This window comes from Solea solea, chromosome 12 (genome assembly GCF_958295425.1).
Source record: "Solea solea chromosome 12, fSolSol10.1, whole genome shotgun sequence".
In the NCBI taxonomy this organism is placed as follows: Eukaryota; Metazoa; Chordata; class Actinopteri; order Pleuronectiformes; family Soleidae; genus Solea; species Solea solea.
In genome coordinates, this window is record NC_081145.1 from 435,847 (window position 1) to 682,500 (window position 246,654).

At 41.8% G+C, this 246,654-nt stretch overlaps 8 protein-coding genes and 1 long non-coding RNA gene across 14 annotated transcripts in view; 4 read left to right on the forward strand and 5 right to left on the reverse strand.

The window, feature by feature from the left end:
* Nucleotides 1–13,326: 13,326 nt before the first annotated feature.
* Nucleotides 13,327–35,250, reverse strand: LOC131470125 (aminopeptidase N-like). The gene is made up of 21 exons (XM_058645700.1): nucleotides 34,898–35,250; nucleotides 34,044–34,347; nucleotides 33,599–33,741; nucleotides 32,613–32,749; nucleotides 31,748–31,874; nucleotides 29,952–30,106; nucleotides 29,453–29,566; nucleotides 27,136–27,279; nucleotides 25,454–25,519; nucleotides 25,090–25,155; nucleotides 24,804–24,982; nucleotides 24,385–24,464; nucleotides 23,508–23,635; nucleotides 22,888–22,943; nucleotides 21,966–22,113; nucleotides 21,796–21,887; nucleotides 21,521–21,628; nucleotides 20,559–20,726; nucleotides 19,666–19,806; nucleotides 15,057–15,138; nucleotides 13,327–14,492 (listed from the first exon to the last, which is right to left on the reverse strand). The coding sequence occupies exons 1-21, from the start codon at nucleotides 35,193–35,195 to the stop codon at nucleotides 14,337–14,339; spliced, it is 2,892 nt and encodes a 963-aa protein (XP_058501683.1). The 5' UTR covers nucleotides 35,196–35,250; the 3' UTR covers nucleotides 13,327–14,336.
* LOC131470126 (uncharacterized) lies at nucleotides 30,119–31,875 on the forward strand. Its single transcript, XR_009241863.1, has 2 exons — nucleotides 30,119–31,139; nucleotides 31,703–31,875. It is a non-coding gene; the product is annotated as an uncharacterized LOC131470126 (long non-coding RNA).
* Nucleotides 35,251–58,901: 23,651 nt separating the features above from the next.
* Nucleotides 58,902–69,308, forward strand: LOC131469496 (dynein axonemal assembly factor 4-like). The gene is made up of 9 exons (XM_058644454.1): nucleotides 58,902–59,189; nucleotides 61,117–61,264; nucleotides 62,721–62,854; nucleotides 62,923–63,100; nucleotides 63,414–63,559; nucleotides 63,917–64,023; nucleotides 64,109–64,262; nucleotides 68,016–68,121; nucleotides 68,844–69,308. Exons 1-9 carry the CDS (start codon nucleotides 59,067–59,069, stop codon nucleotides 68,963–68,965), a joined length of 1,218 nt encoding a protein of 405 aa, XP_058500437.1. The 5' UTR covers nucleotides 58,902–59,066; the 3' UTR covers nucleotides 68,966–69,308.
* A 45,165-nt stretch (nucleotides 69,309–114,473) lies between these two features.
* Nucleotides 114,474–117,925, reverse strand: LOC131470292 (homeobox protein DBX1-B-like). The gene is made up of 4 exons (XM_058646022.1): nucleotides 117,447–117,925; nucleotides 116,950–117,036; nucleotides 116,038–116,240; nucleotides 114,474–115,113 (listed from the first exon to the last, which is right to left on the reverse strand). Exons 1-4 carry the CDS (start codon nucleotides 117,766–117,768, stop codon nucleotides 114,817–114,819), a joined length of 909 nt encoding a protein of 302 aa, XP_058502005.1. The 5' UTR covers nucleotides 117,769–117,925; the 3' UTR covers nucleotides 114,474–114,816.
* A 4,933-nt stretch (nucleotides 117,926–122,858) lies between these two features.
* On the reverse strand, nucleotides 122,859–174,394 carry ckap5 (cytoskeleton associated protein 5). 4 transcript variants are annotated; one of them, XM_058644359.1, is made up of 45 exons: nucleotides 174,281–174,394; nucleotides 170,401–170,497; nucleotides 167,584–167,777; nucleotides 162,719–162,925; nucleotides 161,805–161,976; nucleotides 159,689–159,821; nucleotides 159,415–159,515; nucleotides 159,198–159,311; nucleotides 158,978–159,082; nucleotides 158,502–158,591; nucleotides 157,083–157,247; nucleotides 156,874–157,002; nucleotides 156,407–156,592; nucleotides 156,190–156,282; nucleotides 154,559–154,669; nucleotides 151,704–151,796; nucleotides 150,046–150,231; nucleotides 148,998–149,092; nucleotides 148,471–148,654; nucleotides 148,040–148,185; nucleotides 147,755–147,929; nucleotides 147,499–147,612; nucleotides 145,134–145,262; nucleotides 144,820–145,014; nucleotides 144,610–144,733; nucleotides 141,602–141,693; nucleotides 141,168–141,278; nucleotides 138,741–138,863; nucleotides 138,045–138,194; nucleotides 137,747–137,950; nucleotides 137,537–137,672; nucleotides 136,950–137,143; nucleotides 136,694–136,866; nucleotides 132,547–132,570; nucleotides 132,041–132,214; nucleotides 131,683–131,812; nucleotides 130,769–130,948; nucleotides 130,498–130,685; nucleotides 128,334–128,409; nucleotides 128,057–128,245; nucleotides 126,808–126,930; nucleotides 126,636–126,719; nucleotides 126,215–126,374; nucleotides 124,595–124,695; nucleotides 122,859–124,224 (listed from the first exon to the last, which is right to left on the reverse strand). In XM_058644359.1, the coding sequence occupies exons 2-45, from the start codon at nucleotides 170,455–170,457 to the stop codon at nucleotides 123,970–123,972; spliced, it is 6,165 nt and encodes a 2,054-aa protein (XP_058500342.1). In that variant the 5' UTR covers nucleotides 170,458–170,497; nucleotides 174,281–174,394; the 3' UTR covers nucleotides 122,859–123,969. The 4 variants fall into 4 exon arrangements, with proteins under 4 accessions (XP_058500342.1, XP_058500344.1, XP_058500343.1 ...); XM_058644361.1 differs by lacking the exon at nucleotides 141,168–141,278; XM_058644360.1 differs by lacking the exon at nucleotides 132,547–132,570.
* An 8,548-nt stretch (nucleotides 174,395–182,942) lies between these two features.
* Nucleotides 182,943–188,697, forward strand: cstpp1 (centriolar satellite-associated tubulin polyglutamylase complex regulator 1). The gene is made up of 9 exons (XM_058645069.1): nucleotides 182,943–183,094; nucleotides 183,467–183,569; nucleotides 183,953–184,083; nucleotides 184,757–184,841; nucleotides 186,024–186,109; nucleotides 186,283–186,490; nucleotides 186,574–186,683; nucleotides 187,410–187,473; nucleotides 187,679–188,697. The coding sequence occupies exons 1-9, from the start codon at nucleotides 183,058–183,060 to the stop codon at nucleotides 187,845–187,847; spliced, it is 993 nt and encodes a 330-aa protein (XP_058501052.1). The 5' UTR covers nucleotides 182,943–183,057; the 3' UTR covers nucleotides 187,848–188,697.
* A 1,078-nt stretch (nucleotides 188,698–189,775) lies between these two features.
* Nucleotides 189,776–207,544, reverse strand: mapk8ip1a (mitogen-activated protein kinase 8 interacting protein 1a). Of its 2 annotated transcripts, none has more exons than XM_058645068.1 (12): nucleotides 207,266–207,544; nucleotides 204,307–204,382; nucleotides 203,146–203,679; nucleotides 202,277–202,765; nucleotides 201,487–201,711; nucleotides 201,051–201,126; nucleotides 200,789–200,955; nucleotides 200,612–200,715; nucleotides 200,144–200,254; nucleotides 197,687–197,757; nucleotides 197,512–197,610; nucleotides 189,776–191,645 (listed from the first exon to the last, which is right to left on the reverse strand). In XM_058645068.1, the coding sequence occupies exons 1-12, from the start codon at nucleotides 207,335–207,337 to the stop codon at nucleotides 191,573–191,575; spliced, it is 2,097 nt and encodes a 698-aa protein (XP_058501051.1). In that variant the 5' UTR covers nucleotides 207,338–207,544; the 3' UTR covers nucleotides 189,776–191,572. The 2 variants fall into 2 exon arrangements, with proteins under 2 accessions (XP_058501051.1, XP_058501050.1); XM_058645067.1 differs by having other exon boundaries at nucleotides 203,146–203,697; nucleotides 207,266–207,543.
* Nucleotides 207,545–216,549: 9,005 nt separating this feature from the next.
* On the reverse strand, nucleotides 216,550–243,322 carry utp4 (UTP4 small subunit processome component). Of its 2 annotated transcripts, XM_058645990.1 has the most exons (17): nucleotides 243,239–243,322; nucleotides 242,905–243,146; nucleotides 239,939–240,127; nucleotides 239,730–239,814; nucleotides 239,551–239,640; nucleotides 238,573–238,784; nucleotides 238,323–238,494; nucleotides 237,488–237,579; nucleotides 237,285–237,381; nucleotides 236,824–236,888; nucleotides 223,020–223,142; nucleotides 222,785–222,941; nucleotides 222,422–222,528; nucleotides 222,124–222,219; nucleotides 217,135–217,320; nucleotides 216,922–217,032; nucleotides 216,550–216,758 (listed from the first exon to the last, which is right to left on the reverse strand). In XM_058645990.1, exons 2-17 carry the CDS (start codon nucleotides 243,061–243,063, stop codon nucleotides 216,642–216,644), a joined length of 2,058 nt encoding a protein of 685 aa, XP_058501973.1. In that variant the 5' UTR covers nucleotides 243,064–243,146; nucleotides 243,239–243,322; the 3' UTR covers nucleotides 216,550–216,641. The 2 variants fall into 2 exon arrangements, with proteins under 2 accessions (XP_058501973.1, XP_058501972.1); XM_058645989.1 differs by having other exon boundaries at nucleotides 242,905–243,322.
* Nucleotides 243,323–246,058: 2,736 nt separating this feature from the next.
* The window catches only part of chtf8 (CTF8, chromosome transmission fidelity factor 8 homolog (S. cerevisiae)), a 2,559-nt gene continuing 1,963 nt past the window's right edge, over nucleotides 246,059–246,654 (forward strand). The window contains exon 1 of the mRNA XM_058645898.1: nucleotides 246,059–246,270. Coding sequence (XP_058501881.1) covers nucleotides 246,251–246,270 — 20 coding nt within the window. The 5' untranslated portion in view covers nucleotides 246,059–246,250. The remainder of the gene's footprint in view (nucleotides 246,271–246,654) is intronic.

Here is a 246,654-nt window from a genome sequence, read left to right on the forward strand (position 1 = left end):
TGACAGGAGGAGGAAATGAGAGGATTGCTTCTACTTTAGAATTGACAGGTTTAACTTGACCCCGACCCACAATTTTCCCGAGGTATGTCACTGTAGCCTGTCCGAACTCACACTTGGCAAGATTCAGAGTGAGATTGGCCTCACTCAATCTGCCAAACACCGTCAGAAGCTGTTGAATGTGTTCCTCCCATGTTTTGGAATAAACAACAATGTCGTCCAAATAAGCCTTGCAGCCCGACAAACCCGACAGAACCGTGTTGACCAAACGCTGGAATGTTGCTGGAGCGTTTCGGACTCCAAATGGCATTACGGTGTACTCTAGGAAAGCGTCAGGAGTCACAAAGGCAGATATAGCTTGAGCCCTAGGTGTTAACGGCACCTGCCAATAACCTTTTAGTAGGTCGAGTTTTGTGACATACTTGGCACAGCCAACATTATCAACACAGTCATCTATCCTAGGCAGAGGATAACAGTCAGGTTTTGTGACCCCGTTTACTTTTCGATAATCGGTGCAAAACCGATCCGAGCCGTCAGATTTTGTAGCCAAAAGACAGGGTGAACTCCAAGCACTTGTGCTGGGCACAGCTATGCCGTTTTCCAACAGGTAGTTCACCTGTTTTTGGAGACAAAGCCTTTTTTCAGGATTAGGCGTGTTGTTTGATTGGCGGAGAATTGTCAACATCTATGTCATGCTGCAACACGTGCGTGCGAGTCGGCACATCTGAAAAGAGAGTTAAATTAGAGCCAATTAAACCAATCACATCCTCACGCTGAAACTGAACCAAATTTGGAAAACAATCATGAAGATTAGAAAGCATTTCTGAGTTTTTTTAGTCGCCCCTGAATTACAACACTGGATATACCTACAATATCATCCTGGTCATCAAGAGATTCAGGAGGAGGAACTCTGGCATTGCTAGACAGCGCCAGAGTTACCTTGTCACCATCAGCAATTTCTATACTGGACAGCTCCGGTGCCACACTGACCTCTGGACCATCAGAAGGGGTGGAAACAGACTCAGACGCCCTGTCAAAATAAGGCTTCAACATATTAATATGACACAGCCTACCACGCCGTCGACGTTCAGGGGTATCAACGATGTAGTCTCGATCGCCCACCTTCTTTTTGATTTGGTAAGGGCCGCTATAACGCGCCTGCAGAGAAGAGCCAGGAATAGGCAATAAAACCAACACTTTATCGCCTGGACTAAAACTCCTGCTTTTCGCATCCTTGTCAAACCATCTCTTCATTTTGCCTTGTGCAACGGTCATGTTTTGCTTTGCCAATTCACAAGTGCGATGAAGTTTGAAACGAAACTTTGTCACATAGTCGAGCAGATTTTGAGGTTTGCTATCACCCAGCCACTTCTCCTGCAAGAGTCTAAGGGGCCCTCTCACAGTGTGTGCAAACACCAGCTCGGCGGGACTAAAGCCGAGGGATTCTTGTACCACCTCACGAGCGGCAAAGAGGAGGAGATGGACACCCTCGTCCCAGTCCCTGTCAAACTCAAGGCAGTACGTGTGCAACATAGACTTCAATGTCCTATGGAAACGCTCGATGGCTCCCTGACTCTCTGGGTGATAAGCGCTCAAACACAAATGAGTGATGTTAAGCTGTTTCATAACTTGTGCAAAAACACGCGACATAAAATTAGTTCCCTGGTCGGATTGTACAATTTTGGGAAGGCCGAACACAGAGAAGAACTTGACCAAGGCTTTAACAACAGCTGGAGCTGTAATAGAGCGCAAAGGAATCGCCTCGGGGAAAGCGAGTCGCTGTGCACATTATAGTTAGTAAGTACTTGTTACCACTCTTGGTGCGAGGGAAAGGCCCAACACAGTCAATTTGCACACGCTCGAACGGCTCTCCAATAACAGGGATTGGATAAAGTGGATATGGAGAGATGGCTTGAGTTTTAGCAATCTGGCAAACATGACAAGTTTTACAATGGTGATGCACGTCACCTTTTAGTCCTGGCCAGAAAAAGTACCGCAAGATACGATCAAAACTCTTATTAATTCCTAGGTGACCAGAAAGTGGATTATCATGTGCTAGTTTCAAAATCTCACTTCGATATGTTTGAGGGATAACGATCTGTTCCACCACCCCCCAACTATCATGGCCAGATAAATGTGGAGGTGTCCACTTACGCATGAGCACGTTACCTTTTTCAACAGGAAAAACCCTGTTGATAAATCATCTAACTTCTCTCCTGAAATCACACATTCAAAGAGAGGAGCTAGTGACGCGTCCCGCTTTTGATCGGCAACTAGCTGCTCACGTGACATGCAAACCTTAGAGTCAAGTTGAGGCAAAACAGAACGGGCAGGGATCTCTGGAGAGGCGGGTGGAGAAGCTGAACAGTCAACCAGAAAACTGTCAGACAATTCCACCTCAGCCTCCAGTTTTTCACGCTCGGCCATTGCCCGCGTCATGGCACAGACAGAGAACACTTTGGGAAATCTCAATGCCAAATCGTCAGAGTTTCCCGGCAGAGGAACAACAATTACCTGTGGATTAATGAGCATTTTACCACCAGCCAAATCGTTGCCCAAGAGCAGAGTCACCCCCTCGATTGGGAGTTGCGCACGGAGCCCCACCTTAACAACCCCCTTGACCAAATCTGACTCAAGATAAATGTTATGAAGCGGCAGGCCCACATATCGCATATCAAAACCTCTAACAAGCACATCTGATTTAACGGCAGATTTATCTGAAAATGGCAACACATGCTCCAAGATTACAGATTGGTTGGACGCCGTGTCCCTGATGATATGAACTGGTACCTTAGGGGCCCCCCTCTGTCAAAGAGACAAAACCTTTCATCAAAAAGGGCTGGAATTCAGGGTCAGGAATGTGCACCAGCTCTGCTGAGGCTGAAATCAAAGACTCACTTTTAATTAACACAACAGATTTTGGTGGTTGAGACTTGTTCTTAAGAGTAAAGCATTTGTTAAGGGTGTGACCAATTCTCTTGCAATAACTGCAAGTTGGTCTCTCCTTCACACCCTCCCCACTGTCTGACTTTTCAGGCTTCTCTTCACACACACCTGTTTAACAAATTGAACATAGGTTTTTACATTGTCTGAGTGAGAAGAGCTAGATTTGTCAGAGTGAGGAATGTTAGATTTGCGCCATAGGGAGTAAGAACTACGCTCTGACACAGGAGTCCTCTCAAAACGGTCCCTGTGGGTGAGCACATACTCATCCGCCAGGACAGTTGCAGCTGCAAGTGTCTAAGCCTTTTGTTCATTAATATAGGTTGCCAGCCTATATGATAAACAGTTTTTAAACTCTTCTAGCAGGATGAGCTCACGTAACTGTTCAAACTCCGTTACTTTTGATGAATGACACCAGCGGTCAAACAGCCTCTTTCTCCCGACCAAACTCAGAAAAGGTGTGATTGTCTAATTTTTTATAACGGCGAAACTTTTGCCTATAGGCTTCAGGCACCAATTCAAATGCCCTAAGCACAGCAGCCTTGACGTTGCCATAATCAAGACTGTCAGCAGGTGACAATGATGTATATGCCTCCTGGGCTTTCCCAGTCAACACACACTGCAATAGTAAGGGCAAAACCTTTTTGGGCCATTTTAAAGTGTCAGCCGTACGCTCGAACAGAACAAAGTATTTATCAACATCTTTACCATTAAATGGAGGAATCATACGGATACATTTGTTTACATCGAAATCAGCTTGTGCACCACTGCCATGTTGTGGGGGAGGGGCCTGGTTTAGCTCTAGCTCTTTCAAGCATATTTCTCGTTTAGTCTGCTCTTCCATTTCCATTTGTTTAAACTTGAACTCCTGCTCTTTAAGCCTGGCTGCTGCCTCCCTCTCACTAGCTTTGTCCTGCAACTCTAGCCGCCGCAGCTCTAGCTCCAATTCCAATTCCCTAATGCTTTGATCAGGAAAGGCCTGTTTTATTGGTGAAACGGCCATGCCAGGATCAGGCACAATGCCTTTCTCAAACAATGCAGTCCATAATTCATGTTTTATCACCTTCTTTGCTTTTGTCTTTGAGACTATGATACTATAATGATGAGCAATAGAAGTCAAATTATCTTTAGTGTATTTATTAAACACCTCAAGAGAAGGCTGCTTAACAAACTCTAAGATAAACTCCATCCTGAACTATGGCTACTAACTTATTTGTATTGAAAAATGATCGCAAAGCGAAGAAAAACAAGCGCATCAAAAATTGCAGAGCAATACAGGTTTTAAGGCAAAAAGCCACCTCAAACGCTTGTAAAAAATACAAATAAGGCAAAAAAGAAAACGCCCAATGAGACACAGGCCAGCAATGAAAAACACTGCCCACCCAGCACTACATAAGTGGTGTCCTGATAAATGATGTGCGAACAATTGATGTATACCAATGCAAATAACAAATCAGAAACTCAGTAATAATGACCTGTAACTAATATTGAAATAAAGTACTGATATTTTTTGCAAACAAAAGATAGACCAATCAATTTAATTAATTAAGGTGGACAAAATAAATCCAAAATGTTTTGACGAGCCCCCATTATGTTACGGCCTCCAAACAATTAAATAAAACACTCAGTGGCTCAAATTGGAGACCTTAACATAAAAGAAGGACACCAGAAAATTGAACGTTTTAACCGGTTTTATTCATCAATTTCTCCAACAGGGAAATGAATATTCTTAAAGAAAACCACAACTAAAGATAAAATAAATAATATAAATACCTTACCAAATAAAGAATCAGCAAACCAAAAGGGACCTGGAGATGCCAGCCAAACTCAGCAAAATGGAGGGGGGCCCAGGCCACCCCCTATAGGGCGGTCGAAGCTGGTTCCCCCTCCCTCCCTGACAAAACCAAATAATAAACTAAAGCTAAACGAAAAGTAGGACTGCCGGCCATCTCCAGGCCAAAATAAAATAACAACTAGATCAAGGATTACTGAAAGGAAACGGTATTTAACAAATGATACTGTGGGACTAAGGTGTTGCTGGGTCTCAGTCTCTTGAACAACTGAACTGCTGGCTTTTATAGCAGGCTGGTAATTGGGTGGTAACGATGCTGGATCTGCTGCAGGTGTGTCAGACTGAGTGAGCCAGCCTGATAAGAAAAGAAAGACATGCAGGTTTAAGCACAGCACAGGGATTGAAGAAATGTCTTAATGAGTGAGTGATGTCATGGCCACACGCAACAGTAGCGATGACTAGACTATTTGTATACTGCAAGGAAATACCTGTAAGTCATGTACTTTGGGCGGAAAGCGTGAACATTTTATATAATAGTCAAAGAGAAAGAGATTAAAAAAGTTAGAATAATGAGTAGCGATGACTAGACTATTTGTATACTGCAAGGAAATACCTGTAAGTCATGTACTTTGGGCGGAAAGCGTGAAAATTCAGCTAATGAGTGACAACACAGTAAGTTGAATATGCAGTCAAAATTGAGCATAGAAGTTGTAAAACTTAAGTTAAAGAGAAGAAGAAAAGGAAAATATCTAAAGGAAAGAAGTGAAATCCCATGCATGGGTTTATTTAATCAAAGAAGTGAGACAGCAGATGAAAATAGATGATGAAAGTTGAGGTTAATAGCGTGCACGCATGGAGAAGAAGTCTATCAAGGATAGATAATCGTGGAAACAAAATTTGGTAGGAAAAAACCGGTATATAAATGGATCGATCCTAGATGACTGAGGGCAGAGGATGAGTAGAAGAGGAAACGTTTTAAAAAGAGTGTTAAAATTAAGATTTCTATTAAAGTTGACATATAAATTTAAAAATTGAGATTGGGTCAAATTTTAAATTTGGACTAAGTGTTGTTTTGTGTTGTTTTGTGTTGTTTTGTGTTGCTGTAATTTGTGTGGCTGGCTTTGTGTTGTTTTATGTGTGTGTGGACATCAGCTCATCTTCAGAGTTTGTGTGAGGAGGAAAAGCTACTTTTGACATGTGGTCATTGAAGCCAGAAGGGCTGCAGGGGAGAGATGGTGTCTTCAAACTCATGAGCGATTACGGAAAATGATTAGGGATTCGATTGTTATATTGGATCCATTGGTAAACAAAATTAGTTTTAAAGCATGGTTTGGCTAGCAGACATTGTGTGTAGAATATTGAAGAAAATAAAAATAAAAAGAGGGAAAGTCCAGATAATCCAGATTGAATTTGGGGGAATAATAATAATAATAATAAGAATAATAACAACAACAATGATAAGAACAAAAGAAAGTTGAATAAAATAGAGTCAAAGGAGATAGTTTAATCTAGTCTTAAAGAGGAAATGTAGAGGAAAGACGAGATAATGCATTTATGATAAAAAGATAAACCATGTTTGGAGCATTATCTCATTAAATGTCTGATCATAGAGTGTAAAAATGAATGTAAAGAAAAAGGGTGTAGTAGTTTGCATGCAATTGCATGAGATGAATTAGGTGTGTTAGATTAGAAATGGTTTAATTTCATAATAGGAGAAGAGGAGTGTGCTGTGTGGATGTGGTTGACGTGATGAGAACATTACTGAAGTGGTCATTAACTAACACATCAATCTGTAACATATATATTCCAGTCACTATAGGGCTGAAATAATCTGGGTGATCAAGAATCATTTATGTCTTTAAAGACTTCTTTAAAAGTGTATTTGACTGTATGAAGCAACATTTGGACACATTATCTAAAATTAGGCTCAGGAGATATCAGAAGTCATAAGGAGAGACATAGGACGCTGTGTTCTCTTCAGGGATCCCAGGGCAGAGAAGAAATGGGGGACGCTCTGTCTCTTCTCAGGCCTTAAGTAAACACAAGCACTGCCCAAATGAAATATCTCCTGAAAACATACAAACATACATACATTTAATATAGGTATAGTGGACTACCCTGACCGGACTGACCTACCCTGACCGGACTGACCTACCCTGACCGGACTGACCTACCCTGACCGGACTGACTGAAAAGAAAAAAGGGAGAGAAAAACTGTGTAAAATAAGAGAATGTACTGTATGTGTGCGTGTCTGTGTGTAATGTGAACAGTGTATTGAGTATGCGTTTGTGCTGAAAGTTGTCCAAAGTGTGCTGGCAATCAAACTCGTCTGTGTTGAAACTGAACCTAGCCATCTGAATTTCGATGTTTGAATGAAAAAGTACAAAGTCAAATGTATTAATCTGGAAATGGTGTTCTGCTTCAAGGTGTTTATGATGGTGTTGACATTTATTACTTTTATTGGTAAAGTTAAGATACATATTTACAGCTGATTGGAATAAAATTAACGGATAAATTAACAGTGTATCACTGCTTAGTAACTTGAGTTATAGTGATTAGAAATGGTGCAAATAGCAACTAGAAAATGAATGTGAAGTTACAATTTCTGTGATTTTGGGCATAGCCTGGAGCAGTATTCTCCTCGCTGTCATAAAAAAAGAAAAAAAATTAAAACTTGAGAACTCAGTTTGAAGAAGGCGGGGCTATCTATGTAACCCTATAATTTTGTACAGTCACCTCCCTCGTTCCTCTGTGAGACCTCAGTCTCCGCCCTCTCTCTTCCTTTCCTCAGCACAGACTCAAAACTTTGAGCAGGAGAAAACAGGATGATTAAAGCCGCTGTATGTAAGCTGCAAACATACAAGAGAGATTTGGTTAAAGAAATTTAAATTGAACATATTTAAAAGATATAAGATATATGCAAATATATTGGTAGATGAATTTAGATATTTAGGCTGTTTCTCATAATGAATTGTATTTTGCTGTAGCATTGAAACACTTTTCAACTAGTGCCTAGTTTGAATGAGATCAGGCATTTCATTTAAAAGTTTAAAGTAACAAATGTGGAGATTTAAACAATATTGGAGAGATTAACAATGTATATGATATCAGATATTGGTGTGGGGAGTAAACATCCTGACCTCATGAAGGGCATTCAAAAGATATCAGGGAGATACAGGATTAGAATGCATGGCCAAAAGTGAGTGAGGACATCTGAATTAGAGATCAACAAAAGAAAAGCCAAAAAGCAGAAAACAACAAAAGGAATTTGTAATAATATGTTTCTTAAAAGACAGGTTATGATCTAATATACAGGCCCAACATACACCCACCAGATAGACTTTCTCTTGGTCAGTATACTATTTGAATTCAAAGGTACTCAGGGTCGTTAGGTACCATACACTTGACCTTGGGAGGCTGATGTCCTGACTGCTAGACATTCATGAGGGGGCTAGTGAGTGGATGAGAGCATATGAGGAGAAAACAGTGGAAGAAAATCTTGGTACTTGGGACTCAAGGTCTTGGGACATCAGCAGTGGAGAACCTATACTGCACTCCAGATGAGATGACACCAAGTTCAAGGCTTCTCAAAAGATGATGTGGAGAGAATGATGTGAATCTCCCACTACAAAAGATCCAGAGGCGCTGAAAAGTGAACATATCTTTGAGATGCAAAATGAGACCATGACGAGAAAGCTGGCACAGTTACAGCTTTGGGAATTGAAAATAAATGCAAGATCGAAGACACAAGTTCCAGTGATGAACAGTGACGTGGACAATGTAACTCACAGCAGTGAATGATGACTTAAAGGATGCTGCCGCACCAGATGTGTGCTGTGGATGTGGTGAAACTGGACACATTGTGGAACACTGCACAAGTTCACGAGCTGACCCTGGTTGAGTTGAACGTGGTTGTGGAGCTCAGCCTGGTCAAGGTGAAGGTGTTAATTCAGTAAATTTGTGAGCATAATATTTCTATAAGGGGGGAACTTTTGAAAAGTGACGACCAAAAAGGCCAAATTTGGCTTCTGCCCAAAGTTCCATTAATCAATTGGCAAGAAGTGGGTTGTAAACAAGTAAACGATTATATACTGTTCTCTACTGGGGATGTATGTTGGTGCTTCATGATTTTTATTTATTTTTTTATTATTAAACTATGATACAATCGAATGTGAACATCTATTGGTTCAGGAAAGTAGTGAGTTCACAATGAAGACTATAAATCAATGATAAAAGATTATTTGATCTCAAAAGAGCAATTGATTGAAGTGTTAACTCCTATTGCAATATGTATGTTGTTCCCCTGCACAACAGTGTGTGAAGTATGATGGTGGAGTGATAAATTAGCATGTTGGAATTAAGTTCAATGTAATTTATTGTTGATTAATCTAGTTTAGGATTAGCAACATCTGTGCGAGGGGGGAATGATGGAAATACATTTTGGAACAGTTTTGGAACAATAAAATGCATTTGTATGTAAAGTAGTTTAATACTACACTGAGAATCTTATTCCTAGATGGACGATTTAAATATTTAATTATGAGCCATGTAGGCGTTAGAATAATAAAGCAATACATAGTGATAGTGTTGAACCATTTTGGTCATTAGAAGTATTACCATCGGACAACCTTGGAGCAGAAACAGTTGATGAAAGATGTTTTTGGAATTTGAAAAAATGATTTGAATTGACTATTGGATTTGAATTGAATATTATTATACTAAATGTAATCTGAGTTGGGGATTAGGTAAATTGGACGTTCTAAATTGACCATAGGTGTGAGTATGAGAGTGAGTGGTTGTTTGTCTATATGTGACCCTGCGATGGACTGACTGTCCAGGGTGTGCCTATTGCCCTATGTCTGAGATTAGCACAGCATCTCTGCACAATCCTCATATGGAGAAAATGAGGTGGATGGTTTGTCTATATTTCAGTATTTGTGTTGACATATATTAAATATCCTAAGGTAACTAAGAATAAAACAGCACGTGAAAGTATCATATCATATCATATTCAAAGCCAAGGTTTGGTTTAAGAGAATTAATGCAATCTTGACAACTAAGTTGAATGAAACGTGTACTAACACTACACTAAATTGAGCATGTGTTGAGTCACTGCATACTAATTCACACCGGTGTTAACGGTGCATGAAATGCTAACAGGTCGATCTTTACTAATACTGCTGCTGAAAAGACTCACAATTGCTTCATCAAATAACCCACATTAGCTGACTGCCCTCCATAGGCTTGTCCTAGGTCTGTTTACTTTCAGAAAAGATGGTGGGAGCCTTGCTGGAGACAGGAAGTTGAGTGACTGATGCTGCCTGTGAACCTGTGCACCTGAAGGGGGTCCAAAGAGAAGTGGAATGAGCCAGTGAGAGAAGAATCCTGTACTATGAGATGAGACCAACATCATTAGCAGTCTAGGCTACAGAAGCATGGCGTTGTGTCAACTGAGCCAGTGCATAGAAGTGTTGGACAAAATCAAGGATGAGAGCTGTTTTCAATCCAATAAACTGGTTTGGATGTTTTTCCAAGAAACATCTTCAAGTAAAAGGGAGCAACAGCTCAGGTGTGGACAGAAAGCATGGACTGTGGGCCCTGAACACGACAGGATGATTCAACGTATTCTGGATATTATATTATATTACACTGCATTAGGAGGCAACACAACTGAAATTTTAATGTTTAATAACACATGGAATGATATGATTGTGAATTGTTTACATATAGAAACCTGTATTTCTTATGTTCTCCTTTATTTCACTATGTATCTTTTATAGCATAGAATTTTGTTTTTTGTGATATAATAAAACTCTCGCCTTGCAGCGAGAAGACCCGGGTTCGAGCCCCGGTTGGAACAAGGGCCTTTCTGCATGGAGTTTGCATGTTCTCCCCGTGTGTGCGTGGGTTCTCTCCGGGTTCTCCGGCTTCCTCCCACAGTCCAAAAACATGCAATGTGGGGATAGGTAAATTGGATACTCTAAATTGACCATAGGAGTGAGTGTGAGAGTTAATGGTTGTTTGTCTCTATCTGTGTGTGGCCCTGCGATGGACTGGCGAACGGTCCAGGGTGTACCCCGCCTATCGCCCGATGTAGCTGAGATTGGCACAGCACCCCCCGCGACCCTCACATGATGATGTGATATAATAAACATTTTTGTTGTACACCAATATTACTCTTTGATAATATTGATAGAGAAAGTGTTACATGACCAATTGGCAAAAAGGGTCATAAAATTAGAAGGTGAATGGTAATTGTTAATTGTAATAGGAGACTCCTTGTCCTGATTGGCTTAAGGATAGGTTTCTCCAATATCACTTAGAAAAGGTCTCCTAGTCTTTTTCCCACCTTTTAGGAGAGGTGTTTTTTCTGATTGGGAGATAACAGCTGATCCGTGGGTTCCCTTACACCCACACATGAAGAGTATTTGCTTTAAAGGAGTGTGGCTGGAAGGAGATCAACGGATGTAGCCGAATTTGATCTGATTAAGATTGATTAGTTTACCTAGTCTAAAATAGTTAAAATAATGTGCTACTAGGACACCATATAGAAAATTACTTAATTAGCTGATCCCAAAATTTAAGTTTTTAAATAAAGTTTCTTACATTAGACATAAAACTGAATGAAGTGGATTTTGTTGAAGCAAGCAGGCAAGCATGTCAACATACTGTGACAGAAAATTGGCCGTGTCGCATTTCAGGACTCTATGGAGTCCCGAAGGGGGGGAAATGTAGTATCTGACTCATCTAGTTTGTCTAGACTGTGTTAGAGATGTGCATTGAGAAGTAAACAGGAACTTCCTCATGAGAGAGTTGACTTTGCATCACCTACAATCTGGGTACAACAGAAGTCTGTATGCCAGACCTGAAAACAATGCTTGTAAAAGAAGCGCAGATGCTTCCTGTGTTGACTAAATGGCACCGATGTCAAAACCTGAGCACTCTAAAATGTACAATCGAGAGAATGTATAGAATGAGCTAACACAACTTGTTTCCCAGGAAAAGGGGGAACCGTCAAATGTGGGGTTTGTGATAAGGATGTTAGAGAAACCCTTAAAAGTAGGTACCTGCTCCTAAGCAGGCAGAATAGTTCGGAGATTCAGCAAGAACATTCTCCCGAGCTGCTGCAGCGCTCGGTCTGATGCTTGACTTACCAAATAAAATCCCTTTTGTTCCGTACGAGTCTTGTGTCTGAGGGGTTCTTTCTACACCAGCAACTCATCACCTATCATTCGTAAGAAGAAGGAAGCCTGACAAAAACGACACAGGCAGAAAACAGGCAGGGAGCAGGCTGAATCCGTTGTCGGGGGCGGAAGGCTGAGTAGATCACCGGGGCAGAGACAGGACAGGCAGGGCCGGTACCGGGGAATCAATCCGAAAACGATGGAGAGACTAGTACTGGCGACATAGAACTATCTGGTGAGGCCTGTTGAGTGCAACAGGTGGGGAGAGTTGGACTAATGAGCAGGGAGTGGCTGGCAGGGAGGTGAGGAGAAGGAGGGGCTGGTGAGCTTAGGTGAAAGAGATGACTGAGAGAAAATCATGACAGTAATTTGCTGACAGTTCACATGGTTTCATTGTCTCAGGCTCAGTTTGTTCACAGGTCAAAACTGTCTAATCTGCATTATAATCTACGTACAGAGAAGTCTTCACATGGACAGCAAAGTCCTGTAAATGGAAAAACCGAAGTGTGAATGTATTTACACCATGTCACAGTCTAATGTAATGCAAACCACTCACTCTCCCACACCAAAGCCCAAAGAGAAAACCAGTGATTTTAACATCACACACACAGAAGTCGTTGATCCACTGCTGCATCCATCACTTACTTCAAATGTCTTCTTTTGTCAATTCGGCTTTTGAAAATCTTTGTTCAGATTGACCTCAGTGACACAACATGACCACATGAGGTAGCAGAGGACCAGCAGCTCCTGTGTCCCCTCGAGCTTAAATCACTGATTTTGGTGTGGGAGAGTGAATGATTTACAAATGTCTGTCTCACAGTGAGATAAAGACGTGATCATGTGACGTAAGAGTCTTTTATGTAAATTCTGTTTTCCCCTTCTCCCCTTGTCTCTGCTGGCAGCCATTACATTACATGTCATTTAGCAGACGCTTTTATCCAAAGCGACTTAAAATAAGTGCATTTCAATTTCAAGTGTACTTGTTATTTTCATTGTTTTGGACAAATCTTTTGCCTTTGTAATTTTTCGGCAAAAAACCACATCCTGAGAAATGATCCCATCAGTGAGTGAGAGAAGATCTAAAAAAATGCAAATGTTAAAGTGAAAACATGAAATAAACCTACTGATGAATTAAAAAAAGGTGTAGAATCATCAAAGACAATCATTTCATATCAAATGTGTTACTTTCATTAATATATAGATATTCTGCGATGTCTTTAAATTAGTGATATTATAGCGATATTATTAGTGATATAATATTTATGTTTTTTTTTTTAATTTTCTCTCCATTACTCATTTAAAAATGAGTAATGAAAATAATTTCCCCCTCATATAAAAACACATTTATGTTGATGTGCATAACAGCCTGGACACAAGCTACACATAAAATAACGTCCTCAATAAGCACATTTACATCACAAATAATTTTTTATTGTGACATAATAAGAGACATCACTCACTCCACTTTTGAATTTACAGAAAAACCTAATTTACAGAGAAAAGTATAAAAATGTAGTAAATTGAATAATGATATAAAAATAATAATTGAATTATGATTATAAATGAAAAGACAGAGACGATTTCGATAGTTTATACAAGATCAAAACTAATAACACAGAAGACTGTCATCACGACGATGTCAGTGATAAAGTGGATAAGTTTTTAAACTGATTTAAAATAGCATCTTCAAATCCTCACACATGAAAAAACACATGATGTAAATAAAGGGCGAGTACGAAGCTTCTTTGGCCGTTAATCTTTGGTTTTATTAGGGGTGTCAAATGATCGCGTTAATTGCGATTAATTAATTACAGTCATATTTAGGGTGTTATGTTTTTTAATCGCATTAATCTCAGCGAGTTGCTTTTTTATGAAATCTGTTTTTATGTGTTGGGCTTCTTGTGCTTGAGTTGTTGGGGGTGGAAAACAATGTGCTGTCATTGTGTTTAGAGAGCAGGGTGAGGAGCCATGAACATGGAGGACCATGTGAGAGTTCTCGGCCCAATGAATGCGACATTTACTTTTCAAAAACGCCCCAGCGGCACCATTAATAAAGGTAAAGTGATAGAAGGAGTTAGCTTACCACCGAAGCAGCTCAAGTTTAGCCTACTACGTCAATGCAAAGTACACAGTCACGAGTGCAGCCACAGCTAACGTTAGCAGCGAAGACGTTAACAATTTAGCGAGCCATAGCAAAGCTCTTCACCAAACTAAACTGGAGGAGAGTCTGTGACTGACATATAAAAATAAAGCCACTTTTTGTTATATATCAATCATTTGATCTGCCACAATAATGTAATAATGGTTTAAAAGAAAAGACAAGTTAAGGGCTTTTGTCAGGATTGCTTAGGTAAGATTAAAAAAAGAGATTAATAAGATCAATTAATTACAGATCATAATTAATTAATTTCTCAATTTTTTATCTATTGACAGCACTATGGAACCACTCCAGAACGCTCTGTTTGTTATCTGCGATCCATTTCATGTTGGCGATGGTTCGCTCGATGGACTGATCCACTGCCAGCGTCCCGGAGCCAAAACCCACATCTGAGTTTTCCTCCTTAAACTGCTTCAGCTGTCACGACAAAAGAAAAGAAACAAAGCTGTGAGAACCTGCTGGTGAGGAACAGATGTGAGAATCAGCCTGAGACATTAGAATATCTTACGTCACATGACCACATCTTTATCTCACTGTGAGATGGACTTTTGTAAACCACTCACTCTCCCACACCAAAGTCCAGAGAGAAAATCAGTGATTTTAGCTGCGGGGACAAAGGAGCTGCTGGTCCTCTGCTGCCTCGTGTGGTCACTTTGTTTCACTGCGGTCAATCTCAGTATAAGATTTAAAAGCAAAATTCATAAAATAAGACATTTGAACTTAGTGATGGAGGCAATAGTGGATCAACAACGATGTGAACATGTGACGTAAGATATCGTAGACACTGACCACAAGTGTTTTTCAGCCAGTGAGTTTCTGTCTCTGCGTCAGAAACCCTGAACTATCCCTTTGAAACAGAGCTCTGGTGTCTTATATAAACAACTTTTCTGTAACATGTAATACAATTTTTGACATATTTGACTTGTTTCAGGTTTTTATGTATAAAGTGTTTGCTGGTTAATACTCATAAAGTCATGTGACCTGTTTGAGCTCAAACTCGGTGGAGAAGCGTTTGGTGACTCCGTTGATGAGGTTGGAGAAGGAGAAGGATCCTCCGCCGTATCTGTGAGTGAAAACATGAACACATTGATGAACACATGAGGAGACTGAACGTAGAGCTCACTTTCATCCACGTATTGTTCCTCTGTGAGACGAGAAGGAAACAAAGCAACATGCAACATCCATGACGTGAATGTTTGGACGCAAACAAACAGAAGTTTCTAAATAATAAAACTGTTTCACTTTTCTCAATTCACCTGGAAAATATAAATCCCTGATTTTAAAAATCTCTCATGCCAATGGTGATGTCATACTGCGTTCCATTAACCTCCGAGTTAATCTCTAATCTAATCTAATCTTCTAAAACTACCTAAAACAACCTAAAACTGACTGAAACTACCTAAAACAACCTAATAATAACTGAAACTACCTAAAACAACCTAATAATAACTGAAACTAACTAAAACAGCCCAAAACTACCTAAAACTAACTAAAACTGCCTAAAACTAACTGAAACTAACTAAACAGTCTAAAACTAACTGAAACTACCTAAAACTAACTAAAATTACCTAAAACGAAGTAAAACTAACTAAAATTACCTACAACTAACTAAAATTACCTAAAACTAACTAAAATGACCTACAACTAACTAAAATTACTTAAAACCAATTTAAACTACATAAGGTGAAACATAACATCACATTAGTTTACTAAAAATGTTTTATTTGTTGTTGGACATAAGGTGAAACATAAAATTAGTTTACTAAAAAAAATTTTATTTGTTGTTGGACATTAGTTGAAACATAACATCACATTAGTTTATTAAAAAAAAATGTATTTGTTGTTGGACATAAGGTGAAACATAACATTAGTTTACTAAAAATGTTCTTTATTTGTTGTTGGACCTAAGGTGAGACATAACATGACATTAGTTTACTAAAAATGTTCTTTATTTGTTGTTGGACCTAAGGTGAAACATAACATGACATTAGTTTACTAAAAATGTTCTTTATTTGTTGTTGGACCTAAGGTGAAACATAACATGACATTAGTCTACTAAAAATGTTCTTTATTTGTTGTTGGACCTAAGGTGAAACATAACATGACATTAGTTTACTAAAAATGTTTCTGAAACCTGGAAATGATGATGAAAATGCAGATGTTTGTATGCAGATGATACATGATGAGAGTAGTATAAGAGGTGGGGTCTTATATTTTTACTATTATATATATATATATATATATATATACTACTGATGAGGTTTCTCTGATTCTGTTGCTGTCATTTAAAAATCAAGAAAAACAGTCAAGCTGATTAATGACAGAGTCCTTTGGTTCATAGAAAGTTAGAAAATGTTATATGTAGCAAAGAAACCAGAAACTGTTCATTAATAATCAATATTTTTGTGTAAGTCTAAAATTCAGGTGTTTGTGTGTTTTATATTTCAATATTGAATGGATATTGTTTTTCTAAAATCTACATTTGATGGTGCAGGTCTCAGGGTCAACGGTTAGCTCGGACAGTGTGAGTGATAACAACAAACGACAAGGACTGTAAAACCTTTGTTTGTTTCACCATGACGTTACGATGGTGAATGAGTGAAGTTTGAACTCACGCCATAAATAAATCTGTCCTCAACCTCTGACGTCAACACTTTTCATGTCCTGTGAGAGACGACACTTATTATGATCTGTTTGAATATTGCAGATGCCTCGTATGACAAAAAGTAACACTAATTAAAACTAAGCATTTACAAAAAACTATACTTTACTTTATAAATGTGATGATACTGTCTCTGTAAATCTTTGAGGCTTGTAGAACCTGATAATGTAATAAATCCCCAATCATGTAATAACCCCGATAATGTAATAAAAATTTGCACTTGAGTCCATTGAAAATGTAATAAAACCTGATAATGTAATAACTTCCCGATAATGTAATAAAGTGCATTTCCCAATAATGTAATACACTTTTTACCAATAATGTAATAAAGTATTACATTAACAGGAAGTTATTACATTATCAGGTTAGTCCTGATAATGTAATAAAGTGCATTTCCTAATAATGTAATACACTTTTTACCAATAATGTAATAAAGTATTACATTAACGGGAGGTTATTACATTATCAGGTTAGCCTTCATTTCGCAGGTCCTGATAATGTAATAATTCCCCAATATTGTAATAATTTAACAACAGACCACCCGTTATACTGTGTAAGCAACGCAAGCTCGAGAGCTCTAGCGCCATCAACAGGACAAAGTTGGACATGTATGTATGTACATTAACTTTTGACTTGTTCATCCGTTTTTCACAAACGATGTATCACTGGAACTGTTCGGCCAAGCTGAGTTCAACGCATCCTTAATGTTTTTTTCAGCCATATTGGATTTTCTGCCATCTTTGATTTGATCCATAACCTTTTAAAGGCTTCTCTTGTCACACATTTTGTGTAATCTTCTCAAAACATCGTTCAGATGATCGTCAGACCATGCCATTATCAGGACCTGCGAAATGAAGGCTAACCTGATAATGTAATAACCTCCCGTTAATGTAATACTTTATTACATTATTGGGAAATGCACTTTATTAGATTATCGGGAAGTTATTACATTATCAGGTTTTATTACATTTTCAATGGACTCAAGTGGAAATTTTTATTACATTATCGGGGTTATTACATTATCAGGGATTTATTACATTATCAGGTTCTACAAGGCTAAAATTCTCACTAAAGCAGTTTGAGGAGGGATTTCCATGTTAGCTCAATAATCACACTTTCAGAAGCTGTAAATAACTCCAAATGTCCCTCTGCACACTTGGTCCTGCTTTTTCCATGGCTGGGCACATCTAATGTTGACCACTAGAGGGCGACATTAGATCACATATTTTGTTTTTGTCTGCGGGAAGTTTCACAGACTCGGCCTCAACTTAATATATATCTTATTTGTCACAGAAAAAATTAAGAAGAATAAGATGCATTCATATATGAAAGTTAAATAGCAGGCACTGAAGTTGACTGTTGATAAAACTAGGGCGCAGTTATGTGGAAAAATCCCTGATCATCTGCTGACTTCTAAAATTCTTATTTGTTTCCAAATCATTAAATGTGCCGGCACCTCTCTGCCTGTCTGTCTGCTGCTGTTAGACGTCACAAAGAAAAAGACCAGAGGTGACCCAGCCCCTTCCTGCCCCAACACGTCAGATGTTCTCAGACTGTTGAGCTTTTGAAATGGTCTTTAAAAAACTAAAACTGTTTTTTAAATGTTTTACTGTGGTATTTAAATGTTTTACTGTGGTTTTTAAATGTTTTACTGTGGTTTTATTGTGGTTTTTAAATGTTTTACAGTGGTTTTTAAATGTTTTACTGCGTTTTTTAAATGTTTTACTATGGTGGTTTTTAAATGTTTTACTGTGGTTTTATTGTGTTTTTTAAATGTTTTACAGTGGTTTTTAAATGTTTTACTGCGTTTTTTAAATGTTTTACTGTGGTGGTTTTAAAATGTTTTACTGTGGTATTTAAATGTTTTACTGTGGTTTTTAAATGTTTAACTGTGGTATTTAAATGTTTCACTGTGGTATATAAATGTTTTACTGTGGTTTTAAAATGTTTTACTGTGGTATTTAAATGTTTTACTGTGGTATTTAAATGTTTTACTGTGGTGGTATTTAAATGTTTTACTGTGGTATTTAAATGTTTTACTGTGGTATTTAAATGTTTTACTGTGGTTTTACTGTGGTTTTACTGTGGTTTTTAAATGTTTTACTGTGGTTTTATTGTGGTTTTTAAATGTTTTACAGTGGTTTTTAAATGTTTTACTGCGTTTTTTAAATGTTTTACTATGGTGGTTTTTAAATGTTTTACTGTGGTTTTATTGTGTTTTTTAAATGTTTTACAGTGGTTTTTAAATGTTTTACTGCGTTTTTTAAATGTTTTACTGTGGTGGTTTTAAAATGTTTTACTGTGGTATTTAAATGTTTTACTGTGGTTTTTAAATGTTTAACTGTGGTATTTAAATGTTTCACTGTGGTATATAAATGTTTTACTGTGGTTTTAAAATGTTTTACTGTGGTATTTAAATGTTTTACTGTGGTATTTAAATGTTTTACTGTGGTTTTACTGTGGTTTTCAAATGTTTTACTGTGGTGGTTTTTAAATGTTTTACAGTGGTTTTTAAATGTTTTACTGCGTTTTTTAAATGTTTTACTGTGGTTTTTAAATGTTTTGCTGTGGTTTTACTGTGGTATTTAAATGTTTTACTGTGGTTTTACTGTGGTTTTTTAATGTTTTACTGCGGTGGTTTTTAAATGTTTTACAGTGGTTTTTAAATGTTTTACTGTGGTTTTACTGTGGTTTTTAAATGTTTTACTGTGGTTTTACTGTGGTTTTTAAATGTTTTACTGGGGTTTTTTAATGTTTTACTGTGGTATTTAAATGTTTTACTGTGGTTTTACTGTGGTTTTTAAATGTTTTACTGTGGTATTTAAATGTTTTACTGTGGTTTTACTGTGATCATATAAAATCACACAGTAGTAATGTTGTGGCCAAGGTGTTCCACATGTGTCAGTGACAGGAAGTGTCAAAACTCACTCTGAGAAAATGTACGACCAGCGATCTCGCACAAAGTCCCACACCAGTGGCTGACCCACCACGTTGTTGGCTATGTAGACGATAGTGGACGTGGCGTCCTGCTTCCTGATGCGGTCTGGATCCAGAGTGTACTCCAGGTACCTGATGAAAGATGGACAACACATGTCATGAGAGGGAGGGCGGGAGAGAAAGGGAGGGAGAGGGAGAGAGAGAGAGGGCGGGAGAGGGAACGAGAGAGAGGGAGGGAGAGGGAAAGAGAGAGAGAGGGAGGGAGTGGGAGAAAGAGAGAGAGAGGGAGGGAGTGGGAGAAAGAGAGAGGGAGGGAGTGGGAGAGAGAGAGAGGGAGGGAGAGGGAAAGAGAGAGAGAGGGAGGGAGTGGGAGAAAGAGAGAGAGAGGGAGAGAGAGAGGGGGGGAGGGAGTGGGAGAAAGAGAGAGAGCGAGGGAGAGCCACATTTCCACACACATACAAAAAGGTGTGTGTGTGTGTGTAAATGTGGGTACATTACAGACAGACGACTTTATTAAGTCGTCTGTCTGTCTGTCATTATAAAACATAATAAAACATTATAAAACATTATAAAATAAAATCGGGGTGGAGTGGCTCAGTGGTTTAGACCCCTGTGTGCAGAGACATCATGGTCACCGATTCAACTCCAACTCTGGCAGGTTGTGACTCAATTCCCTTGTAAGTCGCTTTGGATAAAAGCGTGTGCCAAATGACATGTAATGTAATAAAACAGATGTTGCAGTATTAAACTACATTTTTAAAACCCTTCTTAAATTGATGTTAAAAAGAAAAAAATGAGTTTGGAGACCTAAAAAAAAAATCTCTCGTGACCCATGTGAGGGCCCCGACCCAGACTTTGTGAACCACTGGTGAGGACGGACTGACCTGTTGAGCAGCCACGGTTGTTTGGTGCAGGCTAACGCAGATCGCAGTTTCTCTGCTTCGCTGGCGATCGTGGCGTTCTCAAACTGCTCCCAGGCAAACTGCCACTCTTCAGCGCCCCCTGCTGCGATGGCGTTGCAGTACACAGTGGAACGCAGGTTGGCGTGGATCCTGAAAAGACACGTGATCGGGACGTCACAAACGTCGCAATCATGTCACAAAATGAGGCACATTTTGGATTTCAACTTTTTCACTTTCTTTTTTCAACTTTTTTTGCTGTAGCAAATTATATTTTTGCAACATTTTTCTGTAAAATTCATAACATTTTTTGAAATACAAAATCACATAAAACACAAATACTTTTTAAATCTTTTTGGGAAATAAAAATCACATTTTGTGTCGTGAATTCACCTTTGTTACATTACTTTCAAGCATTTGTGATGACATAAATGTTTTTCTAATAAGTTTTTGTAAGATTATAAATTTGAAACCTTTTTTTGTATTTTTTGCAACATTAAAACAGTTTGTCATCTTTTCAGAGAACTTGTAAAGTGACATAAAAACCTTTTCTGGTGATGTTTTCTGAAGCAGTAACTTTTTTGTTTTTGAAACATTTGGTTAATGTTTTTTTAACTTTTTTGTAAAAAAAATATTTTTGCCATATTTGTTAACTATTTTTGTAACATTAGAATGTTGTGTTATCTTCTTAGTGAACATAAGTTAAGTAATGTTTGTGAAATTAATCATATTTTGTAACCTTTTTTTGGTAGTATTTTTAGTATAGTAAATGTTTTTGTAACCGTGAAGCTTTTTTAAACCATTGGAATATGGTTTTCTCAAGCAATTTTATGTAAAAACTTATGTTTTTGGTACATTTGTGATTAAAGAATGTTTTAACTAATTTTAACATTACTTATATTTTCTCACACACACTGGTTCTCCACGGAGACGACGTAAACACTTACGTGTTCTTCTTGCTCGTCATCCACTGTTTAAACCAATTCTTGACCAGAGTTTGACAGTCGTCCAGTCCAGTTCTGCAGGCCAGACTGATGGCGTTCACCTGATTGTACCTGCAGGAAAAAACAATAGCACACAGTATTAGTGCAGCGTTTTAGAGGGCGCTGTGGAGCAGCGAAAACGGAACATCATATGGTGACTTTTCCAGTTTGCTGGTAAAAAAGAATCAACATCAGTAAACTTTTACTCCACTACATTTGACTACAGAGTCTTTACTCACTGGTCCATGTGTTTGTCAGGAACTGTTTTCCACGTGTCAGTCAAGTTCCCGTAGTGATAAAAAAGATCTGTGACCTGTCTCTGTAAGTATTTCTGTAAAGAACAGAAACACAGAACAGCATCAACACAGCGTGATCTTTAAGCTTTACATGAGGATCAGAGGAATCTCACCTGCATGGGGCCGTAAACCTCGCTGCGGTCGAACATCAGGTAGAAGAAGTCCAGGTTTCCGATGGCGGAGCTCCAAGGCATGTAGTCCCGCTCTTTGTTCAGGTACTCGGTGGTTCTGAGCGCCAGAACTGTCGGGATGATCTTTGCTCTTTGGGTTTTTAAGAAGAGGGTTAAGAGATCATAAAGCGTATGTTTTACAGTCACTGATGTGAAATAGCAGTGAATGTGATGACGATGGTGCTGTCCCTAATCCACCACACTCCTCTGTGCAAACACTTGTAATCAATGTTTTCACTGTGATCACACGTGACGACACTCTCTGACCAATCGTGTGATCACACGTGACGACACTCTCTGAACAATCGTGTGATCACACGTGACGACACTCTCTGACCAATCGTGTGATCACACGTGACGACACTCTCTGACCAATCGTGTGATCACACGTGACGACACTCTCTGACCAATCTTGTGATCACACGTGACGACACTCTCTGAACAATCGTGTGATCACATGTGACGACACTCTCTGAACAATCATGTGATCACACGTGATGACACTCTCTGAACAATAATGTGTTCACACGTGACGACACTCTCTGACCAATCAATTGGATAAGGGATTAGAAATCTAATCTAATTATTATAAAAGATTTTTGAATTAAAAGTAGATTTTTGAATTAAAAGTAGATTTTTGAATTATAAATAGATTTTGGAACTTTTTTCAGTTTTAAACTGAATCAGATGTGGAGATGTTAGAGCATGTATTTTAAGAAGAGTTTTTTTCTTAGTGTAAGTGTAAAGTTTAAAATAACCATGTATTTTTTTTTTTTTTTTACTTTTCTTATGCTAACAAAGAACAAAAAAAGAGTATCTTATAAAATCCTTTTCTCGTGTGTGTAGCAGTGTTAGCAGGGTTTACCTGGCCAGGTTGAAGGTGTCGTCCACCAGTTGAGCTCTGTTGATCACTGGAATCACCTGAAATATGCCAATAATCAATATTTGCAATCAATATTCAGTTAAGTAAAAATTTTATTTTCTTACAATAAAATTTTATATATAAATGTATATATATGTATATATATATATATATATACATTTGTATATATATATTTGTATATATACTGCATATATATATGTATACACACACACACGTGTGTGCTATTTTTAATTTTGGCGTCCATTTTGGTGATTTGCCCTCTATGTAAATGAGCAAGACATCAAACGTTTTGCGGAATCAAAAGTGAGGGTATATACATATATATACATATACATATATGTGTATATATATACATATATATGTATGTACAAATATATGTACATATATACTGTACATATATACTGTACATATGTTTATGTATATATATTGAATTGAATATATGTATACATATAGTCTATCTATATATGTATCCATACATATGTATATTACATTTACATATGTATATTTATATATATATATTGAATTGAATATATAGACTATATATGTATACATATGTATACACATAGACCGTGTATATATAAATGGTCTATAAAACGTCTTACCTTATGATCGGTGTTCAGAGCATCCACGAGTCTGTTCCAGTTTTCATCATCATAGTTCACCCTGTAGTAACCCACCACGTCCAGGTTGGCCAACAACCACTGCGATGTTTTCATTGCATCGTGTGTTGCTACGGACAACAAGAGTGTTATTACGCAGTTATTACCGACAAACACACGAGCAGGTAACTGTGACTTTGTTTTGTCTTCAGTCAAATGTTAGTGTCAGTGCTTAAGGGCGTAGTTCTGATCCTGACACACATGGTCATAGCTGATCCTGCTGTCAGCGCCCCCTGCTGTCTGAGACACAGACAAAAGCAGAAAACATGGCTGCCAGCAGAGACACAAGGAAAGACAGAGCTTCAACAGAGTGGAGCAGCTTTAGTGTTAACCACACAAACTACACACTTTAAATCTGCATCTACGTCACACACGTCTTTATCCCACTGTCAGACAGACTTTTACAACAGGAAACTCAAGTTTGTAAAAGCACTCACTCTCCCACACCAAACTCCATAGTGAAAACCAGTGATTTTAGCTGCGGGGACACAGGAGCTGCTGGTCCTCTGCTGCCTCGTGTGGTCACTTTGTGTCACTGAAGTCAATCTGAACAAAGGATTTAAACACTGAAGTGACAAAATAAGACATTTGAACTTAGTGATGGGGGCAGCAGTGGATCAACAACTCCTGTGTGTGTGATAAAATAATGTTAAAATCACTGGTTTTCTCTACACTTCTTCACACTTCGGTGTGGGAGAGTGAGTGCTTCACAAACTTCAGTTTCCTGTCTAACAGTGAGATAAAGACGTACTTTCTTGTCATGCCTCGGCCTCATGTCCCCACAGTCAGCCACGTTTTCCCTCAGACTGATGTTTGTTACCTGATTTCGTCCTCAGCCAGTACGGCGTCTGCGGCGCTGCTCCATTCATCATCCACCTGATCGGAACGATCCATTCATAACTGTCAGAAAGAAAATGTACACAGTTCATTCAGCGGGTCACTCAGTTTATGCTGGTTCTTTTCTTTGCTTTTGATGGAGAAGAAAAATGTGGGTTCATCATGTCATGAAAACAAGACAACAGCAGAAAGTGTGCATTAAGTCACTGCTGGACAAGACCAAAGGTCATGGTTGTGCTTGTCATTGTTTAACATCACTAACACCACTTCAGAAAACCCTGAACTATCACTTTCATATAAGGTTCTTCTTCAGAGTGAAGACATTTGGTTTGTAAAACACAGGTCTTTAGCTCTCTGACTGATCTTATTCATGTTTCTCTGTTTTTCAGTCTGTGTACGCACTTATAGGGTGACAGTGCTGTGACAACGGAATCTGGATCCAGCAGAAAGTGTTTCTGGGACAAGGCACCGGTCGTGGTATTGATGGTTACCACAGGAAAACCCATCTGCAGCACCCAGGTGTTCATGATGTCCTCCACACTGTCCTTCAGACCAACGTCAGCGGCATTTGCATCCACAGCCTGTGGATAAAAGCCAAGCAACACCAGGAGAAGGTTAACAGGACAAGCAGCGACCATGAACAAGATGTTCATGTATGGATGTAAAGAGTGGACAGTGGAGAACATGCCGTTTGTAAGTGCTTCCATAGGTCGGTGTAGACGGCGTTCCCAAAAGCAAATTCCTTCAGGTAGGTCTGAAGGACAGGAGGAGGACACAGATGTTATTTTATTCAGATGAGTTCTTTCTGCTCACGGCTGAACCAGGATCTGAGTCAAAGGGACTTTTTAAAAGAATCTCATCAACCCTGACCTGAGAACGTCTTTCCATCAGCCTGTTTTACCGTATGTGCATTTCTAAATCCCAATTTATTATAAGATGCAGCCACATCAATTCACATCATCACAACATCAGCAGTTAATGATTAAAAATACGATTTATGGAAAAACAGAAGAAGAAAAAAAACTTGATAAAGTAAAGTTGTATGAGTTTACCTTGAGTCCCTCCTTAAAGACCTCTTCAGTCAAGAAATCCGACAGCATTCTAAGAACAGACGCTCCCTGAAGACAAAACACACTCATTTAATCATGAAATACAATCAAGTCAATTCAACAGAAATTAAAACATTACATTTAAGTAAGAAGCAAATGAGTTTGTTGCATAAGAGCCAAATTATGGTGAAGTCTGCAGGATATTAAAGGGATAGCTCAGGGTTTTTTACTGACAGGAATCTGCCAAGGTTCAGTCTCATGGCTGCCAGCAGGCGGCGCAAGAAAAAGCTGATTTCAGCCACTTAACTACAGACTCAGCTGATAACGATAATGTTCATGTCTTCATGTGACTGTGAGACAGACTTTTCCAACAGGAAACTCAAGTTAACCACTAACCACTCACTCTCCCACACCAAAGTCCACGGGGACACAGGAGCTGCTGCTCCTCTGCTGCCTCGTGTGGTCACTTTGTGTCACTGAGGTCAATCTGAACAAAGGATTTAAACACTGAAGTGACAAAATCAGACATTAGAACTTCAACAACTCCTGTGTGTGATGTTAAAATCACTGATTTTCTCTGTGGGCTATGGTGGTGGTGTAGATCTTGATAAACAGGATTGGAGCTCCCCAGACGTATGCATTATTCACACTTCATTCGAGTCAGAGGTCAACAACTTAGTATAGGGGATGGTGGCTCAGTGGTAGAGTGCGATGTCTTCCTACTGGAAGGTTGTGGGTTCAAATCCCGGCTCTGTTAGTCTTTATTAGAGTTCTCAATGGGTCGGGCTGGCCCGAAAAACCCGACCAGGGTCGGGCCTCGGGCTTCCTTTTTTCCACTCAATAAAACACGTTTCTTGCAGGTTGTAAATTATATGTTGATTGATGTGAATCATCAGTGTTCACGTGTTGTGAAGAGTAAATCTGGATGCCTGCTTGATGCAGAGGGGCAGACCTGACGCCCCTGCATGCGCACTGGTTTTGCGCACCACTCCACAAAGCTGCAACATTCCTGTGGCCGAAATTCAACCAGTGGTCAAGACTAGAAAAGTGACAGATAAACACAATTACCTGAGCATGTTTTATTGGCTGTTGTTGTCATTTTGTGGCTTTAATTATTATAATCTTGTCTTATCTTTACAACGTCTCTAATCTCCTGACAGTTTATTTTTATATGTGTTGTATGCCCACTCATATAACGACCATAAAGTTCTTATCGCAGGGAGAGTGAGTGCTTTACAAGCTTCACTTTCCTGTTGGAAAGTCTGACTCACAGTGAGATAAAGACGTGAACATGTTCTGAAGATAATCGGTTTACCTGGGATTGGTGAACACATATTTTCACTCTCCGTGGCCAGAGGACGAAAAAGAAGACGAAGAAGAACATGGTGAAGCTCAGTGACAACATCACACTGTTTGTTTTTTATCATTTATAATTGATGCGAATGATAAACAACGATGACCCAACCAAGTTTGTAAAAAGTAATGTTTTCGACGCACATTGAATGCTTGTTCTAGCATTGGAAATGACTCAGACAAAGCAGGGACGACTGATACTGACATAATAAACCGATATCAAACGACATGTCATTTACAACTATGGTCGTTTTCAGAGGTGCAAAGTAATGAATTATGAATAATGTTGTTTTGGAAGTACTGTATCGTTATGATGAGTAAGTGGGCATCACCTTGCTGTATGAAATGGCATCAAACAGCTCACTGATCTGCGCTGGTTTCTGGATGTCTACTTCTCGGGAGGACAGAGGGTGAGACGAGGCCAGAGCGTCCACGGCGAACACTCTGTGGACGTCGTTGAGGACAATCAGGTCTTTCTGTGCGGAGAGAAGTGATGAAACACTCTCAGAGTCCGGATCAGGAAGTCCTTCATTGTAATGTGCAGGTTTGTCGTTAGTAGGTACTAGTTAGCAGTTAGTGTTTAGTAGACACTAGTTAGTAGAGAGTAGTTAGTAGATGCTGTTAGTACTTAGTCGTTAGTAGATACTAGTTAGTAGATACTAGTTAGTACTTAGTAGATACTAGTTCGTAGAGAGTAGTTAGTAGACACTAGTTAGTATATTCTGTTAGTAGAAGTTGTCAGTAGTTAGTGGTTAGTAGACACTAGTCAGTATATTCTGTTAGTCGTTTGTAGATACTAGTTAGTGGTAAGTAGATACTAGTTAATAGTTAGTGGTTAGTAGACATTAGTTCATAGAGAGTAGTTAGTAGAAGTTGTCAGTAGTTAGTGGTTAGTAGATACTAGTTAGTTGAGAGTAGTTTGCAGATGTTGTTAGTAGATACTAGTTAGTGGTTAGCAGATACTAGTTAGTGGTTAATAGATATCAGTTAGTGGTTATTAAATACTAGATGGCAGTTAGTGGCTAGTAGACACTAGTTAGTAGAGAGTAGTTAGTATATGCTGTTAATAGTAAGTCATTAGTAGATACTAGTTAGTGGTTCGTAGATACTAGTTAATAGTTAGTGGTTACTAGTGGACACTAGTTATTAGAGAGTAATTAGTAGATGTTGTTAGTAGTTAGTGGTTATTAGATACTAGTTAGCAGTTAGTGGTTAGTAGGCACTAGTTCGTAGTTCGTAAAATTGAATTGAATAGATAATAGTTACTAGTGAGTACATCATAGTTAGTAAGTACTAGTTGGTAGTTAGAAGTTAGTAGATAGTATATACTTGTAGTGAGTATAGTAGTTAGTAGATAATAGTTAGCAGATAGTAACTAAAAGTTAGTAGATAATAGTTAGATAGTAGAGAAAGAAAGTAAATAAAGTCACCTAAGGAAGAGTTCTCTGAACCTGAGTATTTTTAGTATTTTGAAAATACACAGTATTTTATTCTGATACATTTATTAGTTTGGTATTTAGTTTGGTAGTAGACACTAGTTAGTAGAGAGTAGTTAGTAGATGCTGTTAGTAGTATGTCATTTGTAGATACTAGTTAGTAGTTAGTGGTTAGAATATACTAGTAAGTCGAAAGTAGTTAGTAGATACTAGTTAGTGGTTAGAAGATACTAGTAAGTGGTTAGTAGATACTAGTTAGTGGTTAGTATATAGTAGTTAGTGCTTATTAAACACTAGAGCGTAAAGAGTTGTTAGTAGATGTTGTTAGTAGCTACTAGTTGGTGGTTAGTAGCTACTAGTTAGCGGTTAGTAGCTACTAGTTAGTGGTTAGTAGGTATTAGTTACGGCTTATTAAATACTAGAGAGTAGTTAGTAGATGTTGTTAGTAGATACTAGTTAGTGGTTAGTAGATACTAGTTAGCAGTTAGTCGTTAGTAAACACTAGTTAGTAGAGAGTAGTTAGTAGATGTTGTTACTAGATACTAGTTAGCAGTTAGTGGTTAGTAAACACTAGTTAGTAGAGAGTAGTTAGTAGATGTTGTTAGTAGATACTAGTTAGTGGTTAGTAGATACTACTTAGTATATAGTACATATTAGTTAGTAGATAGTTGTTAGTAAATAGTAATTAGTGGTTAGTAGATATAGTTAGTGGTTAGTAGAGAGTAGTTGTTAGATACTAGATAGTGGTTAGTAGGTAGCAGTAAGTAGATACTACTTACTATATAGTAAATAGTAGTTAGTAGATACTACTTCGTATATAGTAAATAGTAGTCAGTAGATAGTTGTTACCAGATAGTAGTTTGTAAATAATAGTGAGTATTTAGTAGATAATAGTTAGTAAATAGTAGTTACTAGATATAACATGTCTTGAGATAATGTATGTTATGATTTGGCACTATACAAATAAAATTGAATTGAATAGATAATAGTTAGTAGATAATAGTTACTAGTGAGACATCATAGTTAGTAAAAAGTAGTTGGTAGTTAGAAGTTAGTAGATAATAGTTAGCAGATAGTAACTAAAAGTTAGTAGTTAGTTAGATAATAGTTCTAGAAGAGTTCTTTGAACCTGAGTATTTTTAGTATTTTGAAAATACACAGTATTTTATTCTGATACATTTATTAGTTTGGTATTTTATTTTAAAATTCTTACCACATTCCAGTCAGGCTCAGCTTCGTGTGCGCCCAGATACTCCACGTAAGACGCAAAACCTTCATTCAGCCACAAGTCGTTCCACCAGCGAAGAGTCACCAGGTTTCCAAACCACTTTTAACAAGAGCACAGAGGAACAGTGTCAGAAAAACCCAAACACTCATACTGTGAGAAGCTGGACTGGACATGTGACTGCAACTAACGACTACTTTCATACGTGGATGAATCTGTGAATGATTCAGTTTCAATGATTTCTTTGTTTTTATGGGGCAAAGAAACCAGGAAATATTCACATTTAAAAAGCTGAAAAATCACACAAACTAGTTTGTCTTATTTAAAAAACTAAAAAAAACTTTAAATAAAGTTAAATCTTAAATAAGTTGTGGAACAGCTATTTAATGAAAGATTTAACACCATTTAAAGCCGAAGATTTTGTATTTTGGACGTAAAACCAAACATTTTCTTGACACTTAACACAAAGATCTGGTTAAAACCGAACCATGTGAGCCAGTTCATGAGCGATGATGGTAGCGATTCTCTCCTTGTTGCCGTTGGAGGAGAACTTTTCATCGTAGAGCAGCGCCGTCTCTCTGTATGTGATCAGACCCCAGTTCTCCATGGCTCCGGCGTTAAAGTCTGGCAGAGCGATTTGATCTGCATTCAGAAGAAGATCAATAACATCAATAATATTAAAGCTGGAGGCGCTCAAGCTGTGCTTGACTCAGTTTACATGTGTGGATGTGTTCTGGCTCGTGGAAAGTTTAGTGAAGCAAAGTTACAAGTTACGAGGGACCAAAATTCACCTCAATTACCATAGTTACCGTGGCCACGCCCCTTTGAATCTGCGAGACCTTTGGATACATTTTCATCCTTGATGAGTCCAGCACAAACTGACCCGGGTTCTGTGTGCGGATGATTAACGAACATTCTAAATGCTGACTTGAGTTTTACTGTTCATGGGATCATTTTGTGACGCAATGACAACTTCGGGAGCTGAAAATCGCCACCTTGTGTCCGGCTCCGTCTATTGTTGTGAAACCGAACAAGACGACGGTTTCTTCTCTGCAGTTACTTCTGTTGTGTCCAGCGCTCCCATCGCGCCACAAAATGTACAAAATCATCAAGACGATGGACGAGGAGCGACGTTGAGTCACCGCATTAGACACATCCCCTCACTCTCCACTTTGAAGACACATCTTGAAACCAAATTTTTACTCTTTGACCTTCGACCCAGTATGATAATATTGTTTATTTGTGTATTTACACTTTCAACAGTGCTTTTATTGTGTGTGTTTAGGTCTGTAAGACAGTGAGGCCACACCCTGGAGACAATAGGAGGTTTTCCCCAGACCAAACGTCATCCCTCTATGTATATTCTGCCCTGTGATTATCTGTAAATTAATTAACCACCTAGTTTCAAACGTCAACAGTTGGGGACCGTCTCCCACCACTCTGAAGTGTAAACACCATCTCTCATTTGAAGTGTGTAGGTCTGATGGTCTCAGTGCAGGAAGTAGACAGGTCAAGGAGGCTCAGTTGTCGTGTGAATGGTGGTCAAAAAAGTCCTCAGACGTGTAAATGTCAATGTATGTGTGGATGAGAAGTGTCTCCGTGCTGGTTGGGACAGTTGGTCTGCTTATCAGAAGCTCCCACATATCAGCTGCGTGTCACATGACTTATAAACCTGGTATGTTAACCCTTCATTTCTAATATTGCCTTGTTGAGACTTCTGTTTGAAATAGTTAAGAATCTGTTATTGAATATTTATTTTTTATATGGTGAGATTTAATGCTCATAGTTGAATAGAAAAGATTGAGTATTATGTCCTGTAAGCTGTTGAGTTACATTTCTGACAACCCAGGCATCAGGGCTAAAAAGGTCACTGAGTGGTTTTAATAATATAAACCATTCCTGAACTAGACTGATATCAGATTTCTTGACAGTAGGATTTAATTCTTAAAGGGTTTACATTTCAATGATTGGTCAACTTTAATTCCCACCGATATTTCAAAGTAAAGTTATTTGTTTTGTAAATGGAGTCAGATTAAATAAATATTTACTTTACTTTATTTTGAAAAACCTCTTCCTAACGCCGCAAAGACAAAATACCTATTGGGGAGAGATTGTTACATGCTGCTAGATAATTCTTCCGCTACAGCTCTTATAATATTGTATTTGTTTTATTTATCTCTAAGTGTTTTATTTCTAAAGAAAGTTGGATTGGATTGTAATATGCCGCTTTCCCACCAGATACCACTGAAGCCAGACCCGGATCATCGTGTGCGTGGGACTGACCGGATTTTGGCAGAGGATATTTGGAGCTGTAATATTGCTCGAAGAACTTCAGGATGGTTCCGGTTTTGTTGAGTGCGTAGTCTCCTTGTCCGGCATCGATAGCAGGCTTGCGGGCGAAGATTCGGATCTGAACAGACCAGTAAATCACATTTCACAGTCTCATTTATGAACAGGAACTTTAGTTTCACTCCATTTAACCATAATGTTAAAGTCTACAGATAAAAAAGAACATCACTGAGCGTGCAACTGATTTACTGCCAAACAAATAAAAAAAAGCCGTGTTGTGGGATGGTAATGGAGCTGTGACATTCCCGGCTGAGTCGAGCCTATTGAACGAAGGAACGATGAACGAGAACTGCGAGAAAATAAACTCAATCTTTCAGAATAACTTCAACCAATAAAGTATGTATATTGGTGAGAATCTTTTTGGATTCTAAAAAATCAATGAAATATAAGAACAAGCTGAGACTTTTGAACGGCTCTTTGAAAAGATCCGGCTCCTCGAGATCCGGCTCCTCGAGATCCGGCTCCTCTCTTCAAAGAGCCAGAATTTCCAGCTCTAGTTGTTGATGTTGCTTCAAGTGAGTTGGTGTTTCTGGACTGCCACACAGTCAGCGCCCCCCTGCTGCCGAGAACCAGCCTGTCCTACAGAGGCTCTTGATTCATTCCATTTGTATTAGTTTCACAGTAAATCAGCAGCATTTTAGTGTTAGTGTGTCAGAGTTAACGAGGTCGCTCCCACTTTCCAAGGTTGGAAATCTTACCATCGAAAATGGTGCATTCCGTCTGTAGTCGGAAGTGGAATTTTCGATGGATATAGAGACATAGAGTTGCACCAAATCTTTATATAGAGATATACATTTACCAAAACGTTGTCAGTCATGTTTCCAATGTAGCCAAACTCGCTGACGATGAACGCTAGCAGGTAAGTGGACATTTTCTCCGTTGTCTCAAAAACGGTCTGCTGCACTTCCAGTCCGTCTCTGGTGACATTGGTGGATTCTGTAGAAGAGGGAAAAAAATAAGTTCACCCCAAATGTAAAAGTGACACTTTTTGGTTTTTTTTTTATGACGTACTAACACAGTCAGAGCTGACTGTGTTTTGAGCACCCCTGCTGCTGAGGAGCACAGGCTCAAAACCAGATTTGCGTGACTTCATAAAAGGCAAATCTGATGAAATTCTACATCAGTTTAAGTCCACTATATCTTTAAGACCATGTAGAACATTAGCACATTACATTACATGTCCACGTCTTATCTCACTGTTAGACTTTTCCAACAGGAAAGTCAAGTTTGTAAAGCACTCACTCTCCCACACCAAAGTCTGGAGAGAAAATCAGTGATTTTAACATCACACACACAGTTGTTGATCCACTGCTGCCTCTATCACTAAGTTCAAATGTCTGATTTTGTCACTTCAGTTAACTTTAGTGACACAAAGTGACCACACGAGGCAGCAAGTTCACTTGGCCACGGGGCAGCGCCGTAGGGTCGCCGGTTCAAATCCCCACCCGGCCAAAAAGGGCTGGGGTACCCCTGAGCAAGGTACCCAACCCCCAATGCTCCCCGGGCGCTACTCAGTGTGGCAGCCCACTGCTTCTAATTCTAGGATGGGTCAAATGCAGAGGAATACTTTCCCTAATGGGGTTAATACAAACTTGACTTTCCTGTTGGAAAAGTCTGTCTCACAGTGAGATAAATACGTGAACATGTGACTTAGATACAACTTGTGAAACTGGTGTCACACCCACAGCTGTGGAAGGAAACAAACAAACGCTCATTATCCTGTCACAACCATTTGGGAAATTCAGTTAATATTTGCGAGACATTTTCATAGAAACCAGTCGTCACCTTTCTCCCTGCCGTTGGACAGAGCCACGGTTCCTCGGTCGTGGATCAGAGTGATGTCGAAAAATGCTTTCATGGCCGGTTCATCAAAACAAGGGAAAGCCTTCCTGGCGTCTGTCGGCTGCATCTGAGTCGTAGCAACGACCCTGAAAGAAAACGGACAAATGGACAAACGTTTGAGTCCTCATGACTTCGGATTGATTTCATTTCGTCAAACACAGAAGACCAAAGATTCTCAGCCTCGCCGTGTCAAAGGTCAACAAGCATGTCCGTTTTAGAAATAAAGATGTAAACAGTGACAAGTAAAAACATCAGCTAATATCAGCTAATGTGAGCTAACATCATCAGCTAACATCACCAGCTAACATCAGCTAACATCAACATATAACTTTCTGATAAATGATGGCATATGAGTAGAACTGGAGAGAAGTGTAAATGCAGGGTTTACTTTTTCTGTCCGTCCTCCATGTATTCACTCCTGTAGAAGCCTCCCAGATCATCGGCCAGCTCTCCTGTGAAGTTGGTCCACAGCTGGTACCTGTGGTTTTTCAGCAGTTTACTGTGCAGCTGCAGGACCAGGTACTGAGTCTCAGGCTGGAGCCAGGAGGATCTGATGGCCGGAGCCTCCACTCCAGGGCTGACAGACGTGAGCACAGCCAAATGTCCAGCATGTTTGAAATAGTTCAGCTTGTTGGAGTGAATGAGGATCAGGTCGGTGTCCTCGGTACAATTGAACTGGACAGAGGAGTCACCTGACACAACGACGACAACAACACAACCTGTCACTGCTGTGACCAACAAAACCAGTCTGAGCTTTAAAGTGTGGTTATGTGACGTACTAACACGGTCAAAGCTGGAAAAAACTGATTTCAGCGACTTCATAAAAGTCAAATCTAATACAAATCTAAGTCAGTGTAAGTCTACGATGTCTTCAGAACACGTCCACGTCTTTATCTCACGGTGAGACACATTTTTCCAACAGGAAACTGAAGTTTGTAAACCACTCACTCTCCCACACCAAAGTCCATAGAGAAGATCAGTGATTTTAGGAGATAAAGACTTGATCATGTGACGTAGATATCATAGACTTAGACTGACGTAGATTTTATTATCTTTTGCCTGATAATCCACATTTCTATTCTAACCTATGATGAATGATGTCTTTTATCTTCATAGATTTTCTCTCTCTCTGTCGTCAAACTCCTGCAGGTGTTACGTTTTCCGGCCAAGGTAGACTCCAGAGTCAAACCAGTGTGGAGGAAAAGGAACCAAATCAGAGGCTTAGAGACAATGTAGACTTACCAGTGAAGACGTAGAGCCCTGTTTCATCTGGCGTCAGTCGTGGCCACAGCGTGACGTTGTAGTGCTCGGGCACCAGGCTCTTTGGGAGTCGATACTTGTCCCAGGGTTCGTTGGAAGGAGCCGGAGTCGTGACCGTCGGTGCGTCTGTCGTTGGTGCATCTGTCGGTGAGGTCGGGACGTTCTTAGCCTTTTCCTGTGAGTACACGACGGACAGAGCAATGATGGTGGCCACAGCTCCTGCGCCCAGGATGAGGCCCACGATCCCGAGCCCTTTACTGATGTAGAAACCTTTTCCCATGACCGCTGTCTGTCTGTCTGTCTGGGCACACTGTTACACACTGTTACACACTGAGAGATCGTCAGCAGAGATTTGACCTTTTATATGAACCTTGTTTTGCATCTTCCCTCCCATTCAACTGCAACAGGTGACACATTTTACCCTCTTGACCCAGAGAAGGCCACACACACACACATGCACGCACACACGCACGCACGCACACACAAACTGACAAACTTTAAAAGAAACAACTCAATGAATGAAGTTCATTTAAAGTTAATTTTGAGGTGAATTGCTGAACGAGCTCCAGTTGGTAAGAATTCTGTGGAACTTGGAGAAACATGAGCTGAATATGAACGAGAATCTATAGGAAAATTAAAACTTTGCAGAAAATGAACGCTTGCCTTGTTTGTTTTTTGCTGCAGAATCTGCAGAGTCATTTATCTGTGGTTACAGTTTAACAGAAATGAACCTTTTTTACGAGCATTTTATGGCGAAGCTGCTGTAAAAAACAAAGATGTTAGAGAGGAAAATCAGTTATGACTGTGTCTGTGTGTGTGTGTATATTATTATCATTATTATTATTATTATTATAATAATATTATTATATTATGATCATTATTATTATTGTTAAAACATCATTTTGGTTGAAGAGCTTATTGAAATTTGAAGATGGATATGGATCATGCATAAAATCGCTGTTGTCCATGAATTTTCAAATTTAATGTTGTACAAACAAAGAAAGATTATTTCTGGATTAAGTTTAATTTGACAAATAAATAAGTAAATAATTTTAGTTACAAACAGGTTTTTGAAATATTTCTCACATCTTCTTCTTCTATAACCTTGAATCCTGAGTAGGTAATAAAGCTCTGTTGCTATGGAGACGGAGAGAGAAAGACTGCGGCGTCAGCTTCTGAATGTGCAGTAAAAGTAAAAGAATACTCAGATAATGGCCGACAGTTAAACATTGATCTGACAGTGAGTCAAACTCTCCTTTGACGCCGACCTGCGCCTGACACAGAGGAGATGTTGCAGTTGTATAAGTTGTAGATAAGTGTGCTGGTGTCAGTGGAATGTCCCGTAAATGAAGACGAAATAAAGATCTTTCACAACGATAAGTCAATAAAACATCGACCGGGCGATTGTTGAACGCGTCTGTGTCCTTGTGTTTATCTCTGTACCAATCTGATACAGAGATAAACTGAGACTGAAGGAAACACATAAAACACTTCAGGGATAACAAAGTACAAATACTCACATATGTGTACTTTACTTTCTTATTGATATGTGTGTATATATACATACATAGACATACATGTATGTATATATGTATATGTATATATATATATATATACATATATATATACATATATGCTACTCTATGAATTTTGGTCTGGAAAACACTCAAATGTCTACATCTCTGTAGGAAATCAAATCTTGTTGCTGTGATCTCCTCTTACAAATATAAAGAGCAAATTATAGGGGTGCCCAAACTTTTGCATACCACCATATATATATACATATACATCTATATATGTATATATATATATATATATATACGTATATATATACGTATATATATACGTATATATACGTATATATATATATAGCGAGGTGGACAACAGTATAATGCATGGATTAGTAACATTGAATTGAAATTATATAAAATAGACAGAACATACTTGGCAAGACAAAACATAGACAACGATAGATTGATACTTGGGGGGGCAAGAGTGCCCCCCCAAGTAGGGTGCCAGCTTCCTGACTGGCCGGGCCATATGCCCCAATCCCACCCACATCCCCAGCCAAGAAGGGGGCAACCTGTCAAGGCTAGGGACACGCCACGGCACCCCACGAGCGCCGCCGGGACCAGATACCCCCGCACCCGACCGGAAGGTAGGCCCCCGGTGAGCACACCACCCCCGACGAGGCCGGACCCATACCCAGGCCACCACGGCATTCCCAACGACAGCCATCGCCAGACCCTGGCCCCACCCACAGCCCAGGGACAGTCCAGACCAGGCACACGCCCCACCCCAAGGGCCCCCAAAGCAAGTGTGCCCCCCCCCCACAAGGGACAGAGGATGCACAAGTCCACCCCAGAGCGCAGCGGGGGCATAGCAGCACGCAACGCCCCAGAGGGCAGATCCCAGGGGGATCCCCCCCCCTGTTAGGGGCCAACTCCACCCCCCATCGCCCTAGCGTGCAGAGACCCAGAACCCCTACCCCCACCTACAGCACGGCGCCAGCCCAGCCCACTGCCAACCCCCACAACCCCCGCGGGCCCCCCAAGCAAGGCGGAAACCCCCCCACAGATCCACCCCGACCCCCGCAGGGCAGACCCACAGCCACCGAGGGACAGTAGGCCAAGGGCCACCAACCCACACAGACCACCAGACAACCCCGGCATCCTAGATGCACGGCCCGCAGCACCACAGACCGACCAGAGAAGACACAGTCACCAACCCGCCCTAGGAAATATATTTAAATTAGAGGGGCCCAGGTCAAATCAAAGGGCCTTGTTGATAAGGCTAGTAGCAGACGGGAAAAAACTGTTCTTGTGGCGTGAGGTTCTGGTCCTGATGGACCGCAGCCTCCTGCCAGAGGGGAGTGACTCAAAAAGTTTCTGTCCAGGGTGGGAGGGATCAGCCATAATCTTTCCTGCACGCCTCAGAGTTCTGGAGGCGAACAGGTCCTGGAGAGATGGAAGATTGCAGCCAATGACCTTCTCTGCAGACCGAATGACACGCTGCAGTCTGCCCTTGTCCTTGGCCATGGCAGCAGCGTACCAGATGGTGATGGAGGAGGTGAGGATGGACTCAATGATGGAGGAGTAGAAGTGCACCATCATTGTCTTTGGCAGGTTGAATTTCTTCAGCTGCCGCAGGAAGTACATCCTCTGCTGCGCTTTTTTGATGAGAGAGCTGATGTTCAGCTCCCACTTGAGGTCCTGGGTGATGATAGTTCCCAGGAAGCGAAATGAATCCACAGTGTCAACTGTGGAGTCACAGAGGTTGATGGGGGCAGGTGAGGTTGAGTTCTTCCTGAAGTCCACGACCATCTCCACTGTCTTTAGAGCGTTGAGCTCTAGGTTGTTTCGGTTGCACCAAGTGACCAGCTGGTCAACCTCCCACCTGTAGGCGGACTCGTCACCATCAGAGATGAGTCCGATGAGGGTGGTGTCGTCCGCGAACTTCAGGAGCTTGACGGACTGGTGACTGGAGGTGCAGCTGTTTGTGTACAGGGAGAAGAGCAGAGGAGAAAGAACGCAGCCCTGGGGGGATCCGGTGCTGATGACCTGTGAGTCGGAGACATGTTTTCCCAGCTTCACATGCTGCTTCCTGTCAGACAGGAAGTCAGTGATCCACCTGCAGATGGAGTCAGGCACGCTCAGCTGGGAGAGCTTCCCCTGAAGCAGAGCCGGGATGATGGTGTTGAAGGCAGAGCTGAAATCCACAAACAGGATCCTGGCGTAGGTTCCTGCAGAGTCCAGGTGCTGGAGGATGTGGTGGAGGGCCAGATTAATTGCATCGTCTACAGACCTGTTGGCTCTGTAGGCAAACTGCAGTGGGTCCAGGAGGGGGTTGGTGATGGCTTTCAGGTGTGAAAGCACAAGACGCTCAAAGGACTTCATAACCACAGAGGTCAGGGCGACGGGTCTGTAGTCATTAAGTCCTGTGGTCCTTGGCTTTTTGGGAACAGGGATTATTGTCGAGGTCTTGAAGCAGGCTGGCACGTGACATGTCTCCAATGAGGTGTTGAAAATGTCTGTGAACACTGGGGACAGCTGATCAGCGCAGTGCTTCAAGCTGGATGGGGAGACAGAATCTGGACCAGCTGCTTTCCTGGGATTCTGTTTCCTGAAGAGTTTGTTAACGTCCCTCTCGTGGATGGAAAGAGTCAACACTGAGGTGGGTGGGGAGGTGGAGGGGGGGACCTTTAAGGTGGGCATTGGTGGAGATGCCCAGGCCCCTGCGGTGGGGGAGGTGGAGGTGAAACACTGGAGCTGGGGGTGTTGGGAGGTGTTGTGGGGGATGGTTGCAGGACTGTCCCTCTGTCTTTCAAAGCGGGAGTAGAACTCGTTCAGGTCGTTGGCTAGGCGTTGGTCGTTAAAGGAGTGGGGGGCTTTATGCTTGTAGTTGGTGATCTGCCTAAGCCCTTTCCAGACAGACGCAGAGTCGTTGGCTGAGAATTCGGTTGGAGCTTCTCAGAGTACAGTCGTTTAGCTTCTTTCACCGCCTTGCTAAACTTGTACTTTGCCTCTTTAAGTCTGTCTTTGTCTCCACTCCTGAAGGCCTCTTCCCTATCCAACCTTAACCTTCTGAGCTTGGCTGTGAACCAGGGTTTGTCATTGTTGTAACTCACCCTGGTGCATGATGGAACACAGCAGTCCTCACAGAAGCTGATGTATGACGTCACAGCCTCTGTGTACTCATCCAGACTGTTGGTAGCAGTCCTGAATACATCCCAGTCAGTAGAGTCCAAACACGCCTGTAGATCCTCCACAGCCTCACTGGTCCACTTCTTTGATGTCCTCACTACAGGTTTGCAGAGCTTTAGTTTCTGCCTGTAAGCAGGAATGAGGTGGACCATGACGTGGTCAGAGAGTCCCAGTGCAGCACGGGGGACGGCGTGATAAGCATCCCTGACTGTGGTGTAACAGTGATCCAGAATGTTCTCCTCTCTGGTCGGGCATTTAATAAACTGTCTGTACTTGGGGAGTTCGCGAGTGAGGTTTCCTTTGTTAAAGTCACCTAGGACAATAACTAAAGAGTCCGGGTTAATCTGCTCCACACACAGTATCTGATCGGCGAGCATGCGCTGTGCGTCCTGCACGCTGGCGAGCGGTGGGATGTAAACACCGACCAGAATGAATGAAGCAAACTCACGGGGTGAATAAAAAGGCTTGCAGTTTATGATGAGAGATTCCAGGTCAGGAGAACAGTGCTGCTGGATCACTGTCACGTCGTTGCACCAGCCACTGTTGATGTAAAAACAGATTCCTCCACCTTTGGTTTTGCCGGAAAGTTCGGTGTCTCTGTCCGCTCTGTAGAGTTGGAAGCCTGCCAGCTGCAGCGCAGAGTCCGGTATTATTCCACACAGCCACGTCTCCGTGAAGCACAAAACAGCCGATGAGTAGAAGTCCCTGTTTTTCCCCAACAGCAGTTGTAATTCATCCAGTTTATTGGCCAGTGAACGCACATTAGAGAGCAATATTCCCGGTAGCGATGTGCGTAATCCGCGCTGGCGAAGACGCACGAGCGCACCGGCCCGTTTCCCTCTCCTCCGGCGTTTCACTGCGTGAACAAAGGTGAGCACACCTTTGACCATAATGTCCAAAATTTCAAGTGTGGGGAGAAGAAAAGTAGGAAATAAGTCCGCTGGTGTTGTTACCCCGATGTTCATGAGCTCTTCTCTGGTGAAAGAGTTCCGGGTATAATCGCAAAAAACGGAGTTAAAACACAAAACAAGACAAAACAACGCGCACCAACACACCGAGGCAACCATCCGCGGCGCCATCTTGATGTTAATACACCGGTGTGCATAGCCATATAGCATGCATGTAGCTATCTGCTGTGTTTTCGTTGCTGTTTTGTGCAGAACCCTATTCTGAACATCCTTTGTCTTGTGTAGTGTATTCTGTGTAAGATTTTGTATTGTATTAGTTGTAGGTCTGGATTTTTTATGATTTTGAATGTGTTAATTGATATTTGTAACCAGAAATTTTCATCTAGGCTGATGGATAGGTCTGCCTCCCATTTTGTGGTTGGCAAAGAGATTTTACAATCGTTTTTAGTCAATAGTGTGTGTGTTTTAGACACCATTTTGGGAGACATAAGTTTTAGAAATTGTTTGATCATTGGAGGTAGTTCTAAACCTCGTCTGGATTACAGATTTTATTTGTAGATAATCAAAGGATGTGTTGCTGTTAATGCCATATTGTTACACTAAGTTCTGAAATGGAATGAATTTGTTATCTTGGATAATTTGTTCCAGGTGCCTTATACCTTTTTCTTACCATGATTTGAGTTTTAGTGTTGTTTTATTCCGTAGTATGTCTGGATTCCAGATTGGGGTAAATTTACATGGGATATGCGAGGACCCAGTGAGTTTGATGAATTCCCACCAGGCTGACAGGGAGGTATTTATATTCATGCTTTTCAAGCACTGATGCTGTTTGATGGTTTTGCTTATAAATGGCAGATTGGAGATTTTAATTTCTTTACAGAGTGTTTGTTCAATGTCTAGCCACAGACTGTCCAGTGGTTTGGGTTTAAACCATTTTTGGACATAAGGAAGCTTATTTGCAAGAAAGTAGTTGTGGAAGTTTGGAAGTTTGCTTTTTGGAGTGTTTTTAAACTGATGCGTGCGTTTGGTTTTCCAGAGGAATTTTGTGGTGGCAGAGTCTAATGATTTAAACCAGATTGGTGAGGTTTAGTTGGGATCATTGAGAAGAGGTAATTGATTTTTGGTAAGATCATAATTTTTATGGTGTTAACTCTTCCCATAAGTGATATAGGTAAGGAATTCCATCGTAGGAGGTCATCCTCTATTGATTTAAGTAATGGAGTATAGTTTAATTGTGCTAGATCTGACAGCCTGGAGGAAAAATTTACACCCAAATATCTAATGTTTCCTGATTTCAGAGGACAGGATGTGATGATCTGAAGTCATGGTTGATTGGTAGTGTTGGAGCTATTTATTTATTGTTAGTATTAAGTGCTGTTTAGTTTAGTATTTTGTTTAGTGAGTATTTAGTTTTGGTTATTCTTAATTATCTTTAATCAATTTATTTGATTTAATTATAATTACCTTTTTATTGGTATTCTAGTTTATTGTTTGTGTTTTAGTTTCATATTTGGGCACGTTAGAGTGGGACCTGAGGCTATATAGGTAGGCTGTTGCTAAGGGACCAGCATGCACCTGGGTGGAATGATGTTTTTTTACCGCTGAGCAGGAGAAGCATGGGACTTCCTTTTGTTCTTTGTTTGTTTGCACTTTTGGTTAAATAAACCACCTTTTTGTTGACTTTGGATATTCGTTTGGACCTCATGTTTTTCCGATGCGCATACACCACAACCCATGGTGCATCAGTGGCCTTTTGATTGGGATAATTTGAAGTTTGATTTGATTTGTATTTGTTTGACAAACGGCTACTACACTAAGTAAAAAACCCTTCCCTTGGACTCAAAAGAAAAAAGCACTACTGGACTTGTTGCATCGTGCGCATCATGGACGAATGGAAATCAGAGATTGTTTAATCACCTTTTGGACTCAGGCACGGCGCACACACTGCTTCTGGCCCAGATCGACAAGACGTTCAGCCTTCTCAAAGAAACTGGTATGTGATCTAACTGTAAAAAGCTGTAATGGAAAACGGCCAAACGAGTGGAGTTTGACTCAGTATTTCACAATGCATGGAATTCAATGAATGGTTGGATGGATCGCTACATGTCTACTTTTACGCACGGCCACGGCGCATCCATTCATTCTTAAAAAGCCGAATGCTGTGTGTGTTTGCTTGATGAAGAGGATCCATTGGTCAATAATAATCACGTGCAAAGCTTGCTCTTGTGTACGTTTGTGGACTGTCATTGGTGTGTAAAAAAGGAAAGAAAACAATTAAACGAAACGGAAGAAATGTCTGATGTTGCTGCAAAGGACACTGATGAGCCGTCATCAAAAAGGATTGGTAAAATGTCTTCTTAAGGTCTGGAATACAGTGTGAAAAGGTATCAGGAAAAAAGACGTGCAAAATGCAAACAAGCAAAAAGATGCATGGAACATATGAGTGTGTTAATGGCATCAAGCCAAAACGTTGATCCTGTAAAGAACGAGGTTGCTGTGTTTATGCAATGTTACCAACACGCAAATGACATAAGTCTTTTATGAGTCTACCTTTACCCAAAGATGAAATTGAAAGACAAAGTAAATACTTCCTGGAAAAAATGACAGTGTTCTGTGATTTCATTGACAGCGTAAAGGGCTGGCTCTGTGACGCGGGTCATCCATATGTTGAACCAAATAAAGATGACCCTGAGTATCAGTGTGTTGCTGATGGAACAAATCCTGAAGATAGCGCCTCTAATGTTTCAAGTGTAAGAGCAAGCTGTCTAAGATCACACTCTCGAGTATCACGGACTTCATCCACATCATCTGCACGCATTAAAGCGGAGGCTGGTAAGGCGGCGGAGGCTGATAAGGCGGCGGAGGCTGATAAGGCGGCGGAGGCTGATAAGGCGGCGCTTCTGGAGCGCATCGCTGCGCAAAAAAGGAAACATCAAATAGAAGCGCAACAGGAAAAACTGAGGAGAGAAAAGGAACAACTTGAGCTTGAAACGGAACTGGCAGCAACGAAGGCAAAGCTTCAAGTGTTGGAAATCAGTTCACAGTGTGGCTCAAAACATTCAAACGGCATGAACTCTTATTTTAAAAGGAACAACTCTCATGACGCGAGTGAATTAAATCCCTATGCCAACACCTTTGTGCCTGACAAAATGGATAAAAAAGTTCATGCTCCTGGTTTGTCTGCTTCTGAACTACAACCACCAGTTGTTAAGCCAAAACAAAGACACATGAAACAAATGCATGAAAAGACATTAAAGGTTGATGCTCCAGTTCATGTGATGCAAACTGTAAATAGAACTCAAATGGGACAAACTCACCATCAAACCGCTCTGACTGACAATTATCAAAATGACATTGTGAACATCATGCAGAGACAAAATGACATTGCTACTTTGCTTGCTCAACAAAATCTGTGCTCTAACCTTCCACCTAGGAATATTCCTGTTTTTGATGGAGACCCACTTCAATACAGGTCTTTTATTAGAGCTTTTGAAAATGTGAGTGGAGGAGAAAGCACACAATTGGAGTGACTGTTTGCACTTTCTTGAACAGTACACCAGGGGACAGCCAAAAGACCTGGTGCACAGTTGTCAGCACTTGCCCTTAGAGCAGAGATACCAGCGAGCCAAGAGTCTTCTTGTGGAACACTTTGGAAATGAACACAAAATTGCAGCTGCATACATGGAAAAAATACATACCTGGACACCTGTAAAAAGTGAAGACATTAAAGGGTTGCAATCATTCTCTTTGTTTTTACGTGGATGTTCAAATTTAACAGAGCAACTGATGCATATGAAAGAGCTGGACTTACCATCTAACATGAGAAGCATCATTTTGAAACTTCCTTATAAGTTAAGGGAAAAATGGAGAAATGTTGCATGTGATCTGCAGGAACGAAGGGGTAACAGAGCAATGTTCACTGATCTTGTTGGTTTTATTGAAAGACAAGTCAAAATTGCTTCAGATCCAGTTTTTGGAAACATTCAGGACCTACAGCTCACCAACTCCAAAGCTTCCACTGTTAGTCACTTTAAACAAAGAAAAAAGGGAAGCAGCTTTGCCACTAATGTCACTTCAGTAAAGGATGCAGTCATAACTCAACATACGGAAAACAAGACCAAGTCCTCCACTATCCACTGTCTGTTCTGTTTACAAGCTAATCATTCAGTGGATCAATGTTCACAGTTCAAAATGAAAGTACACAGGGACAAGATTAATTTCATTAAAGAAAAAGGAATCTGTTTTGGTTGCCTAAAAGTAGGTCACACTAGCAAATACTGCAGGAGTCGTTTGGATTGCAACGTGTGTCACCAACAGCACCCAAGTGTCCTTCATATAGAGCGGCAGGATAAAGGAACATCCTCTGATCAACAGTCTGTAAGCTCTTCAAATGCTTCCCCTGCAGTGTCTCAGACCTGTGGCCATATTGGGGCCGGTCATGAAGATGCCTCCATTTTTTCTATTGTTGCAGTCAAAGTCAAGAGTCAGAGGAGTAATACAACTGTGCAGACATATGCTTTTTTGGATCCTGGGAGTTCAGGAACATTTTGTACAGAGACATTGGCAAGAAAATTGAACATGAGGGGTAAAAAGACAAGTATTCTGTTAAGAACAATGGGTCAAAAGAAGATTGTGAATGCTCATGTGTTGTCAGGTCTTGAAGTGTCTGGTCTTACTATGAATGACTTTATTGAGTTACCTGATGTTTTGACACAAAAGGACAAGCCTGTCTCATCACTCAACATTCCACGACAAGGGGAAGTTGATCAGTGGTCCTATCTTAAGGATGTGAAACTTCATGATATTGAGGAAGGTGTTGATCTGCTCATTGGAACTGATGCACCAAAAGTGATGGAGCCTTGGGAGGTCATAAACAGCCAGGATGAGGGACCTTATGCAGTCAGAACCAGAGTTGGTTGGGTCATTAATGGTCCACTTCATGGTGGGAGCAACAAGAATAGGAGTGACTGCTCTGCTGTAACATCCAACCGAATCTCTGTTGAACATCTTCAAGAAATACTGGTTAAACCATGTTTAACCATGATTTTAATGAGAGGTCATCAGATGAACAGTTTTAAATGTCCACAGAGGATGTCAAGTTTATGAATGTTATGAACAACACCACAAAGTTGATTGGAAGCCATTACTGCATTGACTTACCATTCAGACAGGAAAACCCTCTCTTGCCAAATAATCTTCATGTTGCAGAACATCGCCTCCAGAGCCTGAAAAGAAAGTTTGCCAAGAATGGTCAATTTAAGGAAGAATATGTCACGTTTTTAAACAACATGCTGGCTCAAGGTTATGCTGAATCCAAAAACAGTTTTTTGTGAGGCTGAGGCCATTTTGAATGATAGACCCATCACTAAAGTCTCTGATGACCTGGATGACCTGGAGGCACTCACACCAAACCACCTTCTGACGTTAAAAGGCAAGCCAATTATGCCACCAGGACTGTTTGATCACAGTGATCTGTACATCAGGAAAAGGTGGAGGCAAATACAGTACATGGCAGAACTTTTTTGGAAGAGATGGATTTCTGAATAAATACCATTGATGCAAGAGAGACAGAAATGGACAAGACCAAGGAGAAATCTCATGTCTGGAGACATTGTCCTCAGCGCAGACGCTGCAGCTCCAAGAGGATCTTGGATGATGGGGAAAATCTTGGATGCGAGAGAAGATGCAAAGGGCCTGGTGCGCTCTGTGCGCCTTCGGACCAGGACCAGCATTCTGGAGAGGCCTGTGACGAAGCTCTGCCTGCTGTTGGAAGCAAGAATGTGACACCATGGACTCTCTCTCTCTCTCCCTCTCTCTCTTTTTGTTGCAGGTTCACCAGCAGAGAAAAAGTGAACTAAAGTTAATGCATGAACTATATTTAGTCATAGATTGGGTTGAGGGAATAGTGTGGCAGGATGAGGAAAGGCTGAGACGTAGGTGAGTTTCACAGGTTTATTCAGTATCAGTTAAACAGCGAGAGCACATGTGCCCCATACAGCAGATATATATATCACAGAACAACCCCTTACCCAGAAACCCACTGGGTGAGAGAACACACCTCTGAGTGCCCGCCACACAGCCCCCCCCCGAACATCCAGAGGGAAACCCCAGGGTAAGAATCAGTACCTCACAGGAGGCTTAACCAATCTGCCATAACGGGTACGCCGCCCCACGTCCGAAACCACAGGGGGGCGACAGGCAGGAGAGATATCGACCACAACAGGGTCCAACGTAGGACACACAGCCGGAGAAGACACAACAGGGGCCTTGGAAGGGGTGCGACCCCGACGGGGAACCCGGGCCGTTAACACTTCTTCACCGGCCACGAAATGAGCCGGCTTGAGTCTATCCAACGAAACACGCTCTCGACGCCCGCCCATATCCAGCACAAAACTTTTAGAGCCCGCCTCCAGCACCCTAAACGGGCCATCGTAAGGAGGCTGGAGGGGCGACCGGTGAGCGTCATGCCGCACAAAAACAAAACGGGCCGTCCCGAGCTCAGCAGGCACAAATGACCGAGGAGAAAAGTGGTGAACCGGCACCGGAGCAAAAGCGGCATCAGACGGAGGACACGCAACAGGAAAGGAACAGGGGGCCGAGCTCGCAGGCAAAAACTCCCCTGGAACACGGAGCGGCTGTCCGAGGACCAACTCTGCGGGTGAAGCATCCAGGTCCTCCTTAGGAGCTGAGCGCAACCCAAGCATCACCCAAGGCAAACGATCCACCCAGTTAGCATCAGAGAGTGCAGCACGCAACGACGCCTTAAGCGACCGGTGAAAGCGTTCACACAAGCCGTTAGCCTGCGGATGGTACGCGGTAGTACGGTGAACCTGCGTCCCCAGAGACTTTGCCAATGCAGACCAGAGGTCCGAAACGAACTGAGAGCCCCTGTCAGAGGTGATGTCCGACGGGGAACCGAAACGCGCGACCCAAGCAGAAAGAAACGCGCGTGCCACGTCCGCGGATGCCGTGGAGGACAGAGGAACCGCCTCTGGCCACCTGGTGGTCCGATCCACCATTGTGAGCAGGTGCGTGAAACCCTGGGAGGGAGGTAGAGGTCCCACCAGGTCAACATGCACATGGTCAAAACGCCTGGCTGGAATCGAAAACGGCTCGAGGGGCGCCCTAGTGTGTTGGTGAACATTAGCGCGCTGACAAGCCACACACGCGGCTGCCCACTCCTTGACCTCTTTGCGCAGGCCAGGCCAGACAAACTTAGACGCCACCAACCGCACCGACGCCCGGACTCCTGGATGAGAGAGTGAATGAACCATATCGAAAACACGACGGCGCCAAATGACTGGCACGACCGGGCGGGGACGGCCAGTTGAGACATCGCAAAGGAGGGCGGGACCACCGTCTTGCACCACCGCCTCCTCCAATGTGAGACCGGTACTGGTGGACCTAAGCGCAAGGATATCGGGATCACCAGGCTGATCGGCAGCCATAGCGGAAAAATCAACCCCAAGATGCACAGGACACACCAGCACCCGCGACAGGCAATCCGCAACAGGGTTCGCTTTACCCGCCACATGCTGAATGTCCGTCGTGAACTCGGAGATGGCTGCCAAGTGGCGCTGCTGGCGAGCAGACCACGGCTCAGTCACCTTCGCCATAGCAAACGTTAACGGTTTATGGTCGACATAAGCCGTGAAAGAGCGGCCCTCCAGCAGGAAACGGAAATGGCGGGTAGCCAGGTAAAGCGCTAACAGTTCCCGGTCAAAAACGCTGTATTTGCGCTCGTTGTCTCGCAAACTACGGCTAAAAAACGCGACAGGCTGCCATGCACCAGCCACACGCTGCTCGACCACCGCCTCAACAGCCACGTCCGACGCATCGGTTGTGAGAGCAATGGACGCCCGAGACGCAGGATGCGCTAGGAGCGCCGCGTTTGCCAGGGCAGACTTAGCCCCATCAAAGGCCTGAATGCGTTCAGGGGTCCAGTCTACCTGGTCGTTGGCCTTCTTCAGCCTCAGGGCCCCATATAGAGGCAACAGGAGGTGGGCAGCACGAGGTAGGAAACGGTTATAGAAGTTCACCATGCCCAAAAACTCCTGCAAGGACTTGACCGAGACTGGACGGGGAAAATCCGCCACCACTTGCACCTTAGAAGGCAAAGGAACCGCACCTTGCGACCAAACTGCGACCAAAAATGTCAGTTTGCAGTCCAAACTGACATTTTGCTGTGTTGACAATCAAGCCATGTTCATCGAGGCCCCGGAAAACTTGCTTAAGGTGCAGGTAAGGACAGGTGCTCATCAGCCGACGGGCTGGCCACCAAAATGTCGTCCAGATAGACGAAAACGAACGCGAGGTCACGCAACACCGAGTCCATCAGCCTCTGAAATGTTTGTGCCGCGCCCTTGAGGCCAAACGGCATGCGCAGGAACTCGAAAAGCCCGAATGGCGTAATCACCGCGGTTTTGGCCACGTCCTCCGCGCGCACGGGAACCTGATGATAACCACGCACCAGATCCACCTTAGAGAAAATCGTCATTCCCGCCAGGCGGACCGAAAAATCCTGAATGTGCGGAATGGGATAACGGTCATGTGCAGTAATGTTATTCAGGAGGCGAAAGTCACCACACGGCCGCCAAGACCCATCCGCCTTGGGCACCATATGGAGCGGCGAGGCCCACGGGCTGTTCGAACGCCTCATGATCCCTAAACGCTCCATGGTAGCGAACTCCTCCTTAGCCGTAGCTAATTTAACAGTGTCGAGGCGCCGCGCGCGTGCGAAAACCGGCGGACCTGTAGTTGGAATTAAGTGTTCTACGCCGTGCTTAGTAACCGCTGTAGAAAACGCGGGGGTCGTTAAAGACGGAAAATCTGCCAGTAAACGCTGAAAAACATTACCCGACGCCGAAAAGTTAGCGTGTGTTAACGGCCCGGAGCCCCCTGTCTGACATGGAAAGGTAGCAAAAGACACAGCATCAATCAAACGGCGATTAGCGACATCCACTAGCAAACCATTAGTACAGAGAAAATCTGCCCCGATAATGGGAACTGTAATGGAGGCTAACACAAAGTCAAACTGAAATTTGCGTCCATTGAAACAAACAGTCACAGACCTGGTACCAAATGTCTCGATAGAGGAGCCGTTGGCTGCACTCAACCGTGGGCCGCTGCCACGGGCCGACAGGTCCGCTGGTGTGGGGGGAAGAAGACTCTTCTGGGAGCCGGAGTCCACCAGAAACCGTCCACCTGACAGTGTGTCTTTAACAAAAAGCAGCTCCTCTCGATCACCGGCGCCCACAGCTGCTACTGAGCGCCGGCTCCGCCGTTTCCCGGTGCCTCGAACGCGCACGGAGGAACGCAGCGCCGAGCCTTGCCGCCAAAACGCTGGTGGAAGAAACACAGGTCTCCTCGCCGCCTTCTGGTGGAGACTCCAGCCGTCATCGCCGAATCCGCGCCCTCCACCGTGGGCTGCAGGTAATCCGACGCCACACTCTGTACGGAAACACGTCTGGAAGTCAGCAGGATCCGATCCGCTTCCTCAGCCAAACCGCGGAAGTCGCCAGCGGCCAGGCACGGGGAGTTCGCCAGGGCTGTGCGCACCGGCAGCGGGAGTTGGCGCAAGAAAATATGCGGGAAAAGGAAACCACCGTCCTCCGTGCCCAGTAACGACAGCATACCATCCATCAGGTCCACCGCCGAACCATCGCCCAAACCGGGAAGCGAAAGCAGCTTATCCGCTCTTTCCGCGGGAGACAGGCTGTAGCGCCGGAGGAGAATCTGCTTGAGCGCGGTGTACTTTCCGTGCCGCGGCGGGGCGCGCAGGAGCTGCATCACGCGGCGAGTGGACTGCTGATCCAGTGCCGCGACCACCAAATAATACCTGGAGTCGTCAGCCGTTATTCCTCGCAGGTGGAAAAGCGCCTCGATGTGCTCAAACCATGGAGCAGGGTCACTCTGCCAAAACTCCGGAAGCTTCACCGGCCCGGTAAAGCCGGCCGGCGGGAGTTGTGCCATGGCTGAAGAGGAAGCACGTCCACTGTTTGCCGAAGAGGAATCACACTCCCCTGCTTCGTCGAACATGTTCAAAACAGGGTCACCAATGTGGCAGGATGAGGAAAGGCTGAGACGTAGGTGAGTTTCACAGGTTTATTCAGTATCAGTTAAACAGCGAGAGCACATGTGCCCCATACAGCAGATATATATATCACAGAACAACCCCTTACCCAGAAACCCACTGGGTGAGAGAACACACCTCTGAGTGCCCGCCACAATAGCTCCTTTAATAATTGACGTAATTGTGATTTAATGCACAATTAGGGGCCGGAGTGTTAGAGCTATTTATTTATTGTTAGTATTTAGTGCTGTTTAGTTTAGTATTTTGTTTAGTGAGTATTTAGTTTTGGTTATTCTTAATTATCTTTAATCAATTTATTTGATTTAATTATAATTACCTTTTTATTAGTATTCTAGTTTATTGTTTGTGTTTTAGTTTCATATTTGGGCACGTTAGAGTGGGACCTGAGGCTATATAGGTAGGCTGTTGCTAAGGGACCAGCATGCACCTGGGTGGAATGATGTTTTTTTACCGCTGAGCAGGAGAAGCATGGGACTTCCTTTTGTTCTTTGTTTGTTTGCACTTTTGGTTAAATAAACCACCTTTTTGTTGACTTTGGATATTCGTTTGGACCTCATGTTTTTCCGATGCGCATACACCACAACCCATGTGCATCAGTGGCCTTTTGATTGGGATAATTTGAAGTTTGATTTGATTTTTATTTGTTTGACAAACGGCTACTACAGGTAGGATGATCAATTTTGCCCAGTTTATCGAGTAATCTGATATGGCTGAAAGAGAGCTTTGTGAGTGTTGGAGGAAAAGTAATACATCATCAGGATAGAGGCTTATTTTGTGATGTAGTTTTGTTGTTTGAATTCCTTTGATATTTTTGTTTGCGCGAATAGCCGCTGCAAGTGGTTCAATAAAGATGGCAAATAGTGATGGAGAGAGTGGACAGCCTTGTCTGGTGCCTCTCTGGAGGGTGAAGCTTGGAGAAGTTATCATTTGTTCTGACAGAGGTGTTATGTCCACAAATTCACGTACACGACTGTGTGCTCACGGAGATTTATTTACAACGTGCACTCATAACAAACTTCCAGCGTCTCTATATTATGATGTCACACTTATGCAACTTCGCTAACCTATAGAGTACAGCCGTATGGTACAAGAGGCACTGGGTGAACTGCATAAAATTTTGATCCAGGAGATGAAGTTTTCTCCGAAATCCAAATTTTTCCATTGTGGCAAGTAGGAATTTCCAGTTTACTCTATCAAATGCTTTTTCTGCATCTAGTGAAACCACTGCTGCTCTAAATGTATTGATTGTGCAGTAGTCTATTATATTTACTAATCGGCGTGTATTATTAGTCGAATGTCTATCCTTAATGAATCCTGGTGGATTTGAAGGGGGTGATTTTTTCCAGTCTCCTTGCTAAGGCTTTGCAGATGATTTTAAGATCTGCGTTTATGAGTGATATGGGGCGATAGCTGGATGGGAGTGACGGGTCTTTCTCAGGTTTGAGGTGGAGACAGATATGTGTTGTGTTTATGTGTGTGGGAAGAATGTTACTTTCCATGCAGTGAATGTGGGACCAATGGTTACTTCAAAACCCATGATCAAGGCTAACAGCGAAACAATCACTGAGACCAATAAGCTGATACACAGTACAGCAACAGTAATCCTAGAAATGCTTGGATACAAGATGGGCTCAAACCATAACAGACAGCATTCACCATGGAGAATATGGTTAGAGGCCAAGATAAGGGCAACACGGAACCTGAAGCACTCGAAACTGCCAAACAGAAACTAACAGCATTCACCACCCGGTTGAGGAGATACACCAAGGAAGCAGAGGCCAGGAGAATAAACAAGCTGTTCTCCACTGAACCAGCCAAAGTGTACTGTCAGTGATTCCAGAATACTGGAAGGCCAGATGGGAAAAAGAGGCATCACCACAACCTAATGGAAACCATGAGGAAGCTGCAAAGAAGTCAACCACAACCAAATACCTCCAGAGAGTAAGGCAAGTTCTGAAAAAATCAGCTGAATGGCAGAAACAAGATCCAAGCCATCAACATGTACGCACTACCAGTCATCAGATACCCTGCTGGGATCATAAGCTGGCCAAAGGAGGAGATAGAAGCCACAGATATCAAGACAAGAAAGCTCCTCACCATGCACGGAGGGTTTCACCCCAAATCCAGCACCCTGAGACTGTACGCTAAGCGGAAAGAGGGAGGCCGAGGACTAGTGAGCATCAAGGCCACTATCCAGGATGAAACATCAAAAATCCATCAGTACATCAGTAAAATGGCCACAAAGGATGAACTGCTGAGTGAATGTCTCAGGCAACAGAAACCCGATAAGAGTGCAGAGGAAGAGGAGCAGACAACCTGGAGGGACAAGCCCCTACATGGCTCGTACCACCGCCAAGTGGCTGATATCGAGGAGACCTAACAAGTCAATTCAATTCAATTCAATTCAATTTTATTTGTATAGCGCCAAATCATAACATACGTTATCTCAAGGCACTGTACATAGACAACATCAAGGGGAGCAGAGAACCCCAATAGTTCACACAATGAGCAAACACTAGGCATCAGTGGAGAGAAAAAAACTCCCTCTTAACAGGAAGAAATCTCTGACCAGACTCAGAGATGTGCGGTCATCTGCCTCGACCGGTTGGGGTGAAAGGAAAAATGGGGGACAGCGGAGAGGTGGGGGACAGAAAGGACAAGAGGGAGATGAGGTAGAGACAGAAGAGAGAGAGAGACCAGGAGCAGATACACAACAACTGTATCAGGTTACAAGTTTATACAGTTGATGATATCGACTTTTTAATTATGGCACAATAATAATGGTGATGATATGTATGATATGGATAGCCTCGAAAACTGGATCTGGATCCTGCAACCTGCAAGATGAGAATACAGAGAGAGAGAGAGGGAAGGAAGGAAAGACACAAACTAGGGAGAGAAAGAGACAAGGTTAATGACATATAAAAAGTCATATTCATACCCTGAGTGTGAGAGAGTGAATGTGCGTGCACCACAGGAAAATCCCCCAGCAGTCTAGGTCTATAGCAGCATAACTAAGAGATGGTCCAGGTTTCCCTGAACCAGCTCTAACTATAAGCTTTATCAAAAAGGAAGGTTTTAAGTTTAACTTTATATACAGAGAGAGTGTCCGCCTCCCAAACTGTCATTGGAAGCTGGTTCCACAGGAGAGGAGCCTGGTAACTGAAGGCTTTGCCTCCCATTCTGCTCTTACAGACTCTGGGAACCACAAGTAAACCTGTATTTTGTGACCTAAGTGGTCTATTAGGGTGATAAGGTAAGACTAGGTCTTTCAGGTATGAAGGGGCCTGACCATTAAGTGCTTTGTACGTGAGGAGGAGGATTTTAAATTTAATTCTAAACTATACGGGGAGCCAGTGTAGAGAAGCTGGAGTTAAATGGTCTCTCTTTCTAGTTCCTGTCAGAACTCGTGCTGCAGCATTTTGAAAGAACTGAAGGGTTCTCACAGACTTGTTGGAACATCCTGATAATAAGGAGTTACAGTAATCTAATCTAGATGTAACAAAAGCATGAACTAGTTTTTCAGCATCCTGTAAAGACAGAATGTTTCTAATTTTCATAATGTTCCGCAGGTGGAAGAAGGCTGTTCTGGAAATTAGTTTTATGTGTGAATCAAATGACAAAGTGACAATGTGATCAGAAAGTTTTTCTCTGAGGTGTTTAGGGCCGAGTATAATGACCTCAGTTTTTTCTGAGTTTAAAAGTAGAAAGTTACAGGTCATCCAGGACTTAATGTCTCTGAGACATTCCTGGAGTTGAACAACCTGATTTATTTCATCCGGCCTCATTGATAAATATAGCTGTGTGTCATCTGCATAACAATGAAAGTGTATGTTATGCTTTCTAATAATGTTCCCTAGAGAAAGCATATATAAGGTAAAAAGTACAGGCCCAAGCACTGAGCCTTGTGGAACTCCACAATTAACTTTTGTTTGTAGTGAGGCTTTATCATTAACATGAACAAACTGGAATCTATCAGATAAGTATGATTTAAACCAGCAGAGGGCAGCACCTGTGATACCAAGGGTCTGCTCCAATCTCTGCAGTAGAATATTATGATCAATGGTGTCAAATGCAGCACTAAGATCTAACAGGACAAAGAAACTAGACCATTATCTGAAGCCAAGAGAAGATCGTTACTAACTTTAACTAGTGCTGTTTCTGTGCTATGGTTTAATCTAAAACCTGACTGAAAATCTTCAAACAGGCCATTAATGCGCAAATATTCACATCATTGATTAGCAACTGCCTTTTCTAAGATTTTAGAAACAAAGGGAATATTAGATATAGGTCGGTAATTAGCTAAAATATCTGGGTCAAGGGTCGCTTTTTTGAGAAGGGGTTTAATAACTGCTATTTTAAAGGTTTGGGGCACATATCCAGTTAATAAGGATAGATTAATTTGAGTTAATATAGAGCTGTTAATTAAAGGAAACACATCTTTAAACAGTTTGGTGGGGATAGGATCTAACTGACAGGTTGATGGTTTAGATGATGAAACTAATGATGTTAACTCAGGGAGATCTATAGGGGAGAAACTGTCTAACTGTGCACCTGGTGCTTCTAAAGCTCTTGTGCTAAAAGATGAGTCAGTCCCAATATGAGGGAGGAGATGATCCATTTTTTCTCTAATTGATGTTATTTTATTCACAACAAAGTTGATAAAGTCATCACTGCTCAGTGTTAAAGGAATAGATGGTTCAGTGGAGCTGTGGCTCTGTGTCAGCCTGGCTACAGTGCTGAAAACAAATCTATGATTATTCTTATTTTCTTCAATTAGAGAAGAATAATAGGCAGCTCTAGCTTTGTGTAGGGCTTTTTTGTAAGCTACAAAACCATCTTTCCAGGCTATATAAAATACCTCTAGGTTATTGGAACGCCATGTTCTTTCTAATCTACGTAACGTCTGTTTAAGAGCACGAGTATTGGAGTTAAACCATGGTGCTCGTCTCATCTGATTCACCACCTTCTTTTTCAGAGGGGCAACACAATCTAATGTAGTACGCAGTGAGGCTGCTGTACTATCAACAAGGTTATCTATGAGGGCGGGGGTAAAATCACAAAAGGTACCTTCAGATGTACTGACATATGGCACCGAGTTAAATAAAGGTTGCACTGTCTCTTTGAATGTATTCATATTATTATCAGACAGTATTTCTTATTTATGTTATTGTAGTTCATTATTGTACAATTAAATGTGAGTAAATAATGATCAGTAAGGAGAGGGTTTTGAGGAACTATGTTTAAGTTATCAATATCAATACCATAAGTTAAAACAAGGTCGAGGGTGTGATTAAGGCGATGAGTTGGTTTATTAACGTGTTGAATAAAACCTATTGATTCCAACAGCGAGTTAAATGCGCAGCTAAGACTATCACGGTCAACATCTACATGGATGTTGAAATCCCCTACAATTATGATTTGATCTGTTTTAAGCACTAACTCAGATAAGAACTCAGAGAACTCTGATAGGAACTCTGAATAAGGTGCAGGTGGACGATAAACTTTGACTATCATAATTGGTTTCTGTGATTTCCAACTAGGATGAGATAGATTAAGAATAAGGCTTTCAAACGATGAATATCCTAGTTTGGGTTTGGGATTGATTAATAATCTAGTATTATAAATGGCTGCTACACCTCCTCCTCGGCCTGAGCTTCTAGGAATATGGGTATTAGCATGAGTGGGTGGAGTTGACTCATTTAGATTTCACTGATTTATTTACTTTATTTACTTTAGTTTTTACTTTAGTAGGTCGAGGGAAAGACACAGTCTCTATGGGGTTTTTAATTGGTGACTGCTCGAAAAGAAGCACAGAGAAGCATGAAAGACTGCAACTCTGTGTCCTGGTCTCAACTCTGGATTGTCATGGGTTTCTAATAAAATGTCCTAAGCTGCTAGATAAGAGAGCTGCTCCATCCAAAGTGGGATGGACGCCGTCTCTCCTAATGAGACCAGGTTTCCCCCAGAAGGTTTGCCCGTTATCTAAAAACCCAATGTTGTTTTCTGGGCACCACCTCGACAGCCAGCGATTGAATGACGACATGCGGCTATACATGTCATCACTGGTCACATTGGGCAAAGGACCAGAGAAGATTACGTTGTCCGACATAGATTGTGCATACCTACACACAGACTCAACATTAACTTTAGTGACCTCCGATTGGCGTAATCGGGTGTCATTACTGCCGACGTGAATAATAACTTTACTGAATTTACGATTATCTGTAGCCAGCAGTTTCAGATAAGACTCTATGTCGCCCGCTCTGGCCCCGGGAAAACACCAGACTGTGGTCGCTGGCGTCGCTATTTTCACGTTCCTCAGGATGGAGTCACCAATTACCAGAGTTGGTTTCTCAGTCTGTGTGGTGCTGAGAGGGTAAAACTTGTTTGAGGTGTGAAAAGTTTGGTGGTGGACAGGACTCCACCACCAACACTACGCCTCTTACTGCGGACAGTCACCCAGCTGCCCTGTTTGTCTCCCGGTTGCACTGGAGCTGCTGAGGGAGCTAATGCTATGTTGTCCACACCGACTACTGGGGACTGGCTAACTGATTTAGCTTCTATGGTGCAGAGCCGAGTTTCTACTTCACTAAGCCTCGCCTCCACCCTAGCCAGTAAGCTACATTTTTTACAAGTACTTTTATCGCTAAAGGAGGCAGAGGAGTAGCTAAACATGTGACACACAACACAGGAGAGAGCAGGAGAAGGAGAGGGAGAGAGAGAAGCCATCGTTGCTAAGCTAACTTTACGCTAGCAAAGAAAGAAACACCGTACGTGATCTACGTAAACGATAGAGTTTAAGCAAAAGTAGCGGGTGAAAGTATTAGTCTTAGTACTAGTATTAGTAATAAAACGAGTGTTTATTCAGTTAATCGATCGTTCCAGTAGATAGAAAACCGCAGAGAGCGCAGGAGACACACAGCGTAACACCAGTGGAAGCACAGGAAGTGACACAATACGTTACCGCCCCCCGTCAGTCTGTCAAACCATTCACCACCAATGGCTGGAAAAGGCTGCACAGCACAGAGACAGCACAGAGGCACTGATCATGGCAGCACAAGAAAAGGCCCTAGGTACAAGAGCCATAGAGGCCAAGATCTACAAGACTGCAAAGATGCCCATGAGACAGTCCAGCACATAGTAACAGGGTGTAAGAGGCTAGCTGGGTCAGCGTACATGGAGAGACACAACCAAGTGGCTGGAATAGTGTACAGGAACATCTGTACCCAGTATGGAATGGAAGTACCCAAATCCCAATGGGCCGCACCACAGAAGGTGGCTGAGAACAACAGGGCCAAGGTGCTGTGGGACTTCAGTTTCCAGACTGACAAACAGGTACTGGCTAACCAATCGGACATAGTGGTGGTAGACAAAGAGCAGAAGAAGGTGGTGGTGAGAGATGTGGCCATACCAGCAGACCTCCAACATCAGAAAGAAGGAACATGAAAAGGTTGAAAAGTACTAAGGGTTGAAAGAACAGCAGGCGAGCGTGGTCCCCATGGTAGTAGGAGCACTCGGACAGTGACCCCCAAACTTGGGGAGTGGCTCCAACAGATGCCAGGAACAACATCAGAAGCCTCAGTCCAGAAGAGCGCAGTCCTAGGAACAGCTAAGATACTGCGCAGAACCCAGAGGACCCGAGCTTGAGGATGACACAGATACCACCTCAAGGGGGTGAGAGGGACTTTTAATATATATATATATATATACATATATATGTATATGTATATGTGTATATGTATATATACATATATATATATATATATATTAAACCACGGGACACTGTCTGCGTTGAAGAACGGCACTTTATTCACACACTACAGGCTGATACACAGCCTCTCTTATTATTGTACAGCTCTCATAATAAGAGGAATAAGTCAAAATAGATATTGTCTCAATAAAAAAAAAACATCTGCACAAAGCAAGCCAACCCAATTTTCTATGTTGATAAGAGCATTAAAATGAGAAAAAATAACAAAAAGAAATCAAGAGACATTGAGAATAGATACAAATTTGAGATTAATTGTGATTAAATATTTTAATCGTTTGACAGCACTAATACATATATAATATATATATATATATATATACATGTATACATATGTATGTATGTATGTATGTACATATACGGGGCAGCAGCGGAAGAGTTGTAGTTAATATTAATAAATAACATGTAGCATTATCATTCCAGAGTGTTCCATGTCTGGTAGTAATGTTTTACACTTCCAGGCCACCGTAGGTTGTGTTGCTCTAAACAGCTCTAAATTCAGATTTTCTCCGACGCACTTGAAGGCATCGTTTGTCGTTATGACACCCACCGCCCCACCCCCAGTCACCATAGCAACCAGATGCCACGCGGCAGCAGCGGCAGAGTTTTCCACTTCCCGTTGTTTTCGTTCAATTTCATTTTTTTCGTCCGCGGTTAGCTTAGCTGTGTTGCTAACATGCCTCTGTTCGTGACCGACTACACGTGGACGCAGACGGACACGACGGTACGCGTGCACGTGCCGCTGAAAGGAGCCAAAGCAGCGAGGGTGGACGTGGTGTCCACAGATCAGTACCTGAAGGTAAACATGGTGACGTCATGACCACATACAAAATAAATAAAGGTGTGTGTATATATATATATATATATATATACATATAGACATACATGTGTATATGGTAAATACACATGCATAATTATAAGTAGACTTTTTCACTTTGATCTACAGTTGGACATTGTTGACTTTTCAGTGACTACACTCTCTGACCAATCAGTGACCTGCAGTCTGTTGTCGTCACATGTTAGTATTGGCTCAATTGAACCCATGGATGTATTATACTAGGGCTAGGCGATAAGGACTAAAAGTTATTTTGTGATGTAATTGGGCTTTCCCCCAAAGCATTATAGCATATTAGATCAAATGTTTTCCAGAGGCAAACCCTTCAAATTATAAGTTTATTAGTTATAAGTTTAAGCCACATGCCAAATGTCAGAGGTCACTGAAATAAAAAAATAAAAAAATCTATTTCCTGCATGACAATAATATACAGTAATTAATTCAAAAATATAATACTGTTACAATTTTAACAGAAATAAAAACAGACTTAGTAAAACTGGAACAAACTGATTTCACATAGATATTTAACACATAATTAAATAATGTCTAATATTTTATTATCAATATTGACAACTTCAGGCTTCTATATGTCCAAAAGTGACTGACAGTAATGAAATTAAGTAAAAACTCTGTAGTGTGTGAACTATGAACCAGCTAGTTCCCGCCTCCTTAGCACGAGCTGAACCTTAAAGGCGACATAGACTGGAAACTCCAATTAACGCTGCGTTTGTGTGTGTATCTGTGTTATTACCTCGTTTATGAAACCCTAAAGTTTCAGAACAAACAGTTCAGCCACTGCTGAGAAAATAGGGTTTAATTGTTTTCCTGGGCTCTGCGAAGCAGATCGGCACTTCCGTATGCTGATGTTGTCATCAGTATACCTCACCACCGTAGCGCCTCCTGGTGCGGGCACATCCGGTTGCGTACATTCAACCGTAGAAGAAGAAGAACTACTCTCGTTGTAGCTGCTGAGATGCAGAGCATCCACCGTGCCAGAGGGGGAGCTGTGTATCTGAGAGCAGCAGGAGGCAGCCCCAGCGAGCTCAGAAATGGAGCGACTGTCATGAGGCGTTTGTGCAAAACTGAGGAAAAACTGCAGAAAAAGTGTGGGTGTTGAACCCTCTCACCGGGAAAAGTGTGGCTGTTAAAACACCCACATCCCCCACGGGTGTGACTAAAATTATGTTTAACACGTTGTTATTGTTCCTAATAATATGATCATGAGTCTGCAGGTTTATTTAATATTTGATGATTATTATATTTACCATAAATTGTAATTATAATAAGTTAGCTTTATTTTTAAACCACCTACAAAAACTGTTAGAAATGTGAACTTTGAAATTTAAACAAAAATATAAAGCATAGCAATAAGACCACAAATCATATTCATGGTTAATATTCAATGGATCATAAAAGTACTTGTTATTTTGTGTTATAATGTTATTTTTATTATTTTCTTGGACTATAATATATAAAATCCCTGAGTCATGTGACAGTGATTATCATACAGTTGATCAGTGAATGGAAGAAAACAACATCATTCCTGTAACAACACATATAAACTAATATTCACGGTCAATTAAATGAACCATTAAATTGATCATTTTAACCTGTAATGACATTATTATACTTTTCACTTTACTGTATTCACTATTGTTGGTTTTGACATTAATTTACAAATCCATGGTTTAAAGCCTGAAGGTAGCGTGACATCAGTATTCATGAAATCCACTTGCGCACGTCAGTAGTGTACTCCCATCATGCCTTTCACTCCATAGGAATGAACGGAGCCAAAGGGGCGGAGCTCTATCCAGGTCTTATAATACATCCGTGGTTGAACCTCGTCAGAGCAGGAACTATAAAAATGACTGAAGTTCATCTCTCTGCACAGGTTCATTTTCCTCCGTTCCTGTTCGAAGTGTTTCTCTTTGAAGCCGTCGACGACGGTAGGAGCTCAGTGAAGATCGGAAACGGAGTCGCCATCTTTAGTTTGATGAAGAAAACCGAGAAAACCTGGGACCATCTGATGATGATGTCATGTAAGAGCATGGAGCCGCGGAACAAACAGCTCACAAATGTCACACTCTCATCAAACACTTTTTTCATCTTCTCCATTCAGTCATGTTGCACAATAAATCTAAAAAGAATTATCTCTGGGCTCGGAAAGAGAAAACAATTCAGCTTAGCATTAGCACCAGGAGATTACATTAGCACCAGGACATTACACTACATTAGCACCAGGAGATTACATCTGCACCAGGACATTACATTAGCACCAGGAGATTACATTTGCACCAGGACATTACACTACATTAGCACCAGGAGATTACATCTGCATCAGGACATTACATTAGCACCAGGACATTACACTACATTAGCACCAGGAGATTACATCTGCACCAGGACATTACATTAGCACCAGGAGATTACATTTGCACCAGGACATTACACTACATTAGCACCAGGAGATTACATCTGCATCAGGACATTACATTAGCACCAGGACATTACACTACATTAGCACCAGGAGATTACATCTGCACCAGGACATTACATTAGCACCAGGAGATTACATTAGCACCAGGAGATTACATCTGCATCAGGACATTACATTAGCACCAGGACATTACACTACATTAGCACCAGGAGATTACATCTGCACCAGGACATTACATTAGCACCAGGAGATTACATTTGCACCAGGACATTACACTACATTAGCACCAGGAGATTACATTAGCACCAGTACATTACATTAGCACCAGGAGATTACATTAGCACAAGGACATTATATTAGCACCAGGAAATTGCATTAGCACGAGGACATTACATCAGCATGAGGACATTACATTAGCACCAGGAGATTACGTTAGCACCAGGACATTACATTACATTAGCACCAGGAGATTACATCTGCATCAGGACATTACAATAGCACGAGGACATTACATTAGCACCAGGAGATTACATTAGCACCAGGACACTATATTAGCACCAGGAGATTACATCTGCACCAGGACATTACATTAGCACCAGGAGATTACATTTGCACCAGGACATTACAATAGCACGAGGACATTACATTAGCACCAGGAGATTACATTAGCACCAGGACATTACATTAGCACCAGGAGATTGGTTATCTTAGCATTATCACCAGGGGAGTGGTTAGCTTAGCATTAGCACCAGGAGATTGGTTATTTTAGCATTATCACCAGGGGAGTGGTTAGCTTAGCATTAGCATCAGGGGAGTGGTTAACTTAGTATTAGCACCAGGATAATGGTTAGTTTAGCAATAGCCCCAGGAGAGTTGTTAGCTTAACATTAGCACCAGAATAGCTGTTAGCTTAGCATTAGCATCAGGATATTGGTTAGCTTAGCACCAGAATAGTGGTTCGCTCATGCGACGACTGAGTTACATAGGCTCAGTCTTAAGTTGCATTGTCTTTCCATCGACAGTGGGAGTGAAGTCACCTATGAGTTGATTTGTTTCAGGTGATAAAGAAGCGAAGCGCCAGATGAGAGAGCGAGCTCTGCACAAACACCACGAGAAGCTCACAGCGCTGTCCATGTCCAACATGGAGACACTGAGAGCCCGGAAGACATTTCTGTTGGAGACAATGATGAAGGTACGAACATGCGCACGCACGTACACACACTCTCACTCTCATACACACACTGTGTTTAACTGTCTCAGCTGGAACGTGAGGGCGCTGACAGAGTTCAGAAGATGAAGGACACGGAGCGTGAGAAGACGATGGCCGAGCTGGAGGCGTGGCAGCAAACACGCAAACAAACAGCAGGAGAAGAAGAAAACGACACCAACAACGACAAGGACCCGACAGAGAGGACAGGAAGTGGAAACATGCGACCGGGTTTGTAGTTTCCTGTGTGGTTGAATTTCCTCCAGATTCTTGTTGGTTTTGTTTGTTAACACTCGTTCAAACTGGTTCAAACTGGTTAAGATTGGTTCAAACTGATTCAAACTGGTTCAGACTGGTTTAAACAGGTTGGACTGGTTCAGACCAGTTCAAACTGGTTCAGACTGGTATAAACATTCAGATTGGTTCAGGTTCACTGGTTCAGACTGGTTCAAACCAGTTGGGCTGGTTCAGACCGGTTCAAACTGGTCCAAACTGAACCAGTTTAAACCAAGACTGATTCAAACTGCTTCAAACTGGTTCACAGGTGAAACAGGAAGTGCAGCAGCAAAGTGCAAGAAAAAAGAGGCGGAGCTTCCATCTCCAAGATGGGCGGGACACATTGGAGTGACGTTTACGCCTCGGGTTTTTCCAACAGCTCTACGAGAATCACGAGTGCAGGAGGAAGAGGAAGTGAGTCATCACTAGAGGAAAGAAGGGCTTAAAGGGATAGTCCAGGGTTTTTTGAAGTGTGTCTCAGGTCAGTTCTCAGCAGCAGGAGGCGCTCAAAGTACTGTCAGCTCTGACTGTGTCAGAACCAGTGGTGTCGTCTCTGGTCACAGAAACAGAACCAAACAAACAGTCTCGAAACACTGTAGGACCTATGCCAGGCCTGTATGTGGCGCTGTAACACTGAACAGAACCAGAGAAGAAGACGTTGAGCATGTGTGCTGTGTTTTTATTTTTTATTCAAATAAGTAAAAAATCACAGAAAAAATAACTAAAATGAAAAAACTAAAACTGTGTGTGTGTGTGTGCGCATGTGTTCAGTGGCTGAGGAAACAGGCTGAGACTCGTCGTTCATTCAGAACTCAACAGGAAGTGGAGGATGTGAACGAGGAGCAGCAGAATCCTGATTGGCTGAAGGATAAAGGAGAGTCAGTGGAGATTCACCAAAGCAATGCAAAACACACTCATTTTTGTTTGAGCTTCTCAGAACTCAGTGAACTCTCTTTTTCACAGTCGATGTTTTGCAGCAGGAGATTATCTGAGCGCAGTCAACGCCTACAGCGCCGCCATCAGGTTGAACCCAAGCATGGCGGCGCTGTTCTCCAACAGAGCAGCGTGTCACCTGAAACTGAGGAACCTGCACAAGAGCATCAAGGACTCCTCCCAGGTCTGAACCTTCGTTCACCTGCACGCAGGCCACGCCCCCTCACCAGAACACATGAGAATGTGCAAAAATAATCTGGCCTTTTATTCACACAGAAGCAGTTTTATAAAATGTAAAAAAATTAGAGCCAGTGAATGGTATTTTTATTCATAAATATATATATATATATATATATATATATATACATATACATATATATATATACATATAAATACAGGCCCGGGTTAACAATGACCGCCATTGGTGCCGATAACCTACAGGGTAACAGTGAAAATTGGGCGTGGGGTCGAAGTAGAAGGAGGAGAGGAGAAAGGCGGGTTCAGAAAGAGAGAGAAAAGAGGAAAGGCAAGAGTCTGGGACTGAGAGTAGGGACTGAATATTGGGACAATGACGGGAAATGCTAGAGAGTTGATTGACATGATGCAGAGAAGGAAGGTGGATATACTGTGTGTCCAGGAGACCAGGTGGAAAGGTAGCAAGGCGAGAAGCTTAGGGGCAGGTTTTAAGTTGTACTACTATGGTATTGATAGGAAGAGAGGTGGGATGTGAATTAGAGAAGAAGGAAATATTCTGGAGTGAGTTAGATGAAGAATATCCCCAGGGGTGAGAGAGTGGTAATTGGTGCAGACTTCAATAGACATGTTGGTGCAGGAAATATAGGTGATGAAGAAGTGATGGGCAGACACACAGAGGTACAGATGGTGGTAGACTTTGCAAAAAGGATGGAAACGGCTGTAGTGAATACTTTTTTCCAGAAGAGGCATGAGCATAGGGTGACTTATAAGAGTGGAAGTAGGAGCACACAGGTAGACTACATCTGGTATAGACGATGTAATCTGAAGGAGATCAATGACTGCAAAGTAGTGATGGGTGAGAGTGTAGCAAGTCAGCATAGGATGGTGGTTTGCAGGATGAAACCACCACCAGTGATAAGGAAGACGAAGAGGACAAAGGCAGAACAAAGGACAAAGTGGTGGAAGCTGAAAAGAGAGGACTGTTCTGTGGCTTTCAGGGAGGAGTTGAGAAAGAATCTGGGTGGTCATGGAGAGCTCCCAGATGACTGGACAACTACAGCTAATGTAATCAGGGAGACAGGTAGGAGAGTACTTGGTGTGTCGTCTGGAAGGAAAGTAGATAAGGAGACTTGGTGGTGGAATGGGGAAGTGCAGGAGTATATAAAGAGAAAGAGGGTAGCAAAGAAAAAGTGGGACAGTGAGGAGACTGAAGAGAGCAGACAGGAGTACAGGGAGATGCAGCACAAGGTAAAGGTAGAGGTGGCAAAGGCCAAACAAAGGGCGTATGATGACTTGTATGCTAGGTTGGAAAGTAAGGAGTGAGAGAATGATTTATACAGGTTGGCAAAACAGAGAGATAGAGATGGGAAAGACGTCCAGCAGGTTCGGGTGATTAAGGATAGAGAGGGACATGTGTTGACAGGTGCCACAGAAGTAATGGGAAGATGGAAAGAGTACTTTGAAGAGCTAATGAATGAGGACAATGAAAGAGAGCAAAGGGTAGAAGAGGTGACTACTGTGAACCATGAAGTAGCAGAGATTAGTAAAGCTGAAGTGAAGAGGATGAAGAATGGAAAGGCAGTTGGTCCTGATGATATACCTGTGGAGGTATGGAAGTGTCTAGGAGAGGAGGCAGTAGAGTTTCTGCTTAGACTATTCAACAGGATCTTAGAGTGAGGGGATGCCTGAGGAATGGAGAAGAAGTGTGATGGTGCCCATTTTTAAGAATAAGGGAGATGTTCAGAATTGCAGTAACTATAGAGGAATAAAGTTGATGAGCCATACAATGAAGTTATGGGAAAGAGTAGTGGAAACTAGACTGAGGGCAGAAGTCAGCATCTGTGAGCAACAGTATGGTTTCATGCCTAGAAAGAGTACTACAGATGCAGTATTTGCTTTAAGAATGCTGGTAGAGAAATACAGAGAAGGTCAGAGGGAGCTGCATTGTGCCTTTGTAGATCTGGAAAAAGAGAGAGGAACTATGGTACTGTATGAGGAAGTCTGGAGTGGCAGAGAAGTATGTTAGACTGGTGCAGGACATGTATGCCAACTGTGAGACGGCGGTGAGGTGTGCTGTAGGTGTGACAGAGAAGTTCAAGGTGGAGGTGGGACTACATCAAGGTTCGGCTCTGAGTCCCTTCTTGTTTGCGGTGGTGATGGACAGACTGACAGATGAGGTTAGACAGGAATCTCCATGGACTATGATGTTTGCAGATGACATTGTGATCTGTGGTGAGAGCAGAGACCAGGTGGAGGAAAAGCTCCAGAGGTGGAGATATGCTCTAGAAAGGAGAGGAATGAAGGTTAGTCGCAGCAAGACAGAATATATGTGTGTGAATGAGAGGAACCCAAGTGGAACCATGAGGCTACAGGGAGTGGAGATAAAGAAGGTGGAGGATTTGAAGTATTTAGGGTCAACAGTCCAGAGCAGTGGAGATTGTGGAAAAGAGGTGAAGAAACATGTTCAAGCTGGTTGGAATGGGTGGAGAAAAGTGTCAGGGGTAATGTGTGATAAAAGAGTATCATCCAGAATGAAAGGAAAGATACACAAGACAGTGGTGAGACCAGCGATGCTGTATGGTCTAGAGACAGTGGCACTGAGGAAAAGACAGGAAGCAGAGCTGGAGGTAGCAGAGATGAAGATGTTGAGGTTCTCTTTGGGAGTGACGAAGATGGATAGGATCAGGAATGAGTCAATCAGAGGAACAGCACATGTTAGATGTTTTGGAGATAAGGTCAGAGAGGCCAGAATGAGATGGTTTGGTCATGTACAGAGGAGGGATAGTGAGTATATTGGTAGAAGGATGCTGGGGTTGGAACTGCCAGGCAGGAGGTCTAGAGGAAGACCAAAGAGAAGGTTTATGGATGTAGTGAAAGAGGACATGAAGTTAGTTGGTGTGAGAGAGAGGGATACAGAGAACAGGGTGAGATGGAGGAGGTTAATTTGCTGTGTCGACCCCTGAAGGGAGCAGCCCAAAGGAAAAGAAGAATATATATATGTACATCAGTGATGTAGTACTCAAGTCCGGTCTCTGATTTCTGCTTTCTCAGACTCATCTCGGACTCGTTCCTTCAAAGACTCGTTCTTTACTCTGACTCGGACCACAGTGGGAGGAGAAGGACTCGTAATTTCAGACCGAGTCCATGTTATGTCCTAACTATGATTAAAAAAGTCAGCGTGGGCTTAACATGTTGATGACAGAGCAGCACTGTTGAAGCAGTTTATAAAAATTGGCAGAAAATGATGTATGTGGTAGGGATTTTATTAATGATAGTAAAAGCATAGTCCATATTAAGACGTTAAGACTGCTCCTCTAAACAATTCCCAATCTAGCTTAGTCTGTAGGCCTAACTGTTGATTTTTAACTGGGGTGATACTAAATCATGAATATGAAAACTGACATGTTTTTATGGTCTTGGTCTCGACTCGATCTCGACTTCTAAAGGACTCGGTCTTGACTCGGACTCCGCATAGGTGGTCTCGTCCCCATCACTGATACATATACATATATACTGTATATATACACACACACATTTATATATATATACACATATATATATATACTGTATATTGGTATTTATCTCCCTGTTAAACAGGAAACTGAAGTTTGTAAACCACTCACTCTCCCACACCAAAGCTCATATGTAGAGAAGCCCAGCAGCACAGGGCTTATATAAACCTGAACTATACCCTCAATATATCTTTTGGTACTGACTGTAGTGTGTGTGTGTGTCTCTGCAGGCTCTTCACCTGATGACCCCCCCTGTAACTGCAAACGCAGCGTCTAGAGCCAAAGCTCATGTTCGTCGAGGAGCAGCGTTCTGTGAGCTGCAGCTCTACGACCAAGGTCTGAACACAGATTCAGACAAATACAGAAAGATATATATACATATATACTGTATATACACAGTATACTGTATATATATACTGTGTGTATACAGTATATATACTGTATATAGTGTATTGGTAAAGTGAAGACATTTTTGGTAAAGTGGGGACATTTTTGTAAAGTGAAGACATTATTGTAAATTGAAGACAATTTTGTAAAGTGAGGACATTTTTGTATATTGAGGACATTTTTATAAAGTGAAGACATTTTTGTAAAGTGAGGACATCTTTGTATAGAGTACATTTTGTAAAGTGTGAGGACATTTTGTATACTGAAGACATTTTTGGTAAAGTGAAGACATTTTTGGTAAATTGAAGACATTTTGTAAAGTGAAGACATTTTGTAAAGGGTAGACATTATTGTATAGTGAGGACATTTTTGTAAAGTGAAGACATTATTGTATAGGGAGGACCTTTTGTAAAGTGAAGACATTAATGTATAGGGAGGACATTTTTGTAAAGTGAAGACATTATTGTATAGGGAGGACCTTTTGTAAAGTTAAGACATTGTATAGTGAGGACATTTTGGTCCTCACGTTAAACCCATAAAAATGTTCTTCAGGGTTAGGAACTGGTTTTAGGGTCAGAATTCGGTAAAAGTAAGGGTAAGGGGCTAGAGAATGCATTATGTCTATGAATGCTATGCAAACGTGTGTGTGTGTGTGTGTGTGTGTGTCTCAGGTCTGCAGGATTACGAGGCTGCTCTGAAGATTCACCCTGACATTGAAGATCTGCACAGAGACACACAGACCATACGAGACATGATGAAAGGACATGTCACACACACACACACCATAAAGTGATGTGACAACATATCTATCACGTTTGGAAAAATGAGAGAACAACAACTCTACTGCAAAACATCGTTATTTATAGTTACAATGGAACGTGTGTACTTACATGCATACATGTGAAGTATTTCTACATAAATTTGAAGTACATACATGTGTGTAGTACATGTGTGTACATGTGTAGTACGTGTGTGTACTCTACAGATTTTAAAAACAGTGAACACTACATAGTTGCAGAGGTGCAGAGCGCCCTCATGTTTCCAACAGTGAAATGTTTACTGTTGATGAGAAATGTTTGAAAAACATTTATTTTTAAAGAAAATTTAAAATAAATCAATAAACATTTTTGAATGAATGAGTGACACGTGTTGTTATTCACTCACTTTTTAATGGATCCAATGATTCTTTTTTTTTGGACAGGGTTAAAAAAAAGTTGATTAATAATTGATAAATCGACATCATCTGTCTAAAGCCAGGGACATTACGTATTTGGCCCAACTCAGAATGATTGTTGATGTGATGCAGTAAAGACTTTTGGACAAAGAGAGACAGTAGAGTTGGACGTTGTTGGATTATACAACACGTGTAAAATTGATTTTTGGTAATGTAGCCCCAGAAATACTACAAACTGTAGCTTTAATACATCCATAATATGTTTGAAAATAAATGCTAATGAGCGACGAACAAATATAATAAATATTTTTAAAAATGTCAAAGAAAAAAACTCCTCATCGCCTTCATTTATTCACATTTCTCCTAAAGTTTTCGTACGGTTCCCTGACAGTGGCGGCGTTCACGAGACGTCACATGACCGCGCTTTGCTGCACTCGTACACAGCTGTGACGTCACTCTGAGAAATAAGATTGTTCATTGGAGCCATTGAATCAAATCAGATGTGGAAGAAAAGGATGTTGAGACATGGACTGAGGTCATCACACATTCTGCTGCAGACTGTAATGATAACTGTAGTTCATGACAGCTCCCGGCCACTGGGTGGCGTCTGTTCACTTTGATGGAGTCAGACAGACATTAATACACACGTAGGCAGGTGTCCTGTTAACATGTTTAGTTCATTCAAACCAAAACTCCTTTTATTTAACTGAAAACCACTTTTAGGTTCTCGACAGGAACAGGAAGTCGCTCGTGTCCTTTGTTGTTTTCAGGATTCTGATGAGCTAGCATGGCTCTCAGCTTCCTGTCATACTGCCACCTATAGGTTTGATATGTTCATAATAGCGTTTGACGACATATTTCTGCAGGTTGATGGAGATGGAAACTTAGTGTGTATGATGTTATGATTCAAAAGAGACGAGCTGCTCTTATCTTCATTCGTCTGATATTAATGATTTACAGTAAATCCTGACAAAAGTGATTTGTTCTTTTTCTCAGAGCGTTACATATTTTTATTGGTCTGTTCAAGTTATAAATGACTTTATAAAGCCACTTTGTTTGTAATATGTCAATCTTTTGATCTGCCACAATAATGTAATAATGAATTTAAATGAAAATACATCAAGTTAATGTTTAGGTGAGATTAAAAAAGAGATTAATTAGGTTAATTAATTACAGATCATAATTAATTAATCTCTTAATTTTTTGAATAGCTTGACAGCACAAGCTGGTCTCTCCTCTTCCTCGATAATCGATCATCATCTCCTTGGTCTTCTCAGTATTTAAGGACAGATTATTTTCCTGACACCAGCTGAGCCACCTCTTCTCTGTAGGCTGTCTCTTCTCCACCAGTAATCAGCCCGATGATGGTGGTGTCGTCGGCGAACTTGATGATGGAGGTGTTGCTCTGGGAGGGGGCGCGGTCGTAGGTCTACAGGAGTGGACTGAGCACACAGCCTTGGGAGCAGAGGTGGGTAGAGAAGCCAAAAAATGACTCAAATAAAAGTAGTTACTTTAAGATCATAATTACACAAACACAAATCATGCTGCTGCGCTCTACAGGAAGGGTCAGAGTAGACTCTACCTGCTGAGGAGAGTGCAGGGAGAACTCCTTAAGACCTTCTACGACTCAGTAGTGGCATCAGCCATCGACAGGAAGTGGCTGGACAGACTGATTAAAAAAGCCAGCTCTGTCCTTGGACCTCATGACAACCCTTGTCATGTGACTCAACTGGCTGTATTTGATTGGCAATATTTTGTCAGCCATAGCCAACAGGGAGACATGGATCACATGTAATAAAAAAAAGATATTAATAAATAAAGTAATGAGCGCCACTTAGCCAAATGGAACGGCGTAAAAGTACCGTTCTTTCTTCAGATATATACTCAAGTAAAAGTAAAAGTATGTTGTATGTGTAATGGCTTGTTACAATTTAGCCAAAAAGTTACTCAAGTATTTGTACCGGAGTAAATGTAGTGTAGTGGTACCTCACCTGGCCGTCTGGCCACCACAGAAATCTCTGCAGGTTTGAGTCCTCTTCATCTACCCGAACTTGGTGAAACTTCCCCTCTCAGTCCCCCATACAAGCTAAAAGAAATATGTGCAATAGCTCATGAGCTTTTAGAGAAAAAACAAAAGAGAGCCAGATTCTCCGACCTGGTGTGTTTTATCGAAAAGCAAGCCTGCATTTTAAAAGATCCTGTCTTTGGAGACATCCTCGATGTTCCACCCAAAAGAGCCTCCTCGAAATGTCATACAGCAGACTCCCGACAATCAACCACCCAAAGAGGTAAAAGTAGTAACTTTGCCACAACAATTGAAATGAGAGACTATAACACCACAGATGACACAAGAAATCAAAAGGCTGAAAACCTGTTTCCCAGTGGGTATAGTGGCAACTGCTGCATTTGCAATAAAGGAAAACATTTCTTTGACAAATGCAAAATGTTAACATCTCAACCCCACACGATCAAGGTTCAGCTCCTTTAAGACCATGGTATCCTTCGGATGTTTAACCAATGGGCACATGAGCAAAACATGTAAAAGAAGAATGACATGCCAAATCTGCCAAGGAAAACACCCTAGCATGCTACACATTGAGAGACGCTCGTCTCTCATTGCGAAGATCACAAATTCATATAAAATCTCAGGAAACTGTGCGCTAAAGGAGGGTTTAAACCAGGGGTCTCAAACTCAAATGACCTGTGGGCCACTGACAGTCTCGTCTGGTCAGTCGGGGGACAGTCAAGTAAAAAAAAAGCCCTACTTTTTGGGAAAAGCAACAGTTGCGGTGGACGTTATGAGCTCCTTTTTTTTATATGTACTCTATTGCCTCGTGTGAGCTTTCTATCTTTTACTTCTTCTGTCTTTTATCCATTATTCTGTACAGCACTTTGGTCCACTATGTTTGTTTTAAAGTGCTTTACAAATAAAGTTGGATTGGATTGGATAATTTCAAAATATAAGTGCTTGTTTTAAGATGCAACCATAAAAAGACATATTTATGATGCAAAATTAATCTATTCATTTAAAAATAAAAAACATATAGAAATGACTCGTTACCCCTGGTTTAAACTAACCAAATGGATTTGCAACAGCCGCATGGTCCTGGCCACTATCCCACATGAACACAGAGCCAAACAGATGAGAGAGCTTCATCTGGACAGAGAAAAACTACCGGTGGAGAGGGCTTTAGGTTTCGGCTTCCAGATGGCCCACAAAACTACCAACCTTACCAAACGAGCAGTACTCTCCACCGTCAGCTACTGAGCTAGATGTGACCCGCTTGGTCTGGCGGCACCGTTTGTGCTCAAAGAAAAACAGATTCTTGAAGATCTCTTCCAGGCTAAATGTGGATGGGATACACCAATACCTCTGAATTCTCCAAACAATACAAAAAATGGCTGACTGAGCTGGATCAATTAAAATACTTCAAGGTCAGCAGATGCTTACAAACAGATTTTGGACAATAGAGTTGCATCACTTCTGCGATGCCAGAAGTGATTCAACAGAAATGACAGAAATTAGAAAATATTCACATTAAGATGCTGAAAAATGAGAGAAAGTACAAAATGTTCACATTAAGAAGCTGAAAAATAAGAGAAAGTAGAAAATGTTCACATTAAGAAGCTGAAAAATTAGAGAAAGTAGAAAATATTCACATTAAGAAGCTAAAAAAGGAGAGAAAGTAGAAAATATTCAAATTTAAGAAGCTGAAAAATGTCAGAAAGTAGAAAATATTCACATTTAAGAAGCTGAAAACTGTCAGAAAGTAGAAAATATTCACATGTAAGAAGCTGAAAAATGACAGAAAGAAGAAAATATTCACATTTAAGAAGCTGAAAAATGACAGAAATTAGAAAATATTCACATTTAAGAAGCTGAAAACTGTCAGAAAGTAGAAAATATTCACATTTAAGAAGCTGAAAAATGTCACAAAGTAGAAAATATTCAAATTTAAGAAGCTGAAAAATGTCAGAAAGTAGAAAATATTCACATTTAAGAAGCTGAAAACTGTCAGAAAGTAGAAAATATTCACATGTAAGAAGCTGAAAAATGACAGAAAGAAGAAAATATTCACATTTAAGAAGCTGAAAAATGACAGAAAGTAGAAAATATTCACATTTAAGAAGCTGAAAAATGTCACAAAGTAGAAAATATTCAAATTTAAGAAGATGACAAATGACAGAAAGTAGAAAATATTCACATTAAGAAGGTGAAAAATGACAGAAATTAGAAAAAAAAAATCACATTTAAGAAGCTGAAAAATGACAGAAATTAGAAAAATGTTCACATTTAAGAAGCTGAAAAATGTCAGAAAGTAGAAAATATTCACAATAAGGTGAAAAATGATAGAAATTAGAAAAATGTTCACATTTAAGAAGTTGAAAAATGGAAGAAAGTAGAAAATATTCACATGAAGAAGCTGAAAAATAACAGAAATTAGAAAAATGTTTACATATAAGAAGTTGAAAAATGGAAGAAAGTAGAAAATATTCACATTAAGATTCTGAAAATTACAAAAAGTACAACTGTTACGGGGCCACACGGTGGTGTAGTGGTTAGCACTCTCGCCTTGCAGCGAGAAGACCCGGGTTCGAGCCCCGGTTGGAACAAGGGCCTTTCTGCATGGGGTTTGCATGTTCTCCCCGTGTGTGCGTGGGTTCTCTCTGGGTACTCCGGCTTCCTCCCACAGTCCAAAAACATGCAATGTGGGGATAGGTAAATTGGACACTCCAAATTGACCATAGGAGTGAGTGTGAGAGTGAATGGTTGTTTGTCTCTATCTGTGTGTGGCCCTGCGATGGACTGGCGAACTGTCCAGGGTGTACCCCGCCTATCGCCCGATGTAGCTGAGATTGGCACAGCACCCCCCGCGACCCTCTGGTTGAGGATAAAGCGGTAGATGATGACTGACTGACAACTGTTACGACCAAGCCTAGGGGAAAACCTGATCACAACATGCATAATGAGACTCCCTCTTCTCAACTCCCAAGAAACCACCAGCAACAAGTCAAAGCAAACCATTTTTAAAGGTTTATTAAAATCAAGCACAACACGTCTACTGGCAGTCTGGCTGTGAGTGGTTTGAGGAAGTCTCCTGCAGCTGGGAAGTTCAGGCCTCTTATTCAGATTCCTTCCAGGCAGGACCAATCAGCTCCCAGGATCCACCTAGACTCACTCACACAGACACATACACACTGGGAAACAGCAGTCCCGGCCCTGGGGTCGTAACAACAACATATTCACATTTAAGAAGCTGAAAAATGAGTGAAAGCACAAAATATTAACATTAAGAAGCTGAAAAATGAGAGAAAGTAGAAAATATTCACATTAAGAAGCTGAAAAATGAGAGAAAGTAGAAAATATTCACATTAAGAAGCTGAAAAATGAGAGAAAGTAGAAAATATTCACAATAAGAAGCTGAAAAATGTCAGAAAGTAGAACATATTCACATTTAAGAAGCTGGAAATGAGAGAAAGTAGAAAATGTTCACATTAAGAAGCTGAAAATGAATATATTTACATTTAAGAAGCTGAAAATGACGCAAAGTAGAAAATATTCACATGTAAGAAGCTGAAAAATGACAGAAAGTAGAAACTATTCCCATGTAAGAAGCTGAAAAATGACAGAAAGTAGAAAATATTCACATTAAGAAGCTGAAAAATGTCAGAAAGTAGAAAATATTCACATTAAGAAGGTGAACAATGAAAGAAAGTATAAAAATGTTCACATTTAAGAAGCTGAAAAATGGAATAAAGTAGAAAATATTCACAATAAGAAGCTGAAAAATGGAAGAAAGTAGAAATTATTCACATTTGTTTAAGAATCTGAAAAAAATAGAGAAAGTAGAAAATATTCACATTAAGAAGCTGAAAAATTAGAGAAAGTAGAAAATATTCACATTAAGAATCTGAAAAATGTCAGAAAATAGAAAATATTCACATTTAAGAAACTGAAAATATTCACATTTAAGAAACTGAAAATATTCACATTTAAGAAACTGAAAATATTCACATTTATTTCAGAAGCTGAATAATGAGAGAAAGTAGAACATATTCACATTTAAGAAGCTGAAAAATCACACAAACTGGTTTCATCACTTAAAAAAACCCACTCAGATTAATCGATTATCAAAATGTGTTTTGTCCACCGCTTTCTTTCCCTTTCTTCTTTTCAAACACAGACTTCCTGTGAATGTGAAGTGCAAATTGAGGTCATGTGATTGGACCACGCAGCGGGTCATGGGAAGGCTGAGTTTCTTGATGATTGTGGAGAAGCTGCTGGTTTGACGCCCAGGCCTCGTGAGATTCCTCTAACTCATAACTCAGTGTGACTGTGAAGTAGCACTTGAGGACGTCGACCACACACTCAGCAACACAATCCAAATCTGCCAACACGTCACAAAGCCACGGTTCTCCCTGTTTTAGGGTTTTTTCTAATCTCCTCATCACATGTGCCAGAAGCTTCCCGCAGAATTAAACAAGGATCAAACTCTGCATCAGAAGAAAAGAACCATTAAAGGCTCTGACTGAGCGATCGCTGAAGAAAAGGAAACGCACGAATACAGATGAGCGAGGGAGCTGAAGTGTTGTTCCAAAAGATTAAAGTGATAGTTGAGAGTCCAGAGAGAAAATGAGTGATTTTAACATCACACACACAGGAGTTGTTGATCCACTGCTGCCTCCATCACTAAGTTCAAATGTCTGGTTTTGTCACTTCATTGTTTGAAATCCAACGTTCAGATTTACCTCAGTGACACAAAGTGACCACAGGAGGCAGCAGAGGACCAGCAGCTAAAATCACTGGTTTTCTCTATGGGCTTTGTTGTGAGAGAGTGAAGCTGAAGAGAAGAGAAGACAGGAGGAGAGGAGAACTTTTCTTTTTTTTACCTTTGACCGATCCTTTAATAATCAAAATTAATTACAAAATTTCTTCATGCCCAAATAACAAAAGAAAAAACAAAATCAAATAAAATAGCATGCCATAATTAAAAAAATGAAAGACCAATGATTGCTGTACTACTGAACATTAAACATTTCCATATTCCCAAATAGAAACAAATTCTTCCAAATTAGAGATCAATTTGTGATAGGTGAACGCAATTTTCAGTCGACCAGTTATCAGACCACTGAAGATCCGCAGAGCGTTTCTCAATGGGAGGATTGTACAGGGACCTCCAGCTGCAACACACCCGACCACTTCGACTCCCTAACTCCAGCCAATAGCGCTCTGTTTAAAATAAAATCACTGTGATTTCATACAATGCTTTCTTGGTTGTCTTTGAGAAGAAAAAAACCTCGTCTTTGCTTCCATCTATTCCAAAAATCAGAGAATAAATCACAAAAAGCTTTGTCGCAACCGGACATTAAAGTGCCAGTGAGGGCTCTGTTGAATATGGGTTTGTAGATAAAAACCTGTTATCACTAGATGATGATCTGAAAAACCAACAGGTAATATTGAAGCTTTAAATATACGATTGGTATATGTTTTATTGACATAAATTCTGTCTAATCTTGCAACGTTCACATTTCCTTCAGCAGCGTTAACCCAGGTATACTGTCTTACTGTTGGGTTAGAATGTCTCCACACATCTACAAGGTCATTCTCTCTAATGATGTTTAAAAGAAGAGAGGCAGATGGTGGATGAGATTGTATGATGTGTTGTGCAATTCCAATCTCCTCCTAAAACTAATACTGAGCTGTTACTCAGTTGTTTAAGTTTATTTTCAAGTTTTTTAAATAAACTTAAATGACCAGAAACTGAGTTGGGAGCATACACATTAATAAAGACAAAGGGTGTCTCTCTAATGGTTGCTTGAACTATTTGGATCCTGCCTTGTTCAACAATGCAGTGGGAGATGTTAGTGGGTTGAATGTGTTGTGAGAATAACACTGAGGCTGATGCTATGATTAAGAAAAACTCAAACTCATTCTCAACTGAACTATGTGTTTCTTGAAGAAACAAAATATGAATATTTTTTTATTGCACAGTTCAGTTATGACTGATTGTTTTTCCCTGCTCCTCCCCACATTCATATTCAGGCTTCCTATTCGTAAGCCTTTCATAAAAAAGAGGGAGAAAAGGAAGAGGACGGTAAAATTGATCCAGCAGGAAAACACCTTCATGTTCATGTTTAACAACAGGACCCTTTCCTCTTATGTCTTTGCTTAGTTTTGCAAGAATTATTTTCAACCTGAATCTCTTTTTCTCTCTTTTTTTTGCTTAGTTCTTCATATCCGACCATTTTCCTGATTTTCATCACAGAGTTTATGAAGCCCTCTACATTAGGAAAAATGTCTGTGATTTCTATTGCTTGCCTGTAATATGTTGCATCTAGAAAATCGTTGATCTCATTTACTGAATATAGTTGGTTCTCTTCATCCTGTGATACGTTGTCTGAGAATTGTGACAAACATGTCATCGTCCTCATTAAGACTTCCTTCAAAGTCAGGTTCTGAACCTGTGCCTCATCGTGTTCCTGTTCATCTCTGTCCTTCTGTCCACTGTCATTACGATCAGCCTGATCTTCACTGTTAGCAGCATAACACACATTTTGTTCTGTTGCTTTTCTTTTAGCACTGAGCTGCACGTCCCTAGTTACGGGGTCACCTGCTGTCTGCTCCTGTGCCGGTTGCGCTGATCGCCACGGTGCAGGTCGTGGCGGTGTTTGCGGCACTGGCTGCTGCACCGTTTGCGGGATATCAAGGTTATCAGCGTCTTTTTCAGGCGAGGACTCACCTGGTGTCCCCGCCTCAGTCTGTCTGTGTGGACGAAACAAGCGTTTGTGGCCAACATCACCACATTCAAAACACTTAAGGCTGCCAGAGCTCTCGTAAACAGTGTAAAAACCATTCTCATGTTTTACTTTAAATGACACCTCCGTAATTTAGAAACATGAGAGCTTGTCTCTGCAGGGATTGAACATGTTGAATTCTGGAGTCTTTACAGCTCAGACCAACTGTTCGAAAACCACCAGCAAACTTTCCATAGCGACTCAGTTCTTTCTCTATGATTTCATTTGGGATGAACAACCGTCCGGTGTTCCCCCGTTCATCCCAGACCATTCGAACATTGTCTAATGCAACAACAAGCGGGCAACAGTCGCACGTTGCCTCAGGTGCCGACACAGTGGAGAGTCGACTTACAACGCTATTCCCATCTCGAGGCCGCAGCGGCCATGTTATCAGGCTCAGCAGTGCTTCAGCATATGGACATCGGGCACAAGGAGAAGAAGGTGAGATGGATATTTACCCCGTATTGCCATTCTAGCTAGAATATTTTGGGTATTCATGGTATTCCTCACACCAGTGCTCCTGATAGTGGGCCTGGCACAAGCAGCACAAGCAGCACAAGTGGTCCTGATGAAGTCTGCCTTGCAAGACATAATGGAACAAGCAGTCTTGATGAGGACAACTACTCTTCTTATTTAACACTCGTTGCTACTATTTCTGATGATAGTTCTGAGGATGAAAGATTACAGCAGGCAATAATTGCCAGTATGGAGAGTCACATGTGATTAGTGCACACAGATTATGAGTTTGAGAAATAAGGATTATAAGGATAATTTGATCACTGATATACTGTTTAGTCCTTACACGATGTTATGATATGGGTAATTGAACAATTAATGGCTTAAACATGGGCTAGTTTTATTACTTTAGGAAAAAAGTTTTTTAAAATAATTGCTTGGTCATTATGTTTTATGTTTTTTCATAGTGTTCAATGTTCCAGTTAAGAAGATACTGCTGGAACTGGCCAGCAAAATTAATGTAAATCAGCAGTGCCGATTTAACATAAATAGATCTGCTGTCTGTGAGGGAGCCATTCGAGGATTCAAGAGGCTGTCCTATGAGCCCAACCTGATGATGTCTGTAAAATTCTCCGATGACATGGGCAAAAATGAGGAAGGAGTTGATTTAGGAGGTCCAAGGAGGGAATTCTTAAGGCTCCTAATAGAGAGCATTGCAAAGCCCCCCATGTTTGAGGGAAAAGAAAACAGCAAAAACTTTGCTCTCAACAGTACCGGTACTGATCTCCTTTTTAAAAAAGAAATAATAATAATGAAGCCATTTTCATCTATTGTGACTTTTACATGCAACTTTTTGGTTTTTGGACTGATTTCTAATTTAAATTAGTACAATAAACTTTGATTTCATCAGTAAGTCTTAATGTTTTTTTGCATTATTTCCTCTTATTCTGTTGTTTTGCAGATCTAAGAGAGGACTGGTACTACATAGCAGGCAGTGCCATCGCGATAAGTTGGTACATGGTGGTCCACCACCAAGCTTCCTTCCCCAGTAGTATTTTCTTTACTGGTTGATGTTTCAGCAAATCCAGTCCTAGAAGACATAGCTGATGCAGACCTCTTGGAAAAAGTCAAAAAGGTCAGTTGCAACTCTTTTTTCCACAATGACAGGAACTACAGGTCGACTCTAGTGTGGCTCAATGCTGAACTCCTGTATTCCATGTTGTAGTTTGAATTATGCCACACATTTGGTCATTAAAGTGTTTTTTATTTATTTTTTATTTTTAAATAACTGGCATTACAGTGTCACAGTGAAAGCCTGCACTGTGGTGAACTGGTGGGGAACACTAGAAAATCAGTGATACAGACCTCCAGTATCTGAGATCTTTTAATTAGTAGTTAGAGTTGTCATGGTTGCCTCTCACTATTCTCTTTCATGCACAGTCACTCACTTTATGAGGTGTGCCTGATCAAGGGAGATTTTCTTAATGTATGTGCCATATAGTGTTAATTTATTATTACTGATGTTTTCACTAAAGGGTTAGCCCTTGCCAATAAGTTATTAACTAATAACTAGCTTCTGTAACAAGTCAATATGCTGCTTCTTGTGATGCCAGGTATCTGAACGATAGATAGATAGATAGATACTTTATTCATCTCACAGAGAAATTCACAGTTCAGCAGCTCCAGAATATGTTACAAAATAGAAACATAAGAGGCATGCAAGTCTATGTACAGTCTAAATATAAACTGAAACATATGTATAAAAAAAAGAAAAAAGAAAAAATATATAAAAAATATAAAGACGTTTAAAAAGAATGAGATGAACCTGTACATGTGTGCTTGTATGTGTCATGTATGATGCAGGTTGAAGAGTCTGATGGCATGGTGGAGGAATGATCTCCTCAGTCTTTCTGTGGAGCAGGACATTGACAGCAGTCTGTCACTGAAGCTGCTCCTCTGTCTGTGTATGGTGCTGTGTAGTGGATGGTGTGGATTGTCTATGATGGACAGGAGCCTGTTGAGTGTGCGTCGCTCAGCTATGGATGTCAGACTGTCCAGTTCTGTGCCTACAACAGAGCCTGCCATCCTTATTAGTTTGTCCAGGCGTGAAGTGTCCTTCTTGAGGCTGCCCCCCCAGCACACCACTGAGTACAGGAGGGCACTCGCTACCACAGACTGGTAGAAGGTCTGTAGTAGCTTCCTGCAGACGTTGAAGGATGCCAGCCTTCTAAGGAAGTACAGACGACTCTGTCCTTTCCTGCACAGAGCATCTGTGTTGGTGGTCCAGTCCAGCCTGTCATCCAGCTGTACTCTCAGGTATTTGTAGGTGTGCACCACCTCCACACAGTCCCCTTTGATGAGAACTGGTTCTTGGTCTTGGCGGTGTTTAGGAGCAGATGATTGCTGTCACACCATTTCACAAAGTCCTGGATAAGCTCCCTGTACTCCTCCTCCTTTCCGCTCCTGATACAGCCAACAATGGCTGTGTCGTCCGCAAATCTCTGCACATGGTAGAGCTCTGAGTTGTGCTGAAAGTCAGACGTGTACAGGGTAAACAAGACAGGAGAGAGCACAGTCCCCTGCGGCGCTCCCGTGTTGCTGACCACCGTGTCAGACCTGCATTCCCCCAGTCTCACATACTGAGGTCGGCCGGTCAGGTAGTCACTTATCCAGGCAACTAGGTTTGAACCCACTCCCATCCCAGACAGTTTGTCCCTCAGGAGCAGAGGCTGGATGGTGTTGAAGGCGTAACATGTAACTCTGTCCAGGTGAGAGAAAGATCGGTGTAGCAGAAGGATGATGGCATCTTCCACTCCCACCTTTTCCCGGTAAGCAAACTGTATGGGGTCAAGGGCGTGGCAGGTCTGTGGCCTGAGGTGATGAAGCACCAGTCGTTCCATGGTCTTCATCACGTGCGACGTCAGGGCCACAGATCTGAAGTCGTTCATCTCTCAAGGATGGGGTTTCTTTGGGACTGGGATGATGCACGATGTCTTCCACTGCTGGGGAACCCTCCCCAGTCCCAAGCTCAGGTTGAAGATGTGCTGAAGGGGGTGACCCAGTTCCCACACGCAGGCCTTCAGTAGTCGAGGCCACACTCCATTTGGACCTGCAGCTTTGTTAGGGCGCAGCCTCCTCAGCTCTCCATAAACCTGAGCTGCTGTGATCGTGGGTGGTGTGGTGGGGGGTTGGGAGTTGTCCTCATCTGTGTTTGTGGAGGCTTGTGTGAGTTGGGGGGTGAGGTGAGGGATGAGGGCAGCTGCATTCAGATGTGTGAATGGGATGGGGTAATCACACCTGTTAAAGAACTGGTTTAACTGGTTTGTTCCCACATTGCTCTCCATGGGGGGTTTCCTCTTGGAGCTGCAGCCAGTGATTGTCTTCATGCCCTCCTACACCTCCCTCATGTTGTTTTCCTGCATCTTTTGTTCTATCTTCCTCCTGTACTGCTCCTTCGCCACTCTGAGCTGGACTATGAGTTCCTTCTGTATCCGCTTGAGCTCCTGGGTGTCACCATCCTTGAAGGCCATCTTTTTCTGGTTCAGAAGACCATTGATGTTGCTTGTAATCCAGGGCTTGTTGTTGGCAAAGCAGCGTACAGTTCTTACTGGAACAACAATGTCCATACAGAAGTTGATATACTCAGTTGTGCAGTCAACCACCGCCTCAATGTTCTCATTGTGGGATCCATGCAAAGCATCCCAGTCTGTGGTCTCAAAGCAGTCCTGTAGGGCCAGTTCAGCCTCAGGAGACCACTTCCTCCTCACTCTTTGGATATAGTGAGGTTTTAACAGGACCAGATAGTGGTCATCTTTCCCCAGTGCAGGCAGGGGGGTGGCTGTGTATGCATCCTTCACGTTTGCATACATCAGATCTAAAGTCCTATTCCCCCTGGTGTTACAGTCCACGTACTGGTGGAAAGCAGTCAGTATTTTGTCCAGAGTAACATGATTAAAGTCCCCAGAGTTTAACACAAGAGCCTCTGGATGCTGTGTTTGTAGTTTAGCCACAGCGCTGTGGATGACGTCACACGCAGCCTCCGCGTCAGCCCGTGGAGGAATGTAAACAATGACAACAATGGCGTGGCTAAACTCTCTGGGCAGGTAATATGGTCTTAAACTTACCACCAGGAGTTCAACGTCCCTGTAGCAGGTGGAAATTTTAATCCTCACATGTCCAGAATTGCACCTGCGTTTGTTTACATACAGCGCGAGTCCCCCTCCTTTGCGCTTTCCACAGGCTCTTGTGTCCCTGTCCGGGACTGTGCTGAACTCCGGTAGCTCCACGTTAGCGTCTGGGATGCTGTCCGTTAGCCACGTTTTAGTTAGGCACAGTAAACTGCACTCCCTGTAGATCTTGAGATTCTTTGTCAGCGCAGCCAGTTTGTCGATCTTATTTGGTAGTGAGTTCACATTCCCCATGATCATAGAAGGTACCGGAGGCTTGAATCTCCATTTCTTAGCTAGCTGCCTAGCTTTTAGCCTAGCGCCGGCTCTGCAGCCTCGGTACGGCTTCCTCACGTCCACAGGTAAACACGGAGCCACACCGATGCGGGACTTTGCACTCAGAGCGTGCAAAAAGTTGCTCGAATACACGAGTCTCAGCGGAAAATAATCCGTATCCATGGGATATACTAATAATAGTTTCATTAGAAACCAAGAAAATTGCCTTCAAGGTAGAATAAGGAAATTTAAAAAGTGAAACACCCGGAGCTGCTAGAAAGGCTGCCACTCGCGTCGGCACCGGAAGTCGATGAAAGCACAACCATTGAGGACCTTGAGAAGTCAAAGGCACCTCTGCTTGAATACTTGGCCAATACAGGATGTCTGAGGCCTCTTCGGTCAATCAGAGACAGGGATCTGCTGGTACAAGACATTGTCATGTTTCAGGTCATCCACAGGGTTCAAGGTCCATTTCAAAGGTATTCAGTGTTAGTTTACAGTCAGTTTAATCAGAATATGGAATAGAATCGACCAACATAGACTAAGTTCCTGGAACAAATTGACAATGTTGAGGTTAAGCTGGAACAAGTAATTCTGAATGAATTCAACAAATACAATTGTTTTTTTGTTTGTTAGTTTGTTAGTTTGTTTTTTTACAGATTCCTTTAAGGACTGAAAACTCTAGGGGTTCTGGAGAAAATCCAGAAACATCCAGGCAGCTGACATAACTGCATATCGTAATGGTTCAATTCCCAGTAGTTGTCTGTGCCTCTGCAAAGTTCTTCTGCTTATCCCAAAGCAGGATGCAATTCTCTGCCATGTCATGCCAATGGACACAAGGTGAGAAATCTGTTTAATGGTTACGGTGTATCTAGGACGGCCAGCGAGACCAGTGAAGGTTGTTGGGGGTAACAAATTTGCATCAGCAGACCTGTCTGGCCTCGTGTTCATGAAGCAAACTGCGAAAACACCTGTGCAGTGATCCCAGTAGGTGACTCGCATCCCTATTCCAAGGATCATATCTGGACACCACCGCATGAAGAGCAGATATAGTTCTTGTAGGGTCATCAAGCACTCTATAAAGCCTTTCCTGGTCAAAATTATTGGGCTCTTTTCTCTGAAGCGATTCAATACACTGCAAAGCACTGTATTAAAAAAAACTTATTACATCCTCTTCATTCCCTTTCACGTCATGAAATAGTTTGCACTAATAAACAAAAAACAAAGAGATGAAGATTCATTTTAAGCACTGTCACTTCCCTCCAGCGATTATCCACCATGTAGACAGCATGTGTGTCCTCAGAATGCTCCAAAGAAGAAAAATAGCCTACACTTCCTCTTTCAAGCCACCTTCCTGTTACATTGAAATGCTGTCCTGAAATTTCAGTAGTGTGTGTGTGAGATCATTTCAGTAGTGTGTGTGAGGGCATAACATTTCAGTTGTGTGTATGAAAGCATTTCATGTGTGTGAGAGAGCATTTCACTAGTGTGTGTATGAGAGCATTTCATATGTGTGTATGAGAGCATTTCACGAGTGTGTGAGAGCATTTCACTAGTGTGTGTGTGAGAGCATGACATTTCATGTGTGTATGAGAGCATTTCATATGTGTGTATGAGAACATGACATTTCATATGTGTGTGTGTGAGAGCATGACATTTCATATGTGTGTATGAGAGCATGACATTTCATATGTGTGTATGAGAGCATTTCACTCGTGTGTGAGAGCATTTCATATGTGTGTATGAGAGCATTTCATATGTGTGTATGAGAGCATGACATTTCATATGTGTGTATTAGAGCATGACATATGTGTGTATGAGAGCATTTCACTAGTGTGTGTGAGAGCATTTCACTAGTGTGTATGAGAGCATTTCATATGTGTGTATGAGAGCATAACATTTCAGTTGTGTGTATGAGAGGATTTCACTAGTGTGTGTGAATGGTATTTCTGAATAATGTCCCTGACGGCCTACAAACACTGTACAAACACTGTACAAACACAGTACAAACACTGTACAAACACTGTACAAACACTCTACAAACACTGTACAAACACTGTACAAACACAGTACAAACACTATACAAACACTGTACAAACAATGTACAAACACTCTACAAACACTGTACAAACACTCTACAAACACACTACAAACACTGTACAAACACTCTGCAAAAAATGTACAAACACTCTACAAACACACTACAAACACTGTACAAACACTCTACAAACATTTTACAAACACTCCACAAACATTTTACAAACACTCTACAAACACTGTACAAACACTGTACAAACACTCTACAAACACTCTACAAACACAACAAACACTGTACAAACACTACAAACACTGAACAAAAACTACAAACACAACAAACACTACAAACACTGTACAAACACTACAAACTATATACAAACACTGGACAAACACTCTACAAACACTACAAACACTGTACAAACACTACAAACCCTGTACAAACACTACAAACTCTATACAAACACTGTACAAACACTCTACAAACACAACCACTGTACAAACACTGTACAAACACTACAAACACTGTAGAAACAACACTCTACAAACTATATACAAACACTGTACAAACACTCTACAAACACAACCACTGTACAACCACTGTACAAACACTAGAAACACTACAAACACTGTACAAACACTGTAGAAACAACACTCTACAAACTATATACAAACACTGTACAAACACTCTACAAACACTCTACAAATACTCTACAAACACTGTACAAACACAAACACTGTACAAACGCTCTACAAACGCTGTACAAACACTTCAAACACTGTACAAACACTGTACAAATACTCTACAAATACTCTACAAACACTGTACAAACACAAACACTCTACAAACACTGTACAAACACTTCAAACACTGTACAAACACTGTACAAACACAAATACTGTACAAACACTGTACAAACACTGTACAAACACAGTACAACACTCTACAAACACTCTAGAAAACACAAACACTCTACAAACAATCTAAAAACACTGTACAAACACTCTACAAACATTGTACAACACCCTACAAACAATATACAAACACTGTACAAACACTCTACAAACACTGTACAAACACTACAAACACACTACAAACACTCCACAAACACTGTACAACACCCTACAAACAATGTACAAACACTCTACAAACACTGTACAAACACACTTTAAACACTGTACAAACACTCTACAAACATTTTACAAACACTCCACAAACATTTTACAAACACTGTACAAACACTCTACAAACACTGTACAAACACTCTACAAACACTCTACAAACACTGTACAAACACTGTACAAACAATGTACAAACACTCTACAAACACTCTACACACACTGTACAAACACTACAAACACTGTACAAAAACTACAAACACTCTACAAACACTCTACAAACACTCTAAAAACACTCTACGAACACTCTACAAACATTTTACAAACACTCCACAAACACTGTACAACACCCTACAAACAATGTACAAACACTCTACAAACACTGTACAAACACACTTTAAACACTGTACAAACACTGTACAAACATTTTACAAACACTGTACAAACACTGTACAATCACTGTACAAACACTCTACAAACAATGTACAAACACTCTACAAACACTGTACAAACACTCTACAAACATTTTACAAACACTCCACAAAAATTTTACAAACACTCTACAAACACTGTACAAACACTCTACAAACACTGTACAAACACTGTACAAACACTGTACAAACACTGAACAAAAACTACAAACACAACAAACACTACAAACACTGTACAAACACTACAAACTATATACAAACACTGGACAAACACTCTACAAACACTACAAACACTGTACAAACACTACAAACCCTGTACAAACACTACAAACTCTATACAAACACTGTACAAACACTACAAACTATATACAAACACTGGACAAACACTCTACAAACACTACAAACACTGTACAAACACTACAAACCCTGTACAAACACTACAAACTCTATACAAACACTGTACAAACACTCTACAAACACGACAAACACTGTACAAAGTCTGTACAAACACTCTACAAACACTCTACAAACACTCTACAAACACAACCACTGTACAAACACTGTACAAACACTACAAACACTGTAGAAACAACACTCTACAAACTATATACAAACACTGTACAAACACTCTACAAACACGACCACTGTACAACCACTGTACAAACACTAGAAACACTACAAACACTGTACAAACACTGTAGAAACAACACTCTACAAACTATATACAAACACTGTACAAACACTGTACAAACACTACAAACACTGTACAAACACAGTACAAACACTGTACAAACACTGTACAAATACTCTACAAACACTGTACAAACACAAACACTGTACAAACGCTCTACAAACACTGTACAAACACTTCAAACACTGTACAAATACTCTACAAATACTCTACAAACACTGTACAAACACAAACACTCTACAAACACTGTACAAACACTTCAAACACTGTACAAACACAAATACTGTACAAACACTGTACAAACACGGTACAACACTCTACAAACACTCTAGAAAACACAAACACTGTACAACACTCTACAAACACTCTAAAAACACTGTACAAACACTCTACAAACATTGTACAACACCCTACAAACATCGTACAAACACTCTACAAACACTGTACAAACACTCTACAAACACTGTACAAACACTCTACAAACACACTACAAACACTGTACAACACCCTACAAACAATGTACAAACACTCTACAAACACTGTACAAACACACTTTAAACACTGTACAAACACTCTACAAACATTTTACAAACACTCCACAAACATTTTACAAACACTGTACAAACACTCTACAAACACTGTACAACCACTCTACAAACACTCTACAAACACTGTACAAACACTGTACAAACACTCTACAAACACTCTAAAAACACTCTACAAACACTCTTAAAACACTCTACAAACACTCTACAAACATTTTACAAACACTCCACAAACATTTTACAAACACTCTACAAACACTGTACAAACACTGTACAAACACTCTACAAACACTGTACAACACTGTACAAACACTCTACAAACACTGTACAAACACTCTACACGCACTGTACAAACACAACAAACACTGTACAAACACTACAAACACTGAACAAAAACTACAAACTATATACAAACACTGGACAAACACTCTACAAACACTACAAACACTGTACAAACACTACAAACCCTGTACAAACACTACAAACTCTATACAAACACTGTACAAACACTCTACAAACACGACAAACACTGTACAAAATCTGTACAAACACTCTACAAACGCTCTACAAACACTCTACAAACACAACCACTGTACAAACACTGTACAAACACTACAAACACTGTAGAAACAACACTCTACAAACTATATACAAACACTGTACAAACACTCTACAAACACTGTACAAACACTACAAACACTGTACAAACACTACAAACACTCTACAAACACTGTACAAACACTCTACAAACACTGTACAAACACTCTACAAACACTCTACAAACACTACAAACACTGTACAAACACTCTACAAACACTGTACAAACACTACAAACACTGTACAAACACTACAAACACTCTACAAACACTACAAACACTGTACAAACACTCTACAAACACTCTACAAACACTGTACAAACACTCTACAAACACTACAAACACTCTACAAACACTACAAACACTGTACAAACACTCTAAAAACACTACAAACACTACAAACATTGCACAAACACTGTACAAACACTCTACAAACTCTATACAAACACTGTACAAACACTCTACAAACACTACAAACACTCCACAAACTCTATACAAACACTGTACAAACACTCTACACACACTGTACAAACACTGTACAAACACTCTACAAACACTGTACAAACACTACAAATATTGTACAAACATTGTACAAACTATGTACAAACTCTATACAAACACTGTACAAACACTACAAACACTGTACAAACACTGTACAAACACTACAAACACTGTACAAACACTGTACACACACTACAAACACTCTACAAACACTACAAACACTGTACAAACACTACAATCACTGTACAAACACTGTACAAACACTGTACAAACACTCTGCCAACACTGTACAAACACTGCAAACACTGTACAAACACTGTACAAACACTCTACAAACACTACAAACACTGTACAAACACTGTAGAAACAACACTCTACAAACTATATACGAACACTGTACAAACACTCTACAAACACTGTACAAACACTGTACAAACACTCTACAAACACTGTACAAACACTACAAACACTGTACAAACACTGTACAAACACTCTACAAACACTGTACAAACACTACAAACACTGTACAAACACTACAAACACTCTACAAACACTACAAACACTGTACAAACACTCTACAAACACTGTACAAACACTCTACAAACACTGTACAAACACTACAAATATTGTACAAACATTGTACAAACTATGTACAAACTCTATACAAACACTGTACAAACACTACAAACACTGTACAAACACTGTACAAACACTACAAACACTGTACAAACACTGTACACACACTACAAACACTCTACAAACACTACAAACACTGTACAAACACTACAAACACTGTACAAACCCTGTACAAACACTCTACAAACACTGTACAAACACTGCAAACACTGTACAAACACTGTACAAACACTACAATCACTGTACAAACACTGTACAAACACTCTACAAACACTGCAAACACTGTACAAACACTGTACAAACACTACAAACACTGTACAAACCCTGTACAAACACTCTACAAACACTCTACAAATACTGTACAAACACGGCAAACACTGTACAAACACTGTACAATCACTGTACAAACACTGTACAAACACTGTACAAACACTCTGCCAACACTGTACAAACACTGCAAACACTGTACAAACACTGTACAAACACTCTACAAACACTACAAACACTGTACAAACACTGTAGAAACAACACTCTACAAACTATATACGAACACTGTACAAACACTCTACAAACACTGTACAAACACTCTACAAACACTGTACAAACACTACAAACACTGTACAAACACTGTACAAACATTCTACAAACACTGTACAAACACTACAAACACTGTACAAACACTACAAACACTCTACAAACACTACAAACACTGTACAAACACTCTACAAACACTGTACAAACACTCTACAAACACTGTACAAACACTCTACAAACACTACAAACACTGTACAAACACTCTACAAACACTGTACAAACACTACAAACACTGTACAAACACTACAAACACTCTACAAACACTACAAACACTGTACAAACACTCTACAAACACTCTACAAACACTGTACAAACACTCTACAAACACTACAAACACTCTACAAACACTACAAACACTGTACAAACACTCTAAAAACACTACAAACACTGTACAAACACTACAAACATTGCACAAACACTGTACAAACACTCTACAAACTCTATACAAACACTGTACAAACACTCTACAAACACTACAAACACTCCACAAACTCTATACAAACACTGTACAAACACTCTACACACACTGTACAAACACTGTACAAACACTCTACAAACACTGTACAAACACTACAAATATTGTACAAACATTGTACAAACTATGTACAAACTCTATACAAACACTGTACAAACACTGTACAAACACTACAAACACTGTACAAACACTGTACAAACACTACAAACACTGTACAAACACTGTACACACACTACAAACACTCTACAAACACTACAAACACTGTACAAACACTACAAACACTGTACAAACCCTGTACAAACACTCTACAAACACTGTACAAACACTGCAAACACTGTACAAACACTGTACAAACACTACAATCACTGTACAAACACTCTACAAACACTGCAAACACTGTACAAACACTGTACAAACACTACAAACACTGTACAAACCCTGTACAAACACTCTACAAACACTCTACAAATACTGTACAAACACTACAAACACTGTACAAACACTGTACAAACACTACAAACACTGTACAAACACTGCACAAACACTACAAACACTGTACAAACACTGTACACACACTACAAACACTCTACAAACACTACAAACACTGTACAAACACTACAAACACTGTACAAACCCTGTACAAACACTCTACAAACACTGTACAAACACTGCAAACACTGTACAAACACTGTACAAACACTACAATCACTGTACAAACACTGTACAAACACTGTACAAACACTCTACAAACACTGCAAACACTGTACAAACACTGTACAAACACTACAAACACTGTACAAACCCTGTACAAACACTCTACAAACACTCTACAAATACTGTACAAACACTGCAAACACTGTACAAACACTACAATCACTGTACAAACACTGTACAAACAATCTGCCAACACTGTACAAACACTGTACAAACACTGTACAAACACTACAATCACTGTACAAACACTGTACAAACACTCTGCCAACACTGTACAAACACTGCAAACACTGTACAAACACTGTACAAACACTCTACAAACACTACAAACACTGTACAAACACTACAATCACTGTACAAACACTCTACCTGTTGCGTTAGACATTTTTGCAGCAGTCTATCGCCAGAGTGGTCAGCTGGCACCTTTTATGCTAATATTCACAGGAGAGAAAAACAGACCGCCACCTTCTCTTTTGTCATGAACTCAACGCACTGACCGTTTATTCTGCGCATGCTCACAGTTACATTCAGGTGCACTCAGACATACCAGTTCTAACATTAACTTTACTGTGTAGGCTATTTTACATGACTTTGCCATTCATAATATCAAATATGCTTAACACTACCAACACTGTACAAACACTCTACAAACACTCTACCAACACTGTACAAACACTCTACAAACAATCTACAAACACTGTTTGGTGCATTTAGCTTCATGGAGGCTGAACGGAGGCTGGTGGACTGCAGCTTTCGGGTCCTGAGGAAGCTGTTGAAGAACAGAGGTTCTTCCACAGCCACAGACCAGGAGCCGTTGCTGTTGTCACGTGTGACCTTAAAGATCTGCCTCGCCTTCAGCACCGAGGTGTAGATTGACGTCAGACCAGAGAAGTCCACATCCCCAGTCTAACCGCCCCACTCTCCTCAGCAGCAGTCGTGCTGCATCGCACCGTCCACAGTCATAAAGCAGTTTCTGTGCTGATTGTAATCGGAATGAGACCATTATTAGTCCCTGTCCTCCTTCAGTCACAGGCAGGTAGAAGGCAGCTGGCCGTATCCAGTGTTTTCCAGACCAAAAGAAGTCCAGGATGTCTCTCTAGATGTCCTCCATCCGGCCTCATGTTGGTTTCAGGGCAATGATTTTCTTCCCCTATATGACAGCTGGGGTAGACAACCGAGCACACACTTTCTCCTTCACTCCCTCCCGTTTTTTTGTTTTTTTTTAAATTACCTGTCCCCAAAAACACACCCAACACTTTTAGCCCCTCTTTTCCCCACTCATGTCCCCCCAGAGTCATTATGCAAAGTCTGATCCCTCCACAGTGCAGCTTTTCTGTCTGTTTATATTTAATGATGCTACTGTAAGACTCTGCACAAAGAAGACAGAGAAGAGAACAGAGAACAGTAAGAAGAAGAGATCATGATGTGTTTCTTTAGTCGAAACCATTTTTTTTCATCCGACTGTTTCAGGGCAGCAACGGATTGGATGAATGTATCTGTCTCTGAAGTAAAAGCTCACTCTGACTGACTTTTTGAACGGTTTATTTCTTCAGAATACACAACAAAACATTTCAGGGTTCATTTCCACTCCCAAAGTGGAATTTGATCAACTCCGCAGCGGTGTAATTAAGCTCCGCCCACCCATGCTTCACCACTTCGGGTGGAGACAAGGGTCGACTCCATGTTCCTCCTCTGATACAGTTCTATGCGGTCAAACTTAACGTTACTGAGACTGAGACCAAACACGTGTTTATTTAAATATGAACATGTGTTTATTGTCCAGCTCAGTTTATGGTAGACTGATCCATTTGTTCATCTTGTTTTAAAGCATTTTCTGTGTTTGCAGTAGTGTTATTCATTATTGTCGTGACTACATGATTAAGGAAACAAAAACACTTAGGAGAGCGTTTTTATTCAATTTAATTGACTGTGTATCTGAAAGCTGATCTAATTTTTGGGATAAATATGAACAATATGCCACATATGAGATATATCATGCAGTCTATGAGCAGTATTAGTCCTCAGGAACTGTGTGTTCTTCATTATTCTTGTTTCTAATGATCTCAGCCCTGGTCATGCTGCAGCCACACCTTCTCACAGTTGGGCGTCAGAAGAGTGATTGACAGCTTCACCATGGATCACATGAACGTGTGCACATTGTTTTAATATTATGGTGAGAAAATGAAGAATTATGTTTATTGGAATTCAGTTTTATAACTTAACATTTTCTCAGCTTAACACTTCAGAGAGTGAAACTAACACTGACCTAAATAGTCAAAACTATTTGACCTCTGAGCAGTGTTACTAATCTAATCCTGTAGTGAAGAAGGAACTCTGACTATTTTAAAAGTGTTCATTTACGTGTGGAGAGTGAGGAGCTCTATAAACATCTGTGTACACTGTACTATCGCTGACTCTCTGTGCTTCACTGACAGTTTTCCTGCTGCCTCCCCTTGCAGCATCCTCCACCACGAGGTTTGCCTGCTGATCCGCCGCCCGCCGCCTCAGCGAGCCAGCTGCTGCCTGCTTGGGCGGCACGTAAAGTGTTTATGTCAAAACCCATTATCTGTGCAGAGCTGGCAGACACATCCAGGGTTAGTGTGGGTGAGGAACACAGACTGCACATGCTTCAGGTTCAGGTCTTTACAGCTGCTCAGAGTTCAGTTTGTGACACTTGATCAGGAATAAAAGGCGGGAAAACTTGAACAAACAAAACAAATGGACTTCATTTAAATAAGTGTGTGTGTGTGTGTGTGTGTGTGTGTGTGTGTGTGTGTGAAGGATCAGGCTCCATCACTGCTGCTCACTGTCAGTGAACTCTGCTGACCTTTGCACGGGTCAGGGCTTTGTGACCTTTTCTTCATCATCAAGGTCAAATTTGTCCACTTTGAAACAAGCAACTGTTGTTACTGTGGAGATGAATCAAGTAAACAAGACTGCAGCCTCTTCCTCCTCCTCCTCTTCCTCCTTCTCCTCTTCTTCCTCCTCCTCCTCTTCCTGCTCTTACTCCTCTTCTTCCTCCTCCTCTTCATCCTCTTCCTCCTCCTCTTCCTCTCTGTTCAGCTGAATAATCACTAAAGTAAATCAGATCAAAATGAGCCTCAAACCTGATTAGACACAGACCTGCTTAATGAGCTGAGACCAGTGTGTGTGTGTGTGTGTGTGTCAGGTAGAAGCCCGGTCAGCCACCCAGCATGCATCACTGCATCACTGCCTCTGTGGCAGAAGGAATTCAAATCCACCTGCTCCAAACTTCACGTCAACACATTTTTACAAAGAAGTGGAATTCACTCATTTTCTCTGTGGACTTTGGTGTGTGTGTGTGTGTGTGTGTGTGTGTGTTTGCGTGTGTGTGTATCAGGGCATTTTATGCCAGCACACTAAACTAAAACGCATTAACCGTGTCGCCTTCGCTGCATAAAGACTGAAAAACATGCGTGTGATACACGTGCGTACAGACACACGTATTGCGAGTACACCAAATAATGAAGGGTGACAGTGTCATGCCACGTGCGAACGCTCAGCTCAATGTACAAATAATAATTTAGTATTTCATTTAATTTAATATTATTAATTATTTATTTTTATTAAAGGTGACATCGAATGCTTGTATCACACATATATGTTAGTTATGGAGGTCTACTTACATATATTAACATGTTTTCATGATTAAAAACCTCCTAATCGCTGCAAACGAGCCGATCAAAATATCTCCTCACTGACGCTCTCGTCAGCCGCGCTGTTTCAGACCAAACAGTTGCTGTGATTGGCCAGCCAACGAGAGCTTTCCTACTGTCCTGTGATTGGCCAGGTACCTGGAAGTGACGTAATAGATAGGCCAGCGCTCAGATACACAGCTCCCCCTCTGGCACGGTGGATGCTCTGCATCTCAGCAGCTACAACGAGACTAGTTCTTCTTCTTCTTCTGTGGTTGAATGTACGCAACCGGATGTGCCCGGACTAGTGCCCGCACCAGGAGGCGCTACGGTGGTGAGGATTTCTGATGACGACATCAAATTAAGGAAGTGTCGATCCGCTTCGCAGAGCCCAGGAAAACAATACAACACTATTTTCTCAGCAGTGGCTGAACTGTTTGTTCTGAAACTTTAGGGTTTCATAAACGAGGTCATGACGCAGATACACACACAAACGCAGCGTTAATTGGAGCTTCCGGTCTATGTCACCTTCAAAATAAAATTATTTATTTTAGATCATTATTTAATTAAATATTAATTCTGTGACATTTCATTGTCAGGAAATCTGAAGAGTGTTTTATTTTGAAGGTGATATCCGCCCGTTACGTGCGCAGCAGTTCCGACGTCGCTCTTCACTACGGCCAGTCGAGCGTATACTTTTTTCACACCGGAGAATTACACGGAGTTGCATGTCGTCTCATGTGTTTCAAGTTACGTTGTGCCTTTGGAAAGCATCGTCTGTAAGTTCCATGCCTGTCTAATGTCTGTCATAAAGACGCACGTGTGTGTGATTGTATAAATACTGTATTGTCATATTAGCTCTCTGTTTAACTTACCGGAAGTTAGCTCGTATCGCCGGTACTTGCCAGCTCATTTAAGGAGGAATGTGATTTTTTATGCCTCTCCCCTTCGGTGCTGGTATATCGACCTGTGTTGTGTTTGCACTGTTTAAATTTCCATGTGTAGGTCGAGTTTATGTGCAATTTGTGATTCTGCATTATTTACATAGGCTTGTCTGTTTGTTTACATGCTGTTATGTGGTCTATCTTTGTGTGTGTGTGTGTGAAGTGATGATATGTAAAATAATAATTCATTCACAATGTTTATTTGAACATTTCTGTTTCTGTGATATTTTATACAGTTTATACATACAGAAAAAAGAGAAAAGAAGGAAAGATGTTAAGTAACCCTCTGTGAATACGACTAAAGATTCTCAAAGATAAACACTGAACTCGTCATTCTTGGACTTAAAAGAATAGTAAAAAGGCGGCTTCACAGTCGGGCACCTCATCAACTGGAACAACAAACAATGACGAACAGCATCGAAGCAGGTGGAGAAATTGGCAGTGATGAGAAAGTAGTCAGGGAGTGAGATCATGGACTCGACGCTGCCTCCCTGCATTCCACCACATCTGGAGGATCCAGTCTCTCCTCAACCAGCAAAGCTGCAATCAGGGCCCGTGCTAAGCTGGAGGCTGCATGCACTTCCTACAGACATCTAGAAGCTCAATATCACAAGCCCAAATAGCAGCAGAGCTGTCAACATTGGAGCACGAAAAGGAGATAGCAGCAGCTTTGGCTGAAACCCAATTCCTCGAAGAAGCAGCTGAGCTTGAGAGTCGTGAAGGAAGTAGGAAGAGCACCTACAGGCTCAAAAACATCCATCCAGTACCCTAAGTATGAGCAACCTGAAAGGGGAATGAGAAACGTCAAAAGACAAATCTCTACCCACAAAACAGATGTTGACGCAAACTGCTGGACTTCTCAACTCAATCAGACTGTTCAAGTTACAAACCTGACGACATTGGGAAACAGTGTCCCATCCATCAAAAACCCCATCCTCTGAAGAAGTGCCAGGGTTTTCGAAGCAAGTCACTTGAAGAGCGCAAAGCCTTTCTGAAGGAGAATCAGAATCAGAATCAGAAGAGCTTTATTGCCAAGTACGATTTGCACATACAAGGAATTTGTTCTGGTGTCATTGGTGCATAACAAGCATACAAAATTTTAATATACACAGTATATAAATGTTTTTTTTAAAAGATGAAAAGAGCACTACAGAAAGAGCAGTACAGCTGGGCAGAAGTGAGTAACAGTGAAATATTCACCAGGTGCAAAAGTTCACAGTAATGACGTTAATGTAACGCATAAAAAAGATGTAATGATAATGTGACATGTAGAGGCAGAGGAGGAGTGTGAGGAGTCAGAGTGTCAGGGGGGGGCTGCGGGCCTTGTTGATAAGGCTAGTAGCAGACGGGAAAAAGCTGTTCTTGTGGCGTGAGGTTCTGGTCCTGATGGACCGCAGCCTCCTGCCAGAGGGGAGTGACTCAAAAAGTTTCTGACCGGGGTGGGAGGGATCAGCCATAATCTTTCCTGCACGCCTCAGAGTTCTGGAGGCGAACAGGTCCTGGAGAGATGGAAGATTGCAGCCAATCACCTTCTCTGCAGACCGTATGACACGCTGCAGTCTGCCCTTGTCCTTGGCCGTGGCAGCAGCGTACCAGATGGTGATGGAGGAGGTGAGGATGGACTCAATGATGGAGGAGTAGAAGTGCACCATCATTGTCTTTGGCAGGTTGAATTTCTTCAGCTGCCGCAGGAAGTACATCCTCTGCTGGGCTTTTTTGATGAGAGAGCTGATGTTCAGCTCCCACTTGAGGTCCTGGGAGATGATAGTTCCCAGGAAGCGAAAGGAACCCAAAAGGAAAGGAATGGGATCTGCTTCAAGTGTTGCTCCCCTACAATCCACCTGGCGAAGAACTGTAAGGCGGCTCTGAAATGCAGCGAATGTGATGTAGCCGCACTTCTCTGTGGGGCACAGAGAACAAGAACACCCCCTCACAGTATGGCGCGGAGGGTGAAGGGCCCGGGCCAGCAGTCACCTCTAGGTGTACAGAAGTCTGTGGCAGAGGGCAAAGCTTCCGGTCCTGTTCCAAGATCTGTCTGGTGATGGTTTATCCCAAAGCACAAGCAGACAGGGCCACAGACGTCTACATCCTCCTGTATGATCAGAGCAACAGGTCTCTGGCGAGGTCTGAATTTTTTGACCTCTTCCAAATCAAGGGTTCACACTCACCTTACACTCTGCGGACATGCGCAGGAGTCACCAAGACATCCGGAAGAATTGCCACGGGGTTCATTGTGGAGTCCCTGGATGGTAAAACAAATGTGGTGCTGCCAACACTCATAGAGTGCAACCACATGCCAGACGATCGGTCAGAAATCCCGACACCGGAGGTTGCGCAACCCCACAGCCACTTGAAGTCCATCACTCACATGATTCCTTGTCTGGACCCTGATGCCCAGATTCTGGTACTTCTAGAAACTGTGACTTCCTACCGCACCAGGGTGCTTGAAAATGGAAGGCCATCTCTCCTCACTCCATGTCCCAACCAAATTCAGGTCAAGACACGACAGCTCTGTCTTCGATGACTGCAACCTGGGCAGCACAATCTTCCAGAGCACAAAGGACAATGATCAAGTGGAGCTTTCCATCGAGGATCGAATGTTCCTGGAGTTCATGGATAGAGAGATGGTAATAGATGACACCAATAGCTGGGTGGCGCCCCTTCCATTCAGATCCCCTCGTCGACGGCTCCCAAACAAGGGAGCAAGGGAACAAGCAGACTAACCTCTCTCTGTCGCACACTTGAAAGAAAGCCGAAGATGAAGATGCAGAACATATTTAACCGCGACCAGGCCGAGTTGGCCCCACCACTAGAGGTGGGAGGTGAGTGCTGGTGCCTACCCAACTTTGGTGTCTATCACCCCCAGAAGCCGGATAAGATCAGGGTTGTCTTCGAATCTAGCGCGCAACATCATGGCATCTCCCTGAATGACGTGCTACACACTGGCCCAGATCTGAATAACTGTTTTGCTGAATAACTGACATCTTCACGTTCAGAGCAACGGCCACAGAGGCGTTCTAGCAGTGGTGAACAGCCTGTTCGACCCCTTTGGTTTCGTACCCTGTTTACCACCCAGAGGAAAGAACTCAATTTTTTCTCCGACGCTTCAGTGAAGGTCATCGCTACGGTACACTACCTCAAGGTGATTCACAGCAGTGGAGAATGTCATGTTGGTTTCTGCCTGGGAAAGGCGAAGCTGGCTCCTCCGTGCGCTCACACCATTCCGAGACTGGAGTTGGGCGCCACTGTGTTAGCTGTGGAAATGGCAGAGCTGGTACAGAGAGAGCTAGACATTAACGTCGACGCAATGCAGTTCTACACAGACAGCATAGTTGCCCTGGGATACATATACAACCAGACCAGAACCTCGGCCCCTGGGCTGTCACCACAAGACGGACCCGTAGAGGTCACAAAGACCTTTCCTGGTCAGGACGGAAAGGTCAGGAAGGTAGAGCTCAAGGTCACAAGATCTGGATCCGCAAAGACCTTTCTGAGGCCTGTCTCGGAGACAGTCCTTCTCATGTCTGCTGAAGATATGGACTGACTCATGATAAGTTCTGTTTTTGTCATGTATCTGGTATAGTGGTATAGTTATTATACCAGGTGGAGAGTGTGACGTTTTAGTGTCGGGAAATCTGAAGAGTGTTTTATTTTGAAGGTGATATCTGCCCGTTATGTGAGCAGCAGTTCCGACGCCTGCGTGACGCCTGCATGACGCCTATGTGACGCCCGTCTGTCCATTGAAAGTGAATGAATGTCATCGCATAGACGTTGTACATGCGTTTTTACTATAGTGTGCGTGTGTGTGTGTGTGCATGCATGTGTGGTTTACTTCACTATAATTAAGCATTTATTAACTTTCATAAAGAGCCTTCTTGTGAAGCGGGTCATGCTGAACAAAGGTGAAGTTTGCTTTATGACAGTTGAGTCATGATGATTCAGTGCTGGTGTTTTCATTAAACATCAGTTCATGTGAGTTCATGCTCAGTCAGTGAAATGTTATTTTTGACTGCAGCATATGAAAGTGTGACTTCTTTAAATAACAATTCAAATGTTTGTTTCCTCTTATTTTGTGAAGCAGTGACTTTCAGGTGAGAACGCGCTCCTCACCACTTCATTTGACTTTTCTTCATCCATGAAAGACTTCATGAGAAATGTTAATGACTTTACTCACTCAAGCTCACCCTCTTCATCGTGGCCCTCTTCATCGCCACCCTCTTCATCGTCAGCCTCCACCTTTTCTGAAACTCAAAGCTGTTCAACTCAGACTCAGAGAAGAGAGTCACTTTGAATTCTACTGCTGTTTTAATTAAAGAGTGAAGAATGGCTGAAGCTCTTACACTCCTCCTCCTCCTCCACCTGCTCCTCCTCCTCCTCATGCTCATTCCTCCTGCTCCTCCTCCTCCTCCTCCTGCTCCTCCTTCTCCTCCGTCCTCCTCCTCCTGTCCTGAGGACGGAGATGCTGACATATGGCAGAGTGGAGCTTTTCATGATTGTCACTCTATTCCAGGGATTAGGGAGGCCACACACACACATTTACAACCTTCAGTTTCCTGTTGGATAAAGACGTGAATGTGTGACACAGATCGTAGATTTTAAGTAGCTTAATTTCCTAACACAGAGAAAATGAGTGATTTTCACATCACACACACACACGCACACGATTCACTGCTGCCTCCATCACTAAGTTCAAATGTCTTATTTTGTATTATTCAGGATTTGAAATCCTTCCTTCAGATTTATTTCAGAGACACAAAGTGACCACACGAAGCAGCCAAGGACCAGCAGCTAAAAGTTTTCTCTCTGGGGTTTAGTGTGGGAGAGTGAGTTTCTTGTCAGACCTATTGTTGTGAGCAGAACTCACCGCTCCAATGTCCACACGTCTACAAACACACACACAGAAAAAAGAGAAAGCTTTCATTTCCTGTTTGAAGACACACACACACACACACACACACACACACCATATTGTGGTTGAGATGCCCAGCATGAGTCTAATTCTCTTTACTTCCGATTTCAGCTTTGTCTGTTCATTTCAAGTGGACTAAAGTCAGCAGCCACACACATACTCACGCACACACACACACACACACACACACTCACACACACACACACACACGCACGCACACACACACACACACACACAGAATAAAGGAACAGTCAGGAGGATCCACATTTCTTCCATATCAGGATTCCTTTGAAAAGTGTGAGCTGCAGCTGAATGAGAATTTTCATTGAAGACTGACAGAGAGACAGAGAGTGTGAGAGAGAGACAGAGAGTGAGAGAGAGATAGACTCTGTATTCACAACTCATAAAAGTGTTTATACAGATATTGTACATATTGTATATAGTGTGTGAATAAGAGTGTATGAACAATGTTGATAAATATGCTTTGGCAATGTAAGATCTACGTTACCATGCCAATAAAGACCTTTTTGAATTTGAATTTGAATTTGAATTTGAAATTGAGAGACAGACAGAGTGAGAAAGAGAGAGTGTGAGAGAGGGAGACAGGGAGAGAGAGACACAGAGAGAGAGAGAGAGCGAGACACAGAGAGTGAGAGAGCGACAGGGAGAGAGAGAGAGGTTTGGTTTTCAAAATCTCTTTATTAAACAATTAAACTAAGAAAATTATTTCCAGTCCCTCAACATTTTGAGGAGTAAAGAAAAAGAGGAGAAATCAAATGTTTACAACTAACCACACAACAAAGAACTTCCCCAACAGCCCAGGATTGACTGAAGGTTTTCAGATCGTCCATCATTTTATAATATGTGTGTTCCACCCACAGTCTGGCTTTCAGCAGTCCTTTTAGAACCTCCACAGGTACACTGACTGTATTCTGGAGCCGGTTCTTGTGTGATAACCAGATGTAGTTGATTAAAGTATGCACAGTCTTTTGGGCCAAAAATAAACAAAGAGAGAACTTCTCCAAGCCCATGAAACCAACCTTTCAACAGATCAAACAGAGGTGTCAGTCTCTAATGAACAATGAACAAAAAGATAAATCGTCTCACTCTGCAAACAGAAAATACCCCCTCCCCTATATCAGGATCAAGGTGTGCTCTGTATCTGTTTGTGGCTATTGCGCCATGCACAATCCTCCACTGGAGGTCTGCTGTCCACTTTTTAACAGGTAGCTTGCACAGTGACCGCCAGCTGCCTGTTGGGGAAGCTTCTGGGCCAAAAACCTCAGGCCACCTCGACTCCTGTACCCCTGCCAGAGAGTTCAGGTGCAGTGTTTAGACGCAGGTTTGGTATAGCGTTTTTTTGCCAGTAGTTTCAAAGTTGTCCTGATGTGAGGTGGTGAAAGACAGCAGCTGTCCAAAGTGACTTCTGAGTGGAGAGCTGCTTTCTCTCCTTTGTTGAGCTGTGGAAGCCCCTCAAGAAGCTCGTTACGGCGCTCAGTGTTACAAACTTCTGCCCCAAAAAGGTTGGAATAGAAGTCTATTGCATGGCTTCTCATTTCGGCTGGGAGCTGAAGGCAGGTCATTTGTTTCCTTTGGGCAACAGATCTTTCAAGGTTAAGTAGTAGTAGGAGCATCCGTGTCTTTAAGCATCAGGAATCTGGATCTAACCAGAACTCCCTTTACTCTCTCCTGCAGGATGGTTTAATTGTAAATCATCTTCTACTTTTTTAATGTTGTTTTCTAGTTTGAGGACAAGAAGAACTTTCTCAATTTCCAATGTTGCCAAAAAAGCTCAAAGGAGCCTGTTGTTAAATGACCAGTGTGACTTTACACTTACTCCTGGTGAACTGACTATGACTGAAGTGACGAGATGGTGGTCAGTGAAACCAACCGGGCTTATTGTGCTGTAAGTGAGTCTGGGACAGAGATTTCTAGAGATAAGGATCAAATCTAGCCTGGCAGTGCTCACCCTGCACCGTGTGGCATAAACACTGGCACGCTGGCACCTCAGTGTTCCTCACTTTATGTGTGTCCTGATGTCATGGTTTAAGTGACAGCTCCCGCCGCGGCGCTGTAGTCGCGGTCCTGCCCATGTTCCCACTCCACTGCATCATGAACATCTGTGTGCAAAAATGTCAAATTCAGATCTCAATGAAGTTCTGACCACGGTTTGGAAGATGATTAAGTTGTGTCCCTGGTGGAGGAGCTGCCTCTACACTCAGCAGTGAGAAAGTTCTGGAGCCATTTGTCAGCTGGGTTTATGCTATCAAGGTCTTTCTAGCTGAAAAGGGCCAAACGTATCAAGAACTGGACGAGAAGTGGATTGTGGCGGACATTACGGGACACCTGAACGGGCTCAATCTCAGACTGCAAGGTGCAGGACAAACTGTTTTGGACATGTTTGAGACATGGACAGCTTTTGTTGTTAAGCTGGCAGTATTCTCAGGTGACATTTTCACCTCCGCTGTCCTCCCAGCGCAACATCAGCACCGCTGAAATAACCACGTACATGCGTGAGCTGGGGCTTCACAGCGCCATTTGTATGCAATGTGGACTTTACAAGGGTACGGACCAATGTTCTCTTCTTGATCAAGCCCGACAGCTTTGATGGACATTTATTATTATTATTATTATTGTTGTTATTATTATTATTATTAGTATTATTAGTATAAGTATTAGTATTATTAATATTAATATTGTTATTACTATTATTATTATTATCATTAGTAATAAGCTTGAGCACTGAGATGCGCTCTATGAATGGAATACAATTCCAAGTATATTGGAAATGTTGTATTTAATTTAACTAAGTGTTATTGTTGATAAAGGCACAGAAATGAGAAGAACATTTCAAACTGACACTCCATGTCACAAAGGTTGCCGACCCCTGGTCTGGACTGAGGATGTTTAATCCTCCATGAGTCTAGTAGGTCCAGCTGTGACATTGTACTTTTAAGGGTTTGGGAGGATAGTGGGTCCTGCATTGACTCACTTGTCCTGTCTACAGTGAAATCAGCAGTACAGTTAAAGTGTCCACCAATGAATAAATTGTCCTGATTGTTTATTAGAAGGTTGAAAAATGTGACTCTTTCTGCTCCTTGATTTGGGGCATAAATGTTAACGAAGCAGAAAAGAGATTCTTCTATCGCTGCTCTAACAATGAACAGCCGGCCTTTAACAACTTCAGTAGAGGAAATGATGTTAGCTTTTGTAGTTGCCTTAAACAGGACAGCTACACCTGCACTGCAGTTGGAGCCATGGCTGAGAGCATGGGGGCCGTCCCACCATAAACCCCAGTCTACTTCATCCACTGCATTAATGTGTGTTTCTTGTAGAAAGAGAACATCTATTTGTTTTTGTGAGGATATTTCTTTTAATAGACCCCTTTTTTGCTTGTCCCTCCCACCATTGATGTTTATTGACCCTATTTTTAGTCTCCCCATGGAGAAGTCAAAGGAAAAAAGACAGAATCCAGAGACAGTAATCAGAAAGAACCACCATGTGCTGCATGATCATGACGTACTTCTTTAACTTTCTTACAGTTTTACCTTTTCTTAGCGTTGTGATGTGTTTTTTTAGGTGGAAAGGTTTCGAAATAGTTATTTACTTTGACTGATTTTGCAAATGACTCATCTAAGAAGTTATTTATTTCCTCCAGGGAGTAGTAAGTGTTTCTCAGTCTCTGGATACTGATCCAGCAGTGGAGACACTGTCTAACTCTGAGTCATACTCCATTTCTTCTCCTGACACCTGGCTGTTGAGCAGACCCTGTCCCTCACTGGAGGTTTCAGGGTCAGGGTCACAGGAAGCAACTTCCTCATTTACATCGGTCTGATTATTCTGTTCATTATTTACAGGCTGAGAGTTGCATATGTTATTACCAGTCTCAGATAAATGTGATTTCTTGGCCTGACTCTCTCCCTCTATATTACTTTTTACCGACTGAGAGTCTTCAGTACTGACTGTTACACACTATTCTCCTCTTCCTCTGCCGCGGAAGCACCTGCCGGACCTCCAGCTGCCTCAGCGTGAGCGGAAGACCCCGCCGCGGCTTCAGCAGCAGCAGAGCACCTCGCCGCATCAGCGTTTGCCGAGCGCTTAGTCGCTCCGGCGCTAACCGAGCCACAACAGTGCTGCCCGCTGCAGTCTCCGCATCAGCAGAACCAGCTGCTGTTTCCGAACGGACGGTGTCCACCGTAGTCCCCAGACCAGCGGAGTCACCTGCCGCCGCACCGTCAGAGCGCTGCTTATGCGGACAGGCGACCCGCTTGTCTCCACACTTGAAACACTTCATGTTCCCTGAACTCGGCCCAAACTCAGATTTTGTGTCGGTGAAGTCAGGAACATAAAAGCCTGTCAGGGCAGTGACAGGACACGCTTCAGCTTCGGGCGAATTTCCCGAACCTACGGAGCTCGTTTGGTATAAACGGCGGAACACCGGACACAGTTATCCCTGTCGAGGGAACTGACAGCAGGGAAACTTGCACAAACATTTCTTTAATGAACATTCCGTGTTCAATCAACTCATAAACTTTCTGTTCGCTCTTTAGAAACACCACGACTGCTTTGTTCATAAATGACGTAAAACATAACTGGTCATGTCCTACCTGTTCTCCAACAGCCAACAGAACCTCCTCCACTGTACTGTCGTTATCCGGCGGGACAATCCTCACTCCCTGCCGGTTTTGACGGAGGCAGCATCTCGGAGGACGCCATTCCTCCAGGGACAAACCCCAGTCCCCTGATTAACACCCAATTCCTTGTGGAAAAAAAAGTGGCTACCTGGATTTAACTAAGCAAATAGGTAAGGGGTTGCTGCAGTTGGTCAGGTCTAGGTTCAGCAACATCATGTGCCCAAAGAATGAGGTCAGCTGACTACCTGAATATAATGAATGACCAGATTATTCCATCAATGCATTTGTTTCTTCCCTGATGACATGGGCATATTCCAAGATGACAATGATTCATCAGGCTCACATTGTGAAAGAGTGGTTCAGGGAGCATGAGACATCAGTTTCACCACAGAGTCCAGACTTTAACCCCATTGAGAATCTTTGGGGTGTGCTGGAGAAGGCTTTGCTCAGTGGTCTGATTCTCCCATCATCAATACAAGATCTTGGTGAAAAATGAATGCAACACTGAACAGAAATAAATCTTGTGACATTGCAGTAGCTTATGGAAACAATGCCACAGTGAATGAGTGAGTAATCAAAGCTGAAGGCGCTCCAACCATGTGACCCTTCTTTTTAGGTGGGGCCAGGCAGTGTATAAACTTAAGCTAACTTGTCTTTGTTATGTTGCTCCTTCTGTTTTGAGTACATGATCAAATCAGAATTAGCATATTTCAATGTTTTAGTCGAAAAACATTGATTCGTTTTATAACTGCAGACGCACTCACCCACAACAACAGCAGCAATCTGTTTGTGTCTCAGCTGTGAAGCTGAGCTCCTGTGTTCAGTGTCTCTGTGTGAGGACATGAGACAAATCTAAATATTCCTTCATTGTTGATATCGTGCTGATATCAGCGTAGTATAGTATAGTATATAGTATATTTTCAGAAATCATGCGCTATGATATTGCGCAGATGCACAAGATTTAAAACGCTTTCAGACCCCCCCGACTAGTCGATTTTGAGTCGAAATTTCAGGGCTTCAGTCGACCAGGAATTTCTTTGGTTGATTACAGCTCTACAATAGAGATTCTAAAACTACAACAAAACCTTCAAAAACTCGCACCACTCGCACTTCTACCACCACCACTCACGCTCACAGTCACCAGAAACAGAAACAGAGAGAGAGAGATATGAAGTCACTGATGAAGAAAAGAGAGAAGAACAAATAGATTTCATGCAAACTGATGTTTTTCAAGATATGTTCATGTCTCACACACACACACACATTCTCATACAGCATATGTAGTGAGGACCGTCACCGAAACAATCATGATCCTGGTTCAGTATCCTCAGGTAAGTATCTTTGTTACAAACACTCTTCAAGCTTACTTCAAGCAGAGCTGCAGCCCGTGGCCAATCCAGCGGTAAGTCTTTCTAACTTCAGGTATTCCACATGAAAAACAACCCTTGATAGGCCCTCTGCAGAGAGCACAACCTGGACCTTTTTTCCCTAACTCAGTCTCAGGTGTGTTGGAATGTCGTGTGTTGAGGGGTGGAGTTCCCAACTGCACCAGCAGATGGAGCCAAAGCTGTTTGTGGTTGGAGCTATCTCAGGGAAATGTAGCGCCCCTCCAGGACACATCACAGTGTGTATCAGTGATGCTGTGACAGTGAGTCTGTATCACACACACGTGTGTACCAGTAGACCTGTAGACTTTTTAAATGAGTGATTTTCTCTGTGGGCATTGGTGTGGCAGAGTGAATCTGTATCTCTGGGCTTTGGTGTGACAGAGTGAGTCTGTATCTCTGGGCTTTGGTGTGGCGGAGTGAGTCTGTATCTCAGGGCTTTGGTGTGGCAGAGTGAGTCTGTATCTCTGGGCTTTGGTGTGACAGAGTGAGTCTGTATCTCTGGGCTTTGGTGTGGCAGAATGAGTCTGTATCTCTGGGCTTTGGTGTGACAGAGTGAATCTGTATCTCTGGGCTTTGGTGTGGCAGAGTGAATCTGTATCTCTGGGCTTTGGTGTGACAGAGTGAGTCTGTATCTCTGGGCTTTGGTGTGGCAGAGTGAGTCTGTATCTCAGGGCTTTGGTGTGGCAGAGTGAGTCTGTATCTCTGGGCTTTGGTGTGACAGAGTGAGTCTGTATCTCTGGGCTTTGGTGTGACAGAGTGAGTCTGTATCTCTGGGCTTTGGTGTGGCAGAGTGAGTCTGTATCTCTGGGCTTTGGTGTGGCAGAGTGAGTCTGTATCTCTGGGCTTTGGTGTGACAGAGTGAGTCTGTATCTCTGGGCTTTGGTGTGACAGAGTGAGTCTGTATCTCTGGGCTTTGGTGTGGCAGAGTGAGTCTGTATCTCTGGGCTTTGGTGTGGCAGAGTGAGTCCTCCACAGAACATCAGTTATAAGAGCAGCAGATCCCTGACCGGGTGGTTCTGACTGGATTAGCTGTTTCCTGCCCCGACACAATGGAGTCCACCAGGGAAGCAGATCTAACCACGGGTGCACGTTCACATGTGTAGCCTGTTCATATCATAGCATATATGTGTGTGTGTGTGTGTGTGTGTGTGCGTGTGTGTGTGTGTGTGTGTGTGTGTGTGTGTGTGTGTGTGTGCAGGTAGCAGACAGATGAGAACCAACAAAGAACCTGAAGAGAGAAGCAGCAGGAGCTGATTAGTCACTTTCTCCTTGTTCCCTCTTTCCCCCGCTCTCAGTGTGGGATCAAGACGAGAAGCCAAAGTTAAAAATCAAAGGTTGAACCTTGGATTAGTGGTGAGGAGACGATGGGAGGAGGTGGATGTGTCCACAGAGAGGTTCAGGTTTAAAAAGAGCTTCACAAATAAACATGAACCCCTTTCTTCTTCTTCTTCTTAGTTACACTTCTTTATTTGTTGTCAGTTGGTGATTTCATTTCAATCTTTTGGCTGAAAATAAAGAAAGAAATACATCTGTTTTTTGTGTCGTCAGTCTGGCAACATTGTTAGCAACTGACACAGAGCTGACTGTGCAGAGAGCGCCCCCTGTGTCAAGAAAGAGCGTCAGACAATGAAACAAAAGACTTGTGTAATAAAGTCAGTTTAAGTTTCTGCGATATTTTAAGAACACGTTCACATCTTTATCTCACTGTTACACAGACGTCTGTAAAACACTCACTCTCCCACACCAAAGCCCATAGAGAAAACCAGTGATTTTAGCTACGGGGACACAGGAGCTGCTGGTCCTTTGCTGCCTCATGTGAGGGAAGTGAGTGAAGTCTGAGTGAAGGATTCTGAATGCCGAGAACATTTGAACTTAGTGATGGAGGCAGCAGTGGATCAACAACCTCTGTGTGTGTGATGTTAAAATCACTGGTTTTCTCTGTGAGGTTTGGTGTGGGAGAGTGAGTGGTTTACAAAAGTCATGATCATGTGACGTAGATGTCGTAGACTTAAACTGACCAACTGTTAAGTGGAAGAAATCAGTTTTTCAATCAGTGATTTTACATCACAGCACACGTATGAATGTGTGAACGTGTGAAAACTGCAGTGTAAAGCAGTTCATCAGGACGAGAAAAGCTTAATACCAACTCTTCTTCTTCTTCTGGTTTTATTTGGTAGTAACGAGGAACAGAGAGAAGTGTATAAGTGTATAATATGTAATAATATAAATAACAAAGTACAGATATGTGAGTAACAGAGTATTTGTACTCTGTTACATTACAACAGTGTGTGTGTGTGTGTGTGTGTGTGTGTGCTGAAGGCCTCTGGAGCTGCTCCTCAGCCCAGGGTTCAGCTCAGGGTCGAGAGCAGCGACTCTGAGCTCGCTGAGGTGACGGCAGCGAGCTTTAGTGGCGTGTTGAGCCATGAATGTGCTTCTCTCTTGTTTTCTGAGGTGCGGCTGAATGCAGGGACGCCGGCGCAGCACGTATTGAGGCGTGTCACGCCGTGTAATTGGATTGAACGGCAGCCACGGTATTTATGTCACTTCTCATCTTGTCAATCCCATAACAGGCATGGCAACGGCGTGGGGATCTCCCATGGCGACGGGACTTTGCCTCATTCAGAGGGCAGGGAGAAAAAAGAGCCAAGCCTCGTTTAATTCACATTTAATTCTCACTCAAACCGTTTTAAGAGCTGATATTTGCATAATGGGGGGGGGGGGGCTCTGTGTGTGTGTGTGTGTGTGTGTGTGTGACAGAACAGAAACAGTGTTGTAATTCACAGTGTATAGTAGGCTTATATATGCATACGCTGAGGGACCAGCGCTGTTCTCACACGGATCAGCAGACACAGATCCACTCATGTGAACCACATCTCCTCTGTGATGGCATTTCAGCACAGTGTGACATGGTTATGTTTGACCATCATCATCATCATCACCACCACCATCACCATCATCATCATCATCATCATCATCATCATCATCACCACCATCACCATCATCATCATCATCATCATCATCATCATCATCATCATCATCACCACCATCATCATCATCACCACCATCATCATCATCACCACCATCATCATCACCACCACCATCACCATCATCATCATCATCATCATCATCATCATCATCACCACCACCATCACCATCATCATCATCATCATCATCATCATCACCACCATCATCACCATCACCATCATCATCATCACCATCACCATCACCATCACCATCATCATCATCACCATCATCATCACCATCATCATCATCATAACCATCATAACCATCATCACCATCATCACCATCATCACCATCATCATCACATCTTCAGAACATGATCACGTCTTTATCTCACTGTGAGTATCTCATTGTAAACCACTCACTCTCCCACACCAAAGCCCATAGAGAAAATCAGTGATTTTAACATCACACACACACAAGAGTTGTTGATCTATTGCTGCCTCATCACTAAGTTCAAATGTCTGATTTTAATGAATTCGGCTTTAGAAATATTTCATTCAATTTGACCTCAGTGACACAAAGTGACCACACGAGGCAGCAGAGGACCAGCATCTCCTGTGTCCCCAGCTAAAATCACTGATTTTCTCTATGAGATTTGGTGTGGGAGAGTGAGTGGTTTTCAGACTTGCCTCGAGGTGTTGATCCAATAAAGAACTCTGTAGGATTCAAAATAAGAGTCAAGACAGACAATTCTGGAGTTGTTTTCAAAAGTCTAATTGTCTGAAGAATGTGGAGCAATATTTTCAAACTCATCACAAAGATTCAACATTTTACATTTAAAGAGTTATGTTGAGATGAAACATTTGATGCAAAGTCTATGGCGTTTTTAAACGTATTTGTCATTGTTTGGAGTCAAATGTGGCCCCTTTACAAACAGCACCTAGTGCCGGAGAAGAAACCTGTGCAAACACTGGAGCGAGTCACTTTCTGTTTCCACTGACAAAAACTCAAACGTAAACCGGATCTGACAACCATGACGACACACACACACACACACACACACACTGTGTTCTGGCCCCAGGGCCCATTTTTACCCACAGGCATTTACAAGCTGGCCTGTAACCAGGCCGCTGGAGCTGACGAGACTCAGATGAGATTAGAGCATGGCTGAGACAAGTCAGTGTACGTCTACGATATCTTTAAGAACACGTCCACGTCTTTATCTCACTGTTAAACTGAAGTTTGTTAACTACTCACTCTCCCACACCAAAGCCCATAGAGAAAATCAGTGATCACACACAGGAGTGGTTTTTTTTGTGATTTGTATTTCAAGGAACAACATAAGAAAAATATAGATAGGTATATGCACTTACAAAAATAGAGCATAACATATCCATTCACATACATACCTATACATATACACAGATACATTATGAAACTAAAAAAAAAAAAAAACACACAATAAATAACAACCCACCCCCTGGATCCAAAACTTCATATCAGACAAATTACACCTTTGAGTAAATTCCAAGCCTCTATTGCTGACTCCTTTGCTCCGTGGACCCTAGCTGTCAACAACTCCAAACAAACAATATCCAAGTATGTCAAAACCCATGCTGGAAAAGAGAGAGAATGTGGAGGTTTTCAACATGCAGCCGTAAGTCCAGCCAACAAAGCTCTTCTCTTGTCCAGTGTCAAACCCAGAGTGTGGCAGGCGAACAGGGCACACACAGGAGATGTTGACCCACTGCTGCCTCCATCACTAAGTTCAAATGTCTGAGTTCCTTCACTTAGACTTCCCTCAGTGACACAAAGTGACCACACGAGGCAGCAGAGGACCAGCAGTTCAAATCACTGATTTTCTCTCTGAGGTGTGGGAGCTGATATAGATTTAAATCTATTTCTTTGTGTTCCTTAATCCCCTTAGGGAAAGTATTCCTCTGCATTTGATCTATCATAGAATTTGGAGCAGTGGGCTGCCACACTGAGTAGCGCCCGGAGAGCTTTGGGAGTTGGGTACCTTGCTCAGGTGTACCCCAGCCCTTTTACAGCCAGGTGGGGACTTGAACCGGCAACCCTCCGGTTACAAGTCAACTTCCCTTTCCACTTGGCCAGGTTGCCCTGGCCTGTTTTTTTGTTTACTGCTACACTAAAATAACACAGGACTATGAATTATGTCCATGAGTTATTGTTTTATGTTTCATAAAAGTGATGGAGTTTCAGCGTCTTCTCCAGTTAGTCATTTACTTTTGTTGTTTTTTAATATGAAACATGGGAATAGGGTCATCTGTCTGTCTGTCTGTCTGTCTGTCTGTCTGTCTGTCTGTCGCTCTCTCTCAGACAGAACGAGGTGATGTTTAATGAAAAGTTAATATGGTTTTAATGCTTGTCGCTTCACTCTGACACTGAAGGCCCCACTAATCCTCTCTGTTCCACTCCAGAGCCTGGAAACAGATGCCCCCATCCAACCGTGACACACACACACACACACACACACACACACACATACACACACACACACACACACACACATACACACACACACTGACACACACACACTGACACACACACACACACACACCCACACCCACACACACACACACACACACATGCACACACACACACACACACACACACATGTTCGACATTCATGACTTGAGGGGACATTGCATTGACTTACATTCATTTCTTGGAGACTTACTCTAACCTTAACCACAATTACTACTGGCCTAATCCTAATCCTAACCCTAACCTCAACCTAACCATGAAACATATCTTCACCTTAAAATGTAGTAATTTACGTTATGGGGACTTGCTTTTTGTCCCCACAAGGAGGACAAGTCCCCATAATGTGACTGTGTAAACAGGTTTTGGTCCCCACAACATTAGTAATACCTGGTACACACACACACACACACACACACACAAACACAAACACATACACACATACACGCATGCACACACACACGCACACACACACTGACACACACACACACAAACACATACACACATACACGCATGCACACACACACGCACACACACACACACAAACACATACACACATACACGCATGCACACACACACGCACACACACACTGACACACACACACACTGACACACACACACACAAACACATACACACATACACGCATGCACACACACAGTTTTATTCCCTCTTTTGTGCTGGGTTGCTTCTGTAAATGAGAATCAACAGAGCTAATTTGTGCTCCTGATCTGATGAACACACCGACTTTAACCAGCACAACAGCTGCTAGTTAATGAAACCAGTTAAGACTCATTTCAAAGCTATTAACCTCGACAACCACTCACATTCACACACACACACACACACACACACACACACACAGACACACACTCTGACTCTAATGATTCAGTTTCACTGAAAACAACTGCTTTTACAAGTCACACGTTTGTGTTTGTGTCGCATAGAACACCATGTCACTGCAGTTGACTCCGCCCACTTTGAGGAGGAGGAACTATGAGGTGTGTGTGTATGTGTGCTTGTGTGTCAGTGTGTGTGTGTCGGTGTGTGCTTGTGTGTCAGTGTGTGTGTGTCTGTGCGTCAGTGTGTGTGTGTGTGTATGTGTGCGTGTTTGTGTATCAGTGTGTGTGTGTGTGTGTCAGTGTGTGTGTGTGTGTGTATGTGTGCGTGTTTGTGTATCAGTGTGTGTGTGTGTGTGTCAGTGTGTGTGTGTGTGTGTATGTGTGCGTGTTTGTGTATCAGTGTGTGTGTGTGTGTGTCAGTGTGTGTGTGTGTGTGTGTGTCACTGCAGAGACGAACACTTGCACATTTTGAATGATAATAAGTTTCATCGTCGTAATGGAACTCAAGTGTTGAAGTTTTTGATCAGTTTTTGTTCTTGATAAATTGAGAATAGTTTGTTTATTAGAGTTAATTTTGTTGTCATTATAGATTACAGATTATAGATTATAGAACAGAGGATGGATTTGTTTGTTTGGATTAAATCAACCATCAACGTTCTCAGACAAATTCGTTCATTTATGAAAAGTCACCAAGATGGACGCCAAATTCAAAATGGCCGACTTCCTGTTGCGTTGAGGTCATGGTCCGCCGAGCGTCCTTACATTACATGTCATTTATCCAAAGCGACTTACAATGGAGTTGAGTACAAGCAGCCAGGGGTGGAGTCGAACTTGCGACCATGATGTCCTTCGCACACGGGGTACTGGTCTTAACCACTGAGTCACTCCACCCTGTAAAGTGTGTTTGTCTCGGGCTGAGAAACGTTTCCACCAGGTTTCACGAAATTTGGTGCAACTAAGTTTTGGCTTTGTTGAGCTGGGTTTCACCTGTGGGGGGCGCTACCTTTGCGTGTTCATCTTGTTTTCTAAAAAGTTTTAGCTTTTCAGTTTAGTGATCCTTTCACAATAAAATACAACAATTCTGATGTTTTCATACTAACCATTAACCTATGCTTCACTCACTCACTCATTCATTCATTCATGACATTTCATCTTGGGGGGGACTTTTTTTAGAGATTTATTTCAGAAAATATAAAAATACAAAATGATTATATTTAAGAGTTAAAATTCTTAATCTACAAATATTAAAGCTATGACAGTTGAGTTCAAATGAAAACATATTTACAGACAGAGGGGGCGCTGTTTGTCAAGTCCGAATTTAACAGCAAAGTTTAAGGCACTTTTTAACAAAATTGTTTCATAAAACATACAATAAAATCTCCTGTGACCCATCTGTGGGTCCCGACCCAGACTTTGGGAACCATAGGTTTATATGATGTGAGTCGTGTGTAAAGTGAGTTAAACAAACGCTGACACACAGCGCCCCCTGCTGACTCTGGTCACTCCACTGTGATCGGCGTGAACACATGAGCCCACGTGATCAGTTTGCACTCATGTGTTCACGTGATCAGTGTGAACGCATGAGTCCCTTCACAACGAGTTAACAGACACTGATTTCTTCTCGGTCTGACTCGGAGACGTCTGACTCTGACGGAGACGCAGGATTGTGATGATGATGATGATGATGATGATGATGAAGACTGGACTTGTGGTCATCGGTGTGAACTCTGGCGGCGGCGGTGACAGGTGCCGCCGCCCTGTGACCGACGTCAGTGAGGTCCGGGTGTGGGTTGGTTTTGGTGGGAAGGGTTTGCTGGCGACAGCCGCCCGACGACAGCAGCTCCCGCTCTTTAGAGTTTCTCCACTTCATCCTGCGATTCTGGAACCAGATCTTCACCTGGACACACAAGATTTATCACAGTGACGACACTCTCTGACCATCAGTGGGATTTGGAACTATAAGTAGATTTTGGAATCATAAATAGATGTTGGAATGATAAGTACATTTTGGAACTATAAGTAGATGTTGGAATTATAAGTAGATTTTGGAATGATAAGTAGATTTTGGAATTATAAATAGATTTTGGAACTATAAGTAGATTTTGGAACTATAAGTAGATTTTGGAATTATAAATAGATGTTGGAATTATAAGTAGATTTTGGAACTATAAGTAGATTTTGGAATTATAAATAGATGTTGGAATTATAAGTAGATTTTGGAACTATAAGTAGATTTTGGAATTATAAATAGATTTTGGAAGTTAAAGTCTTTTTTACTGATCTACAGTTTGACATTTTTCGCATCCTTGAAAGTGAATTTGAAAAAACAATCAAAATTCAAGCACTTTTAATGACCCATGTCTTATAGCGATATTGTCAAAACCTTTCAAGGGCCTTGAATTTTTTTTTTAATTCACAAACTTTCAAGAATTTCAAGGAAGCTTCCTATAGGTCGTCAAAGTCCTTGAAAGTTTGTGAAATTGAAATAAAAAAGGTTTTGAAAATTGCCCTAAATAGCATTGGGTTAGCATGATAAAGCGACGTAAAGCATTGGGTTATATTACGTCGCTGCTTGATTTTCAGTCGTAGGGAGGAGAGCAAACTGGTCACGTTGTGTCCGGCTCCATATATTGTGAAACCAGGCGGTTTCGCCAGTTTACCCGGGCGGGGTCTGGACGCTGGCGAGTACGTGACATCATCTGGAGAATCTCAGCGCTGATTGGCCGCTGCGTCGTCTTCACGATTTGACGCTCGAGTTGAAACATTTCAACTCGAATGTCAAACACAAACACACACAAAATAAAATGCCCCTGGTGTTCACCTGCGAGTCTTTAAGGTCCAGTTTCACTGCCAGTTTCTTGCGCTCTGGTTTGCTGATGTATTTCTGCTTCTGGAAGGTCCTCTCCAGCGCCTTCCTCTGGATGTCAGAGAAGACGGCCCGTCGCAGCATGCCCCTCCTGGGCTTCCCTCTGGGAGCCAGAGGCCATGAGAACGTTCCCGGGACAGGGACAATGGAGGACGACGCTAAACGGCAAAATAGGAAACGGTGGATACGGTGAAATATTGCGATACATTTTGTATCGCTTTTTTAGACAAAGTTCTTTTTTAGAATATATGTTTTTTACCTGATGTTACAAATAAACATAAATGATATTGTATTTTGACTTTAAATATCGTGATAATACTGTATCGTGACTAAAATATCACAAAAATATTGTATCGCGACTAAAATATCACAAAAATATTGTATTGTGACTTTAAATATCGTAATAATATTGTATTGTGACTTTAAATATCGTGATATATCGTATTGGGACTTTAAATATTGTGATAATATTGTATTGTGGCCTAAATATCGTGATAATATCATATTGTGACTTTAAATATTGTGATAATATCGTATTGTGACTTTAAATATCGTGGTAATATCATATTGTGACTTTAAATATCGTGGTAATATCGTATTGTGACTTTAAATATTGTGATAATATCGTATCACGACTAAAATATCGCGATAATATTGTATTGTGGCTTAAATATCGTGATAACATCGTATTGTGACTTTAAATATCGCGATAATATCATATTGTGACTTTAAATATCGCGATAATATCGTATTGTGGCTTAAAAATCGTTCTTTAAATATATGAATTTTCTGATGTGAACATGAATTCCTTTCAGTCGTTCACTCAGTAACTGTGTTTTCATCGTGATGATGACGATGTCGTCTCACCTGTGAAATAAGTGGCTCTGATGAAAGGATGCAGATCTCGTCCATCAAAAACAGGCAAAGGGAAGGATTTAGTGTGAAAACTGTGGCCTGAAGGAGCAGAAAGAAAATCAATGAAATATCTTTTATAAACAGTTGTGCTGCTAATATTCACCAAATTTAATTTGTTGGAACTTCAGTTTATATGAAATTTAATCTTTCACATTTTTAATATTATCTGCAAATTGTTCATATTCATATTTAAATCAGTAACACAGTAAACACTGAACTCGACTTAAAAAGTTTTATCTCACATAATAATCGCATTATTTGTAAAATAATAATCGTAATTACGCTTTTTTTTTACCAATTTAAAGTCAGTGAACGTTCACGGTTTAGAGTAGACGGATAAACATTTATTTAATATCAAAATGCATAATAATAATAATAATAATAATAATAATAATAACAATAACAATAACAATAACAATAACAATAACAATAATTATTATTTTACTCACCGCTGTGTGTGGACGGGGCCAGAATGGCGTTGACGCCGAACTTGAGGTAGCCCGAGTCCGGGCCGGAGCTCCGCTGAGACCCGGAGCTGCTCGGCTGTGACACCCGGGGTGAGGCGCCCGGCGGCGGGCAGAGCGGCAGAGGGTCCGCGGGACTCCTGGAGGACAGAGCCCGGTGACAGTAGCCGACAGGCCGGCTGAGAGCGAGCAGATCCTCCACCAGGAAGCCGGAGCGGAGAGAGCGGGTCAGGGGTGAAGAGAAGGCCGCAGGAAGAGGCAGAAAGCCCGGGTAGAGAGGAGGCGGCAGCGCGGTGCAGGGAAACATTCTGGAGAAAAGTTTCCCGACTTTTCGTTTTTTTCCCTGATTTTGTTTTTCTTTCGGGTAAAACGTCTTTAATAAAAACAATTAACTAACACTTTATCAAAAAAATCAATTAAACGAGCTTAACATGTCAATAAAAACACGAACACACACACTCTCTGCTCCGTCGCTCATTTGTGTGTGAGTGATTCACTCGGAACTTTATATACACACGCACACACACACACACACACACACACAGTGGTTGGTCAGCAGCTCGTGCTTCATCTCTGATTGGACCTCAGTTTGAGAAATGTTATTAATTCTATTTAAAAATGTTTACAACTTTATTGTAATGACTCGTTCATAAAATGTTTGTTAAATTCTGACTCATCTTTTAGCACAAGAGCTTTAGAAGCACCAGGTGCACAGTTAGACAGTTTCTCCCCTATAGATCTCCCTGAGTTAACATCATTAGTTTCATCATCTAAACCATCAACCTGTCAGTTAGATCCTATCCCCACCAAACTGTTTAAAGATGTGTTTCCTTTAATTAACAGCTCTATATTAACTCAAATTAATCTATCCTTATTAACTGGATATGTGCCCCAAACGTTTAAAATAGCAGTTATTAAACCCCTTCTCAAAAAAGCGACCCTTGACCCAGATATTTTAGCTAATTACCGACCTATATCTAATCTTCCCTTTGTTTCTAAAATCTTAGAAAAGGCAGTTGCTAATCAATGATGTGAATATTTGCGCATTAATGGCCTGTTTGAAGATTTTCAGTCAGGTTTTAGATTAAACCATAGCACAGAAACAGCACTAGTTAAAGTTAGTAATGATCTTCTCTTGGCTTCAGATAATGGTCTAGTTTCTTTACTTGTCCTGTTAGATCTTAGTGCTGCATTTGACACCATAGATCATAATATTCTACTGCAGAGATTGGAGCAGACTCTTGGTATCACAGGTGCTGCCCTCTGCTGGTTTAAATCATACTTATCTGATAGATTCCAGTTTGTTCATGTTAATGATAAAGCCTCACTACAAACAACAGTTAATTGTGGAGTTCCACAAGGCTCAGTGCTTGGGCCTATACTTTTTACCTTATACATGCTTCCTCTAGGGAACATTATTAGGAAGCACAACATACACTTTCATTGTTATGCAGATGACACACAGCTATATTTATCAATGAGGCCGGATGAAATAAATCAGGTTGTTCAACTCCAGGAATGTCTCAGAGACATTAAGTCCTGGATGACCTGTAACTTTCTACTTTTAAACTTTTATACTCGGCCCTAAACACCTCAGAGAAAAACTTTCTGATCACATTGTCACTTTAGATGACATCACCATGGCTTCCAGTTCCACTGTGAGGAACCTTGGAGTTACTTTTGACCAGGAAATGTCATTTGATTCACACATAAAACTCATTTCCAGAACAGCCTTCTTCCACCTGCGGAACATTATGAAAATTAGAAACATTGTGTCTTTACAGGATGCTGAAAAACTAGTTCATGCTTTTGTTACATATAGATTAGATTACTGTAACTCCTTATTATCAGGATGTTCCAACAAGTCTGTTAGAACCCTTCAGTTTATTCAAAATGCTGCAGCACGAGTTCTGACAGGAACTAGAAAGAGAGACCACATAACTCCAGTGTTAGCTTCTCTACACTGGCTCCACCCACAGTTTAGAATTACATTTAAAATCCTCCTCCTCACGTACAAAGCACTTAATGGTCAGGCCCCTTCATACCTGAAAGACCTAGTCTTACCTTATCACCCTAATAGACCACTTAGGTCACAAAATACAGGTTTACTTGTGGTTCCCAGAGTCTGTAAGAGCAGAATGGGAGGCGGAGCCTTCAGTTACCAGGCTCCTCCTCTCCTGTGGAACCAGCTTCCAATGACAGTTCGTGAGGCGGAGCCTCTCTCTGTATTTAAAGTTAGACTTAAACTATCCTTTTTGATAAGGCTTATAGTTAGAGCTGGTTCAGGGAAACCTGGACCATCTCTTAGTTCTGCTGCTATAGACCTAGACTGCTGGGGGATTTTCCTGTGGTGCACGTAACTGTATAGCGATATATTTATTGCTATACAAATAAAATTGAATTGAATTGAAATGAATTAACAGAATTAATTCTGTTGTTACAAATAAACATTTAAATGTTCTGTGGATTGACAAAAACAATCGTGATATTGTGGCTTGAATATCTTGATAATATCGTATCATGGCTTAAATATCGTCATATCGCGGCTTGAATATTGTAGCTTAAATATCGTGATATCACAACTTGCCTTAAATATTGTGATAATATCGTAACGTAAAGACAAATGTAAGAATGATGCTTCAGAACTCGCGACCGCCGTTGTTAATGCGCAGGAACAACTACAAAAAACAAAAGTGCTGTATGTCGACGACTTATTTACAGATTTAAACGCGACAGACGTGACGTTAACGGCGAAACGAGCAGCGTTTGTTTATTCTGACCACAAAAGGAAAGGAGACAAAAGATATTTTTGCTGATTTGAAAAAATCGTGTGTAGGAATTAGTGACAGCTGGTGGAGAGACAGAGAGAGACACTTCAAATCAATATTTCGTCATGACGTGGAAAATGAAGACGGCGTCTGAAAAGTTGTCTTAATACAGTTGCAAGAAAAAGTATGTGAACCCTTTGGAATTATCTAGATTTCTGCACAAATTGGTCATAAAATGTGATCTGATCTTCATCTAATTCACAACAACAGACAAACACAGTCTTCTTCAACTAATACCTCACAAACAATATGTTTTTATGTTTTTATATAACACACAACATAAACATTCACAGTGCAGGGTGGAAAAAGTATGTGAACCCTTAGGCTAATGACTTCTCCAAGAGCTCATCAGAGTCAGGAGTCAGCCGACAGTGCTGCACTTTCTCCATTTGTCTTACCGTGGACTGACGAGGCTTTTTGAGATACTTGTGTAACCCTGTCCATCTTTATGCAAGTCAACAATTCTTACTCGTAGGGTTCTGAGAGCTCTTTTGTGCGAGGCATGGTTCACATCACGCAGTCCTTCTTGAGAATAGCAACCTGGTGTTTGTTTTTATAGGGCGGGGCAACTTTAACCAACACCTCCAACCTCGTCTCAGTGACTCCAGGTCGCTTCTCTCCCTACGAGTGGCCTTCCTGTAACAATGACTGCAAGAGCACAGCACAGAACGCTCAGTGAGGTGAAGAATAATCCTAGAGTGTCAGCTAAAGACACAGAAATCTCTGGCACATGTTGACAAACCTACGATAAGTAAAACATTGAACAAGAATGGAGTTCATAGGAGGACAACACAGAGGAAGCCACTGCTGGCACCTGGATGTTCCACAGTACGACTGGCAAAACATTCTGTGGACAGAAGAAATCACCGTTGAGTTTTTGGAAGGAACACACAACGTTATGTGTGGAGAGAAAAAGGCACGGCATACCAACATCAGAACCTCATCCCAACTGTGAAGCATGGTGGAGGAGGCATCATGGACAGATTGTCATCATCAATGGAAAAATGAATTCCCAAGTTTATCAAGACATTTCGCAGGAGAACTTAAGGCCACCTGTCCACCAACGGAAGCTCGACAGAGGATGAGTGAAGCAGCAGGACAACGACACAAAGCACAGATGTAAATCAACAACAGAAGAAAACGCACCTTCTGGAGTGATCCAGTCAGAGTCCTGACATCAACCCGATTGAGATGCTATGGTATGACCTCACACCAGACATCCCAAGAATATTGCTGAACTGAAGCAGTTTTGTAAAGAGGAATGGTTCAAACTTCCTCCTGACTGTTGTGCAGGCCCGGCCCTTTAGGTGGCGCCCCCCTTGCATTGCAATAAATTCCACTGCTGGTGTACATTCTCACAAGAAACTGAATAGCTTTATCTTGGACATTCTTTTATTTAAAGAAAGCAATTGCCCAATCAAAATACTTATTAGAAAGAAATACAATATAAATAGAGGAGATGGCCAGTCAGCAGGGTCTACTGGAGCAGGAGAAGGAGCGCTTGATGCTGCTGCATCACTGCTGGGTTGTGCTGCTGAGGTGGAGGAGGCAGCAGAAGGAGCGCTTGATGCTGTAGGTGGGACTGAGAAACCTCAACAGCACATCTGAAGAGAGAAGAGGAGTATGTGACTCCAGTCTAATAATAAATATGATATGATACATAATATGATTTCAAGAATAAAATGAAATGAAATAATACAAATGAAAAATCTAGGAGATACATGCATGATGTTCACTATACTGTACATGTACTGTATAATGTACAATGTACTTTTTCTGATCACTTTAGACAATATGAACTGTAACACAACACACAGCTGGGCTTACAACTATAATATATAAAGGGGTGGAAAAGGAAGAGCATTTGGATTGACTATTACAAGCTAAGAAAACGTGTGCTAACCAGAATATGTAAAAATGTAAACACATTTTAGATTATAACACACTTGCTGAATATATCTAATATTTACACACTTCCCTGAGTGGGTGGGAGTAGTTACATTTCTATTTTCCATAACATTAACTGACGTTAAAACTAACAATTAACACAAGCTATTTATTGATAAGCAAACCATTTCTTAGGAAAGTAACGCGTCATCATTATTATTCCTATTTAATAGGCTTTGCTATGCAGTTATATTAATGTGGGCTTATTCTCTTCATATTAAGACATAAATATATTTAAGAATAGTGGAAGTTACATTTTCTTTCTTCCCCCATTTGTGGCCCCCCTTGATGGACAGCGCCCTTAGCATTTGCCTATACTGCCTATGCCATGGGGCGGGGCCCTACTGTTGTGCAGGTCTGATCTGCAACTACAGGCAAAGTTTGGTTGAGGTTATTGTTGCTAAAGGGTCAATCACTTATTAAATCACCCTGCACTGTGAATGTTTACATTGTGTGTTCAATAAAAACATAATTGTTTGTGAGGTATTAGTTTAATAAGACAGTGTTAGTCTATTGTTGTCAAGATCAGATCACAATTTATCATCAACTTATGCAGAAATCTAGATAATTCCAAAAGGGTTCACATGCTTTCTCTTGCAACTGTAAATAAAGAAAGAAAGTCCAAGGATTGTCTTTTTTTTTTGTTTTTTTTTTTAAAAGAAAGACTTTATTTCCATTTTCCACTGTGGATTATACAGAAAAACTAAGTCAGAGACAGAATTAAATACAAAAACAAAGATTTCACTCTTCACAGACGACTCTTCATCATCGTCACCATCATCGTCGTTAAACGCAAACCTGACTTATTTACAGGAGGAAATTAAACCATCTTCATGCTCCTGAAAACACACCAGCGGCGGCCATGTCGGCTCTAGTGTCCTGCTCTGCCATTAAATAACAGGAGGAGGGGAGGGGGTGGGGTTAGTGGAGGGTGTTACATACAGTATTTACACACAAAAACATCTGTACATCCACCGTACGCCCGAGAGCACCGACACATCGCCGTTTTTAAGTTCCTTCAATGTCGACGCACAACAGCGGATTTTAGAGCCGCTGGTCGCCGCGGAAACGGACTGAAATCGGACCAAAAAGTTTTTTGGGACGTCCATGACACTTAGACCCCATGACCGTGACTATGTTAAGTGCTCAGCCACAAGGGGGCAGCGGTCGCACATTTACACTGCGACGGTGGACGACACTGAAGTATTTACAGACACGAGACCAACACGTTCACGTCAAAACCAGCGGCATTTTCACTCCGTCACGCTAAGCTAACTGTTCACATCGGGGTTTGTGTCACTGACTGACGCGGAATTAACATGGACTTCCTTTGTGTAGTGTCGCGTTTGTGTTCGCGTTTACCAGACAAAGAATCGGTACAAAGTCGAAGCGGCAGCGCTAACCCTGCGTTAAGTTGAAACGTGAAATATTTCAGCGATAAAATCTGTTCAGAAACCCGTGCACTCGCTCACTTCCTGCTCCGCCCATTCCCCTGCCAATGGGCGGAGCAGGAAGTGAGCAAGGGAGTTGTGTGTGTGTGTCAATAACACACTTTACAGAGACCGTAGTTAGCTTAGCATTAGCTCCAGGGGAGTGCGGGATGTGAGAAATGGTGCTGGGTGTGTGAGCGCCCCCTCTGTCCAGATGTTTAAACACGTAAAAAACAGACTACACTTTATTATATTTGAATAGAAGCTAAAACATGTGTGTGTGTGGTCAGCAGGGCCCCGCCCTCACTGCCAGCTGCCCTTCATCTTCTCCACGCGCTTCATGAGGTCGTCGAGCTGCATGCTCTGGGCGGAGCCACGTGTGTGGGTGTGTGCCGGAGAGTGGGCGTGGTCCTGCTGGTACATCTCTCTGGACTCTTTGAGCTGAGACAGTTTGCTGTGAAGCATGTCTGTCGACGACGGCACCGACGGCTTCGACGGCGGCGCCGAGGACACGAGGGGGCGTGGCTGAGGCTCGCTGTCTCCGCCCCCTCCCATGCCCTGCAGCACCAGGAGAGAGAGAGAGAGAGAGAGAGAGAGAGAGAGAGAGAGAGAGAGAGAAAGAGGATAAAGAGGTGAGTTCATGGACAGAGAAGTGTGTGCGGGTATTACTAATGTTGTGGGGACCTAAAACTGTTTACACAGTCACATTGTGGGGACAAAAATCAAGTCCCCACAATGTAAATGACTACATGAAGGTGAAGATATGTTTTAAGGTTAGGTTGAGGTCAGGGTTAGGATTAGGCCACTAGTAATTGTGATTAGGGTTAGAGTAAGTCTCCAGGAAGTGAATGTAAGTCAATGCAATGTCCCCTCAAGTCGTGAGTGTGTGTGTGTGTGTGTGTGTGTGTGTGTGTATGTGTGTACTCACAGTGGACATGTTCTCCATACCACATCTCTGTCTGAGGATCTTCAGTCTTCTCTGGACGTCTTCGTTGCTCATATTTGAGTCCATACTGTGTTGTTGGTTCACTACACACACACACACACACACACATTACCACTTGGTTCTAAAATGTCAGTTTTTCATAATTTTTCTTCAGTCTTTATTCCAACAGTGCCTAAAGTGTGGCTCGCAGCCCTCTAGTGGGCTATGAAAGGTTTCCATGTGTTCATTTCATGTTTAGGTTAAAAATACGATGTTTAAACATTTCTCTTTTATATGAACAAGTAAAGCAGGTGAAAACTGTGGATATATGAGTGAGTAACAACCCGTCATTTTTACACATTTAACAATCTTATTGTTATATGCTCATATTTGCAAATGAAGTGAAATCCCTTTTATGTCCAAGTGTGACAAAAATCACTGCTTTTTCCTTTTGGTAAAACAGTGAAATTAAAACTGCAGAGTTATGATCAGAGCTTGTGTTCACCACTGCAAACATGTTCAATACACAGATAAATACAGACTTTAAAGATTATTATATTAATAATAACTGATGAAGAATCCATCCCACGTGAGCACAACACCACGTGTTCACTATTTAGTCATTTGATCAAATGGAGTCTCATACACACACACACACACACACACAATGCGTGTAGTGTGTGTGTCCTCTGTGATGTTATCCACACATGTTCAGACAGTATTGTTGTGCAAACTTCCCTGCTCTGCCGTGTTTGGAACGTCACAGTCACGCCGAACGATACCGAGTGACCCCGAGTGACCCCGAAGCCAGCGTAGTTATGTGGAGTGCTGTGCACGTATTCTTGGCTGTGACTGTATTGATTGAGTTGAATCTGTAGTTGTCCACACCGTTGCATTGTGTTCGCCGTGCGTAAATGAGCAGTAAGTTTACACTCACTGTTAAGTATTATGCTGTCTTCTGCTATATGTGGTGTGAGCCCAGACCGGCCGCCATGTTGTGATTGTTACTCTTGCGCACAACATTGTAATGTGAGATATATTAACACAGGCTGGTTAATATGCTCAGATTATGTTATATGTGCGTCCTAGACATATCACGCTGTTTTGATTGTGTGTGTTATACCGCGGATGGGTTCTACATCGGACAATATTAATGTTTATTACAGTTGCTTGTGATATATTGTCATGATGCGGTCTGAGGCGCCACCGTGTGGCCAATAGAGAATACTATTTGTATTCATCATTCTCACTGCATTTCGTATATAGTACCATTTGTGTGATTAGTTCAGTTATATTACCTTATAATGTACTAATACATTACTGTTCGGAAACCACAACAACATCCTGTACATCATCCCATTTTTGGGCAATAAAGAAGGCTAAAATAAACCTCTGGAGTAACTGTAAGTTTTTCTGACAGAAGACTAAGGTCAGCCTGTGTACGCCAGCATCCAAATAATATTCTACAATTGTTGTAAGCATCATACTGCAGCGTCTCCACGCCTTTAAGTACATTTGTAAACATGTGGTGTGTGTGTGTGTGTGTGTGAGGGGAATGGCTGCTACAGTGTGTTTGAACACTAGATGGCAGACGTGAAACGTGTGAGTGCGGCTGTGACGTACCTGCTGAGATCTGGACTGGAGCTTTGCTCTCTTTCTCAGACTCGATCACACGCAGGCCGCGCTCCACGTAGCTCTGGAAGAACTGCGTGGTGTGCTGCAGGAACAGATCCAGGTCCACGTCCGGGTACTTCTGCTTAAACTCGTACAACTCCGTCAGACCCTGAACAACACACACACACAGTTAATTAATAGAACTCATTACATTTTGGTGACTTTTCTTCATTTAAAAGATCATGATTTTGGAATGAAGCACATATATAAGAGAACATGATGAAATGTAAATGGAGCCAATCACAGCTTTAGAAGGAGGACGTTGATATGAAAATAACTATTTGATAAATCTGAGCTTTGTAACTAAAATTGTAATTGTGGAAATTTCCAAAACCACACACACACACACGTTCCCAGCGGCTGCACTTGCCTCTTTGGTATTCTCCTTGGAGCCGATCTTCTTGAAGATCTCCGTCAGAACGTCGCTGACCATGGCCTTGGACATGCGGTCCTCCTGCAAACACAACAACACTCTTCAATTCAGACGCCACGCGGTCCTGGAGACCGGAGCGGCGGGATTGGGTTTCACGTTCACTGCTCACCGATCGCAGAGCGCTCTTCTCGTCTCGCTCGCCGTCGACGGCGTAGAGTTTGACCATGCGCCTCATGTAGGTCTCCAGCTGCGACTCGCTGCGATTCTCGATCAGGGTCAGGTGGTCCAGGATCTGGTTCGCACACCAGAGTAACACAGTTAGGCGAGAGACATGGAGAAAACACGACGCTGTGAAAACGTTAACGATCAAAAAACTCAAATCAAGACACACATTGCAAATAAAATATGGATTTAATCATTCTGATCATGGGCGGGGCTTAGGAGGCTGCCTGCTGATTGCCTTCTGAGTTTTCGGAGTGACAAAGTCGTCACAGGCAACGATAATGGTACGTATCCAACGTTTAACTTACAGTTATCGCTGACGCTCCGAAACTCACTAGCCAATCAGCAGGCAGCCTCTTAAGCCCCGCCCGCCCAAACAAAGAAAAACACAGCAACGCAAAAAACGCAGTGAACAAAATTACGAAACAAATGAAGTATTTTCAAACGACTAGATTGATTTTTTTATGTGTCTATTTTTGAGGTTCTTTTGTCTTGAGACAAATCTAATTCCACTGAAGAAACTCCACTGTTTGTTAATTATACCCCAAACACCAGCCAAGAGCTTTGTGTGTTTTAAATGTGTCCTGAAGCTCCACACTCACCCTGTGTGGGTTGGGCTAATCCAAAATAGTGAAAACAAGGGGGTGTTCTCTGAAGACACGCTGTTACCTGTGAAACACGGCTGCTCTGAAAACACCCCCATTAGCACTTGGTACTTTCCTCCTGATGAAATGAACCATAGACTGTTTGAAATGAACATGGCAAAAAATATTCTTATGTTGAAGGTTAAAATTGATGTAACCATTGGTTAATAATAAATGGTCAGTTTTTCTCTTACTATTGTTCTCTGTTGAAGTAATATCACTCGATCAAGCCTATTCTAACATTCCACACTACAAAATAAGTCATTAAAGTATGTATGATTTGTGCTGATATCGTATCGGATCAATATCGTATCGGCCAATACTCAAAGCTGCAATATCGGTATTGTATCGGAAGTAAAAACGTATCGGGACATCCCTAAAAAAAAAGTCTAAAAAGTGTGTAAACCATTCTCACTTGAACCTGGAGGGGGCAGCAGAGCTTTAAACGACACAAGTTTCCTGATTAAACTTTTCTTCTTTTTTTTTTTTAATAAATCGGAGTTTCTCCAAACAAAAGCATTTTGTATTTTTGGGGGTGAGCGGTGGCTTCACCTTGACGCCGGTGAGTTTGCAGATCATGTGCAGTAGAGTCTTGATGGTCCGGTACGGGACGTCGCTCTTCAGCTTCTTCAGCTGGTCTTTGGGGAAAACCTTCATGAAGTTGTGGATGTCTAGCAAGATCCGGTCCAGGTTCATGTTTGTGATGGTTTGAGGGAGGTAGCGGATCATCCTCCACAGACACTAAAACACACGCACACACACAATCAAGATCCTATTTCCATGACGACGACGTGATCGCAATTCCAACAGAAACCTCTCTTTTCCTTACCTTCATGACGAGTTCAGTGAACATGGGAGACGACGCCGTCATGAACAAACTATCCTGAAGCAGGACCAACAGAGCACTGGCAGGAGGGGGCGGAGATCAGGTCAGGTTCAAAACAACAACAAATCTCAATGAGCGTGATCTGGGGGGTATTCCATCAAGCGTAGCTAAGAATTGCCAGACTTGGGTGTAAGCTTGAAGCTTGACTAAGCTCCACCTCCCAATCTAGCTCCAAGCCGTTCCATCAAGTGAAATCAGCTGGCTCCACTTGACGCTTAGTCAAGCCTCAACTTGTGCACGCCCACAGGGAAAATAAAAAGCCCATTCTAGTCGAGTGCGGAAACTGCGAAAAATGCCGAAAAGCAAGAGGAAAAGAACGTGCAGAGATGTTCTCTGCAGCGGAGCAAACCCTCCTCATGGAGGTATATGAGGATTACAGCCACATAATCCCAAAGAAGGGCAATACCGCGGCAATCAATAAAGCGAGGGATGTGGCGTGGCAAAATATTGGCAACAGGCTGAATGCGTAAGTGACAAAGAAAATGAAGTATTTCAGCATCATCATGTTATATAAATCCTCCATCAAAGGGACAAAATATATGGAGACAATAATCTACCAATTGATTTCTTGATGGTTTTTGTTTTAAACTGATCAATTATGTGGACCTATTAATGCAACCAAAGCCCTAAAATGAAAAGGAAAATCCCCAAAGAACAAAAAGACAGCCCTAATAAGTAACATTCATATGAACATAATTAAAATAGCATTATTGTTTCACTGCAATCTATGTGAAATTCTCCATATTTGATCCTTTGGCAGCCCTAGTAGTAATGTTAGAAAGTGATATTCATCACATCTATCAACTGATTGTTATGCAAATCGATGGGATAGCTTTCATTTATTTCCTGCATGGCCAATTGTATAGAATTGATATCCTTTTCATTTAAGCCTGTCATTTTTACATGCTGTATTTGTGCTACTTCTGTATTTGGTCCCAGATGCTATATGTTGAATTGTTGTATTTTCATTTTATTTTATGTAAAGCACTTTGAATCACCTTGTGGTAAAATGTGCTATATAAAGTAGCCTTGCCTACATTTTTGATAATAGGCTACATTTAATCAAAGTATTTTACATGACTCATCACATTTATCATACAATTGATGGTAGATTATTACATGAAGAAATGCAATGTTGGTTATCATTCTATAGGAAATAATCATATGACAGATCTATTGATTATTTATCTAGAATCATTTTAGCAAATCAAGCAATTCAATGGAGACGAGGAGCCCTATTACAGTCAGTGAATGCAGGTGACAGCAAATCAATCATCTATCTACGATCAATCGGAGGCCCTAACCCTTGTTACATCAAAAGAATGACGATTTCCTTTTATTATATTTTTTTGCTAATTAGTTTAATTTTGTATTTATTTGTGTCTTATTTTTTATTATATTTTATTTTATTTTGGTGATAGTGTTTTTTAATGTACTTATAGACAATATATAATTATTAGTTTAAATAATTTCTTTAATACATTTTACTATATATTTTATGTTTTACATATTATTTTATCATTCCATGACAGTTGTGTGTCTCTGTTTCTGTCTATTGGACATTCTTTGATCATAGATGGTGCTAAGCTTCACTTTTAGCCTGCTACAGACCAGGTTTGCCCGGCAGCATAAGTTACCATGGTTACATGGCTGGCATTCACATTAGCCACCTTGGTGGAACAGGGTTGAGGCTCAGATTGATGGAACGGAAACCTGAGCCACAGTTATGGCTTAGCCATGGTTGAGGCTTAGCCAGAGTCATAGTTTCTATGGTTACTGAGTTGGGGCTAATCTCAGCCTCTTTGATGGAACCGAACTCTCACTCATACTAGCCAGACTTGGCCATTTAAGCTTGGCTTTGCCTTTAGCCTGCTTGATGGAATACCCCCCAGCTCTTCTGTCAGCAGCAACGCCAGGAAAACACATTTTAGCCACTTAATAACAGACAGTGTGAGACAGGCGTCTGTTAACCACACACACACACACACGTCTGTCTCACAGTGAGATAAAGACGTGATTATGTGACGTGGATGTCGCACAGTAGATTGTGCGACAGGTCTCTTGTGAAGTGGCTAAATCTGATGATAGTCCTGATCTCCTCACTTACCTGATGATGTTGGTCATGTCCGACTTGTCCAGGACACTGATCATGAGCAGGTTGACAGACCTGATGACCTGCTGCCCGTCTTCGATGTCCTCCACTCTGCTGTCCAGCATCAGCGTGATCACGCCGTGCATCAGGTCCTTCAACACGCCCATGGACGCCTCTTTGGCCAGTGACTCCATGGAGAAGAGCTGGGAGGACAGGGAGCGAGACGCGTTAGTAGCGCGGCGACCGAGACCTGGCACTGCCGGCGCGACCGGAGTTGGTGACTCACCGACAGCATGTTCCCGATGATGCAGCTGTACAGTTTGATGATATCCTTCTTGTCCAGCCGCTCGTCGGCCATGTGTGTGGTGTAGATGAGCCTGAGCTGCATGAGCGTGGCGATGAGGAACTGATCGATGTGTCCCGACATGATGGCCGCTTTGTCCTCCTGACGCAGCACCTCGTCAATCTGTGGATCAAAGGAGAGGAGGCGAGATTTCTAACCCTGATGAAGAAATGAATGCAGGTACTCCGCTAAATATTTGAGAGAGAAACGAGGAACAGAATCACAGAGGACATCACACAGTCCTCCTTCAGTGATAGAACCTGGTCCCTGCTGACAAGGTTAAGCTGAGCCGATACTAACCTGTGACGTCATCAGACTGCAGGTCACTGATTGGTCAGAGTGTGTCGTCACTGAAGGGTCATGAGTGCGACCAAGTCTTTTTAAATGATCTACAGTTGGACATGAGTTTTGATTCTTATAATCCCAAAATATTGTAGTTCCAAAATCTATTTATAATCCCTAATCCCACTGATTGGTCAGAGAGTGTCGTCACTGAAGCCAAAAATGTCCAACTGTAGATCAAAGTGAAAAAGACTTAAAATGGTGAAAACATGACCGTTCATCTGCAACATCGATCAAATGTGTTTTCACAGAGGAGTGTGGTGGATTTAGAGACCGCACCATCGCCACCACGTTCACTGCTATGAACCATTCTGTCAACTCATCTAACGATTCTAATGACTCTAATGATTCTCTTTCACCCAAAACAACTGCTTTACAAGTCACGGAGGAAAAAACCACGTCACCACAGATTCATGCAGACAGGCTGTGATGACTCTGCACACTTTGAAGGGGAGGAGCTATGACGTCATGGAAGACAAACCCAAACCGCGTCGAGCCGAGTCGGGTCTGTGTACCTGAGCCAGAGCCTGGATGCTGGTGTTGATGTCTCCACTGGCCACCTGAGAAATTACTAGATTGATGGTGGAGGAGGTGCTGTAGTGGAGCTGATCAAAGTGGGCGGGGCCAGACTGCATCCTTCTGATCCTGAGACGGGAACCACAAACAACAGCATCAGCTCCGTGTGTGTGGTTCTGGAGTGTTACAGGTGTTCTGGGATTGTGTGTGTGGTTCTGGAGTGTTACAGGTGTTCTGGGATTCTGTGTGTGTGTGTGTGTGTGTGTGTGTGTGTGTGGTTCTGGTGTGTTTACAGGCGTTCTGGGATTCTGTGTGTGTGTGTGTGTGTGTGTGTGTGTGTGGTTCTGGTGTGTTTACAGGCGTTCTGGGATGGGGACAGGCTCCAACAGCTCGTCCAGATTGAATTCGATGAGTTCTGGCATCTTGCACTCTGGGCCCATGTCGCTCTCGATCGTGTCCAGGTCCAGCTGGAACCTCTTGGGGATTGAAGGGTGGGAGGAGTCGCTGTGCTGTGAGTTCTGACCCGCTTGGCTACATGGACACAGAGAGATGTTTAAGTACAGCTCCAGTCTTGACTTTTTAAATCAAGTCCAGTTAAAATTAATCTTCCATTCAGTGATCTTAACCATGATGAAAAAACCTCTCACTCATGTGGAATAACAAAACATTCTAACAAGTTTTAGAAGTTTTGGACACAGATGTTCGGACAATTAAAACACAAATGACTATGTAACGCACCTGACTGAACAGAACCACTTGGTGTTAACGGAGTTTTTGAGGAGTGGTAGATTCTGACAATGACATGAAAGGAGGGAGGAGGAGGAAGACGAGGAGGAGGAGGAGGAAGAAGAGTAAGTACTCACATCCTATACGTGCGATACATTATTCTGCTCCCAAAGGAAGTTTGGCAGGCAGAGCAGAGCGAGAGGAGGAAACCACACAGGAAGAAAGATGAAGGGTTAAGAGCCACAGAGACAGGGCTGAGCGACAAATGTCTTATAAATAATCTGTAGATATGTCTTTATCCTGATATACCAGATACATGTGCATATAAAGCTGCACACAGATTTGTTTCTCTGGACTCACTGGTTACACAGTAAATAAACTGTAATCACACTGTAAATACACTGAATAAATATAATCTATTGTTTATGATCTGTATGATGTGATCTTAAAATACACTTATTGTTACCTTTCATTTCATGAACGATACAAACAATCCCGTCACTGGATGTAATCAGATTACCTCAGTGTATGTTTTCTAAATACCTTACCGGATGAAGACAGATTACTGACGCAGTAAAAATTAAATTACTTCAGTGGGTGCAACCAGATTGTTTTGGTTACCATAATCAGAAGAATTCAGAGGTGTTGAATCAGATAACTTGAGTGCATGGAACCCAATGATTACGGCATCAGATCATTCCAGTGGATGTTTTCAGATTACACAGCTGTATGAACTCAGATTACATGTGCAGTTAAAATCACATCTACTACAAACAATGACATTGACTATAGATATGGTCACATTCTGCGATAAAAGATGAATACATATGTAATATCGATATATCGCCCAGCCCTGAGACGAGTGAGTCGACATGCAGCAACTCAGGAAAACACGGTCAGAAGAGAAGGAAACATCGAGCAGAACAGCAGCGTTGATCAAAACATGCTGGTAAAACTTGGTTTCAAAAAAAACTAAAAGACATTTGACAGCCAGTGGGAAATAGTCATCTTTGGATTTTTCATAGGGATAATTCAGTTGTTTTAAATGTGGTTGTACGAGGCGAGTGTTAACCCCTGCTGGAATATCACATATCAAGATAAAATTAGTTGGCCATCTGAGGACGCTACACACTAACAAGCAACGTCACTGGACATTATATATAGGACTTTTAACTGAGGAGCCCCCTTGTTTTTGTCTGTGTTTTTGTTTTATTTTCTTATATGTTAATTGTCACTTATACTGAAAATACTAAATAAAAACTTTAAAAAAAAAAAAAAAAAAAATTAGTTGGCAATTAATTTTAATACTGTAGTATCTAAACCACTCACTCTCCCACACCAAAGTCCATAGAGAAAATAGGTGATTTTTTTATTTTGAACATGCAAAAACAAAACAGACAAAGAAAACAACTGCAGATGGGCATTCCACCGCATTGGTACACACAATCTATTTACATGTTCAAAAAGGTGTTGGAGGAAGTATAAACTTATTTATTCACACCCAATTTTCCATTTTTATTTTCTGAGCTTCCTGCTTACCATTCTTTTGCTTTAAAAATTTCTTTTTTAATATTATAATTTTATAATCTGTAATTATGGGGTTCCTTCTTCCTCTTTGTACTTTATGAAAATTCCTTCTTTATACGTCTTTTTGAACTGAATCAGGCTTGTACATTGCCTAAACACTACACTCATACTGTTCCAGTCTTTCCCCCCGGATTGAAATACAAAAACTTGTATCAATGTTGTACGCACAGTCACAGTTTAAAAATCTAATTTCCCCCTCAGATTATAACCCCCTTACTATTGAAGAATAATCCTTGTAAATTACCAGGTAATAAATTATTTTATGCTTTAAACATTATTTGTGCCGTTTTTAATTCTACAATATCGATGAACTTTATCGTTTTTGACTTGGAAAATAATGAATTTGTATGATCTCGATATCCAGCTTTATGAACTATTCTTATGGCTCTTTTTTGCAGTATGGTTAGTGATTGCAGTGTAGATTTATATGTATTTCCCTAGACTTCTGTGCAGCAAGTGAAATATGGCCAGGGAACAGTATAGAATATGTAGTGACATGTGATCCAGAATATACTTAGCTGCTCAATATTGAAATGCTACTTGACAGTTTAGACTGTACATGTTTTATGTGAGATTTCCAGTTGACCTTGTCATCTATTATAACACCAAGTAATTTAATTACATGCACTCTTTCGATGTTCACTCCCCATATCTTTGTCTTGTCAAACCAGACTTTTATCTCGTCCATTTCAAGGGTTATCGCCTCTAATAGTCTCTGCAGATGAGCCCCAGAACAAAAAATACTTGTGTCACCTGCAAATAATACCAGCCTGAGAACCTTTGAAACTTCACAAATGTCATTAATATACAGGATAAACAATTGAGGACCCAGTACTGACCCCTGCGGCACACCACATGTAATATTCAAACATGAAGAAGAATATCCACACAAATGCACAAATTGCTTTTAACCAATTTAAAACTAACCCCCTAATGCCATACCATTCCAGTATGGAATGTAAAAGTATTTCATGGTTGATGCTTTTTTTTAGGTCAATAAATACCCCAACTGCGTAATGTTTTAGTTCTATAGAGTTTGTAATTTCTTCAATTGATTCCATTAATGCAAGTGCTGTTGAACGGTTTGGCCTGAATCCGTATTGACTAAGGGTCGACCGATACATTGGCTGGGCCGATATTTGCGTTTTTTACGTGTATCGCATCGGCCGATATGCGGGTGATTCGCTTGAAAGTCTGTCTGTCTCTGTGTCACTCTGAATGGGAGTGTGTGTGTGTGTGTGCACCTCTGACTGAGAGCAGGGCAGAGCAGCAGTGTGCGTTTCTTTCTCTTTCTCTCTGCCACTGAAATTAGCGGGTTGACGCTGTTTTTTTTTTTTAAAACTCTGGTCAAGCCGCTTACAATCGTCATAGAGCCCCTTTCCCACTGGCTAAAAAAACATGTCTGATCTCCAGCTGGCGAGATGGCACCGCTGCGCATCTGTGTGTACCATGGCTACAGAATACGACACATTTATCAGCATGCACATGAAAACAATTACCTATCACTACGTGTTTAAACAGCATCCAACTACTGTCTGTAATGGTGCATTTCCACCGGCTTACTCGATTATGTGCCATAAGTAATTAATGTTTGTCTATGAATTTGGCTGACCTGTAATTGCATAGTTTTTCTAGGATTTTGAGAATTGTGGCAGTAGAGAGACAGGTCTATAATTTGTGAAGTTGTGTTTATCCCTGTTTTATATAAGGGAATGACATTTGCTATTTTCATCTTCATCTTCACAGGAAGAGACGTTCTACATAAGGATCGAGCCGAACACTGACCAACTGTTAATCAGTTAAAAACACTTAGGAACAGCACCACTGATCGCCAGCGGCGCGCGGCGAGCTACATAAGCTGGCGCTGTATGTTACTGTATCAGACCGGTGACTATGCTCCGGAGACCTCGCCGCGGCACCGCTGATCGCCAGCGGCGAGCTGCCTAAACGGTGGCCGCGGTGGCGAGGTCTCCGGAGCATAGTCACCGGTCCGCACCGGAGCTGGCGATCAGTCGCATACAGCGGCCGTTAAGGCGGCTCGCCGCTGGTGATCAGCGGTGGCGATCAGCTGATTTTCACAGAGAGTGCAGCACCTCTGCACAGAGAGTGCAGCACCGCTGATCGCCAGTGGCGAGCGGCAGTTCGCTGTATATGTGATTGTATCAGACTGAGTCTGTGCTCCGGTCATGGAGGACGTACTGAACAAATATTTTTAATTAGGACGTGTCAGAATGGTCAGTTATGAGCTCTATGTGACCTTTTCTTAACAACGTGTGTGTGTTTGTACGTCGGTGAAATACGTCCCCTGACTAAATACGGCGACCGCTGGCCGCAGTCTGATGTGAAGTGGTGCGAACACACAAACACACGTTTGCTGACTTTATCCGGCACATTAGCTTCATATATAAAATCCTCTGAGGCTGGAAGTTTGTGTAAAACACTGTGCTCCACTGTGCAGCCACCAACAGCACACTTGTCCCTCCGCGTTGACATAATACCGCTCTTCCTCCCTCGCCTGCAGATTTTGGAACTATAAGTAGATTTATAAATAGATTTTGGAACTATAAGTAGATTTATAAATAGATTTTGGAATTATAAGTAGATTAGTGACTTGTTGAATGATTAGTTCTCTATATTAATCTGAATTATTCATCTGGCTAACATTCACACATGCATCCTGTGTCAAAGGTGACGTACTTGAGTTTGTTGGGGTCTTCCTGGGCAGACTTGCGGAGGAAGGTGGCGTTGGGGTTAGTTGGATGTTCCTTCTGAAAACGTTCCGTCGTGTTCTGCTTGGCGGGCGCTGCTTGGGTCTTCTTAGCTGAACGTTTGATCCTCTCCTCCAGCATGCTCATGTCTTTCTCAGACAACTGTAAAAACAGAGAGATGATTATACAGGAGGACGGTTTGGTGGACGGTCGAGTGCAACAGTATTGCGGTTGGCGACCCTTACGTTTCCAATGAGTTTGTAAACTTGTTCCCCACAGGCGTTGTAGACTGCCACCACGGTGTTGAGGGCAGCGTTGCGGACAGACGTGTCTCTGTCGCCGATGTGAACGGCGATTTCCTTCAGGGACTTGGCCGGAGTCGGCTGACACACGTTCATGCCGTAGCCTTCGATCAAACAACCCAGCTCCTCCAGACATTCTGAAACATTTGGGATGTTGTTATCAACGCGGTGATGCGGAACGTACACATGTCACTCACTGATGGGAAATGAAGCTTTTCATTTTACAACTCGACTCAGTTTGGTATTAGTCACGTTGTTTTCCGTGACTTCATGGCTCCTTCTAACCTGGAATCTTTTTAAACCACTGATTCTAATGATTCAGTTTCAACCCAAAAAAACCCGCTTTACAAGTCTCTAGTTTGTGTCGCGAAGAAAACCACCTCACCACAGTTTCACGCAGCTGCGCTGCGACGACCCTCGTTGAGGAGGAACTATGAAGTCATGGAAAACGACACAACGATGAGTTCTCCCACCTCTGCTACAGAAGTGTGACATTTGTGCATCATTATTCTCCTAATGAAGAGACGTACCAGCTCTCTGTTTGGAGTTCTTGGACTTTGTTCCCTCCATGAGTAAAGGGAAGACCTTAGACGCTGGGTGGACATTACACAACATTCCCAGAATGCCCCGCACATCTTTACGAACCACGTCCTTTGGTTCTCCGACCTGAAGGAGAGAGAGTTTACACGTCATAGTCCGACCACAACAGACAATCAGAAGTAGTTTCTGTGGCGACTCACCTTGAGGATAAGGTAGGGGATGAAAGAGTTGGCCTCAAACTCGGTCAGGTGGTAGTTCTCTCGGTTCAGCATGGCAAACAGCAGCTTCAGATATTCCAGCACCTTCATCAGCACGGTGGTGTTTGTGTCGAAGAAGCGCAGCGTGACCCATTTCAGAATCAGGTCCAGGCAACTAATCGTGGCTACGCGCTCGCTCTCCAATCTCTGTTAAAATGCAAAATAAAATCATTAATACAGAGTCAACTCCTACAAAAACCTCCAAAACAAACCGTGACTAGAAATCAAACATGGCTGTCACCTCTATCATGACTCCGATGGCTTTGACGTGTCTCTGGAAGTCGTTGTGGAAAAGCTCGTCCAGCAGCCACTTGGCTGCGCAGGTGCACATCCGGCTCTTCAGCTGCTCCACGTACTCGTCTCTCGGAGTGTTGAAGTTCCACTTTAAAATCTTTGGTTCAAGAAAGAAATCATCTGCACATGAACCAGTCTCTTCTTCCTGAGGATCCTCAAGTTTACTGACAAATAAAACATCAAACCTTTTGTGTATCGGCATGAAAAACCCAAAATATAAATCATTGATGCTTCAGTCCACGAGATGGTGCCGTGGGCTCAGTCTCACTACAGCAGTTGTGCGTATAATTACTAGTGAGGACATTTTGGAATGTGAGGACAGTCATGCTCACCGTTTGTGCTCAGACACAAGAAAACAAACAAACTGTGGTCCTGTTCATGAGGATGACAGAGGGCAGTATGGACTGTTGGCCTACTGTATTGCACAGTGTCTGTCATGACCAAAACAAAATTTGTGCCCTCGGATTCTGGCGTTTCACCCAAAACCTTTACCCGAGATTTTGATTACTCTGCTATTTGTAATTCTTAAACACAGCATTTCTCTTTTCCACAGCTGGAGCAGAAGCATTTCTTGTCGATCAGATGATTAACGTGGATGAACAGAAGGAGACGTCATGTGACAACGGGATTGTTAACACGTTACCTTCAGCTGCTTCTCTTCCTTCACCCGCTGCTCCTTGGCGTTGGGGACATGGATGAAGATTGGCCCGGACTTGTCTTCCTCATCTTTCGCACCTTTGGCCGGAGGCTTCTTCCCAGCTGCCGGCTGAAAACAACATCACAGCGTGAATGAAGCGCCGTTAGTCGACTTTGATTTAGAGAAGGTGGTGTGGAGGCGGAGATAAACTCGCTGTTTTAGCCACGTATTCGCTGAGATGACCAGATGACACGTGTTATCTAAGAATTCTGTGTTTTAGAAAATGAAAGTTTTGGTTGAAAACACGTCCCGTCTTTAGACATTTGACAGGCGCGAGGACACGTCCCGTCTTTAGAGATTTGACAGGCGCGAGGACACGTCCCGTCTTTAGAGATTTGACAGGCGCGAGGACACGTCCCGTCTTTAGAGATTTGACAGATGTGAGGACACGTCCCGTCTTTGGAGATTTGACAGACGCGAGGAGACGTCCCATCTTTAGAGATTTGACAGACACGAGGACACGTCCCGTCTTTAGAGATTTGACAGACACGAGGACACGTCCTGTCTTTAGAGATTTGACAGACACGAGGACACGTCCCCTCTTTAGAGGTTTGACAGACAAACAGACATTAATTGTCTCTATCCTCTGGCTCTGTTATTATATTTTATATTATATTATATCTTCTTCTGGGTTTTTTGGTGTAACGTTACAGCGCCACTCACAGTCCTGTCGTGTACTACAGTGCTTTGAGTCGATCCTGTGCTTATTTTACGGGGAAATTTATTAAAACAACAAAGAAAAAGATGGTTAGTTAATAGTCGACCATTGTGGAAAAAACAAATAGTTGAGTGAGTTTTTTTTTCAAAATTAGACTCAACAATTTTAGCTTTTTAAACGTGAAATATGTCCTTGTTTCTTTTTTTTTTTGGACATTTCCCGAAACAAAACAGATCAATTATGAAACCATGGTTATGCAGTGGATCTCTGGCTCGTAGACAGCAGAACAAAGAAATCATTCATGTGTTTGTTGAGAACATCATCATGTCCAGTTCTGACAAACAGAAGACCAGGATTAAAAAAAAAGAAGAAAATGAATTGATCATGAAAAGAATGGTTTGCTGCAGCCCTACGTCAAACACGGTGAGCGATCGCAGGTCACGCGAGGCGGCCGCGATGTTGCGTATGCGTAGCTAAGTGAGTTTATTTCCGGCCTTAAAGGGCAGATGGAGGTAAAGGTGTGTTGTGCCGAAAACAGGACGGTGAACACAGATGAACGGTGGTGAGCATGCACACACAGAACACATGTATTCTTTTGTTATCATTTCATGTTAAAGACCCATTTCACCTCAGAACTGTGTGTGAATCTGATTAGACAGTCGTGGTTATTGGACTATGGTGGCCTGGAAGTGCAAACCATTATTACAAAAACACCAAACAAATTTCAGGGACGCTATAAACCAGTGACCGCTAACGGCACGTTTTGACAAAGTTACTGTATTGTGATGAAAATGTGTTTAGTTTTCATCTTTGTAAATTTATTTCATACAAACTCCTTTTGGCTTCATATGAAGTGTTTAGTTTTTCTCCATTTTCATTGATAATAAAATGTTTTTCATTTGTTGTTGTTGTTTATAATGTGGGACAAAAGTTTATGCAAGTTAAACATCACATTAGTTATGTAGTTAGATATGTCTGATGAGGGTCATTTATTATTATTATTATTATTATTATTATTGTCATTATTGATGTTATGTTCATGTGTGTCGGTTTGATTTTTACCTTTCACGCTAACATTTATCATCCTCAGCTCTATGATGCACATTTTCACTCGGTTTTCTTGTCGACTGTTAGATTTGATTCATTTGTCCTGAAAACATTTAAAATGGCATCTTTTGTTGAGTTTTACTAAAGTAAAACTAATAAAAATTAAAGTAAAACTACTTCAATCTAAAGTAAAACAAAAAAAACTAAAAGAAAAGAAAAACTACTGTCAATCAGCGAATCTTATAGGGCATCTCTTCCTTTCAACTTGGCTTTCAAAATAAGAGCCACTGATTGTGGCTTTTTACGACCTCTAATGTCAAACTTTCACCATAACATTCACTGTACGAGTTAATTCTATAACATAAAATCGTCAAATGTCTGTATGTTAATATTTAACCATTACATTTCTCACTGTCAAATAAATAATCACTTGATCAGGTCCGGCTCACATGCAGCATTTGGTACATTCTCTTTCCATAAAAGGGCTGAGGCTTTTGTATAGTGCTTCATGTTTTGTAATAATGGTTTGCACTTCCAGGCCACCGTATGAGACAGAGGATTAAACCTGAGTCCACACTGGAGCAGGTGGAGGCCAAGACTGAGTGTCCACATGACTGCCCGCTGTCCACAGAGACACGAGGACACGCGTCTCACACACACATCTCTACCTTTTGACTGCCAGCTGCAGTCTTCTTTCTGCTGGACGCATTTTGACTAGCACTACTGTCCTTGTCCTTGCAGGGAGGGGGAGGGGTGGGTTCCTCAGGAGGGGAGGGAGGCTGGGTGAATAAAAAAAATTAAATGAAACAACTCACATTAAAATGATGGAGAAAAAAAATATGAGAATGTTTTCACAATCAGGGGAGGAGTATCGTTAAGATTCTTTCAAAATCATTTGGTGATGACGATGCCTGCATGGATCTTACATCACCACCAGAGGGCAGGCTGTGACATCACTGCTTTTCCCGTGATGTCACGTGATAGAGTGCACAGTGCATGGAGGGGGCGTGGTGTTCAACTGTATTTGCATCAAATTTGAAAAAGTCCAGTTTATTCCCATGGAAAGTTTCCAGTTTAGAAAGACTGGGATTTGTGGGTTCACCTTCTTAGCAGCGGCGGCTCCTCCTCCTCCTCTGACCTTTTTCACCTCAGGTTTACCGTCAACGTCGTCATTCAGCGGCTGAGACCTGGAGGCTGCAGAGCACATTCTTATTTTCTAACCTCACCGCTTCTTTATCCCTTCTTTTTCACTTTGTGAAACCCAAAAATTATCAAAAATGTGACCTTCAAAATACTGAACGTTCCATACTTATGGAATTTATTAGGGAGCAGATTTGCTGCTCTTTGTGCGGACAGAGAAACCAGCGACGCAGTTTTACATGCGACACAAACGACGGTGGACTCTGTGTTGTCCCACATCAAGTAGACACAGCAGCCGTGTTCTCTCACTGTAACGCTCATCACTCTTCAGTGGGATTGTGGGACTATAAGTAGATTTATAAGTAGATTTTGGAACTATAAACAGATTTTGGAATTAAGTAGATTTTGTTAATTATAAATAGATTTGGGAACCGCAAGTAGATTTTGGAAATTATAAATAGATTTTGGAATTATATTTAGATTTATAGATAGAGAGATAGATAGATAGATAATTTATTCATCTCACAGAGAAATTCACAATAATAATTTTATAATTATAAAGTAGATTTTGGAAGTCTAGGTAGATTTTGGAACTTTTAAGTAGATTTTGTAATGAAGTAGATTTGCAAATTATAAGTAGATTTCGGAATGTTAAGTCTCAGTAGATTTTGGAAGTCTCAGTATATTTTGGAAGTTTAATTAGATTTTGGAATTAAGTAGATTTTGGAACTTTGGTTTTTGGAAGTCTAAGTAGATTTGGGAACTTTAAGTAGATTTGGGAATTATAAATAGATTTTGGAATTGAGTAGACTTTGGAAATTGTAAGTAGATTTGGGAATTATAAGGAGATTTCAGAAATAATAAATAGATTTGGGAGCTTCAAGTAGATTTAGGAAGTCTCAGTAGATTTTGGAATTCTCAGTAGGATTTTAAAGTCTTTGTAACTGATCTACAGTTGGACATAGTTGTATCTTCAGAGATGACACTCTTACAATTTGTGAATTTTAAGTAGATTTTGTGATTCTAAATAGATTTTGGGATTATATGTAGATTTTGGAATTATAAATAGATTTTGGGATATATGTAGTTTTTGGAATTATTAATAGATGTCAGAATTATCAGTAGATTCTGGGATTATTAATAGATTTTGGAATTCTAAGTAGATTTTGGGATTATATGTAGATTTTGGAATTCTAAGTAGATTTTGAGATAATAAATATTAGATATTATACCCTATTTCCCCCATTAAATTAGTTCCCTGGTGTCCTAATGAACATGTCAGTGACATGCCTTGGTCAAAATACCATAAGGATGAAGCATCATAGCAGTTCAATAACCCTGCTAAACCTGCCCCTTTCAGAATGTCAGTTTTCGTGCATGGTCCCTTTATATGCAAATGAGACACAGGCAAACACATGCCCACTTCTTCCAGGGGGTTTCTGATTTGTCCTCGTTACAGCGCTTTACAGCTCTATTCGTCTCCCCCTCCCTCCACTAGTTCTCTGACAATATCAACATGGCAGCGTGCGCAGAAAACAGCGAGAGTGCCGTCACAGGAAGAGACGTTCTACATAAGGATCGAGCCGAACACTGACCAACTGTAAATCAGTTAAAAACACGTAGGGACAGCACCGCTGATCGCCAGCGGCGCGCGACGATCTGAATGATCTGCCGCTGTATGTGTCTGTATCAGACCGGTGACTGTGCTCCGGAGACCTCGCCACCGCTGATCGCCACATACAGCGGCAGTTTAGGCAGATCGCCGATCGCCAGCGAGGTCTCCGGAGCACAGTCAGTGCTGTCCCTATGTCTTTTTAACTGCTTTTCACAGAGAGTGCAGCACCGCTGATCGCCAGCTGCTGTATGTGACTGCATCAGACTGAGTCTGTGCTCCGGTCATGGAGGACGTACTGAACAAATATTTTTAATTAGGACGTGTCAGAATGGTCAGTTATGACCTCTATTTGACCTTTTCTTAACAATGTGTGTGTTTGTACGTCGGCTGACTAAATACGGCGACCGCTGGCCGCAGTCTGATGTGAAGTGGTGCGAACACACGAACACACGTTTGCTGACTTTATCCGGCACATTAGCTTCATATATCAAATCCTCTGTAAAACACTGTGCTCCACTGTGCAGCCACCAACAGCACACTTGTCCCTCTGCATTGACATAATACCGCTCTTCCTCCCTCGCCTGCACTCTCGCAGGGACAAGGTGGAGCTAAGGTGGAGCTCTCGAAGTAAACTTACTGGTGGGCGGTAACATTCGCGGTGAAATGTGCATGCTGCCGTCATAAGCGCAGCGAATTCAACATCGAGTGTTTAATCGCCTATACTTACACTAAGAGGGACCACGAAAACATGACTGAGTATTCTTTTTCCACACTTTGGCGACTGGTAGGGCCTCCAGAGTCCCAAATATAAGTATTGAAATGGTTAAAAAGTTGATTTTGCATAATATGTCCCCTTTAAGTCTTTTTAACTCTGATCTACAGTTGGACATTGTTGGCTCTGACTTTGTGTTCATGACTCTTCAGTGACAACACTCTGACCAATCAGTGACCTGTAGCGTGTTGACGTCACTTGTTAGTATCGGCTCAGCTGAACCTCGTCAGAACAGGGACTAAACACAACAGCAGGTACCAATTTCTATCACTGATGGAGAAGTAGAGTGGAGCAGGAACTGTTTAATGGAGCAGTGCTGTCATCTAAATACTCCGTCAATTTGGACATTATTAATTAAGATGGAGTGAGAGATAAGGGGACTATCTAGTGTTTGTCATTTCTTTCATTCTCTACACTCTGGTCAAACATTCTTCAGCTCCAGTATCACATACCCTGTTATATTCAGTAGAACAGTGTTTCTGATTTTCCTCCACTAGAGGGAGCTCACAGATTGAGAACCCTGGTACATCCTGCCCACCTCTAGGTTTTATTGCCTCTCGACTTTTGACAACGTCATACGAACCTGACGCGGCTCTGCTCATCTCTGCCGAGTCCTTCTCTCCTCCAGTCTTGGTGGGAGCAGGTTTTTCTGGAATAGCCGCTCGAGCCTTTTCCAACATGGCCAACACCTGATCCTTGGAAGCCGACTGATGACAGACGAGGACAGTTAGGACTCTATGTCAGAGGCCACACATGGCAGGAAATATGAATTAAAAAACAACAAGATCATTACTTTGAGTTTCCCCGTGGCCTTTGTCATTTTGGTGTAGCCCAGGTGCATCATGAAGGCAGGCAGGGCGTCCTGAGCCTTCTTCCTTACATCACCGTTTCTGTCCTCTAAGCAGGCGTACAGCTGAGGGACGCACAACATCAGATCAGCGGACACTGTCCTCAACGTGGGCAGCTTCTCTGCCAACCAGCCCAGAACCTGGTGAGACCAAGACCAACGTCATGACTCCAGCTCGGAAACAAACTTTTTTGAAAAGTCAAAAGTCCATTTCATCCACATAAGGTTGTGTTTGTGTGACGTGGTGTGTACTTGTTTACCTCCTGACGCAGGAAGGGATTTTCTCTCTTCAGCTCCTCGGACAGATCCTCTCCCTCCAGCCACTCCTTCATCCCAGTCTGCTCCACCCACGACTGGAGAGTCATCAAGGCCGCCGCCCTCACATTAGGCTGCAGACACACACCGACACAGTCAAACACAGACACACAGAGAAACACAGTGTTTATAAGAAAAACGACTTAAATTTAAAAACATGTATTTTATTTTGTAATAACCACTACTAAAATGAAAGATAGAAACGCTTGTTTTATTGTGTAAGCATCACTACTAAAACAAAGATAACATAAAAATGTGTATTTTATTTTGAAAGTCTCATTACTAAATTGAAAGATAAAATAAAAACGTGTATCGTAAATTTCCGCCTATTGAGCGCACTACAAGCCGCACCAGCTAAATTTTAAAAGAAAATACATTTTGTACATATATAGGCCACACTTGAATATAAGCCGCAGGTTTTCATGTTGTAACCAGTCGCGGCGCTCTCTTATCAAAGGAGTTTGTTAATGAATGCATCAACTTTATGAATGGCGAGTGAGTGAGCGTGACTAGCACTGAATGATCGCGAGTGGGCCACGGACAAAAGTGGGCCCACCTGTAACGCCGCGTATGGTTGAGATATTTACATAGAAAGACGCTACACTGAAGTTTTTCGTTGTCGTTTTTATTAAAACAATCTAATTTAAACACGGGGTGAACATGCCTGCATGTTTAGAAAATAAAACAGCACCGACACGACAGTAACACGCTTGGTTAGAAAAGAAAACACTTTAGCCTACCAGAAAAGTCATTGGTCGCTATCTTCATCTTCTTCTTGCGCACTAAAGCCACTGAAGTCTTCATCTTCAGCGCATAATCTTTCCCCACGTCTGTCTCACTTTTGCGTTTACTGCTAAAGAGTGCCCCCCGGTGGCCGTTAGCCAGTAAAAATCTATAAATTAGCCGCACCGTTGTATAGGCCGCAGGTTCAAAGCGTGGGAAAAGGTAGCGGCTTACAGGCCGAAATTTACGGTATATTGTTTTGAAAGAGTCGCTACTAAAATGAAAGATAACATAAGTGTATTTTATTTTGAAAGAATCACTATTAAAATGAAAGATGACAAAAACATGTATTTTATTTCGTAAGAATAGCTATTAAAATGAAAGATAACAAAATGTGTATTTAATTTTGTAAGAATCACTACTAAAATGAAAGATAACATAAAAATGTGTATTTTATTTTGAAAAAGAATCACTATTAAAATTAAAGATAACATAAAAACGTGTATTTTATTTAGAAAGAATCACTACTAAAACGAAAGATAACATAAAACTTTGTATTATATTTTGAAAGAATCACTACTAAAATGAAAGATAACATAAAAAAAGGATTTTACACTGAAAGAATCACTACTAAAATTAAAAAGGGGACATATTATACCCTATTTCTCCAAGTTAAAATAGTTCCCTGGTGTCCTAATGAACATGTCAGTGACATGCTTTGGTCAAAATACCATAAGGATGAAGCACCATAGCAGTTCAATAACCCCGTCAAAACTGCCCCTTTCAGAATGCTCGGTTTTGTGCCTGGTCCCTTTACATGCAAATGAGACACAGGCAAACACACACCCACTTCTTCCAGGGGGTTTCTGATTTGTCCTTTTTACTGCGCTCACTCGCTCAACTCCTGTTCCCTCCGCTCCATTCCTCTCCCCCTCCCTCCACTAGTTCTCTGACAATATCAACATGGCAGCGTGCGCGGAAAACAGCGAGAGTGGCGTCACAGGCAGAGACATCCGACACGTTTGCTGAATTTATCCGGCACATTAGCTTCATATATAAAATGTATCCACTGGACACGCAAAATCCTCTGAGGCTGGAAGTTTGTGTAAAACACTGTGCAGCCACGAACAGCACACTTGTCCCTCCGTGTTGACATATTACCCTCACCTGCACTCTCGCATTTTATAGGGACAAGGTGGAGCTAAGGTGGAGCTAAGGTGGAGCTCTCGAAGTAAACTTCCTGGTGGGGTGGCAACATTCGCGGGGAAATGCGCATTGTGTCGTCACAATCGCAGGGAATTCAACATTGTGTGTTTTATTTCCTATACTTGCACTAAGGGGGACCACGAAAACATGACTGAGTCTTTGTTTTTCACACTTTGGCGACTGGTAGGGCCTCCAGAGTCCCAAATATTAGTATTAAAAGGGTTAAAAAGTTGATTTTGCATAATAAGTCTCCTTTAAAGATAACATAAAACTGTGTATTTTATTTTGAAAGAATCACTCCTGTAATGAAAGATAATATAAAAATATGTATTTTATTTTGATAACATAACATTTTTAGTTGTGGTCATAATCTTTGTGTACCTTGCTGTCTCCCAGCACAGTGATGACAGGGATTCCCAGAGCTTTGACGTGCTGCTTCAGTCCAGGTCCCATGGCTGTGGCCAGCTGCTGCAGGATGGTCAGGGTCTGCTGCACCTGCGCATGCACACAGACACACACACACTTTAGTTTACACACCTGCCACGAACATGATACTTCACAGCAAGGAAATCGGTATGTACTGACACCGATGCGCAAAATTGAATGTTCAAGTTTATCGTATTTGTCTCTTACTCACCAGGATCTTGTTGGAATCGCCAAGTCGTCCCTTCAGTGCGAGCGGCAGGTCTCCGATGTTGGCCGTGATGAACTTGGCGTCCGAGACGACGGACGCCACCTCATCCAGACCTTCTTTCCTGATCTTCCAGTTCTTATCACCAATCTTAGACACCAGGTCGGACGTGATCTTGTCACTGAAGAGAGACAAAGAGAGTGGGAGAGAGACACTTGAGTTCAAGTCCTGAAGGCATCCTGGTTTCTGAGCAGGATGGTCACCCGATCTCTTTAGTCTGTGTTCTGTTACCTGATGTCCGTCCTGGGTAGAAGGTCCATGATGTCCTGTCCTCCTCTGTCCTCATCCTGCTCGTCTCCCTCATCAGCCTCGTCGTCCGCTGACGCCGCCGTCTTCTTGTTGAATCTGGTCGGAGCAGGTGGAGACTGGCCTTGCATCTTTGGAGAAGAACGTATGCTTAGGTTCAACTCTCTTCTATCATACATCTTTAGTATTGGTTTTCTGTAATAACTCCTGCCAAATAGTGGGCTGTTCTATAATTCCAGCTACAGCCGGACTGCCAAATAATGAGCTACTCTATATAGCCTCCAACAGACTGACTGCCAAATAATGAGCTATTCTAAATAGCCTCCAACAGACTGACTGCCAAATAATGAGCTATTCTATATAGCCTCCAACAGACCGACTGCCAAATAGTGAGCTGCTGTTGTGGGGGTTTTTACCTTTTCAAACTCAGCGTTAATCTGTGTGAGGAGTGCTGGCTTCTCATCCTCAAAGAACATGCGCAGAGGAGCTCCCATGTAGAGGAACATGACTCCGAGCAGTGTGATGGCCGCCGTCCTGACGGCCGGGTTTGTGGCGCCCAGAGCCGTCTTCACATTGTTGATGAAGCCCTTCACATTGATCCTTAAAGGGGGGGGGCAAATGTCAACACGTGATGACGTTAAAACATCTGCTGTCGGTGACAAACTTTTATATCACCGTCATTTTAAACATTGGTTTCACTGTAAGAGAGAGAGAGGGAGTGGTGGAGAGTGTGTGTGTGTGTGTGTGTGTGTGAAAAACTTGTTTTGATTATAAAAACCCAAACAATCAAACTGATTAATCAAAAAAATAGCTGGTAATTAATTTAGTAACCGATTAATCGTGGCAGACCTGAAACAGACAGTGGACAGTTATGTATGCGGCTGATTGTAGTAACCTTTTTAAACACTGGAGGTCACTGTTTAAAGTTCAGACTGAAACTCACCCTGCAAAACCAAACTCCTTCATGGCGTTAGCCAGCCAGTTCAGAGTCTCAGCCTGGTTTTTGGGATTCTTCTGTGCAAACGCCATGGAGACGACCTTACAATTAAAAACACAAAAATATGAAATCATTAAAAAAAACACAAAAATATGAAATCATTAAAAAAAACAAAAAAACAATCTGTGGTTAACTCAAAAAAGAAAAACACGTTTTCTTTATATCAATCGACGATCGCGATATATATCACAATATAAATCAGATCAATATTTATGTTGAGGTGATATCCTGATTTTGGAGATATATGTGGATATAAAGCTGCATACAGGTCGTTTCTCTGGACTCTGTGAAATAAAATAATCTACGGTTTATGATCTGTATTACATGATTTAAAAATATACTTGGCTTTCATTCCAGAGAACAGCTTCTTTATTTATTTACATGAATGACATTCACGTGTGTTATAAAGACACGATCAAATTCTGCCGTAACACAAATAACAATAATAAAGCTTAAAATTATAGAAAATGAAGGATACCATGTTTTTCTTGTTATTGTTTTTTTTAAATCAATACATTTAATATTTAGTGTATTTCAGACGTCTATTCCATATAATAAATATGACAATTATCGATGCAACAGCCTTTAAAAGCAGGAAAAGTCTTCACAGATACCATGAACCATTAGTGCTACGTAGAGGCCCTAGGTCTGTTTTTCCCCCTGGTCCACAAAGTCATTTTCAACACCCCTGGTAAACCACTCGTACGTACTATGATTGTTTGACCGAAATCAAACTGTTCAGTTTTCCTGGTTTGAGCCGTACATCAGCCTGACAACTATAAATATGATCAATTTCTGCAATAGCACAAATAATTAGGCTTAAAATCCAAGAAGTTGTTATAAACTGACTTTGTTTAAACATATAATTTTGTCGATTACATGCAGCGTTATCAGTGCAACCGCCTTTAAAAGCAGGAAAAGTCATCGCAGACACTTTGATGAGATGACAATATCAAAAATCTAAGACCTGGTCTTATGTCAGTCAGGTACAAACCTGTTCCGCGGTCCACGGCAGCGAGCAGGCCTCTGCGATCGCCGTCAGTCCCTCCTTTGCGTTCCCGCCACATTTGACGTCTCCGACTTTGTCCACCAGACCGTCCAGAACCACGGAGGCGGACGTCTTTGAGAACTGTCCCCGCTGAGCGACGAGGGCCACGACGTGCAGCTTCATCTGCATCACCTGCACAGAGACGACGAGAGGGTGAGTAAATCAATGGCAGAGGTCCCTTTTTGATCAGTAGGGATGGGAATTGATAAGATTCCAATTTCATTATCGACATTGCTTATCAATCAGATTCCTTCTCGATTCTTATAGGGTGAGGGAATAAGTACAAATGTGTTTGTTTGTATGAACTCTCTGATTTTCACATGAATTAGTCCAGACAAAAAAATAATGTTTGGCTTTTTTTATGTGCCATAAAAACTAAAACCACAGCCTGCTCGGTGACACTGGTTTATCCTCGCCTCAGTCATTTTATTCTTCCTGCCTCTATGAACGGAGTAGCTCGAGGTGCACGAGAGCAACTTGCTGCAGCCTCTGGCCGTCGCCGTCATCATCATCATCATCATCATCATCATCATGTCACTGTGATGGACAATGACAGAGAAGATTCTTCGTATTGTAAAGGTTTATTCACATTAACTTAGTAGACAGGACCTGTCCTGTCTGGAGAGTTGAAAGTTACTTTCAGCATTAATAACAGCTCCGCTGCTGCTTGACTCGTCGCTAAGTAGCAGTGCATCAAACACAGATCTGAGTTGAACCAGAACGTATCGACTGATTAATGGACCAGTCGACCGGGACATTACAGTGATAAATTATGTGAAAAAAATAAATCACGATCTCGATTCACAACTACAAGTGATCTCATTGACTCTTCTAGATTTTATTTCATGAGCTGCCTCACAAATAAAAGCAGCCTTGTCGCTGCCATCTCCCTCAACATATGATCCTTTACAGCACGTGATTCAGTGGTGGCGAGGAGACACAGGACCAAGTGTGTGCTCAGGAGAAATAAATACAAAATGGATGGTGATAAAAACCCAGAATCACAACCACACGATCCGAGCATGAGCACAAGAGAGGTTCACAGTGGTCTCAGCGTGATCGCAGGCTTCAGCGGACTCCTGTGATTTCAGACCTTTGCTAAATGTTGGAGATGAACGCATGTTTTCAGGATTGTTACATCTTTATAACTTTGATCTACAGTTAGCCATGGTTGGCTTTGATTCTTCTGCCTCTTCCTGTGACGACACTCTGACGTGTCGAGCGAGTGGAAACACACCGTACGTCACTCCACTTTCCGTTAAGTAGAAGAACCTCGGGGGACGCTCGGAGCTGTACGACACTTTGACGGTGGAAAAGAAACGTTCCGTTTAAAACACGGATCTAAACATTTAAGAGACAATCCTGTGAAAAATCCCGTTCTGTGTGAACACAGAATCAAGCGGTAATGGATCGATTCACGCACTGAAACAATTACTGGTGAAAAGCAGCAGGGGGCAGTATAAAGATGGGATAAATTAAGTGATTATTATTTAATCCCTGTGGATTTAAAGTGACAGTGAACTGTTAGAGCTTGAAAACAGCACTGGTCATGTGACCTCTGCAGCTCTATATATGCAGATGCATTAAAAATAAGTGTCACAGACCTGAAAGTTGGTTTCCTTCCAGCCTGGTTTCTTGGCCAACATCCTGACTAAAGCCTGACACGGCATATCTGCCTTTTCCATGGTTTCCACAGCCTGAAACAGAAGAGGAGATTAATTTATTCATTCATTCATTCATTCACTCATTCATTCACTCACTCACTGGCTAAATCATTAGTAACAGATATCAATTTCTCCAACTTTGAAAGCTTTCACGTTAAACCCTCTCATGGGGATCATAATATTCAGGCCGCCTGGGTTTACTTTGATTTTATGGCTGTGGAATTGTTCAACGAGCGAGTTCTTCTGAGAACTTTCCACATCTGCCAGTTATTCAGGAGTCGCGGTACTGAGAACTACGCTAGTGAATCTCGCCTGTGATTGGACGTGTTCTGGCAGAATTCCTGAGGTTCTACTGTACAGATACGTCTATGGACACAAAGCTCCATTTCTCTGCTTTCCAGTGTCCATCCATCTTCTACTACTACTTTATCCTCCACATGAGGGTCTAATCTCAGCCAACGTAGGGTGAGAGGCATAGTCACAGCCCGGACAGATCAACCAGATCAACCAGTTTGAATTTTCTAGATATCACAAACGATGGAGGAGTTGTGAGAAGTGTGCATGACAAATGTCACAGACATTAACAACACTAAGACCAGGTCTTCATCCCTGGACGATGTTCCTCTGATGACAGGGACTCGTAAGCCTATTTTGTAGGTCTCATCATAATGTGATGAGTTTATCTGCAACCACAAGGTCTATTTGAATACTTTGGGTGTCATCGTAAATAGAACACTTATGTGTTAATATCAGTACATGTGTTACCGGTGAAGAGTAAATGAAGAGGGCACACAGAAAAAATGAAAAGAATTGCCTGTAAGAAAAAAGAAGCCATTTCAGGATGAGTATCTGTTTGGAATGACGCAGCTGCAGCTCTGAACTTGTTCACAGCATGTGAACATCATGTATAATCTAACATCAGAACAAAATTAGAGACGTTTTAGTACAGGCCTCATGTATTAAACTACTTATTTCACTTTTATATCACTATTGGTGTTCAATAAAACACTTGATGGCCTTGCATCAAAGTTGCTGCAGACTTTTATATATTCCCCATTCCAAAAACAAACACCAGATGGCTCCAGTGAGCCATGTCTCTTTGCTGTATCTCAGCCAGGGATGGCTCTATACGAATGATCAACATCTCATTGGCTTCCTTACAGCCAATAGAATCCAAATTTATTTATAAAGCACATTTAAAAACAACAAAGTTGACCATCGTGCTGTACAGTTAGACATAAAACATAAGAAAACACTAAGACCAACTTAAAACCAACAGAACATTACAATAATGAAAGGAAAGATGGATTCAAATAGGCAACTCTCATGCCGAGCCAAAAGCCAAGGAATGAAAGTGCATTTTGAGGTTTGGTTTAAAAACAGGCAGTGTGGGGGACAGCCCAACATGTGGCGGCAGAGCGTTCCAGAGCTTTGGATTTGCAACTGAAAAGGCTCTGTCCCCCCTTAGATAGTCTAGACCTCGGGACAGCCAGAAGCAGCTGGTTAGATGATCTGAGTGTCCTGGATAAATGAAGTGGTTTTAAAAGGTCTATGAGATACTGTGGAGATTGTCCGTGCAATGATTTATGTGTTAATAATAAAATCTTAAAATCAATCCTAAAACACACAGGAAGCCAGTGAAGTGAAGCTAGAACAGGGCAGATGTGCTCATGTTTACGATGAGCTGCTGCATTCTGAACCAGCTGCAGCGAGACAGAGAGACGTGTGGTGATAAAAGCATGCATAACCATTTTAAAATCATTAAGAGATAAAAAAAAAAGGACTAAACCCTGGATAAAAGACACAGATGGAAAAAACTTGATTTGACCACTGAGTTGATCTGTTTGTCCATTTTAAAATCCTTGTCCATTATGACCCCTAAATTCTTTACAGACGGTGTGATAAAAGATTCCAGGGGGAAAGGTCCAAGACGGGGTTGTGTCTGTCGCCATTTGCCCTGTTTTATTTTCATTGAGCTTAAGAAAATTTAAAGCCATCCAGTCTTTGATGTCTTTAAGACAAGCAAGCAATGTGCTAAAAGTTGGGGTCTTTCTTTTTTAAGGGCAGGTAAAGTTGTGTCATCTGCGTGAAAACGGAAGGATATTCCTTATTTCCTAAGAATGGAAGGAAAATAAAATTGGACCAAGTATAGAGCCTTCGGGTACTCCACAAGGGAGAGGAGCTGAGGAGGATGTAAAATCATAAGGCTAATAGAAAAGCTAAAGTCGGCCAGGTAGGACCCGATCCATTCAAGAGCGGTACCATTGAAACCAGCACAGTGCTCCAGGCAAGAAATTAGAATGTTGTGCTCAATTGTCTTTCGTTCGGCGAACTGATTTCTTTGGCTTTGATCTCCGTAATGCTTCGTCTTAGACTGCCAACATATAAACCGTCAGAAACAGCGGAGTCTCCGCTTTTATTTGAGTCATATGGAGTGTGCTTTGGAAAAAGTGTCAGAGCGTTAGATGCAGAAATGCGGCGAGTGGGTTGACGCGGCGGTTCCTTACAGTTTGACAAGTTTGACATGTAATACGTCATTTAGTTATTATTTGAGCTGTGTTTTAAAAAAGGGTTTATACAGCCTTGTAGCCCAGATTCTGCTGTTTAATTTGATGTCCAGCATTAATATACTCTCTCAAGGTTCACTTTTCACATGAACTTGTTTAGGAAGTCTTTATGAAGAATCTCTCAGGGTCCGGGGGACCTTCGGGTTTAACTTAACCTAAAAGTCTACTCCTCGTCAGAGCCTGACCTAAATATGACTTTTGTACTAATAGATCAAATGAATTGATTACCTTCTGGAACTCTTCCATACTGGCCAGTCGCTCCTTCCAGTTGGCCGAGTCCAGCTGCTGCAGACAGGAAGCAGGAAGTACACCTGCTGCCAGCTCCTCACACACCTCAGTCTGACACAGACACAGACACAGACACACACAGTCATAAATAACAGCTGTTTCATGATGTGCAGGACACGACTGTGACAAAAATGTTATCCAGGACCTGTTTACAAAAGACATTCAGCATCTTAAAGGTAGAAAAGGTTCAGCCAATAAAATCTAAGTCAGTTTAAGTCTATGACGTCTACGTCGTATGTCCACGCCTTTATCTTACTGTGAGACAGACTTTTGTAAACCACTCACTCTCCCACACCAAACCCCATAGAGAAAATCCGTGATTTTAGCTGGCGAGGATCCAGGAGCTGCTGGTCCTCTGCTGCCTCGTGTGGTCACTGCTCTAGTAGTATTACTGGCCTTTCGTTGAAGCCATTTCCTATTTGGTTATAACTTTGACTGACGTGTGTCGTCAGCCAATCAAAATTTGATGCATAGTGACAGAACGCCCCAGGCCCAGCGATGTGTCTGGCGCTAGCCCCCGCTGTTGTCATCAACGACGTTTGAACCTTTGGCGGGTTTTGAAGTAAACTATGATCACTGCATTAACACCACCGATCCATCATGTTTCTGATCTCCTTCGTGTGCACTTTTCAGTGCGATCGTTTGGAGAAAAGAAAAACATTTTAGAAGTGGTAAGGACAAAACTGTTGATCATAGACGTGTTCCCCGCGTAGCTGACGCCTATTAGAGATGTAACGATATGAAAATTTCATATCACGGTTATTGTGACCAAAATTATCACAGTTTTTGTGTTCAAAAAGTACTGAACACACACTGAAATCTTTTAACAAAGTTTTATATTATATGATTATTATTATTATTACTACTAATAATCATCTGACTGACTGGCACGCGCGCACACACACACACACACACACAGGTCCTCACTCTGTTTTGGATAATAATTAAGTAGCAGCAGTCGTACACAGCATAAAAATAATTTAAAAAACACAGAAACAAACACATTTTGCTCTGCAACGGTACGTGTCGTCTGCACACTACTCGCTTTCGCTGATAGCGCCCAATAACATGTATTTTTACAGGAGTAACGTTAGGTAACACTTAACTTAGGTTTCCTTTATTGAGAAAATAGGAACGTTTTACAGACACGTTTTTTATTTTTTTGCATTTTCTGCACAAGGGTTGATTGTCTTCAATTATTTTACTGTCAACGCCCTTTAAAAATACAAAATATGCCCAGACTTCTGATCTTGTTTTTTTACTGGGGGGGAAAATCTCTGGAGCGCAGGTGGCTTCAGCCGTGTTGTCACAGGACAGACAGTGGAAACTGCGCATGCGCGCCTGCTTCTGAGCGAGTGCCGTGTTTATTTTTTTTAACTGAAGGCCCTGACTAAAACCCCACGGTACGCTACTGTATATAGACTTGAACATATGACGACCTCCTGGACGTTAGCTGATGTACATTTTATTATGCAAGTCTTGTTAAAGGACTAAAATGCTGTTGTTTTCCCTGAGGGTGAGCCTGGCTCTCGGTCAGTGTAGGGCGCAAACCGCCGTCTCTTTTGACTCACCGACAGTTGATTCTCTATGACCTCTTTATTGTCGGGAGTCTTCTTGCCACCTGCAGAGGCTGCTTTGCCTTTTTTAGGCGGACCTGATGACGGCTGCAAAACAAGAGAAACAACAATGTGCTTCAGCCGTGGAAGGTTAAAACCCGCTGGAACGCCAGTTCTACGAGACAAAAATGTTACTTTTCTTTCATCATGTCACACATCGTGCTGGCTGTACCTTGCTGGCCACAGCCGTTGCTGCCTTCTTGGGTGGGCCGGAGGATTTGGGTGGTGCTTGAGCAGTGGGAGGGGCTTTAGCTGAAGACGACTTGTTCCCACCTCCTGCTGCTGCTCCAATGCTGCCTCCTACTCCTACACCCTTCCTCCCCCCAGAGAGCTCCACTTTATCAGCACACTCCTTTATCTGTTGACAGATTAAACCAAAAGGTCAGCAGCTTAAAAAAAAGCAGAAATCTAAATCTCAACATGGCTGACATGGACCTCCCCCACCTTCAGTTAAGGCAGGGCAAGGTGGCAATTATTTTCGCCAAGGGGCAACAATAAAAAAATAGTGTGAGTGCCAAATTTGAATTAATTTTCAAATTTTTAATGAAAAAAAAAGCAGTAAATTGTATTGTTTTGGTGTAAAAGCCTCCACATCTTCCGACTCTACCTTGACTAAGAAACCACACGCACGCACGTTACCTTGTCCAGTTTGAGTTTATCCAGGTCAGCCAAGAAAGGGTTCACAGCTTTCTCTCCCACCACTTTCATGGCTGTCCCCAAAGCTTCGAAGGCAGCGTCGCGCACCTCTGGAGCAGAGTCGTTCACTTGCTGAACAGATAGAGAAGGAAAGAGGATAAAGAAAGAGATGTATCGATGATGTGCAGAGAGGCCGGTGGTGGAACATGTACCTTAGTGAGAGCAGCACAGAGAGGTTTGAGGACACCCTTGGGCAGAGTGGTCTGTGTGCAGTGTCTGAAGGAGCGGGACAGAAACAGAGAGGCCTGCTGCTTAATGGACGGGTTCTTGTTGTCCATCACACTCAGAATGTCTTCTGAAAGGTTCTGTATTGTCGTCTGGGAAGAGGAAAAAAAATTACAGGTATGAAAACCTGTTTCATGAACAAGGGTGTTTCTGTTCTCATTGTGTGTGTGTGTGTGTGTGTGTGTGTGTGTGTGTGTGTGTGTGTGTACCAGGTATTACTAATGTTGTGGGGACCAAAACCTGTTTACACAGTCACATTATGGGGACTTGTCCTCCTTGTGGGGACAAAAAGCAAGTCCCCATAACGTAAATTACTACATTTTAAGGTGAAGATATGTTTCATGGTTAGGTTGAGGTTAGGGTTAGGGTTAGGATTAGGATTAGGCCAGTAGTAATTGTGGTTAAGGTTAGAGTAAGTCTCCAAGAAATGAATGTAAGTCAATGCAATGTCCCCTCAAGTCATGAATGTCGAACGTGTGTGTGTGTGTGTGTGTGTGTGTGTGTGTGTGTGTGTGTGTGTGTGTGTGTGTGTGTGTGTGTGTGTGGCTTATAAGGTTTATAGAGTAGCTCACTATTTGGCAGCCAGTCTGTTGGTGGATTTATAGAATTGCTCACTATTTGGCAGCCGGTCTGTTTGTGGGTTAATAAAATACCTCACTATTTGGAGGTCAGTAGTGATATCACAGTATTTGTCAAACTTTCAACAATTTTCATGTCATGTGTGCATGCTCAAACTAGTGGTCGTGCGTAAGCGGCACATCTGAGTGAGAGTGCATGTGGTCAAGCAATAGAGGGTGGTTGTTTGAGTGTCCGTTTGTGTAACAACACAAATTCTTGGTTCTCTTACACACGTTTTCTGCTCAGTAATTTGACCATTCCTGCAGTTACTAGCAGTGGACTCATTATTTAGCAGCCAGTCTTCATGGATGAATAAAATAGCACATGAGATGGCAGTCTGGTGCAGTGTCCATACAACATTCATTATGAATATGAATTTCTCAGTTTTCATTGAAAGTCTACAACTTATTCTTACTCAATCTAACAAGTCAGATAAAAAATTAGGAACACTTTTTAAACATTGAAAACACAATTCAAGCACTTTCAAAATGTTAAGCATTTGTACAAAACAAGATCATAATCGACCACTGCCAACTATTAAATAAAAAGGCAAATGTCTGGCCGCTTCTCCCTCTGATAGACGATAAAAAGGTTTGAGGTTGTTCTGGGTTAGGGTTTAATCAGAATTAACGTGCACTACAGAGGTGACCAACTTAATGGTATGGTCTGCTTTGTATTTGACCATGCAAAATTAAATGAGAGATAGTTGTGTTTTCGAGTCCACTTACAGTGAGGAAGATGGCATCTATGGCCTCCTGCAGAGCCTGGACCACCTGAGGTTTCTTTTCCTTGAACTTCTCCAGAATGGTTGGAACCACCTGAGCACACAGATCATGCTTTTTCATTTGTGGTACACAGCAAACAGCTTCCTGTGTTGTGCTTAGGGCAGCTCATTATTTTGCAGGCAGCCTCTTGGTGGAGGTCTAGAATAACTCATTAGTTGGCAGTCATTGTGTTGGGGATGTGTGGAAAAGCACACTATTTGGCAGTCAGTCTATTGGTGGATATAGAGAATAGCTCATTATTTGGCAGTCGGTCTGACAGTGGATTTCACAGCCCGTGAAACACATACCGTTCATATTAAATATACACTGCATTAATGTTGAGAGATCCAAATATAAAACTATTTGCAGAATTAGACCAGTGTGGATCTTTCACAGGAACAATAAATATTTGTATGAAACGTGTTTTTGCTTTTTCTTACTTGTCCTGCATAGGGTCCAAATTTCTTCCTGAGACCAGAGGCCAGTGCAGCCAGACATTTAGCTGACATTGACACCAGCATCACGTTGGCGTCTTTCCCCAAAACCTAGAAGAGAAACCCAGTAAATGTTCAAGCGATCAAACTTTATCAGTACACATCATCATCATCATCATCATCAGTGTCTTCTGGGTGAGATGCCCCAAGTGCTTCGGCCTCTTACCTTCTTCAGTGCCCTCACAAGGTCTCCGTAATCTCCACTCTCCAGTTTGGGGTTCTTGGTCAGAACCTCGATGGCCTCCAGAGCCGCCTTCCTCTCTTGCCACTTTTTAGCCTCCTACAGAAACAGGAGAAGGTCACGTGTCACCACATTCAGGTTAACGTAGGTTGTTTATTATTTTACTTTGTATACATCTACAGCTTAATGTAGATAACCGTACGATGTCCTCGTAGAAGTCTTTGGGAATCTTGGACAGAATGTCGACAGCTTCCAGCAGCTCGTACGGATCCACAGCTGATTCTGTTTCTTCCACATCTTCTCCTGGTGGAGGAAAGAAGGAGATGCACTGAGTGCACAGCTCTCTCTCTCTCTCTGTGTGTGTGTGTGTGTGTGTGTGTGTGTGTGTGTGTGTGTGTGTGTGTGTGTGTGTGTGTGTGTGTGTGTGTGTGTGTGTGTGTGTGTGTGTGTGTGTGTGTGTGTGTGTGTGTGTCTACCGTCACTCTCTGCCCCTCCCTGTGCACTCTGCTGCTCAAACTTGGCTTTCAGGTCCTGCTGTGAGCGCAGGAACCTGGTCTGTTTGGGAGGAGAAGACGGGAGCTTGGTCCACTCCTCCTCCAGCTCCTTCAGCTGCACAGACAGAACAGACAACGCTCGACTTCACTCATCATATTGACTTCACATCAATATGATGCTTTAACAGTTCTCTTAATGGTTGTTTTATTTAGGAAAAATAAGTAAAGATTTAACAGAGGAGAACTAAGATCGTGCCAGTTTAAAGCCGTTGCTTTGAAGTTTTTAAAGATATGACCGACCACGGCAAAAACCAGCAACAAGGCGGCCCAGCACAAACTGAGTAAACAGAAAAAGAACTTTTTTTTCAAATTATGCGAGTTGAAGTTTTTGAAGAAGCCACTACATGCTTCAAATCACAGTAATGTGGGTCTTAAAACCATAAACTGTGTATTTGAATTAGGGTTGTTTGATCGCTGTGAATGGCGATATCACATTCCACTGCTTTTGTTGTTTTTCGGCCAATCAGAGGAAACACATGGCTACTTAATACAGAGCTGCTGCTCCTCACTGTGACTGCTGCTTATTACTGTTACTGCTGCTTTGAGAAGCTGAGTGTGTGTTTTCACTGTTGAATGAACATGGACCAGGAAAAATACACAGCAGAAGAACTAAATTGTGGCTGTTACAGTGCAAATCTTTGGCTGGACTTCTTAACGAAGGCAGAGGCTTCTAATCATACTGACTCCGACTTTATGCTAACATGTTAGCATTTAAGCTAGCACAATTTGATTTGATATTACAAATGTGTGTCTATCTTTGATCTGATCTCTGACATCTTTAAAACAGACAAATGTAACGATTAACGTATGCATGGGCCGGATATAAAATCTAAAAATTAATTACAACTAAAAGTAGCCTCCTGAATAAAATGCAACGATGGAACTGTATTTACAGCAACTGCACAGCAACCTGTATTTCAACAAGAAAAAAAAACAATAAAAACAGATGATGGCAATATGACTACACTAGTGTAAGGACAAGAAATGATAACGGAATAAGCCACACCCTCCTTCCTATATAATTTCACGTTTGATTTCAAATGTTAAGAGGTTTTTATGTCCAGTTTTTTATGTATTATATATGTATTGTTGTGTGTAGCAGTGGAGCTCACAAAAATAGTATCTGATGAGAAGAAGCACATACAGAGGTGTGCTTTCACTGACAGTTACACCAGGAGGGGGTTGGACTATGTAAATGAGATGATTCTGTCTCTTCTCTTTAAGGCTAAAATTCTCCCTTGAGCAGTTTGAGGAGTGCCTTCATTGAAATGGACACATCTTCAAATATATTTGTGTTAGACATCGATGGAAAGCTTAGAAATCACACTTTCAGAATCTGTAAATAACTCAAAATGTACCTCGGCCCACTTGTTGCTGGTTTTGCCATGGCTGGGCACATATAATCAAACAGCCATGAAAAGGAGAGCACACCATCAGTGGCGCGACACCACATTGTGTCCAATACCTTTCCATTTGTCTCGTCTTTTAGCGAGGAAAAAGGAAGACATTCACTCCTTTTAAAACACACTTTTTTTTGCAATGATGGGAATTTTATTTGCTCCGACTCTTTCGCATTTGCGCTCCCTCAATTATTCATTCTTTGCTTGTGATTCTGGCCATGGGCGGAGTTTTGGAAGCTGCCTGCTGATTGGAGTTTTGGAGCGACCGCTCAATGGACCGGACGTAGTCAGAGCTCTGTCTAAAACTCTGGAAAACGGAATTCTGACCATTGCAAACAAAAAGTGCAAATTTTCAAAAAAAACTCAATATAATATTTTTGAATGATTAAATCGATATTTTATTTGCAATGTGTGTATTTTCATTGTGTGGTTTATTTTTGGTTGCTGAATTCATTAAGTGCCATTTGAAAATATTGCCATGATAGGGAACAGGGAAAACACATCAGCCAATAACCAAAAATCAGCCAAAGCAGCATCACTTATTGATATTACGTTACTTTCAAATGTAGAAGGTTTTGGCAGCTATGAGTATATTTCACTGACAGATGGTGAAATGCTGAGAGGCGAGTGCGTCCCACCTGGACAGAGTTGATGCTCTGCATTGAAGGTCTCAGGGCGTCTCTGATCCACCTGTAGATCTCCACAGCCAGCAGCTTGGCTTCATCTCTCACCGCCTTCTCTCTGGACTCAAACTGTTTGGACAAGATCTTCACCACTGGCTTCAACGTCACAATCTTCGAGCCAAACTCGCTGTGGGAGGATGATGACAGAGCTTGGGTCAGTGGAGCAGTGGTTGCACCTTATGATGCTGAATGATACTGAATTAATCATCAACTACTGGAGATCTGTGGTGTCAAACTCCATTACAGAAGAGGCTAAAAGTCACAGGTTAACCAGGATTGACATTTACTAAAGCGTTCAACTGAAATATGAATTTAAACATTTCTTTCTCAATAAATTAACAACATTTTTATTTATAAAAATATGTGTGTGATTTCAGGGCAAAGCATATAAACAACATGAAAGGAACAGAGTGTGTCGTTAAAGACGCAGGAGGAAAGCGACCCTCAAGCCCTCCAATTTTCTACTTGGTCAATATTCAGCTTCTTAAATGTGAATATTTGCTACTTTGTCAATTTTCAGCTTCTTACATGTGAAAATGTTCTACTTTCTGTCAATTTTCAGCTTCTTAAATGTGATTATTTCCTACTTTCTGTCAATTTTCAGCTTCTTAAATGTGATTATTTCCTACTTTGTCATTTTTCAGCTTCTTAAATGTGAATATTTTCTACTTTCTGTCATTTTTCAGCTTCTTAAATGTGAATATTTTCTACTTTGTCATATTAAGCTTCTTAAATGTGAATATTTTCTACCTTCCGTCATTTTTCAGTTTCTTAAATGTGAATATTTTCTTTTTTATAATAATTTTTTTTAGTCCTTCACGATCTGATATCTTCACATCTCATCAAGTGTATGGTGTGATGGTACTGACCTGAGAGCCTTCCTGAGCGTCTCGATACAGGCCACCACGATCTTCGGGTTCTTGTTGTCAAGTCCTTTGAGCAGCTCGTCCTGAACCACCTCGGCCTTCTCGATCTCTATGTACATTAGACAGATGTCCATGCCCAGCTCCTTGGCCCGAGCCTTTGGCTGGTTGAAGACTTTGGTCACCACACCCGACACCACATCAGCTGTGGTCCTGAACACAAACACAAGCGACAAATCCATTTTTTAAAGCAGAAGTATGCAGGATTTTCACCTTAATTTAGCTGCTTCAGTGTCATTGTGACATTTAGAGGGCTGTCTCTACTGCCCCCTACTGTCTGTTAGTGGAAAACCAGCCTTGGAAAATCAGGGCCGTCGAAATGGAGTCCTCGGAATCAAGAAATCAAATATCGATATCTTAATTAATAACTGAAGGCACTCGTAACGTAAACAGTCCCTGACAGTTTCACTCTTGGGGCGTCACTACTTCATGTCTCCTTGGCTGAAGAGGGAGTTTAAAGCAGGATAAAGTTGGAGTAAACTAAATTAAGAGACGGTCCAATCATGTTCAGTACATAGACTTTGACTTTTGTTAATAAATCCTGCACTTTTTAACACACACGTTCTGTTTTCTTCACTTAGACAGATGTTGTGATGCATCGCTATATGATTGTCTTACAATACATAAATTATCGCAGAATCGTCGTATGTATGTTGTTGTTACGGCCTCTGCTGGCTGCTGTTTAGTGTATGTTCATTGTGTGTTCCCATGAGTGATGGGAATGAGTGCCAGGCATGCAAAGCAAGCTGTGTGATTCCCTGGTGAGGATTGGTCTTTCTGAAGCAGAGGCTGTCTACTTCCTGCCCACCGGCGTCTGTGATTGGTGTGGCTGTAATTCGACCAAGTCTACCAATCAAGACTCTTCAATCAACCCCAGCTGCAACATAAATAGGTTGTGTGCCCTCAGTTCATGGCGGCTGTGAGTCAGTGATCAGTTTGCCTCGCTGTTGGTTACATACCTTTCTGTGTTCAAGCGTATTTCGATAGTGTGTTCGTTTAGCTTTGCCTGGCTGGAACCTATCTGAGTGGTTCTAGCCAGTGTTCTGAATCTTTGTGTACTTATTTAGTTCAGAGTGTACCTTAACCGGTTAGTCTCTCTCTTTCTTTCTTTTGTTCTGAGACTGTTCTTTTGCAGAATAGCTGCTTGTTTGTTTTGTGTGTATCTTTGTAAAGCTTATGGGTGCTGATCTCATTTGGTTCTTTGGTGTTCCTTTTTTTTTCCAAGAGCTAAATAGCAGGCATTTATTTGATGTTACTTTTAGTAAGTTTTAGTTATTTGTTTCCTTGTACATGTGCACCCTCCTTATTTAATTAAATTCCTGACTTTACCCTAAACCAGTCCAGTTGTCCCATTCCACCTTATTTCTAATTCCAAATCACATGTTGCTGCTCTCCAAAACGAGCCGGGTCGTAACAATGTATGTATGCACGCTTACTCTGAATCGTTACATATTCATACGACAATCAGCAAAATAACCATATTTATAGTCAATGTGATTGTAACACGTGTAAACATCCTTCGTATAAAGAAATAAAGCAGTGTATTTTAAGATCATGTAATACGGATCATTAACAGTAGATTATATTTTAGAGCAGGGGTCACCAACCCTTTGAGACCAAGAGCTACCTGAAGGGTAGAGAATAATATGGAGGGCTACCATATTAACATTTTATGCAATTTACCATTTAAATGAATATTATGCATTCAATTGCATACACATTCATTTCTGTGCTTACTCCTAACGATTATCACAGTTTTTATAAACAATATCAAGGACATTTTACTCAGTGATCATATGGACACATGCAAGTGAGGTGAAGTGAAATGAGCCCGCGGGTACCCCGTTGGCTGCTTGCAAGATAACAGGTGCCCGCGGACACCATGTTGGTGACCACTGTTTTACAGTGTATTTACAGTGCATTTTAGAGTGTATTTACAGTGCATTACAGGGGAAATTACTAGAATAATAATTATTATTATTATTATTATTATTATTATTATTATTAATAATAATAATAATAAGAAGAAGATTATTAAAATTGGGAATTGTTTTGACACGCTGGTTACGTCATCTATCGCGCCTTACTAGCAGGACCCAAGCCTGACCTGTCACTGCCTGATTAATAATGTCTTCACCAGTGTGGTCGTTTTCCTCCGTGTCAGAACATAATAACAGCATTGTTGTTTACAAAAGCTGTTCGGTGGAGATTCCAAGAGGAGGAAAGACTAAAAAACACAACAGATCTTATAGCTCACATGAAAAGTTGTCATCGCGGTGAAGTGCTACTGAAAGAATACGAAGCAGTCGCGGTGCTAAGGCTAAAACAACAACAACAACAACAACAACAACAACAGCACGTAGTGTTGGCGTGAGTGATGGAATTCTTAGCGCTCGACGACCAGACTTTTTCTGTCGTTGAGAACCCGGGTTTTCTCAAGTTAATTGCACATTTGGAGCTACGTTACACCCCCCCAAGCCGTCGCTTCTTATCGGATGTGCTTCTTCTCCCTGCTCTCTATAATAATAATAATAATAATAATAATAATAATTATAACAACAACAACAACACATTCAATTTGAGGCCACCTTTCAAAGCACTCAAGGTCACCTTACAGTACATGATTAAAAAACTGAAAAACACAATAAAAACAATTAAAATACAGGCAATAAAATTAAAAATATCAAAGCTAAAATATTAATAAATAGAGAAGGTGTGAAGGGAGTCAATATTACCACACACATCCACAACTTGCCACACAAGGCAGAGATGCTTCTTTTTATTAAGAAAAATCTCCCACTGATGCTCTCACCTAGCAAATAGAGTGACAAGTGAAAAGATAGTTTGGGGAGGTAAGGAGGTTCACTTCACTTGTTTGTCTTTCAAGTTATTTGATTGCATATTTAAATAAACATCATAAAGTGTGCTACACAAAAGAAGACGGCATCAACGAGCACAGGTTCAAAAACATGAGCCTCCCTCTGCCTCCCTGCCACACCCACGCCAGCAGAGAGTTTTCCCTTGCCTTCTTTCCAAACACGTGGACATGCTTGTGTTCTTGAACAAAAACTAGGCCGAATTAGTTAGATAAGTTCACCTGTTAGAGATGCGCGGTTGGCGGTTACACCCGCGCACATCAATAATCCACAGCTGGTGGATTGCGTGCGGGCGGGCGAAGATGAGATGTTGTGCCATGGCAACGGGGGGGGGGGAAGCGAAAACTTGATCTTGAAAATCATGTTTTTAAGGTGTGAATCAGACCTCTTCACAGAATTTAAAGGAAAACCTATGTGCTTAGTCTTAGAGACTTCATACATTTCATATTCAACCCCATCAACAGTGATGAAAACATGTACGGTGGCTTGGACAAGCTGTCAGCTGTTGTTACGAATGGTGCACCCGCGATGCAGGGAAGACACACCAGTTTCACTGCCCGATCATACATCAGATGAGTGAGTATTAGTTTTGGGATTTTAAGAGACATGCAAATATAAAAAAATAATTTAATATAGGTGAATTTTAATGCATGTGATTTGTATGTTTTATTTTCATGAGAGCCCTTTGCACTGAAAAAAAGAAATCCCAGTAAGTGGTTAATTTTTGTTTGCTTCAAACCTTTTGTGTTCCTATTTATCAAAGAAGAGTGTTATACATGAATTTGAAAATGAAATATGTTAAGTTACTGCACTGTATGATGGTTCAATAAACATATACACACAAATATTTAAAATGGCAGTTTTATCATATCTGGTTAAGTGTACTGTCCCTATGTGGACGAAAAATTGTGGCCCCCCCCTCCATCATTTAAGTTGTCCGTCACTGACCTCCTGAGAGCTGCTGTGTTCCATAACAACATATTATGTTTAGCAGACTGCTGCTACAATCAATGATGATCGGGTGGCTGGGGGGTGCGGTATTAATTGTTGAAAAAAACATTGCTGTGGGTGGATTATTGATATTTATCAGCGGGTGCCGATGACATTAAAGCTCATCTGTGCATCTCTATCACCTATTTTACTCTCACTGCTGTTTGATTTTATTTGTGATTAGATCAGCGTGATTTATCTTTATGTTTCATTTAGTTGTTGGTCACTGCTTTGATGGGAATATTGGACATTACAGCCATGTTTTTTAGCCGAAAATATAGAACAGCCCTAGAACACCCTCCACACTGCTACTTTACAAAAAAAAAAGGCAGACACTTAAACATTTATTTGAGTGCATTTACGGTTTATTTTACAGTGCATTTAAAGTGTATCTTACGGTGCATTTACAGTGTATTTGAGAGTGTAATATCATAGCGCATGATTTCCAAAAATATACTATCTACTTTACTATGTTGACATCAGCGCAATATCAACTGTTGAGGAATATTTAGATAATATTTATGATTTGTCTCTGTGCATGTCCTCGCACAGAGCAACACTTAACACAGGAGCTCAGCTTCACGGCTGAGACACAAACAGATCGCTGCCGTTGTTATGGGTGAGTGCGTCTGCAGTTATAAAACAATGGAAGGACTGGGTCAAACTATCATTCTTTAACATGTAGTATATCTGTATTGAAAAAACTTTATGCAATATTATCTAAGTTTTCTGGGTAAAATGGGTTTGTGGCTCCAGATTAAGTTTCTTTGGGTGGAGAGGGAACAAAAATGGCTCTTTTCATACTAAAGATTTGCAGAGCCCTGCTCGAGATATAAAACATGTTTAGGTGTTGGTAGTGGTCTGTGCTCTCAAAGTTTTCATTATGAATGCACAGTGCTTCCAAGTAAAAAGTGCTCCCCTTCGTCGTGAGCGTGCATCACTTACTTTCCAGCGAGATGGGCGTTCCCGACGAAGGTCAGCGCCGCCTCCAGTCCTTTGAGCTGAGCCACGGCATTTGACTCTGTGACAAACTTCTTTATCAGTCCCAGGAATTTCCCCCACTCTGGACTCTTCTCATCCTCAATCCTCTGAAACAACTTCAGAGCTTCTTCATAACCGTTCAGGCGGGCTTTCCACACCTGAAGAGGGTCGAGAGCAGAAAGTCAGTTTTTCGTCAGTCAACATTTATTCCAGAGTCATTTGCCAACATACACTCATTCCCAATTAAATGGGTGTAAACAAAAATAGAAAGGTGTAAATGTCTAATTAAGTGAGTGTACCGTCGCCCCACAAGCACTACAGACTTCACTTTTTACACGAATAAATCCATCTTTAAAAGAACTCCTGTCGCTTCACTCCCCAAATCCAGAAAGTTTGCAGATTGTCCGGCGTAGGCCTCGTCTGAGACTTTTTCAATCCAAACTTAACTGATTAGCTGTGCCAACCTCAGCCGATATAGGACGAAAGGTGCGGGTCACAGCCGGGACAGATCACCAGGCCATAGTTTTTGAATTTTCTAGATATCCTGTCTGCCATAGCTTTAAATAGTATTTAATTTTCTGCCCATTTTCAACCAATCTGCGGCCAAAATCACACAGACAGCCGCCTTTACCTTAAGGCAGACATGGGCATTTTACGGCCCGTGGGCCACATACGGCCCTTTGAGCGTCCCTGTCCGGCCCGTGGTATGTCAGTCATAAACACAGATGAACATGTATTTATGCTGCGCATGCAATAAAACTGTGTTGCTTTTAATTTGAAAAGCCTGACGTATGGACGCGCGTATCTGCGTCTGTCTGCACAGCGACATGTGACGTTAGCCAGTTACCCCTGGCCCCCTAAAAATGTCAAATCACGTTAAAAAAGCAAAGTTAATTCCGAATGGCACATTTTCAACAAGACTTGGACTCTTAATATTTCATTACAGGCGTCAAAGGTAAAGCCGTGTGCTTAGTTTGTGGTACACAAGTCGCTGTGTTTAAGGATTACAATCTGAATCGGCACTACGTGACCAAACACGAAGAGAAATACAAGAACTTGCTGATGAAGAGCGGGCAAAAGAGTCGGAGGCAACGTTAACGATGTCCGTGGTACCTTTCTTCTCCAAGTGTCTCGGTTTCAGTTCAGGAGTTATCATTATCTCCCTCCCTGTTTATTATCTTATTATCTAACCAGCGAAGCGACGTCACTCATATGTGAACTCACCCGGTGTGATTGCAGCAGCATTAGTGCTTGTGTGTGAGTGTGTGAGTGCCCCCCTGCGCAAGTGTGCGCAGGGGGGCACTGCACTATACCACAGTAGTATAGTATAATAGTATTCATTCATTTATATTGTAGTAATTTGATATTTTTAATACAGTTGGTTAGTAATTGTGTTTATTGTGTCTGTTTGTATGCTGCCAAATGTACACCAAAACAATGTACTGCTTTTTTAGATAAAAGACGTAAAATTAAATTAATTCAAATTTGGCCCTGCCCTCAACAATATTTTTTGTTTCTCATGTGGCCCCTTGGGGAAAATAATTGCCCACCCCTGCCTTAAGGCGCATTTCCACCGGCTCTACTCGCGCAACTTTACACCAGACTTCTGTAGTTCTTAGAATTGTTAAGTAGTTTAAACTGATCTACTATTCGGCTTGATTTAAGTCCACACGTCTGCGAAGTACAGCCTCCTACTCCACAGACTACAGCGGCAGCGGTATGTGATGCCGCTCACGATCACCAGCGCTGTCCCTAAATACACCAATCCACTTTAACAGACTCCTCTGTTAAACATAGAGGTTTCCCTGGTAGTTGTTGGAGATTAACCCACGTTTTTAGGATTGTTAAGTAGTTTTAATTGATCTACAGTTAAGCACTGTTCCGCTTGATTTGTGTGGGACTACTCTTCCTGTGACGGCACTCTGGCCAGTCAGCGGCCGGCAGTCTGACCAATCATGGCATAGTAACCTACTTGGCACGCTTTTGGAACCTCGCTACTTAACAATCCTAAAAACATGGGTTAATCTCCAACAACTACAGGAGTCTGGTGTGTGTGTCATGTGTAAAACGAAGTCACCGCAGTTTCACGCGGCTGTGCAGCGATGACTCCGCCCACAATGAGTAGGTCCTTTTTTGTAGTGGCGATGAGACCTAAACCGTGTCGCGTTGAGGCGAGTAGAGCCGGTGGAAATACACCATTAGACAGGCAGGGAAAACCCTGGAACTGGAAAGTTCCATCTTCAATCACAATTCACATATTTAAGACCCAATTTGGAGCACATGTGACATTAGTGTGCAGTGATAGTGAGGGTTGTCCAAGCATCACATGTCATTTCTGTCCTTGTGTCTTTCACCCGTGAGGTCGTGACCTCTGTTTTGGTTTGGTTGTCAAGAGTCATGATCACATGTCACTGAGATAGCACCAAGGTATCTCGCCTCCGTGCTTCTTTGCCTCATTAAGTGTCTGGGTGACGGCGTGATGCACTTCAGACTTCCGCCTTTCCGTACCGTCTCTTTTACGTTAGTTAACATCTAAAGAAATGGAATTTGTGAATGGATTCAGAATCATCCGTGTCTGAATCTCGATGCATCCAAGAATCGACACTTCACCCCTGGTGATGCAGCAGCAGCTGAATTGTGGACCGGTTGAAGTTTATGGAGGGATTTGTGAGGGAGAACAGAGAAGAGAGAGTTGCACTAATCGATGCACGAGGACTGAAGTTGCGAGGTGGTGGGCGGAGACAATTAATGTTGCTGATGGAATATACAGACAGTAGTCACCTTGTGTTCACATTTCTGATCGATGGGAAGCTTCATCCACTCGCTATCGTCCCCCATGTTTGCCACTGGAGGGGTGGGCTTCCCCAAAGGTGCTCAACTGGAAAACAAAGACATCACTGAATCAAAGATCACAGTAGGGGTGTGCGATAAATCTCGTCTACGATAGTATCTTAATTGTTGTTTTAACCATGTGTTAAATCACAATATCGAGTGTGTCGGAAACATTTTGCAAGAACTAATTAAAACAAGCATTTTTGAGAGGCCACACATTCATCGCATGATCAAGCCTAGTAGGACAGACGGCGGCACATTGAGAACACATGCCGTGTCCATGCTTCACAACAAACCAAGCTAACGTAGCTGCATGTATGGCTGAAGTTAAACATGAGTGAAACATATGTGGGAAAGCGGTTGCCGTCAAAGACAGCTTGACAACCAATTTGTTTCACCATCTGTGAATGAACCAGCGCACAGAATATGAAAAAGCTAACGTCAAGAAAACCCCACTTACAGACTTTGGCAGCATCATTCGGCAAGGAAGTGCCTTACGACAACAAGGGCAACAGATAGCAGGCAATAACAAAAGACCTGTTTTTCTTGAACAAGTTGTTTTTGTCAATATTATCATTAAGAGCAGGCTGGTACAACAGACCTTCCATGGTTTTACAGACACATTTTTGAAATACAATATTGCCAATTATCAACAAAATCCCCAAAAAATAACAGGATATTGATCAATATCGCCCTCCCCTATATTCAACTAACGTAACATAAAATGTTAGTGTGTCATTTGCAATTGTGTAAGACACGTTTCACTGTAACGTGACGAGTTAAACATCATTCACTTAACGTTAAGTTACACGTCATGTGACGTCTGCTTCATTTATTACAGATTTATTTGTGTCATTGTAATTTAAATACGAAATTTATGTTTAAATGAACCTTCTGTCATGAATGGTGACAACCTCCCTGTGTCTGCTTGTATTTTTGGAACTTTTTGGAACCTTTGGAGTTTGTGGAGCTTCTAGACGTCGCACTGTCACACATTCAGACGAAATCTGCGGTTTATGTGCGTGAGCTTGCTAGCTCACCGGTTGGCCGCTCAGCTGACAGCTGAAACAGCTGATAGCTGAAACCTGGCGTCCAGAGTGCACAACAGAAACCTGGAAACAGGAGACCAGAGCCTCGGTGTCAGACACAGTAAACAACGAGCCACTGATGTGTTTTAAGTCCACTTGGAGTCGAAATCTGCAGCTAACAACTGAGCGGCTAACAGCTGGTGATGCTAAAAACTAGCCACAACAAACAGGCATTACATCACCAGCTCAACTTTTATCATTAAATAGCGTTCGCAAAGCAACATAAAAGTAATATACTGGTATGGCGATATTGTCTCAACTACATATCTCTTTCAAAAATATACCGGTATAACTCTTACTACCGTTATATCGCCCAGCACTTTTTCTCCCGTCACACATCTGTCGTACGGAGTTAAAGTGTCTTGCTCAAGGACACATCAGCATGAAATCTAACCCACAATCTTCTAGTTGAAAAACAACTAGCAGTGGCACTGTGCCACCGTGAGCCCATCATCATCCACACTAAAAGCTGCAGTACAAAAAACAATAAAGCAAGACATTTGAGGACGTCATCATTTCCAGAGTTTGACACACTGATCAACATTTTCTGAACCAAACGACTCATGGATTCATGTAGAAACTTATAGAGACAACAGTCCGCTAATGAAACCATGAGGAAATGTTTTAGGTGCAAAGTAAAGTTTTCTTGTGATCAGTGAAGGACGGTTTCACATCTATGCTCTGTGGAGACTAGAACTGCAACCATTAATCAATTACTGCATTAACAACTTACTGTTTCAATAAGTGAACTCGACTGTTTTGAGTGGTTTTTAAATCATTTAAAAAAAAAATATTTCTTCTTCTTAAATGTGAATATTTTTGGTTTCTTTGCTCCACATAAAGAAATCATCAAAATTGAACATTTCTGGTTTGTGGACAAAAACAAGACATTTTCAGATTAAGGAAACAGTGACTTTGACATTTAATGCACCAAACAACCAATCGATTGATCCATGGAGAAAAGAATCTTCAACATTCTTGTGTTGTATGTCAGCAGTAACAGACTGCACAGCGTCATGTCGAGAAACTTATCTGTTGTAGCTTTTATTCTTTTATCACTCACTTCTTTCAGAGCTAAAAGCACAAGCATGTGATCAGCTAATGCACGGTCAGGGAGCGGCGCTCACTCAGCATCAGATTTCTTATCGATCCGACCTCATCTCTTAAAACATACTCGAGACGTAGTTTAAACCCATTATAACAAGAATTTAACTTTTAACTTCTAAATTAATGGCCAACTATTTGGATAGTCCATAAATCAGTGCAAGCTGTTTGATTTCAAACTCGTAAATGCGAGCATGTTGCGATTTAGGGCAGGACCCAAGCCTGACCCGGCCAGCTTTTGATTTGATTTCCTTTCACCCCAACCGGTCGAGGCAGATGACTGCACATCTCTGAGCCTGGTTCTGTCAGAGATTTCTTCTTCCTGTTAAGAGGGAGTTTTTTCTCTCCACTGATGCCTAGTGTTTGCTCATTGTGTGAACTGTTGGGATTTTCTGCTCTCCTTGACGTTGTCTATGTACAGTGCCTTGAGATAATGTATGTTATGATTTGGGCCTATACAAATAAAATTGAATTGAAATTAACTTAATGCACAGTGCAAATGGTTGACCAATGATTGTCTGTTTTTTGTAAAACTTCTTGATGTGAAAACATTTTGGACATTTTAGGTAAGTCGATGACTTTGCCTGACACCCACTATTTTATTTGTGAAACTTTTGTTTTATTTGTGAAAATGTTAAAGGGGAGATTTCACCATTTTTTTTTTAATACCTAGACCTCAGACCAGGTCCAGATCAAAAACAACTGTACCTAGACCTCTCAAATCTGGACTAGATTAATCTACAGACCCTGAAGATTCATACAAACACAGTCACTACTTTGTCAAACCAGTTCTATTAGAGAACATGCAATTAAGGCACATTTCACCGTTTTCAGCATGTAGACCACATTAGACCAGGTCCAGATCAAAAACCACCTCAGAGTAAATATTCAGCATTCATTAACCTATGACCGGTCTTAAATCTATACACTTCACGTTTGTAGTCTGTGTGCAGTTTTATTCTTTTCATTATTGGGTGCAATTCTCTTTATATTCTAACCGACTTTATTTTATTTACCTTCATTTCCATCTCTATATAAATTTAATTTAGATCTTGTTTTTAGCACAATAGGGGCGTGTCGCAATTTTAATTTCACCGACAATGTACCTTAAACAATCTCGTGACAAATAAACAAATCTTGAAATCATCATCATCATCAGCAGCAGCAGCAGCTGACGTTGGAGTAAATAGCAGTGAGCGTGTTGTTATTACTAAGGAGTGGTCAGGTCAGCGTGTTAACTAGCCGTGGACAGCTAACCAGTCAGATGAGCGCCATTTACCAGCTAACGTAGCAACAATGACAGTTGCTACTCTGAGTGCGTGACTCGTTAGCGTCAGAAAACATCAGTAACAACAACTCACGTGTGTGTTTAACCAGAGCGGGTTCACATGGTCGACCTTGGTTAACCTGGTTAACGTAAACACACACACAATCCCGCGTCTTTTTTCCTTTAGCGTCTTCGTGTAGCAGCTGTTAGCTCCCCGCGGCTAACTCACGCTAACACAGCCAGGCCTGGCTCACGCGCACACGTCACAGCCGTAGCTGACATGTTAGCTCCGCGAGGCTAAGACACAAAACAAACAAACAAACAAACAAACAAACAAACACAAACAAACAACGATGTGTCGCCACCGTACCTGCTTTGACTGTTCGAAGACGAACCAGCGCGAAATGTCCACACAAACAGAGGTACACCGACACTGATCTGAGCCGAGCCAGACCCCGCCGAGCTTTATACTCCAACAACAAAGGACCACTTCCGGTTTCAAAATAAAACTCACAGCTACAGCTCATCTCATCGATCGAGAAACGCATGAGTGAATTAATGATTTTTTTTTGGACATGCTAATGGTCAGTCTTGTACAAAGTACGTTAAAGTAATATTTAATTAGTAAAAGTACAACTATATGACCAGAAAGTGACTTTGGTAGAAGATGAAGTCACCTTTTTATAATATTACTTAAGTAAAAGTCTTAAACTTTATGACATTTACTGTACTTAAGTAATAAAAGTCAGTCTCAGTGGTAAGGCCAGTTGTCTTTAAACTGGAAGGTTTGTGGGTTCAGTTCCTGGCTCTGCTTGTATGTGTCCTTGAACAAAGACACTTAAGCCCACGTTGCAGCATGAGAATGGGTCAATGGGTGAAAACTGTAATGTAAAGCAGTTCATCAAGACAAGAAAGGCTCTATATAAGTACAGACCATAATGGTAACTCTTCTTCTTCTTCTGGTTTTATTTGGTAGTAACAAGTAACAAACATAGTTAGAGGAAATGTAGTGGAGTAAAAGTACAAGTTGCTACAAATAGAAATAACAAAGTAATGTATAGATAGGTGAATTTGTAGTACAGTAACAAAGTATTTCGACTTAGTTAATTAAATCACTGCTAAAAATCAGCTCAAAATAAAACAAAAAAAAACAGTCAAAAATTGAATGTAGTACAAGTGAGCACCAGCCAAAAAGTGTCAGAATTTCCCTATATCCTTCTTTCTTGACCTTTGATCTGATCACAAACTTAAAATTAAAACTTACAAACAAAGGGTTTGGTTTCTTTTTTAATGGAAATAAATGTAAAGATGACAACTGCATAGTTAGTGTGACACAGTGACATTTGGCTTAATCTTGTTTCTGTTTCCCCTCAGTTTAAATCATCCTTGAATCGTTTTAGTGTGACACCCATAAACCAGGTCAATGTCGCATAATATATTTTTAGTTCATTGTCCCATTTGACTGTAAATGCGAAATAGGCCATTCTTATTTTGCAAAAAGATGGAGTCTATTTCCGGTTGGTTCGCTGCTGCTTTTGCGCATCTTGACGGCTGCTTTTTTGAATCGTCTCCAAGGGCGGAGAGTCAGATGAAGGGCGGGTCCGCGCTAAATACGTCCGAACCACTTTCAATCTGCTTTTAAATACATGTTCACGTTTACCCGGATTCAGATTTGAACCTGAAAACAACAACGACGACGACTGAATGTACGGCTCGTTTTGAAACGCCTACATTTTAGCCGCCGCGGTACTTCCTCGCGGCTTCCTTGTTGCTCGCAGGACAAAGCCACTGATTGGCTGCATTCAAAATAAGACCCGCCTCCCAGAGGGGTCAGCCATTTTTCTGATTGCTCGAACCACAAGACGTGTGTGATTGGTTGATGTGAAATGAAGCGTTTTGCTTCAGCTTTATTGGCCAAGTACGTGAACACATACAAGGAATTTGACTCCGGTTTTATCCAGCACACGCTGTACATTAAACGTAAACATGAACATACATAAACATCAACATAACTGAACATACATTCAACTTGAAAGAACAAAGGACAACAAGAACAATAATTTAAAAATAGTGTAGTACAAAGAGAATAAATAAGGTGTCCAGAGGTTTGGTCTATTTTTAAATATATATATTTTTATATGTATAAAAGATAAGGTGCAAAATAGTGAATAAATAAACTGATCAAGTATTCATTAGTGTGACGGCCTGGGGGAAAAAACAGTTTTGGTGTACAGTGTTCTGTAACGCCTGCCAGAGGGAAGAAGATCACACAGGTTATTTCCAGGATGTGATGGATCTGCAGAGATACTACCTGCCCGTTTCTTGACTCTGGATGTGTTCAAGTCCTGGATGGTGGGCGGTTTAACACCAATGATTCTCTCTGCAGTCCTGATGGTGCGATTCAGTCCGTTTCTGTCCTGTTTGGTGGCTGATCCAAACCAAACGATGATGGAGGTGCAGAGAACAGACTGGACCATTGCTGTGTAGAACTGGATCAGCAGCTCCGGGGGCAGGTTGTACTTCCTGAGCTGTCGCAGGAAGTACAGCCTCTACTGGGCCTTTTTGACTATGGAGTCAATGTTTGGTGCCCACTTTATTTTTATTTTTTTATTTTTTTTTATTTTGCACAGTTTAAAAGAAAAATATAAGATTGACAAAGAATACAAAGTAACATACAGTGCAGGAAGAGGCAGAAAGCCTAGTGGGCTTATTTGAAGCCTCTACCTAAATAATGTTGAAATTTGACAATATTTAAAAGAAAAACACAAAATTAACATACAAAAGAATCATCTAACTATATAAAAGTGACAACAAACTAATAATCACAAATTATATATAATAACAAAAAACAAACCAATAATAAAAACAAACAAATATTAATGTAAAAACAAAAGTATGAGTGTGTAATGTATGCGAGTGTGTATCTATGTGTGTGTCTCCATGAGGGAAATATTGGTTTATACCCCTAAATTATTGATTTCTTTGGCATGTGTGAACCAAAAATAAGACACAGAGATATGAACAACAACACATGAAAGAAAGCAAATTACAAAACAACCGTTAAATAATCTTTTAAGTGTCTTTTGTATAATTTTGTGGAACAGTTTTTTGCCAGATGGGAATAGTCATTCCACAATTTAGTACCCCTAAATCTTATTGAAAATTGACCTCTGCAGGTAAGAAATTTCGGAAGATGAAAATCTGAGGATTGACGAGTTGAGTGGGAATGAACCTGTGAATTTGTTTTAAAATACGTCTTGAAATGCTCAGGAATATTCCCTTCACTTGACTGTATGTTATACATAAAAACACATATTTGAAAAATATTAATGTTAAAAATAGTAAGAATTTGTAGTTTTTGAAATAAAGGAGCAGATGGTGTATGTGACTCTGATCGAGTTGCAATTCTAACAAAACGGAGGACCAAAATTTTGTTGAGAGTACTGGAAAAAGTACTTGCCCAAACTATATTACAATATGAAAGATAGGGATAAATTAAACTGTAATATAGAATCTTGAGACAGTTTGTGGTGACAAGCTGACTGATCCTTCTAATTATACCAATAGATTTATTTATTTTTCTACTAACCCAGTCAGTTTGTTCTTTCCAGCTCAAACTCTCATCAACAATGATTCCCAGGAATCTTGTAGATGACACTTGAGACATCTCAACAGACTCAATTGAAATTTTAGATAAATCCTTAGAATATGATTTTTTACCACTGAAAATGATAAAGTTAGATTTTTTTATATTCAAAGATAATTTGTTTAGTCTGAACCAGGTAGCGTAGGCAGTTAAACCAACATTTGCATCCTTAATCAGTGAACTGAAATTTGAATGAGAAAGAACAAGAGTTGTGTCATCTGCAAACATTATTGGAGAAAGGATATTAGAGACATTAGACAAATCATTAATGTATATAAGAAACAATAATGGTCCCAGAATGGATCCCTGCGGAACCCCACAGAGTAGTCTGGCCTTGTTAGAATAGCAACCCTTAACACAAACATACTGACTTCTGTTGGAAACATAATTTTTTAACCATTTGTGTGTAGTATCATGAAAACCGTATTTATACATCTTTTCAAGTAAAATATGATGGTTAACAGTATCAAAAGCTTTTGAAAAGTCTAGGAAAATACTACAGGTAAATTCATTATTTTCAAGTGCAGAAGTAACTTTGTCAATCAGGTGAAGCAGAGCCATATAAGTGGAGTGTTTTTTCCGGAAACCATACTGGTGTTTGTAAAGAATTAAATTAGAATCTAAATGAGAAAGAATCCTCTTGTAAATAATTTTTTCTAATATTTTTGAAAAACATGGCAAAATAGATATGGGTCTATAATTATTAAAACAACAAGGATCATCAGCTTTAAACAGAGGGATCACTTTGGCAACTTTTAAATCCTCTGGTACAACACCTGTTTTCATAGACAGAGAAAATATGTGAGCAAGTGGCTGCAGTATTGACTGTTTCACCTGTTTGACAAGGAATGGAGTAATGTTGTCATGACCGGCTGAAGATATTTTTAGTTCATCAATTATGTCACTTATTTCTTGAATATCAGGGGACTCAAAATAAGAAATAATAGGAAACTGTCTAGGGATAAAATCCAATGGGTTACCATGGCATACAGATATTTTATTAGCTAATTCATAACCAATATTGACAAAAAAGTCATTACATTTTTGAGCTATATCAAATGGATTTTTAAGAGAATGTTCACCATCCAAAAAGACAGAAGGTAGCTCTGGGGCAGTTTTTTCTCTTTGTAACAGCTGATTTATCACTTTCCATGTGGTTTTGATATTGTTTGAACATCTATTAAATTTTTCACTATAATATTTCTTCTTTGCAGATCTAATGGAATGAATATATTTATTTCTATAGGATTTATAAACGCAATGGCTAAGAGGAGTGAGATTTGAGAGGTATTTTCTGTATAGTTTATTCTTTTTCCTCAACAATTTCAACAAATCAGCTGTAAACCAAGGCTTATTTGAATCTTGACTGTATTTCCTGGTAGAACTTCTGATTGGGAAACATTCATCAAAGCTAAAACTAATACCTTTCATAAAATATTTGTATGCACACTCAGCATTATTTTCCTCATAAAGGTCATCCCATGAAATATTGGTAAGCTTGTCTTTAAATTTTGAAATATTTGACTTGCTCATAATTCTTTTGTACATTGTTTTCTTGGTATGTTTAGCTCTATTTAGACTCTTGATTAAAGAGTACTGGAAAATAGGAAAATGGTCTGACAAATCTAGATACAAGACCCCAGATTTCATTCCTTCACTCAAAGAGTTAGTTAAAATATTATCAATCAAGGTTGCTGAATTTTCTTTAACTCGTGTAGATTTATGAATAAGAGGGAAAAAGTAACTAGAATACAGAATATTAAGAAAGTCACCAGTAAGGGTATCTGATTTATATTTAAAAAGATTTATATTGAAATCTCCTAAAATGTAACAGAGTTTATCCTCATTGTTTATCAGATCAAGAGAATTTGACAAACTTTCATTGAAATCTTTGATGATTGAGTCAGGTGGGCGATAAATAACACCAACAACAATATTCTTTCCACCAGAGACACCAGAGAGCTCTACAAAAACGGATTCCACCTCAGCCCCATCAGACTTTAGAGAGAGATCATCCCTGATTTAAATTCATAAACATCATTGATGAACAAAGATACTCCGCCTCTAGATCTATTCTCTCTTACACAGTGAACCGAATTGTATTTCGGTAATTTAAAAATGTCTCTAGAGTCCTCTGTAAGCCATGTTTCTGATAAAGCAATAACAGAAAAATCATGATTAAGTGTAGATAGATAATGCATGAATTTGTCATAGTTGCTGGAAAGACTTCTTATATTCAGATGAAAAGTAGAGAATATATTTGGAGGCATAGAAACACACAAGTCATTAAACTGAGTATCATTATAATAACTGCAAATTTTGGAGGCATCAAATGATGAGAAAAAATGTAGGTCTGGGTCAACATTGAAGTTGTAAGGGTGAATAGTCGAAGGATCAAAGGGTTTAAAAGTCTGGCCTTCAAAATCAGGTTTGTTGTAGTCCATAGTGTGTATAAGGAATAATGTGCTGCAGATATATAATTAAATAATCAAAATAGTGTATAAAATGTCTAATGATGGAGACTAATGAGCCAGACTAACGTGCCAGAGTCTGAGCGTTGCCTTTCCTTTGGTGTGATGGGTTTTAGGTGGGTGGATGGACAATAAGTTTGTCATATCTCAAATATGCAATGTCACCTCTCTCCCGTGCGGCCTTCATTGCTGGGAGAAGTTCTTTCCTTCTTTGCCGGACGGCTTCAGGGAAATCCTCGTTTATGAAGATGCCGGAGCCCTTCAAGTTTTTAGCTTTATCCAGAACAGCAAGTTTATCCTTCAGCCGTAGAAATCTGACCACAATGGGTCGTGGCTTTTCTGACAATGCCATTGGCTTCCCAGTCCTGTGAGCCAAATCCAGCTCTATTTTCAAGTGATCCAGTTGTAGTTTTTCACTGAGTAGTTTTCTCACTTTTTCTTCAGATTCAGACACCTTTTCGTTCCCAGACTCTTTAATGCCATTTACAACAACATTTTGGCGTCTTGACTGGCGCTCCAGATATTCTGTCTTGTCGGAGATTGAAATCATGCTTTTACAAATTGTGTCCAAGTCAGTCCTGGTTTCCATACAGTTCCTGGACCAAGGTTTGCATGAGATTTTAAAATCATCAAAATCCTTTTGAGTCATTTCCAGACTCACCTTGAGATCATAGACTTGCTTTGACAGATCATCAGTCCTCCTGTTTGAAGAGTCAACTATGATCTGCACACAAGTTTTGAAGCTTTTTTCCTGTTGTTCAAGCAAAGTCCTGTAAAAGTCTTTTTGTTGGTCCAGCAATTGACGCACTTGAGCCATGGTGACATATTCCTCAGTGGTGTGGTTTGAAGCTTTGGGTGGCATGGTTTATTTATCCAGGCCTGCTAGGCCCAAGTTCAGCAGGAAAAAGCCAGAAACCTCCACAAAATGCTAACAATGTCCACAATTTTGCTGTAAAGAGTTTGTTAGACTCTTTTTAATTCAGTCAGCAAAAAAAAAAATTTAAGTTCTAGGCAGGATTCCTTAGATTTGTGTTGGATAGAAAACCAGAGCTACCTGAGCTGCTACTGCTGCTGCTGCTGCTGCTCAACCCTCAGTTATGGTCATGGGAGATGGTGGATCCTAGAAACCTGAAGGTTTCCACAGCAGACACAGTGTTATTGAGGATGGTGAGGGGGGGCAGAGCAGGGGAGTTACTCCTGAAGTCCACTGTCATCTCCACAGTTTTGAGCGTGTTCAGCTCCAGGTTGTTCTGACCACACCAGAGGACCAGTTGTTCCACCTCCCGTCTGTATGCAGACTCGTCACCGTCTCGGATGAGGCCGATGACTGTTGTGTCGTCTGCAAACTTCAGGAGTCTGACAGATGGGTCACTCGAGGTGCAGTCATTAGTGTAAAGGGAGACGAGCAGTGGGGAGAGCACACATCCCTGGGGGGCACCAGTGCTGATTGTCCGGGTGCTGGAAGTGATTTTACCCAGTCTCACCTGCTGGCTCCTGTCTGTGAGGAAGTTTGTGCAGGATGTCCGGGATGATGGTGTTGAACGCCGAGCTGAGAGAGTTGTTTGATGTTGGATCGGGTGATGGGTGTGAATGTTGGCTTCTCAAACCTGCAATAGCCAGTTCACGGTTCACTGCTATGTGGGGGGATGGTCTCCTGTAGTTGGTGAGCTCTTGTAGACACACTCCACACTGACGCAGGCTTGTTAGCTGAGAAACTGTTTTTCAGCTTCTCAGTGTAACACCTCTTTGCCACTTTGATCTCCTTTGTCAGTGAGTTCCTGGTTGTATTGTACAGGACTCTGTCCCCACTTCTGCAGGCCTCCTCCTTGGCCTGACGAAGCATCCTAAGTTTAGCAGTGAACCAAGGTTTATTGTTGTTGTATGTGCAGAAGGTTTTGGTCGGCACACACGTCCTAACAAAACCTGGTGTAGCATGTCACAGTGTCAGTGAGTTCATCAAGATCTGTAGCAGCAGCCACGAAAACACTCCAATCTGTGCAGTCAAAGCAGGCCTGTAACTCCAACTTTGAAGTTAGCAGATTTTAATTTCTACCTGTAGTTTGGGAAAAGATGGATCATGCAGTGATCAGAGAGCCCCAAGGCTGCACGGGGGACAGAGCGATATGCATCCTTTAAAATGGTGTAGCAATGGTCCAGAGTGTTTTTGTCCCTAGTGGGACACTTAACATGTTGTTTATATCTTGGCAGTTCATGGCTGAGGGTTGCTCTGTTAAAGTCCCCAAGTCTGTTAAAGTTTCACGCCTCATGTAGAGAAAACACATTAATTCATCATTTAATAATGATTTATACTACATATAGGTATGTGTGTGTGTGTATAATCGATTAGTTGTCTTCAAATTGTCTTGTTTAAAATTCAAATCGATAATAATAATCCGTTTTCTTTGTCAGAAAAGAGCAAATAAAACCTAGAGAAATTCACATTAAGAATTATTGTATTATATTATTATTATTATTATTATTATTATTATTATTATTATTTTGTTTTTTTTAAAAACCTCAAACTGATTTATCAACTGATTAATTCACTCTTTCTTCATTAAGTCAGTCAACTTTTACCTTAAGTAGTTGAAGATGAATTTAGTAAACGATCAATCAATAAATAAGTGCAGCCCGAGGATAAATACCAAATAGAGGGAGTTAAAATTCCAGCTTTTCTCCACCAGGCTGTCAATGACGTAACACCGTTCATGATCATTATTGTTAAGATTAGTAATAATAGTGTTATTATTGTTGTTGTTATACTAATATTGGGTAATTTTACAGAGCATAGGAACCTTCGTTTGTTCGCTGTGTTGCTCGGGGACTTTTTTCGTGAAGACGTACCTCACGTCATCCGGTCGTTTCCATGGTGATCCAGCGTGTGAGCCGCACAGACAGTCGTTCGTTCGCTTGGACGGGGGGGGGGGGGGTGTGGGGCATGACGTCATCGTCGCATTGGTAGCATCTTTAGACCCGTGTTGTTTTTTCCGGTTGAGTTTTTCCGAGACACTTCCGGTGAAGAGGAGCAGAATGAGCCGCTTTCTTTCCTCCGTCGATGAATACCTGGGTATGTTAGCACGTTAGCTGTGTGTGTGTGTGTGTGTGTGTGCAGCCTTGTGAGGACCATGTAAACCACACGATTTAGACCATATTCCATCTTTAAAGGGCTTCTTTAGGGTTAAGACCTGGTTTTAGGGTTAGGGTAAAAGTGAAGGGGCATTATGTCTATGGGGGTCCTCACTATGTATGAAGTGCAAACGTGTGTGTGTGTGTAGCTGGAATTCCTCATGTTGTGGGACATGAGTCTAATTTAAAGCCTTAGGTCAGTACTAGTTATGGTTAAGGTTAGAGTAAGTCTCCAGGAAATGAATGAATGAATGAATGAATGAATGAGTGTGTGTGTGTGTGTGTGTGTGTGTGTGTGTGTGTGTGTTCCCAGGTGACAGTCACGTGCTCTTCTACCTGAGTGATGCAGTGACTCAGCTGCTGGAACATAAAGAAGAGTACAGTCAGTTCGGAGTGAGCCGCTACTTTGCTGAGTAGTAAGTGACTGAACTGCACCTTCATCATCATCATCATCATCATCATCATCATCATCTGCATCATCATCATCATCATGTCCTTGTCTGTTTGTAAAACCATTAAGATTATTTGGTTGAAAAATGGCTGTTTTTGTGGTTAAGTCAGCGATTACTAAATTCATCCAATTCAGCTACTTTAAAGAGGCCAAAGCCCAGACCAATGAAGGCCAATGAGCGCTGTGTTTGTGTGTGTATCTGCGTCATGACCTCGTCTATGAAGCAGGGTTTGATTGTTTTCCTGAGCTCTACAAAAGCAGCAAGGTACTTCTGTTTACTGTATGACGTCACTGGTGAATCGCACCACTCCATTAATCAATTAATACGTGTGTGTGTGTGTGTGTTAGTTTCAGCAGTGTGAAGAACAGTAACCACGTCCTCTTCAGAGAGTTTAACTACATCACAGCGACTCCTCACAACAGGTCGTCCTTCATCAGAGTCTTCTGGAGATGCTACAGACAGATCGGGAAGAGTGGAGGTCAGTGACCTTTGACCTTTGGACCTGAACATCTTTGCAGATTCTGGCCGTTTCTCAATATCCATACTTGTGTGTACTTGCGTACACACAAGAAGTATTTGAAGTATTTACAGTGGGAGCCAGTAAGGGAAATATGCAGTATATGATAGTGCATACAGTACATTGTACAGCAGAGTGGATGGATGTGTTTTTATATATTGCACTTGGTAAAAGGAGAGGAAAGTTGCATGTTGCACGTTTACAATACAGTACATACAATACAATGCTGTAATATCCATTTTCCACATTGTATTGTATATTTTAATAGAAATGAATTAATAAATGTAGTTAAATATTTAAAATGTGAAATAATAACAATATATATGCATTTATTAAAAGTATTTCATATGTTCATTTATCAACACTGTAGGTGGCGCTAATGAGGCTGCAGCACTTGGCGCCAGCCACCATTCAAACAGCAGAACAATACATACATACTTACATACTTGAGTATTGAGAAAAAGCCACATACTTGTGTACTCCCGTTCTTGGCAAGTATATATTCCCAGTGTACTTCTCAAGTATATACTTCCCAAGTAAGCAAGTACATACGTGTTTACTTGAGTATTGAGAAACGGCCTCTGTCTCCACATTGCAAAAGCACACACACATGTGTTGTTGTGTGTTGTTGCAGAGCTGCTGTCAGTGCTGGAGTTCAGGTCTCTGCTGCAGCTGCTGTGTCCAGATTTCCCAGTGGAGATGGTTCAGAGTACAGGCCGGTCAGAAAGTACACACACTACACACAATACACACAATACACACATTATACACAATACACACACACAATACACACATTACACACAATACACACACACTACACACAATACACACACACACACTACACACAATACACACATTATCCACAATACACAGACACTACACACAATACACACAATACACACATTACACACAATACACACACACTACACACAATACACACAATACACACACACTACACACAATACACAAAATACACACAGCACACACACTACACTTACAATACACACACACACACAATACACACACACAAACTACACACAATACACACACTACACACAATACACAAAATACACACAATAAACACAATGCACACACACTACACATACAATACACACACACTACACACAATACACACACACTACACACAATGCACACACAGTACACATAATGAACACAATGCACACACACTACACACAATACACAAAATACACACAGCACACACACTACACTTACAATACACACACACATGCAATACACACACACTACACACAATACACACACACTACACACAATACACACACAGTACACATAATAAACACAATGCACACACACTACACACAATACACACTACACACACAATACATACACAATACACACAATACACCACTACACACACAGTACACACACAATACACACACTACACACAAAATACACACACTGCACACAAAATACACACTACAAACAATACACACAATACACAAAATACACACACAATACACAAAATACACACACACAATACACACACTACACACAATACACACACTACACACAATACACACACTACACACACAATACACACACTACACACACAATACACACAATACACAAAATACACACACAATACACGCAATACACAAACTACACACAATACACACTACACACAATACACACACAACACACACACTACACACACAATACACACGATACAAACAATACACACGATACACACAATATACACATGCGTACACAAAAGACGCACACACAGTATACACACAAACACACACAACACAACACCCTTATCTTCCATAATATGTAATGCTTCATATTTTCTTGAGAATTTAAAGTTGTTTTTTTTGACACTTGTATATTGTGTTGTGTGTGTCTGTGTGTGTGTTGTGTAGAATCGTTCTGATGGACGACGCCGTCGACTGCATGATGTCATTCTCCGACTTTATTTATGCCTTCCAGCTTCAGCTCTACTTCCGAGGTACGACAGGAAGTGAGGGGGCGTTTCCGAGGTCAGGGGTTTTATGTGGATGAAGACAGATTGTAGAGGTCCAGCTCCGTTTCCGTGGCGACGAGGCTGTAAAGCTGACATGTGCAGCCTCTATCGTCCCCCCGTGGACTAATTGTCCTGGACGCCGTCCTCTGTGTCTGCAGAGTTCCTGGACAGCGTGTTGACGATCTACCAGGACCTGTTGGCGGGAAAGAGTCCAAACACCGTCATCGTCCCCACCTCCACCTCCGTGGAGCAGCTCCCCCCTGTGGCCACAGAGGAGAACGACAAGGAGCGGCAGCAGCGTGACGGAGTGGAAGCGTCCACTCTGGCTGAGTGTGTGGACGCATTGTGTGACAGGTTTAAGCACAGGTGACACACACAGACACACACAAACACACACACACAATCACGTCCTGACCTGTGTGTGTGTGTGTGTGTGTGTGTGTGTGTAGTCATCCCTCCAGGTCCTCGATGACAGAAATCCTGGCAGAAAAGGATAAAATCTGTTTCTACAGCTTCTTAATGAGTCTCTCCAAACACGGCGGCGTCAACCAGGACATCGGTAAGACATTGGTCATGTGTGCGTTCTCAGCCAATCACATCACATTCACCACTTTAAACACTGTCCAATCACAGCTCCATTTGTTCTGCAACAATCAATGCCAGGTTATGTTTCAAAATAAAGTCCACCTTCTTTTGTTATCTCTCATTTCAGTAGTGATTCTTTCAAAATAAAATACACCTTTTTATGTAATCTCTCATAACAGTAGTTATTTCAAAATAAAATACACGTTTTAATGTCACTTTTATTTTAGTAATTCTTTCAAAATAAAATACACCTTTTTATGTAATCTCTCATTTCAGTAGTGATTCTTTCAAAATAAAATACACCTTTTTGTCACTTTTATTTTCGTAGTTATTTCAAAATAAAATACAAATTTTTATGTCACTTTTGTTTTAGTAGTTATTCTTTCAAAATAAAATACACATTTTTATGTAATCTCTCATTTCAGTAGTGATTCTTTCAAAATACATGTTTTTATCTTATCTTTTATTATTATTAATTTTCATTTTGCAGATCTTTTTTGTTCTAGAGCAGTGGAGGGCTTTTATTTTCCTTGAAGGAAGTGACTTTTTGTCAATTTTAATGACCTTTTTTAATCCCAACTTGCTCTGATGTTTCGGGGATGAGGCACGCGTCTCAAATCCACTGTCTGATGATCACATGACACATTTATCTCTGGAAATAAGTAAAAGTGGGTGATGTGACCCTTTAATGTTTCTGCAGGAGCGTTACCGAGCATGGCGGAGCTACTGATCGACCCAGAGATGGACCAGGAACTGGACAAACTGTAAGACACACACACACACACACACACACACACAACCAAGTCCCTAACCTAAACCTAAAACCCTAAAGTTGTGAAGACCTTTGTTGTTGTGCCTCAAGTTCTATGGTTTAGACACTTTTTGGTTCTGACAACTATGTACACACACACACACACACACACACACACTGTCTGCCTCTGACGCCCTCTGGTGTCTGGTGTGTATCAGTGTGGCTCAGATCGCCGTCAGTCCCGGCAGCAACAGCAGCGGCAGCGCCGTGATCGGCCTGAAGGAGCAGCAGAGGAAGGCGTCGCCTCGGAGGAACATCCATCACCGGAGGAAGATGGAGGTGGAGAGCGACGGCTCCAATGAAGAGACCGACTCCTCTGAGAACTGACCTCTGACCCCTGACATGTTGCCTTCCATTCTTTCTTTTCAGTTTCAGTCTATGGAGAACACGTTCACGTCTTTATCTCACTGTGAGACAGACGTCTGTACACCACTCACTCTCACACACCAAACCCCATAGAGAAAATCAGTGATTTTAGCTGCTGGTCCTCTGCTGCCTCGTGTGGTCACTTTGTGTCACTGAGGTCAATCGGAATGCAGGCTTTTTAACATTGAAGTGTCAAAATCAGACATTTAGTGATGGAGGCAGCAGTGGATCAACAACTCCTGTGTGTGTGTGTGTGTGTGATTTTAAAATCACTCATTTTCTCTATGGACTTTGGTGTGGGAAAGTGAGCGCTTTACAAACTTCAGTTTCAAGGGAAAAAAAAGATTTTAGGTACATAGCAAATTAGTAAAATCTACATCAGCCGAAGCTAACGATATCTGTCACATGATCACGTCTTTATCTCACTGTGAGACAGACGTCTGTACACCACTCACTCTCCCACACCAAAGTCCACAGAGAAAATGAGTGATTTTAACATCACACACACACACACACACACACACACAGGAGTTGTTGATCCACTGCTGCCTCCATCACAAGTTCAAATGTCTTATTTTGTGACTTTGACATTTAAAGTCCTTTTGTTCAGATTTATTTCAGTGACACAAAGTGACCACATGAGGCAGCAGAGGACCAGCAGCTAAAATCACTGAGTTTGGTGGTCGTAGACTTTAACTGACATGTGACGACAGCCGTGCTTTTGTCAAACGTCCAAATATAAAATGTTTCCTCCTCTCGCTGAACGTGATGACATTCACTCACTGTGTCAATAATAAAAATGTGACCCGTCTCTCTCTGATGTCGTTTTCCTTTCACTTCACAAAACCTTGTGATTAGACAATAAGACTAATCATATGAATGATTTATAATCAGGGTCATGACTTTAATCACTTCATCTCACGAATGTTCACAGTTTCAGACGAAGAACCGAGAGTTAGAGTGATTTTAAAAATAAACACTTATAATAAGCAGAACATTATCTTCTACTCAAAGATGAGTTCACTTGTGGTTTATTGACAAGAATATGAACCATCACTGTCACCGGGCTGTGTTGGTCTTTACAACATCAATATCATGCGGGGTTTGGTTTCTTTTACACCAACAGCATACAATTATAACTCCTATACAAATGTACGTATATACATACAGGATCTATACAGCATATATCTATGTGGACGCCGTAAACCTACTTTAAACACAGACAATTTTGTCTCACATGGCTGCGTGGACATTTAATTATTCATCAAACGCTTTTCAGAGTTAACATTGATTTTCATGTAGGGACTTAAAGTGTTGTTGTTGAAATTACAGCACATCGGAAAAAAATTACGGAAAAATCAATTAAACGTGACAAAAAAAACAAACCAGCAGCGTTTCAGCCACACTGTTAAATATGCTGCGTTCCATTTACATCGGAAGTCGGAGCTGGGAGTGAATGACGTCAGCGGCTTCAGAGAGAAGTCGCAACATAATGGACGCAAACATAACCTGAGCTGTTAGCCGCTGTTAGCCTTTGTTAGCCTCCGTACAGCCTCTGTTAGCCTCTGTTAGCTGCTGTTACAGCCGCTGTTAGCCTCCGTACAGCCTCTGTTAGCCTCTGTTACAGCCGCTGTTAGCCTCTGTTACAGCCACTGTTAGCTGCTGTTACAGCCACTGTTAGCTGCTGTTACAGCCGCTGTTAGCCTCTGTTACAGCCTCTGTTGCTGCTGTTACAGCCGCTGTTAGCCTTGGTTACAGCCACTGTTAGCTGCTGTTACAGCCGCTGTTAGCCTCTGTTACAGCTGCTGTTACAGGCTCTGTTAGCCTCTGTTACAGCTGCTGTTACAGCCTCTGTTAGCCTCTGTTACAGCCACTGTTAGCCTCTGTTACAGCCACTATTAGCCTCTGTTACAGCTGCTGTTAACTGTTGTTAGCCACTGTTAGCTGCTGTTATTATTTTAAAAGGCTGAACAGTTCCGTATTTACTGCGAAACAAACACAACAGAAGTGAAATAAACGGTAAAAGTAGCAGAGTTTGTACGAGCAGCCATTTTGAAGTCCCATGTCAGGGTTGGGGAAGTTGCTCCGAGTTTCCGAGTTCTGACTGTAAATGGAATACACCGACACTCCACGGCAGTGGAATGAAGAATGAAGGGATCTGAGTTTGACTGGAGACAAAAACTTCACCAAACACACAAACCGAGAAAAAAAAGGCACTGTTGTTTTTTTCAATAAAAAGAATAATAATAATTGACTTCTCACTTCTTTTGTCAGGAGGTGGAGCAGATTAACTTTCAATGAAATCTGGGATCTTAAAGTCATCTTTGGTCCATAATTCATAATACTGTAACCTTTAAGTCGGAATAGTTTAATGTCAAGGATCAAATGAGTCGATAAAAATGTATCGTGTAAGTGTAATGGGGCTTATTTTTAGTCCCTGCTCTGAAGAGGTTCCAGTCAACAGACGCCGGCCTCTGATTGGTCAGAGAGTGTCGTCACTGAAGAGTCATGAGTGCGACGTCAAAGTCAACAATGTCCAACTGTAGATCAAAGTAAAAAAGACTGAAAAATGCTGAAAACATGTGTTCATCTCCAACATTTAACCACTCACTCTCTCACACCAAAGTCCAGAGAGGAAATCAGTGATTTTAGCTGGGGCGACACAGGAGCTGCTGGTCCTCTGCTGCCTCGTGTGGTCACTTTATGTCACTGAGTTAAGTCTAAATGAAATATTTTAAAAGCCAAATTGACAAAATCAGACATTTGAACTAAGTGATGGAGGCAGAAGTGGATCATGTGTGTGTGTGTGTGTGTGATGTTAAAATCACTGGTTTTCTCTGGGGACTTTGGTGTGGGAGAGTGAGTGTTTTACAAACTAGACTCCTCCTTCTTCTTTTGATAATTTGACCAATCATGTCCAGTTTAGAGAGAGAGTTTGCCTCCTATTGGTCATTCTTCTAAGTCTATGATATCCAGGTCACATGATCATGTCTTTATCTCAACGTGAGACAGATGTCTGTAAACCACTCACTCTCCCACACCAAAGTCCACAGAGAAAACCAGTGATTTAACAAAACACACACACACGATCCACTGCTGCCTCCGTCACTAAGTTTAAACGTCTTATTTTGTATTATTCAGGATTGGAAATCCTTCCTTCAGTTTGACCTCAGTGACACAAAGTGACCACACGAGGCAGCAGAGGGCCAGCAGCTCCTGTGTCCTCACAGTTAAAATCACTGGTTTTCTCTCCGAGGTTTGGTGTGGGAGAGTGAGTGGTTTACAGACGTCTGTCTCACAGGGAGATACAGACGTGATCATGTGACCTGGATATCGTAGACTCAATCCGACATAGATTTTATTAGCCGAGTGTTTGGTTAGGTGGCTAAAAATCCGGTTTGTGTTAAGCGTCTTTGCTGGCAGCCATGTTTTCCGTACTCGTAGCAAAGTGTCCACACTTCAAAAACACCTGTAGTGTCCCTCTAATCAATTATAAAATGTGACTCGTGACGCCGCTGCATGGTTTCTGTGTCGTTGCATATATTCATTCTTTCCTATAAAATATATCAGTGTGGATGGATTTATGTTACATGTGATCATGTGATCATGTGATCATGTGACCTCTGTACTGTGAAACACTGAGCGCAGCAGTCCAGGCTCACATGCTCGTCATCATGACTCAGTGCTTATTCAATGAAGATGTCTTCAGTGGGACAGGAGTAGCTGATGTTGTCTTTAATATACTGCTGGAACGCCCTCCTGTGGACAACAGGAGACACAGTCAGGAGAAGCAAGAATACAGTGGACTTGTTCAGGAGGCGGAGACAAAACCAAGGTGAACACAAGCCTTAAACACCATCAATGTAAACACTGTGTGAGACAGACAGTGTGTTTAAATTCATGTTAAAAGTCAGATTACTGTGTGAGACAGACAGACAGACAGACAGACAGTCAGTGTGTTTAAATTCATGTTAAATCAGATTACTGTGTGTGACAGACAGACAGACAGTGTGTTTACATTCATGTTAAAAGTCAGATTACTGTGTGTGACAGACAGACAGACAGACAGTGTGTTTCAGTTCATGTTAAAAGTCAGATTACTGTGTGTGACAGACAGACAGACAGACAGTGTGTTTAAATTCATGTTAAAAGTCAGATTACTGTGTGTGACAGACAGACAGACAGACAGACAGTGTGTTTAAATTCATGTTAAAAGTCAGATTACTGTGTGTGACAGACAGACAGACAGACAGACAGTCAGTGTGTTTAAATTCATGTTAAGAGTCAGATTACTGTGTGTGACAGACAGACAGACAGACAGACAGTGTGTTTCAGTTCATGTTAAAAGTCAGATTACTGTGTGTGACAGACAGACAGACAGTGTGTTTCAGTTTATGTTAAAAGTCAGATTACTGTGTGTGACAGACAGGCAGACAGACAGACAGACAGACAGACAGACTGTGTTTAAATTCATGTTAAAAGTCAGATTACTGTGTGTGACAGACAGACAGACAGTGTGTTTCAGTTCATGTTAAAAGTCAGATTACTGTGTGTGACAGACAGACAGACAGACAGTGTGTTTAAATTCATGTTAAGAGTCAGATTACTGTGTGTGACAGACAGGCAGACAGACAGACAGACAGACAGACAGACTGTGTTTAAATTCATGTTAAAAGTCAGATTACTGTGTGTGACAGACAGACAGACAGACAGACAGACTGTGTTTAAATTCATGTTAAGAGTCAGATTACTGTGTGTGACAGACAGACAGACAGTGTGTTTCAGTTCATGTTAAAAGTCAGATTACTGTGTGTGACAGACAGACAGACAGACAGTGTGTTTAAATTCATGTTAAGAGTCAGATTACTGTGTGTGACAGACAGGCAGACAGACAGGCAGACAGACAGACAGACTGTGTTTAAATTCATGTTAAAAGTCAGATTACTGTGTGTGACAGACAGACAGACAGACAGACAGACTGTGTTTAAATTCATGTTAAGAGTCAGATTACTGTGTGTGACAGACAGACAGACAGACAGACAGTGTGTTTAAATTCATGTTAAGAGTCAGATTACTGTGTGTGACAGACAGGCAGACAGACAGACAGACAGACAGACAGACAGACAGACTGTGTTTAAATTCATGTTAAAAGTCAGATTACTGTGTGTGACAGACAGACAGACAGACAGACAGACTGTGTTTAAATTCATGTTAAGAGTCAGATTACTGTGTGTGACAGACAGACAGACAGTGTGTTTCAGTTCATGTTAAAAGTCAGATTACTGTGTGTGACAGACAGACAGACAGACAGTGTGTTTAAATTCATGTTAAGAGTCAGATTACTGTGTGTGACAGACAGGCAGACAGACAGGCAGACAGACAGACAGACTGTGTTTAAATTCATGTTAAAAGTCAGATTACTGTGTGTGACAGACAGACAGACAGACAGACAGACAGACAGACTGTGTTTAAATTCATGTTAAGAGTCAGATTACTGTGTGTGACAGACAGACAGACAGACAGACAGTGTGTTTAAATTCATGTTAAGTCAGATTACTGTGTGTGACAGACAGACAGACAGACAGTAAAAGTCAGACTTTAGTCAAACACTAAGTTGATAAATCCGTTCTCTTAAAGTCACATAAAATCCAACTCATCGTGTGTCATAGTCTGATTACTCAGACATGTACTGATTACTCGTACATGTGTACACTATGTCCTTGACGCATCAACTGCAGGAGACATGTCCATCTGATTTGTCTCATCATTAACATGGACAAGCAGGAACGAGACACAGGCCGTTTCTCAATATCCATACTTGTGCGTTCTTGTGCGTACGTGTGCATACTTGTCGGTACTTGTGCGTACTTGTCCGTACTTGAGCGTACTTGTCCGTACTTGAGCGTACTTGTCCGTACATGTCCGTACTTGTGCGTACGTGTGCGTACTTGTCTGTACTTGTGCGTACTCGTCCGTACTTGTCTGTACTTGTGCGTACTCGTCCGTACTCGTCCGTACTTGTCTGTACTTGTCCGTACTTGAGCGTACATGTCCGTACTTGTGCGTACTTGTCCTTACTTGTGCGTACTTGTCCTTACTTGTGCGTACTTGTCCGTTCTTGTCCTTACTTGTGCGTACTTGTGTGTACTTGTGAGTACTTGTGCATACTTGTGCGTACTTGTGCGTACTTTTCCTGCGCAGTTGTGCGTACTTGTGCATACTTGTCCGTACTTGTGCGTACTTGTGCATACTTGTCCGTACTTGTGCGTACTTGTCCGTACTTGAGCGTACTTGTCCATACATGTCCGTACTTGTGCGTACTTGTCTGTACTTGTGCGTACTCGTCCGTACTTTTCTGTACTTGTGCGTACTTGTGCGTACTCGTCTGTACTCGTCCGTACTCGTGCGTACTTGTGCGTACTTGTCCGTACCTGTGCGTACTTGTCCGTACCTGTGCATACTTGTCCATACTTGTCCGTATTTGTGCGTACTTTTCCGTACTTGTGCGTACTTGTCCATACTTGTCCGTATTTGTGCGTACTTTTCTGTACTTGTGCGTACTTGTCCGTATGTGTGCGTACTTGTGAGTACTTGTGAGTACTTGTGAGTACTTGTGCGTACTTGTGCGTACTTGTCCGTATTTGTGCGTACTTTTGAGTACTTGTGCGTACTTGTCCCTACTTGTCCGTACTTATGCGTACTTGTCCGTACTTGTGCGTACTTGTCCATACCTGTGCGTACTTGCGTACTCCCGTACTTGTGAAAACGTCATCAGCCTCAGTCCAAGTTCTGTTCCAATTCTCAAGCGGTTCTCAAACCCGGAAGTGTTCTCGCTCCGCCCATTTTTACCAAGTATGCATCGGAAGTGACTTAAGCGTACTTGGGATGGCCATGTATCCCAGAATGCATTTCGGCGGAGCATAGCAGCAGATAATAAAAATATAAATATGAAATAAATATTTTTCTGTGTCCCGGAACAAGGTTTTAACATCATTTGAGGCGAGAAATGAGTCATTTAGAATTCAAACATGTGGTTTGTGTATGAAGATATGACGTATTTATAGTTTGTCAGAGGTGATAAGCTCCGCCTCTGCGGACGCTCGGCGCTCACTGTGCCCGGCACAGAGCAGCGTTACCTCGGCCTGTCCTGATGAAATGATCCGCTGGCTCAGACGTCGCTGTCATTAGATGCTCGGTGTGATCCATAGATTTGTGGTTGACGTGTTATTTTGTTTTTAATGGAAATGTTCTGACCTGACAGTTTGAAAGTTTGTATATTATTAATGTTTTATTTATTTTAACTTTGAATTTTAGATTTATATTAAAGTCGCACAGTCATTGTCTCTGTATTTAAACATAATATGTACATCTATGTATATATATACACACACACTACTCTACAATGCTGTAATATATCTATTTCCACATGATACTGTATATTTTAATAAATGAAGTTAAATATTTAAAATGTGAAAATAATAGCAATGTATATGCATTTATTAAAAGTATTTCATATGTTCATTTATCAACACTGTGGGTGGCGCTTATGAGACTTAAGCATTTGGCGCCACCCGCCATTCAAACAGTAGAACAAGGAAGTACGCCGCTGTTCCAATTGATGAATCATACTTGTGTACTCTGTACTTGGTAAGTATGTACTCCACTTCTCAAGTATATACTTCCCAAGTACGGCTGGAGTACATCCTTGCATACTTGAGTATTGAGAAAAGGCCACAGAACCACAGCACTGTCCAGCCATAAACTGATTAAACACACAAGCTTATAGAGAGATATAGCGCCACCTACGGAGGCAGAGTCACACGTGTACGGACAATAAATCCACGTTGTCCTCCACATGCAAACCCAGACTCTGTCAAATGTCTGATTGCCTGTCTTAGTCAGACTATGACCTTAGTCTGACTAAACTGAGTGTAAATGTAGTGAGTGAAAAAATGGCTGCCAGTGAGGACACTGTGAAAATAGCTCCTTAAAGTGGACATATTATACCCTATTTCTCCAAGTGAAACTAGTTCCCTGGTGTCCTAATGAACATGTCAGTGACATGCTTTGGTCAAAATACCATAAGGATGAAGCACCATAGCAGTTCAATAACCCTGCTAAACCCGCCCCTTTCAGAACGCTCGGTTTTGTGCCTGGTTCCTTTATATGCAAATGAGACACAGGCAAACACACGCCCACTTCTTCCAGGGGGTTTCTGATTTGTCCTTTTTACTGCACTCACTCGCTCAGCTCCTGTTCCCTCCGCTCCATTCCTCTCCCCCTCCCTCCACTAGTTCTCTGACAATATCAACATGGCAGCGAGAGTGTCGTCACAGGAAGAGACGTCCGACACAAGGATCGAGCCGAACACTGACCAACTGTAAATCAGTTAAAAACACTTAGGGACAGCACCACTGATTACTGTACGTGACTGTATCAGACTGAGTCTGTGCTCCGGTCATGGAGGACGTACTGAACAAATATCTTTAATTAGGACGTGTCAGAATGGTCAGTTATGACCTCTATGTGACCTTTTCTTAACAATGTGTGTGTTTGTACGTCGGTGAAATACGGTCGCTGACTAAATACGGCGACCGCTGGCCGCAGTCTGATGTGAAGTGGTGCGAACACACAAACACACGTTTGCTGACTTTATCCGGCACATTAGCTTCATATATAAAATCCTCTGAGGCTGGAAGTTTGTGTAAAACACTGTGCTCCACTGTGCAGCCACCAACAGCACACTTGTCCCTCCGCGTTGACATAATACCGCTCTTCCTCCCTCGCCTGCACTCTCGCAGGGACAAGGTGGAGCTAAGGTGGAGCTAAGGTGGAGCTAAGGTGGAGCTAAGGTGGAGTTAAGGTGGAGCTAAGGTGGAGCTAAGGTGGAGCTCTCGAAGTAAACTTACTGGTGGGCGGTAACATTCGCGGTGAAATGCGCATGCTGCCGTCATAAGTGCAGGGAATTCAACATCACGTGTTTTATCGCCTATACTTACACTAAGGGGGACCACGAAAACATGACTGAGTATTCTTTTTCCACACTTTGGCGACTGGTAGGGCCCCCAGAGTCCCAAATATAAGTATTAAAATGGTTAAAAAGTTGATTTTGCATAATATGTCCCCTTTAACAAAAGGTCACGTCTTTATCTCACTGTGTAAACCACTCACTCTGCCACACACACACACACACACTCTGCCACACACACACACATACACACTCACACAGCCACACACACACACACATACACACACACACACACTCACTCTGCCATACCAAAGTCCACAGTGAACACCAGTGAGTTTAGCTGCTGGTCCTCTGCTGCCTCATGTGGTCACTTTGTGTCACTGACGTCAGTCTGAAGGTTGGATTTCAAACACTGAAGTGACAAAATAAGACTTTGGAGGCAGCAATGGATCATGTGTGTGTGTGTGTGTGTGTGTGTGTGTGTGTGTGGGAGAGTGAGTGGTTAACACAGTGAGATAAAGACTTGATCATGTGACCCAGATGTTTTCTGTGTGTCAGAATAATAATAATAATAATAATAATAATAATAATAATAATAATAACAATAATATCACAGAACCACAGTGTACAAACCTTAACACATGAAAAAATTCTTACCCTAAAGATTTGGCGAGAGGATGTGATGTCGTGTCTGACATCATCACATGACAGGCAAAGCGCTGTTGGTCGGGGTGTTTGGTGATGAAACCGAAGTACCTGTGATGATATGATGTTTGTTAACGGGATTTAAATCAGCCGCAGACTGAGAGGAGGCGCGGGAGGCGGGACTCACCTGCTGTGTTTAGGATGACAACCACAGAACGAGATGTTCTTCAGCTGGAAGAAATGAAAACACTGCTCTCCCTGAACAAGACAGAGACACAAGCTGTGTGACGCTGGGACGTCCCACTGACCCTGAACACAACACCATGGACTTTCTGTTCATGAAGGAAGGAAGGGAGGGAGGGAGGAGGGAAGGAAGGAAGGAAGGGAGGAAGGGAGGAAGGAGACACAACAACTCACCAACAACAAGCTGCTGTTAGGAAGCAAGGGAGGAGGGAAGGAAGGGAGGAAGGAGACCCAACAACTAACCAACAACAAGCTGCTGTTAGGAAGCAAGGGAGGAGGGAAGGAAGGGAGGAAGGAGACCCAACAACTAACCAACAACAAGCTGCTGTTAGGAAGCAAGGGAGGAGGGAAGGAAGGGAGGAAGGAGACCCAATAACTAACCAACAACAAGCTGCTGTTAGGAAGCAAGGGAGGAGGGAAGGAAGGGAGGAAGGAGACCCAATAACTAACCAACAACAAGCTGCTGTTAGGAAGCAAGGGAGGAGGGAAGGAAGGGAGGAAGGAGACCCAATAACTAACCAACAACAAGCTGCTGTAAGGAAGGAAGGGAGAAAGGAGACCCAATAACTCACCAACAACAAGCTGCTGTTAGGAAGCAAGGGAGGAGGGAAGGAAGGGAGGAAGGAGACCCAACAACTAACCAACAACAAGCTGCTGTAAGGAAGCAAGGGAGGAGGGAAGGAAGGGAGGAAGGAGACCCAACAACTAACCAACAACAAGCTGATGTTAGGAAGCAAGGGAGGAGGGAAGGAAGGGAGGAAGGAGACCCAATAACTCACCAACAACAAGCTGCTGTAAGGAAGCAAGGGAGGAGGGAAGGAAGGGAGGAAGGAGACCCAACAACTAACCAACAACAAGCTGCTGTTAGGAAGCAAGGGAGGAGGGAAGGAAGGGAGGAAGGAGACCCAACAACTAACCAACAACAAGCTGCTGTTAGGAAGCAAGGGAGGAGGGAAGGAAGGGAGGAAGGAGACCCAACAACTAACCAACAACAAGCTGAAGCAAGGGATGAGGGAAGGAAGGAAGGAAGGAGACCCAACAACTAACCAACAACAAGCTGCTGTTAGGAAGCAAGGGAGGAGGGAAGGAAGGGAGGAAGGAGACCCAATAACTCACCAACAACAAGCTGCTGTAAGGAAGCAAGGGAGGAGGGAAGGAAGGGAGGAAGGAGACCCAACAACTAACCAACAACAAGCTGAAGCAAGGGATGAGGGAAGGAAGGAAGGAAGGAGACCCAATAACTAACCAACAACAAGCTGCTGTTAGGAAGCAAGGAAGGAGGGAAGGAAGGGAGGAGACCCACCAACTCACCAACAACTGCTGTAAGGAAGCAAGGAAGAAAGAAAGGAAGGAAGGAAGGAAGGAAGGAAGGAAGGAAGGAAGGAAGGAAGGGAGAAAGGAGACCCAACAACTAACCAACAACAAGATGCTGTTAGGAAGCAAGGAAGAAAGGAAGGAAGGGATGGAGGAAGGAGACCCAACAACTAATCGACAACAAGCTGCTGTTAGGAAGCAAGCAAGGAAGGAAGGAAGGAAGGAAGGAAGGTGACCCAACAACTAACCAACAACAAGCTGCTGTTAGGAAGCAAGGGAGGAGGGAAGGAAGGGAGGGAGGAAGGAGACCCAACAACTAACCAACAACAAGCTGCTGTTAGGTAGGAAGCAAGCAAGGAAGAAAGGAAGAAAGGAAGGAAGGAAGGAAGGAAGGTGACCCAACAACTAACCAACAACAAGCTGCTGTTAGGAAGCAAGGGAGGAGGGAAGGAAGGAAGGGAGGAAGGAGACCCAACAACTAACCAACAACTGCTGTTAGGAAGCAAGGGAGGAGGGAAGGAAGGGAGGGAGGAAGGAGACCCAACAACTAACCAACAACAAGCTGCTGTTAGGAAGCAAGGAAGAAAGGAAGGAAAGGAGGGAGGAAGGAGACCCAACAACTAACCAACAACTGCTGTTAGGAAGCAAGGGAGGAGGGAAGGAAGGGAGGGAGGAAGGAGACCCAACAACTAACCAACAACAAGCTGCTGTTAGGAAGCAAGGAAGAAAGGAAGGAAGGGAGGGAGGAAGGAGACCCAACAACTAACCAACAACAAACTGCTGTAAGGACGCAAGGAAGGAGGGAAGGAAAGGAGGAAGGAGACCCAACAACTAACCAACAACTGCTGTTAGGAAGCAATGGAGGAGGGAAGGAAGGGAGGGAGGGAGGAAGGAGACCCAACAACTAACCAACAACAACAAGCAAGGAAGGAAGGAAGGAAGGAGACCCAACAACTAACCAACAACAAGCTGCTGTTAGGAAGCAAGGAAGAAAGGAAGGAAGGGAGAAGGGAAGGAAGGAACGAGCAAAGTAAAAGGAATGAAGGATTGTAAGCTAGGAATGAATGAATGAATGAAGTGGGCGTACCCTGTGGTCAGAGTGACACTGGTCGTGAACGTTGATCTTCACTCCTCTCACACTGATCTCCAGAACACATGGAGGCGGAGCCTGAGCTGCTGCACGTCTGTTACATGCAACCTGTTCACGACAATCAACAAACAACGTAAACGTGTTCTCATCAACCATTTTAGGCTGTTTGTCGCAGTTTGTTTGTTCGGGTTGTTTGTCTGTCACGTCATAGGTCACATCGTAGGTAGCGTCGTAGGTTGTAGGTCGCGTCGTAAGTCGTGTCCTCGGTCATGTCGTAGCTCCGTCCTCGGTCACTCTGTAACTCGCGCCGTAGGTCGCGTCGTAGGTCAGGTCGTAGGTCACGTCCTCGGTCACAATCGTAGGTCGCATCGTAGGTCCCGTCCTAGGTCACGTCGTAGGTCCCGTCCTAGGTCACGTCGTAGGTCCCGTCCTAGGTCCCGTCGTAGGTCATGTGTGCTTCTTTACCTTGTGCATGGCGGCACACAGAACGTTGCTGCCTTTGTGAACAGGAACCTGAACTGAACCCAGGAATCGGACGTGAAAGTGTTCGACGCGACCGTCTCTGTGCGCTGTGAGGAAGAGGAGAAACCTGGTGAATGAGTGATTCTCTGCTTTCACTCGTCCATCGTCTGGTCTGCGTACCTTGGTTGTTCTCTTTGGCTAACTTGACAGCGTAGAACGCAGGAAAGACGCCGCTGGCTCCCGTCCTCATGTTGTAACCATGACACCACAGATCCTCAGACTGACTCAGCAGTAACAGCGGGTCATCCGTCTCCAGGTGAAGCTCGTCTGCATGACGAGGGACAAACCTGAAAGGACAAGTAAAACCACGTTCAGGTTCAGGTTCAGGTTCCAGTGTGACGTGTTGGTGTGGACACGCGTGTGTTTGCTCATGTGTCTCCACCTGTAGGCGGCTCTGTGACTCTGCGGTCGCTCCACGCCGTCCAGTACACAGGAGAAGACGCTGAATGAGCCGGCACCTGAACGCAACATCACAAAGATGAACAACATTACGTTTATCAATCTCTGAACTATTATTATTATTGTTATTGTTATTGTTATTGTTATTGTTACTATTATTATCATTCTCATTATCATTCTCATTCTCATTCTCATTATCATTATCATTATCATTATCATCATCATTATTATTATTAACTGTGTTTCTGTTGTTTTATGAGTCAACGATCTGGAAAAATCAAATCAATAAAAACCTGCTCAAGCATCGTCATGATTTTCTTCAGTTTCCACTGGCGGCCATTTTGTTTTAATTGAGAATGAACGCTCACAGAATTATCCGCTCACTGTGAACACTTTAAAATGAGAGAGATTTAAATAACCTGTAGCACTGTAATGGCCGCTGTTGTCAGTGAAGAGGTTGAGGAACTTCCTGCTCCTGGTAGCTCCGCCTCTTCCTGTTTGAGCCTCCTGGTCCTGTGATGTGACCTTGGTCCTGAAGAACCTGGAAACTACGACATCGCGCCGCCTCTTCACCTCCTCCTCCCTCCTCCGCCTCACCTCCTCATCCCTCCATTTCCTCGGCTGCTCTTCTTCCTTTCTTCTTTCTGAAAACAAGTTAATCATTGTACATGTTTAAAACATGGCCGACTTCCTGGTCAAGTTTGTAGCCATGTTGGGTCTCTTGTGTCACGTATGAAGTTTTGTGGAGATCGATCAGTGTATGGCGAAGCTCAAAAACGACCACAAAACACGGATCGCATTTTTTAAGAATAATTTGAGGGGGAAACGATTCCTCGCTCGGGCCCCGACGTTCTGGTCCCGACGTTCTGGCCCCGACGTTCTGGCCCCGACGTTCTGGCCCCGGCGTTCTGGTCCCGACGTTCTGGCCCCGACGTTCTGGCCCCGGCGTTCTGGCCCCGGCGTTCTGGCGTTAATAATTTTTTAAGCAGCCGTTCTTTTCTTTTTTTTTAGTATATTTTTTGGGCTTTTTTTTGCCTTTAATCGACGAAACTGTGGAGATAGAGACAGGAAATTAAGCAGAGAGGGGGAACGACTCGCAGGAAAGGGCTGCCCGATGCGGGATTCGAACCCTAACCTCGACATGGGGCGGCAGTAAGCTAAACGAGAGAAGAAGAACACTTTGGCAGCCATCAGTCGTGTCCTCCTCACCTTGCGTCCTCGTCTCCTCTGTCCTCTTCCTCTCCTCCTCGTACTCGGGATCCTCGTCCTCGTTGGCCGACTGGTATACCGTCTCTGCGTCACTGTCGTCCTTGTCGTCATGGTGACGGTGTAAACAGTCTTTAAGGCTGCCCAGCTCCAGCTGAGCGTCTTCATCCACCACCAGTGTGTATTTCACCGAGTCATAGTTCAAACTCGACACACACACCCCTCCGTCTCCATCCACCTCCAATTTGGTACAGTCCATTTGTGGTGGTGGATCACTTCCTGTCACACAGAGGGCGGGACTGTTGTGGGTGGGGTCTCCCTCAGCCTCCTCTTCGCTGATGTCCGGGTTGGTTCTGTTGGACACAGAGGGGTGCAGCGGTTCTGGTGGAGGTCCTTCTGTGTCTGAGCTGAGGGACATTCTGTTGGACCCGCCCTCACTGCTGGACCGGGACAGAACCGGAGCAGGATCCTGGCTCCTGTCGTGACTCTGGACTAAAAACAGAAAGACACAACATGTTCTCGGTCAGTCGGATCAGAGCCAGGTCACGTTAGGACCAGATTCACCACGGAATAGTCGCAAAAGCCCCTCCCCCTCCCTGATCCCCCCTCCCCCTTTCTAAACACCTGTGTCTGACGGTCCAAACCATAGACAGCAGTTTAACACAGTGTGTGTGTGTTTGTTTAGAGTCACTCTAACAGCGCCATACACACTCATTATAAAGTCTGAAATTGTCCAAAACAAAAGGACAAACTTAAACTTAAACTTAAACTTAAACTGTGATTGTGTAAAAAAGCTGTTTAAAGTTTAAACCACGTCTCGACGACACTGACGCTCCACAGTGGATCGACAGCTGGTGTGTGCGGTTCTTCACCTGGTTCTGGGTTCTTGTCCTGGTTCCTGGGTGCTACAGGTGTGCGTGGAACCACCATGGCGGGTAGGTAAACCTCCTGGCTGGCCGGCGGCAGGGTGCTGGTCCTCCCCGCGGCTCCTCTCTTCGCTCTGGCCTCAGCTCCTCGGTTCTTGGCTGCGTTGGTGTCTCTGGTCCTCTGAAGCGAGTTCTTGTCCCTGTCCTTGGCCCTGGACTCTGCACACAGTCTCCCCGTCCTCTTGTCCTCCCTCCCTGTCGCCACTCCGTCCTTCCCTCTGACGTCTACTGTACTCCTCTCTTTCATCATGGCTGCTGCTCCTCCTTTTCCTCTCCCTCCTCCAGCTCCTCCTCCAGCTCCTCCTCCTCTCCGCTGACTCCTTGGACTACTGGACACAGACGCCTGTTTGTCCCGCAGGCGCGTGCGTGCGTCCGTTGTGACCGCCTGACTCTTGGTTCTGCCCTCATTGGCTGTGGGTGGTTTGGGGGCGGGGCGCCGCGTGCTGTGCCGGACTTTGTCCTCTGCTTTAGGTTTGACGTCTGAGGGAGGGACAGCCGCTTAACACACACACAGGGATCAGATTAGGAATTAGGAAACCACACAGGGATCAGATTAGGAATTAGGAAACCACACAGGGATTATTCTTTCCTCAAGAAAACAGAGCGCAGCATTGGAGGAGCTTCAAGATGCATTCATGAAACATCATAAATGTCTACGTCACATGATCACGTCTTTACGTCTGTAAACCACTCACTCTCCCTCCCACACACACACACACACACACTGCTGCCTCCATCATTAAGTTCAAACGTCTTGAAACGTCTGATTTTGTCACTTAACTCAATGACACAAAGTGACCACACGAGGCAGCAGAGGACCAGCAACTCCTGTGTCCCCCCAGCTAAAATCACTCTGTGGACTTTGGTGTCAGAGAGTGAGTGTGTGTGTGTGTGTGTGTGGGAGAGAGTGAGTGACTGCATGGATGGACACAGTGTTGTTTTCGTCAACAATGACGATGAGGAAATTATTTTGTTGACGATTTTTCATGACGATAACGAATGAATAAAATGTGACTTAAACAATAAGCATTTTAGTCCAAAAGTCTAAAACTAAGACTAAATCTAGAATGGCTGCCAAAAACAACACTGGATGGACGATGTCAGCACCTGTGATATGTGGGGAAGAAGAGTGAGACTCCTTCCAGCTGTCCTTCTTTCCCAGAGAGTTGTTGTTGATGGAATCCTGGAGAGAGATAAAGAGAGAGAGCAGCAGTGTTTTTGTCTCCATGACGACGACTGGTCCTGACAAGGTCAGTGTTTATGACAGAAAATAAAAAAACACACACACACCTGAATAAACAAGATTTAACTCATTTTCACCAGAAAAAGATTAACATTGAGCTTTCATGAATAAAATTAATACTGCAACTAACGAGTCATCGACGATTGAAACGGGCGTCAACTCATGGGACAATAAATCACACAGTGACTCAGTGTCTCTTTAACTAGCGGCAGCTTTTCAGTTCACCGTGAGTCTTTAAACCAAGAACCAGAGAAAATACTGATGTCTCAGTAACACATTAAAATAAAAATGAGACTTTATTCACACAGTGATTCTCCGCCAAGCAAAAAATAAATCTCGTACAAACACACCCGAAAAATAAATCTCGTACAAACACACCCAGAAAAATAAATCTCGTACAAACACACCCGAAAAATAAATCTCGTACAAACACACCCGAAAAATAAATCTCGTACAAACACACCCGAAAAATAAATCTTGAATAAACAGACCAGAAAAATAAATCTCGTACAAACACACCCGAAAAATAAATCTCGTACAAACACACCCGAAAAATAAATCTCGTACAAACACACCCGAAAAATAAATCTCGAATAAACAGACCAGAAAAATAAATCTCGTACAAACACACCCGAAAAATAAATCTCGTACAAACACACCCGAAAAATAAATCTCGTACAAACACACCCGAAAAATAAATCTCGTACAAACACACCCGAAAAATAAATCTTGAATAAACAGACCAGAAAAATAAATCTCGTACAAACACACCCGAAAAATAAATCTCGTACAAACACACCCGAAAAATAAATCTCGTACAAACACACCCGAAAAATAAATCTCGAATAAACAGACCAGAAAAATAAATCTCGTACAAACACACCCGAAAAATAAATCTCGTACAAACACACCCGAAAAATAAATCTCGTACAAACACACCCGAAAAATAAATCTCGCTTTGCACTTCCAGGCCACTTACAAAATTACGAGTTTACATTATGAACTATTTCTGCCTTATTTCATTCTCAATCGTTTTTATCTTACATTCTCTTTCATTATCGTAGATTTTATCATATATTTTTAACTCAGATGATCACGACTGGACGTCTCGTGTTGACCTTTAACCTTTGAATAATCCCCCCCCCCCCCGCTGCTGTGTTCTGCTCTGAACACAAAGCTCTGATTGTTCTGAGATTTTTCAGCTCTGTTGAAGAAACACAGAAAAACTGACGCTGCGATTTTTTGATGAAATGAAAACTAAAAATCAGGTTTCTCTCAGTGTTTTTCATCAAATCCACACAAACATTCTAAATATATAAACGCACTCCTCTCTCTCTCTCTCTCTTTCTCTCTGGTGACATCATTTCCAGGAAGTGGAAGCATGGAGCATGAAACAGGAAGTGTGGAATGGTGTTGCGTCCACACACACACACACACACACACACACACACACACACACACACACACACACACCTGACTTACATCCACTGAGCAACTGCTCTCCTGTCCCACACCGCTCTATGTTACTATGGTTACCCTGTGTGTGTGTGTGTATAATGTCCTCTTCCAGATTCCACATTCAAATTAGAAACGTCGTCTCAATACTGTTTTGACACCAGCAGGGGGAGACACTGAGACATTGAGCTCTCCTGTCAGAACCAGGTCAAAGGAGCTGCTGGTCCTCTGCTGCCTCGTGTGGTCACTTTGTGTCACTGAGGGAAGTCTGAGTGAGGGAATGTAAAAGCCCAAGTGACAAACTAAGACATGTGAACTTAGTGATGGAGGCAGCAGTGGATCAACGACTCCTGAAAATCACTCGGTCAGGACAGAACAACCAATAGGAGGCAAACGCTCTCTAAACTGCTCTATGATTGGTCGAATTATCTAAAGAAGGGGCAATAAAGAACGAACAGAGGCAGAATAACAACGACAGGAGTTACGTATGGCAGCTTTAATGAGCCAACGTGTGTCTCTCTGCTGGCAGCCATTTTGTTTTCACTCAGAGTGAGCGTCTGTGTCTCACACTGGTTCTCACCAGCAGGGGGTGCTCACAGCACAGTCGGTGTGTGTGTCCTTCATCACACACACACACACTGACCTATGAATGTTGATATTTAAAAAAAAAACATGTCTTTGAAACAATGCCATCGATCAGTGAAACAGGAGTACACACACACGCACACACACACACACACACAAGTACACGCACACACACACACACAAGTACACACACACACACACAAACACACACACACGTTGGACATTCATGACTTGAGGGGACATTGCATTGACTTACATTCATTTCCTGGAGACTTACTCTAACCTTAACCATAATTACTACTGGCCTAATCCTAATCCTAATCCTAATCCTAACCTCAACCTAACCTTAAAACATATCTTCACCTTAAAATGTAGTCATTTACGTTGTGGGGACTTGATCTTTGTCCCCACAAGGAAGACAAGTCCCCATAATGTGAGTGTGTAAACAGTTTTAGGTCCCCACAACATTAGTAATACCCGCATATACTCACACACACAGACACACACACACATACGCACGCACGCACGCACACACACATTGCTGTCTCATTCTGAAAACAGGATCCTCCCAGCACACACACACACACACACACACACACACACAGTGTTATCCATTCACTGAGCTTGATGCCACTGCTGTCTCATCCTAAACACACCCATGCTCTCAGTCTTCTCTCTCTCTTTCACACACACACACACACAGGGACACACACACACACACAAGGACACACACACACACAGTGACACACACACACACAGGGACACACACACAGGGACACACACCTGGGTGCCAGCAGGTGGTAGCTGTGGGAACAGATCCAGAGTGGTTGGTCTTTTTGGTCGATATTTGTCCATGACAGCTGAGGTTGATGGTTCCTCCTCAGACAGCAGCACCTTCCTCTTCCTCTCCTCCTCCCTCCTCTTCTTCACCTCCTCCTCTTTCCTCCTGTTCTCCGGCAGATGCAGCTTCTCCTCAGCTCGGCTCAGGCCTCTCCCCGCCCTCCTCCTCCTCTACCTCCTTCTATTCATCCCTTCTTCTCCTTCTCCTTCTCCTTCCGCCTGGTGTGCACTGACACGCCTCTACTGATGCCTCCTGACCTGCTGATTGGCTGGCTGCAGTGTCACATAATCATCATCATCATCATTCTGGAAGAGCAGAGAGTAGAAGGAGAGATGCAGGAGAAAAGAGAGAAGGAGGAGGGGGGGAGTCATTGCCAGCCAATCAGAACAAGGCATGACATCATCAGCTTCTGTGCCACTGGCATTTCCTGTCACTTGAGGCTCATAAACAGTGTGTGTGTGTGTGTGTGTGTGTGTGTGTGTGTGTGTGTGTGTAATTATGAGATACAAAGTCAACTTTGATTTAATATTCCATAATTATGATATACAACATCATAATTATGAGATACTACGTTATAATCATGATAATAAGTCATTAATATAAAATGCAAAGTCATAATAATGATATACTACATCATAATCATGATACTAAGTCATAATTATGAAATACTAAGTCATCATTATGAGATACGACGTCATTATTATGAAATACTAAGTCATAATTATGAAATACTAAGTCATTATTATGAGATACACCGTCATAATTATGAGATACGACGTCATAATCATGATACAAAGTCATAATTATGAAATACTAAGTCATCATTATGAGATACGACGTCATTATTATGAAATACTAAGTCATAATTATGAAATACTAAGTCATTATTATGAGATACACCGTCATAATTATGAGATACGACGTCATAATCATGATACAAAGTCATAATTATGAAATACTAAGTCATCATTATGAGATACTAAGTCATTATTATGAAATACTAAGTCATAATTATGAAATACTAAGTCATTATTATGAAATACTAAGTCATAATTATGAGATACTAAGTCACAATTATCAGATACTAAATAATACTTATGAGATACTAAGTCATTATTATGAAATGCAAAGTCATAATTATGAAATTCAAAGTCATAATTATGATATACTAAGTAAAATTATGAGATAATAAATTATAATTAGGAGATACTAAGTCATAATTATGATATACTATGTCATAGTTATGATATACTGAGTCATAACAATTAGATACTAAGTCATAATTATGAGATACTAAGTCATAATCATGATACTAAGTCATAATTATGAAATACTAAGTCATAATGATGAAATGCAAAGACATAATTATGATATACTATGTCATAATCATGATACTAAATCATAATTATGAGATACTAGGTCATAATCAAGATACTAAGTCATAATTATGAAATACTAAGTCACAATTATGAAATACTAAGTCACAATTATGAAATACTAAGTCATTATTATGAAATACTAAGTCATAAATATGAAATACTAAGTCATTATTATGAAATACTAAGTCATTATTATAAATACAAATTCATTGTTTTGAAATACTAAGTCATAATTATGAAATACTAAGTCATTATTATAAATACAAATTCATTGTTATGAAATACTAAGTCATAATTATGAGATGCTACGTCATAATCATGATACTAAGTCATAATCATGACACTAAGTCATAATTATGAAATACTAAGTCATTATTATGAAATACTAAGTCATAATTATGAGATACTTAGTCACAATTATCAGATACTAAATAATACTTATGAGATACTAAATCATTATTATGATACTACTTCATAATTATGAAATACTAAGTCATAATTATGAAATGCAAAGTCATAATTATGAAATTCAAAGTCATAACTATGATATACTAAGTAATTATTGTGATACTAAGTCATAATTATGAGATAATAAATTATAATTAGGATATACTAAGTCATAATTATGATATACTAAGTCATTATTGTGACATACTAAGTCATAATTATGATATACTGAGTCATAACAATTAGATACTAAGTCATAATTATGAGATACTAAGTCATAACGATTAGATACTAAGTCATAATTATGAAATACTAAGTCATAATGATGAAATGCAAAGACATAATTATGATATACTATGTCATAATCATGATACTACATCATAATTATGAGATACTAGGTCATAATCAAGATACTAAGTCACAATTATGAAATCCTAAGTCATAATTATGAAATACTAAGTCATAATTATGAAATGCAAAGACATAATTATGATATACTATGTCATAATCATGATACAAAATCATAATTATGAGATACTAGGTCATATTTAAGATACTAAGTCATAATTATGAAATACTAAGTCACAATTATGAAATACTAAGTCACAATTATGAAATACTAAGTCATAATTATGAAATACTAAGTTACTATTATGAAATACAAAGTCATAATTATGAGATGCTACGTCATAATCATGATACTAAGTCATAATCATGACACTAAGTCATAATTATGAGTCTCTAGACCATACAGCATCGCCGGTCTCACCACTGTCTTGTGTATCTTTCCTTTCATTCTGGATGATACTCTTTTATCACACATTACCCCTGACACTTTTCTCCACCCATTCCAACCAGCTTGAACACGTTTCTTCACCTCTTTTCCACAATCTCCACTGCTCTGGACTCTTGACCCTAAATACTTCAAATCCTCCACCTTCTTTATCTCCACTCCCTGTAGCCTCATGGTTCCACTTGGGTTCCTCTCATTCACACACATATATTCTGTCTTGCTGCGACTAACCTTCATTCCTCTCCTTTCTAGAGCATATCTCCACCTCTGGAGCTTTTCCTCCACCTGGTCTCTGCTCTCACCACAGATCACAATGTCATCTGCAAACATCATAGTCCATGGAGATTCCTGTCTAACCTCATCTGTCAGTCTGTCCATCACCACCGCAAACAAGAAGGGACTCAGAGCCGAACCCTGATGTAGTCCCACCTCCACCTTGAACTTCTCTGTCACACCTACAGCACACCTCACCGCTGTCTCACAGTTGGCATACATGTCCTGCACCAGTCTAACATACTTCTCTGCCACTCCAGACTTCCTCATACAGTACCATAGTTCCTCTCTCTTTTTCCAGATCTACAAAGGCACAATGCAGCTCCCTCTGACCTTCTCTGTATTTCTCTACCAGCATTCTTAAAGCAAATACTGCATCTGTAGTACTCTTTCTAGGCATGAAACCATACTGTTGCTCACAAATGCTGACTTCTGCTCTCAGTCTAGTTTCCACTACTCTTTCCCATAACTTCATTGTATCTCCCTTATTCTTAAAAATGGGCACCATCACACTTCTTCTCCATTCCTCAGGCATACCCTCACTCTCTAAGATCCTGTTGAATAGTCTAAGCAGAAACTCTACTGCCTCCTCTCCTAGACACTTCCATACCTCCACAGGTATATCATCAGGACCAACTGCCTTTCCATTCTTCATCCTCTTCACTTCAGCTTTACTAATCTCTGCTACTTCATGGTTCACAGTAGTCACCTCTTCTACCCTTTGCTCTCTTTCATTGTCCTCATTCATTAGCTCTTCAAAGTACTCTTTCCATCTTCCCATTACTTCTGTGGCACCTGTCAACACATGTCCCTCTCTATCCTTAATCACCCGAACCTGCTGGACGTCTTTCCCATCTCTATCTCTCTGTTTTGCCAACCTGTATAAATCATTCTCTCACTCCTTACTTTCCAACCTAGCATACAAGTCATCATACGCCCTTTGTTTGGCCTTTGCCACCTCTACCTTTACCTTGTGCTGCATCTCCCTGTACTCCTGTCTGCTCTCTTCAGTCTCCTCAGTGTCCCACTTTTTCTTTGCTAACCTCTTTCTCTTTATATACTCCTGCACTTCCCCCTTCCACCTCCTTATCTACTTTCCTTCCAGACGACACACCAAGTACTCTCCTACCTGTCTCCCTGATTACATTAGCTGTAGTTGTCCAGTCATCTGGGAGCTCTCCCTGACCACCCAGATTCTTTCTCAACTCCTCCCTGAAAACCGCAGAACAGTCCTCTCTTTTCAGCTTCCACCACTTTGTCCTTTGTTTTGTCTTTGTCCTCTTTGTCTTCCTTGTCACCAGATTCATCCTACAAACCACCATCCTATGCTGACTTGCTACACTCTCACCCACCACTACTTTGCAGTCACTGATCTCCTTCAGATTACATCGTCTATACCAGATGTAGTCTACCTGTGTGCTCCTACCTCCACACTTATAAGTCACCCTATGCTCATGCCTCTTCTGGAAAAAAGTATTCACTACAGCCATTTCCATCCTTTTTGCAATGTCTACCACCATCTGTCCCTGTGTGTTCCTGTCCTGGATACCAAACCTGCCCATCACTTCTTCATCACCTCTATTTCCTGCACCAACATGTCCATTGAAGTCTGCACCAATTACCACTCTCTCACCTCTGGGGATATTCTGCATCACTTCAAAGTCAGTATTATGAGATACTAAGTCATAATTATGAAATATTAAGTCATAATTATGAGATACCAAGTAATAATTATGAGATACTAAGTCAATATGGGTCTGCATTACATCCTGCATCACCTCGACTCCCCAGGTACATATGCTAGGATGCTGTTTGTGGACTTCAGCTTGGCGTTCAACACCATCATCCCGGACACCATCCTCAATTACACTGTGTCTGCTGTGGAAACCTTCAGGTTTCTAGGATCCACCATCTCCCATGACCTAAAGTGGGCACCAAACATTGACTCCATAGTCAAAAAGGCCCAGTAGAGGCTGTACTTCCTGAGCGGCCCCGGAGCTGCTGATCCAGTTCTACACAGCAATAGTCCAGTCTGTTCTCTGCACCTCCATCATCGTTTGGTTTGGATCAGCCACCAAACAGGACAGAAACAGACTGAATCGCACCATCAGAACTGCAGAGAGAATCATTGGTGTTAAACTGCCCACCATCCAGGACTTGAACACATCCAGAGTCAAGAAACGGGCAGGTAGTATCTCTGCAGATCCATCACATCCCGGAAACAACCTGTGTGATCTTCTTCCCTCTGGCAGGCGTTACAGAACACTGTACACCAAAACTGTTTTTTCCCCCAGGCCGTCACACTAATGAATACTTGACCAGTTTATTTACTCACTATTTTGCACCTTATATTCTTATCCTGTATATAATTTAACATATATATATATATATATCTTTTTTTTTCATAAATATATATATTTAAAAATAGACCGGACCTCTGGATACCTTATTTATTCACTTTGTACTACGCTCTTTTTAAATTATTGTTCTTGTTGTCCTTTGTTCTTTCAAGTTGAATGTATGTTCAGTTATGTTGATGTTTATGTATGTTGATGTTTACGTTTAATGTACAGCGTGTGCTGGATAAAACCGGAGTCAAATTCCTTGTATGTGTTCACATACTTGGCCAATAAAGCTGATTCTGATTCTGATTATTATGATACTACGTCATAATTATGAAATACTAAGTCATAATTTTACAATGAAAATATGTATTCTGTGGGTAATGGGGGCAGGACTAGATACGCTTTTGCTTCTCCCGCTTTACCTTTCGATTATGTGTATTGTGTGAACTACACTAAGATGATGTGGGATGATGATTGTTCTAACTGACATGACCGAAATAAACATATAAATAAATAATTATGAGATACTAAGACATAATTATGTTTATAATATAATAATATAATATTATAATTGTGTTTTTTTTAACAGGTGGTCAGAGTCAAAGACAAACAGTAAATGTATGTAAAGTTATGTTTTTAACAGGTGGTCAGAGTCAAAGACAAACAGTAAATGTAAAGTTATGTTTTTAACAGGTGGTCAGAGTCAAAGACAAACAGTAAATTTATGTAAAGTTATGTTTTTAACAGGTGGTCAGAGTCAAAGACAAACAGTTAATGTAAAGTTATGTTTTTAACAGGTGGTCAGAGTCAAAGACAAACAGTAAATGTAAAGTTATGTTTTTAACAGGTGGTCAGAGTCAAAGACAAACAGTAAATGTAAAGTTATGTTTTTAACAGGTGGTCAGAGTCAAAGACAAACAGTAAATGTATGTAAAGTTATGTTTTTAACAGGTGGTCAGAGTCAAAGACAAACAGTAAATGTAAAGTTATGTTTTTAACAGGTGGTCAGAGTCAAAGACAAACAGTAAATGTATGTAAAGTTATGTTTTTAACAGGTGGTCAGAGTCAAAGACAAACAGTAAATGTAAAGTTATGTTTTTAACAGGTGGTCAGAGTCAAAGACAAACAGTAAATGTAAAGTTATGTTTTTAACAGGTGGTCAGACTCAAAGACAAACAGTAAATGTAAAGTTATGTTTTTAACAGGTGGTCAGAGTCAAAGACAAACAGTAAATTTATGTAAAGTTATGTTTTTAACAGGTGGTCAGAGTCAAAGACAAACAGTAAATGTAAAGTTATGTTTTTAACAGGTGGTCAGACTCAAAGACAAACAGTAAATGTAAAGTTATGGTTTTAACAGGTGGTCAGAGTCAAAGACAAACAGTTAATGTAAAGTTATGTTTTTAACAGGTGGTCAGACTCAAAGACAAACAGTAAATGTAAAGTTATGGTTTTAACAGATGGTCAGAGTCAAGACAAACAGTAAATGTAAAGTTATGTTTTTAACAGGTGGTCAGAGTCAAAGACAAACAGTAAATGTAAAGTTATGTTTTTAACAGGTGGTCAGAGTCAAAGACAAACAGTAAATGTATGTAAAGTTATGTTTTTAACAGGTGGTCAGAGTCAAAGACAAACAGTAAATGTAAAGTTATGTTTTTAACAGGTGGTCAGACTCAAAGACAAACAGTAAATGTAAAGTTATGTTTTTAACAGGTGGTCAGAGTCAAAGACAAACAGTAAATGTAAAGTTATGTTTTTAACAGGTGGTCAGACTCAAAGACAAACAGTAAATGTAAAGTTATGTTTTTAACAGGTGGTCAGAGTCAAAGACAAACAGTAAATGTATGTAAAGTTATGTTTTTAACAGGTGGTCCGAGTCAAAGACAAACAGTTAATGTAAAGTTATGTTTTTAACAGGTGGTCAGAGTCAAAGACAAACAGTAAATGTAAAGTTATGTTTTTAACAGGTGGTCAGAGTCAAAGACAAACAGTAAATGTAAAGTTATGTTTTTAACAGGTGGTCAGAGTCAAAGACAAACAGTAAATGTATGTAAAGTTATGTTTTTAACAGGTGGTCAGAGTCAAAGACAAACAGTAAATGTAAAGTTATGTTTTTAACAGGTGGTCAGAGTCAAAGACAAACAGTAAATGTATGTAAAGTTATGTTTTTAACAGGTGGTCAGAGTCAAAGACAAACAGTAAATGTAAAGTTATGTTTTTAACAGGTGGTCAGACTCAAAGACAAACAGTAAATGTAAAGTTATGTTTTTAACAGGTGGTCAGAGTCAAAGACAAACAGTAAATTTATGTAAAGTTATGTTTTTAACAGGTGGTCAGAGTCAAAGACAAACAGTAAATGTAAAGTTATGTTTTTAACAGGTGGTCAGAGTCAAAGACAAACAGTAAATGTAAAGTTATGTTTTTAACAGGTGGTCAGAGTCAAAGACAAACAGTAAATTTATGTAAAGTTATGTTTTTAACAGGTGGTCAGAGTCAAAGACAAACAGTAAATGTAAAGTTATGTTTTTAACAGGTGGTCCGAGTCAAAGACAAACAGTAAATGTAAAGTTATGTTTTTAACAGGTGGTCAGAGTCAAAGACAAACAGTAAATGTAAAGTTATGTTTTTAACAGGTGGTCAGAGTCAAAGACAAACAGTAAATGTAAAGTTATGTTTTTAACAGGTGGTCAGAGTCAAAGACAAACAGTAAATGTAAAGTTATGTTTTTAACAGGTGGTCCGAGTCAAAGACAAACAGTTAATGTAAAGTTATGTTTTTAACAGGTGTTCAGAGTCAAAGACAAACAGTAAATGTAAAGTTATGTTTTTAACAGGTGGTCAGAGTCAAAGACAAACAGTAAATGTATGTAAAGTTATGTTTTTAACAGGTGGTCAGAGTCAAAGACAAACAGTAAATGTAAAGTTATGTTTTTAACAGGTGGTCAGAGTCAAAGACAAACAGTAAATGTAAAGTTATGTTTTTAACAGGTGGTCCGAGTCAAAGACAAACAGTTAATGTAAAGTTATGTTTTTAACAGGTGGTCAGAGTCAAAGACAAACAGTAAATGTAAAGTTATGTTTTTAACAGGTGGTCAGAGTCAAAGACAAACAGTAAATGTATGTAAAGTTATGTTTTTAACAGGTGGTCAGAGTCAAAGACAAACAGTAAATGTAAAGTTATGTTTTTAACAGGTGGTCAGAGTCAAAGACAAACAGTAAATGTAAAGTTATGTTTTTAACAGGTGGTCAGACTCAAAGACAAACAGCAAATGTAAAGTTATGTTTTTAACAGGTGGTCAGAGTCAAAGACAAACAGTAAATGTAAAGTTATGTTTTTAACAGGTGGTCAGAGTCAAAGACAAACAGTAAATTTATGTAAAGTTATGTTTTTAACAGGTGGTCAGAGTCAAAGACAAACAGTAAATTTATGTAAAGTTATGTTTTTAACAGGTGGTCAGAGTCAAAGACAAACAGTAAATGTAAAGTTATGTTTTTAACAGGTGGTCAGACTCAAAGACAAACAGCAAATGTAAAGTTATGTTTTTAACAGGTGGTCAGAGTCAAAGACAAACAGTAAATGTAAAGTTATGTTTTTAACAGGTGGTCAGAGTCAAAGACAAACAGTAAATGTATGTAAAGTTATGTTTTTAACAGGTGGTCAGAGTCAAAGACAAACAGTAAATGTAAAGTTATGTTTTTAACAGGTGGTCAGAGTCAAAGACAAACAGTAAATGTAAAGTTATGTTTTTAACAGGTGGTCAGACTCAAAGACAAACAGCAAATGTAAAGTTATGTTTTTAACAGGTGGTCAGAGTCAAAGACAAACAGTAAATTTATGTAAAGTTATGTTTTTAACAGGTGGTCAGAGTCAAAGACAAACAGTAAATGTAAAGTTATGTTTTTAACAGGTGGTCAGAGTCAAAGACAAACAGTAAATGTAAAGTTATGTTTTTAACAGGTGGTCAGAGTCAAACAAAGACAAACAGTAAAATGTATTTATTACTTTATTAAAACTGTTTTTTACAAAGTTTGCACACTTTCATTCAGGGTGAACTGGGCGACTGTGGAGGTTCAGGCTGAACTTTATGTGGCAAACTTCTTCTGCCGCACAGGTGCAGGCAGCTGAGACATGATGTCCAGCAGGGGGCGCTCCACCACAACCAGAGAATGGTCCTCCATTAAACTCACACACAGGAGGTGCTGTGGTTAGATAGAGTACAGATGTTAATCATCGCATATTAAGAGCAAAAAAAACATGAAACTGTAAGTTTGGAAAAGTCTGTCTCAGATAAAGACGTGAACATGTGACGCAGACATCCTAGACTCATGTCTTTCGTTGAGTGTCTCGTTTTGGCTTTAGTACCTGGAAGTTCTTGCAGATCTTGAAAGCGTGACTGTGGCTCCTCCTCTCAGACTCAGGGAGGCTCCTCAGCATCATCTGGTTGTAGAACATTGTCTTTGCTTCAGGGAGTGGCTGCAGACACACACACACACACACACTTATCAAACAAAGCCAACGGTTGCTGAGTCACGTGAGAGACTCTTCAGCGTGAACACATGAGCGATGCTCACGTACCAGACTCTGGTCGATGATGCAGAACATGAAAGCATCGTGCAGAATGATGTGAGAAGGGTGTCTGGGGTCAAAGATCACATGTGTGACCGGCGTGTCTCTCTCTGTCCACAGAGAGTGAAGTCCTCGTCTCTGCAGAGTCCGACTCCAGTCTGTGTAAGAGTGATGCTGCACACTGAACTCAAACACCTGCACGCACAAACGCACACGCACACACACACACACACACACACACACGAAATGGTCATTTCAATTAATTGAAAAACTCCTTTCTTCAAGGCTACAATAACTTTCACAAAAAATGACATAGTAGTAAATATTCACATTTAAAAAGCTGAAAAATTACAGAAAGTAGCAAATATTCACATTAAGAAGCTGAAAAATGACAGAAAGTAGAAAATATTCAGATAAGCTGAAAAATGACAAAATTAGAAAATGTAACATTTAAGAAGCTGAAAAATGACAGAAAGTAGAACATATTCACATTTATAAGGCTGAACAATGACAGAAAGTAGAAAATATTCACATTTAAGAAGCTGAAAAATGACAGAAAGTAGCAAATATTCACATTAAGAAGATGAAAAATGACAGAAAGTAGAAAATATTGACATTTAAGACGCTGGAAATGGACAGAAAGTAGAAAATATTCACATTAAGAAGCTGAAAAATGACAGAAAGTAGAAAATATTCACATTTAAAAAGCTGAAAAATTACAGAAAATTTAAAATATTCACATTAAGAAGCTGAAAAATGACAGAAAGTAGAAAATATTCACATTTAAGAAATTGAAAAATGAGATAAAGTAGAAAATATTCACATTTAAGAAGCTGAAAAATGTCAGAAGTCGAAAATATTCACATTTAAGAAGCTGAAAAATGTCAGAAAGTAGAAAATATTCACATTTAAGAAGCTGAAAAATGACAGAAAGTAGAAAATATTCACATTTATAAAGCTGAACAATGACAGAAAGTAGAAAATATTCACATTTAAGACACTGAAAACTGACAAAGTAGAAAATATTCACATTTAAGAAGCTGAAAAATATCAGAAAGTCGAAAATATTCACATTTAAGACGATGAAAAATTACAGAAAGTCGAAAATATTCACATTTAAGAAGCTGAAAAATATCAGAAAGTCGAAAATATTCACATTTAAGACGATGAAAAATTACAGAAAGTCGAAAATATTCACATTTAAGAAGCTGAAAAATGTCAGAAAGTCGAAAATATTCACATTTAAGAAGCTGAAAAATGACAGAAACTGGAAAATATTCACATTAAGAAGCTGAAAAACGACAGAAAGTAGAAAATATTCACATTTAAGAAAATATTCACATTTATAAAGCTGAACAATGACAGAAAGTAGAAAATATTCACATTTAAGGCGCTGAAAAATGACAAAGTAGAAAATATTCACATTTAAGAAGCTGAAAAATGACAAAGTAGAAAATATTCACATTTAAGAAGCTGAAAAATGACAGAAAGTAGAAAATATTCACATTGAAGAAACAGAAAAATGACAGAAAGTAGAACATATTCACATTTAAGAAGCTGAAAAATGACAGAAAGTAGAAAATATTCACATTTATAAAGCTGAACAATGACAGAAAGTAGAAAATATTCACATTTAAGACACTGAAAACTGACAAAGTAGAAAATATTCACATTTAAGAAGCTGAAAAATATCAGAAAGTCGAAAATATTCACATTTAAGACGCTGAAAAATTACATAAAGTCGAAAATATTCACATTTAAGAAGCTGAAAAATGTCAGAAAGTCGAAAATATTCACATTTAAGAAGCTGAAAAATGACAGAAACTGGAAAATATTCACATTAAGAAGCTGAAAAACGACAGAAAGTAGAAAATATTCACATTTAAGAAAATATTCACATTTATAAAGCTGAACAATGACAGAAAGTAGAAAATATTCACATTTAAGACGCTGAAAAATGACAGAAAGTAGAAAATATTCACATTTAAGAAGCTGAAAAATGACAGAAAGTAGAAAATATTCACATTTATAAAGCTGAAAAATGACAGAAAGTGGAAAATATTCACATTTATAAAGCTGAAAAATGACAGAAAGTAGAAAATATTCACATTTAAGACACTGAAAAATGACAGAAAGTAGAAAATATTCACATTTAAGAAGCTGAAAAATGTCAGAAAGTCGAAAATATTCACATTTAAGACACTGAGAAATGACAGAAAGTAGAAAATATTCACATTTAAGAAGCTGAAAAATGACAGAAAGTCGAACATATTCACATTTAAGAAGCTGAAAAATGACAGAAACTGGAAAATATTCACATTTAAGAAGCTGAAAAACGACAGAAAGTAGAAAATATTCACATTTAAGAAAATATTCACATTTATAAAGCTGAACAATGACAGAAAGTAGAAAATATTCACATTTAAGAAGCTGAACAATGACAGAAAGTAGAAAATATTCACATTTAAGAAGCTGAAAAATGACAGAAAGTAGAAAATATTCACATTTATAAAGCTGAACAATGACAGAAAGTAGAAAATATTCACATTTAAAGGGGACATATTATACCCTATTGCCCCCATTAAAATAGTTCCCTGGTGTCCTAATGAACATGTCAGTGACATGCCTTGGTCAAAATACCATAAGGATGAAGCACAATAGCATTTCAATAACCCTGCTAAACCCGCCCCTTTCAGAACGCTCGGTTTTCGTGCATGGTCCCTTTATATGCAAATGAGACACAGGCAAACACACACCCACTTCTTCCAGGGGGTTTCTGATTTGTCCTTTTTACAGCGCTCACTCGCTCAGCTACTTCTCGTCTCCCCCTCCCTCCACTAGTTCTCTGACAATATCAACATGGCAGCATGCGCAGAAAACAGCGAGAGTGCCGTCAAAGGAAGAGACGTCCTACATAAGGATCGAGCCGAACAGTGCCGAACTGTAAATCAGTTAAATACACCTAGGGACAGCACAGCTGATCGCCACCGCTGATCGCCAGCAGCGCGCGGCGATCTGAATAAACTGGCGCTGTATCAGACCGGTGACTGTATGCTCCGGAGCTGGCGATCAGTTTAGGCAGCTCGCCGCTCGCCGCTGGCGATCAGCGGTGGCGATCAGCTGTGCTGTCCCTATGTATCCATGTGTCGGAGGTCTGTTCCTGTGACGGCACTCACACATACAGCGCCAGTTTAGGCAGCTCACCGTTCGCCGCTGGCGATCAGCATAAACGGCCGCTGTATGTACGTGACTGTATCAGACTGAGTCTGTGCTCCGGTCATGGAGGACGTACTGAACAAATATTTTTAATTAGGACGTGTCAGAATGGTCAGTTATGAGCTCTATTTGACCTTTTCTTAAAAATGTGTGTGTTTGTACGTCGTTGAAATACGTTCGCTGACTAAATACGGCGACCGCTGGCCGCAGTCTGATGCGAAGTGGTGCGAACACACGTTTGCTGACTTTATCCGGAACATTAGCTTCATATATCAAATCCTCTGAGGCTGGAAGTTTGTGTAAAACACTGTGCTCCACTGTGCAGCCACCAACAGCACACTTGTCCCTCCGCGTTGACATAATACCGCTCTTCCTCCCTCGCCTGCACTCTCGCAGGGACAAGGTGGAGCTAAGGTGGAGCTCTCGAAGTAAACTTACTGGTGGGCGGTAACATTCGCGGTGAAATGCGCATGCTGACGTCATAAGCGCAGGGAATTCAACATCGAGTGTTTTATCGCCTATACTTACACTAAGGGGGACCACGAAAACATGACGGAGTATTCTTTTTCCACACTTTGGCGACTGGTAGGGCCCCCAGAGTCCCAAATATAAGTATTAAAATGGTTAAAAAGTTGATTTTGCATAATATGTCCCCTTTAAGACACTGAAAAATGACAGAAAGTAGAAAATATTCACATTTAAGAAGCTGAAAAATGTCAGAAAGTCGAAAATATTCACATTTAAGACACTGAAAAATGACAGAAAGTAGAAAATATTCACATTTAAGAAGCTGAAAAATGACAGAAAGTCGAAAATATTCACATTTAAGAAGCTGAAAAATGACAGAAAGTAGAAAATATTCACATTTATAAAGCTGAACAATGACAGAAAGTAGAAAATATTCACATTTAAGAAGCTGAAAAATGTCATAAGTAGAAAATATTCACATTTAAGACGCTGAAAAATGACAGAAAGTCGAAAATATTCACATTTAAGTTTTCACATTTAAGACGCTGAAAAATGACAGAAAGTAGAAAATATTCACATTTAAGAAGCTGAAAAATGACAGAAAGTAGAAAATATTCACATTTAAGAAGCTGAAAAATGACAGAAAGTAGAAAATATTCACATTTAAGACGCTGAAAAATGACAGAGTCGAAAATATTCACATTTAAGTAGCTGAAAAATTAGATAATGTAGAAAATATTCACATTTAAGAAGCTGAAAAATGACAAAAAGTCGAAAATATTCACATTTAAGAAGCTGAAAAATGACAGAAAGTAGAAAATATTCACATTTAAGAAGCTGAAAAATGACAGAAAGTAGAAAATATTCACATTTAAGACGCTGAAAAATGACAGTCGAAAATATTCACATTTAAGTAGCTGAAAAATTAGATAATGTAGAAAATATTCACATTTAAGAAGCTGAAAAATGACAAAAAGTCGAAAATATTCACATTTAAGAAGCTGAAAAATGACAAAGTAGAAAATATAGAAAAGCTGAAAAATGACAGAGTCGAAAATATTCACATTTAAGCAGCTGAAAAATTAGATAAAGTAGAAAATATTCACATTTAAGAAGCTTAAAAATGACAGAAAGTAGCAAATGTTCACATTTAAGAAGCTGAAAATTAGATAAAGTAGAAAATATTCACATTTAAGAAGCTGAAAAATGTAAGAAAGTAGAAAATATTTACATTTAAGAAGCTGAAAAATTTAAAAAAGTAGCAGATATTCACATTTAAGAAGTAGCAGATTGACAGTAAGTGGTTTGATTTACCTGCTGGTCAGCGTGCACCATAACCAGGTTGTTGGTCACTGGGTGAAGGCCGATGGCTGTGGGACACGAGCTGTACACTGGAACTGTACAGTGAAGCTACACACACACACACACACACACACACAGTTAAATATTGTCAGTAATTAAGGGCCTAGTTCAGCAAATGCTTGTTTTTAAATCTGCGCTGATCCGAGTCAAAGACCATGTATAAAATATAAGAAAAGAAGAGAAACATTTAAACTCCGACACTGAATCGTTCATTTAATTAAGAAGAAGATGAAGATGAGCGTGGACAAACCTTCATCTTGTCGAGGTTGTAGACGTGAACCTCACAGTCTGTGTTGGCTGTGGCGAGCCACTTCCCGTCCTCACTCACACACAGCAGGTGAACTGGCTGTGTGCAGCCTGGACAAACACAGACACAGGTTAAATACTGACACTTTCTTTAAAACCGTTACAATAATAATAACTTTTTAGTGTAAAACACTCACTCTCCCACACCAAAGTCCATAGAGAAAATCAGCGCGCACACACACACACACACACACGTCTTATTTTGTCCTTTGTTCAGATTGACCTCAGTGACACAAAGTGACCACACGAGGCAGCAGAGGACCGCTGCTGGAGCTGCTGACAGCTCCTGAGGAGGAGTCAGACTCACCTGACTTGGGTTTGAGGGTGTGCAGGTGTTTACACTCCGACTGACTGACAGAGACGACGAGAACAGAAGATCTGCTGCTGGAAACAAACAGTTTGGACGAGTCGGAGGAGAAGCAGAGCTGCTGGGCTGAGCAAAGGCTTCTGGGTAGTTTGGACACCTGGGGGAGGGGTTAGCGACATGAGTTTCCCATGTTGACGTGATGATGACAGTGTGACCCAGAGGAAGAGCAGCTGACCTTGGTGACGCTGACGTTGTTGTTGTCGTGGTGGACTCTGTACAGACGGACACCGGACACGGTGGAATACGCCATCCAACCTCCACACGGAGATAACGCACTGCTGCACATGTGATCCTCTCCCTGCAGGGGGCAGCACATGACCATGTCAACTTCATTTTAACTTTTTATATATACAACTTTCAGAGAGAGAGAGAGAAAGAAAGAAAGATTGAGAGAGAAAGAGAGAGTGTGTGAGAGAGTGTGTGTGACAGAGAGAGTGAGAGAGAGTGTGTGAGAGAGAGTGTGTGTGAGATTTAGATTTTTAAACTTCTTTATTTGCTCAAAAACATGAACAATAACACAAATTAGTTGTGTTCTGCACTTAAACTAAAACCATGGAGAAATAAAGTAAACATACGAAAGAAAAGAAAAAGACTCCATTTAACTCAGACTGTTGCAGAAAGATAATTGTCCATCACTCACACAACACAACACGTCTTTCACTCCCCATATTTCTAAAAACTCTTCTATTGTTTGTTGAGCGGAAGAAAACAAAGTCAGTCTTTATCCTGGTTTTTAACATTCTAACATAAATTTGCTGACAGTCAACATCAAGTGAGTTTTCCACTTTGTTCCTCCTTGAAACATAAATTGTCAGTTTTGCTTGACCAATTAAAAAGTTCAGCAGTTGACATTTGGCCTTGTTTGTCCTCGTGTATTTAAAACCTAAAATAAAAACACAAGAGGAAAAAGTCTCAGTGAATAAAGAGAACAAGTGAGACAGGAAGTGGAACAAAGGAGTTAATCTGACACAGTGCAGGAAACAGTGGAAGACAGTTTCTCTCTGTGGACAGAAAGGACACGTGTCTGTGACATTAGGGTTGACGATGGAGATGAAGGCGTTCACTGCTACAGCAGCATGAAGAACCCTCCACTGTAAGTCTGCTGCTGTTTTAGTTAACGGGGGTTTGTACAGTGAGCTCCACTCTGGCCTTAGATCCTCTGTGAGGGACAGGTGGTGTCTCCATGGAGTGTCCACTCTGTCTCCAGTCTACTCTGGTTTAAAACCTTCACCATCACATAATACATGACCTTACCTGTTACACTGCACAGACTGCAGTTGTTGGATTTGTTCATCTGCAGCAGAATGTTTACATCACACTTAAAAACAGGTGAGATGGTGAGTTCAGGGAAAGGGTCTGTAGAGTCCGGTTGTGTTTGTCCATTGCAGTAGTCTGAGATCAGACAGAGTTCAGAATCAGTCAACTGCTGCCTCCAGTCCTTCAGCAGGAGACTGACCACCCTGACTGACCTAGTCTCGAGACGCTGGGCCAGACCGATTTCATTGTCCAACCGCGGGCCGCAAACCTCCGCCACTTCACCCAGTGTCAAGATTTTTGCCGCGCATAGTCTCTGTAGCAGGGATGGACCTACTACACCACGGAACCGTGTTCCCAGAGTCACCGGTTCCTTTAAAAGACAGAACAGAGAGTTAGCTCCTCCTCCTGCTCGCCTCTCTTTGTTGACGAGTCCCCACACTTTAAAAAGTCCTTTATAAAAGGTGGGGAAGTTGTTCAGCTTAAAATCCCGCAGATCCATTAAAAACAGGGACTCAGCCAGGCCTAGTCCACTGCACCGCTCCAGTAGGGTGCGAGCCACCGGTCTCCAGACTAAGTCTGTGGGTCCTGTTAAAAACCGCTGGATGTGTTGGAGCCTGAAAGCAGCTCTCCGACTCGCCACATGGACCAGGTTGTGATCCCCCTTTTCTTTGGGTAGGAAGAGGACGCTCTGGGGGCCCCGTGAAGACGGTCCCAGACGAAATCCACCAGAGCGGCCTGTACTCTGGAGAGCACATCCTCAGGGGTGTTCAAACACATCAGGCGGTGCCACAGCGTGGAGGAAACCAGGTTGTTGATCACAAGAATCCGACCTTTAAAAGACATTTTTGGACGAATCCATCTTCACCTGTTAAAACGACCCTCGACCCTTTCGATAAAATTCTCCCAGTTCTTGGAAGTGTTGGTGACGTCACCGAGGTGAACCCCGAGGTATTTAAAACCTCCTCTCTTCCATGTTAGTCCTCCTGGCAAAAGCAGCTCTCTCTCAGGTCCATCTCCAACTGCCAAGGCGTCACTCTTCTCCCAGTTGACCTTGGCACAGGAGATTTTCCGTAAGTCATGAGCGGTTTTGCTCAGAACCTCAATGTCCTGTTGGTTATTTATAAAAACAATGACATCATCGGCATAGGCAGAAGGTTTAAAACAATGATCACAACCAGGGAAATAAAAACCAGACAAGCGAGATCTCAGTTTCTGTAAAAAAGGTTCTAAAGCCAGAGAATAGAGCATGCCTGACAGGGAGCAGCCCTGTCTGACACCTCTGTGAACCTTAAAAGGAGCTCCCAAACCACCGTTAACCTTCAGCACACTCTCAATGTCATTGTACAAGACCCTGATCTTAGCTATGAAACCTGAGCTGAAGCCAAAAGCCTGCAGCCTCTGCCACAGGTAAAGGTGTTCAACTCTGTCAAAAGCTTTTTCTTGGTCTAGAGAAATCAGACCAAGCTTTGAGCCTAATGAACCAGAGAGGTCCAGAACATCCTGAATTAAGGTGATATTATCAGATATCAACCTGCCAGGCACACAGTAGGTCTGGTCTACGTGAATGACCTGGTCCATCACTCTCCGGAGCCTCGTTGCCAGGACTTTGGAGAGCAGCTTGTAGTCGGCACACAGCAGTGACACGGGCCGCCAGTTCTTCACTTCCTGCAGGTCTCTTTTCTTCGGGAGGAGGGCGAGGACAGCCCTCATGCAGCTCAGAGGCAGCCGTCCCTTGTCCAGGCTGTCCTGCAGGACACACAGTACGTCCTCCCCGATGACAGTCCAGAAAGTCTTATAGAATTCTGCAGGGAGACCGCCAATGCCGGCGGCCTTCCCGCTCTGTAGACTCTGCAGCGCCTCCTGTAGTTCTTGTGCAGAGAGCTGTGCCTCCAGCTGCTCCTTGTCTCCTTCGAACACTTTGGGCAAGTCCTCTAGAAAAGACAGCGCCACCTCCGGATCCTCCAGGAGCTCTGTCTTGTAGAGATCTTGGTAGAAGGAGGAGGCGCACTGTCGAATCTCCCCGTCCTCCTGCAGCAGTTGTCCGTCAGCAGATCTCAGAGAGTGCATCGGCCTCCTCTGTCCACTCCTACGCTCTAACCCAAAGAAAAAGTGGGACGGAGCATCCATCCTGGCAACTTTGTTGAAGCGAGACCGCACGAGAGCAGTCAGACCTGACAGAGCTGATCGTTTTTCTTTGAGAACTCTAAACTGTTCTCGATCTCCTGTGGAGTCTGCTGAACCCTGCAGCTCCACCACTTCTCTCTCCAGATCTTTCATAGACCTGGTCAAGTCTCTGGTGACATTGAGAGTGAACTGTAAGCAGAGCTGTTTTGATTTGGACTTTTCCAACGTCCCACCACTGCTGTAACGAGCTGTACTCGGACTTGTTTTTTTTTCTCTCCACCTCTTAAGACGACCTTCAACCTGTTCAATAAAAAGGTCCCAGTTCTGGGAGGTAGAGGCTGCATCTCCAAGATGGACACCAATGGTGCATTTCCACTGGCTCTACTTGCCTAGCCTCAGCACGACACGGCACAATTAGGTTGCTCCAGTACAAAAAAGTACCTACTTAACGTGGTTGGAGTGATCAATGCATGGCTGAGTGAAACTGCGGTGACTTGTTTTATGCGGTGACTTCGTTTTATACGCAACACACACACGAGTGACTAGTGACTGTCTCTAAATACACCACTCCACTTTAAAAGACTCCTGTTAAACATAGAGGTTTCCCTGGTAGTTGTTGGGAGATTAACCCACATTGTTAGGATTGTTAAGTAGTTTGTTAAGTGATCTACAGTTCGGCGCTGTTCGGCTTGATTTCTGTGTGGGAGGTCTCTTCCTGTGACGGGACTCAGCGGCCGGCAGTCTGACCAATAATCGCATAGTACCTGCTTTTAAGCACGCTTGGAACCTCGTCTGAGCAGGTACTAAAAATAGTACCTGGTACCAGGTACTAGGCTAGTGGAAACGCTACTTAAACTGTGCCGTGGCGAGGCGAGTAGAGCCGGTAGAAATGCGCCACAAGATATTTAAGTCCTCCCCTTCTCCAGAGTAAGCCCCCCGGTAGAACCAGCTTTTTCTCTAGCCCCTCCCCCACTGCCACAGCTTAACTTTTCTCCCAGTTAATTCTTGCAGAGGAGAGTTTTCTGAAGTCAGCGGCAGTTTGGGTGAGACTATCGATGCCATTCTGAGTCCTCACAGACAGAATGACCTGGTCCATCACCTTCCTGAGTCTCATGGCCAGCACCTTAAAGAGCAGTTTATAATCGGTACACAGCAGAGACACGGGACGCCAGTTCCTAAGCTCCTGCAGGTCTCCTTTCTTTGGGAGAAGGGTGAGGACAGCCCTCCTGCAGCTCAGAGGCAGCCGTCCCGCTCTGCTGAGTCTGTAGCGCCTCCTGTATCTCCTGGGAGGAGTTGTTGTGCCTCGAGACCCTCTTTGTGGTCCTCTGTCACTTGCGGCAGCCCTTCGAAGAATGACAGCGCCACCTCTGGTTCCTCCCGAAGCTCTGCTGTGTACAGATCGTGATAAAAACCCACAGCACACTGCCGAATGTCTGCATCCTCCTGCAGTAGTAGTCCACTGTCTGCTCTTCCGCTCCAGCCCAAAGAAAAAATGGGAAGGAGCATCCATCTCAGCGACGTTCTGGAAGCGTGATCGAACCAGAGCACCATGGGTATGAAAACCCAGCAGGTCGGACAGAGCTGAGCGTTTGAGTTTGAGAACTTCAATATGTTCTCGATCTCCTGTGGAGTCTGCTTGGTTTTGCAGTTCCACCACTTCTCTCTCCAGATCTCTCATAGACCTGGTCATGTCTCTAGTGACACTGAGAGTGTACTGCAAGCAAAGCTGTTTGATCTGAACCTTTCCCACATCCCACCACTACTGCAGAGAACTATAATCAGACTTAGTCCGTCTGAAATAAAACCAAAAATATCTGAGTGACTCTTTAAAACCATTATCAGTCAACAGTGTGGTGTTAAAGTGCCAGTACGCACTTCTACATTTTACATTCTTTATAAAAACCACACACTGCACCAGGGAGTGATCGGAGAACCCGACAGGGCTGATCACACTGCTCTTAAAAACATTAAAATGATGCTCGTAACAATAAAACCTATCGAGTCTTGCTAAAGACAGTGTGTTACCTCTAGAGCAGACCTAGGCACCCTGTGGGCCGTATGATTCTGACCTGCCCGCGAAAGATTACATGATAATTAGAAAATATAACATATTTTCTAATTATCTTATGGGTGGACTAAAACCGTCAACTGTGCACGTGAAGTGCGTGTGATTGACAACCTGTCTACCTTCCTTGTCACCCCTGAAAAATGCGAAAATGTCGGCTCATGCCAAAAAGAGGAAAGTGGATGCCGAAAGCAGAACTTTCAAACAGTAAGCCATTCTCGGAGGGGGAGTTTGTGAAAGAGTGCATGGTCGAGTCTGCATCACTGCTATGCCCAGAGAAAAAAAGAAGCGTTTGAAAACATCCCGCTGTCCCGCCGCACCGTGACGAGAAGGGTGGAGGACATCGCAGAGAATCTGGAGTTTCAGCTGCAAAGTAAAGTGGGAAGCTTCGACTTTTTTTCTTTTGGCTTTGGATGAGAGCTGTGACGTCCGTGACACAGCCCAGCTGCTCATATTTGTTATAACGCGCGACTTCACGGAGGACCAGGCAGCAATGCGGCCAATGAAAGGAACCACAACGGGGAGTGATCTGTTCACCGAGGTAAACGCATGCATGGACAAACTGGGACTCGAGCGGGACCGACTGGCAGGTGTCACTACTGATGGATGTCCCAATCTGACGGTGAAAAATGTTGGGCTTTTGAAAAGAATGCAAATAAAGTGAGTGAACTCAACTCAGAGCAGAAATTGTGTTTATACATTGTATTATTCATCACCAAGCGTTGTGCAAGTCAGTGCTAAAACTTAGCCATGTGGTTGATATTGTTACTACAACAGTTAATTTCATCAGAGTATTTTGGCTACAAAGATGATGGATGTGATGTCTTTAGAAAGCTAAGAAAATCAAAATGCCCATTGTTATTAATGTGACTGAAAATGAGTCAAATGTTTCACATTTTGTTTATCATTTAGGAAATTCTATTTGAATAAATGATATTTTTGAAAGCTAACCTCACCTTTTAATTGTCAAATAATAACATACAGTCTTACCAGCGGTCAAAACAATGCCATTTACTGCTTTTTATATAGAAATAAAATCTTATTATGCACAATTGAGTTCGGCATTTTGGCCCGGCCCTCCAAAATATTTTCAGTTGCTCATTTGGCCCCCTGGGAAAAATAATTGAATGAAGCCAGGTGTACTGATGCTGGCTCCTGTGGAAACATCTCCACACATCACACAACTCAAAGGTTTCAATCATTTTACTGATGGCGTTTTTAGAAGCAGTGTGAGGTTCCCCGTGGTTCCTGTCTAAGACGGGGTTCTCTGTGCAGTTAAAATCACCAGCTAAAAACCAAAACTCCTCACTGCAACACTTGTAATGTGTTTGGTTCAGTGTGTCTATAAAAACTAGTCTCTCCAGAGCAATAACTGGAGCATATACATTTATAAAAACCAGTGTCATCCTCTCAAACTCAGCATTTACTTTTAAAAGTCGGCCTGGAACGACCTCATCTACAGTAAAATTAAAAGGTGTGAATTCTCTGAAGAAGAGAACCCTTACCTTAAAGGGGACATATTACGCAAAATCAACTTTTTAACCATTTTAATACTTATATTTGGGACTCTGGGGGCCCTACCAGTCACCAAAGTGTGGAAAAAGAATACTCCGTCATGTTTTCGTGGTCCCCCTTAGTGTAAGTATAGGCGATAAAACACTCAATGTTGAATTCCCTGCGCTTATGACGTCAGCATGCGCATTTCACCGCGAATGTTACCGCCCCACCAGTAAGTTTACTTCGAGAGCTCCACCTTAGCTCCACCTTGTCCCTGCGAGAGTGCAGGCGAGGGAGGAAGAGCGGTATTATGTCAACGCGGAGGGACAAGTGTGCTGTTCGTGGCTAGTGGAGCACAGTGTTTTACACAAACTTCCACAGAGGATTTGATATATGAAGCTTATGTGCCGGATAAAGTCAGCAAACGTGTGTTCGTGTGTTCGCACTAGACTGCGGCCAGCGGTCGCCGTATTTAGTCAGGGGACGTATTTCACCGACGTACAAACACACACACATTGTTAAAATATTTGTTCAGTACGTCCTCCATGACCGGAGCACAGACTCTGTCTGATACAATCACATATACAGCGGCGAGTGGCATAAACTGCCGCTCGCCACTGGCGATCAGCGGTGCTGCACTCTCTGTGAAAATCAGCTGATCGCCACCGCTGATCGCCAGCGGCGAGCCGCCTAAACGGCCGCTGTATGCGACTGATCGCCAGCTCCGGTGCAGACCGGTGACTATGCTCCGGAGACCTCGCCACCGCGGCACCGCTGATCGCCAGCGGCGAGCCGCCTAAACGGCCACTGTATGCGTTTAGGCAGCTCGCCGCTGGCGATCAGCGGTGCCGCGGTGGCGATCAGCGGTGCCGCGGTGACGAGGTCTCCGGAGCATAGTCACCGGTCTGATACAGTAACATACAGCGCCAGCTTATGCAGCTCGCCGCGCGCCGCTGGCGATCAGTGGTGCTGTTCCTAAGTGTTTTTAACGGATTAACAGTTCGGCACTGTTCGGCTCGATCCTTATGTAGAACGTCTCTTCCTGTGACGGCACTCTGGCTGTTTTCTGCGCACGCTGCCATGTTGATATTGTCAGAGAACTAGTGGAGGGAGGGGGAGACGAATAGAGCTGTAAAGCGCTGTAACGAGGACAAATCAGAAACCCCCTGGAAGAAGTGGGTGTGTGTTTGCCTGTGTCTCATTTGCATGTAAAGGGACCATGCACGAAAACCGAGCGTTCTGAAAGGGGCGGGCTTAGCAGGGTTATTGAACTGCTATGATGCTTCATCCTTATGGTATTTTGACCAAAGCATGTCACTGACATGTTCATTAGGACACCAGGGAACTATTTTAATGGGGGAAATAGGGTATAATATGTCCCCTTTAAAACCAGCTCCCCATTCCACTCCCTTCTCCAGTCACACTCATTGTCAGAGGTGCTGTGTGTCTCCTGAATAAGCCGGCGTGCTCGTTAAGCTCAGACAGCGGGGTTTTCGGACAGTGCTTCCCTCTATACATCTGGCGAATGTCCGCTCCCTGAACAATAAGATGGAGGAACTGCTGCTTCTCAACAGTAGAAACTCGGACCTTCACAGATCTGCTGCCCTGTGTTTTACTGAAACCTGGCTCAGTGAATACATCCCGGACACCGGATTACATCTTCCGGACTTTCAACTTCTCCGTGCGGACCGCGTAACGGAGCTCTCGGGGAAGAGGAAGGGAGGTGGAATCTGCTTCTATATTAACGAAGGTTGGTGTACAGATCTCAGTGTTGCGCAAATCATGCAGCCCCCACTTGGAGTCTTTTTTCATAAACTGCAAGCCGTTTTATTCACCGCGGGAGTTCTCCTCGTTTATTCTGGTTGGTGTTTACATCCCACCTCAGGCGTGTGTTACTGAGGCTTTACAACACTTGGCTGACCAGATAACGGACATGGAGAGGAAACATCCAGATTCCCTGCTCATTGTTCTTGGGGACTTTAATAGAGCAAACCTCAGTCGTGAACTGCCAAAATATAAACAACATGTTAAGTGTCCCACTAGGGACAAAAACACTCTGGACCATTGCTACACCATTTTAAAGGATGCATATCGCTCTGTCCCCCGTGCAGCCTTGGGGCTCTCTGATCACTGCATAATCCATCTTCTCCCAAACTACAGGCAGAAATTCAAATCTGCTAAGCCTGTAGTGAAGACTGTGAAGAGATGGACCACAGAGTCAAAGTTGGAGTTACAGACCTGCTTTGACTGCACAGATTGGAGTGTTTTTGTGGCTGCTGCTACAGATCTTGATGAACTCACTGACACTGTGACATGCTACACCAGGTTTTGTTAGGACGTGTGTGCCGACCAAAACCTTCTGCACATACAACAACAATAAACCTTGGTTCACTGCTAAACTTAGGATGCTTCGTCAGGCCAAGGAGGAGGCCTGCAGAAGTGGGGACAGAGTCCTGTACAATACAACCAGGAACTCACTGACAAAGGAGATCAAAGTGGCAAAGAGGTGTTACACTGAGAAGCTGAAAAACAGTTTCTCAGCTAACAAGCCTGCGTCAGTGTGGAGTGTGTCTACAAGAGCTCACCAACTACAGGAGACCATCCCCCCACATAGCAGCGAACCGTGAACTGGCTGACGACCCGAATGTCTTCTACTGCAGGTTTGAGAAGCCAACATTCACACCCATCACCCGATCCAACATCAAACAACCCTCATCTCCCCCTGCACCACCATCACCCCTCCCTCCTGACCCCCCACCATCACTCAGGATCTGTAAAGATGTGTGTCAGCTCTTCAGGAAACAGAAGTCCAGGAAAGTTCCAGGCCCAGACAGCGTGTCACCCTCCTGTCTGAAGGTCTGTGCCGACCAGCTGGCCCCCATCTTTACCCAGATCTTCAACAGATCACTGGAGCTGTGTGAAGTCCCCTCCTGCTTCAAACAATAATCCCAGTCCCCAAGAAACCGGCAATCTCAGGTCTAAATGACTACAGGCCCATGGCCCTGACGTCTGTGGTCATGAAGGCCTTTGAGAGACTGGTGTTGTGCCACCTGAAGGACATCACAGGCCCCCTGCTGGACCCCCTGCAGTTTGCATATCGGGAAAACAGGTCAGTGGATGATGCAATCAATATCGGCCTGCATTACATCATGCATCACCTCGACTCCCCAGGGACATATGCTAGGATCCTGTTTGTGGACTTCAGCTCGGCGTTCAACACCATCATCCCGGACATCCTGCACTCCAAACTCACCCAGCTCTCCGTCTCAGCCCCACCTGTCAGTGGATTACAAACTTCCTCACAGATAGGAGCCAGCAGGTGAGACTGGGGAAAATCACTTCCAGCACCCGGACAATCAGCACTGGTGCCCCCCAGGGATGTGTGCTCTCCCCACTGCTCGTCTCCCTTTACACTAACGACTGCACCTCGAGTGACCAATCTGTCAGACTCCTGAAGTTTGCAGACGACACAACAGTCATCGGCCTCATCCGAGACGGTGACGAGTGTGCATACAGACGGGAGGCTCAAAACTGTGGAGATGACAGTGGACTTCAGGAGTAACTCCCCTGCTCTGCCCCCCCTCACCATCCTCAATAACACTGTGTCTGCTGTGGAAACCTTCAGGTTTCTAGGATCCACCATCTCCCATGACCTAAAGTGGGCACCAAACATTGACTCCATAGTCAAAAAGGCCCAGCAGAGACCAGGAAGTACAACCTGCCCCAGGAGCTGCTGATCCAGTTCTACACAGCAATAGACCAGTCTGTTCTCTGCACCTCCATCATCGTTTGGTTTGGATCAGCCACCAAACAGGACAGAAACAGACTGAATCGCACCATCAGGAATGCAGAGAGAATCATTGGTGTTAAACTGCCCACCATCCAGGACTTGAACACATCCAGAGTCAAGAAACGGGCAGGTAGTATCTCTGCAGATCCATCACATCCTGGAAACAACCTGTGTGATCTTCTTCCCTCTGGCAGGCGTTACAGAACACTGTACACCGAAACTGCTAGACACAAGAACAGTTCTTTCCCCCAGGCCGTCACACTACTGAACACTTGACTAGTTTATTTATTTATTCACTATTTTGCACCTTATCGTTTATATTCTTAAATAGATATATTTAAAAACAGACCGGACCTCTGGACACCTTATTTATTCACTTTTGTTGAATGTATCTTAAGTTATGTTGATGTTTATGTTTAATGTACAGTGTGTGTTTGATAAAACCGGAGTCAAATTACTTGTATGTGTTCACATACTTGGCCAATAAAGCTGACTCTGATAAAAGTGACATTCAGTTGTTTGGTTTGGATCAAGTTAAAAAGTGCAGCTCTCTTTGTGTCCTGACGAGCACCGTTAATGTTTAAAGAGCCCAGTTTGATTTCACACATGATTAAAAAAGAGCTGCAAACAAACAAAAACACACTCATCCATTATTTTCCTTCTCTAGCTGGAGTCGAACTTTTGTTAAAAGATATTTCAGCCGAAAGATCTCTGTTTCAATAAAGACAGGTTGACCAAGGTCTCCTTTGTTCTTCATCAGAGACCTCACTGACTGACTGAAGAGACCCAGATCAGGGAAGAACTCTTCAATGTAATAACTTCCTGATAATGTAATAAAGTGCATTTCCCAATAATGTAATACACTTTTTACCAATAATGTAATAAAGTATTACATTAACGGGAGGTTATTACATTATCAGGTTAGCCTTCATTTCGCAGGTCCTGATAATGTAATAATTCCCCAATATTGTAATAATTTAACAGCAGACCACCCGTTACTTGGGTTCAAGTGGTGATACAGTGTAAGCAACGCAAGCTCGAGAGCTCTAGCACCACCAACAGGACAGAGTTGCATGTATGAACATTAACTTTTGACTTGTTCATCCGTTTTTTTTCTGCAACTCTTTAACATATTTTAACCACATTTGGTACATAGATTCATGACATCATCATTTGGTGACCTTTGACCTCTGGGGGGATGTTAAACAGGAAGTTAGCTCATAGCTCTTCAAGGTTTTTATTTATCCAAACCAAACTTGGCACATAGTCTTATGACCCCCATCCTGATGATGCACGAATAACTTGGTGACCTTTGACCTCTGTAAGAGCATTATAATCACAGTGAGTGTGATCACATCACAGTCGATCTATTACTTATTAATTATGAAACTGATGTTAGCATGTTCCATCCAGTTCAAATGCTTGTGCTTGGAGAGCCTGGGTGCCAAAGAAAGCTCAAATCCATGTTAAAAATAGTCATGATGAAGACATCAACCATAGAGTTCTAAGTTCTAAAATGATGGCTTTAAAATGAGGTTGCTTTTCTGGATATAAGTTACTTGTGTGTTGTGTGTTGAAATTAAAGGGGACATATTATGCAAAATCAACTTTTTAACCATTTCAATACTTATATTTGGGACTCTGGAGGCCCTACCAGTCGCCAAAGTGTGGAGGAAGAATACTCAGTCATGTTTTCGTGGTCACCCTTAGTGTAAGTATAGGCGATAAAACACGCCATGTTGAATTCCCCTCACTTATGACGGCAGCATGTGCATTTCACCGCAAATGTTTCCACCCACCAGTAAGTTTACTTCGAGAGCTCCACCTTAGCTCCACCTTAGCTCCACCTTGTCTCTGTGAGAGTGCAGGCGAGGGAGGAAGAGCGGTATTATGTCAACACGGAGGGACAAGTGTGCTGTTGGTGGCTGCACAGTGGAGCACAGTGTTTTACACAAACTTCCAGCCTCAGAGGATTTTATATATGAAGCTAATGTTCCGGATAAAGTCAGCAAACGTGTGTTTGTGTGTTCGCACCACTTCACATCAGACTGCGGCCAGCGGTCGCCGTATTTAGTCAGCGACCGTATTTCACCGACGTACAAACACACACATGTTTAAGAAAAGGTCAAATAGAGGTCATAACTGACACATATTTTGAGTTGTAAATACAGAGAGCAGCTAACCCACTGAACAGCTACTCTCTGTATTTACAACTCATAATGTGTGTTTATACCGATATTGTACATATTGTATATAGTGTGTGAATAAGAGTGTATGAACAATGTGATAAATATGCTTTGGCAATGTAAGATGTACGTTACGATAAAGACCTTTTTGAATTTGAATTTGAGTTTGAGAGAGAGAGAGTCTCACAGATAGAGTTGCACGATACCCACTGTTCCCCGTGGTGCCAAATCGTATCGGTTCCTACTATACTAGAAAATTCTACACAACGGTACTACCATGGATTACTATACTATACGTATACTATACTAGTCGCATTTGGAACTATTTTGGCTTTTAACAAGACACAGAGTGTAAAGCAATAGACAATGGCCGTCTACTGTGCAGGCGCTGCCACCAAGCTATAGGAGCCGAAGGAGGGAACACATCCAACCTCATACAACACCCTCGCTGTGATTTATATGTGGAATACCAGGTTAGTATTGGCTAATATTAGGCTATATGCTCCGTGTACAGGCTGAGGAATGACAAGTTAAAGGATGTCAAAGTATAAAGCACATAGAAAAGGCATAAAAAATATAGTTTTCACAGGGAATCACTTCCTGTTTATTGTATTTTGTTCTCTATAGTTTATTATGTTGGAAAATAAGCATTATTGTCAAATAGACTTTTTTTTAAAGACAGTGGATTTGTTATCCTAAGTTGATTATTTATATTAGTTAAACATAAATTAATGTTCAAAGGAAACTGAATGATTATATATATATATATATATATATATATATATGATATGTTTATATGTTTATCATGCACCAAACAACATTATATGTAATTAATAAGTATTTATAACTTGTACAAATACATTGCAGTTCATAAAAATAATAATATAGTATTACTGGTATAGTATCGTGGTTACTCATTTTGGTATCGTGACAACTCTACTCACAGATCAATACCTGAGGAAAAACATGCCTTCAACAGAGAGAGAGAGAGAGAGAGAGAGAAGGCTGCAGTGACAGATTGTGGCCACTGAGGGGCAGCAGAGGGAAGAAAAACACTCACCTTTCTCTTCAGATGGATGAGTTTCTCTGGTTTCCTCTTCACAGGTAAACTGTCTCCTGGTTTACCTGGGAACACAGAGACGCCATGTTTTCACCATCACTGCCACAGAGAGAGAGACTGTGTGTGTGTGTGTGTGTGTGTGTGTGCGTGTGTATATGTGTTTGTGTTTGTGTGTGTGCGGGTATTACTAATGTTGTGGGGGTTTACGCAGTCACATTGTGGGGACTTGTCTTCCTTGTGGGGACAAAAATCAAGTCCCTACAACGTACATGACTACATTTTAAGGTGAAGATATGTTTTAAGGTTAGGTTGAGGTTAGGATTAGGCCAGTAGTAATTGTGGTTACGGTTAGAGTAAGTCTCCAGGAAATGAATGTAAGTCAATGCAATGTCATGAATGTCCACAATATGTGTGTGTGTGTGTGTGTGTGTGTGTGTGTGCGCACGTCCCCTCTCCCTCACCATGTCCGTCACTCTCTCCTAACCTCCACAGCTCTAAATGTTCAGTGAAGTGGAAAAGCAACAGTCCAGTCTTCTTAGCACAGCAAACCAGACTCCTCTGCAGAGAACAAACACAACTTTATTGACATCGCGATTGAAGGACAAAAACACGTCTGATGGCTATCACAAAGAAACTTTCATTCAAACGTTTTTAACAGACTCACGTGAGGAAAAGTGATTTTTCGCAGCGCAGACTCCTGAGTGTTCTTCTCCACTTTGTCCAGCAGAGGTCGTACCACCAGCTGTGTGTCCATACCTGACCACAACACAAACACCGTCATCGTGTGTGTGTTTGTGTGTGTGTGTGTAACACCGACACCACAAACACCGTCATCGTGTGTGTGTTTGTGTGTGTGTGTGTGTAACACCGACACCACAAACACCGTCATCGTGTGTGTGTTTGTGTGTGTGTGTGTAACACCGACACCACAAACACCGTCATTGTGTGTGTGTGTGTGTGTGTGTGTGTGTGTGTAACACTGACACCACAATCATCGTCATTGTGTGTGTATGTGTGTAACACCGACACCACAATCATCGTCATTGTGTGTGTGTGTGTGTAACACCGACACCACAATCATCGTCATTGTGTGTGTGTGTGTGTAACACCGACACCACAATCATCGTCATTGTGTGTGTGTGTGTGTAACACCGACACCACAATCATCGTCATTGTGTGTGTGTGTGTGTAACACCGACACCACAATCATCGTCATTGTGTGTGTGTGTGTGTAACACCGACACCACAATCATCGTCATTGTGTGTGTGTGTGTGTAACACCGACACCACAAACATCGTCATTGTGTGTGTGTGTGTGTGTGTAACACCGACACCACAAACGCCGTCATTGTGTGTGTGTGTGTGTGTTCGTGCGTGTGTGTAACACTGACACCACAAACACCGTCATCGTGTGTGTGTGTGTGTGTGTAACACCGACACCACAAACGCCGTCATCGTGTGTGTGTGTGTGTGTTCGTGCCTGTGTGTGTAACACTGACCTCCTGACACCACAGCAGTGTCTGTGTGTGCGAGTGCTCTCACATCATGAGAGTGATTTTTGAAGGTCCTAGTTCTGACCCAGGTCTTGTCCTGCTGTCCCACGGTGGACGAGATGAACTGAAACTGGATGACGGTTCCCTCTGATGTCCCGGCAACAACGCTGCTCTCATCCTGACAGACAGTCACAACATTTACCGTCAGTCAGTCTGGTATCAGGACAGACAGGCAGACAGACAGAACCACAGTCACCTGTGAAACACTAAGAGCCAGGACGTCCCACTTGGTGACCAGGTGAGTTTTGACCAGCGTTCCCGTGAATCCGTCCCAGATCTGGACTTTCCCAGCAGAGTCGCCGCTGACGACAGTGTGGTCAGAGAGGAAGACGAGGCTCCAGACGACCACCTCTGTGACCTTGGACGTCCCGAGGCCTCGCTCCACCAGCAGCCTGTGTGTGGAGTGACCTGAGGCCGTACAGTACGTCACACGTCAAATCATAAAGAACGAGTGCAGAACACAGTCCATGTCGTCTTTTGTGTTTAGTGAAACATCGTCACATTTCTACTGATGTCGCTTACATTTCTTATCCAAACAATGGATACGAAACGTCTGTCAGTGAAGATAATCTTAAAATATCATAGACTTAAGTTGATGTTAAAGTTTGTAAACCACTCACTCTCCCACAGAGAAAACCAGTGATTTTAGCTGACACGGACACAGGAGCTGCTGGTCTACTGCTGCCTCGTGTGGTCACTTTGTGTCACTGAGGTTAATCTGAATGAAGATTTTCAAAAGCCGAACTTAGACATTAGAACTTAGTGATGGAGGCAGCAGTGGATCAATAACTCCTGTGTTTGATGTTAAAATCACTGCTTTTCTCTCTGGGGTTTGGTGTGGGAGAGTGAGTGATAGGGCTGAATGATTTTGAATAAATATCTTATTGTGATATGATTCACGACATCAGAGGGTACAGAAGAGTATTAGGGTCACGTGTAAAGAAAAGGAAAAGAAATACAACTGAGTGTGTTTCTGAGAAAAAACTAAATCACAATTGTGACTTTAATCTCTTAATTCTGATTTTTTTCCACAGAATTCTGACTTTTTTCTTAGAATTCGGACTTTAATACTGACTTTTATCTCAGAATTCATGCTGTTTTAATCATGTCAAAGACATCTGTAGTGGCGGCAAAGAGACGTCCACGTGACGACAGGATGCAACTATATGCTCACCTGTCTCAGCATCAAAGATTCTGATCATGTCCATCATTCCTGCGGCGATCAGTTTACCGGACGGATGCCAGGACAGAGAGAGGACCCGGCCTGGAGGAGATCACACACACACGCGTTTAAATACGATCTCACAGAGAAGAAGTGCAGCAGACAAACACCCAGTCTGTTTATGCTCTCACTCTTTTGTCTGTCCAGGTTTCTCTGAAACTGAATCCTCTCCTCCAGGATTTCAAACATCTTCACTGTCCCATCTTCACAACCAGCCTACAACACACACACACACACACACACACACACACACACACACACACACACACACACACAGAGAGTCAACAACCTCAAAAAGTCACTTTGTGGATACACGAGCACACAGGCTGTTGTGACTGACCGCGAGCACAGTTCCCTGGCTGTTGTTGCTGATGGTCCACACCGGTCCTCCATAGGCCTCCACTGTGTACCTGGGCCTCAGGTTCTCCAGGTCATACTCTGTGATCTCTCCATTCAAACCAGCACCGAAGAGACGCTGGCCGACCCAACACAGAGCCTCCACCGTCCTGCCGTCCCGCCCCGGTATCACCTGGGCAACACCAATCAACAAATCAATCAACAAATCAATCAGAAAATCAATCAGAAAATCAAGGCTCCCTAACAATTACATGACTCTGTTTGTAGGAAACTCCAGTGAGAAACTGAGTGGTTACATGTGATTACATGTGCAAACAGGGAAAAGATGCTTCATCTTTTTATGGTGCATTTCCACCGGCTCTATTCGCCTCGCCATGACACAAAAGAAGTACCTACTCAATGTGGGCGGAGTCATCACTGCACGGCTGCGTGAAACTGCTGTGACTCTGTTTTACATGTGGCGCACACACGTGCCACGCCCACATCGCTCCTCTGCCACCGTGTGTGGTTTCTTGGAACGCGCAATTCTGTATGAACCTTGTAGGAAGCTAGCTGTGGTTTTTTTGTTTAAAACCACTTTACGTTTGCTCTTGAAAAACTCGGGTAACTCGGGTAACTCGGGTGAATGGTCTCCAAGTTTCTCTTCAATTCATTAGGTTTCATGCTGTCCTGACAACACCATGAATCCAAGACTGAGATATGCGTCGTCGTATTTTCTTGTCTTGGGTTTGAAAGCGTTTTGCATCTCGTGCATCTGCGTAATATCATGATTTCCGAAAATATACTATACTACGTTGACATTGGACTGGCGAACTGTCCAGGGTGTGACCCCGCCTATCGCCCGATGTAGCTGAGATTGGCACAGCACCCCCCGCGACCCTCTGGCAGAGGATAAAGCGGTAGATGATGACTGACGTTGATATCAGCACGAAATCAACTGTTGAGGAATATTGAGATGATTTATCTCATGTCCTCACACACACACACACACACACACTGAACACAGGAGCTCAGCTTCACAGCTGAGACACAAACAGATCGCTGCCGTTGTTGTGGGCGAGTGCGTCTGCAGCAGAATCAATGATTATTAGACTAAAACATTGAAATATGCTAATTCTGATATGATCATGTACTCAAATAAGACGGAGCAACATAACAAAGACAAGTTAGCTCAAGTTTTTATATGATATGTTTGCAGTCGAGCTGTGATATGAAAACTGTTGCTGGCAAACTTTGCATTTGACTTTTTTATCAACATCTGTTTTTGTAAAATGCTGCCACACTGTGACGTCTGTGACATGGATGTTAGAGGACGACTGACTGTAGCTCAACATTAAATAAAACCACCAACGTACTTTAATCTAATAATCTAATCCAAAATACTGATAACAAGGGGGTGCTCTCTGAAGACACGCTGTTACCTGTGGAACGGGGTGCTCTGAAAACACCCCCATTAGCACTTGGTACATTCCTCCAGATGAAATCAAATTAACCAAAGACTGAATGAAATTAACACGGCAAAATGTTGACTTATCAGAATCTGAGTCGAACCAGAACTTACGGACGATAAATCAACTGATTAATCGTCCAGTCGACCGGAAAAGACTTTACTTGATAAGATTGTTGTGATATGCTGTGCTCTGACCAATATGTGCCCAAGCAGAGCCGGCCCAAGGCATAAGCGAACTAAGTGGCTGCTTAGGGCCCCGTGGCCACCAGGGGGCCCCAAGAGCAATTAACTTAAAAAAAATAATAATACAAAATTTAATTATTATATTTTTGCATGATATTTTTTGCGCATCAGTGTCCTTGAGGGAAACGTGGTGAATTTAAGTTGAGTTAGAGTGAAACTACAGCTGAGAGCAGCCCAATGTGTGTGCGTTACTACAGTGAGGCTGATGCTTGCTCTGCTTACTCACATGAAGAGAAAAAAGTTTGACTTTTATGTCACGTGTGTGATGCTGTGGAAGTGTTTGTGTGCGGGGAAACATGTTCACTACAAAGTAAATAATGTAGTTAATAATACACAGCTGTACGCAGCTCTCCTGTGACTGGTTAAAATGTTATTTTACAGCTGCTCCAGTAACATTCATCACAGTAACTTGTACCAACAACTGGATAAGAAAGGACATTAAAAGTCATTCATCAAATCAGCGTTACAGCAAGTCACTACTGCACAATGGGCAGCAGCAGCAACAGCAGCAACAACAACAACAACAACAACAACAACAACAACAACAACAACAACGTTTGACTGGGAATGACATTCAGTAAGAGAAAGATCAGCCGTCATTTTACATTTAGTTTATCAGTGATGTATTAGTGAGGAAATGAGGTTGTTCTGTCGTATGTTTGAAGTTCGGCAGGTCCTGGACCAGGACCAGGACCAGGACCTCAGACTCTGAGGGTTCGTATGAGTCTAGCCCTTTCACTCCTTTCTTCTGCCTTTTCCTTCGCGTTCATTTCTCTCGATATGAACCCGCTGCATTCGCCCGTTCCATTTGTGTTTGTGTTCATTTGTGTGCGTCAATAGTAAAAGTAAAACAACTACAACAGCCGGACTACCGGCATGTTGCCTTTACCCTCCAGAATCACGTGGTCTGGCGAGCTCTATTGATAAAAGGAGCAATTTAATGCTCATCTCCCTTTCTAAAGTAGTGCGAGGACACACGGACGTGACACTTACATTCTAAAGCCACAACAAAGACAAAGACTCTTCATTACGGCGTGAAAAAGCCAGGGTTTCGTGTGTGCCGTGTGGAAGAAACGTGTCCACGCACTGTTGCTCTTCCAGAATTCACAATTTAATGTTTGTTTACTTTTCTAAATCAGTGCGTGGACACACGGACCTTTGAAATCCCAGCAAACAAGCACCTGTACATCGGCATACGAAGGATCCTTGAAAACCTCAAAGAGAAAACTAAGCCACGCGAACCAGGTTGAACTCACCTTCTCCTGGAAGTAATTGTCTGCGAAGTTAAAGATCTCCACGGTTCCGTCGGCCCGGGCCAGAGCCAGCCGATCGGTTCTGCTGTTAAACACCATGGTTCTGATCGCGCTGGGCATGAACTCGAAGAACCGGACCCGGTGAACCTTGAACTCCCCCATGTTTGTGCCTGTGAAACACGTGTGAACTGGACCCGCTAACCGAACCCAGAACCCACGGAACAAACACGCGTGAACTGGACCCGCTAACCGAACCCAGAACCCACGGAACAAACACGCGTGAACGCTCCGTTCAGTTTAAGCGTTTGGACATTAAAATATGAAACACGTGATTCACCGGTTGTTTCTCGCCGACGACATGCGTGTATGTCGCGGGTTGATCCACGAGCAGCGAAAACACCGCACAAGCCACGTTGGTGACTTCTGACCCGGAAGTACTTCTTCTTTGGCCTGTAATGACACCGTTTGTCGGTGAATTACTGCCACCTACTGGCGGTGGAGGGTGGCGCAGTGCCGGAGACGTTTTCGTCTGTTAAAATAAAACATTTCATTTAGAGGTTTTATTTGAAATCAGGAAACTGTTCTTCTTTTTTGAATGAATGAATGAATGAATATCTTTATTTCGGTTACATTCATATAAAAAGTAAACAAAGTGAAATCAATTAACACAAATATGCCAATAACACGTGGCCTATGCTGTCCAACACTAGGAAAAAAATCCAAGAAAATCAGAAATGGAGAGAAAATACATAAAACAATGCACTTAAATTATAAAACTAGACTTCACTTTGCATTGTAAGCTCTTAATATTTTACATTTCAAACTTTTTTTGAACCCAAAAAGAGTTTGACACCCTTTCATCTCATCATTGAGCTTGTTCCATAACTTTACCCCCAAAAGTGACAAACATACATGTATGTATTCAATATTTGATCTTTTCAAACATAAATAACCCTAAATTATAAATTCCTTCTCTTAATTTAAGGATTCTTTATTTGTCACATGTATATGTTACACAGTAACACACAGTGAACTGTTCTGAGTCGAACCGAGACTGAACTTAAGTTAGATATTGTGAGTAACAGAATAAACATAAATATATAAGTACTGTATATACACAAAAAAGAACAATAAACGGTAATAGGCGGTGTTATGATAAGTGCTGTTGAAAAAGTGACAGTATTTAAAGTGCAGTGTGCAGTGAGACAGTTACACGCTGTAAACTGCCTGGTTGGCCTGGTTGAGGAGTCTTATACTGTGGGGATTAAAGCTCCTCCTCAGTCTCTCAGTTGGTGTTTTCAGGCTGCAGAAGTGTTTGCCTGAGTTCAGCAGCTTGAACAGGCGTCCTTGATAATCTTGGTGGCTCTGCCCTGGCAGCGTCTGGTGTAAGTGTCCTGCAGAGAGGGCAGATCTGGGCCAATACACCACTCTCTGCACGGCCTTACGATCCTGGGCTGTGCAGTTGCCGAACCAGGAACAGATGTAAGATTTCAGAATGCTTTCGACAGCTGCTGTATAGAAAGTTTTCAGGATCTTGGTGGAGACCCTGAACCTCCTCAGCTGTCTCAGGTGGTATAGACGTTGTCTCGCCCTTTTTGACCTGGGTGTGAGTGAGGATGGACCAGGTGAGCTCATCAGAGAGATGAACTCCAAGGAGCTGGGAGTGCTGCTGCTTCCTGTAATCCTCTACCATCTCCGTTCAGCTGGAGGCAGTTATCCTGGATCTCCACCTCTCGTCACTGTTGGAGATGAGACCCAGCACTATACTGTGTCTTCAGCAAGCTTTGAGTGGCCACGCAGTCATGGGTGTACGGGGTGTACAGCAGGGGGCTCAAGACACAGCCCTGTGGTAGACCAGTGCTGAAGGCAATGGTGTCCAAGATGCAAATGCCACCCTGGCGACTTGTGGCCTGTCTGTTAGAAAGTCCAGCACTCATCTGCACAGCTGGGTGTTCAGACCCAGATCCCTGATTTTGTCGATCAGTCTGAGCGGAATCCCGGTGTTGAAAGTTGAGTGGAAACCCAAAGGCGGATGCAGAAATACGTCACCGCAGTGTTGCAGCTGGCGGGAAACGTCAGTGAAGTTCGAGCTTTTGTTGTTGTTTTGCTTTTTCTTCTTCTTCGTGTTCGTGACAGAAGAATTTAGCGGTGACCTTTGTCTCTTTGACATTAATGTCACTACGGTTATTACCGTAAATAGTGTTCCGCTGTCATAACTCTCCGACAGGACAATGGTTTAAATAGTTATAAGGTAAGAAACACGAGCGGTTTGAGCGGAAAACAAGTGTCTTCCTTTCTTTAAATGTTCATTTAAATTTAATTTGATTTAAACTGACGCTTTTTCATAGGAAGAAAAGCGGACGTTTATATTATCCTCAATGTAGTCATTCTGTCTTCTTCTAAACTATAGTCAATGAACAGCAGTCTTGCATATTTGCCACTCCTACTGTCAACATGAGTGAGGGTGGTGGCATCCTCAGTGGATCTATTTGGACGCCAGGCAAACTGCAGAGGGTCGATGGAGCTGTCTGTTTGAATGCATACAGGAAGAGTTTCATTCACCACACAAGAAATAATCTCTAATGAAAATTCAATGTCTAAAAATTTGAACATAAAAGATCCTATGAAAACTGATGAGTGGATTCCAGAAATCCAACTTTATTTATGATTGTAATTGCTCTTTTCTGAAGTTTAATTATAGGACCTCAGTTTATTTTGTCAGTGTTTCTCTCAATTTTCTTTCTTTTTAGTCTAGTTTTTATTGGTAGCCCTGCGATGAACTGTGGAGGACGATAAATGACATAATAATAAATAAGAGAATGAATAAATAAATAAATAAAATAATAAATTCATTAATAAAATCGAACATTAAAAATCACATTGATAAATAAATGTATGTTTGTATTCATTTATTCTTTTATTTATACATGTATTTATTGAAAATGTTCAAAAGTCTACAGAAAAAGTATGAGCTTTATTAGTGTGTGAGCTAAATTTGGACAGCATTAATTATGATTTATAAATTCTCATTTAAAAACATAAATTACATTTATGTCTGTACATACACTCATATTTATTTTACATATCATTTGTATTCTCTGTACAGTGATTAAAACATTATTTTGGCAGCGACAGGAAATCCAAAGGCGGAGGCGGAAATACGTCACCGCAGTGGTGCAGCTGGCGGGAAACGTCAGTGAAGTTCGAGCTTTTGTTGTTGTTTTGCTTTTTCTTCTTCTTCGTGTTCGTGACAGAAGAATTTAGCGGTGACTTTTGTCTCGTTGACCTTAATGTCGCTGCGGTTATTACCGTAAATAGTGTTCCGCTGCCGTAACTCTCCGATAGGACGATGGTTCAAATAGTTATAAGGTAAGAAACACGAGCGGTTTGAGCGGAAAACAAGCGTCTTCCTTTCTTTAAATGTTCATTTTAATTTAATTCGATTTAAACTGACGCTTTTTCATAGGAAGAAAAGCGGACGTTTATATTATTGTCGATGTAGTCGTTCTGTCTTCTTCTGCAGCGCTGTTTGGAAAAGTCACGACAAAGATGTCCAAACCAAAACCCCATTCACACATTTTACGTGTCTTTTCGTTTCCTGAGCAGTGCGAGGACGCACACACCGAACACGAACGTTCTTACGTCACAACAGTGACCTAACAGTGACGACACACATACAACTCAAGCTCAAACTGAAGCTAGAAGTACTTTGTACTGTCAGTCCAGCAGTCCAAAATAGACATGTGTGCAAAT

Excerpts from the sequence above, each read along its gene's own strand:
- utp4 (XM_058645990.1), bottom strand. The coding sequence starts at position 243,063 with ATGGGGGAGTTCAAGGTTCACCGGGTCCGGTTCTTCGAGTTCATGCCC. Across the intron at positions 239,815-239,938 it reads GCCAGGGAACTGTGCTCGCG|GCTGGTTGTGAAGATGGGAC; the intron begins GTCAGTCACAAC and ends TGTGTGTTGTAG. Across the intron at positions 222,220-222,421 it reads ACAACCTCGACAAGATGAAG|CTTCACTGTACAGTTCCAGT; the intron begins GTTTGTCCACGC and ends GTGTGTGTGTAG.
- LOC131470125 (XM_058645700.1), bottom strand. The coding sequence starts at position 35,195 with ATGGGAAAAGGTTTCTACATCAGTAAAGGGCTCGGGATCGTGGGCCTC. Across the intron at positions 33,742-34,043 it reads ATGGAGGACGGACAGAAAAA|GGTCGTTGCTACGACTCAGA; the intron begins GTAAACCCTGCA and ends GTTTTCTTTCAG. Across the intron at positions 21,888-21,965 it reads AGGTTTACGGCCCCATGCAG|AAATACTTACAGAGACAGGT; the intron begins GTGAGATTCCTC and ends TGTTCTTTACAG.
- cstpp1 (XM_058645069.1), top strand. The coding sequence starts at position 183,058 with ATGAGCCGCTTTCTTTCCTCCGTCGATGAATACCTGG. Across the intron at positions 184,084-184,756 it reads ACAGATCGGGAAGAGTGGAG|AGCTGCTGTCAGTGCTGGAG; the intron begins GTCAGTGACCTT and ends GTGTTGTTGCAG. Across the intron at positions 186,110-186,282 it reads GCTTCAGCTCTACTTCCGAG|AGTTCCTGGACAGCGTGTTG; the intron begins GTACGACAGGAA and ends CTGTGTCTGCAG.
- LOC131469496 (XM_058644454.1), top strand. The coding sequence starts at position 59,067 with ATGCCTCTGTTCGTGACCGACTACACGTGGACGCAGACGGACACGACG. Across the intron at positions 61,265-62,720 it reads CCATCTGATGATGATGTCAT|GTGATAAAGAAGCGAAGCGC; the intron begins GTAAGAGCATGG and ends GATTTGTTTCAG. Across the intron at positions 62,855-62,922 it reads TGTTGGAGACAATGATGAAG|CTGGAACGTGAGGGCGCTGA; the intron begins GTACGAACATGC and ends TAACTGTCTCAG.
- mapk8ip1a (XM_058645067.1), bottom strand. The coding sequence starts at position 207,337 with ATGGACAAATATCGACCAAAAAGACCAACCACTCTGGATCTGTTCCCA. Across the intron at positions 202,766-203,145 it reads GGACAAGAACCCAGAACCAG|TCCAGAGTCACGACAGGAGC; the intron begins GTGAAGAACCGC and ends TTCTGTTTTTAG. Across the intron at positions 191,646-197,511 it reads CCTCTCGCCAAATCTTTAGG|GAGGGCGTTCCAGCAGTATA; the intron begins GTAAGAATTTTT and ends TGTTGTCCACAG.
- ckap5 (XM_058644359.1), bottom strand. The coding sequence starts at position 170,457 with ATGGGGGACGATAGCGAGTGGATGAAGCTTCCCATCGATCAGAAATGT. Across the intron at positions 159,516-159,688 it reads GGGAGGGGCAGAGAGTGACG|GAGAAGATGTGGAAGAAACA; the intron begins GTAGACACACAC and ends TTCCTCCACCAG. Across the intron at positions 128,410-130,497 it reads GACATGACCAACATCATCAG|TGCTCTGTTGGTCCTGCTTC; the intron begins GTAAGTGAGGAG and ends CCCTCCTGCCAG.
- LOC131470292 (XM_058646022.1), bottom strand. The coding sequence starts at position 117,768 with ATGTTTCCCTGCACCGCGCTGCCGCCTCCTCTCTACCCGGGCTTTCTG. Across the intron at positions 116,241-116,949 it reads CAGAGCCACTTATTTCACAG|CGTCGTCCTCCATTGTCCCT; the intron begins GTGAGACGACAT and ends TTTGCCGTTTAG. Across the intron at positions 115,114-116,037 it reads TGGACCTTAAAGACTCGCAG|GTGAAGATCTGGTTCCAGAA; the intron begins GTGAACACCAGG and ends TTGTGTGTCCAG.